This window comes from Narcine bancroftii, chromosome 5, assembly GCF_036971445.1.
Source record: "Narcine bancroftii isolate sNarBan1 chromosome 5, sNarBan1.hap1, whole genome shotgun sequence".
Taxonomy (NCBI): domain Eukaryota; kingdom Metazoa; phylum Chordata; class Chondrichthyes; order Torpediniformes; family Narcinidae; genus Narcine; species Narcine bancroftii.
This window is the reverse complement of record NC_091473.1, coordinates 127,423,843-127,712,200: the sequence shown is the minus strand read 5'-3', so window position 1 is coordinate 127,712,200 and position 288,358 is coordinate 127,423,843. Positions and strand designations below refer to the sequence as shown.

General features: G+C 42.3%; 3 protein-coding genes and 2 long non-coding RNA genes across 10 annotated transcripts; 4 read left to right on the top strand and 1 right to left on the bottom strand.

The window, feature by feature from the left end:
* The first annotated feature begins 30,601 nt into the window (after positions 1–30,601).
* Positions 30,602–99,083, top strand: LOC138763961 (putative ferric-chelate reductase 1). Of its 5 annotated transcripts, none has more exons than XM_069939031.1 (16): positions 30,602–30,942; positions 41,300–41,498; positions 43,913–44,067; positions 49,278–49,366; positions 59,054–59,204; positions 61,761–61,946; positions 64,978–65,079; positions 69,125–69,266; positions 72,872–72,985; positions 76,262–76,377; positions 76,625–76,711; positions 82,004–82,101; positions 96,088–96,146; positions 96,247–96,384; positions 96,492–96,517; positions 97,851–99,083. In XM_069939031.1, the coding sequence occupies exons 1-16, from the start codon at positions 30,829–30,831 to the stop codon at positions 97,938–97,940; spliced, it is 1,866 nt and encodes a 621-aa protein (XP_069795132.1). In that variant the 5' UTR covers positions 30,602–30,828; the 3' UTR covers positions 97,941–99,083. The 5 variants fall into 5 exon arrangements, with proteins under 5 accessions (XP_069795132.1, XP_069795133.1, XP_069795134.1 ...); XM_069939032.1 differs by having other exon boundaries at positions 30,604–30,942; positions 59,054–59,165; XM_069939033.1 differs by lacking the exon at positions 30,602–30,942 and adding an exon at positions 31,265–31,357.
* Positions 99,084–114,278: 15,195 nt separating this feature from the next.
* LOC138763962 (uncharacterized) lies at positions 114,279–127,698 on the bottom strand. The gene is made up of 2 exons (XR_011357922.1): positions 127,562–127,698; positions 114,279–115,168 (listed from the first exon to the last, which is right to left on the bottom strand). It is a non-coding gene; the product is annotated as an uncharacterized lncRNA (long non-coding RNA).
* A 553-nt stretch (positions 127,699–128,251) lies between these two features.
* Positions 128,252–254,817, top strand: cfap57 (cilia and flagella associated protein 57). 2 transcript variants are annotated; one of them, XM_069939029.1, is made up of 22 exons: positions 128,252–129,632; positions 132,355–132,668; positions 141,715–141,956; positions 142,814–142,973; positions 153,317–153,469; positions 156,175–156,314; positions 173,634–173,799; positions 175,689–175,802; positions 190,520–190,732; positions 195,949–196,122; positions 197,558–197,719; positions 198,871–199,026; positions 200,180–200,273; positions 201,250–201,440; positions 201,592–201,765; positions 214,727–214,885; positions 226,454–226,597; positions 236,324–236,440; positions 238,224–238,358; positions 251,132–251,275; positions 252,506–252,641; positions 253,455–254,817. In XM_069939029.1, exons 1-22 carry the CDS (start codon positions 129,476–129,478, stop codon positions 253,622–253,624), a joined length of 3,615 nt encoding a protein of 1,204 aa, XP_069795130.1. In that variant the 5' UTR covers positions 128,252–129,475; the 3' UTR covers positions 253,625–254,817. The 2 variants fall into 2 exon arrangements, with proteins under 2 accessions (XP_069795130.1, XP_069795131.1); XM_069939030.1 differs by lacking the exon at positions 175,689–175,802.
* A 741-nt stretch (positions 254,818–255,558) lies between these two features.
* Positions 255,559–263,484, top strand: LOC138762799 (uncharacterized). Its single transcript, XR_011357155.1, has 2 exons — positions 255,559–257,049; positions 262,690–263,484. It is a non-coding gene; the product is annotated as an uncharacterized lncRNA (long non-coding RNA).
* A 3,637-nt stretch (positions 263,485–267,121) lies between these two features.
* LOC138763959 (transmembrane protein 125-like) lies at positions 267,122–269,974 on the top strand. Its single transcript, XM_069939028.1, has one exon. It carries the CDS (start codon positions 267,324–267,326, stop codon positions 267,984–267,986), a length of 663 nt encoding a protein of 220 aa, XP_069795129.1. The 5' UTR covers positions 267,122–267,323; the 3' UTR covers positions 267,987–269,974.
* The last annotated feature ends 18,384 nt before the right edge of the window (positions 269,975–288,358 follow it).

Genomic DNA, 288,358 nt, shown 5'->3' with positions numbered 1-288,358 from the left:
TCAACCAGTTTACCTATCTCGGCTGCACCATTTCATCAGATGCAAGGATCGACAATGAGATAGACAACAGACTCGCCAAGGCAAATAGCGCCTTTGGAAGACTACACAAAAGAGTCTGGAAAAACAACCAACTGAAAAACCTCACAAAGATAAGCGTATACAGAGCCGTTGTCATACCCACACTCCTGTTCGGCTCCGAATCATGGGTCCTCTACCGGCACCACCTACGGCTCCTAGAACGCTTCCACCAGCGTTGTCTCCGCTCCATCCTCAACATCCATTGGAGCGCTTACACCCCTAACGTCGAAGTACTCGAGATGGCAGAGGTCGACAGCATCGAGTCCACGCTGCTGAAGATCCAGCTGCGCTGGATGGGTCACATCTCCAGAATGGAGGACCATCGCCTTCCCAAGATCGTGTTATATGGCGAGCTCTCCACTGGCCACCGTGACAGAGGTGCACCAAAGAAAAGGTACAAGGACTGCCTAAAGAAATCTCTTGGTGCCTGCCACATTGACCACCGCCAGTGGGCTGATAACGCCTCAAACCGTGCATCTTGGCGCCTCACAGTTTGGCGGGCAACAACCTCCTTTGAAGAAGACCGCAGAGCCCACCTCACTGACAAAAGGCAAAGGAGGAAAAACCCAACACCCAACCCCAACCAACCAATTTTCCCTTGCAACCGCTGCAATCGTGTCTGCCTGTCCCGCATCGGACTTGTCAGCCACAAACGAGCCTGCAGCTGACGTGGACTTTTTACCCCCTCCATAAATCTTCATCCGCGAAGCCAAGCCAAAGAAGAAAGAAGGAGATAAGAAAACAAATTTATGAATTTTTTAGAAATAAATTTGAATTCCGTGGATACTAAGTTTATTGTTTGGGATGCTTTGAAGGCTTATTTAAGAGGTCAGATAACAGCGAGAGTTAAGAAAGGATGTCCATCATTGTCATCTCAGGATTGCTACATGTGGGTGAGGTTAAAAATAGGAGGATAATGCAGCTAAACATGTGGTTAAATACATGGTTCAAGAAGGAGGGCTTCAGGTTCTTGATCAGTGGGCTCTCTTCCTGGAAAGGTGTGACCCGTTCCAATGGGACAGTATGCATCTGAACTGGAGGGGGACTAATATCTTTGTGGGAAGGTTTGCTGGTACTGATCAAGGGGGTTTAAACTAGATTTGCAGGAGAATGGAAACCAGTGGGAGGAGTGGAGGAGGGAAAAGGAAATAGGTTTGGAGAAAGATCTACAAAGAAAAGCTTCTGATGAGGAAAAGAAATTATTAACAAAAAATATTCATTACCACACGATTCAGACATATAGTGTAGAAAAATTAATTGAGAGAATCAAGAAAAGGTAACTATATTAGGGGAAAGTGCTCATAAAATTCTTGTTCTTGAATAATCTTCTGGAACAATTAATGCTATTAAAAAAATTCCAAGATGATTACTTATAAACTTCAGGAAATTAATGCTATATTTAAAGATTTTTATTTTAATTTATACAAGTCTGAGTTTTATTATGATTAGATTAAAATTGAGAATTTTTTAATGTTTAATAAGTTTACATAGTTTGAATTATTGGGGTCAAGGAATTTTAGATGCTCCCTTTACGGCAAGAGAAGTTAGTGAAGTATTGAGTTCATTGCAAAGTGGTAAGTCACTGGGGGAAGATGGTTTTCCAGCTGAGTTTTTTTAAAAGAAATGTAAGGATTTTTAAAATTCTCCCTTTTATGGGAGGTGTTAAGTGGTGAAATCTCACTCTCTACCAGAATCTTTTTCAACTGCAATTATTATGGTTATACCAAAGAAAGATAGGGATCTCTTAAAGCCAGCATCTTGTAGACCAATATCATTATTGAATGCAGACTATAAAATTATTGTTAAAATATTAGAAAATGGATTAGCTAAATTTAATCAATATGGATCAAACAGGGTTTGTTAAAAAGTGACAATCTGCGGATAATGTGGCTAAATTGATTAGCTTAATTCATTTAGCCCAGCAAAGGGTGACTTAAGTGCGGCAGTAGCTTTAGATGCAGAAAAGGCCTTTGACAGGCTAGAATGGGATATTTTGTTTAAGGTATATGAAAAGTTTGGTCTTTGGACTGACATCTATAAACTGGGTTAAAACCTTAAATGTCCATGTGCAAAAGTGATGACTGATGGACCAATTTCTCCTTCTTTTCAGTTAACTAGATTGAGTAGATTGGGGTGTCATTTATTACCAGGTCTGTTTATTTTGGCAATAGAGGCTTTAATGGAGTTTATAATATGTAGTGGCATTATGGTGGCACTACATCTTCCAGAAGACTTCGAACTGGCTATGTGATGTCAGTCCATGATGATGTCAATGCATGTCATGTATGTGATTTGGGCGTTTAAAAGATTGCACGCATTCTGAACAGTCAATCTGTTTGATTCACTGAAGAAATGCCTTGTATGGTTATTTTGTCATGTCCACTGTGATTCCAGTGGCCACAGTTGGTGACCCTGATGAGTCCAAAAACGTATTTTTGGACAAACATGGACTCTGGAACCATAGCTGTGAAGCTGCCACCTTTAAGGACAGCTAAGCCTGAACTGGAGCACAATTTCACCTTCACAAAGTCAAGTGGGACACCACTCATTATTACCATTTCATCAATGCCCTGGACCAGGTTGTCGCTAAGAGGTCAGTGACTTCCTACTGGATCCACCATTTTCCAGCAAGTATGATCCTTTGAACGCACTTTTATTGCTGGTATATCCTGGGAATGAGCAGCTAAATTACAGTTTGGGAGACTGTGCCACTTCAGAATTAATGGACGAAATGCTATCTCCGGCATCCAGTGAAGTTCCAGTCTGCTACTTGAGCAGCTCTTTTTAGAACGAATACCAGATGATATTAGGCGCTTGTAATCCAAGTGTTCATTTGAAGACTCAAGAGCTGTAGCAGCAGAGGTAGATGTTCTCTGGCTGGCTAAAAAAGGGAAAACAAGTCTGCGCAACCAACCCCTCCACTCTTGACTTCGTATCACACTCTAATGCTCTTAACATAGCACTCTCTACAAACAAACAATGCCCCAAATTGGGCAAGCAGCCTATGGACACCTCGTCTTGGCATTATTATCACAGGTGTTGGGGAGCAAATGCTCACAAGTGCCTTCCACCCTGCTCATTTGTGGGATATGCTCAGGCCAACTACCAGTAAGTGTTGGTGAAAAACCTGCAAGCCTATTGTATGTATGGGGATAAATTGTCCCAATGAAAATTTAGTAACATAGAAAAATAGGTGCAGGTGGATATGGGTTCAGAAGTTGGTGTATTTCCACCCTTTTGTTTTGACACTCACCATCTTACCCCGGACCTGCAACTACGAGCAGTTAATATTTCAACCTTCAGCACCAGGAAGATGAATGTCAAGTTTGACAATCATCTCTATACTTGGTCATTTATTGTAGCAGCAGTATCCTGACTTTGGAGCAGATTTTCTTTGAGCTCATCGACTTAAAAGGATGTTGGCTAATAGACAGAACTACTTTTCAGACCATTGCACTGGGAGGCGCCTATACCCCTGCTCTGTGACTCCAAACATTAAATAGACCAATGGATGAATTCTCCAAGCTATTGGAAGATTTCCCTGAAATTACTACTCTACAATTTTCTGCCTCCACTACAAAGCACAGTTACTTATCGCTTTTGTACTAATGGCCTACGTATCCATGTGAAAGCGTGTCGCTTGCTGCCAAAGAAACTGCCCAAGGGCAAGTTTGCCAAGATGGAGGAACTAGGCATAATTCGTAGGCCCGACAGCCCCTGGTCATGCCCATTACACGTGGTCCCAAAACACAATAGAGGTTGGTGATCACGTGGAGATTACAGGTGGCTTAACGATGCCACCATTCTGGATTGTTATCTCAATACCTCATATTCAGTTCCAAAAATCTTCTCCAAAATAGAATTGGTGCATGGCTATCACCAAGTACTGGTGGACAGAAGACCTTCAAAAACAGCAATAATTACTCTGTTTCATCTTCAAGAATTTGGACTGACAATCCATCCAGATAAATGTGTTTTTGGACAAGAAACTATTGATATTTTGGGGCATAAAATTACTCCATTGCCATCAAACATTAAGGCCATTAACAAATACTCAAAAGCTGCTATTGTTAAAAGTCTACAGTAATTCTTAGGAATGGTGAATGTTTATCATAGATTTCCTCTGGGAGCAGCTCAGATCATGAAGCCTCTTTTTGCTTTACTGTCCAGTAATGCAAAAACTATCCATTGGACTGAAGAGGGAAACAATGTCTTGTAGAAGACAAAAGAATTGCTGATTCATGCCACTCTGCTCAGCTACCCAGTTTTAAATGCAGCCACCGCTCTTTCCACAGATCCTTCCAATATGGCTGAAGGAGGTGCTCTTCATCAATATTTCAATGGTCAATGGAAACCATTTCCATTCTTCAGCCGCCATCTTCGTGAAGCAGAGAAGAAATACAGTGGTTTTGATAAGGAGCTTTTAGCCATTTACTTGTCTATTCGACCCTTCTGTTATTTTGTTTTGGAGGGCAGAGAATTAACTATGTACACCGACCACAAGCTTTTAACATTTACATTTTCCAAGGTTGCAGAGCCCTGGCCAGTGTGACAATAATGGCAATTATCATTCATTTCAAAATTTTACACAAAAATAGTACTGTTACGAACCCGGGGGACCGATAAACACAGCAGCAATAGATATTCACCAAGACAAATGATTACTTAAACAAAAGTTACTTTTAATTATCTTTAAACATCAAAACAGAATCAAACTCATCACTTAACTAACCTAACTTAACCCCTTTCTAATTCTAAGCGCACGAGTGTGTAATGTGTGTAAGTTTCGAAAAGTTCTTTGTTTCACAGTCCAATCTCACTTCTCATTCCTCCAAGTTCACTGGTTGCAGGCAATTCTTATACTGTACACAGAATTTAACATTTATAAAGTTTGACAGGCTTTAGTGCTTGAAAGGTAAATGGTTACCGCTCAGGAAGGTTCCTGTCGGTTTGCAGAGAGAGATTTGTTGTTCCAGGACATCCACAACTGATGTACTTCCATCAGCCACTCCAGTGTCTTGCTGACTAAACTTGTCCCTTCAGGGTTCTCCAGATGATAATCTCTTTCCTTCAGGTCACCACAGAGTTCCTTTTTGTTTCCCTTATTCCAAGTGAAACATTAGACAGCCAGTCTTCTTCTCTTGCATGAACCACAAGTGCTTTGACCAGGCCGTCTTCCAAATGGGGCTTCCAACAAGCTTGCCAGCTTGTTCTGTTCCAGTCCCAGCTACTTCTGCTGGCTGTAACACTGTAGAAGTTATCTCTCTCTCTCTCTCTCTCTCTCTCTCTCTCTCTCTTTCTCACTGAGAGAAAGCTTGTTTGACTCTCTCTGCTTGCAAAACCACATGACCCTCTTAAAACATCTCCAGACAATCTGCAGCTCTAACAAGATCTTTCATCTGTTGCCTTTTGTAAACAATAATCCATTAGTGAAATCTCAAGTATTCTTCAAAGCTCTTGCAAAAGCTCTAGCATTAGCAGAGCTCCAGTATTTCAAATAAGATCTGTTTTAAAGTGGTTGTATGTAACCTACTCTAATAAACCTTTCCCAATTTATCTCCTAAAAACATACCTATATACACTGTCACAGAACATATTTCTGGAAAAGACAATGTAGTAGTGGGTACACCTTCCTGCTCTGCTCCACTCAAGGTTTAATCCATAGATCAAGGTATTGACTACGCACTTTGGCTGCGGCCGAAAAATATGACCATGCATATCAGACTGCCATCACGAACCTGCAATTGAAAGATGTCCAGTTGGGACTTCATGGCAAAATACTCCTATGTGGTTTATCAGCGAGACACCCATGCCAAGTAGTTCTGTCATCATGGCAACTTCGAGTATACAACTCTGTGCATGGTCTCTCACATCCATCATTTAGATCGACCATTCATATGATTTCCAATAGGTTTGTGTGGCACGGTCTTAAAAAATGGCATTACACAAATGGCATGGTCATGCATTGCCTGCCAGAAAGCAAAATTCAGCGGCATACTAAGGCATCACTGCAGTCCTCTCCAGCAGTGATTTGGCATTTTACTCATGTCCACATGGACATTGATGGTCCACTTCCTGTTTCAAGAGGGTACCGTTATATTTTTACAGTAATAGACAGGTTTATTCAATAGGCTAAAGCTATGCCTATGGTAGATGCTATTACAGACACTTGTGCTCAGGTGTTCCTCAATCCTGGATGTCTCATTTTGGTTTACCAGCACATGTTACTTCGGATAGAGGACCACAATTTACTTCCTCACTGTGGACGGCCTTGTCTCACTTACTTAGTACAACAATTCATCATACAAATGCCTATTATCCCCAGGCTATTGGAATGGTGGAAAGATTTCATCAACATATCAAGTTGGTATTGATGGCTTGGTTAGAGGGTCCCAACTAGGCTGATGAGCTGCCCTGAGTATTACTGGATATTAGAACAACTCCAAAGGAGGACCTCCAAGCTTTATCTGCCGAGTTTGTATATGGTGCACTGTTGGTGGTTCAAGGGTAGTTCATTCCCTACCATTCCAACTCCAGTGATGATCCTGAGGAACTGTTGATCAGGGTGTGGTGCGCTGTTAGACAGAATCAGACACACACAAGGTAAAGACTGAACAACAGGCTTTAATCCACAAAAACCTCCACAGAGCCAGGCTGGCTGTGGCTGCAGCAACTCTGAGTGAGGCCTCAGGAGGGCGGCACAGGCTTATATTCCGGAGGGTGATTGACACCCGACCAAGTGGGGCTTGATCCATTCAGGCCGACTGATTGGCAGCCGGCCAGGTGTTGTCCTGTCCCCTTACACTCCTGCAGGTACAGAGGTTTCCCCCTGCAGTAGGCTGGTGGTGTACCACCACATTCACCCCCTTTAAAATTGTCCCAGGGCAGTAAAAAGGAATCACACCAACTATGTACACACAATATTTACAAGTTGAGACAATTCAGCGGCTGCTGGGGTCTCTGTGACCATCGTAGGACTGGCTCCTGGTCACTGGTCAGAGGAAAAGTGGGGGGGGGCTGGCGGCAGGGGTGTGTGTGGTGTCGTGCGGAGGGGTGGCCAGGGGGTCCGGGGTCGACGTATGCGGGTCATATTGGATGGGTGGGGGGGGGGCGGGTTCATCTCCTAAGGGTGAAGTGGGCCCCTGGTGGTCAAGGAGGCCCTGCTGTGCCCCATAGCTGCATGGGAATGGGGGTGTATGCCCGGTCAGCGTCGTCCTGGATTGGAGGGTGGCGTGGTGTGGTGGCTTCTCCTGCTAGTGCCTGGTCCTTGGTTGAGACAGTGTTCTCCCTGCCACTGCCGAACCTAATGAGAGTGTAGCTATGGTTTGCATGAAGGAGGAAAACCTGCTCCACCAGGGCTTCTACCTTGTGTGTCCATACATGTTTATCCATGCAAACATGTGGTCCCGGGGATGTGAGCCATGCTGGGTGTGACATTCCAGTCACCGACCTCCTGGGGAATGAGAACAGACGTTCGTGAGGGGTCTCGGTAGCCGTGTATAACAGTGACCAAATGACATGGAGCGCCTCGGGCAGGGCGTCCTGCCAGAATTCAACGGCCCACCCTTTTAACCTGAGAGACGGAAAGACTGCCTTCCAGACCACCCCATTCTTGCTCTCCACTTGCTCGTTGCCTCTTGGCTTATAGCTTGTCGTGCGACTGGTCGCGATATCCCTCACCATCAGGTACCGGCACAGCTCGTCATTCGTGAAACTGTGGACTGTGGTTGTTGTGGATGAAGGCAAGGTAGCCAAATATGGTGAAGATCTGCCCCAGGGCCCTGATGACGGTGGCCGTGGAGGTGTCCGGGCAAGGGATGGCGAAAGGGAAGTGTGAGTACTCATCCATTACCGTGAGGAAGTAGACATTTCAATTTGTGGAAGAGAGGGGCCCTTTGAAGTCCATGCCGAGACGCTTGAAAGGCCAAGTAGACTTTATAATGTGGGCCTGGGGGGAGGGGGGCAGAAGAAGCAGGGTTTACACTCCGCAGTGACCCGACAGGCGTCAGTCATGTCCCTGATGGTGTACGGCAGATTTCGGGACTAACGAAATGGTACAACCGGGTGACGCCCGAATGGCAGAGAGACTCATGCAATGCCTGCAACCTGTCGTAATGCATAGACGTGCAGGTGCGAGAGAGGGCGTCAGGAGAGTCTTTAAACTTGCTGGGGCGATACTGGATGTCGTAGCTGTAGGTTGCCAGCTTGACTCTCCAGCGCAGGATCTTGTCATTCTTTATCTTGCTCTTGTAGGAAGTGTTAAACATGAACGCCACGGCCCTCTGGTCTGTGAAGAGTGTGAATTTCCCGCTAGCCAGGAAGTGGCGCCAGTGGCGGACCGCTTCCACAATCACCTGGGCCTCCTTTTCAATGGCGGAGTGCCCTAGCTCTGAGCCGTGGATGGTCCCAGAAAAGAAGACGACTGGGAACCTCCCTTGATTGAGAGTCGTAGCGAGGGCCACCTCGGAGGCATCGCTCTCCACCTGGAAAAAGAAGATCTCATCCACAGCCTGCATCGTGGTGTCCGTGATGTCTTGACTGATGCGGGTGAAGGCTGCCTGTGCTTCAGGTGGGAGGGGAAAAGTTGTGGCTTGGGCCAGTGGGCAGACCCTGTCCGAGAAGTGAGGGACCCACTGCGAGTAATAAGAGAACAGGCCCAGGCACCTGCGGAGGGCCTTTAGTGTTGGGGTGGGAGGGGAAGATCCTTTCCGGATCTGGGCCAACGACTCCATGGGCCACGTTGTACCCCAGGATAGCGAGGTGGATGGTGCTGAACACACACTTCTCCTTGTTGTAAGTGAGGTTCAGCTCCGCAGCCGTCTGGAGCAATTTTTCCAGGTTAGCATCGTGGTCCTGCTGGTCACGGCCGCAGATAGTGATGTTATCCAGATATGGGAGCGTGCCTTTAGCTTATGCCAGTCTACCATGCAATCCATCTCCCGCTGGAAGACAGAGACCCCGTTCGTGACCCCGAAAGGAACCCGGCGGAACTGGTACAGGCGCCCGTCCGCCTCAAAGGCGGTGTAGGGCTTGTCCTTCGGGTGGATAGGGATTTGGTGATACGCTGACTTCAGGTCAATCGTGGAGAAAACCGGGTAACGAGCAATCTCATTGACCAAGTCGGTGATCCTTGGCAGGGGGTAGGCATCCAGCTGGGTGTACCGATTAATGGTCTGGCTGTAATCCACAACCATCCTCGGCTTACTTCCTCCTTTGACTACCAGGACTTGGGCTCTCCAAGGGCTGTTACTGGGCTCTATAATGCCTTCCGCCAGGAGTTGCCGCACTTCCGCCTTGATGAAGTCCCTGCCTGTAGCACAATAGCGCCTACTTCTGGTGGCGATCGGCTTGCAGCCTCGTGCAAGATGTGGGAAGAGCGCCGGTGGGGTGATGCGCAGTGTGGAGAGGCCGTAGGTTGGCTGGGGCTGGTAGGTTGGCGTGCTGTGCAATGTGAGGGAGGTTGGGGCCCTCCCGAAGGCAAGGGTGACACTCTGGAGATGGCACTGGAAATCCAGGCCCAGGAGAAATGGTGTGCAGAGTTTGGGCATGACCAGGAGCCTGAATCCTGTGTAAGTCTCCCCTCCCACAGTTATATTGACCGAGCAGTGCCCAAGGGTACCAACAACAAACAGTCTTATCCTTGGTGGTGAGGGCGATCGGCCAGGTGGTGGGGTGGACCTTTAACCTTAGGGAGTGGACCACACTTTGGTGAACGAAGCTCTCGGTGCTGCCACTGACCAACAGGCACTTTGTTACCTGCCCATTGACTCGCATGTCCATCATCGAGCGCCTGAGATCGTGGGGAATGTCCCTGGTCAGCGTGGTGGTGGCCAGGACCATCTTGGATTCGGAGTCATCGCTCTTCGGAGGAATGGGGAGCATCGATAGGGTGACTTGGTCATCGCCCATGTTGACAACATTGCCATTGGTCGCTGGGTGCGGTGTGCGGTAGCTGATGGCACCCGGAGGCATGCGGAGCATCGGTAGGGCGGCTTGGTCATCGCCCATGTTGACCATGTTGCCATTGTTTGCTAGGTGCGGTGTGCGGTAGCTAATGGCACCCGGAGGCATGCGGAGCATCGGTAGGGCGGCCTGGTCATCACCCGTGTTGACCACATCGTTCTCAACATCGTCGGGGGCCATCCGTGTCGGGCACTGCCTGGCCCAAGGTGGTGATGGCACATGGGGAGCTGCTGCGTGGCTGGCCTCCTTCCCCAGCTGTGTCCGCTGCGCCAGGGGAAGTGACATCATCACGGCGGGCTGCAGTGACGTCATTACAGCCAGAAGTGACATCATGCCATAAGCCAGAAGTGACATCTCTATAGTTCTCAGCGAGCGGCGAGGGTGAGGGCTGGTGCAGATGCTCGGGCCACACGCTGTAACAGTAGCTGGCAGGGCCGGATGTTGCGCGGTCGAAGTTGGGGAAGACAGAAGTCGTCGCGGGGACAACGCACGTGCACATGGGGGGGGGGGGTCGGAGGGCAGGGTAGGGAGGTCATAGAGGGCTGCTGAGCTGCCGGCAGGTTTAGAGAGGCACACTTTTGCAAAGTGGCCTTTCTTGCTGCATCGGGAACAATACAGGTTCCTAGCTGGGCAGTTTTGGCATGATCATCGATCTGACCCACACCAGGACCCAGAGTACTTTCAGGGGCGTCTGGCGCTTGCCGCAGCAATGTTCTCCTCCCCAGCTTGGCCTGGGGCTACAGCTGCAGTGTGAAAGGGCCATGAGGGAGCCTGGGGAAAACCAGAATTTAAGGCTTCGACATGCAGGGCTGCTGCTTCCAGGGTTTGGACCACTTCCACAGTCCTGGTTAGGGCATAGATGTTGTCTTCCAGCAGCTTCTGCTGGATGTCCCTCGAGCATAGCCCTCGGATGAAGGCGTCCCGGATCAGCCTCTCGACCTCCTCTACACCTACCCCGGGTTCAGCCAGACATGGTTGGGCCAAATCTCACAAGTGTCCCAGGTAAGACTAAGCCATCTCCTCAGGTGTTGAGGAGGTACCTTGCACAGATCACATTCATGGGGTGCTTGTACAAGTTCTCAATAATTTCCATTGCGCTCTTGTACGTGGTGCAGCCTTTGGTTACTTGGGAGGTGCGGGGACCCAGCTTTGACCAGAGTAGGACCAACCTCTTCTGATTGGATGTCACCCTCATGTGCCTCGATGATTGCCTCGACCACGTGCTGCCAGATCTCGAAGCGTGTCTGGGCTTCCAGGTGGCGTGGCTCAACCTCGAGGCTCCCTGCGTACAAGAGTTTTTCCATGGCAGTCATGGGAAAATTTTGTGGATTAAATTGTGGTGTGCTGTTAGACAGAATCAGACACACACACAAGGTAAAGACTGAACAACAGGCTTTAATCCACAAAAACCTCCACAGAGCCTCAACACCTCCAATCCTTATGTAATCTGCAACCTTACTCATCCAATTTACCACATTGGCATCCAGATCATTCATATAGATGACAAACAACATTAGTACCCGCAACAATTCTTGAAGCACACCATTAGTCACAGGCCTCCAGTCAGAGAGGCAATCATCCACTACAACTCTCTAGCATCTCCCACAAAGCTAATGTCTAATCCAATTTACCACCTCAACATGAACACTGAGCAACTGAACCTTCCTGGCTAACCTCCCATGCAGGACCTTGTCAAAGGCCTTACCAATGTCTTTAGACAAAATCTGCCCTTTCCTTCATCAACCTATCTGGTAACGTCCTTAGGCGGCATAATTACAACACTATTACAGCGCTAGTGACCCAGGTTCAAGTCCTACACTGTTTGTACATTCTCCCCATGTCTGTGTGGGTTTTCTCCAGTTTCCTCCCACCCTCTGAAACATACAGGGTTGTACATTAATTTGGGTGGCGCATGTTTAAGTGACTGGAATTGGATTCTATCATGCTGTATCTTTATTTAAATTAAGAACATCTCTATAGGATTAGTTAAACACAACCTAACATGCACAAGCAATGTTGAGTATGTCTAATTAGTCCTTGTCTACCAAAATACTTGCATATCTGATCTCCCAATAACTTACCCACTACTGTGGCATTTGTGGCCATACATAGCAGGGATCTGATGGAGAGGAGTGCCTCCAGAACCTCTTGCCAGTGGGAGACTGGGAGGCCCTCAGACCGCAATGTAAGAAGGACTGCCTTCCAAACTGTAGTGTTCTCTCTCTCTTGTCCGTTACCCCGGGTTGTAACTTGTGGTCCTGCTCATGGCAATGGCTCTAACCCTGGTCACTGTGGATATAACTGGGGAAACCAAACAATGAGAAGAGGCTGCGCAGGGCCTTGATGACTGCGGCAGCTGTCATGTCAGAGCAGGGGATGGAAAACAGGAATATTCATTGATGTTCAGAAAATACACTTTGCGGTCAGAGGAGGGCAGGAGTCCTTTAAAGTCAACATTGAGTCATTCAAAGGGGCAGGTGGCTTTAATTAATTGTGCCCTGTCTGGCTGGTAAAAATGCAGCTTGCATTCAGTGCAGACCTGAAAGTTCGTTATCATGCATCTGATCTTAATGATGGAAATGGCAGGTTGCATGCTTTGACAAAGTGAAAAAAAGCCTGGTCACTCCAGGGTGGCAGAGATCATTGTGGAAATTTTGCAGTCGGTCGATATGTGTGTTGGCACAGGTCCTGCGAGACAGGGCATTAAGTTTCCCCAGCTGATACAGAATATTGTAATTGTAAGTGGACAATTCAATCCTCCACCTCAGTATTTTGTCATTTTTTTTGTTTTGCCCCACTGCTGATTGTTAAACATGAATGCAACTGCGCAATGATCAGTCAGCAGGGTGAATTGCTTCCCGGCCAGGTAATGGGGCCAGTGCTGCACTGTCTCTGCACTGGCTTGGGCTACTTTTTCAATCTAGGAGTGCTGAATCTCAGGGCCTTGTAGGGTACGTGAAAAGAAGGCTACTGGCCTGCCTGCCTGGTTAAGGCTTGCTGTTAGGGCGAAGTCTGATGAAGCGTTTTCCACCTGAAAAGGGGTGGATTCGTCCACAGCATGCATTGAGGCCTTAGCGATATCTGCCTTAATGCGAATGAAGGCAGCATGGACCTTGCCGCCATGGGAAGGATGAGGGGGAAGACCATGTCCGCATAATTGGGGACCCACTAAGTATAATGAGAAAAGAACCCAAGGCATCTCTTCAGACCCTTGAGGCTGTGTGGGAAAGGAAGCTCCAGGAATGACTGCATGCAGTCAGGGTCCAGGATGATGACTTCATTCTCCACCACACAGCCAAGAATGTCCAGACAGGTTTTGCGAAACATGCACTTGGCCTGGTCAAGGAGGTTGGCTGTTTCAAAACATTTCTGGACATTGGTGGCCTGCAGGTCCTACAGGTCGTGGCCACAGATAGTGACGTCATTGAGGTATGGGAAGGTAGCCCACAACTAGTACTGATCTACCATCTGGTCCATCTCCTGCTGGAAGACTGAGATGCCATTCATGACCCCAGAGAGGGCCTGCAAGAGGTGGTAGAGGTGGGCATCCACCTTGAACACTGTATACTAGCGGTCCTCTGAGGAGACAGGGATTTGATGATATGCCGATTTCAGGTCAATGGTCAAAAAGACCTGATACTGGGCAATTTGGTTGACCCTGGTGGTAATGAGTGGAAGTGTGAAAGCGTACAATTGTGTGTATCTGTTGATGGTCTGACTGTTGTCGATGGCCATCCTTTTCTTTCCCCATTCCATACTTCGACTACCTATGATGTCCATGGGCTGGTGCTTACTTCAATAACCCCTCTCCTTGAGTAAGTGCTGTATCTCTGCCTGGATGAAGGCTATGTCTCCGGGACTGGGCCACTCTTAGTGGCAATGGGTTTACAGTCGGGAGTGATGTTGGCAGTGTGGCTTTTGCACAAACAGAGGAACTACTGACGTGGTCTTTGCCCTCAGACAGCTCCAAGAAAAGTGCAGAGAACAAAACAAAGGACTCTACATCACCTTTGTTGATCTCACCAAAGCCTTCGACACCGTGAGCAGGAAAGGGCTTTGGCAAATACTAGAGCGACTCGGATGCCCCCCCCCAAGTTCCTCAACATGGTTATCCAACTGCACAAAAACCAACAAGGTCAGGTCAGATACAGCAATGAGCTCTCCGAACCCTTCTCCATTGACAGCGGCGTGAAGCAAGTCTGCGTCCTTGCACCAACTCTCTTTACTATCTTCTTCAGCATGATGCTGAAACAAGCCATGAAAGACCTCAACAATGAAGACGCTGTTTACATCCGGTACCGCACGGATGGCAGTCTCTTCAATCTGAGGCGCCTGCAAGCTCACACCAAGACACAAGAGCTTGTCCGTGAACTACTCTTTGCAGGCGATGCCGCTTTAGTTGCCCATTCAAAGCCAGCTCTCCAGCGCATGACATCCTGTTTTGCGGAAACTGCCAAAATGTTTGGCCTGGAAGTCAGCCTGAAGAAAATTGAGGTCATCCATCAGCCAGCTCCCCATCATGAAGACCAGCCCCCCCACATCTCCATCGGGCACACAGAACTCAAAACGGTCAACCAGTTTACCTACCTCAGCTGCACAATTTCATCTGATGCAAGGATCGACAAAGAGATAGACAACAGACTCGCCAAGGCAAATAGCGCCTTTCTTCTTTGGCTTGGCTTCGCGGACGAAGATTTATGGAGGGGGTAAAAAGTCCATGTCAGCTGCAGGCTCGTTTGTGGCTGACAAGTCTGATGCGGGACAGGCAGACACGGTTGCAGCGGCTGCAGGGGAAAATTGGTTGGTTGGGGTTGGGTGTTGGGTTTTTCCTCCTTTGCCTTTTGTCAGTGAGGTGGGCTCTGCGGTCTTCTTCAAAGGAGGTTGCTGCCCGCCAAACTGTGAAGCGCCAAGATGCACGGTTTGAGGCGATATCAGCCCACTGGTGGTGGTCAATGTGGCAGGCACCAAGAGATTTCTTTAGGCAGTCCTTGTACCTTTTCTTTGGTGCACCTCTGTCACGGTGGCCAGTGGAGAGCTCGCCATATAACACAATCTTGGGAAGGCGATGGTCCTCCATTCTGGAGACGTGACCCACCCAGCGCAGCTGGATCTTCAGCAGCGTGGACTCGATGCTGTCGACCTCTGCCATCTCGAGTACTTCGACGTTAGGGATGAAAGCGCTCCAATGGATGTTGAGGATGGAGCGGAGACAACGCTGGTGGAAGCGTTCTAGGAGCCGTAGGTGATGCCGGTAGAGGACCCATGATTCGGAGCCGAACAGGAGTGTGGGTATGACAACGGCTCTGTATACACTTATCTTTGTGAGGTTTTTTAGTTGGTTGTTTTTCCAGACTCTTTTGTGTAGTCTTCCAAAGGCGCTATTTCCCTTGGCGAGTCTGTTGTCTATCTCATTGTCGATCCTTGCATCTGATGAAATGGTGCAGCCGAGATCGGTAAACTGGTTGACCATTTTGAGTTTTGTGTGCCCAATGGAGATGTGGGGGTGCTGGTAGTCATGGTGGGGAGCTGGCTGATGGAGGACCTCAGTTTTCTTCAGGCTGACTTCCAGGCCAAACATTTTGGCAGTTTCCGCAAAGCAGGACGTCAAGCGCTGAAGAGCTGGCTCTGAATGGGCAACTAAAGCGGCATCGTCTGCAAAGAGTAGTTCACGGACAAGTTTCTCTTGTGTCTTGGTGTGAGCTTGCAGGCGCCTCAGATTGAAGAGACTGCCATCCGTGCGGTACCGGATGTAAACAGCGTCTTCATTGTTGAGGTCTTTCATGGCTTTTTCAATCTTCTTCAGCGCCTTTGGAAGACTACACAAAAGAGTCTGGAAAAACAACCACCTGAAGAAGCACACAAAGATCAGCGTGTACAGAGCCGTTGTCATACTCACGCTCCTGTTCGGCTCCGAATCATGGGTCCTCTACTGGCATCAACTACGGCTCCTAAAACGCTTCCATCAGCACTGTCTCCGCTCCATCCTCAACATTCATTGGAAATATCGACGTACTTGAGCTGGCAGAGTTCGCAAGCATCGAATCCATGCTGCTGAAGACCCAACTGCGCTGGGTGGGTCACGTCTCCAGAATGGAGGACCGTCATATTCCCAAGATCGTGTTCTATGGCGAGCTCTCCACTGGCCACCGAGACAGAGGTGCACTAAAGAAGAGATACAAGGACTGCTTAAAGAAATCTCTTGGTGCCTGCCACATTGACCACTGCTAGTGGGCTGATATCACCTCCAACCATGCATCTTGGCGCCTCACAGTTCGGCGGGCAGCAACCTCCTCTGAAGAAGACCGCAGAGCCCACCTCACTGACAAAAGACAAAGGAGGAAAAACCCAACACTCAACCCCAACCAACCAATTTTCCCTTGAAACCGCTGCAACCGTGCCTGCCTATCCCGCATCAGACTTGTCAGTCACCAATGAGCCTGCAGCAGACGTGGACATACCCCTCCATAAATCTTCGTCCGTGAAGCCAAGCCAAAGAAAAGAAAGATGTGGGCAAATAGTGATGTGGGGAAAATTTTGAATGTGGAGAGCCTGAAGGTGGTGGGTGGTGAGTGGTGGTATTGCTGGTTCGAAAACTGACGATTACATATAGTGAGGGGTGAATGGGGCCCATCGAACTCCATCATCACGCTTTTTAGATGACATTGAAAATCCATCCCCAACAGGACAGCAGCACAGAGCTGTGACATTACCATTAGTCTAAAGTCTTTATAATCCGTTCCCTGCACCATTAGAGTCACAGCACAGAAGACCCAGATGTCCACTGTGTGCAACCTGGATGTCAAGGAGTCCTTCTGGTTCACCGCCATTACTGTGAGAGAAAAGCGCCGCACTGTGTCCAGGTGGATGAATCTCTCTGTACTTCACTATCAAATAAGCAACTTGTAAGGTGGCTGTTTATCTGACTATCCATCACATAACTGGCAAGTTGATGTAGGCTGTCCTGGTCAAGCGTGATGGAGGCCAGTGACAGGTCGCTGCATATCATCGTTGTGAGTGGTGGCGGTGTCCAAAATGGCGGCCCCCAGGAGTCACACGCGGCACTGCTGGGTCCTAAAGATGGCGCCCAAGATGGTAGCCTCCATGGCCTGCATGCAGCACTGCTGGGTCCTGAAGATGGCGCCCAAAATGACACCCCCCACGGATCGCACATGGGCATTGCTAGGAAGAGGTTTGGACTTACATACTTTGGCATAGTGGCCCTTCTTCCCGCAGCTGGAGCAAGTTGAATCCTTCGCTGGGAAGTGATTCCTCTGATGGTTCCCCAGGCCACAGAAGTAGCACTTTGGGTGCTCTTCTAGCTGTGATTGGGTTGCCATTGGAGTTGGATAGATGCGACGGGAGGTTGTCACGGAGCATTGCTGCTGAGGTCAAGACGTTAATGGAGCGAGGGGGTGGCAGCATGTCCCAAGATGGCAGCGCCTGGGATAACCACAAGGCAGCCACGTTGTCGGACAAGTAGACCTCCATGTTCTGGCGAGCCACCTCCAGCGTACCTGCCAGCTCAACTGCTCTCCGCAGACTGAGCTCCCCTTAGTCCAGGAGTCTCTGTTGGATGTAGTTTTACCTGATCTCCATGACGTAAGCATCTCAGATCAGGTCCTCTGTGTAGTTCACAGCAGACATGGCCTTACATTCACAGGCCCTGCGAAGTGCTCACAGGACCTGAAGATATTTGGTGTTGGACTCACCAAGTTATTGTTTTGAGTCACTAGGAGGTGTCTGGTGTAGACAACATTAATTTTATGCAGGCACTGTCCTTTGAGAATGTCCATGGCTTCCTGGTATACTGTACCGTCCCTGATCATGGAGTACACCAGAGTGCAGATACAGAAGTGCAGCACTTACAGTTTGTCTGTCTCTGATAGCACGATGGAAGAGGAGGTCTGCAGGAATGCTTCAAAGAAGGGCAGCCAGAGTTCAAAGTTAGTGGAAGCCTCAAACGATTGAGACTTGATTTCCAGCTTTTCTGACTTGCAGATCTGCTCCATTGTAAAAAAAAAGTTTGTGAATAAAATTGATGCACCATTGTAGAGAAATCAATTGGCCTTTATTCACTTAAGAACACAAGCACATCCATACTATTCAGTTGTCCTGCACTGAGCTTCAGGGTGAGTCACCTTTATACAGCAGCCTGTGGGTGGGGGCCACAGGTACAACCAGCCAATAGGTGTACCTGACCAGACAATTATACAAAACAGTGGTTCACCACAGTGATCTCATCAAATGGCATAAACAACAGTCACAAACACCTCTAATAGTCATTAAACAACTTCAGGGACTGCTTAAAAAGGCGAGCATTAAATTCCCAAATGCTCCAGCATCTGGGTGCCTGTAATTAACTTTAGCCAGGCTAGAGAGAGAATAGGCAACCCTGGTAGAATTAAACCAGTTCATTAAAAAAAAACAAGAAGCACCCAATTACCAGTTCAGAGTAGGTCAAGACAACATCCACTGGTCGGAGAATACAGCTGTTATTAAGGGGTGGATGTAGTCTTTAAATTAAACAGGACCACAAATCAATTGAGGACTTACCTAAACAAGGGAGAACATTTGTGAACCTTTCACAGAAATTCTTCCCAATGAAACCCAGGAGAGGGTACTGAACAAGGGTCTGACCTTTATACCCACCACAAAATCCAAAAACAATAGATCCAGGCAAATGTGAGGCAATTTTACAGAGAATTAAATTAATAGACCACTTCAGACTCTACCAGGACACCTTTCAGTCCACCCTCAAGTTGGGAACCCAAACCAGAGGAACTCCCATGAGAAATTATGGACCATATTAATAATGAAGGATGCCATAAAACAAATAGACACAATGAAGGATAGGCCAAACCTGACTAGGAAGGAGAGATAGGCCCTGAGAGAAATTAGGAACAACAAGGAGATAGTCATAAAACCAGCAGCCAAGGGGAGCAACATTGCCATCATAGACACACAGCAATACTTGTTAGAGGCACATGGACAACACAGTACACTACACCAAATTGACAGCCCATTTTTAGACAAACACAAGCGTGTAACAGAGTACATAGAAATGTTTTGGGGAGCTAAATTGGGAAAGGTTTGTTAGAGTAGGTCACATACAAACAATTTAAAACAGATCTTATTTAAAATACTGGAGCTCTACCCCATGCTAGACATATTGGCTACACAGCTTTTGTAAGAGCTTTGAAGAGTGCTCAAGAGACATCACTAATGTATTGTTTACAAAAGGCAACAGGTAAAAGATCTTGTTGGAGCCGCAGATTGTCTGGAAGAGAACGTTGTTAAAAGAGGGTCATGTGGTTTTGCAAGCAGAGAGAGAGTCAAACAGGCTTTTCTCTCAGAGAGAGACAGACAGACAGACAGATAGACAGACAGACAGACAGACAGAGATCACTTCGACAGAGTTACAGCCAGTAGAAGTATAGGACAAGCTGGCAAGCTTGTGGAAAGCCCATTTTGAAGACTGCCTGGTCAAAGTCCTTGTGGTTCATGCAAGAGGAAAGGACTGGCTGTCTAATGCTTCACTTGGAATAAGTGAAACAAAAAGGAACTCTGTAGTGGCCTGAAAGAAAGGGGTTATCATCTGAAGGGGCAAGTTTCCTCAGCAAAACACTGAAGTGGCTGATGGAAGTAAATGTACAACAAATCTATCTGTGAAAACGGACAAGAACGTTCCTGAATGGTAACCATTTACCTTTCAAGCACCAAAGTATGGTGAACTTTATAAATATTAAATTCTGGGCACAGTATAAGAATTGCCTGCAACCAGTGAACTTGGAGGAATGAGAAGTGAGATTGGACTGTGAACCAAAGACCTTTTCTGAACTTACATACATATTGCACACACCTGCTCTTAAAATTAGAAGGGGATTAAGTTAGGTTAAGTAAGTCAATAGTGATAAGTTAAAGTTTGATTCAATTTTCATGTTTAAAGATAATTAAAAGCAACCTTTGTTTAAGTAACCATTTGTCTTGATGAATATCTATTGTTGCTGGGTTTTTGGGGTCCTCTGGGCTCGTAACAAGAGGAAATAGGTGAAATCTTAGAAGGCCTTCAAAGATCAAAGCACATCACAAAAAATCAACTGGAATACCTGAAGGGAACAGAACAAAGTTCTACAACTTACCCAAACTACACAAAAACCTGGAGACATGGATGGTACTGGACGAGGTTCCATCAGGCAGGCCCATTGTATCAGACTGTGGCAGTGAATCCACTGTCAATACAATGACTCCTTCCCTAATCCCCTTAGACAGAAACATCGCAGCTACATTAAGGATACATACCACTTCACACTAATAGTAAACTCATTGACTGTCCCCCAAGATGCCATTGAAATGGACATTGAAAGCCTGTTCACAAACATAGAAACAGACAGGGACATTCAGTCAGTTAAGAACATATTGGAGAAATAACTTGACTCAGGCAGACCAGATGAGGCATTAGTCAAATTATTCTGCTGGGGACTGACAAAAAATGACTGAATTCAATTACAAATTCTACCTCCTAACCAAAGGGACAGCCATGGGGAAAAAGTTTGCCTCAGCATACGCCATCATATACATGGCAGTGTGTGGGAGGAGACAGTTTTTCAAAGGTGCCCCAAACTACCCCATGCATTGCTACAGTTAGGTGGATGACATTTGGGGGGTGTGGACACAGACAGAAACTGAGCTGACAGAATTCATAGACATCATGAACAGCCACCGCCCCTCAATCAAAAGAAAGGCAATAATAGACACACAGAAAGTGGAATTTCTAGACACCACAGTTTTTAAACAGGCATTTGATGACAACAGACACAAATTATCCAGCAAAGTCTATTTCAAAACCACAGACACACACACCCTCCTACACACCTCCAGGCACCACCCAAGACACACTTTTAGGGAAATTGTCAAGTCCCAGCTGACCCACTTTTACCGCATATCCACAAGAGAAGAGGACTTTAATCAGGCCACCACCATCCTCTTCACTGTACTTCGACAGAGGGGATATGCGAGACACAGGCTCAGACACATCAAATCAGATTTCTTAAAGGGACTAAGAAACCCTCGACCAAGGGATGAGAGAACACCCAAACTACCTTTAATAACAGGTTACAGTGAGACAGCCCTCAGTGTTCATAGAGCTATGAAAATCCAATTCAAACCACTTAGCCAATTTAAAATTGTATCAGCTTTTAAGAGTGGCAAAAACTTGAAGGGCCTCCTGGTCAGTACCAAGCTGCAGACTGCCACAAACTGTGGCAAAAAGCAACGTGGGGCCTGTAAACACTTGAAAATACACAAAAGCATACAAAATAGAAGGACGAACAAATGGGCACAGATAGAACAAAGAATTACTCGTGGACTGAAAAACTTGGTCTATGCAATTAGGTGCAAGCGATGCTACATCCTGTACATAGGGGAGACTGGGAATAGCCTAAGAACTCGCCTCATTAGGTGCCTTAGCAACATCAAAGGGAAGGACCAAAAAAGACTAGTGAGCAGACACTTCCTACAACATGGAGTAGCGTCATTAGCAAATCCTAGGCCTACAGACTGACATCAATTGGACAACCCTACAAAGAAAGAAAGCAGAATGCAAATGGATTGAATTACTACAGGCTAACATACCAAACAGATTAAACGAAGGATAGCCAGATCAACCTAGGGCTAGAATTAATAGTAACTTAGCAACAGGATCACACACAATAGATCACACTCTGAAGGGATGGAAAATCCAAGCTCCCAACTAAAAAATGGAGGAGACAAATAAAGGGACCCTCCAACCCTCTCACAGTAAGCACACCATTCTCAGGCACTAAGACACAGACACAGATGGTTACCTTGCTTCATTTAGCACTCACCCTGAATCTTCACCCACAGGAGACAACATCCAACATAAAGGTACAAACTACACAGCAAAGCTATCACCAGAAAAGCAAACTTACCCAACATAACCCAGCCTAAAATGAAGGGATATACATCAAGTCCCTACTCCAAATACTAATCACCCCAATCCTAACCCTACCCTAAACAATCCCCTCCCTACCCTAAACTTGATCCCATCCCAACCAATACCTAACCCAATCTATCATGTCCCCCACCCCAAATACTAACACACTGAATGGCACGAGGACAAAATGAAGTGTGCTCTGGGGCGAGAGGTGATCAAAAGGCCTTTGTGTGGTACAAGCATCCATAGATACTAAGGACCGCTGTGACGGATTATATCATATTTTATATAGATATGTTTTTGAAGGAGATAGATTGTGGGGGTAGTGTAGGTTACATACAAACACTTCACAAAACAGATCTCATTTAAAATGCCAGAGCTCTACTCAAACCAGACACTCTGGGCTCCAGGTGCCTTTGCAAAAACTTTGAAGAATGCCTATAGAGACTTCATAACTAGGTGTTAATTGGACATGCTTTGGAGTAATGGATTATTGTTTTGAAAGCAACAGATGAACAGACTCAGAAGTTTGGGTCTGGTGCCACAATCTGTCTGGTTTCAGTTTGCAGTTCTAAGAAGATCATATGGTTTTGTAAGCAGAGAGAGAGAGAGAGAGAGAGAGAGAGGAGATCAAACAGGCTTTCTCTGAGAGAGAGAGAGAGAGAGAGAGAGAGAGAGAGAGAGAGAGAGAACTGGTTTCTACAGTCATGGCAAGCTGGCAGCATGTTGATATCCTATTTTGAAGATGGGTTGTGAGTCGTGAGTTCAGCCTATTGAAACCCTTGTGGTCCATACAAGAGGAAATGGCTGGCTAGATTGTTTCACCTGAAATAAGGGAAACAAAAGGAACTCTGTGGTGACCTGCAGAAGAAGAGGTTATCATTTGGAAAACCCTGATGGGGCAAGTTTCTTCTGCAAGATACTGAAGTGGCTGATCAGAGAGAATCAGTTTGTGTGTGTCCAACAAGCAACAAATCTCTCTCTGAAACAAACAAGAACCTTTCTGAGTGGTAACCAATTACTTTTAAACACCAGAGCTTGGTGAAAATTGCCTAATACCAGGGAACTTGGAGGAATGAGAAGTGAGATTGGACTGTGAATCAAATAACTTTTCTGAACTTATACGCACATTACATACATGCGTGCTTAGAATTATGAGGGGGTTCAGTTAATAGCAATAAGTTAAAGTTTTAATGTTTAAAAAGTAGCTTTTGTTCAGTAACCCTTTGTCTTGGTGAATTTCTACTACTGCTGGGTTTTGGGGTCCTCTGGGCCCGTAACAACACTAATATGAAGCGCCTCATCTGGCTGTTGACTAGATTACTCACAGAGTTCAGGTAGTGCTAATCACGAGTCTGTGCCCTGCTCCACTTCTATTCAAGAGATTAAATCACTAAACAAATTTTCCCACTTACCTAAATGTTGAGTTTCATTCTCATTGACTGTATTTATTCGAGTTAGAATTCCAAAACCTGAATCGATCATCCCTTGTTAATTATTTCTTATTATCTATCTAATTATTTGTGCAACTGCTGCACGATGCCTGATTTTATAGGTAGCTTCAGACCCATGAACAATGTGAAATAAAACTGTGAAAGTAAACTTAATGGTAAAGGCCAACACAAAATATTAGAAATAGATCATCCCCTTAAATCCTTTACATTCCCCCACTCACCAAAATGCCAAGCTGGTGATGCAGAATTCTGTGAAACTTGACTCCACGCTGCTTAAGTAGAAACCTCAAAACATTTTAATTTTAGTTTAGACCTACAGCACGGTAACCAGCCCTTCTGGCCCATAAGCCCGTGTTGCCCAAATACCCCAATTCACCTACAACCCTGGTATGTTCTGAAGGGTGGGAGGAAACTGGAGCACCCAGAGGAAACCCACACAAACACGAGGAGAACATACAAACTCTTCACAGACAGCATTAGATTCAAATCCGGATCGCAGGCACAGTAATTACCTTGCGCCAAACTGCACGCTAAATGTGCCACAATTAATTTGTGATATAAGATTAAATTTGCAATGTAAAGCGAGTGTTAATTAATTCCCAATGTGATCAAATCAAAAATCAGCAGAATTGCTGGTTTGTTTGATTTATGGTTAAAAATTCTTGAATTACTTTTAACAGTCTGTGATTTTTTTTTGTTCATTCAAGAGATGGGGCCTTGCAGGTTGAGCCAGCATGTAACAGTCCATCCTTGAATGCCTTTGAGAAGATTGTGGTGAGCAATCCCCTCATCACCAGGTCTCACAAACAAGCACCAGGACTTGGCCTGGCTGGCAGTGAAAGGAGCCCTACCAGTGAGATCCTTCTTGTAAAACTGCGACATCACCCTCCACGTACATTGTCCTCAGGATGGCTGCTGTGCAGTGGAGACTGTCAACCACTTTGCTGAATGCAAATTCACAAAGAGTGTGTGGAGAAGGATGCACAAGTCCTTGTCAATTGTTCATCTCCAGTGGTAGAAGACTTTCTGATCTATGGGCTGTTCCCAGGGACACACTCTGAGTCTGACATCCCCAGAACTGCTGGAAGTCCTTCAACTCAGTGAAAGATGCAATTTGGTCTGTCCTCCCACCACTGGGTACTGAGAGGCTGACACTGAGGGGAAGCCCCTCAAATAAAAGAGGGAGGAGAAACAGCAAGGTACCACAGTGGTGGTATTGGGGTATTGCGAGAACAAATGTAACAATGTAAGAATGTACATTGATGAGAATGTATAGATTTGACTGACATCATGAGTGTAAAAAGATGAACTCTTTTCCCATCTGTAATTTTTTAAATTCTAGACAAGTTATGTCTAATGACAATGTGTAGAAATAACAAGATGCCACAGTGGTGGTAATGGAGTATTGAGGGAACGATGTAAAATGTACATTAATGAGAACGTATCAATGTGGTTAACACTATAAATGTAAAAAGTCTTGAACTGTTTTCTTGTATTGTAAATAATTTATTGTGAATAAAGTATATTTTTGGGGGAAAAATTATTGCTGCAGTCCCTGAGGTGTCAGTGTATCCGCAATGCTATTATAAATGTTAAAAGGATCACATCGTCCCTCACACTCTGCCTCCCCTCCTGCTGCCTTGAAAAAGTAATCAACACCTTAATAAATTCATTCCGTCTCGGCCACACTTTCTTCATCCTTTCTCTTCTGTCAGGAAAAAGATGAGATAATACACCACCAGATCAAAGGACAGTTTCTTCCCTGCCATTATGAGACTCCTGAATGAACTGCAAAATAGTGAAATTAATCCTCACTTACTCTGTGCTTTCTGATCTCTCTCTGCAACTCTCACTTTCATACTGTACGAGTTGCACAAAGTATGAGAAGTCTAACTGGTCTGCTTGCAAAATAAACTCCATCAATGCACATGTAATCATGAACTTAAAGAGCAATGGTAATGGGTAGATGAGGCAACACCATCATTAATGGGGGTGTGGACCGCATCGGGTGACACCACCAGAGGAGGTGACACCAAATGACTGTCTTATCAAATTTTGTGCGGTGTTTCAACAGAAATTTATTATTTTTATATAAATATCCCTGTAGTTAGTTATACCAACAAAAACATTTTTCGTAAGCCCATCTTATATGTATTGTTACGAGCCCAAAGGACCCCAAACCCCAGCAGCAATAGACATTCACAAAGACAAGTGGCTTTCGAAACAAAAGTTATTTTTAATCAACTTCAAACATGAAAATAGAATCAAACTTTAACTTAACTCTATACTTAACTAACCCAAATTAACCCCCTTCTAATTCTAAGCGCACGTGTGTGTAAATTCAAGAAAAGTTCTTTGGTTCACAGTTCAATCTCACTTCTCCTTCTTCCAAGTTCTCTGGTTGCAGGCAATCACCATACTGTGCACAGAATTTAACATGTACAAAGTTCACCAGGCTTGGTGCTTGAAAGGTAAATGTTTACTGCTCAGGAAGGTTCTTGTCGGGTTTGCTCCAGGATTTCCACAACTGAGGGACCACCACTAGTCACCTCAGGGTCTTCTAGATGGTAACCTCTTTCTTCAAGCTACCACAGAGTTCCATTCCTTCCTCTATTTCAAGAGAAATATCAGGCAGATAGCACTTCCAGCCATATACTGCTCTGGAACTTCTTTCATCAGTTTCAAACAGTTTTCCCTGGATTGCACTTTTCAGTTACTTGTCAGTGTCCCACACACTGACTGACTGACCTGTTAACTCAACTCTCTCTCTTTTCCAACTGAAACTCCAAAGAGAGCATGTGACTCATGTCTTGCAAAACCCCCACCTTCCTGAGCAAAACAACAGGAGTTCTTTCTTCTGCTCCATCTGTTGTTAGATAAACAAAATCCAGGTGTGACCTTGTGGTGAATGTCTGCCAGGCTGCCTGTCTCCCATCTGGCGAGCCTTGCTGTACTAACATTGGCTGTGCATTATCCCTACTGTTAAGGACACTCCCCTTGGATATAACTGTATATGCACCTATTGTCTTTCATTATTGAGTTTCTGCTAATAAAAGCCATGATTATTGTAATCGTCTTTGTCTACTTCATCAACTGGCACTTCAGACCTTTCTATGAACTGATAGACACCATGATTCCAGCAAGAGGATGGTCAAGCATTTTATGATGTCAATTCAATTAACACCTTGCAATGTGAATTCTTCAGTCTTTCAAATAAGATCTGTTTTAAAATGTGTGAATATATGTGACCTTCTCTAAATCTTATAAATTCTCCCCAAATATTAATATTGTTAATATCAATATACCCACAAGGACAAAACTCTATGCTAATTTACTTTTTGAACCTTCTACTGCGCTCTGGTCAGAGCTATCATTATTACCCAATTACAAAGATGCTTCGAATGATGTCGTTTCATCTGCACACGTTACAAGCCTGCGCTGTTGTTTTCGTTGCATCTGGTGTTTTTATAGTCACTGCTCTTGTCATATTTACTGGTGTTTTAACTATGATGTGGTCATTAGTATTAGTATTTATGAACCTATATCAATAACTTTTTCTGAGAATTTTTAGAATTAAAGGAAAAAAGTGAAAAATCAAAAAAGGTTTCTGCTCAGTTACTGATAATGTTGTAACTAATACTATTTTCTTACCAAATTTCCACCTTAACCACTTTAACTGTGTAAATGTAAATACATTTAGGCTGTGTGTATGATGAAAAACCCAACACCCAACCCCAACCAACCAATTTTCCCTTGCAACCGCTGCAATCGTGTCTGCCTGTCCCGCATCGGACTTGTCAGCCACGAACGAGCCTGCAGCTGACGTGGACTTTTACCCCCTCCATAAATCTTCGTCCGCGAAGCCAAGCCAAAGAGTGAGAATTTTGATTTTACTAATTGTTTATCTCACTACTATTGCCATTACATTCCGTGATATTCGGGAATTATAATTTATGTGTAACATTAGTGCAAAAAACAAGGATTCTGCATGATCTGGAACGGGAGGTCTGTGGGATGGGGTGGGGGGTGGGAAGGGAAGTGGTGACACCATGAGTCACAGGACTGGGTGACACCAAACCTAGTGATGCCACTGGGATGTTATCTGTCTTGGAGGGAAATTTCAAGGTAGTGATATTGAAATGTATTTGTGCCCTTGTTCTTGCAGCAGGTAGAGAACATGATAGAAGGTTCTGTGATTGATAAGGGATTGCTTAAGGTGGTAAATGAGTGGGAAGAGGTTGAGAACCATTGCTCTAGACCCCATTATTGTTACTGAACTATTTTGCTTGAGAAAAATTGTCAGTGGCCCATTTCCTTTGGAGTTATGAAACTGCACATAATGAGTCAATTAGGTATGATTAAAACAGTAGTTTTCAAACCCTTTTCTTTCCACTCACACACCACCTTAAGTAACCCCTTATTAATCACAGAGCACTTATGGCATAGGGATTGCTTAAGGTGGAATTTGAGTGGGGGGTGGGGGGCAGTTTGAAAACCACTGTCTTAGATAATGACAAGGAGCTGCCTGAAAATCACATTGTTAGAAATGACAGACTTTCGTTATGTTATGGAATTCATTGTGAAGAAAAATTACCCAGTGGCAATGCTTCATGCTATTAAATGGGAATTACTTGTACATTTTGTTTTCCTTTAGCTATGGAATTAAATGTTAGGAAAGTAAACACAGTGGTTTCCAACACATCTGTTTCTAAGCAACTGATTCCTCCTCCTTTCTCAAGCAAACTGTTTGAAACAGAATTACATTTCACAGCTTGCTGCCACATTCAACCCTGGCATGAGCATTGGACCACATATTCTGGATATAACTAAGGCTACTTATCTCGATCTGTAAAATATTATATGACTCCTCTGCTCAGTTCACCTTTTCACAAACCCTTCAGTAAATCCTGTACCATTATTAACACACATGGGTTGACAGATAGGTTCTAGAGTAAGGACCTGGACCACAAGTACGCCAGGCTGTTGTTTATTGACTGCAGCTTACTGGTTAACATCACAATCCTAGAAAACTAATAATCAAGTGCTGTTCCCCCGTTTGCAACTGGATCCTTGACTTCCTTATCGGAAATCCTCAGTCACCATCGATTGGCAACATCACCTCCACCTCATTAACCAGCAAGACTGAATGCTTAGTCTCTTGCATATTGACATACCCATGATTGCATTCCAAGTTTGGTTCAAATACATTCTATAAAGTTATTGTTGGCCAAATAACAGCTGATGACGAGTCATAATATTTGATGAAGATCAAGATTCTAGTTGTGCGGTGCTAAAACAACAAACTTGCAGCAAGCCCAAGGAGAATGTGTCAGCAAATCCAAGGAGCTTAGGAAGGAGAGGCTGCGGGATTATGTACCCATCATCAATGGTGGGCTGGTGGAGAATCTTAGTACTTTCAAGTTCCTAGGATCTACAGACTTCTGCTGGGGCCAGGTCAGCGAGTCAACCAACGTTTCTCAGGAGTCTGAGGAAATTCTGCATTTTGTCAAATACTCAATTACATTCCTATGGGTTTCCTATGGATAGTATAGTGATTGTTTCCATCACTTCCTGGTTCGAAAACTCAGGAATGCATCCAAGTCCATCACAGGAAGCCATCTGATGGGGCATTGCCTCAAGAAAGCAGCTAACAGCAATGATCCCCAACAGCCGAGCCATGCTCTTTTTTCACTGCTACCTTCAGGCTCCAGGATTCAAAAGCAGTTTGATTTCCAATTACTACTCCCCATACTGCCCTAAGCGTAACACGACTTCAGGACCACCAAAGATCTGTCTGCACGACAGTAACATCACTTTTCTTACACTATACAATGGTGAATATTTATCTATCCTTTTATATTCATCGTTTTTTCCTCATTATGTTCCATCGTCGTCAGGTTAAATTTGGAATGTAACATTCATGAAATTCTTTAACTTTTTGTCTACCGTATGGAAGCCAGAGAGTCGCCACTTTGACCAGCACCCCTCACAGGAATGACGCCCCAGTGAGGAATGAACTCACAACCCCTAGTTTCGACTGAGCTATCAGAGAGCCTCATCCTTATTGTTCAATTGTGTATTTTGTACACCTGTATAAATGCTGCAAACAAAAGAAAAATTGCATCAGTACATTGCACTTATTTTTAAGATAATTCTCATCATCATCAGAACTTTTCAAACCCTTTGAGTTGGATAAGTATATGGATGGGAGGGGGGATGGAGGGATATGGGCAGGGAGCTGGTAAGTGGGATTAGAGGAGGGAACTTGGATTAGTGCGGACTAGAAGGGCCAAATTGGCCTGTTTCCATGCTGTAATTGTTATATGGTTATTTAACATTTTTGTGGGATACAAATGTGTTGAAAACATTTTACGCAATTTTGCTTTGTCATTGTAAAACAACACAGGGGTGAGGTAATAAAGGAATTCATTCAGTTTCAATCACCTGAATGATGCAATTAAATGGAATAACTTCCTCTTACTCCAATTAAATTGGGTAAAACAAGCATCTCACCTTTCATAGCAAATCATGATTTTTTTTCCATTTAATACTAATTTGTTTAAGGTTTCTGATTTAAATAAATAATATGCCTGTTACAAACTGACAGGAACAAAGTTTTATTAATTTGGAAGAGCGTTACAATCCAAATGCAAACAGATGCTAGATATTCAAAATAAGATCAGGGATCATCTGATTTCAGATTTATTGTCAGAATGCAAACATACACAACCCTGAAATTCTTTTTTCTCTCTCTCTGTGGTTTAGTGCAAAAAAAAACTGTACACAAGAGTATAAATAAAGAAATATAAACAGAATACAACTGTCAACACACTGGGGGTGTGATACATAGAGAATATTTTTAAAAAAAATCAATTAAATTCACAAGAGACCCGAAATGAGTCCCTGATTGAGTTGGAGGAGCCTGAGGGTGGAGGGGAAGCAGCTGTTCCGGGACCTGATGGTGCGAGTCTTGTGGCACCGAACCGGTTGCGCCGGGTGGTGTGGATCCTCGATGAGTTGCCTGGACGGAAGCAAACGTTGAAATTATAATTTGACCTTGAATGAATCTTTGCACCGTTTTGTCCACGTGAGAACCCCCCCCCCCCCCAAAAAAGACATAGGAGTAGCTGACGGGAAATGAGCTACCTGTGGACATGATTCCACGGGGTGGTTTAAAACACTGCGCCCTTGTGCATGCATGGGATTCATGACTTTGGACTGGGGAATATGCTCTCCATTCTCTTTCTCTCTGCACCTTGGCATAAAGGAAGAATAGCACCGACCCACGCCTTCAATCCACTGCATTGTGACAAGCACCGAGGGCAAGCGTGAATCGGGTGATCTGCGTGAATCGGAAACATTTTCAGCGCTCATGATGACATGGCTCGGGTTTCCACCGTGGGAACAGAAGATTTGCGCACATTCATACAGCATTCCTGTGGTCCCCCCCACCCCCCGTGCTGGCCTTCGCACGACGATCTCCACCCTGTTCAGGTGAGTGCTGCGCTGAGGGGAAGGGGAGGGGAGGGGAAGGGGAGGGGAGGGGAAGGGGAGGGGAGGGGAAGGGGAGGGGAGGGGAAGGGGAGGGGAGGGGAAGGGGAGGGGAGGGGAAGGGGAGGGGAGGGGAAGGGGAGGGGAGGGGAAGGGGAGGGGAGGGGAAGGGGAAGGGGAGGGGAAGGGGAGGGGAGGGGAAGGGGAGGGGAGGGGAGGGGAGGGGAGGGGAGGGGAGGGGAAGGGGAGGGGAGGGGAAGGGGAGGGGAGGGGAAGGGGAGGGGGAGGAGGAGGGGAGGGGGAGGGGGAGGAGGGGGGAGGGGAGAAACTTTATACGCTGGGCTTTTAAAGAGTGACAGTGCCCTGTTACTATAGCACTCTACTGCCTTCAACTTTTCTGAACGACTTGGTGTTTAAGGTTAGTGCTTTGAGCCGATTATCGCCTTTATTTGGGGTTTTTATTGTAACCGTCATTAATGGGAGTGCGGTATCTATAGCCCCCCCCCGCCCCCCCTTTCCAGTGGCACCTCGTCCCAGGAATTAACGGGGCATTAGGTGAGACAGGGTCCGGTGTAAAAAGAAAACAATCAGCCCACCGGCGTCAAATGACATCGGGGCCTCTTTCCACCCGCATCCCAGTTCATTGGGCCAGCACTGCGTCCTCGGGATAGGAAGCCTTTTGTGCCGTTTGCATTGGGACGCGTGGAACCGAGACTCGGTGGGTTTTAGACCGCAAGGTCGCGAAACAAATGAACAGAACTACTGCCCATGTGGTCGTTCACGCTGGGCGGCTTTTGAGACTGCAAGGAACTGAGTGTCAGAAATAAAACTTCTCACACGAGTCTCTTTAAAACTGATGACACGACAAGCTTTATTTACAAGTCTGCAGAGTTGGACTCAACTGGCTTCTCACCAGTTAAGCCCCGATACATACAGTGCATTGATTTTTATACCCTTATTGTTTGCCCTTCCCCTTCTTATTAATACTGTTTTAATTGGTTAGTATTGCAAAAGCATTCTAAGTATAAATGCATTTTTAATTATCACGTTCGTTACGTACGCTGCGAACTCTACATACACTAAATTCTGTTTCTCACCCTTCTTATCAATCTTTTGTCTCCTGCATGTCTCTCACTATGACCATGAAAAGATAGGTTTTTAAAAAAAAACATATCCAGCTGAACCTTTTGTCCTTGGCTGCTAGTAAGCTCCCTGTCCGTTCTGGCTTCCCTTTTTATGATTAATCATCACATTTTAACTTAAGTCATTTTAACCTAAATTCTCTATATAACAATCCACCCCTTTCTCTCTTTAAAATGTGTGTATTATATATAGACATGAATGGCGATTTTAACCTGGGGAAGAGAAACGTTTCATGATACATTAATCTCGTGCTGAAGTAAAATTCTAACGGGGTCTCCCAGTCCCCCTGGTTGCATAGCCTGTTGGACCATGGAAATCACCAGGCTGCGTAGACAGGGAATAATACAGGGCAAAATAAGTAGGAGGAATAAAATACCTCCGATGACCCACAATAAGGTACGCCACCAGGTTCCTCCAAACCATTTGTCTATCCAATTTAATTTTGCAAAAGGATGCCAGGTTTGAACCGGTACATGGGACAAAGTACGAATATTATCAGCGATTTTTCGAATGGCTTGGCCATTATCATCAATCTGTAAGCAGCAATTAGTCAAATTAAGCTTTCCACATACACCTCCTTCCGTGGCTAGGAGATAGTCTAGGGCCAGACGGTTCTGATATATAGCAGAGCGCATTTGACCTTGCTGGGATGCAAGTAATTGCAGGGCTAAAGCTGTTTGATTTGTAACAATTTCAAGGACTGCTTGCAAGCGAATAATGCGATTTAACATATAAATAGGAGTACGATAACCCCAGGATCCATCTTGAGCCCATGTAGCGGGACCATAATATTGAATTATGCGTTCTGGAGGCCAATCATCTCCTCATTGTACCAAATGTACCGTGCTAGAGCGGGGCTGACGGTGTAATGTATCAAAAACCTTTACTCCTAATTTATGACCGTGATCGTGGGGTAGGAGGAAAAATTCTGGGCGGATTATTCCTAGGAAACAAGTTCCACTCCACTGTGAGGGGAGACGAGTATAAGCTTTATTACCACATACCCAGAATAATCCATTTGGGGATACTCCATACCCCCTTTCCCAAACTCTTTTAAGAACGGGGTTTGATTGGTATGGTCCTGTGATGGTGAAACTGGTACAATGCCAAAACTGAATACTGCTATTAGACAGGGGTAGGCAATTAGTTTTAAAAACAGTGGATAAGAACCAAGTCAGGGGTTTAGGAAACCAAGTGAAAATACCAGGCGAAATGCGAATCCATACAGCCTTGCAGGGACTTTTTCCTACTGGGTATTTGCCGGTTCGTGAGAGACAATAAAAACCAGAGGGGACGTTAGAGAGAGACCAAGTTTCTCTTGATCTCGTTCGGTTAGTTGTCCAAATTCGGGAAATCATGGTCAATGAATTGAGGGACTCCCCCCACCAAGGCCATTGCTCTGACATCCGTGGACCCCCGCAGACCCAACAATTGGTTACATTAAAAGTTCCTGCAATTTTAGTTGCAAGATCTACAAAAAGGTTATCTCCCCCAACTGCATTACCGAAACTTTCATGGTTATTTGGATGGACTCGAACTAAGTCCGGCTGTCTTAAAGGGGCAGGCACTTTCGAGTGTGGAGTGGAACTTTTCATTGGAACAGTACGCTGGTGTATGCAAAACCAGAGTCCATCAGGGCATGGTGGGCCTGAGTCACCCTTCCAACCGTTAAGAGGGAAAGGAGTGGTATTAGGAATCTGTATATAATGACCCATATTATTTCCTTCTTTTTCCACACAAGGGGTATATGGATGTTGGGTGGTATTTTCTGCCCAGCATTTCTCAGGAACTGAGGTACGGGAAATAAAATTACCCTCCTTTCTTCCCCAAATGTGGTCCTGAAACAGGACCACTGTGTCTCTGCATTTCTTACATTTCACACCTGATAAAGACATAGGCAAACTAAGAAAAATCAAAGAACATAACAATAACATTGTGAATCAAGTCTTTCTGCGAAATCGCAAAGTAAGAGGTTTTTCTCCAGGAACACAAGTCCAGTCTGAGTTCGTATCAGGGTCCTGAGGCGCCTCTACAGGTCCCTTAAATCTGGATGCGTGCGTCCACCCCTTCTCTCTTGTTCGTGCTGCAGTCTCTGTAGTTAAGAGAACTTGGTATGGACCTTCCCACTGGGGCTGGAGTTTTTCAGTTTTCCAGGTCTTGATGAGAATCCAATCTCCTGGTTCCACTTTGTGTAAAGAAAAGTCTAGAGGCGGTGTTTGTGCCAATAGTCCTCTCTTTCGTAAATCTGCAAGAGAGCGTGACAGTGCCTGTAAATAGTTCCTAACAAATATATCCCCTTCCCCCAAGGTGGGACACCCCTCAACTGTACTCCAGAAGGGAAGCCCAAACATCATTTCATAAGGGGACAACCCTACATCTTTTCGTGCGGCAGTACGAATTCTCAATAAAGCCAGGGGCAGACACTTTATCCAAGGCATTTTAGTTTCCACCATTAATTTTGTCAATTGCATTTTTAGGGTTCCATTCATACGTTCAACCCTCCCTGAGCTTTGTGGATGCCAAGGGGTATGCAATTTCCAAGAGACCTGTAATGCATTACAAATCAATTGCTGGATTTTTGAAGAAAAATGTGGACCCCTGTCTGAGTCTATAGAATCCATTATACCATATCTGGGGATTATCTGCTCTTGGAGGAGGCGAGCTACTGTAGAGGCTGTAGCATTTACTGTTGGGAAGGCTTCCACCTATCGGGTAAAGTGATCTATTACCACCAACAGATATTTCCATCTTTGGACTTGAGGTAACTCTGTGAAGTCGATCTGGATACGTTGAAAAGGGCGTATGGCTAATGGTTGACCTCCCATGGTCCCTGTCCTCATTACTTTCTTATTAATTTTTGTGCATAGGTGACAATTCTGCACCTCCTGTTGGGCCAAGGTGTAGATTCCTTTACACACATATTCTCGAAGCACTGTGTCACATAAGGCTTGGGTGCCCCAGTGGCTCTGATGATGCAGGTGTTTTAAAATATTGCGAGTTATTTCTTTATTTAGAACCATTCTTCCATCTGGTGTCTTCCATGTTCCATCAGGCAGCTGGTTTGCGCCCAGCTGAGCCATGTCCTTTTCTTCCTTAGCAGTGAAAATGGGAGCCTTCTTTATACCTTGTCTTATTGGGATTAAGGTCAGCAAACGGACTTCTTGTTGCATGGCTGCCCTTTTGGCTTCTTCATCAGTCAGTCTGTTTCCAATTGCTGTCGGGGTATCTCCCCTTTGATGGCTTGGTATGTAGACCACTGCTATTTCCTGGGGTAATGTCAAGGCTTCTAAAGTCAGAGTAATCATCTGTTCGTGTGCCAATTCCTTTCCTCTTGATGTAATTAGACCACGTTCCTTCCAGATCTTACCAAAGGTATGCACTACCCCGTATGCGTATTTGGAATCAGTGTAAATCGTTCCAATTTTCTTTGCCAGTATTCTGAGGGCTCTCTGCAAGGCATATAGTTCACAGGATTGTGCTGACCAGCTTCTGGGTAGTCTCGTAGATTCTACTACTTTCCAAGTATTTCCTTCTATTATAGCATACCCACTTCTTCTCATTCCGTCAACACATCTGGCGGAGCCGTCAATGTAGAATTCATATCCTTCTCCCAGCGGAGTATCGCAAAGGTCTTCTCGGGTCTTGGTCTGAAGATCTGTCAACTCGACACAGTCGTGCTCCACCTCTCTCTCTGTTTCACTGCCGTATAAAAACTGAGCTGGGTTGCAGCTATTAATCTTTGCAAACTGTAGATCTTCTCCGACCATTAAAATGGTTTCATACTTTAATATGCGAGAATCAGTCAGCCATCGATGGGCAGTTTGTGTTAATAAAACACTCACAGAATGGGAGGTGTACACAGTCATCTTTCCTCCAAAAGTAAGTTTACGTGCTTCCTCTACCAACAGAGCAGCAGCCGCTACTCCCTGGATACACGTCGGCCATCCGCGAGACACTGGGTCCATCATTTTGGAAAGGAAAGCCACTGGGTGTCGCTGACCGCCTTTTTCCTGTGTTAAAACTCCCACAGCTGTTCCTTGGTTATGAGTGACAAATAGCTGGAAGGGCTGTTTTAAAGAGGGCAGAGCGAGTACTGGGGCTCGTGTCAGGCGATGCTTCAAGTCCTCAAACCATCCCTCCTCCCCCTGGGTCCATTTCAATGGATATTCATTTTCATTTGTCAGCTTTTCATACATAAACTTCACCAAAGCTGAGTAGTCCTCTATCCATAACCTACAGTAACCTAAGAGTCCCAGGAATTGTCTTATTTCCTTCTTATTACGGGGTAACGGCATTCTAGTGATTCCCACAATCCGTTCAGGGGTAATCCGTTTCTGTCCTTTACTTATCTGGTGACCCAGATATACCACAGTTCTCTCAACGAACTGTAACTTGTTCCTGGACACCCGTAGACCCTTTTTCCCCAGATAATTCAAGAGTCTAATTGTATCTCCCCTCATTTCTTGTTCCTTGGGTCCTGATAATAGTAAATCATCCACATACTGCATTAGTTGGGAATCATCAGATTGTGGATAGTCCACCAGGATTTGTTCTAGCATTTGTCCAAACAGGTTCGGAGATTCAGTGAACCCTTGGGGCAATACAGTCCACCGAAGCTGTCTCCGTCTACCTGTCCATGGATTTTCCCATTCAAACGCAAACATATCTCTACTTTCCTCTTCTAATGGACACGTCCAGAAGGCATCCTTCAAGTCGATAACACTAAACCACTCATGGTCTGGGGGAATCCGACTCATAATAGTATAGGGATTAGGCACCACTGGGTGGCGGGTCTGAACAATAGCATTCAAACTTCTTAGATCCTGAACTAGGCGATAGGATCCATCTGACTTTTTCACTGGGAGTATAGGGGTGTTATAAGGTGACATACATTCTTCTAATAGTCCGTCTCGTATTAGAGTCTCAATTACCGGCTGTAGCCCTTTTCTCCCTTCCAAAGAAATAGGATACTGACGTTTCCTTACCAGCTGATGACCTGGTATTAATGTGACATGAAAAGGTGGGATGTCCAGACCTCCTCGATTTCCCTCCTTATACCAGACTCTCTCGTCAATCTGCCGTTCATCCTCTTCCTTTAAAGCACAGAGGTGGACTCGCACTTCTCCGTCCACAGGGAGAGCACCCAAACCTAGGAGAGCCTGTAAGTCCCTTCCTAGGAGGTTAAATCCAGCCGACGGTAACAACAAGAGGTCTTGTACCCCTTCTCTTTCTTCCAGTTTCACTGTTACTTGGGGAATTATTGATACCATTCTGGGAGCCCCTTCTATCCTAGAAATTGTCAAATTACTTTTTACAGGTTCAGTTCCGATTGGCACAGTTATTACACTACTTCGTTCCGCTCCTGTGTCCACCATAAACACCACCTCTTCTCCCTTGGGACCAATTTTTAGTTTTACCAGGGGTTCCCTCTTATACTTGGTCCCTAACATTTGGAACCCCTGACCCCCCTAATCTTCTTCCATAAGTTCGAGGGCACGCAATTCCCTCTTGTATCGGGGGCATTCCCTCTTAAAGTGTCCTTCCTCATTGCAGTAATAGCACTTAACGAACCTCCGGGGTCTTCCCTCTCTTGGATATCTTAGATTGTTTAGAGGAAGGTTTTGTTTTCTTTCCCCTCTGGATTCGGCATTCATCTGTCGGATAGACTGTACCATAACCTTTGTCGCCCTCTTTTGATCTTCTTCTTCTCTCTGCACATATACTTTTTGTGCCTTTTTTAACAGGTCGCTTAGGGGTTTTTCACTCCAGTCCTCCTCCTTTTCTAGTTTCTTTCTAATGTCCTGCCATGATTTGGAAACAAATTCAATTCGAATAAGCTGTTCACCCATTGGTGTACTAGGGTCCACGCCAGCATACTGTTGGACATTCTTTCTCACCCTCTCCAAAAAATCAGTAGGGGACTCGTCTTTCCCCTGGTGGTTCCCAAATGCCTTGGTGAAATTGTGACCCTTTGGCACAGCCTCCCGTATCCCTTTAATTGTCCACTCTCTATATTGTCTCATACTTGCCAATCCCTTGGGTGTTCGTTTGTCCCACCTGGGTTCATTTAAGGGATATTTTTGTTCATGGGGTCTGGGATCCCCAGGTTGTTCATATTCCCACATGAGGAGGGCAGCCCGTCGAATCATCTGCCTCTCCTGGGGTGAGAATAATGTTCCCATTATTGCCTGCATCTCTTCCCACGTATATGTGTTTGGTCCCAGGAATTGGTCGAGCTGTTCAGCCAGTCCTATAGGATCTTCCAATAACTTTTTCTTTTCTTTCTTAAATCCCCGCACCTCTGTACTAGTTAGGGGAACATTCACATATCCCGTTCCCCCTCCCGGTCCTCCCATAGGAACTTCCCTCAGGGGATTTAGGCTTATTGAAAACTTTGATGGTCCTGGACCAGTCTGGGATCTTGTCCAGGGTCGGTTTACCGGTGGAAGTTTAGGGTCCAACTCCCTTAATTCATTCTTTTTTTCCCGGCCCCTTTCGGGGCAATCAGATTCATCACCTTTCCCCTCCGGTAATGAGCTTTCCTCGGGCGCAGTAGGCACCGGGGGAATATAAGGAGGGGAAAGGTTGTCCAGAGGTTCCCACTTCTTTTCTCCCGCTACCCTCAATTTAAAACATTTTGTTAAGGATCCTGGCCAGGGAACCCAACAAAATGCATATGCTGACTCTTCTTGATTCACCTTTGGTCTCGAATTTACATATATGATTAATGCTTGTCTAACCCAATCCTCATCAGATCCAAATTTCGGCCACTAGACCGAGGAACCTTTAATAGGTTGCTTCGACCAAAGGAGACAATATTGGACCATCTTTTTCTTGTTTTTGTCTCGATATCTTTTACTATCCCAATTTTCAAACATTCTCCCCAAAGGGCTGTCAAGGGGAACTCCCAGGAATTGTCCTGAATTTTTAGACGAGCCCTTAGATTTTGAACCTCCCATTTTCCCACCTAGATCTGTTTATCGTTGCTGAGGACCCTCTCGTTCTGGACCCTACTCCCTTCTTCTCAGACGCCTCGTCGGAGGTACTGTCCCTCCTTCGGTTACCGCTGAGGTTTCCCTGGGGTTGACCCCTCTCTTCTCGGCACTTCGTCGGAGGTGCTGTCCCTCCTTCGGTTACTGCCGAGGTTTCCCTGGGGTCTATCTTAGAGTCCCACGACAGGGTCCTCACGCCACGACAAAAGCTCTATACCTGATCTATTACGTTAGGTTTTTTTTATCCAAACAGGTGTATCCCGTTACACCTGTTACCCAATCCCCACACCACAATCGTAAGTCGTCACTTACCGGTGTCTTCCCGGGGATTGAACCGTCACCCTTCTCCTCTCCGTCTTGTCGTGTCACCTTGTCCGGATACCACTCGCTCAAGCCGCCCGAAGCAACGAGCAAGGGACTAGGAGCCGCTGAACTCAGCGGGGTGCACCGCCTCCGATGTCCCTCTTCTCGCCTCCCCTCACGGCCGGAATGTAGATCCCGGACGAGCCCCCATTTGTCAGAAATAAAACTTCTCACACATGAGTCTCTTTAAAACTGATGACACGACAAGCTTTATTTACAAGTCTGCAGAGTTGGACTCAACTGGCTTCTCACCAGTTAAGCCCCGATACATACAGTGCATTGATTTTTATACCCTTATTGTTTGCCCTTCCCCTTCTTATTAATACTGTTTTAATTGGTTAGTATTGCAAAAGCATTCTAAGTATAACTGCATTTTTAATTATCACGTTCGTTACGTACGCTGCGAACTCTACATACACTAAATTCTGTTTCTCACCCTTCTTATCAATCTTTTGTCTCCTGCATGTCTCTCACTATGACCATGAAAAGATAGGTTTTAAAAAAAACATATCCAGCTGAACCTTTTGTCCTTGGCTGCTAGTAAGCTCCCTGTCCGTTCTGGCTTCCCTTTTTATGATTAATCATCACATTTTAACTTAAGTCATTTTAACCTAAATTCTCTATATAACACTGAGTGCAGCAGTCCTAGTGGTTGGATGTACGGATGACTGACCTCGAATTTTTCGTGTACCTTTTACACTGCACACTTCCTCCAAAAAGCTGGAGGTGTTGGCTAGAAGGCCACCCTCTGCAGGACAGCATGACGCCCTGTGTTTGTCAGTAGCCAGGTTAGTCTAATAGAAGTAAAGGATGAGAAAGCATCACGTCTCCGAGTCTTAATTGTGTGAGTGCATAGACAACAGGATCAATCGCGGGGCAGGAATTGACGGCAAGTTCCTGCACGTACCCTTTTAGACTGCTGGCGTAGCGGCCAAATTCTTTGATTGTGCTGTTAGGTGCTTGTGGGCTAAAATCCATAAATGCATGCTTTTCCACTGAACGCAACGCATCCCCAGGAATCGGAGTGTTCTACCTTCAACTGGAAACAGGTGACTTTCTGCTGTCCTTTTTCCATTGGTTTAATCGGCATGCCAGTATCAGCTGATGCCGGGAAAACGGATAAGGGTAGAGGCCGTCAGTTCCTGGAATGATTTGACGCCAGTGTGCTGATTTTGTTTTTCTTTGTCCACTTGACCCGATCTCACTTAATTCCCTGTTAATTCCTGATACAAGGTGCCAATGGAAAAGGGGTTTACCCTCTACTCCTATCCCAGGTGTCAGGTGACTCAGGCATGCCAATTAAACCAGTGGAAAAAGGACAGCAGAAAGTCATCCGATTCCAGTTGAAGGTAGACTCCTATCCTTGGGGATGAGTTGTGCTCAGTGGTAAAGCAGTCAGTGTCCCAGTTAAAGGTGGCCCAGTGGAAACAGAACCAACGGTTTTCTATCCCAGGACACTGCATGGCCAATTAACTGGGATGCTAGTGGTAAAAAGGCTGATGTAATACATATACAACACATAAATAGGAAGGTAAAGTATTTGAAACTGCAGGTGGGTTATTACGATTATCTTGTTGCAATTCTGCACTTTGTGTCTATCTGGGATCTTGTTCATGCTCATTGATCCCAGAATTATCCATGCAGGCATGCACTTCTGCATTTTATAAAGACTTACAAATCAGATTAAAGAATTTGTGCAGGCCACAATTGTGCTGTTATTTTCATTATTGATCTCCTGAAGAATGTTTATTTTTAGGATTTCACTAGATCCAATAATAGGCCGAGAAGAGGCATCTGGGGAGGTGTGTTCAACATTTCAGAGTGGACTAAATGAAGGAGATTTTTTTAATATATTTTTCCAGATGAGGCGCTATACTGGTTTTGTGGTGGCTTTTATTGCTGCCACCTTCCTGGTGGATGTTTCGGGATATTCAAGTGGACAAGTTAGTGGTGTATGCACTTCCATGGCTCCCAATCATGGGCCCAGTGCACAAACATCTGATGCTCCATTTCAAGTCACTGCAAGCAGTTCAACCTTTAATCCAGGGGATGTAATTACAGGTATCAAAATTTATCACCCTGTTGCTGAACATAATAGAAAATCTGATGATTTTTGGAGCACAAAGAATTTGGAGGCTTCAGATTGTGATCAAATAAAATGAGACAAAGGTTTCTCTCAGGACATGCTGCCTCATGTGATCAGAATGTGTCTGCAGATGTGATTTTATCTGTACCCATGAGTGATACTCTTTCAATCACAGGGCTTAGGGCAACAGTGCCCAGCCTTTTTATTTCTTCACTGAACGTCAGAAAGAAATAAAAACAAAGTACTGGAAATGCTCAGTGGACCATGCAATACGTGCAGAAAGGGAAGCAGTTAACTTTCCCTGGAGCAATAAAACAATCTGCTGGAGGAACTCTGGGTCGAGCAACATCAGAGCACGGGGGAGGAATTATCGAGATTTCTGGTCAAAATCTTTCATCACGGCTGATAGTGGAGAAGGGAGATAATCAACTTAAGGAGGAAAGGCTGGGAGGGGTGAAAGATTCTGTATTCCTCTGTAAGATCAGTCCTCTGCCTTCCATGTCCCAGGGAGAAAAGTCCTAGCCTATCCACTAGTTTCACCTTGTAGAGTCCTCGAGTCCCAGCCACATCGTCATGAATGTTTTCTGCACACTTTCTATCTTAATGACATCTTTCTTATAATTGGGCAACCAATTGCACACAATATTCGAAATATAGTCTCACCATTGTCTTTTGAAGTTGTAACATAATGTCATAAGTCTGTGCCTATTTCAATAATGTAAGATGCCAAATGCCCTTTTCACCACTCTATCCTCATGAGTCACCACTTTTAGGTACATTGTACCTCTACCTCTCAGTCTCTATTCTAAAACACTCTCTAGAGCTCTATAATTTACTGTGCAGACATGCAAAATGTATAATATCATGCTTGTCCGAGTTAAATTCCACCTGGTATTCCATTGGCTCATTTCCCTAGTTGATCTAGCCCAGTCATTCTTATATGGAACTGTGTGACCCTCCCCACCCCCACACCCCCTCCCGGAGGGTGAAGAACACGTTTAAGTAAAACCTTTTTATCTCGCGTAACAAATATTTTATCAATGTAATTGATAAAAAAGAAGTACAGAAGAAACCAAAACTTGACTGCTTCACAGGGGAAGGGCCCATAAACTTTGAGCAGACCTCAGATGGTGGGGGGATGGTCATAGCCAAATGAAAAGTTGAGAATAGCAGATCTAGATATTGTTGTAACCTTCAGCAACTTCCCTCTCTGTCCCCAATACCATCAATTTTGGTGCAAGCTTGCAAACTTTCAAACGAGGTGAAATATACTATCATCCAATCATGAATATAGATGACAAAGAACAGTGAAACCAGCACTGGGGCTTTCCAAATCAACCTCTTATTGCTTCCCTAATATGGGAAAAGCTATTATTTTTAATGCCACCTTAATATCAATGAAATGAAAAGCAAGATATTTTAACGTAAAATGGATCAGTTTTGGATTTGGATAAATGATCTTAAAACTAGATTTTGTGTTTCTATTTAATAAATATTTGTAATGCTCTGAATGGTGTCTGGGCATTTTATGGAGTTCACGATTTTCCAGTGAAATGCATAATTTGGTATTGACTTGTCCTATCAGGTCCTAGTCATTTTTTCCAAAAGTAACTGGTGAAAATCCTTAAATTAAAAGACCTATCACAACCTTCCCTTTGGTTCACTTTCCTTTCTCTGAATATCTTGTTTCTTAGCTCTTCAACAATTATTATCTAAAAAGTCACTGTATATGTGTGGAAAAAGAAATAGTGTATATCATGGCTAATGTGATTTATGGTGTGAAAAATAAAAAATTTAAAAAAAAACAAAAAAAAACAATTATTATCTGGAACATTGTTTCCCTTTCCACTGATACTGTCAGACATGAGAACTTCTGGCATCAATTATATTTTTCCTCTTTTTAATTTCTGCAGAGACCTGTTTTGTCATTGTCTCAATTTGCCTTAAAATGGGTTCTTTACCCAATATGCATGGTGGGAGTGAAACTGCTCAATCTTTAGGATGGAGCTGTGGAAGCTCCCTAAGAGAGACACAGCGAAAGTGCATGTTCGGTGAAGAATTCTCCATTACAGCAAATCTGTCCCTTGGGGAAACTCTGCTGCTTTGCACTGTGCACAGAAGAATATCCAGGCATTAAATCTGCAAGAGGAAATTCCCTGAAAATGACTTTGCTTTCTAGCCTGCTCCCTGTTGAATTTCTACGTTCTTGCACTCAATTTCAGATCATCATGTGCTCTTTGTTTCGGTTTTGAACAAATTAAATGGGCAAGTGCTAGTCAATACAAGTTTCCCTGGGCATTGATTCTTCTTGTTGAAATTCAGTACATGTTTTAAATCATGAGAATGTAACTTCAAGCAATTAATGCTGAATTCTTGATATTTGCTCAAGTAACACTGAAAAGCAATTTGGGTGTCAACTTTCGAGGATTTTTGCTGGAAGCTCGAAGTGCTGTGTCCACATCCACGATACCACTTGGTACCTTCAATACAACAAGTCCTGAAGCTCAGCTCTTAAACTGTAATGTTGATGGGATTACCTACAATGTAAGTTGTTTCAATTATCATCCTCTGTTTCCTTCTCTGGTAGTAAACAAGACTGATTTTTATCTTTGATGAAATACTGAGCACAGAGGGGAGGAATTGTCCAGAAAGGGCAGTGGCATATCTAGGGAAAATAGCACTTATGACAAGCACAAATTTGCAACCCCCCGTTTAAAACTTCAAATCTTCATCCTGCAACCATCCCTCGCAGCTGCCATGTCATCCACCTTGCCTTCTTTACCTGTCCTCGCTGCTTTAGAACCCAAAATTAGTCATATCCAGTATTGTGCTGGATATATTGAGATATTACTAGTGTGCCTCAAGGATCTGTATTGGGCCCATTGTTGTTCGTTATATACATTAATGATCTAGATGATGGGGTGGTGAATTGGATTAGTAAATATGCAGACGATACTAAGATAGGTGGAATAGTGGATAATGAAGAAGGTTTTCAAGGATTGCAGAGGGATTTGGGCTGCTTAGAAAAGTGGGCTGAAAAATGGCAGATGGAATTTAATGCTGATAAGTGTGAGGTGCTTCATTTTGGTAAGAAGAATCAGAATAGGACATATGTGGTAAATGGGAGGGCATTGAGGAATACAGAAGAGCAGAAAGATTTAGGAGTAACGGTACATCGTTCCCTGAAGGTAGAAACTCACGTGAATAGGGTGGTGAAGAAGGCTTTTAGTATGCTGGCTTTTATCAATCATTGCATGGAATATAGGAGTTGGGAGGTGATGTTGAGATTGTATAAGACGTTGGTGCGGCCTAATTTGGAGTTCTGTGTGCAGTTCTGGTCGCCTAATTATAGGAAGGATATAAACAGAGTGGAGAGAGTGCAGAGAAGGTTTACCAGAATGTTGCCTGGGTTTAAGCATCTGGAGTATGGGGAGAGATTGGACAGATTGGGTCTTTATTCTTTGGAGCGTAGAAGGTTGAGAGGGGATTTGATAGAAGTATTTAAGATTATGAAAGGGATAGACAGAATGGATGTGGATAGATTATTTCCGTTAAGAGGAGGAAAGTTTAAAACAAGAGGACATGAGTTAAGAATTAAGGGGCAGAGGTTTAGAGGTAACATGAGGGGGAACTTCTTTACTCAGAGAGTGGTAGCTGTGTGGAATGATCTTCCGGGAGAAATAGTGGCGGCGGAGTCAATTGTATTATTTAAGAAAAGGTTGGACAGGTATATGGATGAGAAGAAGATGGAGGGTTATGGGCATTGTGCAGGGAGGTGGGACTAGAAAGGGGTGTTTGGTTCGGTGCGGACTAGAAGGGCCTAATGGCCTGTTTCCGTGCTGTAATTGTTATGTTATGTTATGTTATATTGGAAAATAATCTACACCTTAAAAAAAAACACGACAGTCATTTCAATTAAAAACAACAATGAAAGCAGTGAGTGGCATTCCCCAGGCCCGAGCAGAACAGCCAAAGTTAAAGATGTTGAGTGGCTGTCACCTTCCTCACAGGTGCCCTCTCAGCGCTGACCTCCCAGCGGGAGAGAAGCAGGACGATGCCAAAGCCCATGCTTGAACTTATCTTTCAGCGCACACCCTCCTTAGACCTGGCTCAAACAGGGGTCAGGGAAGGGTTTGGAGTTGAGCGTCGTGAACTGTGTAGGCAAGAGAGGAGGGTTTGGAGTCGGGCATCGGGAGCTCAGTACACAGTCTCTGAACCCCCCCCCCCCTTGGTTTACTGCACATCAGAGCTCCCGACACCCAACTCCAAACCCTCACCTCGGCAGTTATAGTAAAAGGACTAATGCCAATTATTCTCTCACTGGTCTGAACAGTATTCTGTTTGAAATAAATCAGACAAGGGTGTTGAGAGAGTTGGGCTTGGGGCAGGATGGGGGGGGGTGTGAATAATTTTCAGGCTCTGCCACTAGTGACGTCCCCTTCAATGAGAAAGGGCATAACCACACAGTGCTGTCAATTACTGTGATAGAAAGCATGTGATGTAACTTTGTGCTGATAGTTAAAATTGGAGAATGTTGATTGCAAATGTAACACGTTCATCTGCCATCGTGTCAGTGCTCCCTGAAGGTGCTCACTGACCTAATCCCCCACTAAACTGGTCTACTATATCCAAGCTGGGGCAGCAGTATCAAATATAGAAATACCTTTTTGCAGCAATTCTGCTGAATTCCAGGCCTCCATTTGATGCTGACCTTTGGATGGAGGAACAAATACAAATTGGAGAAACAGATTACATAATTATCCAAACTGTTTTTAAATAACTCGTCTAGATCTCCTTCCACCATTGTTTTACATCAAAAGAAAGGTTTAAAAGTTCATCAGGTACCTATCAATACAAATCTCACTTGGTCCATGCTGTAGCTATTGAAGAGTTCATCCAGGTACTTATATTTTGTGGAAGTGCATGCCTCCACCACTATCTCGGGCAGTGCATTCCAAATCCCAGCTACTATCTATGTAAGAAAGTAATTTCTTCCTCCAGTCCTCTCAGCGACTTGCTCCATACCCTAAACCTATGGCACCTAGAAACATACCTCTGTTACTTTGTTAAATTTTTAACAATTCAGCTTGGCAGAAGACACTTTTGTCCAATGAAACACTTGCCGCTCAATTAAGCTACCAAACCCATACATTCTGGGGAGTGTGAACACCTGGAGAAAACCCATACTCATCACAGAGAGAACGAACACACTACTTGCCAATAGTGGTGGGTTTGAACCTGGATCAATCGCACGGTAAAAGGTTTCCTACCATCTGCACTGTATGCAAAGTTTTAAATTATTATTATTCATCTGTATTCCTCAAGAAAAAAGACCTTTTAGTTGGGATGGTGAAATTCTGGAATACCTTAAGATTTTGGTTAAGGATGGTGAAATCTTAGAGCACATTAAATTTAAAATGAGGGGTTAATAGGTGTCCAGCAGGCATTATAATGTGGACAAATCTTTCAGATGAGATGAGATGCATTCTACTCTGCTCAGGGGTTAATGATGGTGATATTTTGTTCATTGGACAAAGGTGAGGTGCCAAATAATTGAAAGACTGCAACTGTTGTATTTTTTTTTACTTGAACAATAAGAGAAATAAGCAGGCGAGTTGGACTTGCATCAGTGGTAGGGAAATTATTGTTGGGGGGGGGGTGGAGGTATTATGAGAGGATTGTCATGTACACTTGAAAATGCAAGGATTAATCAGGGATAGTAGGCATGGATTTGTTGATGGAAGATCCTGTATGACTAAATTTTAAAGAGCTGACAAAGTATTTTGAGTGCAGTTTATGGGGTTCACATGGATTTCAGTGAGGACTTTGACGAGATTCCCACAGGGTGGGATGAACCACAAGATTAGATTTCTCGAGGTCCAATGCAGTTTGGCAAATTGTCAGCTATTGCCAAACCAATTTTAAATCCAGAGCAGTGGGTCTCAACCTTTTTATTTCCACTTACCTACCTCTTTAAGTATTTCCTATGCCATGGGTGCTCTGTGATTAGTAAGGGATTGCTTAAGATGGTATGTGAATGGGAAGGGAAGGTTGAGAATCACTGCTCTTGACCCAATTGTTACTGAAATATTTTGCTTGAGAAAAATTGTCATTGGCCCATTTCCTTTGGAGTTATGAAACTGTGCACATAACGAGTCAATTAGGTACGATTAAAACATTGGTTTTCAAACTTTTTCTTTCCACCCACATTACACCTTAAGCAATCCCTTACTAATCACAGAGCACCTATGGCCTTAAACCTTTCCCCTTTCATCTTTCACCCATGTCCTCTGCTTTGTATCTCACCTACCCTCAGTGGAAAAAAAACCTACTTGTATTGACTCTGTCTATACCCTTCATAATTTTAAATACATCGATCAAATCTCCATTCTTACCTGAAGTCTGGGGAACATCCTAGTAAATCTTCTCAGCATTCTCAATCTAAATGATAACTAGTTACGTAACCAAAACTGCACATAGTACTCCAAATTTGGCCTCAGTATCTTATACAACTTTAGCATAACATCCCAACTCCTATACAAAATACTTTGATTTTTGAAGGCCAATATGCTAAAAGCTCTCTTTACAACCCTATCTACCTGACACTGTTTTCAGGGAATTGTGTATCTTTATTCCCAGATCCCTCTGTTCTACCACACTCCTCAGTGTCCTACCATTTAGGGTATATAGCCTTTCTTGGTTTGTCCTTTCAAAATACAACACCTTACACTTGTCTGCATTCAATTCCAACTGTTTTTTTTCCAGCTGGTCCAGATTCCTCTGCAAGCTTTGAAAGCATTCCTCACTGGCCACAACACCTCCACCAACCTTTGTGTCATCTGCAAACTTGCTGATCCAATTCACCACATGATCATCCAGATCAATGATATAGATGACAAACAATAGTCCCAGCAGTGATTCCTGAGGGACACCACTAGTCACAGGCCTCCAGTCTGAGAAGCAATCATCCATCAGCGCACTACTCTCTGGCTTTTCCCAACCAGCCATTGTCGAATTCAGTTTAATACTTCCCCATGAATACCTAACATCTGAACCTTCATGACTAACCTTGTCAAAGACCTTACTAAAGTCCATGTAGACAACATCCACAGCCTTTCCTTCATCAATCTTCCACCCAAGGTAAACAAACTAGACCTACCAAATCTTCCAGTAACAGTAATTCTCCATTCCAAGCAACATTATGGTGGATCTCTTCTATACTCCCTTTGTTCAAATTTGTCCTTGCCATTGTGTGGTGACCACAGTAGTGCACATATTCCAGGTGATGGGAACTTATTGGGGCAGGGAGTGGGAGCGATTGAGGATCATCATTAATCTACACTCAGATAGTCAGCATGGTTTTGATAAAGGAATGTACTTTTTCAGCTTTAACTCAAGCTGCCTGGGTTTCATTGAACGAGTTAAGTTTAAAGCAAGCAAAAGGATACATTACCTGGGGATGTGCCACAGAATGCATGAATTTAACACACAAAAGGAATTCAAATGTTCTCAAGAGTTTTGCTGTTTTGCTGGTGTTTGAGCTGCTAAAAGTCGGTTTGTATCTTTTGATAATTTTTAAAAAAACTTTTGTTCTTATCATCTAGATCTAGAATTCTGCCTCCTTATCAATGAATTCTTGATTTTTAATATTAATTTTGAAAAAAATTCAACCTTTAATTCAAGGATCATAAATGACAGATGAGTTTGTCTCTAATCTTGGGATTACTGATTCGTGCAAAATTATCTTTCCAAAGGACTCTGCTGTTAGTCACAATTCCAAAAGTGAAAAGAATGAGATTATCGTCACCTGGACTGCTCCAAATACCGGACACATTAAATTCAGGTAGTTTGAGTTTGCATTTTTTCTTTTGTTTTCTTTTCTGAACCACCAATGCAAATTTATTTGATAAAAGGGGATCCTGCTTCTTACAGTTATCCATGGTGTTTTTTTTTCTCACCTTTTCCTGATCTTTTGCTTTACAATGGGCAATCTGAGGATTTGAGTTTGTAGAAGGGAAGAGTGAGGAGTAGACTGCTGTTTAGATCTGCCTTTTATTTTTACCAGCATGGCTTTATACCTTGATGAAAGACTCAAGCCCGAAACATTAGTTATGTACCTTTATGTTTGCTATATACACCATTTCATCAGATGCAAGGATCGACAATGAGATAGACAACAGACTCGCCAAGGCAAATAGTGCCTTTGGAAGACTACACAAAAGAGTCTGGAAAAACAACCAACTGAAAAACCTCACAAAGATAAGCGTATACAGAGCCATTGTCATACCCACACTCATGTTCGGCTCCGAATCATGGGTCCTCTACCGGCATCACCTACGGCTCCTAGAACGCTTCCACCAGCGTTGTCTCCGCTCCATCCTCAACATCCATTGGAGCGCTTTCATCCCTAATGTCGAAGTACTCGAGATGGCAGAGGCCGACAGCATCGAGTCCACGCTGCTGAAGATCCAGCTGTGCTGGGTGGGTCACGTCTCCAGAATGGAGGACCATTGCCTTCCCAAGATCGTGTTATATGGCAAGCTCTCCACTGGCCACCGTGACAGAGGTGCACCAAAGAAAAGGTACAAGGACTGCCTAAAGAAATCTCTTGGTGCCTGCCACATTGACCACCGCCAGTGGGCTGATCTCGCCTCAAACTGTGCATCTTGGCGCCTCACAGTTTGGCGGGCAGCAACCTCCTTTGAAGAAGACTGCAGAGCCCACCTCACTGACAAAAGGCAAAGGAGGAAAAACCCAACACCCAACCCCAACCCACCAATTTTCCCCTGCAACCGTGTCTGCCTGTCCCGCATCGGACTTGTCAGCCACAAACGAGTCTGCAGCTGACGTGGACTTTTACCCCCTCCATAAATCTTCGTCCGCGAAGCCAAGCCAAGAGAGAGAGAGATAAAGTACAACGTTTGACTTGCTGAGTTTCCCCAGCATTGTGTTTTTGCTTCAAACACAATATTTTTATTGAAATTGAAATTCCACATTCAAAAAATACAGAGGGCATAAGAATACATACTAAAAATCAAAAAATAATACATAATACTTAGATCATCCCAGTTCATCTAAGGTACGCTGCATTCTTAATTAAACAAATTATATTACAGTAATATTTTATTGTTTTAAAGAATACCACCAAAAAAACTAACCTGTTTGGCAAGGAGATGAAAAAAAGAATTCCTCGTCAGAGTAATAGATTACCTTATTAGCCAATAATATCTCTGCATTAAAATACCAAATCAATGATCATGAAAACACTTCAAAAAGGGACTACACAGTGTTTGAAAATTTAGATTAGAATCAGAAATTGACCATCTAATCTTCTCTAAATTTAAACATGACATGACGTCACATAGCCATTGAGTATGAGTAGGCGGAGCAACATCCTTCCAGTTGAGCAACATTGCCCGCCTGACCATCGAGAAATAAAAGCTAAAACATGCAAATCAGATGTTGTTAAAGTTATGCCACTCTCTCCAAAAAAAGGCAATTAAAGGTTTAGTCTTAAAATTAACTTTTAAAAGAAGAGAAAAACTTTGAAATACTTCATTCCAATATTTCCCAAGACACCAACATGTCTAAAACATATGAATTAATGAGGCGTCTCCATCATTGCATCTATCACAGTGAGGAGATACATTCACATAAAAATGAGATCGTTTGACATTGGAACATGAGAACCTTTTGGACCACTTTAAATTGTAGGAGGGTGTGGCGGGTACATAATGATGAGGTATTAACCAATTTAAAAATTACCATCCAAGTTTCTTCAGAGATTAAAAACTATAGGTCCTGCTCCCAGGCTTTTTTAAAAAAAAATTATCTAAAGGAACCTCTCTTATTCCCAAAAACATGTCATGTGTTAGATATTGAACCATTATAAAAAGGCTTTAGTTGCCCATTCAGAGCCAGCTCTTCAGCGCTTGACGTCCTGCTTTGCGGAAACTGCCAAAATGTTTGGCCTGGAAGTCAGCCTGAAGAAAACTGAGGTCCTCCATCAGCCAGCTCCCCACCATGACTACCAGCCCCCCCACATCTCCATCGGGCACACAAAACTCAAAACGGTCAACCAGTTTACCTATCTCGGCTGCACCATTTCATCAGATGCAAGGATCGACAATGAGATAGACAACAGACTCGCCAAGGCAAATAGCGCCTTTGGAAGACTACACAAAAGAGTCTGGAAAAACAACCAACTGAAAAACCTCACAAAGATAAGCGTATACAGAGCCGTTGTCATACCCACACTCCTGTTCGGCTCCGAATCATGGGTCCTCTACCGGCACCACCTACGGCTCCTAGAACGCTTCCACCAGCGTTGTCTCCGCTCCATCCTCAACATCCATTGGAGCGCTTACACCCCTAACGTCGAAGTACTCGAGATGGCAGAGGTCGACAGCATCGAGTCCACGCTGCTGAAGATCCAGCTGCGCTGGATGGGTCACGTCTCCAGAATGGAGGACCATCGCCTTCCCAAGATCGTGTTATATGGCGAGCTCTCCACTGGCCACCGTGACAGAGGTGCACCAAAGAAAAGGTACAAGGACTGCCTAAAGAAATCTCTTGGTGCCTGCCACATTGACCACCGCCAGTGGGCTGATAACGCCTCAAACCGTGCATCTTGGCGCCTCACAGTTTGGCGGGCAACAACCTCCTTTGAAGAAGACCGCAGAGCCCACCTCACTGACAAAAGGCAAAGGAGGAAAAACCCAACACCCAACCCCAACCAACCAATTTTCCCTTGCAACTGCTGCAATCGTGTCTGCCTGTCCCGCATCGGACTTGTCAGCCACAAACGAGCCTGCAGCTGACGTGGACTTTTTACCCCCTCCATAAATCTTCGTCCGCGAAGCCAAGCCAAAGAAAAGAAGATAAAAAGGTTGGAAATTAAATATTACATCTATTAAATTTTTATCAATGCTCTAAGAAAATGTATGCAATTGAGATCACAAAAAATCTCTAAAGTGTAAATAACAAAATAAAAATGATAAGTATATTTCACCGACAGTTGTTCAATAAATAAATCTTTAGAATATTTAATGCCCAATCTATACCATTCTTTAAAAGTTACATCAATCATGGAATGTTTAAGTAAATAATAAGAAAAAAATAGGAGGAGAAAGAGAAAATCCCAGTAAATCAAAAGGTTTCCTAAATTGTATCCAGATCCTCAAAGTATGTTTAACTACTGGGTTATCAGTTAATTCATTTAAAGATATTGGAAGCGATGATCTGAAAAGAGAAATAATAGAAGATTTTGTAATAGAATTAGATTCCAAAAATACCCATATTTCAAGGAATATTGGAAACTTGGTTCGAAGAAAAAGGGAGGCGTACATTAGATATAAGAAGCATGGAGTTGTTTGAAAGATACATTGAATGTAAGAGGAATCTTAAGAGAGGAATTAGGAAAGCTAAAAGAAGGTACGAGAAAACTATGGCAAGCAGGGTGAAAACTAATCCAAAAGAGTTCTACAAATGTGTTAATGGTAAGAGGAAAGCTAGAGACAAAATTGGTCCCTTAGAAAATCAGAGCGGAAAACTGTGTGTGGAACCTAGAGAAATGGGGGAGATATTGAACAGTTTCTTTTCTTCGGTATTCACTAAGGAGAAGGATATTGGGAGATGTGGGATAAAAAAAGCAAATTGGGTAAATATGAGGAATATAGAGATTACAAAAGGTGTAGTTTTAAGGCTTTTGAAGAATATAAAGGTGGATAAGTCTCCGGGACCAGACGGGATCTTCCCCAGGACATTGAGAGAAGTGAAGGAGGAAATAGCAGAGGCTCTGGCGGTAATTTTTCAAATGTCATTAGATATGGGGATAGTGCCGGAGGATTGGCGCATTGCGCATGTGGTTCCGTTATTTTAAAAGGGTTCAAGGAGGAAGCCTGGCAACTATCGGCCTGTAAGTTTGACGTCTGTGGTAGGTAAATTAATGGAGAAAATTCTTAGAGATAGTACTTATAAACATCTGGATAGACAGGGTCTGATCAGGAGCACTCAACATGGATTTGTGGGAGGAAGGTCATGTTTGACCAATCTGATTGAATTTTTTGAAGAGGTGACTAGGAATGTGGATGAGGGTAGCGCAGTGGATGTTGTCTATATGGACTTCAGTAAGGCCTTCGATAAGGTACCACATGGAAGGTTAGTTAGGAAGGTGCAGTCTTTAGGTATAAATTTTAAGGTAGTCAAATGGATTGAACATTGGCTGAAAGGGAGAGGCCAGAGAGTGGTAGTGGATAATTGTCTGTCAGGTTGGAGGCCGGTGACCAGTGGTGTGCCTCAAGGATCTGTATTGGGCCCATTGTTGTTCGTTATATACATTAATGATCTAGATGATGGGGTGGTGAATTGGATTAGTAAATATTCAGACGATACTAAGATAGGTGGAATAGTGGATAATGAAGAAGGTTTTCAAGGATTGCAGAGGGATTTGGGCTGCTTAGAAAAGTGGGCTGAAAAATGGCAGATGGAATTTAATGCTGATAAGTGTGAGGTGCTTCATTTTGGTAAGAAGAATCAGAATAGGACATATGTGGTAAATGGGAGGGCATTGAGTAATACAGAAGAGCAGAAAGATTTAGGAGTAACGGTACATCGTTCCCTGAAGGTAGAAACTCACGTGAATAGGGTGGTGAAGAAGGCTTTTAGTATGTTGGCCTTTATCAATCATTGCATGGAATATAGGAGTTGGGAGGTGATGTTGAGATTGTATAAGACGTTGGTGCGGCCTAATTTGGAGTTCTGTGTGCAGTTCTGGTCGCCTAATTATAGGAAGGATATAAACAGAGTGGAGAGAGTGCAGAGAAGGTTTACCAGAATGTTGCCTGGGTTTAAGCATCTGGAGTATGGGGAGAGATTGGACAGATTGGGTCTTTATTCTTTGGAGCGTAGAAGGTTGAGAGGGTTTTGATAGAAGTATTTAAGATTATGAAAGGGATAGACAGAATGAATGTGGATAGACTATTTCCGTTAAGAGGAGGAAAGTTTAAAACAAGAAGACATGAGTTAAGAATTAAGGGGCAGAGGTTTAGAGGTAACATGAGGGGGAACTTCTTTACTCAGAGAGTGGTAGCTGTGTGGAATGATCTTCCGGGAGAAATAGTGGCGGCGGAGTCAATTGTATTATTTAAGAAAAGGTTGGACAGGTATATGGATGAGAAGAAGATGGAGGGTTATGGGCATTGTGCAGGGAGGTGGGACTAGAAAGGGGTGTTTGGTTTGGTGCAGACTAGAAGGGCCTAATGGCCTGTTTCCGTGCTGTAATTGTTATGTTATGTTATGTTATATTGGAATACAGCCAAAACATAAGACTTCATACATTGACTGCCCAATAATAGAACCTAAAGTTTGGTAAGGCTGAATCTCCATTCTTTTTAAGTTTATATAGATGGACTTTATTGGAAGATAAGATTGAGTCAAGGCAAAACAATATCTAGGAATAAAAACGGGGAAAGCCTGAAAAAGGTATATAAATTTAGGTAATATATTCATTTTAATAGAGTTGATTCGACCAACCAATGATAAAGAAAGGGGCAACCAATTTGATAATGCCCTTGGCACATGTTTTATTAAAGTGAGAACATTTTCTTTGAATGTTTTTATAGTTTTTAGTCATTGTTATGCACAAGTTATTAAATTGATTTCTTACAATTTTAAAAGTAAGATTAATATTGGTGCCAAATTATTCAAGGGAAAAAGTTCACTCTTATGTAAATTTAACTTATAACCTGAAAATTGAATGAAATGAAGTCTCAAGATTAGAAATAAAATGCAATAAACCATCAGCATTAAGTGAAACTTTGTGGGCTGTTCCCTTCCTTAAAATGCCAGTAATATCATTAGATTCTCGAAAAGTGATAACTAAAGTGTTGTAAAAGCCAGGTCAAAAAGCAACAGACTTAAAGGGCATCTTTGTCTAGTTCCACATCCAGAGATATCACACATTCCGAAACCTCCTTAGAAAGAGAGTATATATTATTTAATAAACAGTGTACATTGAAATGGGAGTACCAATGTTTTTTTAAAAGAATAAATCCAGTCTGATCATCATATATAATAAATGGCGAAATATTTTTGTCTACGAGCCAAAACTTTGGATAGAATTTTAGTATCAACGATGAGTAGAGAAATTAGCCTGTATGAAGAGCAGTCGACTAATTTTCTACTCTTTTTAAGAATTAGAAAAATGGAAGCCTCGTAAAAAGACTGTGATAACTTGCCCAGTTTAAAAGAATCGGGGGGAGGGGGGGTGGGAAATACATAGGTATGATGTAAGTACTGAGGAAAAAGCCTTATAAAATTCTCTGGGAAATCCATCAGGACCTGGTGACTTCCCAGAATGTAATGAACGCTCAGCCTCAGCAGTTTATTAATGGGAAACAGGTTGATCCAATTCCCTTTGATTATCAGCAGATAACACAGGAATATTCAATTGATCTAAAAAAAAATATTCATTATAATATTATGCTTAGGAGAGCTGGAGCTATACAGTTAGAATAAAATTCCTTAAATGTATCATTTATTTCTAAATGATCAGTTCTCATAACACCACTAGCTTTAGGAATTTCTTTGATTTGCTGTTTAGCTACTGAAGCTTTTAAATGATTAGCCAATAGTTTACCTGCTTTATTTCCAAGAATATAGAATTGACTTTTACCTTTTAAAAGTTTGCTTTCAATTGGATACATTAAAAGAAGGTCATATTTAGTTTTAATTTCAACACGCCATCTATATAAGATGGGGTCTGGATTGAGAGCATACCCTTCATCTAATTTTTTCAGTTGGTTAGCTAAATATTTTTTTCTCTTTATTAGTCTCTTTTTCCTAATGCTTGCAGTATAAGAGATGCTTCGTTCCCTAATAAAAGCCTTAAAGGTGTCCCAAGCAATAAGACTGTAAGTTTCTTCCACAGTATTTTTTTTTCAAAAAAGAGTAATTTATTCCTCCAAGAACTTTAAAAATTCCTTATCAGAGAGTGGGATTGAATTAAAATGCCAATGTATATTTATTTGACGATGATGGGAAATATTAGTAACACAGGAGCAAGGTCAGAAATGTCTACATTTTTGTATTGACAAGATCGAATTAGTGGGATTATTTGACTATCAATAAAAAATAGTCAATCTGCAAATATATACGGTGAACGTAGATAAAACAAATATTCCCTGTCTTCTGGATGGGGGAAAAAAGCCAGACATCAATAATACCACATTTTAATAAAAAGATAGAATGAATAAAGCCAATTTATTCAAAGTGGCTGGTTTAGAAGATGAACGATCTAAAACTGGATCTCAGCGGCAGTTAAAGTCTCTTAAAGGCTCAGATCAGGCAAGAATCAAAAGAAACATTCAAAAAATCCAGGGCCATCCACATTCAGTGCACAAATATTAGCAAACGCCACCAATTTATTATACAATTTCCCTGTCACCATAACAAGAGGACCATTTGTATCTGATACTATGTTATGTTGAACAAAGGGAATTGGATTATCTATAAAAATCAATACCCCTCAGGATTTGGCCTGAAGTGATGAGTGAAAATGCGGTCTGTTCCATCGTCTGAAAAGACATGTGTTGTCACTTTTATGCGTATGCATTTCTTGCAAAAATATAATTGGGACCTTGTTTTTTAATATAAACAAAAAATCTTACTTCATTTTGCAGGGTGATTTAACCCTCTGACATTAAAACTAAGTAACTCAACAACTTGATTCATTTAACAATTTAAAAAAATAAAGAGCTAGTAAATAGGGAATTTATTTCAATTATACTGAACAAGCACTGAAAATAAAGTAGACAAAAACGGGTGTGATTATACAAAGCCAAAACTTCCAAAGAGATACAAGCTCCCCCTCCACCCAAAGCCAAAAAGCTGACCAATAGACAGACAGCATCCTGCTAACAAAATTACCCATCCCCAAAAAATTTCTTGCTGGCAAAACTCCAATATTATAATGAAACCTTGAATTTGTTCCAAATAAGACCAAATGGCTAGTGCAATTACTTGCCAAGAACCGAGACTGAGAAAACTATTGTGTTTTCATAATATTAATAACACATAGTGCCATTAATAACAAGAAAGACAGCCTTGAAGTAAAGAATACATAAATACTAAAATATCAATTTAAATAGTTAATTCAGAATCAAGAAGCTTAAAATTTATAAGCTAAAGATTTAAATATTTTAAAAAAACTCTAATCAAAATGTATAAACACTAAGGCCTCATTCTATTATTTAACAAATTCAAGAAGTGATTCAGCTGGATAGAATTAGAGAAGAAACAGCTACTCGGATGGACAGATAAGAGATGGCAGTTGTTCTTCCAAGAATTTCAGGGCTTCTTGTTAGAATTGTCCTTCAGTTTAATCTGAAGGTGCACTGGAAAAAGCAGAGCAGGCTTAAAACCTTGATTGTACAATTCCGACATGACTGTCTTGAATTTAACATGTTCACTCATAACCTCAGATGAGTAATCTTCTCAACTATACCAATTTTCTGGCCTTTGTAATCAATTCTTCCTTTGTGACGAGCTTCATGTAATAAAAGTTCCTTAGTTTGAAATTAATGAAAGCACACTATAACTGATCGAGATCTCTGACTGGGAGGTGGTTTTGGAATCAACGACCTATGTACACCATCTATCGCAGGGAGAGTCAGCAGAACTCCAGATCCAAACTATTTAGACAGAAAACTTATAAGAAATGTAGCCGGCTGGCCTCCCTCAGTTCCAAGCCCAGAATTTGTAAATTATTTCTTCTACTTTTTTCTAGATTAATAATCTTCTGGGTTAATTTTTCATTAATCTTGAATAAATTTTTACAGAGCTTTTACATATCATCCATTCTTCCATCCAAAACAGTTGTGAATGCTTCATTAACTTGAATATGTTGATCATGTTCTTCAAAGGTGTTTTGAAAAGAATCCAGTTTTGCAATACATCTGTTTAAATTCATTTCTGAGTTGTAATTCATCAGAGGATTCTTTTTTATGTTATCAAAGCAAATCCATGATAGGCTCTAAAGACACAAGAGGATTGTCTTTTCTAGCATCTTCTTGTAGCCATGTTAAAGACAATTACAGTCATTAATCCAATTAAATTCAGTCAGCAGTATCGATCTTAAGAATAAGGTTTTAAAAAGGGTGGAACCAGTAAAGTAAAATGGAGCAACTTCAAAAAGCTGCTACCTCATCATCAACCAGCAGGAAGGCCCTCGTGTTTTTACTTGTACAAACCATGTGTGCAGGACAAGCATCTCTTCAAGTAGCTGATCTTTGTGGTCCATGGTATGCTGCTTCTGAGTAGTTCTGTGCATCAGACTAGCTAATATGTTTAACGTGTTTAAATGTTAGCTCCATTGGAGCCCAGCTATAGTTCCTGGGTTTTTTTTTCACCAAATCAGAATGAATTTTGACTACATGGAGTCTTATGGTTGCACATTTCATGAACCAGCTGTTTAAATGTTCATAGCAGTTGTATCAAAGTAACTGTTATTTTTTTAATTGTCTATGTACAGAGCTACTTTTGTGATGACAAAGGAAACATTCTGGATAGGAGTGAAATCCCAGATCATTCAAAGTATGGTCACTGGCTCCTCTGTGACTCCATTTACTTCCTTTCAGAATCAGGTGGGCTTAGCCTTCACTGCTGGTTCAAATTTGGACGCAGTAAGTTGAGACAGGATTGTTTAATCTTCCTCATGTATATTATTGAAATGACTTGACAATTCGACAAACTTACTGGAATTCTTTGAAGAAATGACAAGCAGGCCAGATAAGGGAGAGTGTGGAAGATCGGTGTCTCTGGGGTGAGGTCCCAATCAGCAGTTCACTCTCCTGAGGAATGAAGAACTCAAACTTTTCTTTAAGCCAACTCCCTTTGCACAGGCCTATGAGAGGGTCTATGACCTCCACAGAGGATTGGGGAAGCTCTCCAAACATGTAAACACATGGGTTTAAATTGTCCAACGCTATCTGACATGATTGATCTCAAAGCAGTCACCTGCTAGGCGGAAAGCATTATCCTATCAGCTTTAAGCAATGCAATGTTGCACCATATTGTGGACCAGTCAAACAGAAGTGTTCCTCTCCCCTCAGGAATTTTTAGAGTTTCAGTTCCCCTAATTCTTGTAAATCAGATGATTTCAGAGAGAAAGAAGACTGTTAGAAATTTATCAGCTAGGATGATATTATCAGGCAACTCACTTGCTGTTCTTGGTCAGGCTAGTGGAATTTTAGCTTGGCTATCGTTGCTAGGCAACACACATTCTGGGCCCCCCTCACTGTCCTTGGGTATCTGGAACCGACCCAGCAAATACATTAACCAAGTGGCATTTATGTATTATATTTTGATTAATTAATGTGTTAACCTATTTGATGTATTAATCAACATCAATACAAACTAGAAAGACTCTTGCTTCTACAAGAGGCAATGCATGTTGTGTATTTGGATTTTCAGAAGGTAATTGACAAGGGAGCCCATGGTATAATAGGAATGTGCTAACATGGATAGAGCATTGGTTGATTGGCAGGAAGCCGAGAGTCGGAATACAGAGACCATATTCTGGTTGGTTGCCAGTTGCTAATGGTTCTTTTTCCGTTGTATATTAATGATTTAGATTATGGCCAAATTTGCAGATGATCCGAAAGTAGGTAGTGATGAGGAAACAGCAAGGCTGTAGAAGGACTTGGATAGATTAGGAGAATGGGCAGAGAAGTGGCAAATGGATTACAATGTCAGAAAGTACCTGGTCATGGACTTTGGTAGAAGAAATAAATGGGCAGACTCTTTTCTAAATAGGGAGAAAATTGAAAATTCCTAGATGCAAAAGGACCTGGGAGTCCTTGTGCAGGATACCCTGAAGGTAAACTTGCAGGTGTAGTCAGTGGTGACGGAGGCAAATGCAGAGATGGCGTTTAGTTCAACAGGAATAGAATACACTGTAAGAGCAGGGATGTGAAGTTACTGGTGAGACCTCACTTGGATTATTGTGAGCAGTTTAGGGTCCATCATTATGCTGACATTGGAGAGGGTTCAAAGGAGGTTGACAAGGATGATTCCAGGAATGAGGAACGTTTGATGGCACTTGGCCTATATTTGTTGGAATTTAGGAGAATGAGTGGTGGAGGGAAATCTCATTGAAACATTTCAAATGCTGAAAAGCACGACCGAGTCGAGGTTTAAAGATTGTTTCCCATGGTAGGAGAGCCTCGGACAAGATGGAACAACTTTAGGATTTAAGCACAGTGAAATTGCATTAACCAACGGATGGTTAATCTGTGAAATTTGTTCACAAGATTTAGGAGCAGAAGTATACCCATTGGCCCATTGAGTCTGCACCATCCGATCTATGTCTTAAATGTACACAACTACCTCACTTCTACAGCCGTCTGTGGTGGGGGTGGGGGGGGGGGAAGTTCCACATACTCATGACCCTCTGACCGAAGACATTTTTATGCATCTCTGTTTTAAATTGATGCCCTTTTATGTTGAGATTGTGCCCTCTTGTCCTTGACCCGCCCTACCATAGGAAACATCCTTGCTTTAACCTGACAAGGTGCCCAGGCCTGAATTGTTCATAACTCTTTACTTCCTATGGATTCTGTGTGACCTGATGAATTTCTCAAACACCTTTGTGTATTGCAGATTTTCTTGTTTATCTGGTTGTTAGGTTTATTGACTGCTTTAAATTCTCCCTGGTGTGGTTAGGTGGCAGGGGCATCAGGGTAAAATCACAGGGAATGTGAGAGAGAATAAGTGGTGGAGTGGGTTATTCTGAGAGTCAGTACAGACTCCATCTATGTAGAGAATTTGTGTGTAGGATTATGCTTCCAATGGTGCCACAGCATTTTATTCCTTCACAAAGAACCATAGAACATTAAAGCATTAAAACAAACCCTTTCGTCCTTCTAGTTTGTGCCAAATTATTATTCTGCCTGGCCCCACTTTCTGGCACCCAGTCCATAGCTCTCCATACATTTTTTATTCTGTCGATGTTTTACGTTGGGCAAAATATCTGAGAGGTTTCTTTATTCTGCTCATAAATTATTCTTGCCTGATAATAGGAAATTTGGCATTATATACTCCTTAAACCATTCAAAGACCTTTAAAAAATTGCCAGCAGAATAGGCATCTAAATGCCAGTTCACCGTTAACAACTATTTGAGACCAGGAACTGAACAATGAAGTAACTATAAGACATTAACAGTTTTCTTTCGATCTAGATCACTGTTGATGGATGTGGGACTACTAAATTTTGCTTCAATAATCCTGCACAATGCAATCCAGCCACGGATCCAAATTGTTACTTTATGTCATCCACTAAACTAAATGATGAAGGATTGCGATTTGAAATGAGTGGGAAATCAAGCGGCTACATCTCAATTGGTTTCTCGGATGACAAAATAATGGTAAGGAATCTTGGAATAACATGTAAAAATAGCAACTTTAGAAACGAATCAAGTGTTACTCTGGTTGTTTGAACAGTTTGTGCATTGGTAGTCACTTCATTGCTAATACTGCATTCCAGTGGTCATTCCGAAAGGGAAACGTTGAAGCTTTTTACACAGGAATCCCATGACATTGCCGTAAGGAAGATCCAGCATTAAGAGGCAGGACGTGTGTCACATATAACATATCATATTTGACAGCTTGTTAGACCCACTTTTTTCCCCAAAAATGGCTCAAAAATATTCTTCAGGTCTTGCATGCGAAGTTGAAATTAGGGTGATAATGGTGAGTAACGCCAACAGTGAACATCTTCGCTGCGTGGCTCACTAGCGTCTTCACTATCTATCACTGGCAGCTGCTGGCGGGATGTCGGGAGACTCTCCCAGTGGCCTGCTGTCAGTCCCCACACTGGTCATTGTTGCGTTGAGATTCAAGAGTTCAGGTCAGGTTCAAGAGAGACAAGTCTGGACACACAGGTTTGCAATCAAACGTTACTTTTATTAACACACCACAATTAATAGAAGAGCATGTGAAAACCATAGTGGGAATTTATAAAAGATCATGGGCAAATATGTGCACAATTTATAAAAGATCATGGGAAAATCTGATGCAAGAATTGATCAATAGCAGTAAATTTCAACCTTTTTCTTTCCACTCACATACCACCTTAAGTAATCCCTATGCCATAGGTGCTCTGTGATTAGTAAAGGATTACTTAAGGTGGAGTGTGAGTGAGAAACAAAAGGTTGAGAACCACTGCTATGGTCCCAATTGTTATGAAATATTTTGCTTGAGAAAAATTATCATTAGCCTCCTTTGGAGTTATGAAACCATGCACATAATGGGTCAATTAGGTACGATTAAAACAGTGGTTTTCAAACTTTTTCTTTCCACTCACATACCACCTTATGCAATTCCTTACTAATTACCACTATCTATCATTGGGGGCTGGTGGGAGGCTGTCAGGGGGAGTGGGGCGGTGGGCATCAGACTGTTCAAACTGAGGAGAAACCCGCAGACCACCTTGCTCATGGCACAAGGTGACTGGGGACAGCTGAAAGTGGGCCGGTGGGATAGGTGTGGGGGCTGGCCTTTTATCACAATGCCACTCTCTAACACTAATCTCCTCTCCCTTAACATCTGAAGGTCTGTCAGTGACAGTCCTTGAATACATTCAGCAATGGAGCATCCACACCCTTCTTTTGTAGAGTTCCAGATTTAGTACCTTTTTGATACTTTTTATCTTATTCATGAATGATCAAGCCCTATTTTGAAAGACCAAAAGCCAACCCACATCTGTCCTGTCAAAATCATCTCTCATTCTCCTCCCAGTAACACATCAGTGCTTCATCCACCTAATGAGTCTAGTAGAGTCTGTAATGACTGCTACGGCAGTGCTACTGAATAAAGAAACGTCTACACTGTGTGAGGGTGAACCAAAGAAGGATTTTATTGGTTTGAATTTGCCGCGTTGCCGCGCTGGCCCACCCATTTCCGGTGACGTACCCGCAGGCTTCCAGAAGTGATGTCATCACACCTTGGTGTCACTCTCCGCTAGGTGGGCCACAACGCGGAAGTAGAGGGCTCCTTAGCCCACGTGTGACGCTAGGCACGGGCTCCTTCTCAGCAGTGAAGGGGAGCCCACACCATCTTGGACCGGCTGCGCGTTGCGGGTGTTCCGCCCGTTTACTCTCACGGTCGCTCGGCCCACTACAGCATCACTATTTCACCACCAGCTCGTTTCATCTCCAGCTCCAGCCATTTCATCTCCAGCTCATTTCAGACCTATGCACTTTTGATAGCATGCATAGACATCCGAGATGGGCTAAACCCCCAAGTGCCTGCCACTCAGGTGTTCCCTCGTGAATTACTCGCTGTCAGCCAGATCGACTCTGCCTTTTACTTTTGCTGGATAATTGTGGGCTGCCAGGAGAGAGCGGGACAGCGGCATTATTAATAAAAAGATTTTTATTTTTGTCCCACTTGAATGTCTTCTCCAGGTTTTAAATGCTGACCTGTAAATACACAAAAAAAAGGTACATTTGCACATCCTTACCCGAGTTGGTCCCCAAATGCTGGATTGCCCTTCCGGAATTCTGGTGCGGTTTCTAACTCTGCTGCCAGAAAAAAAAGCTGGGACTGGAATGGACCCCCCCTACCATCCCATGTTGGTGCCTTTTACACAGAAGGCGTAGCATAAAAACAAAAGCCGCAAATATCCAAGAACAAAGTGGCTTTATGAAAGGTTCTATTGATTAGGGTTTCATGACAGCTAATGATTGATTAGCTGACTGCCTTTCTGATAACTCTTCAATGCAGAATAGTCTATTTTCTGCAGTTACATTGAAAGATTCAGTGATGTCAAACAAAATTACTATATATCCATATAACAATTTACGGAGCGGAAACAGGCCATGTCGGCCTTTCGAGTCCGCTCCGGTTCACTGGAACAACACTAGTTCAAACCTCCCGCTCTCCGCCAATAACCCTCCAACCCCCTCACCTCCACGTACACATCCAACCTTCTCTTAAATGACAGAAGGGACCCTGACGCATATTTTATTTATGTGTGGAGTGGGAGTAGCAACTTTTTAAAAATAATCTTTAACCTCATAGACTATAAAACTGGTTTTTGCATTTGTAATATCAGAATGACTATTTTTATATAGTTTGACATGCCCAGAGATTACAATATACTATATAAATTTAAATTTGGACAGACAGCACAGTACATTCTGGCCCATGAGCCCATGCTGCCCAATTAACTTACAACCCTCATACATTTTAAAAAGGTGGGAGGAAACTGGAGTGCCCGGAGGAAACCCAAACAGACACGTACAGTGCCAGATTTAAACCCTGGTTGCTAGCGCTGTTACAGCAATGCACTAACCGCTACGCCTTGTGTTTGACTTGAATTGGGATAACCAACAACAAAATATTAACTGCAAGGTATATTATTCACTGACTGTGGCTCAATGTTCTTTCTAATAGGGTAATGATGATGTCTACATTTGTGGTACAGACAGATCTGAAAGAATACGAGTTCAGCGTGCCTATTCCACAGGACGGTCACCTCCTCGCATTGAGCAGCTGGTAACCATTTTCCATTTCTACACGAATGAACCCTATGAAACATAATGCTGTAAACTTCCTGTAAAATGACAGTGGAGCATTGTGGAAGTGTTTTAGCCATGGGTTTGCAGGTGAAAGGTCTGGAGCTTTGATCTTCATTCAGTGAATGTGCTTCACTGAACATGTGCCATTCAACCTAAAATCTGGATTGACGTGCTTGTACGGAGTGTAAATGCCAATATGCGGACTGTTTTGGGGCATCGAATTCTGTGTCCTCTTGTAGTCTTGCAGCAGTTTAAGATTCACACCTTCAAAACCCTCTCTGTGAAAACTTTTCCTTTGTTTTATGTTCGAAAAACACTATCTGTCCCATTTAATACACAAAAGTGCTTAAGAAATTCACCAGGTCACACAGCAAACATACATGACCAATGTAGTAAAAACACAATGCTGGAGAAACTCATCAGATCAAACAGTGTCCTTTAGCTTCGTAAATGGTTATATGGTTAGACAGCAAAGGTAAAAATATATAACTGACATTTCAGGCTTGAGCTTTCAGGCATCAAGCTACGGAAATTTTTTTGTTATATATACCTTTGTTATGAAAAGGACACTGATTCACCTGCTGAGTTTCTCCAGCAGTTGTGTTTTTAACTTCAACCATGGTGTCTATAGATTTTTGTGTTTTACTTTTTTACTTGCGTGACCAATATTTTGGGCCTGAGCCCTTTGCTTTATGAGATAAAAGCAGGCAGATGTCTGAATAAAATGGTGTGGGGGGGGGGGGTGTGGTGGGAGGGACAGGGGGAAGAGGAGTGGATATGGGTAGGAGGGCAGAAGAGAAAAATGCTGGGAAGTAATGGGAAAGGAATAGGTCTCTGAATGGAGAGAAGGGGTGGGGAGTTGGAGGAATGGGAAAAGAAAGATTCATAAGTGATGTGTCGCTTCACTTGGAGTGACTGCCTGGCGCCCTTAATAGTGTTGAGGGAGGAGATATGGGTGCATTTCCAGCGGTAGGTACCAAAGGGGTGATTAGTAGGAAGCAATGAATGGACGAGGGAGTCAATGAGCGAGCGGTCCCTGCAGAAGGTGGAGGGACATTGTGTCGGGTGGTGGGATCATGTTGCAGGTGGTGGAACTTATCGAGGATAAGATGATGAATGCGGAGGCTGTGAGGGTGGTAAGTTAAATCAAGGGGAGTCCTGTCCTTGTTGCGTCTAAAGGCAGGTGTGCAGAAAATGGAGAAGGTGTGGGTAAGTACTGAGTTGATGGTGGTAGAGGGGAAATCACATATTCTTTAAAGAAGGAGAACATCTCAGATGATCTGGAATGGAATACCATCCTGAGAACAGATGCCCCAGAGACAAAGGAAATGAGAGAAAGGAATTAAATCCTTATGGGGGACAGGGTGTGAAGAGCAGTACTTGAGGTAATTGTGAGAATTGGTGTATTTGTAGGAAACATTTCACTTGTGAATCTGCAGGGGTCAACTACTTCATCTGGTGCTCCCATTGTGGTCTCCTCTACTTTGGAGTGACTGGTCGCAGACTGGGAAAGTGTTTCATTGAGCACCTTTGCTCAGTCTGCTGCAATAGCAGTGATCTCCCTGCAGGCAATCATTTCATTTTCATGCCCACTCCTACCCTGACGTGTTTGCCCATGGTCTCATGCAAATATCAAATCAAAGCCATGCGAAAAATGGAGGAACTGCACCTAGTACTCTGCCTGGGCACTCTCCAACCTTATGGCATTAACAATTACTTCTCTGGTTTCCATTAGGCCTGTCCCCTGTCTCTCTATCTTTCCTTCTGTCTTTTTTCCTCCAGTTCCCACCCCTTCCCTCCTTTCAGAGAGCTATTAATTCCCATCTCTTCTGCCTTTTGCCCAAATCCACCGATGACCTCTTGGCAGTGGGCCTGTGCTCCTGCTCCTCCCCCACTATTTTACTCAGGCAACTGCTTGCTTTTTGCTCATACCTTGATGATGGGCTCAAGCCAGAAATGTTAGTTTTTTTAATCTTTGCCATAATTAGCACTGTATGATAAGCTGAGTTTCTCCAGCACCTTTGCGCATTAAACTACAATCACGCCATCTGCAGACTTTCTTGTTTAACTCCACTATCTGTGCTGTAATAAATGTTTGAGTAATTTTGAAACTAGGCTTGAAACCAATGAGATACTGGGGCAGATATCAAAGGGTAAATGGCCTTTGAGATGAAGTGAGAAGTAATTGGGTCACATATGTAATACTGGTCAAAATCTTCAGGCAAATGGACAACTAGAAAACTTACTTTGGTAGTTCAAGTCATAGAATGAGTCTGGCGCAGATTGAGGCTATTTGGCCGCCATCGCCATGACCTTCTCTACCAGTGCAATTCTCCATTTTTACCCTACAACCCCTCTCCATAGCATTACATTTTTTTAAAAATTGTGCATTATCCAAAATGTGATGGAATTGCAGAGGGTGCTGTCGAGATTCACCAGATTGCTCTCTGGGATGAAGTATTTTCACTGAGGAGAGACTGTTGAAGCTAGCTCTGTTTTCTCTGGAGTGGAGAAAGTTGAGGAATATAGATAGGGTTGGCTGCTGGAAACATGTCCCCTTATCAGGCTTAAAGAAACAAGTGGACATAGAATTACAGGGGATTTAAGGAGACCATTTTGCACAGTGAGCGGTGAGCACCTAGCATAAACTGCTGGAGAAAGCGATGGGAGTAGAGTTCCTGACATAAGCAGTGTTAGAAGAATACTTGAATTGACTTGGTATTGAAGACAGTGGACTCATTGCTCGAAGATGAAATTAATGCAGAAAGGTGCCCGCTGCTTGGTGTGGACACAAAAGATTGAATGGCTTGTTTTTATGCTGCATGAGTCTATGACCCTCTGAAGGCCTCAATGGAAACTATCTCCACCACAGTTGGAAGATTGCACACAAATTCTGACCCAATGCTGCACTAAAACTGTTGTTTTCCTTGTGTCACTCTTAATTTTATTTTCATTTGGAACTTCTAGTCCTGAGCTGCTCAAAAGGAAATAGCTTCTCCTTTCTGCTCTGCCTGACCCCTTTCCCTGTAAGCTATCTCAATAGAATAGTCCCAGTTCTCTAATCTATCCTTGTAGCTGTACTTCCTTATCCCAGGAAAGTGACACATTAATCAGAGAATAGAGTATGGACAGTGGGAGGGAGCCGATAGTTTGCCAACCCTGTTGGATTAAAATTGATCAAGATGAAATGAGGTGGTACATTGAACCACTATTTGTAAAAGGGAATTGTAAATGAGTGACCTCCTGAAGCTATTGATTATCAAAGGCATACTGAGAGGCTTGCAATGGGATGAAAGATGATATGAAATTTGCAGACTGATTTGAGGGATAAGAGAAGCAATGAATTCAGGCACAATCAGAGATTCCTGAAAGATCCAGACATAACCTTCAGACCTGACATAGGAAACTTGCCAGGAAGCAAACAGATGATAAAACAGGGCATTCAGTAGGAAGAGCATGGCAGGCAGTGGTGTGATGGGCAGATAGATGATTCTCTAATTGGGCCAACCAAAAAAATGTCCATCTTGAGCAGGTATGGAAAGGAAATGGCAGCAGAACTTTAAACCATCTGGGATTAAAACACATCTATAATTACAACCAGGGAAATTAAATAATTGGAAGGCGGGAAATTTTGAAGGAAGGCTACTAAGTAAATTGGATGAGAAAAAGGTTAGCAAGCAGTAAAACACCACCTTAAACCTTTTCAAAATCCTTGGTTTTACGACTGTCTCACAAAGTGTGATGTATAGTCATGTTAATTGTTGTATACTTTATTTTTAAAGTTTGAAACCACGATTACATTCAATTATAATAAAATACATATAAAGACAAATATATATGGACAATATATGTGTATGTAAAAAAAACCAACCCCCCCCCCCCCCTCCCCATTGCTCCCCTATATTCACATGAGTGTAACTGCTTCAGAATGACCCCAAAATAGCCAAGTATAGAGCATCTGAAACATAAGAGGTATTACTGGTTGTACTGTATATAGTGTAAAATGTTACTTTGTTTTACAGGATAAAGTAGATGATATCACTGTGGCTAATAAAAATGGAATCATCCAATGCTCATTTGTCACAAGAAATAATGTTTCAATAGCTAAGAGAACTGCTAACAACATGTACTATTTATTTTTTGCTTATGGGCCTTCGACTGATGGTAAGTGCTGCTGTGACATCTACAATGAACTCTTAAGTATGTGCATTACCCAAATATATTCTGCATAAAGACAAGAGGAATAGATTTAAAAGGGGAAGCTTCCAATTTTGACTCCACCTCTGTTATCTTGTACGTACACCTTCATTAAAATGCTTTCTGATTATGGCAAAATAAGGCTACTAATATTTCATGGATCTGCTGAAATGTGCTTTTTACTGTGTAAAAAAAAATGTGAGAATATTCTCTATGAAATTGCTACATTATTACAATAGTTTGTTGTTTGGGATTTTTTTAAAAATCCACTCTTTGGTCATGCTGTATCAGGCTGATTAAAGGTGAAGCTCCAAATATTGAGAGCACAGGCACATCCAGTTAAAGGGAAAGTCTGGAGACACCGATTGTAATGCAATACACCAAGGTTAACTTGAGCAGCATTCATAGGAAATAAAGGGTAACCAATGTTTTTGGCCCTGAGCCCATCGTCAAGGTATGTGCTCACTGGATTAGTTGCGCACATTGGTTCATGCTGGATCACCACGCCAAAACCTGATGTAATCGGAAACAAAATGTTTTATCAGAAAATTCACGTGAATGTGACGTACATAGTTGAATTTCACTGGGGCTCTACTTGTGTAGCTTTGCTCGTTTAATTCACATTATCTAAGTGGGGGGAGGGGGTGTATTTTTGCCTTTGAGGTAAAATGAATTGAATGCAAATTGAAACTTATTTTTACCTGATTAAGATTCATTAACGAGGAAGCTATCTCTGGTACAAAGTGAAAGTAATTTTTCTTTAAACCACTGTGTTAGATGTGCTTAATGTGGCTAATTTGATAGCACTTGGTATCTCCTTTTGCTGAAAGGTTCTGCAAGGCTTTGTTGCAGAGAGCAGAATACAAACCTCAAGGCTGCCCCAGAAAATTGCATCAACCAAGAGGCCTCCTTTCCACTTAACATTTTTACGACCTCATTTTCTCTTGCACATTCATTTCAAAATTTGAATCATCCCAACTTTAAAGGGAATGTGCTAGAAAAACTCAGCAGATCCTGGAGCATCCACGGGAAATAAAGGATAGCCAACGTTTTTGGCCCTGAGCCCCTTCGTCACCGTATGATCAAATTGATTTGATAGTGGCTGCTCCACACAATAGTGAAATCCAACCCACCTCGTTGTATCTGCGGTTGGTAAACCCTTGTCAAAGCACGGACCGTCTTTCAAATTAGCAAATCAGATTGGTCAGATTCTTTGTGGTTTAAACCTGCTGAAGCAGTGAACACAGACTGCTGCAAACTGCGGAGCAGAACACGGGAGATGCATGGGAGGCCATCAGAAGCGCAGCTGGAGAAGACATAAGCGTGGAAAACAGGCTGGCATCAGGGGTAGACTGAGAGTTTATGCTCGCTATGATCTTACTTTCAAATGTAAGACCACTGGAGAAGAAAATGAGGCTGTATCTGAATCAGAGAGACCTGCAGGGCTGCTCTGCCTTAGTGATTCCAGAAACATGGCTCCAGGACACCGTTCCAGATTCAGCAATCCAGCTAGATGGCCTGATTACCTTCAGGGCAGACAGAGACACTGCTGCTTCTGGCAAGACTCGAGGAGGGAGACTGTGCATATACATCAACGAGAACTGGTGCACCAATGTCTCTGTTGTAAAGACCTTCTGCTCTGCTGAAATGCAGACCCTTCTACCTGTCCATGGACTTCTTGACCACGCTGATTGCCACAGTTTACATTCCAACCTAGGCTAAAGAGGGTGAAGCCATGAAGGAGCTTTATAATGCCATCTGTGACATCCCACTCAGAGGGTGCCATGATTGTTGCTGGGGACTAAAAATGATCTTGCAATGGTTTCAACAGCATGTGAACATCAACAGCATGTGAACTTCACCACCAGAGGAGAGAACACCATGGACTGGGTGTACACCAAGGTACCTGGTGTGTACAAGGCTGCACCTCACCCCCACCTTGATTACTTGGATCATATATCTGTCCTGCTAACGCCAGTGTACAGACCATTGGCAAAGCAAACTAGGTCAGTTCGCAGGGAAATCACGATGTGGGTGGGGGGGGGGGGTGGAAGAGCAGCGCGGCAGGACTGCTTTGAGACCATGATCTGGAGTTATTTTGGGGAAGTGGCTACCTAGAATGGAGTACATGGGCTCAGTGACTGGCTACATCAGCATTGAGGATGTTACTGAGATCAAATGCTTCACAACCAGGACTAACCAGAAACCATGCTCGGATGCAGAGGTCCAGGCCCTTTTCAGAGCTTGTGATGCTGCCTTCAGGACATGGGATAGGATGGCACTAAGATCAGCTGGGGCTGAATGCTCCTGTGCAATCCAGAAGGCAAAGCATGGGTTCCCACAGAAGATCCCCAGACAGCTGTGTGACACCGGTGACATGAAGAGCATGTGGCAAGGGATCAAGACTATTGCGGATCACAAGCTAACCTTGTGAATGAAGGGGTTAATGATGCCTCCCTTCCAGACAAATGGAATACCTTCTATGTATGGTTTGATGAGAAGAACAGGATGATGCCAAAGAAAGCTCCATGTCCCCCTGATGAACATAGCTACATCCGAGGTGAGGAGAACCCTATCCAAGGAGAACCCACACAAGAGGGCGGGATCAGACAACATACCTATCGGGTACTGAAGGACTGCGCAGATGAATTGACGGAGGTCTTCATGGCCATCTTCAACACTTGTCCCTTCACTCCATCCTGGCCCATCTGGAAAACAATGCCTCACGTGCCAGGCTGCTGGCCGTTGACTTCAGCTCGGTGTTAAATATATTCATTCACTAGAGACTAGTTACACAGCTGGAGAATGACATAAAGGAAAAAAAAGTCCAGTACTGGACTAATGGAAATGTTATTGTCTTGAAGGATAAAATATATTTGAAAACTGAAATCCAGGTCAATGTATGTTGAAGTTCTACATTGGCTGAGGAAAGGCCTAGATGTCCAAAGGAAAGATAAGAAGTTTTTAATATGAGCTATTAGAGAAGAATTTGGAAGTAATGGGAGAAAATCATGATTTGTTCTCAGATACTGAAGAAATTACCTTGCAACATTTGTGAAGAGGCGTACTGCAGAAATGAGATTAAATATGTAAACTTGCCCTTCCCTAAAAAGTAATGCAAATAAGATGGAAATTCAGTATTTGGTTAATTGAAAATATAGAAGATTGGAGCCATGTATCCATGCCTTCTCAGGCATGTAGCAAGGAAATACAAGCCAATATGGTTACAAGATTGTTGGCTGAGGGAAATGGGATAGTTTAAATTAAAAAAATAAATTTTGACATAACAAGTAATTTTCCCTTGCTGCTCAATTTACACCTCATTAACCTTCACACGGTATGTTTTGAATGGTGAGAGGAAACCGGAGCCCCTGGAGAAAACCCACACAGACACGGGGAGAACATACAAAGTCCTTACAGACAGCGTGGGATTCAAACCCAGGTCCGGTCTTGATTGCATGGCTGTGTTGTAGTTGCCATGACAAAGAATGTTATTGAATATAATGTCACCTTGAAGCATGCAGTGTATTGTCTTTTTCTATCATGTATTAAACCTGTTTCAAATATTTCAGGGACAATAGGCAAGCATCAAGATAGCCCATTCATATCAAGTGAGAAAATAAATGTTGCAGATGTGTCTTCTGTCTCGGGGAACAATAAAAATTCTGTCCTCATCAAGACTCATGGTAAGAGATTTGACAGCAAATTAGTCTCAACAGTAAACTAAAATAATTGTTTTCTTCTAACGTTTCTTGGATCATATTTGTTTCGCGTAAATAAGGTTATATGGTTATGACTCCAGATTTACTCTTTGGATCCTTGACACAAATGTAGTGTGGATGGAGTAGTGATCATTGAATCAGAGAAATGAGTTCAAATTCCAGTGTGGAAATTAGAGAATTTAAATTACTTAAGTCTTTAAACTTTTGAAGATATTTTTAGTAACATCACCATCAGTAGTGGAGAGGGTCAAGAACTTCAAACTCTTGGGTGTTAACATCTGGGAGGATCTGTCCTGGAGCCTCCATGTCGATGCAATCATGAAGAAGGCTCACCAGCGGCTGTACTTTGTGAGGTGTTTGAGGAGATTCGGTCTGTCACCGAAGACTCCTGTAAACATTTACAGGTGTACCCTGGAGAGCATACTGGCTGGTTGCATCACTCTCAGGTATGAAGGCACCAACTCTCAGGACAAGAAAAAACTTCAGAGGGTTTGTAACTTGGCCTGTGACATTGCAGGCCTTCACTCCATCAAGGACAGCTACAAGAGGCGGTGTCTTAAAAAAGCAGCCTCTATCCTCAAAGATCCCCACCACCCAGGCCATGGCCTCTTCACTCTGCTACCATCAGGAAAAAGGAACAGGACGTAAAGATAAGCACTCAGTGGCACAAGGACAGCTTCTTCCCCGCTGCCATCAAATTCCTGAATAGTCAGTGAACCAGATACTGCCTTTTTGTGCACTATTTTGTTTTTTTGTTAATTTATTCATGTAAAAGTGGCTTATTTGAATGTTTGTTCTGTGATGCTGCCATAAAACACCAAATTTTATGACTTGTTCATGATAATAAATTCTGATTCTCAAATTTCTGGATTTCCATCCAATCCTTCAGAGAAGGTAATCCTTGCCTGGTCTGGTATACGGATGACCTCCAACCCAATAACCTAATTGACATGGGTCCACTAGTGATGTGCAATAAATACTGGCCTTGCCAGCGATGTTCACATAATGTTAATAAATAAATAAATTATTTGTCTCTTAGCAAGTCCCACATGTGATCAATTAAAGGCCAGTTACTACAGAATACATTGATCAGTTTGGCATGTGGCTGTACTGAAGAACTCTACATATTCCAGACAGAGGAGATTAATTTATCATTGTTATTTTTAATTTGGGCTATTCTACTGAACACTAATCTGTTTTCTACAGAATGAAACTGGCCATTCAGCCCAACTTGTCCATGCCACCATTTGCTTGCAATTAGTCCCATCCATCTATCAGTCAAGATGCTTTCTGAACATAGAAATTGTACTTTGCAGCTTGTTCAAGGTACAGATTACCCTTGGGTCCTTCCAAAATATCCCCCTATACACTCTTGTTTTAGAATTTTCTACCCTAGCAAAAAGGCTGTGAACATTCACTTTGTCCATATTTATCATGATTTTATAAACCTATAAAGTCACTCTCTGTCTCCAATGCTTCAGAATGTGTCTTGGGTGATACCAATAAGAACTATTTTCTGAAGTGCATCAGTCTTTTTTCCTTGGAAGGAATTGGGGAACTGAACCCAGGAGTGAAAAGATCCAAAGTCTGGGTAATATAAGAGCATATAACAAGGTTAACAGTGAGGGCTTTTCTCTTTAGATTTGCTAAGGATGAGCGGTGGCTTAGAACGTTACATGATTGGGGGGGGGGGGGGGGGGCACTATTAAGTATTAGACCAGCAGCAATAGAAATTCACCAAGACAATTGTATTTTCAAAACAATAATTTTTATTATTAATATTTCTTACTGAACTCTAAATGTAACCCTACAATGCACCTGTGTGTGTGTGTGTGTTGATTTTTAAAGTTTAGTTTTGAAATTTAAATTCTTTAAATTGTTGCTCAACAGCAACTATGGAGTAGATGTGAGGCATCAGACTTCTCAAAACTCTTGTAGTTTTCATTTTCCCCTTCTTGCATGGACGTTTCAGTACTTGTGATAGCTGCACAATGATTTCACAAACCCAAGCAGGGGTTACATGTAGTGCTCATGTAGAAATGGGCACAAGAAGACTGCCCTCTCTCTCTTAAAGAGACATTCAGAAGTGGTCATTCTCTTTCGACCAGGAATAACATGTTACACTACCTCTCTGGTTACCGTATCTTCAATCCTATCTTACTTACAGGATGGCCACGCAACTTTTTCTGGTTTCAAAAATCTCTGATTTCAGTAATATGTTAAAAAATGTAGTTAATCCCTTCCCGCGACTTCTCGACACACCTGCGCCTCTGTGGCCTGTGCGTCTGTCTGTGGAGGGAGAGTGAGCTCTGCCTCATCTCCTGGGCCAGCGAGCTGCCATCTCCTGGTCGCATCCTCATTGGCAGAGACACCTCACCACGTGTCCTGTGCGGTGTTGCCTCAGTGCGAGAGGGTCTGTGCGTTCTGTGTTGTCTTTGCATGGGGGTTTGCGAGTTCGGTGTTGTCGCAGCACGAGGGTTCATGTGCTCTGGAGGATTACGCCCACTAACACTGCTTTAAAAAAAGAAAATGTAGTTAATCATGTGACAATGGTATCTTTGCTGTCTTTGAAGTTACTTCAGTTACATCACATCTATATGCTAAAAGCACATGACCTTATCTCTTCCAAAAATTTTAGGAGCCAGTGCCTCCCATCTATCTGCTGACCATAAGCAAAAGCCCGTTTTTCTTTTAACAGATGCCATTTGAGTCTCCATTCTAGCAAGATAGGTAAACAAGCAAAGAGCATTTTGTTTAATTAGATGTCCTCATTGAGCAACTCCATTGTCCTAAATATTCCAATGAACAAACCCTTCTAGTTTTATTGGGGTTGCTTACCAGACTTTGCATCTCTGATAATGGCTTCTCTCAGAGTGTAATTGTGTGTGCCTGTGTGTCCCCAAACCCACAAAATAAGCAGAGGTGGGGCCACAATAAGAAATATGAGATGACATTTAATTTAGGGGAGAAGTTAAAAGTATTCTTTTTCACACAGAGTGGTGGGTATCTGAAATGTATTGCTGGGATTGATGGTGGAGGCTGATGCAATGGGGACATTCAAAAGACTTTAAGATAGGCACACATATGTAACAAAAATAGAGCGATGTGTATGAGGTAGGGAAAAATTAGATTGTTGTGAAGTAAGTTTACATTGGTCAGCGCATAATGGACTGAAGGGTCTATATTCTGCTCTAATGTTCTATATGACAATAGATAATCTATCTTTTTTTGTACTTAAAGGTGCACTAATGCTAATAGCTTGGATGACAACCGGAAGTATTGGCACATTGATTGCTCAATATTTTAAATGCGTGGGAGGTACAAAGAAGATTTTGGGCAAGGACTGTTGGTTTCAGGTAAGATGTAGATTTGCAAGGAATGTTGTAAAACCTGATTCATGGAAATAAATGCGAACATCCTGAAAGCTGAACAAAAAGTCAACAACAATGATAACTGTTTATCTCTCTGCGAATGTTGTGTGGCATGTGTTCAGGCACTTTTTTGTCTTAAATTAATTTTGGCAAATATGTACCCATGCATGCTGCTGTTAGATTTGCCTAAAAGCATAGTTTGTGTAAAAGCAATTGATGTTCTTTTGTTTAGATTCATTGGACGATTATGACGCTGACTGTTGCATTGACCATCACTGGCTTTGTGCTGGCATTCGTTCATGTGAAAGGTTGGAGTGAGGTAAGTTTTTTTTAATGGCTGATCAAAACTGTTTCAAAGGATTTAAACATCCCTTCTAGGGAATATTTCAGCACCAAAATGTTCAGTTGTACTTTCAAAATGCCATTTCTTCTTCATATAGGGAATTCTTATTCCCGACCTCATACACATCGCTCTATTTTTGTTACATATGTGTGCCCATCTTAAAGTCTTTTGAATGTCCCCATTGTATCAGCCTCCAGTCCTCCTTCTTCATATTTTGCAATATGCACACTTCCTCAGCCATGTTTTTACAGTTCTTGGTGTCAAATTTCAGCCCCCTGTTAGACTTTAATTTGCATATAGATTGGACTAGCCAAATTAGTAAAAATACTGAGGAGGAAGAATTCCTTGAATGTTTATGGGACGGTTATCTAGACCAATATGTCGAGGAACCAACTTGGGAGTAGGCCATTTTAGACTGGGTATTATGCAATGATAAGGGGCTAATCAGCAATCTTGTTGTGTGAGGCCCTTTGGGTAGGAGCGATCACAATATGATCGAATTCTCACTCGACATGGAGAGTGATGAAATTAAAACCGAGACTAAGGTCCTGAATTTAAATAAAGGGAATTATGATGGTATGAGATGGGAGTTGAGTAAGATTAATTGGGTGGTATTTATGGGGGAGTTGACTGTGGATAGACAATGGAAAGCATTCACAGATCTAATGGAGAAATTGCAAAAATCGTTTATACCGGTTTGGCATAAAAATAAACCAAAAAAGGTGACTCAACCGTGGATATCAAGGGAAATTAGAGACAGCATTGGGTCCAAAGAGAGAGCATATCAATTGGCCAAAAAAAGTACCGCAACCGAAGACTGGGAGCAGTTCAAGATGCAGCAAAGGAGGACAAAGGGATTAATCAAGAGAGCAAAAATAAATTACGAAAGTAAACTTGCGGCAAATATAAAAACCGACTGCAAAAGCTTTTATAAATATGTCAAGAGGAAAAGATTGGTGAAATCCAGAGTAGGTCCTTTGCAGTCGGAATCAGGGGAATATATAATGGGGAATAAGGAAATGGCAGACCAATTAAATTCTTACTTTAGTTCTGTTTTTACAAGAGAGGATACAAATAACCTCCCAAGGATGTTGGGAAACATAGAGACTAATGCAAGGGAGGAACTGAAAGAAATCAGTATCTCTAAGGACATGGTCTTGGGGAAATTGATGGGATTGAAGGCAGATAAATCCCAAGGGCCTGATAATCTACATCCTAGGGTACTCAAGGAAGTGGCCATTCAGAGAGCAGATGCTTTAAGAATTATTTTCCAGAACTCGATAGACTCAGGATCAGTATCCATGGATTGGAGGGTAGCTAATGTTACCCCACTATTTAAAAAGGGGGGTAGAGAAAAAGTGGGGAATTATCAGCCGGTGAGCCTTACATCAGTAGTGGGCAAAATGATGGAATCCATTATTAAGGATGTAATAGCGGAGCATATGACTAGCAGAGAAGGGATCGGACAGAGTCAACATTGATTTACAAAAGGTAAATCGTGCTTGACAAATCTATTGGAATTCTTTGAGATGGTGACAGGTAAAATAGATGGGGGAGAGCCAGTGGATGTGGTATGCCTGGACTTCCAAAAGGCCTTCGATAAGGTCCCGCATAGCCTACGGCCATACTAGCCTGAAAACGCCCAATCTCGTCTGATAAGGTCCCGCATAAACGACTTGCTTCCAAAATCAAGGCTCATGGGATTGGGGGCAAAGTATTGATGTGGATTGAGAACTGGCTGGCAGGTAGAAGACAGAGAGTTGGGATAAATGGCTCATTTTCTGAGTGGCAGGCGGTGACCAGTGGGGTGCCACAGGGATCTGTACTGGGACCCCAGCTGTTCACAATTTACATTAATGATCTGGATGAGGGGATTGGATGTAATATCTCCAAATTTGCAGATGACACTAAGCTAGGAGGGGTTGTGGGCACAGAAGAGGGTGTCAGGAAGCTCCAGTGTGATTTGGATAAATTGAGAGACTGGGCAGATACATGGCAAATGCACTACAATGTGGATAAATGTGAGGTTATCCACTTTGGTAATACAAACTGGAGGGCAGATTACTATTTGAATGGCAATAGATTAAGAGATGGGGAAGTGCAGAGAGACCTAGGGGTACTTGTTCATCAGTCTCTGAAGGCGAGCATGCAGGTACAGCAGGCGGTTAAAAAGGCAAATGGTATGTTGGCCTTAATATCAAGAGGGTTTGAGTATAGGAACAAGGATACCTTACTGCAGCTGTACAGGGCCTTGGTGAGACCCCACCTGGAGTAGTGTGTGCAGTTTTGGTCACCTTATCTAAGGAAGGATGTTCTTGCGATGGAGGGAGTGCAGAGGCGATTCACCAGGCTGATACCTGGAATGGCAGGAATGACTTATGAGGAAAGATTGCGCAAATTGGGATTGTACTCGCTGGAGTTTAGAAGATTGAGAGGGGATCTCATAGCCAGAGGGTGGTGAATCTGTGGAATTCATTGCCACAGAGGACAGTAGAGGCAGGTTCATTCAATATATTTAGGAGGGAATTAGATCTATTTCTTCAGTATAAGGGTATTAAAGGTTACGGAGAGAAGGCGGGGACGGGGTACTGAACTTTAAGATCAGCCATGATCTCGTTGAATGGCGGAGCAGGCTCGAAGGGTCGAATGACCTACTCCTGCTCCTGTCTTCTATGTTTCTATGACCAGCTCCATTTCTCAAATTAACCACCTGTATATCATAACAGTTCAATCCTCCTACCATTGATGGCACCATTTCACCCTGAACATGATCTGAAACTGAATTCTAGATCTGATGAAAAGGCTGGAAAAACTCAGTAGATCAGACAGCATCAACTAGAGAAGTGAAGGGTCCATAACCTGAAACTTTCCCTTTCTACAGATGCTGGATGAGTTTCACAGCATTTTCAGATTTCTGGTGTTGCTGTTTTTTAAAAAAAATTTCATTTCTAGTTCTGAGGATTTGCTTTACTGACTCTTACCCCACTCCCCCCCCCTCAAATGTTTGCCTTTTATTCCATTTTGGGTCATAGGTGTCACCAGCAGTATCAACATTATTGTTCGTGAAAGTGATAATTAATCACTGTACTCTGTAGTATAGATATTCCCACTTGGCTATGGGGAGGGAGATTTAGGATTGGGAGTTGTGAACCCTGGATAAATGGTATCTGTATTCTCCCGTTGCCCTTGACTTGGGTAGAGGTTAGAAGATTAGGTGATGCTGTCAAAGTAGCCACAGTAAGTATCTGCAGTGACGGTGGTGGAATAATTAAGGTAGTGGATGAGGTTGCACAGTTGGCTACTTTGTCCTGGATGGTGGCCCGAGTACTTTGCTGGGGCTGCATCAGGGGCAAGTCGAGAGCATTCCATCATGTTGCGGCCTTTACTTGTAGATGGCGGAAAGGTGTTGGGATAGAGCAACGATAATTGATTGCTGGCAGAAAATGTGACTCCAGCTTGGTTGAGTTTTTTTTTTAATCCTGCAATTTTTTTAAATTCTGGGACTCTCCTGGGATTGATATTGCTGGATCTAAGATGACTTTTAAATTCTATAACCAATATTGCAGAACTTGGAGTTTGAGGTTGGTTTGTAGATTAGATGACTGCAGTCCAAAAGGGAAGGAAGAATTGAGTAATGAGCAGAGAGAGATGCACCAAAATTCTTGCTTGCTGCAGCCAAACAAGTGCATAAGATACACCAACTACAATAGTATACATTAAATGTTCAGATTCTGCTGAGGCCAAAAAAGAGATAATAAATATAAGAACAGATAAATATTCACAATTGCAGTTGGTAAAGTTGCTGGACTTCAGGCTTTTGTATCTTCTCCCTGAAGGTAGAAGTGAGAAGAGGTTGTGACCAGGGAGATGGGAATAATTTATGATGATGATGGCTACCTTCAGGAGGCAGAATCTCATATAGATGCCTTCATTGGACAGGAGGTCTGTGCCTGTGATGGATTTGGATAGGTTTGGTACTCTTTGCTGGCTTCCGTGTTCCTGGGCACTTGAGTTTCCAAATCAGGCTATGAAACAACTTGTCATTATATTTTTAACAGTTCACATGCAGATGCTTGATAGTGTATTCAACATCCCAAGTCTGTTCAGACTTAAAATGTAGAGGCATTGGGATGCCTCCTTCACATTTGTTTTGATATGTTGGCTCGAGGAGAGGTCCTTCAATCTGTGGACTCGCAGGAACTTGAAGGTTCTTGCCCTCTCCACTGTCATGTCAAAGAAGACCCCTCAGCTTCTCCTTCCTAAAGTGCATTATAAGCCCTTTGGTCTTGTTGATGCTGAGAGCAAGATTCTTGTTCTGGCACCACACAACCAGATTCTCAATCTCTGTCTGGTATTCTGACTTATCATTTCCTGTTATTTGGTCAAAAACTATGTTGTCATCAATAAATTTGTAGATTGAGAGTTGTAAATCAAATTGGAAATATTCACTTAGAACCACAGAGCCCTACAGCGCAGAAAACAGGCCAATCAACCCTTGAAGTCCATGCCAAAATATCACTCCGCTAGTCCCATCGACCTGCACCCAGTCCATAGCCCTCCAGACCTCTTCCATCCATGTATCTGTCCAATTTATTCTTAAAGCTTACTAGTGAACCCACATTTACCATGTCAGATAGCAGCTCTTTCCATGCTAATGTTTCCTCTAAACCTTTCCTCTTTCACCCTAAACCCATATCCTCTCACATTTATCTCTCTTAATCTAAGTGGACAGAGCCTTCATGCATTTACTCTTGTCTATACCCCTCATAGTTTTGTAAATCTCTAACCCCTCATTCTTCTATGATCCAAGGAATAAACTCCTACCCTGTTTAATCTTTCCCTGTAACTCAACCCCTGAAGACCCAGCAACATCCTAGTAAATCTTCTCTGCACTCTTTCAAGCTTACTGATATCCTTCCTGTAGCTAAGTGACCAGAATTGCACACAATTCTCCAAATTTGACCTCACCAATGTTTTGTACAACCTCACCATAACATCCCAACTCCTGTGCTCAATACTTTGATTTATGAAGGCCAAGATGCCAAAAGCTTTCTTTACAACCCTGTCCACCTGTGATGCTACTTTCAGGGAATTATGTATCTATATTCCCTGAAATTTTGTCTGGTTATTGAGGAATATTTGATGTGTTTTCATTGATCAGAGCAATTAATTTAATTCACCTTGGATTATAAATATCACCTCTCCACCAGATTTGGAAAGTGCTGCATTTTCTAGGCTTGCATTTTTTTCCCCCCCTTCTCTTTATAGGATGCTGGTTCTCACCCAGTGATTGGATGTGTTGTAATGGGGCTTGTGCTAATCCAACCGACTATTGCCATCTTTCGTCCTGCACCAGATCACAAGAGGTTAGTTCAATAGCATTTTGGCAGCTCTTTATGCTGGATGATGTTTTTGTTTGAAACCTGGGTTTGATCTGATTGTCATTAGCCTCTCCATTGCTAAAGTATCAAAACAAATGGACAGTTTAATTCTGGCAACTATGAGAACATTCAATTTGTCAATGGGTATATTTGCAGCAAAAGTTGATGAGTTCTTGATTAGTGAGGGTTGTAGGGAAAAGGTGGGAGAATAGGGTTGAAAGTGTGAGAGATGAGTAAAACTGATATAAAAATATGAAGATGAGAAAACTGATATGGATATATGGTTAAATGAATAAAGCCAGTAACATAACATAACATATAACATAACAATTACAGCACGGAAACAGACCATTAGGCCCTTCTAGTCCGCACCGAACCAAACACCCCTTTCTAGTCCCACCTCCCTGCACAATGCCCATAACCCTCCATCTTCTTCTCATCCATATACCTGTCCAACCTTTTCTTAAATAATACAATTGACTCCACCACCACTATTTCTCCCGGAAGCTCATTCCATACGGCTACCACTCTCTGAGTAAAGAAGTTCCCCCTCATGTTACCTCTAAACCACTGCCCCTTAATTCTTAACTCATGTCCTCTTGTTTTAATCTTTCCTCCTCTTAACGGAAATAGTCTATCCACATCCACTCTGTCTATCCCTTTCATAATCTTAAATACTTCTATCAAATCTCCTCTCAACCTTCTACGCTCCAAAGAATAAAGACCTAATCTGTCCAATCTCTCCCTATACTCTAGATGCTTAAACCCAGGTAACATTTTGTAAACCTTCTCTGCACTCTCTCCACTCTGTTTATATCCTTCCTATATTTAGGCGACCAGAACTGCACACAGAACTCCAAATTAGGCCGCACTAAGTCTTATACAATCTCAACATCACTTCCCAACTCCTATATTCCATGCAATGATTGATAAAGGCCAGCATACTAAAAGCCTTCTTCACCACCCTATTCACGTGAGTTTCTACCTTCAGGGAACGATGTAGCATTACTCCTAAATCTTTCTGCTCTTCTGTATTCATCAATGCTCTCCCATTTACCGTGTATGTCCTATTCAGATTCTTCTTACCAAAATGAAGCACCTCACACTTATCAGCATTAAATTCCATCTGCCATTTTTCAGCCCACTTTTCTAAGCAGCCCAAATCCCTCTGCAATCCTTGAAAACCTTCTTCATTATCCACTATTCCACCTATCTTAGTATCGTCTGCATATTTACTAATCCAATTCACCACCCCATCATCTAGATCATTAATGTATATAACGAACAATGGGCCCAATACAGATCCTTAAGGCACACCACTGGTCACTGGCCTCCAACCTGACAGACAATTATCCACTACCACTCTCTGGCCTCTCCCTTTCAGCCAATGTTCAATCCATTTGACTATCTTAAAATTTATAGGATGCACCTTCCTAACTAACCTTCCATGTGGTACCTTATCGAAGGCCTTACTGAAGTCCATATAGATAACATCCACTGCGCTACCCTCATCCACATTCCTAGTCACCTCTTCAAAAAATTCAATCAGATTTGTCAAACATGACCTTCCTCCCACAAATCCATGTTGAGTGCTCCTGATCAGACCCTGTCTATCCAGATGTTTATAAGTACTATCTCTAAGAATTTTCTCCATTAATTTACCTACCACAGACGTCAAACTTACAGGCCGATAGTTGCCAGGCTTCCTCCTTGAACCCTTTTTAAATAACGGAACCACATGCGCAATGCGCCAATCCTCCGGCACTATCCCCATATCTAATGACATTTGGAAAATTACCGCCAGAGCCTCTGCTATTTCCTCCTTCACTTCTCTCAATGTCCTGGGGAAGATCCCGTCTGGTCCCGGAGACTTATCCATCTTTATATTCTTCAAAAGCCCTGAAACTACACCTTTTGTAATCTCTATATTCCCCATATTTACCCAATTTGCTTTTTTTTTTATCTCACATCTCCCAATATCCTTCTCCTTAGTGAATACCGAAGAAAATAAACTGTTCAATATCTCCCCCATTTCTCTAGGCTCCACACACAGTTTTCCGCTCTGATTTTCTAAGGGACCAATTTTGTCTCTAGCTTTCCTTTTATCATTAACATATTTGTAGAACTCTTTTGGATTAGTTTTCACCCTGCTTACCATAGTTTCCTTGTACCTTCTTTTAGCTTTCCTAATTCCTCTCTTAAGATTCCTCTTACATTCAATGTATCTTTCAAACATCTCCTTAACTCCATGCTTCTTGTATCTAATGTACGCCTCCCTTTTTCTTCGAACCAAGTTTCCAATATTCCTTGAAAACCACGGCTCTCTCAAACCTTTTGCCCCTCCTTTTAACCTAACAGGAACATAAAGCTTTTGCACTCTCAAAATCTGATCTTTAAAAGACTTCCATCTCTCTACTACATCCTGCCCATAAAACAAATTGTCCCAATGCAAGTCCTTTCGCATCTCCTCAAATCTAGCTTTTCCCCAATCAAAAACAGGATAAGAAATGGATATTAGAATGTAGGAAGCAGAGTCAGTCTGAGTAAGATTAGAATCTTCTAGCCTTTAGACAGAATCAGCAAGTGAACCCTGGAGTGAAGGAACAATCACAGGTTGAACTGGTGCCCCTGCATTTAATGGAAAGTTGGGTGTACGTCTATCAGTACTGGCCATCCACTGCATAGGTTCCTGGCCCAGTTGGGCAGCATTTGCCTCTGATCCACCCATTATGAGGATAGCAAAAGATTTAGGTTCCAAATCGAGTTCTGCTAGCTTGCCATTGACCTTTGAAAGATATTTCAATTTATTTTTATAGTTTACCAAGAACATGTAGTTTTGATTTTTGTTCTAATCTTGTCATCCTACTCTTCAGAAACTAGCATTCCAGCTCATCAAATGGTGTATTGCTGTTTGATCTCTTTTGGGGAAAAGTAAAAGTTTGAAGTTAATAATTTGAAAAAAATTTTTGGTTTGCCAAATTCTGATATTCCAACAGTGAAAGGTGCTGATCAAAAAGTCAGACTGATTACTGAACGCTCATTTGTCTTCTTGTTCAAGTACCTTGCTGTTTGGCGTGGGCGATCATGTCTCTTCATCCATCATGGTCTCTGACCCTCCGAATTGTAGTTTTTTCCTCCCATTTCTAACCATGATGTTACTCCATCGATCATTTTCATTCTCTGTCTGCCTCTGTTTCTTTTTTTCCCTCCAGCTTTTCAGTTGTAACTAAATGCTCTAATGTTCCTCTTCACATGATGTGTCCAAAGAATTTTGATGGCTGTTTTTTAAATTCTTTTAAGTAATGTAGGTTTTGTTTTTGTTCTTTGAAGAATTTCTTGTTTGTTATCCTGTCCAGATGATAAATGCACAGCATTCTTCTGAGAAACCACATCTCTGCTGCATTGTTTCTTCATTGCATTTGTGATGGTCCATGACTCATAGCCATTCATCTGAGAGTACTGAGACAGATTTTAATTGCTATTTTCCTGCGTTAGGATGTTTCTCATTTCCATAAATGCTGTTCTTATCATTGTTATTCTTGCTTTTATGTCTATTTTGCATTTGCCATGAGATTTTACCAATGATCCAAGGTATTTGAAGTTGTCAACTTGTTGCAGGATTTCATTTCCGAATACAATTTGGAATATACTCATTTGTACTAATCCCAATTTTTTTTCTTAATTCTCAATCTCAGCAACTCCCCACTCCCCTAAAAACAAAGTTACCACTCACCTACACAATAGAGGGGGTGTGACAAGATGGCGTAGAAGAAAGATGTGTAATCCACCTTTCCCCAGCTGGATTACCAAACACCCAGTCTTTAAAAAGCATAAAAGTGGTTAAAAATAATATTTAAAGTTGTTTGAAAAACAGATATTTATGATGGCATCTAATGTGAAAAAATTTAAACCTCAACTTCAGAAAAAAATAACCATACAAAAGTGTGGAAGAATTGAGACCTACCGCATAACTGAATCTAAGGAATCGTCATTAGGAGTCTTCAAGCCTCTGAGGACTCCGGCGTCGATCCTGCCTCCGCAAGATGGCGCGACACCTTGGTGAGCTCGGCCATTGCCGATCTGCGTTCATGTGAATCCGTGCGTGTGGGCAGCACAGCCAACAAGGGGACCTGCCAACCCACAACCTCGCTGGGCGGTCTGGGGCGTGCTGTGTAGCGTCGGAGTACACTCCTGCGCATCCAGCGGCTTTGCCTGGCTTGTGTGGGGCATCTCAGGTCGAGAATTGCTGTACAAAATATGGGCTGTGGGGGAGCCCGAATGCCGGCGTCCTGAAGAGGTCGGAGTGCCGGCGTCAGGTGTCCAGACCTGCAGCCGTTCAGCCAAAGGACCTATGATGACTGAGGAAGAAGAGGAACTTATCTTATTGGAATTTGTTCAGGAGGAAGAGCCTGGAGGTAGATCTCAAAAAGTGGAGGTGGAATCTGGAATGGATTCATTGTTTACTGTTTTGGAAGGGATTGCTTGTCAAATGCACAATATGTCAAAACAAATATCAACTCGGGTGAATCAAGGATTTATGGAGATGAAAATAAAAATGAATACGCTGTGAGATGAAATGTCAACTGTGAGACAGGAAATGACTGTAGTTAAGAGTGATATTAATAGATGTGTCATGGTGGCTGATCCAGCCCCCCAAATCTCCATCAGGCACACAAAACTCAAAATGGTCAACCAGTTTACCTATCTCGGCTGCACCATTTCATCAGATGCAAGGATCGACAACGAGATAGACAACAGACTCGCCAAGGCAAATAGCGCCTTTGGAAGACTACACAAAAGAGTCTGGAAAAACAACCAACTGAAAAACCTCACAAAGATAAGCGTATACAGAGCCGTTGTCATACCCACACTCCTGTTCGGCTCCGAATCATGGGTCCTCTACTGGCATCACCTACGGCTCCTAGAACGCTTCCACCAGCGTTGTCTCCGCTCCATCCTCAACATTCATTGGAGCGACTTCATCCCTAACATCGAAGTACTCGAGATGGCAGAGGCCGACAGCATCGAATCCACGCTGCTGAAGATCCAACTGCGCTGGGTAGGTCACGTCTCCAGAATGGAGCACCATCGCCTTCCCAAGATCGTGTTATATGGCGAGCTCTCCACTGGCCACCGTGACAGAGGTGCACCAAAGAAGAGGTACAAGGATTGCCTAAAGAAATCTCTTGGTGCCTGCCACATTGACCACCGCCAGTGGGCTGATATCGCCTCAAACCGTGCATCTTGGCGCCTCATAGTTCTGCGGGCAGCAACCTCCTTTGAAGAAGACCGCAGAGCCCACCTCACTGACAAAAGACAAAGGAGGAAAAACCCAACACCCAACCCCAACCAACCAATTTTCCCCTGCAACCGCTGCAACCGTGTCTGCCTGTCCCGCATCGGACTTGTCAGCCACAAACGAGCCTTCAGCTGACGTGGACATTTACCCCCTCCATAAATCTTCGTCCTTCTCTTGTGTCTTGGTGTGAGCTTGCAGGCGCCTCAGATTGAAGAGACTGCCATCCGTGCGGTACCAGATGTAAACAGCATCTTCATTGTTGGGGTCTTTCATGGCTTGGTTCAGCATCATGCTGAAGAAGATTGAAAAGAGGGTTGGTGCGAGAACACAGCCTTGCTTCACGCCATTGTTAATGGAGAAGGGTTCAGAGAACTCATTGCTGTATCTGATCCGACCTTGTTGGTTTTCGTGCAGTTGGATAATCATGTTGAGGAACTTTGGGGGACATCCGATGCGCTCTAGTATTTGCCAAAGCCCTTTCCTGCTCACGGTGTCGAAGGCTTTGGTGAGGTCAGCCTGAAGAAAACTGAGGTCCTCCATCAGCCAGCTCCCCACCATGACTACCAGCCCCCCCACATCTCCATCGGGCACACAAAACTCAAAACGGTCAACCAGTTTACCTATCTCGGCTGCACCATTTCATCAGATGCAAGGATCGACAATGAGATAGACAACAGACTCGCCAAGGCAAATAGCGCCTTTGGAAGACTACACAAAAGAGTCTGGAAAAACAACCAACTGAAAAACCTCACAAAGATAAGCGTATACAGAGCCGTTGTCATACCCACACTCCTGTTCGGCTCCGAATCATGGGTCATCTACCGGCACCACCTACGGCTCCTAGAACGCTTCCACCAGCGTTGTCTCCGCTCCATCCTCAACATCCATTGGAGCGCTTACACCCCTAACGTCGAAGTACTCGAGATGGCAGAGGTCGACAGCATCGAGTCCACGCTGCTGAAGATCCAGCTGCGCTGGATGGGTCACGTCTCCAGAATGGAGGACCATCGCCTTCCCAAGATCCTGTTATATGGCGAGCTCTCCACTGGCCACCGTGACAGAGGTGCACCAAAGAAGAGGTACAAGGACTGCCTAAAGAAATCTCTTGGTGCCTGCCACATTGACCACCGCCAGTGGGCTGATAACGCCTCAAACCGTGCATCTTGGCGCCTCACAGTTTGGCGGGCAGCAACCTCCTTTGAAGAAGACTGCAGAACCCACCTCACGAACAAAAGGCAAAGGAGGAAAAACCCAACACCCAACCCCAACCAACCAATTTTCCCTTGCAACCGCTGCAATCGTGTCTGCCTGTCCCGCATCGGACTTGTCAGCCACAAACGAGCCTGCAGCTGACGTGGACTTTTTACCCCCTCCATAAATCTTCGTCCGCGAAGCCAAGCCAACGAAGAAGAAGAAATCTTCGTCCGCGAAGCCAAGCCAAAGAAGAATAGATGTGTAAAATCAGTTGATACTGTGCAAGATAATTTTAAGAAAATTGAAACAGCCTTTTCTGAGTGTCAAAATCAGGTAGAACGTAATAGAGAAAAAGTGGAAGGTTCTTTTGTAGATTGGAGGATTCAAAGTAGAGATTTAATGAAGAAGATTGATTTGTTGGAAAATCAAAGCTGAAGGAATAATGTGAAAATAGTTGGTCTTCCAGAGGACATTGAAGGTGCCGATCCTATAAAAAATTTTAAGCATTGGATCCTAGAGGTGCTGGGTAAAGTGCTTTTTCCTGAAGGCTTGGAATTGGATAGGGTTCACAGAACTCTGAGAAGAAAACCACTTCCAGGACAAACATCGAGTGCAGTTTTGGTTCGTTGTTTAAAATACCAAGATAGAGAAATTATTCTACGTATGACAGTACATAAAGCACGGCAGAGTCAGTCTCCATTAATGGTTCAAAATAACAGAGTGTTTTTTATGCTGATTTGAGCCAAGAGGTTATTAGAAGACTATGAAAATTTAATACGGCCAAAGCTGTTTTGTGGTGAAAAGGCTACAAGTTTGCTTTTCGTTATCCTGCAATTTTGAAGGTTTTTTATGGAAATTTCCAATCTCAATTCTTTGAGAATGATCATGATGCTTTGGTTTTTCCTAATTCTTTGCCGGATTTGCAAAGAAATGGGCATTCTCCTCCGTTGTCTCCTAAGAGGAAGATAAAAGGAAATGGAAATGGAAATGGGTACGGAAAGAATGGAAAGTATGGAAAAAATGGAAGGAAAGAACAAAGTCTTCTTGATGTTGAAGATCGAGAATAGTTGTTGGGCTTGGAATCATTGGGCTGAATATATGGACTATATTTTATTGTGTTTAATTAAGTAATAAATATGTATCTTGCTGGAGTGAAGGGGGTGGATGACACTGAAAACTTTGATAGTCATCTGTCACTAGTGGGTTTACCACATCCAGATTTTTAGGGGTTTTTTTTTGTACTTTTCTGGGTGTTTAAAAAAAAATTTTGAGGGGTATTTTTTGGAAGAATTAATAGAGGGGAGAATTATTTTATAGTTTTTAAATATATTAGTAGTTTTAAAAGATGTTTAAATTGAATTTTGCAACTTTTAATGTTCAGGGATTAAATAATCCAATTAAGAGAAAGAGAATATTGGGTTATATAAAAAAAATGAAAATTGATATTGTTTTTTTTTACAAGAAACACATTTGACTGAAAAAGAACATTTGAAATTGAAAAGAGATTGGGTTGGTCATGTTTTTTCTTCTTTTAATTCTAAGGCAAGAGGAGTAGCGATTTTGATTCATAAAAAATTACCATTTGAATTGAAATCTTCAGAGGGGTATGCTGGCAGAGTATTAAGAGTGAACTGTAAAGTTTTTGCTGAATCTTGGACTTTGCTGAATCTTTATGCCCCTAATATAGATGATGAGCGGTTTATTTCACAAGCTTTTCTATTGCTAACTCAAACTAATGAAAATTAGTTGGTGGTGATTTTAATTGTGTTTTGGACCCTTTATTGGACAGAAATCCAAAAAGTATAAGGAAATCAAAGATGGCAACACAAATTAATGCGTTAATGAAAGATTTAAATTTGGTGGCTATTTGGAGAAAAGTTAATCCTACAGATAAAGATTTTTCTTTTTATTCATCACGACATGATACATTTTCGAGAATTGATTTATTTTTGGTATTAGCACATTTACAAGGTAGAGTATTAAGAGCTGAATATAAAAGTAGAGTTATATCAGATCATTCATTACTTTTTTATTGTGAAAGTTCAGAGGTAGTATGTCCATCATTTAGATGGAGGTTTAATGCAATGTTATTGAAAAAAACAGAGTTTGTTTCTTTTGTTAAAGAGTATATCTCTTTATTTTTGACCGAGAATGTTATTTCTGTGGATAGTCATTTTATAATATGGGATGCTTTAAAAGCTTATTTGAGGGAGCAGATTATTAGTTATTCTACAAAAGTTAAGAAACAATATATGGCAGGAAGCTTAGAGTTAGAAAATAAGATTGCTGAGTTAGAGAAAGATTTTCAGAAAGATGTAACAGAAGATAAAAAAAGTCACATTAATGAGGTTGAAATTATGTTATAATACTTTACAAACTTATCAGTTTGAGCGCTTAATTAATCGATCTAAACAATGTTATTATGAGTTGGGGAAAGAGCTCATAAGGTACTTGCTTGGCAATTAAAAGCTGAACAAACATTATTAATCAGATTATTAATGCTGTTAAGAAGAATTCAAAAGTTACTTATAAAGCTCAGGAAATTAATGACCAATTTTTATATTATCTAAAATTATGTACTTCTGAGGGGAAACAGGATAATGGTTCTATTGACTCTTACTTATCTAAATTAAAGTTACCGGTATTAGATGGAAATTATGTTCAAGAATTGGAATCTCCATTTATGGATTTTGAAATTAAGGAAGCTATTCAGGAAATGCCTGATGGAAAGTCTCCAGGGGATGATGGATTCCTTGTGGAATTTTATAAACCTTTTTTATGATGATTTCTCTAATGTATTTGGAGAAGTGTTGAATCAAGTTACTGAAGATCAGAAGTGACCAGAATCATGTTCAAGTGCTTTAATAACTGCCATTCCAAAAAAAAGATAGAGACCCATTAAAAGTGTCTTTATATAGACCTATGTCTTTATTAAATGTAGATTATAAAATTATAGTGAAAGTATTAGCTAATAGACTTGCTAAATATTTACCCAAATTGGTACATATTAATCAAACAGGTTTTATTAAGAATAGAAATGCATCAGACAATATATTTTGATTAATTACTTTGGTTAATGCATATCGAAAGCAACCTAACCTTGGATGATACTGGTTGCATTAGATGCAGAAACCATGCAACCATGGTTGCATTAGATGCAGAAACCAGGCAACCATGGTTGCATTAGATGCAGAAACCATGCAACCATGGTTGCATTAGATGCAGAAAAAGCATTTGATATGGTTGAATGGGATTTTTTATTTAAAGTGTTAGAGAAATTTAAATTCAACCCTTTTTTATTGGTTGGGTTAAGGCTTTATATACGAACCCGATTGCTTCTTTTCTTTCTTTGGCTTGGCTTCGCGGACGAAGATTTATGGAGGGGGTAAAAAGTCCACGTCAGCTGCAGGCTCGTTTGTGGCTGACCAGTCCGATGCGGGACAGGCAGACACGATTGCAGCGGTTGCAAGGGAAAATTGGTTGGTTGGGGTTGGGTGTTGGGTTTTTCCTCCTTTGCCTTTTGTCAGTGAGGTGGGCTCTGCGGTCCTCTTCAAAGGAGGCCGCTGCCCGCCAAACTGTGAGGCGCCAAGATGCACGGTTTGAGGCGTTATCAGCCCACTGGCGGTGGTCAATGTGGCAGGCACCAAGAGACTTCTCCAGGCAGTCCTTGTACCTTTTCTTTGGTGCACCCCCGTCACGGTGGCCAGTGGAGAGCTCGCCATATAATACGATCTTGGGAAGGCGATGGTCCTCCATTCTGGAGACGTGACCCATCCAGCGCAGCTGAATCTTCAGCAGCGTGGACTCGATGCTGTCGACCTCTGCCATCTCGAGTACCTCGACGTTAGGGGTGTGAGCGCTCCAATGGATGTTGAGGATGGAGCGGAGACAACGCTGGTGGAAGCGTTCTAGGAGCCGTAGGTGGTGCCGGTAGAGGACCCATGATTCGGAGCCGAACAGGAGTGTGGGTATGACAACGGCTCTGTATACGCTTATCTTTGTGAGGTTTTTCAGTTGGTTGTTTTTCCAGACTCTTTTGTGTAGTCTTCCAAAGGCGCCACTTGCCCTGGCGAGTCCGCCGTCCATCTCATTGTCGATCCTTGCATCTGATGAAATGGTGCAGCCGAGATAGGCAAACTGGCCGACCGTTCCGAGTTTTGTGTGCCCGATGGAGATGTGGGGGGGCTGGTAGTCATGGTGGGGAGCTGGCTGATGGAGGACCTCAGTTTTCTTCAGGCTGACTTCCAGGCCAAACATTTTGGCAGTTTCCGCAAAGCAGGACGTCAAGCGCTGAAGAGCTGGCTCTGAATGGGCAACTAAAGCGGCATCATCTGCAAAGAGTAGTTCACGGACAAGTTTCTCTTGTGTCTTGGTGTGAGCTTGCAGGCGCCTCAGATTGAAGAGACTGCCATCCGTGCGGTACCGGATGTAAACAGCGTCTTCATTGTTGGGGTCTTTCATGGCTTGGTTCAGCATCATGCTGAAGAAGATTGAAAAGAGGGTTGGTGCGAGAACACAGCCTTGCTTCACGCCATTGTTAATGGAGAAGGGTTCAGAGAGCTCATTGCTGTATCTGACCCGACCTTGTTGGTTTTCGTGCAGTTGGATAATCATGTTGAGGAACTTTGGGGGACATCCGATGCGCTCTAGTATTTGCCAAAGCCCTTTCCTGCTCACGGTGTCGAAGGCTTTGGTGAGGTCAACCCGATTGCTAGGGTGATGACAAATGGCAAGATTTATTTACCATTTAAATTGGCTCGTTCAACTCGACAGGCCTGCCCGTTGTCACCAGCTTTATTTGCATTGGTTATTGAACCGTTAGCTCAGGCTATTAGATAAAATGAAGAAATTAGAGGAATGAGGGTTAAGAATGAAGAAATAAAATTAACTTATTTGCGGATGATGTGTTAGTATATTTGACGGAACCAGAACAGTCGTTGAAACAATTGCAAGAGGGTTTGCTGAAATTTGGAGAATTATTTGGATATAGTTAATTGGGATAAAAGTGAAATTTTACCAGTTGGAGTGGGAGATTATTCTGAATTTAAGACTATTACAAAATTAAGGTGGACAAGTAAAACTAAATATTTAGATGTGTTTATGGATACTAATTATCAATCATTATATCAATTAAATTATGTACCTATATTAAGATGGATTAAAGCAGATTTGATTAAGTGGAAAGATCTTCCATTAACTTTGATTGGCCAGGTTAATTGTATTAAAATGTATATTTTTCCTTGAATTCAATATTTATTTCAGTCAATACCTTGTTTAATTTCTAAGGGCTTTTTTCAAGATTTGAAAAAAGCAGTCCGAGAGTTTTTATGGAAAGGTAAATTAGCTCGAGTGGTGTTGCATAGACTTATATGGAAGTGTACATTGGGCGGACTACAATTACCACATTTTCAAAACTATTATGAAGTAGCCCAGTTGAAGTTTATTAGTAGATTGATGGATTTAGATCAGCCTCCTAACTGGGCTAAAGTAGAGATGGCATGTATTTCTAGAGTTGAGATACATGAATTTATATTTCGTTGGAATTTGATTTTGTTACAGCAAAATGATATGCCGATATTGAAACATTTGTTAAAGATTTGGATTTTAAAAAAACAGGGTGTTAGGATCGAAAGATAAATTATCAATTTTAACTCCATTGTATAATAATTAGCTTATTCCTTTTTCAATGTTTAATAATCAATTAAAGATTTGGGATTCTAAAGATATAAAGACAATACAAGATTATTTTGTAGAAGGGCAATTTCTTTCTTTTAATCAATTGAGAGATAGATTTGATATACCTGTAAATTCTTTGTTTGCATATAATCAACTTAGAGCTTTGATAAAAGATCATTATGGTAGAGAGATAATTTTACCTACTTTGTCGAGATTTGAATCTTTGATTTCTTCTAGACCGAAAAAGGGTTATATTTCAGTTATGTATAATTTGTTATAAGATAGTATGGATAAGACAGATTGGGAGAAATCTAAACTTAAATGGGAGTGTGATTTAGTATTTATTTTTCTCGAAGATGATTGGGCGAATATGTGTCAGGACAATGTAATTAAATTGACTAATGTAAGATATGGAATGGTTAATTATAATTTTTTACATCAATTATATTTGACCCTGGAAAAGTTAAAAAAATATGGGTTTAATAATTCAGATTCTTGTTTTAGATGTGGCTCATGTATTGGAACTTTTCTACATGCTTTTTAGACTTGTGTTGAAGTTCAATCATTTTGGCAAGGAATTAAATTAGTTTTGGAAAAATTATATAATTTTATATTACCGTTAGATCCAATGATATTTTGTGGGATATTTGTATTCATTAAGGGGAATGGGATTGGACAAAATTCAAATTGCTTTTGTACATTTGGTGTTATCAGTAGTGTGTAAATGTGTTGCTAGTACTTGGAAAGATGATACTGAGATTAATATATCACGTTGGAACAATGAATTGAAAGTATGTATTGTTATGGAAAAAATAACTTATAATTCTTCTTTTTTTGTTAGTAAGTGGTCTCCGTATTTGAAATATATGCAATTAGATAGATTTGAAGTAATTAACATTTATAATATTTTCTTTTTATATATATATATATATATATATATATATAATATATATAATCCATTTTTTTTTGCTCCCCATAGGGGAGTTGACTGTAGGGGTAGGAGGGTGGGATGTGTTAATGTAAAATCTTTTTTTTCCCTTGATTATTTCTATACTGTATGTTATGACTTTATTATCTTTTAAATAAAGTTTGAAACAAAAAAACCTACACAATAGAGGCAATTTGGAGAGGCCAACTAATCAACCAACTTGCATGTCTTTGAGATGTGAGAAGAAACCAGAGCACCAGGAGGAAACTCGCATGGTCGAAAGGGGAACATGCACATTGTGCCTGAGGTCAGGGTTGAAGTAGGGTCTCTGACACTGCAACGAAGCCGCATATTTCTGTCATATGCTGCCCATAACTGTTCCGTGAACATCTGAAGGATTGGGTTTGAGAGAAAGATGGTACTATCCAGAATTTTGGCTGCCCTCCTGTTAATTTTCTTGTTTTTAGGTTGCCACATGGTAACCATAAATCTGATATAACTGGCGTCCATTGCCAAATTTGGCTCTCTTGCCCAAAAGAGATCTGACCTGACTATAGGAATATCTGTTTCCCATGTAATAAAGACAAAATGGGCTTCAAGGGGAGCAACTGACCAGCCACTTTTCTTCCTTCATTCTTTGAGGCTTGAATGCTTTTTTTGTTTGACAAGTACTCTGCCTGAAGTCTATGGGCTAGAAATTGAATTTGCCATGGTGAATAATGTCTTTGGGGATAGTGTGATGAAAATGTATTCTTGAAATTCCCAACAAGTTTTTCGTGAAATCAAATTGTACACTTGGTGTCCATTGAAATAAATATGTAAATCTTTTCCTTTTTTTTTTAATCCATGAGTATTTATATTTTATTTTTAATAGACATTGGATTTTCAGAGTTTTTCATTCAACAATTGGCTTCGTGATCAAGCCTCTTGCAGGTACATGACTGTTTAGCATGCAAAATATGAAATTTCAGTGTCTTTATGATGCAAAGGTTCAACTTCAATAAAACAACACCTTTGTCTTTTTGTTTTCTAGCGGCCACATTATTTATGGGCCTTCTCCTCATAAATGTAGCACCCAATAAATGGCCAGTAAAGGTCTTGGGTGGATATTATGGGTGGGAACTGCTAACCCATATTCTGCTTATCGTGGTTTCCTGTTTTAAAAGAAAAGGTGAGGAATGGGTCAAAGGTTGTTTTGTTTTCCTCAAAATTGTTTAATAATTATTGAATATGGAGAAAACATGATGCAAACTAACTCTGGATTTTATCTGCTTTTAGCTGTGCAATGTAACACGGAGAAAAAGGTAATTTATTTAAGACTTCGACCTTTTTAAATTGTGTATTTCATTTCAGCTGAGTTCCTCCAGCATTCTGATTTTATTAAAAAGCCATCTTGTAGGATTTGTAAAAATTCTCTCACTTGCATGTTAAAATTCCTCATGACTACCATAATATTACCCTTCTAACAGGCCTTTTCTAATTGTTGTTGTCATTTGTTATCCACAACCTGGCTACTATTTGAAGGTCGTAATCTGTCAGCGTCTTTTTACCCTTACCATTTCTTAACTCTATTTACAATAATTCTATGTCTTCTAATCTCATGTCACCTCTTTCTAATGAATTAATATTGTTCCTTACCAACAGAGCCATGCCACCCCCTCTGCTTACCTGTCTGTCCTTTCAATACATTGTGTATCCTTGGACATTAATCTGTCAATGACATCCATCCTTTGGCTGTGACTCTGTGGTGTCCACAAAATCATACCTTCCAATCTGTAGCTGTACTACAAGGTCATCCACTTTATTTCTTATGCTGTGTGCATTTAAGTACAAAATCTTTTGCCCTTGTTATTTTTGACCGTGCCTTTGTTTAATTGCAACTCATCCCACTGGCTGCAATTTTGCCATCTCTGCTTGTCCTTCCACACAGACTCTCTGCCTGCCATTTCACTTTGGTTCACACCAACCCCCCCTCCCCCCACCTCTGTGAATCCAGTTTAACCCTAACCCCCCCACCACCACCACCACAACAACAGCAGTAGCAAACCTCCCTGTCAGAATATTGTGTCCACTTAAGTTCGGACGCAAACTGTACCACTTGTACAAGCCATCCCTTCCCCAGAAAAGGTTCAATTTATCCAACAATTTGAAATCTTGCCCCCTGCACCAGCTCTTCATCACATATTTGTCTGCATTATCTTTCTGGTCTGACTTTCCCTCTGGGAGTAATCCAGAGATTAGCATCTTGGAAGGCCTCTTTCCTAACTTCCTAAACCACTCTTGCATATGTCATTGGTACAAATATGTACCACAACTGTTCACCAACCCCTTAAGAATTTTCTGCACCTGCTCAGAGACATCTAGGACCTGAGCACCCAGGAGACAGCGCCTTATCCTGGAGTCTCTTGCGGCCACATAATCTCTGATCTGTTCCCCTGACTATTGAGTCCCCTTTGACTATCTCTGTACCTGACCACATAGTTCACCAACTAAAGCAGTTGAGTAATTTGAAGTCTATAAAATTTAAAATTGATATGATAAAGTTATTGGGCCATAATTTTTGAGATTTCTTATCATTTTTCTAATGTTAACTATCTACTTTCAGAAGAAATTGAGTTTTTTTTTCTTCTTCTACAGGTGTACCATCTGTTGCTTGTGTTCATTGTGTACCTGTGTGGAAATATGGTATTTCTGATAGCTATCCTTGTGGGAATTGGGCAAGCATAAAATATAATTTGTAACAAAGGGTTTAGGAATTGTATCAGTCCTCACTAGGTATTAATGTAGTGTATTAAGTATAAACACGAGTCATGTCCCAACAACAACTTGCACCAAGTATAAAAATCTGATCCTTGTTTGTACAACGGGTTATTTATAGTTGCAAAAAGATGAAGAACCTGCCAAGAATCTACTGTTCGCTGAATCATAACTTTTGAATTCCAAGAAAACATTTAATTGTGGGCATCAAAGTAGCATCCATGTTTTGAATATCAAAATGTAGTACAAACAGTTGTAAACAACTATTAAATGTTTGCTTTTAAATTTAACATGCTTCTGCAAAATAAGTATTGAGCATCATAATGGGAACTGGTTTAGAAGTTCCAAAAGCAAGCTGGAAGGCGATGACCAGTTGAAATTGGCTATGAAGCAACACAGAGACTCTTAGTGAGGTTGCTGTCACTCTGTGTCAACTGAAGATAAAACAATGGAAATTTGTCCTCTCAATCACTTCACTGGAAATAAACTTTTTTTTAAATCAGTTTTCCTTCATCCTCTCCTGAGTGACATTCCTAAAATTAGCCCTGTCAGTGATGTGTGTAGGGTAAGAATCCTAGTATTGATGGTTCAAGTACTTTGAACACCAGAGGAAAGCAATCTCTTCTCTGTAGCTGAACACATCAATGTATTTTGTTGGGGGTTGATGGGCTATAACAGAATGAACTCTTGTTGTTGGTATTTATGACCATGTATGTTGACATTGAGGGGCCACTGTACTGGATTCTCTCCTAGTTCCTTATGGTGAATTTGGTTTTAATGAGGAAACCCTTTGCTTTCCTGCTTCATTGTCAGAATTTTCTCTTTTTATTAAATTAGTTAGAGGGGATTTTGCAATAAAAAATATTTTTTCTCTTTTTACAAATTTATGGTTAATATATATTTGTTAAATACTAATATGTTCTTTTTCTTACACACTTGTAAATACATGAATGTAATGTAACTCTCCCCTTCTATGTTCCATATAACTCAGATTGAAAAAGAGGGACCACTTGAACTGAATAGCTCAGTTCAATTTGTATACCAGATGATCTCATAATTTTTAAAATGATTATAAAAAATTAATACATTTTTAAAATAAAAGTTCTCAAAGCATTTTCACTTTTACAGTTGTGTTCTCATTCAAAGGGTGTCCTTGTTTTGGCAGGAAGAGCTGAGTTGACAGGTTGGAGGGTAAAGAGGGTGAGAGCAGAAGGCCCATGAAAGTGAGACTGGAGATCACATTGGAGGGCACTTCAGCAAAACAAAAGGAATAATTGTTAAATTTCAGGGTTTTCTTTTACGGTAGAAGCCGATTCTGGTCATTGAAACGGAGAAATTGCAGGATACTAAATATACAGTGTGAGATCTGAATCTGTAAGATGAATAAATTAAAACAAAACAATATTCAACTTGCTGACCAACGAAAAGCAACAAAATGGAGGGGAAAAAAAACTGCAGAGAACTGGTCAGAAAACACTAAAATTTAAACTGCATCCTGAATGAGGCTATTTCTCCATCCTTTCCGAGCCATTAACTTCCTTAAGACACTGGCAATATTGTTTCTCTGCTATTTCAGTTTTATCTGTGTTCGCATCCTTATCAAATTACTCTTCTTTGTTCTCTTTAATTTTGAAAGGTAAACTATTTTGTTTCTTTTTAAAGATGAGCACACAATAGAAGGCCCTTTCACACCTCTCAAACCTGTGAGGCAATCAAAACACCCAGAGAAAACCCAAACTGGCAAAACTCCTAACAGTGTCAGAATCCAGCGTGGGGTTGCTGGCCCTGCACAGCATTGACCCGCTCCTGCTGCATTGTGACAACTATCCACTTTTCCATGGGTGTTTTCTCCATATATGGATTATGGGCCATAGAACATTATAGCCCAGAAACAAGCTGCTTCGGCCCTACTAGTCTGTGCCGAACCTTTTTTGCCTCGTCCCACTGACCTGCACTCCATACCTCTCCCATTCCAAATGCTAATATTGAGCCTGCATTCACCTCTTCATCTGGCAGCTCATTCCACACTCCCTTCACTCTGTGTGAAGTAGCTCCCCCTCATGTTCTCCCTAAACTTTTCCCCTTTCACTCTTAACCCATGTCCTCTGGTTTGTATCTCAACTGCCCTCAATGGAAAAAGCCGACCTACATTTACTCTGTCTTTCCCCCTCATAATTTTTAATACCTCAATCAAATCACCCCTCATTCTTCTGCGCTCCAGGGAATAAAGTCCTAACATGTTTAATCCTTCCCTGAAGTTTTGGCAACATCTCAGTAAATCTTCTCAGAATCAGAATTTATTGCCATGAACAAGTCATGGAATTTGGTGTTTGCTGCAGCGTCATAGTGCAAACCTTCATATTATAACCATCTTACAACATCACTATAAAAAAAAATGCACGAAAAGTAAGGCAGTGTCTAATGTTCCTTGATTATTCAGGAATCTGATGGCAGCGGGGAAGAAGCTGTCCTTGTGCTGTTGGGTGCTTGTCTTTAGGCTCCTATACCTTTTTCCTAATGGTAGCAGAGTGAAGAGGGCATAGCCTGGGTGGAGGGGTCTTTGATGACAGAGGTAACTTTTTTAAGACACCGCCTCATGTAGATGTCCTCAATGGAGTGAAGACTGTTGCTTGTGATATCGCAGGCTGAGTTAACAACTCTCTGAAGTTTATTTTTGTCCTGAGAGTTGGTGCCTCCATACCAGGCAGTGATACAACCAACCAGAATGCTCTCCATGTACTCCTATAAAAATTTGAGAGTCCGGTGACATACCAAATCTTCTCACTCTTTCTATCTTATTGATGTCTTTTCTGTAGGTAGGTGACCAAAACTGCACACAATACTCCAAATTTGGCCTCACCAATGTCTTGTACAACTTTACTATAACATTCAAACTCCTGGATGCAATAATTTTGATTTATGAAGGCTGATATGCCAAAAGCTCTCTTTACCACCCTATCCACCTGTGACACCGCTTTCAGCGAATTATGTATCTATTCCCAGATCCCTCTGTTCTATTGCACTCCTCAATGCCCTACCATTTACCTTGTATGTCCTCTCTTGGTTTGTCTTTCCAGAATGCAACACCTCTGGATTAAATTCTATTTGCCATTTTCCAGCCTGGTCCAGATCCCTCTGCAAGCTTTGAAAACCTTCTTCACTGTCCACACCTCCAATCTTAGTCATCTGAAAACTTGCTGATCCAATTTACCACATTATCATCCAAATCATTGATTTAGATGACAAACAACAATGGTCCCAGCACTGATTTCCGAAGCACACCACGAGTCACAGGCCAACATTCTGAGAACCAATCATCCACCACCACTCTCTGGCTTCTCCCATCCAGCCATTGTTGAATCCAGTACACCACTTCACCATGAATACCTTTCATCTGAACCTTCCTAACTAACCTCCCAATGTGGGACCTTGTCAAAGGCCTTACTAAAGTCCATGTAGACAACATCCAGAGCCTTTCCTTCATCAACTTTCCTGAAAATTTCCTCAAAAAACTATAAGATTGGTTAAATATAAACAAACACGCACAAAGCCATGTTCACTATCCCTAATCCGAGCATGGCTATTCAAATAAATGTATATCTGATCTCTTAGAACACTTAGCAATAATTTACCTACTACTGACATCAGGCTCACTGGCCTATAATCACCAAGGTTACTTATGGAAACTTTTTAAACAACGGAACAACATGAGCTACGCTCCAATCCTCTGACACCACACCCGAGGCTAAGGACATTTTAAATATTTCTGTCAGAGCCCCTGCAATTTCTACAGTAGCATCCCTCAAGATCTGAGGGAATATATTGTCAGGCTTTGGGGATTTATCCACCCTTATTTGTTTTAAGGCAGCCAGTACTTCCTCCTCTGATCTCGCTGCTTGTTTTCCTTATTTCGCATGTCTCTGTGCCCTTTTCCTGAGTGAATACTGATTGGGGGGGGGGGGGGTTGGGGGGGGGGGGGGGTTGGGGGTGGACATTTAAGACCTTTCCAGTCTCTTTTGCCTCCATATAAAGCCTGATCACTCTGATTTTCAAGGGGACCAATTTTGTCCTTTACTATCCCTAATAGCCTGAATCTGTCTGGAATTGTCTGATCTTGGAAGCTAAGCAGGCTCAGGATTGATCAGTTCTTGGAGGGGAGATGGCCAAAGAACACAAGGTGCTGTAGGTTTTTGCGAGGAGCGCTAGACAAAGTAGCAACTCTCTATCTACTTTACGGTAGACAAAAATTAAAGAATTTCATGGATGTTACATTCTAAATGTAGTATTACGTGAAAATAATGGAATCTTTACCTTTTCCTTTTTACCTTTAATATACCTATAGAAACCCTTTCTTTCTTGAGGTTTTTCTTACATTTTTTACACTCCTCAAGTACCTCATTTGATAAATGTTGCCTATACCTGTTATACATCTCTCTTTTTCTGAACCAGATTTTCAATTTCCTTCATGTTCCTATGCCTTTTAACCTTGCCTTTGATCCTGACAGAGACATACAAACTCTGTACTCTTAAGATTTTCACCTTTGAAGGTCTTCCACTTGTACTTGCTTGCCCAAAACAATTTATTCCAATCTACACATTCTATATTTCTAGATCCTTTCTCATTTCCTCAAAATTAGCCTTTCTCCAATTTAGAATCTCAACCATAGGCCTTGACCTATCCTTCTCCATAATTAACTTGAAACTAATGTTATTATGATCACTGGACCCAAAATGTTCTCCTACACATACTTCTGTCACCTGTCCTGTCTCATTCCCCAATAGATGATCCAGAATTACACTCTCTCCAGTTGATTTAGAAAACTTGTGCAATTGACAATTGACACATTTGACAAACTCAAAGCCATCTTCCCTTTTTACAACATGTGTGTCCCAGCTGTTAGAAATTAAAGTACCTTTAAAGAAATTGCTCGAGACAAAAATTGAGAACAAAGAACATTTATTACTACAACAATGCAAAGTTGGGTGCTTCCCCTTACCCTGGGAATACACACAGACACTGGGGCTCACCCAACTTTTATACAGTTGATTTCAGTGTAGGAATACCCTCCCCCTTACATTCTTCTGCCTCCTGCTGGAGAGGTTTGGCATTAGGCAATCCTGCCTGCCTACGTGCAATTTCAGAATACTTGGAGGACCAGGGGGGGTATCCTGTCGGTGTCCCTTCATGTTATTGTCCTTATTCACACCTTCCTGATTCTCAGGGCTACAGTCTCTTGATATGCAGAGTTGACTCATTCTATCTAGGGTTGGCTAATTTCATATGTATAAATCTGTGTATGGTTAGCTAATTAGAAATGTATGACTTGGTACTTCTGTCCAGGGCTAGGAGACCCTTATCTGATCCAGACTACCTCAACTTCCTACATTCTATTGTACCTTACCATTCCTTATCTTAGTCCTATGGTCTTGTCACAAAGACTAGAAGATTCTTATGTTAATCGTGCTGACTCTGCTTTCCTGCATCCTAAGCCCCAAACTTATCCTGTTTGAACTGGTTTCAGCCATTTTACTGATGAACTTTAGTTTCTTCCATGTTCATAATTTTAGATCAATTTTCCCATCTCTCACACAGCCAATATGTGGAAAATTAAAATCTCCCACTATCACAACCTTAGGTTTCCTGCAGTTGTCTGCTATCTCTCTACAGATTTGCTTCTCCAATTCTTGCTGACTTTTGGGCTATAATTCAACCTCATGAATGTGATCATACCTTTTCCGTTCCTCACCTCCACCCATATAGCCTCAGTAGATGAGCCCTCTGGTCTATCCTGCCTGAGCACAGCTGTGATATTTTCCCTGATGAGGAATGCCACTCCTCCCCCTTTAATTCCCCCACTCCATTCTATCTTGTCTAAAACAACAAACACCCAGAACAATGAGCTGCCAGTCTTGTCCCTCCTGCATCCAAATTTCACTAATGGCCACAATGTCATAATTCCATGTGCCAATCCATGCTTTAAATTTGCCTTTCCCATAATATTCCTTGAATTGAAATTAATGCATCTGAGAACATTTCCACCACTGATGACTTCTAATTGTGCATGCAATTTTCACATCATCTTTTCTATCCTCCACTCCTCTAACTGCTTTGACACTCTGGTTCCCCTCCCACTCCCCCTGCAAATCTAGTTTAAACCCACCGAAGCAGCACCAGCGAACCTTCCCATAAGGATATTAGCCCTCTTCCAGTTCAGATGCAAACTGTCCCATCGGAACACATCCCACCTTCCCTGGAAGAGAGCCCAATGATCCAGAAACCTGAAACCCTCCTTTGAGCACCATATCTTTAGCCACATGTTAACCTACGTTATCCTCCTATTTATAACCTCTTTCGCATATGGCACAGGTAGCAACCCTGAGATCACCAGCCTGGAGATCCTGCCCTTTTACCCAGTGCTTAATTCCCTGAACTCTCCACAGGATCTCCTCAGTCTTCTTCCCCATGTCATTGGTCCCTACATGGACCTCAACATCTGGCTGCTCACCCTCCCTCCAGCAAATGCTGTGAACTCAATCTGAGATATCTTGATGGATTCTGGCACAAGGGAGACAACATACAATCTAGGATACTCGATCTCTTCCACAGAACCTCTTGTATGTCTCGCTAACTATGGAATCCTCTATCGCTACAGCTTACCTCTTCTCCTCTTCTTAGCCACATGACCAGATTCTGTGGCAGGACCTGATCTCCCTGATAGTTCACCACCCCCCCCCCCCCCACCTACCCAACAGTATCCAAAATGGTATACTTGTTATTGAGGGGAATGGGCACAAGGGTTCCCTGTGCTGCCTGTCTGTTCCCTTTCCCTCTCCTGACTGTCATGCATCTACCCATCCTCCTACCTTCCAGGTGTAATAGTCTTGCCTATCATTCCCTCTGCCTCCTGAATAATCTGGAGTTCATCCAACTCCAGCTCCAATTCCTAAACTCAGCTTGTCCAGAGCTGCAGCTGGATGCACCTTGCAGATGAATTCATCAGGGATACTGCTGGCTTCCCTGGTGACCCACATGTTGCAAGAGGTCCATTCCCCTGCCTTGGCTGCCATTCCAACTGTCTATGACTAGATGAACAAAACATCTAAAAAAAACTTGCCCTTATCTGTGCCTACCTGCTGAATCCTTTTAGTTCCATGAACATGATGGCTCTTTTTGACTTCAACTCTGACTTTTTCTCACCTCTTACCTGTTCTCATCAATTGTTTTCTCCTTCAATCTTGAATTCAATTGCAGATTCAGTCATTTGATAACTAGGGAACAATAACCCATATTTTGAGGGGCTCCCACTGAGAGAGTGATGCTTCAAGAAACTTGCTTTCATGCCAAGATTTTGGAAATATTGCAATACGCAAACACGCTGGAGAAACTCAGCAGGTCATGCAGCATCCACAGAGTTGTTAACTCAGCCAGCGACATCACAGACCAGACATCAGTTTCCACTCTATCAAGGACATCTACAAGAGGCAGTATCTTAGAAAAGCAGCCTCTTATCCTCAAGGACCCTCACCACTGAGTCCATGCCCTCTTCATTCTGCTACCATCGGGAACAAGGCAGAGGAACTTGAAGATGAGCACCCAGGGGAACAAGGACAGCTTCTTTCCTGTCTGCCGCAGATTTCTGAATGGACAATGAATCACGGACACCACTTCACTTTCTCTTTTTTTCACTAATTTATTTATTTTTAAATGTAATTTTATGACAATCTTTGCACTGCAATGCTGATGCAAATCAATGAATTTTGTGACATGTTCATAACAATAAATTCTAATTCTGAAGTAAAGGGTAACCAACGTTTTGTGCCTGGGCCATTCGGCAGATGTAAACAAAAACAGACAGGTGCTGATTTTTTGCTTGTACCTTAAAGACCCAAACTCAAAACATTAATAACTCTTCCACTGGATGCTGCGTTACCTACTCAGTTTCTCCAGCATGTTTATGCATTGCAAGTAACCCCAATATCTGCAGACTTTCTTGTTTAACTTCTTGAACCTTTCATTACCAAATCTATTAATGAATAGACTTGAAAAAAAATGTTTACAATGGATAAATGAGAGCATGCATTGTTCGTCTACCTCACCCCCACTTGTGCTTAACATGCATCAGTTGACACTTTCTGTACTTGTTTTCTTTGGTTCTTTTGGAGCTATTTTAGTTCTATGTCAAATTCTGCATTGTTCCTCTCAGATTTTTTTTGTACAGGCCCAATCCATTCCTCCCCCAGTAATACAGATTATAAAGCAGCGACTATTTAGTATTCAGTGTTTACAGTAAATGTACTCTTATCACAGAAAGGATTATACCACTCTGGGGTTTGGCAATGCATGACTACCTGCCCCTTGTCCCAATGTTGGCCCATGCCTTGGTGTTCCTGGAAATAACTTGTGATTCCTCTGGCTCTCTGGAGGAGCTGCGGGCCTGGTGAGTGAGGCTGAATGGAGTGTACCCTTGATAAGGATGGTCATGTTTTAATATGACTTTTCTACATTTTCCAATAGAAATGATGCACTGTGAAAATGTAAATAATTTTTAAACTGCTTTTTAGATTCTGTCAAAAGTCAGCAGAACAAATCAAAATATTGTTGCTAAAAATGCCAGACAGTTTTTGATGTACTTAACAGAATATACCAAACAGAGTGCTTTTGGCATATTGTCCTTCATAAATCCAAGTATTGAGTATAGGAGTTTGAATGTTATGGTAAAGTTGTATAAGACATTGGTGAGGCCAAATTTGGAGTATTCTGTGTAGTTTTGCTCACCTAACTATAGGAAAGATATCAATAAAATGGAAGGAGTACAGAGAAGAAATACTAGAATGTTGCCCGGACTTCAGGAATTGAGTTACAGGGAAAGATCAAACAGGTTAGGACTTTATTCCCTGGAGCGTAGAAGAATGAGGAGAGATTTGATAGAGGTATTATAATAATAAGGGGGTTAGACAGAGTAAATATAGATATGCTTTTTCCACTAAGAGTTCAAAAGACAAAGGAGGAAAAACCCAACACCCAACCCCAACCAACAAATTTTCCCCTGCAACCGCTGCAACCGTGTCTGCCTGTCCCGCATCGGACTTGTCAGCCACAGACGAGCCTGCAGCTGACGTGGACATTTACCCCTCCATAAATCTTCGTCCGCGAAGCGAAGCCAAAGAAAGAAGGAGAGGTGAGTTACGAACCAGAGTACATGGGTTAAGAGTGGAAGGGGAAAAGTTTAGGGGAACAGGAGGGGGAACTTCTTCACACACAGAGAGTGGTGAGGGTGTGAAATGAGCTTCCAGCTGAAGTGGTAAATGCAAGCTCAGATTTAACATTTAAGAAGAATTTGGATGGGAGAGGTATGGAAGGCTATGTAGGAAAAAAATGGTTTGGCACAGACTAGAGGGACCAAGGTGGCCTGTTTCTGTGCTGTAATTGTTCTAATAAGGACGCATCTGAGGAACGATAAGGTGAAAAGTGGTTTAGGTTTGTTTGTAACTAATAATGATTGTGTTTCTGGATCATTAATTATTCCAGAGATTGGTGATCATGAATGAAATGCTCCAATCTCACCATGGAAGATGGGGGAATTTAAATTCAGTTAATTCAATAAATCTATTTGGAAATGTATCCAGCAGGCTATCAGTAAATAAATATTTTGTTCACAAAAGTCATCCTCATTGCAGAGGGTCTGAAGTGATTTTTTTGTAGATTAGACAAGGATAGCTGATTTAGATTTTCTATTTGTGTAGTTAGTTATAATATTAATTTTAAAAAATGAACAAATCAAAATCTGCCATTCTTGCTTAATCCACCAAGTATAGCACTTCAGATCCAATTGACTGTGAATTAAGGTGGGATTAATATAGAACTGTTCCCTCCGGTCAGTGTGGGCCTGGTGAGCTGAATGGTCTGTTCCCATGCTGTATGACAGTTGAACAGCAAAACGGATGCTTTAAAAATCCTGGCCTCACCATCATCTCCTAAATCAACAAAGTTTAATGACCTTTCATTGGAACTAGAAAAAAAACATTGTGATGGATTTCAAGTATGGGCAGGCAAGGAAATTAAGTCAATGATTAGATGGAAGACTGGAGCAATTAGGTGGCAAAAGGGATGATCCTAAAAAGCTAAAGATATTTATAATAGTATGAGTAATGAGATAAAAGATGGGTCTGAGGAGGAGTAAATGGTGGAAATGTTATCAACTGCTGTTATTCAGATGTGGAAAATGAGAGTGAACTGTGCTGAAGATGTAAAATGTCTAATCTGGAGAGCAGTTGCTATAGGGTGGCACAGTTGGCATAGCGGTTAGCCGTTAGCACAATGCCTTTACAGTGCCAGCATTGTCTGTAAGGAATTGGTACGTTCTCCCAGTGTCTGCGTGGGTTTTTCTGGAGGCTCTGGTTTCCTCCCACTGTTCAAAACATACTGGGGTGTAGGTTCTTTTTCTTTGGCTTGGCTTCGCGGACGAAAATTTATGGAGGGGGTAAAAGTCCACGTCAGCTGCAGGCTCGTTTGTGGCTGACAAGTCCGATGCGGGACAGGCAGACACGGTTGCAGCGGCTGCAGGGGAAAATTGGTGGGTTGGGGTTGGGTGTTGGGTTTTTCCTCCTTTGCCTTTTGTCAGTGAGGTGGGCTCTGCGGTCTTCTTCAAAGGAGGTTGCTGCCCGCCAAACTGTGAGGCGCCAAGATGCACGGTTTGAGGCGAGATCAGCCCACTGGCGGTGGTCAATGTGGCAGGCACCAAGAGATTTCTTTAGGCAGTCCTTGTACCTTTTCTTTGGTGCACCTCTGTCACGGTGGCCAGTGGAGAGCTCGCCATATAACACGATCTTGGGAAGGCGATGGTCCTCCATTCTGGAGACGCGACCCATCCAGCGCAAGGTTAATTGGGAGTAAATTGGGCGGCAAGGACCCGTGGGCAGAAATGGCCGGTTACTGTGCTGCATGGATGCCTAAAATTCTTTCAGTTTCAATCGAATGGTTTTGTAGGTAGAGCATAGAGTGGAAAGGGAATTAAAAGTATGGGTAAGTGAAATGCCAGGGTTATGCTTACAGATTGAACAGTGATATCTTGGGTAACAATTGCCTAGACTGCATTTGATCGCACCATCCCAGTGAGTAACAATTACAGAAGACTAAATTGTTCCATCTGGGGAAAAATATGGGGGGCTCATTGGTGGGAAGGGAATGGGGAGTATGTTAAATATTAAACAATTCCTCAGAAAAAAAGGAAGGGATCTGTTGGGTATAAGCCCTCCCTCTGCTGGACACCCTTCCATATATAGAAAACCCTGTGTGTCAGTATCCATGTTAGTCTATTAGCAGTAAAGAATGTGAAAGCATCACATCTCCGAGTCATAATTGTGTGAGTGCATACACTACTGGATCAGGATAAGTAAAAATACAATGCAGGGGAAACTCAGCATGTCAAACAGTGCACTTTATGTAGCAAAGGTAAAGATACATAACCAATGTTCCAGACTTGAGCCCTTCATCGAGGTTTGGTTACCTATCCACTAAACAAAATGGTGGGGAGGAGCACAGTCCCACAAACAGGAAGTAATAGGCGGATAAGGGAGGGAGGGCACATCAGCAAACAATGGGAGAGGGGTATGGTTCTGTGAATGGAGAGGGAAAGAAATGGAGAGCTGGAGTAAGAAAACAGAGGATAGGAAGAGGGAGAACGGGCAGTAGGCTATCAGAAACCGGAGGTCGATGTTAATGTCATCAGGTTGGGGAGTGCCCAGACAGAAAATAAGGTGTTGTTCATCCAATTTATGGGTGGTCTGAATGGATAGACATGCCAGTGCAGGAGTTAGACATAGAATTGAAATGGTTGGTCACTGGGAGATCCCTGTCATTGATGTGGATAGAGTGAAGGTGGGATATTGGATGTGAATGGGAGTGGTTGAACAGATCTACACATTACTAAAAAGGGATAATTTGGAAGAATTATATATTTTTGAAGGTGCTAATATGAACACTAATGTGGTTATGGAAGAGGTGATGGTAAGGTGTTGGAAAATGGAACGGTCACAGGCTTATACCACTACATTGGGGCAATGGATTTTTATGGCCGAAATCAGGGGTTCTCAACCTTTTTCTTTCCACTCACATAACAACTGTTTTAATCGTACCTAATTGACTCGTTATGTGCACGGTTTCATAACTCCAAAGGAAATGGACCAATGACAATTTTTCTCAAGCAAAATATTTCAGTAACAATTGAGTCTAGATCAGTGGTTCTCAACCTTCCCTTCCCACTCACACACCACCTTATGCAATCCCTTACTAATCACATATGTGGGTGGAAAAAAAAAGGTTGAGACCTACAGGTCTAAATTAAACTTCTCATTGAAGGCAAATACATAATCATCTCAATTAAAAATGGAACATATTGCAAATATTCAGCATGTCAGTCAGCTTCAGCGAAAAGAAAATCAGTAAATGTTTTGGTCAAGCATCTGCATATCCTTAATTGAATACTATACTCAATGGCAGTAAAAGCAAAACTTGTTTTTACAAACATTATTTATAAATGATCACGAATTAATTAATAGATTAGGACTATAAAAATCCTACAAAAAATTCTGTTTAATCTATATACAGGTTGAGAAAGTCAGTGCAAGAACAACATGTTGCCCATCATTAATTGTTCTGACAAAGGTGAAGGTGAACCACTGCAATTCACATGGTGTGGGTATTCCCACAGTATTTTATTTTAGACATATAACATGGAATTAATTTCTACAATATTGTAATTGAAGTGGAAAAGTTAAATGCTTCAAATTCTTAGTTTAATTTAGAGATCACGGTAACAGGCCCTTCTGGCCCATGAGCCTGTGCTGCCCCATTTATACCATATTGAGCCCCATATGTGTTGAATGGTGGGAGGAAACCACAGACGCAGGGAGAATGTACAAATTCCTTCTGGCCCACTTCCATGACTGCAACTCTCCACCTCCCACCCAAGATGCTTTCTCCCACTTCAAGTCTTCTTCCTCCTCCTGGACACCTCGTCCTGGCCAGCTACCCACTTTGGATCCCTTTATTTTCAACTGCCGCTTAGATATCAACCATCTCAATTTTACTACCCCCCCCCTCTCATATTCCAACCTCACCTCCACAGAACGCTCTGCCCTCTACTCTCTCTGCAATAATACCAACCTCACCATCAAACCCACAGACAACGGTGGTGCAGCTGTTGCCTGGTGCACTGACCCCAATCTTGCCAAAGCCAGTTGACAGCTCTCAGGCATTTCCTCCTATGAACCCCTTCCACAGGACCTCACCACCACACATCAAGCCACTGACTCCAAAACCATCTCCAACCTCATCACCTCTGGTCACTTTCCCTCCATGGCTACCAACTTCATTCTCTCCCACCCCCGCTCTGCCTGTTTCTACCTCCTACCCAAGATGCACAAACCCAACCATCCATGTTTCTGCCTGCTCCTGCCCCAGTAGACTAGTTTCATTTTACCTTGATTCTATCCTTTCTCCCCTGGTCCAATCCCTCCCCACCTACATACATGACACCTCACATGCCCTCCATCTCCTCAATGACTTCAGATTCCCCAAACCAGACTGCCTCATCTTCACGATGGATGCCTAGTCCCTTTATGCCTCTATTCCCCACATAGAAGGTCTGAAAGCACTTTGCTTCTTCCTGGACCAAAGACCCAACTAGTTACCCTCTACAACCACAATCCTCTGCCTGGCAGAACTTGTCCTCACTCTCACTAACTTCTCCTTCAACTCATCCCATTTCCTCCAAATCAAAGGAGTAGCCATGGGTACCCGTATGGGTCCTAGCTATGCCTGCCTGTTTGTAGGCTTTGTGGAGTGATCCATGCTGAACCCTACACAGGCAAAACCTCCCAACTCTTCCTCTAGTATATAGATGAATACATCAGTACTGCCTCATGCTTGTTCAATTCATCCACTTTGCGTCCTACTTTCACCCCGATCTCAAACTCACCTGCTCCATCTCCGGTGATAAACTTTCCATTGACATTTACTACAAACCCTCCAACTCCCACACTACCTGGTCTAAACTTCTTCACACCTTTCCCCCTGTGAGGATTCCATCCCCGTCACTCAATTTTCCCACCCCTGCCACATCTGTTCCTAAGATGAGTTCTTCCAGTCCAGAGCTTCTGAAATGTCTACCTTCCTCCACAAATGTGGCTTCCCTTCCATCCTATCAACTCAGCCCTCACCCACATCTCCTCCATTTCCCACTCATCTTCCATGGCCTCCTCTGCCCCCAGATGCATGTGGTGGAGCACAGCTGGCCCACCTCCGACTCGGTAACTCCTCCCTGTAAGATTCCCCAATAAAGCCTGAGCCACCCTAGTTTCTTCCCTTCATACCAGCCTTAGAACCAGGCCAGCAGCAAGTGAAGACATGCCTGTGTTTTAGTTTATTAAATTGTAGCACGATCAATAACCACAAGCAGACTTGAAGTGAGTGATTACAGGCTTTCATGTAGTGTTAGCGTCAAAATCCTAATCCACAGAAATCTGCAATTGCTGCACAGTGACCCTAATCATGAGGGGCACAAAGTAGAAAAACTTCAAGCTGCTCATCATGCCCCACCTCTGCACGCTAGTCGTACTGGGACTGGATTTCCAGTGCCAGCTTAAGAGCAGTCTGATGGGCCCCACCCTTCCCTCACAGTCAAAAGCAACCAATTCCTGAATAGTCCACCCCTTGCTCCAAACACAGCCAATGAGACGCCGGAATGCCATCCAGGCCACCTGATCTGCTACCCTTCGAGATCCTCTGCATCCCCCACCCTCGTTCCAGAATCTCTCCCCAGACTGCAAACCGGTCACCACAAAACCAGGTGATACAGCCCTGGAGACAGAGAGTTTTTTAAAAGCAGAAGTAGGGTGACTGCCAGCAAATGGATCGAATAGCAGTCAGTGTGGCTGCAGGTGAATCCACACAGTGACTTTTAAGGACTCTCTTTTGTTTCTCTTTTTCCTGTTGTTCGGGGCTCTGGGGTATATTAATACAACTCTTTGTTAGCCTTACAGCAAGTTAAGGAAGTGAAAAAAAACGCAGAAATGCTGGAGAAACTCACACCTTGATGAAGGGCTCAAACCTGAAACGTTAGTGATGTAAGGCACTGTTTGACCTTCTGAGTTTCTCCAGCATTTGTGTGTTTTTTCACTTAACCACAGTGTCAACAGAATCCTGTGTTTTACCACTTTTAGGAAGTGAGTAATTTTGCACAGGACACCCAGACTCTCACCTGGTCTTGTAATTGCGCATTAGAGACACAATGTGGTACTCGGTGGAGGGAGTGAAGGTACCTGAGGTATTAATTACGTGTGCTGCTTCATTCCAGATGGTGTCAAGTATTTTTAAACCTTGATTCATCCAAGCAACTGTAAAGAATTCTATCACAGCCATGAATAGCCTTATAAAAGATGGATAGGTTTTGGAGAGTCAGGTTATTTAATCATTGCAGAAAGGCCTGTCAACTTTGCAATCTTGCAAAAAGAATATTTAGTTATAGAAACAGAAAATGTAGTAAATACTCAACATTCTAGGCAGTGTTTATAGAGAAAGAAACAATCCACCTTTTAGTTTGGTTCTTGTCTTTGCAGTGAGAGGGATTGAGACATTTTGGAGAAAGGACAGTGTGGTGATATGTAATTACACCACGAGGTCACCAGGGGTGACAAGACCTCTTAGTGCACATATTAGTTTTTTAAGCTGTCTTATACTCGCACGGCTGGTGTGGTTATTGTCAGTACAGACAGCACGGTTAGTGCAGCAGTTAATGCAAAGCTATTATAGCTCCAGCAACCCACATTCAATTCTGTCACGGTCTGAAAGAAGTTTGTGAGTTTGCTCCTGGTGCTATGGTTTCCTCTCACCCTTCAAAATATATTGGGGTCATAGGCTAATTAGGTTATTTAGGTGGCACAGGCTCATGAGCCTGCCTACATTTTGGTGAAGGGCTCAAGCCTGAAATGTTGGTTAAGTATCTTTATCTTTTCTAAAGCATACTGTTTGACCTGCTGAGTTTCTCCAGTATTATGCTTTTACTTCAATCACAATGTCTGCAAACTTTTGTGTTTTACTCCTGTTGTATGCATGTCTAAATTAAAGTGCATGGCTTTGCTTGATAAAAATCTACATTGATTTTAGATCAATGTCTTCAATATGTAAAAGTCATCTGAATTCCCACATGCAGCTAAATTTGATAAGAATTCACCACAGTCCCTCTTGATTGACAGAAAAGATGGTTTTTTTATGCATTGTTAGCCAGAATCAGACACACACAAGGTAAAGACTATACAACAGGCTTTAATCCACAAAGACTTCCACAGAGCCAGGCTGGCTGTAGCTGCAGTAACTCCGAGTGAGACTTCGGGAGGCCGGCGCAGGCTTATATCCTGGAGGGTGATTGACACCCGACCGGGTGGGGCCTGATCCATTCAGGCTGACTGATTGACAGCCGGCCAGGTCTTGACCTGTCCCCTTACACTCCTGTAGGTACAGAGGTTGCCCCCTGCAATAGGCCGGTGGTGTACCACCACATTCACCCCCTTCTTTAAAATTGTCCCGGGGGGTGGATGGCAGTAACAAGAAATTGTACCCACTATACAAAATACAATATTTACAAATTGAGCCGTTCCTGCGGCCACCGGGGTATTCGTGACCGTCGTAGGACTGGCTCCTGGTCACTGGTCAGAGGGGAAGTGTGGGGGGCTGGTGGCAGGGGTCTGTGTGACTGATGTAGTGCCACGCGGGAGGGGTGGCCAAGGGGGCCAGGGTCGACGTGTGAGAGTTGTATTGGATGGGTGGGGGGGGGGGCTGGTTCGTCCCCCAGGGCTGAAGCGTGCCCCTGGCGGTCAAGGATGTATGCCTGGTCGGTGTCGTCCTGGGCTGAAGGATGTCATGGAGTGGTGGGTGCTCCTGCTGGTCCCAGGTCCCTGGTTGAGATGGTGTCCTCCCTGCCACTGCCGAACCTAACATAGGCGTAGTTGTGGTTCGTGTGTAGGAGGAAGACCTACTCGACCAGGGGTTCGGCCTTGTGTACCTGGTTACGCAGGAGCTCTGGTCCCGGGGACGTGAGCCGTGCTGAGAGGGACATTCACATTCTGGTCATTGCTGCTGCCTCTATTTCTCTTGTAATTGAAATTTTTGCCCGTTGTGTGTCTAGAAAGTGGAATCCATCCTGTTATTCAGAAAATTAAAATCGAAAAGGTGCAGATACTGTAAATTCAAAGCAAAACAGAAATTGCAGGAAACATTCAGCAGATGACACTTCAGGCCCTTAACTGGGAAAAAGAACTCAGGGGTCAGATCTGAGGCCACTGGTGGAGAGGGAGGGAGAGCTCTGCAGATACTGGATTTGGTGTTGAATCCTTTCTTGAAGATTATATATTTATGCCTGATGTCCTGTGACATACTCTACTCTTCCCAGATGTGGGGAGATGAAATTATGACTTCACCCACTAGAATCGTCAATCAGCACATATAAAAGAGCATAATTGTAGATAGAGCTTTCCAAGTTAAACAAAAATCATTTAGTATTTTTCATTATCACACAATGCTTATCATATTCATGTGAATTCCCATTTGCAACCTGGATTTTGTGCATTTTAAACATAGAGTTGGGTAGAATAATGTTATTTAAAGAAAATGTCTTCCTTTTTGTTGTCTATATTTTGTACACAACGACTTTCTCTCTCTTTCTCTCTCTCTCTCCTCTCTCTCTCTCTCTCTATCACACCACCTGCCTGTTTCCAGCAGCCTTTTTACACCCTCTTGTGAGAGCTGAGGAAACTTGACATCAAAATATGAAAGATGGGGAAACTAGTGCAGACATGTGGAGTGATGGATTAAACCAGTATGAACAGGCTAAGCATGGAAATTAGAATGCAGGAAGCAGAGTCAGCCTATGTAAGATAAGAACCTTCTAGTCTTTTTGACAGGATCAGTGAGCCCACCATATGAATAAGATAAGGAGAGGTAAGGAATAATAGAATGTAGGAAGTTGAGGTAGTCTGGGTGAGATAAGGGTCTCCTAGCCCTAGACAGAAGTACCAAGTTCTACATATATAATTAGTAAGCCTTACACAGATTTATCAAGTTATGCATATTAAATTAGTAAACCCTAGACAGGATTAGTGAACTCTGCATATGAAGAGACTGTAGCTTTGAGAATGGGGACAAGGGCAAGGTTGTGAATAAGGACAATGAGGATAATGACATGATGAGACACCGACAGGATACCCTGGTCCTCCAAGTTCACAGAAACTGCACGTAGGCAGGAAGGATTGCCTAATGCCAAACCCATCCAGGAGGCAGAAGAATGTAAGGGGGAGGGTATTCCTATACTGAAATTCACTGTATAAAAGTTGGGTGAGCCCCAGTGTATGTGTGTATTCCCAGGGTAAGGGGAAGCACCCAACTTTGCATTGTTGTCACGGGCCCGTCCCCTGAAACCCTCTGGGATCAGTTGAAGACTACCATACTGCAATCCACTGAAGAGGTGCTGGGCTTCTCCTCCAGGAAAAACAAAGACTGGTTCGACGAAAACAGCCAGGAAATCCAGGAGCTGCTGGCAAAGAAGCGAGCTGCCCACCAGGCTCACCTTACAAAGCCGTCCTGTCCAGAGAAGAAACAAGCCTTCCGTCGCGCATGCAGCCATCTTCAGCGCAAACTCCGGGAGATCCAAAATGAGTGGTGGACTAGCCTCGCCAAGCGAACCCAGCTCAGCGCAGACATTGGCGACTTCAGGGGTTTCTACGAGGCTCTAAAGGCTGTGTACGCCTCCTCACCCCAAGTCCAAAGCCCGCTGCGCAGCTCAGACGGCAAAGTCCTCCTCAGCGACAAGATCTCCATCCTCAACCGATGGTCAGAACACTTCCAATCTCTTTTCAGTGCCAACCGCTCAGTCCAAGATTCCGCCCTGCTCCAGCTCCCTCAACAGCCCCTAAGGCTAGAGCTGGATGAGGTACTCACCCAGAATGAGACATATAAGGCAATCGAACAACTGAAAAGTGGCAAAGCAGCAAGTATGGATGGAATCCCCCCAGAGGTCTGGAAGGCTGGCGACAAAACTCTGCATGTCAAACTGCATGAGTTTTTCAAGCTTTGTTGGGACCAAGGAAAACTGCCTCAGGACCTTCGTGATGCCACCATCATCACCCTGTACAAAAACAAAGGAGAGAAATCAGACTGCTCAAACTACAGGGGAATCACGCTGCTCTCCATTACAGGCAAAATCTTCGCTAGGATTCTCCTAAATAGAATAATACCTAGTGTCGCCGAGAATATTCTCCCAGAATCACAATGCGGCTTTCGCGCAAACAGAGGAACTACTGACATGGTCTTTGCCCTCAGACAGCTCCAAGAAAAGTGCAGAGAACAAAACAAAGGACTCTACATCACCTTTGTTGACCTCACCAAAGCCTTCGACACCGTGAGCAGGAAAGGGCTTTGGCAAATACTAGATCGCATCGGATACCCCCCAAAGTTCCTCAACATGATTATCCAACTGCACGAAAACCAACAAGGTCGGGTCAGATACAGCAATGAGCTCTCTGAACCCTTCTCCATTAACAATGGCGTGAAGCAAGGCTGTGTTCTCGCACCAACCCTCTTCTCAATCTTCTTCAGCATGATGCTGAACCAAGCCATAGAAGACCTCAACAATGAAGACGCTGTTTACATCCGGTACCGCACGGATGGCAGTCTCTTCAATCTGAGGCGCCTGCAAGCTCACACCAAGACACAAGAGAAACTTGTCCGTGAACTACTCTTTGCAGACGATGCCGCTTTAGTTGCCCATTCAGAGCCAGCTCTTCAGCGCTTGACGTCCTGTTTTGCGGAAACTGCCAAAATGTTTGGCCTTTTAGTCAGCCTGAAGAAAACTGAGGTCCTCCACCAGCCAGCTCCCCACCATGACTACCAGCCTCCCCACATCTCCATCGGGCACACAAAACTCAAAACGGTCAACCAGTTTACCTATCTTGGCTGCACCATTTCATCAGATGCAAGGATCGACAACGAGATAGACAACAGACTCGCCAAGGCAAATAGCGCCTTTGGAAGACTACACAAAAGAGTCTGGAAAAACAACCAACTGAAAAACCTCACAAAGATAAGCGTATACAGAGCCGTTGCCATACCCACACTCCTGTTCGGCTCCGAATCATGGGTCCTCTACCGGCATCACCTACGGCTCCTAGAATGCTTCCACCAGCATTGTCTCCGCTCCATCCTCAACATTCATTGGAGCGCTTTCATCCCTAACGTCGAAGAACTCGAGATGGCAGAGGTCGACAGCATCGAGTCCACGCTGCTGAAGATCCAGCTGCGCTGGGTGGATCACGTCTCCAGAATGGAGGACCATCGCCTTCCCAAGATCGTGTTATATGGCAAGCTCTCCACTGGCCACCGTGACAGAGGTGCACCAGAGAAGAGGTACAAGGACTGCCTAAAGAAATCTCTTGGTGCCAGTGGGCTGATATCGCCTCAAACCGTGCATCTTGGCGCCTCACAGTTTGGCGGGCAGCAACTTCCTTTGAAGAAGACCGCAGAGCCCACCTCACTGACAAAAGGCAAAGGAGAAAAAACCCAACACCCAACCCCAACCAACCAATTTTCCCCTGCAACCGCTGCAACCGTGTCTGCCTGTCCCGCATTGGACTTGTCAGCCACAAACGAGCCTGCAGCTGACGTGGACATTTTACCCCCTCCATAAATCTTCGTCTGCGAAGCCAAGCCAAAGAAGAAATAATAAATGTTCTTTGTTCTCAATTTTTGTCTCGAGCAATTTCTGGTAAGGTACTTCTATTTCTAACAAATGGGGACTCGTCCGGGACCCCACTCCCTCCACTGACAGAGTGCCCGACGACGAGAGTAGGTGCACCCCAGCTGATTCAGCTGGACTCACAGACGACGGGTGGCTGGTCAGTGGAAGAATCGAGTGATATCCGAGAAGAGGCATTCAGAACAAACAACGGGAGAACGTTAAGGAAGCGCGATAAGAGTAGCTACTGGATCTGGTAAGAGAAATTTTTATACCTGTCAGTATGGGAGGTATGGGCAGTAAGAAAGAGAATCCTAGTGAAGGATTGGATGATCAGATAACCAAAGAGAGTCCGTTAGGAGTAATGTTATCTGACTGGGGTTCGGGGAGAACCCGGGGAAAAGACAAACTTATCATGATTAAGTACTGTTGTCTGGAATGGGTTAAAAGCCCTATTAAAGGGAGCTCGGTATATTGGCCGAGGCTCGGATCCGAGGATGACTGGATGTGTCAGGAACTGAACATCTGGCTGTATAAGAATCAAAGGGATAACATTGAAAGCAGGGAATATGCTGCCTGCTGGCTCAGGGGATCGGTTGACCAACTGGTCTTGAACGAAAAGAGAAGTGAGGACAAGAGGGATGAGGAACCCCTTGTACCTGAAACGCAAGGATGGGATGTGTTACATTCCCTTCCTCCACCCTATGCCCCTCCTTTACCAGCTCCTATCTATCCCCCCCCCACTCCTGTGCTCTATCCTTCCGCACCTTCCCCTCCTCCCCCGCAACTAACAAAAGGAGAAGAGAATAGGAGTGGCATATTAACCCGTTCGCAAAGTATTAGATTGCCTCCACGGTCGACGAGAGACAGAGGCAAGGTTAATTTTGAGCAGAGTGAGAACCTACTGGAAGAAAGGGCAGGATACTGTGAGTCAGTTTCTGAAGAGCAGGATTTCAGAAATAATAAGCTAGAAGTTAGCTGGATGAGACCCCTGCGGGAGATTCCCGTGGGAGGGGGTTCTCAGTTTTGTAAATGTGCCCTTGACCAGTACGGAGGTGCGTAATTTTAAGAGGGAAATGATTTCCCTGATAGAGGATCCCCAGGGATGCGCTGAACAATTGGATCAATTGTTGGGACCGAATATGTATACATGGGATGAATTAACGGCTATATTTAGGACTCTGTTTACCCTGGATGAGCGTGGAATGATTCGCCAGGCAGGGATTAGAGTCTGGGATCGAGATCACCAAGGGGGACCAGATGCGGTACCTCGAGAAGCTAAATTCCCCTTGGCTAGACCTAATTGGGATAAAAATACCAATGATGGTCGGGTATTAATGGAAGAGTATAGGGCTAATCTGATTAAAGGAATCAGGGAATCTGTTCCGAAGGGACAGAACTTTAAAAAGGCATTCGAAGTTCCTCAGGGACCCGAGGAGACCCCCTCGGCATTTTTGAATAGATTGCGTACGGCTATACAGCAATATGGGGGTCTGGATATAGAATCCCCAGCAGGGGAACAATTAGTATTAACAAGTTTCGTTACAAATTCAGCCCCAGACATAAGGAGGAAATTACAGAAAACTGAGAATTGGCATGAGCAGGGAATAACCCAGCTTCTACAAATTGCGCAAAAAGCCTTTGTACAGAGATCTGAGGATAAGCAGAAGGGAAAGGCTAAGATTTTAATGCAGGCATTTAAGGGAGCTGTGGAGGGACGGCAAGGAAAAGGTAGGGACTTTGTGCCAGCTCCTGGGCATTGGGAGGAGAGCCAGGGGTGGGGAAATAGGGTCCAGAGTAGAGAAAGGAGTAGAGGAGGATCCCAGGGATGCCGACCATTCCCGGGACCCTGGGGAGACCCAACTAGGAATTGGGAAATGGGAACAATGGTCTGCTACTATTGTAACAAGGAGGGACACTTCAAGAGAGAGTGCCCCATGCGAGCCAGGGAGACGCGATCGTATGCCCTGATGGAAACAGACTATGAATAGGAGAGTCACAGTTCTCAGTCAATACACACTGTGGGGCTGCATGGAGAACCACTGGTAAATTTAAGCATAGGACCCCACAGTGATAGGATGATATTCTTAGTAGATTCTGGGGCAGTCCGGTCTAGTATATTACACCCACCCGAGGGTGTGAGGATAGAAGGGACAGTAATGATTTCGGGGGTAGGGGGAAGAGATTTCCCGGTCCCTATATTAAGAGATGTTAGGATACAGATGGGAGAAAAGGTTATAACGGAGGATCTCTTACTAGTTCCCCAAGCTGGAGTTTGTTTGCTGGGACGGGATTTACAAGATCAATTGGCTATCGGCACCAGACCACAAGAATCAGGTATTGGGGTTCAACTATATGTATTAAGTGAGGAGGATCGGGAACTCATAAATCCTGGAGTATGGGCAGGAAGAGGCAATAGAGGAGTGTTAGATATCCCTCCCCTACGAGTTACCTTAAAAGATCCTGAGCAGATTATTAGGCGAAAGCAGTATCCCATTCCAATGGCTGACCGAAAGGGGCTGCAGCCAGTAATTGAACAATTGGTGAAAGATGGCATTCTAGAACCTTGTATGTCACCTTTTAATACCCCAATCTTACCCGTCCAAAAACCAGACGGTATCTATAGATTAGTACAGGACTTGAGGGAACTAAACAAAATTATTCTCACCCGTCACCCTGTCGTACCTAATCCATACACAATAATGGGTAAAATCGATCCCCATAGTAAATGGTTTAGTGTGATTGATCTCAAGGATGCTTTCTGGACCTGCCCGTTAGCAACAGAGAGCAGAGATATGTTTGCTTTTGAATGGGAGAATCCTTTTACGGGACGTAAAAATCAATACAGGTGGACCGTACTCCCTCAGGGCTTTACGGAATCACCAAACTTATTTGGCCAGGTCCTAGAACAAATATTAGAGGAGGCTCCTCGGAAAGAGAGTTGTCAGTTAATTCAATATGCAGAAGATTTATTAATTATGGGAAGAACGTATGAATCAGCTAAACTATATACCATTGCACTTTTGAATTTTCTCGAAAAGAAGGGTCTCAGGGTGAGTGAATCCAAATTACAATTCGTACAAACAGAGGTTAAATACCTGGGTCATTTGATAAGTCAGGGAACCAGAAAGATCAGTCCAGAAAGGATACAAGGTATTCTACAGATCCCACCTCCTAAGAATGCCCAAGAACTCAGGAAATTCCTTGGTCTAGTGGGATACTGTAGAATTTGGATAGAAAATTATTCTAATCTAGTTCGATTCCTTTACGATAAACTCGCGATTCTAGGGGGCGAAGCGCTTGTTTGGACGGAAGAAGAGATTAATAATTTTAACTTGGTGAAACAGCGCCTTATTAGTGCCCCAGTGTTGGCTTTACCCAACCTTAATAAGTCTTTTGACCTTTATACTAACGCGAAAGGGGGTGTAGCAACCAGTGATTTAACACAAGAAAGGGCAGGCTGCAGGCAGCCAGTTGCTATTCTCTCAAAAGTTTTGGATCCTGTTTGTCGTGGTTGGCCAGAATGTGTTCAAGCTATCGCAGCCACTGCTATTTTAGTTGAAGAAGGCGAAAAATTACATTTGGTGCCCCAATGATAGTGCACACTCCTCACACCGTTCGCAATATTCTGTTACAGCGTGCTGGTAGGTGGCTTACAGATTCTAGAATTTTGAAATACGAAGCGATCTTGATGGATAGGGATGATCTAACTCTGACTACAAGTAGAGAACATAATCCAGCAGCCTTTTTAGTCTCTCCAAGCTCTGCCAACACCATCAATGAGTTAGAGCATATATGTTTGGAGGTGATAGACCTGCAGACTAAGATTAGAGAAGATTTGAGTGATGAGCCTTTACAGGAGGGAGAACGGTGGTTTATTGATGGCTCTTCCCGCTGTATTGATGGCACTCGCTATAGCGGATATAGTATAGTGGATGGGAATGAGGGGGTAGTTATTGAAGCCGGTCGCATTCCCGGTCACTGGTCAGCCCAGTCTTGCAAATTATATGCCCTCTGTCGAGTTCTCCAAGGTCTGGAAAATAAGGTGGGCACAATCTACACAGATTCAAAATATGCTTTTGGGGTAGTGCACACCTTTGGGAGAATCTGGAAGGAACGGGGAATGATAGCGGGAAAAGGACAGAAATTGATGCATGAGAACCTAATTGCCCAATCCTTGGAGGCTCTGACGTTACCTGAGGAAATAGCTGTGGTCCATGTACGGGGCCATCAAACTGGTGACAGCCCTGAAGCACAGGGCAACAGACAGGCAGATGCAGCTGCTAAACAGGCAGCGCTCACTGCGAAAGTGGACATGCAGCTGTTACTCCCCATCCCACAGGAGCTTAAAAAGACTCCCATCTTTTCACGAGAAGAGGAGGTTGATATGAGGGATCAGGGGATGCGTCAAACTAGTGATGGGTTGTGGTGGACAGACAAAGGAGGCCAAGTGCTGAACAAAGCATTGGCACAGCAAATGTTTGATCAGCTCCACCAACAGACACACTGGGGAGCCCAGGCACTTGACACTTTTGTACGCTCCTTTCATTGTTCGGGCGTATACACTATAGCCAAGCAGAGTACTCAGGGGTGCCTAATTTGTCAGAAAATTAATAAGAAAGTAATGCGCCAGGTAATGCCTGGCGGTCATGATATCGCTGTACGCCCTTTCCAACGGATACAAGTGGATTTCACAGAGTTACCAAAGATAGGTGTTTACAAGTACCTGCTGGTGATGGTTGATCATTTCACGCGATGGGTTGAGGCTTTCCCGACCCCGAATGATCGTGCTAGCACCGTTATCAGAGTACTGCTGGATTCTGTGATTCCACAGTATGGGATGATCCAGACCATTGACTTGGATCGTGGTACACACTTTACTTTTCGGGTACTCCAGGGGGTTTGTAAAAGATTGGGCATTGACTGGCAGCTCCATACCCCATAGCACCCCCAGAGTTCGGGCCGGGTTGAGCGAATGAATCAGACTTTGAAATATCAGCTCACTCGACTTCATGAGGAAACTGGCCTCTCCTGGATTAAATGCTTACCCTTAGCTTTAATCAGGATTCGCACAGCTCCTCGTAAAGACCTTGCTGTCTCACCATATGAGATGATGTTTGGTCTTCCTTACATGGGATTCCACACTGATACTCCCATCCCTGAGGCTAATGACCAATTTTTTTCTTTGGCTTGGCTTCGCGGACGAAGATTTATGGAGGGGGTAAAAAGTCCACGTCAGCTGCAGGCTCGTTTGTGGCTGACAAGTCCGATGCGGGACAGGCAGACACGATTGCAGCGGTTGCAAGGGAAAATTGGTTGGTTGGGGTTGGGTGTTGGGTTTTTCCTCCTTTGCCTTTTGTCAGTGAGGTGGGCTCTGCGGTCTTCTTCAAAGCAGGTTGCTGCCCGCCAAACTGTGAGGCGCCAAGATGCACGGTTTGAGGCGTTATCAGCCCACTGGCGGTGGTCAATGTGGCAGGCACCAAGAGATTTCTTTAGGCAGTCCTTGTACCTTTTCTTTGGTGCACCTCTGTCACGGTGGCCAGTGGAGAGCTCGCCATATAACACGATCTTGGGAAGGCGATGGTCCTCCATTCTGGAGACGTGACCCATCCAGCGCAGCTGGATCTTCAGCAGCGTGGACTCGATGCTGTCGACCTCTGCCATCTCGAGTACTTCGACGTTAGGGGTGTAAGCGCTCCAATGGATGTTGAGGATGGAGCGGAGACAACGCTGGTGGAAGCGTTCTAGGAGCCGTAGGTGGTGCCGGTAGAGGACCAATGATTCGGAGCCGAACAGGAGTGTGGGTATGACAACGGCTCTGTATACGCTTATCTTTGTGAGGTTTTTCAGTTGGTTGTTTTTCCAGACTCTTTTGTGTAGCCTTCCAAAGGCGCTATTTGCCTTGGCGAGTCTGTTGTCTATCTCATTGTCGATCCTTGCATCTGATGAAATGGTGCAGCCGAGATAGGTAAACTGGTTGACCGTTTTGAGTTTTGTGTGCCCGATGGAGATGTGGGGGGGCTGGTAGTCATGGTGGGGAGCTGGCTGGTGGAGGACCTCAGTTTTCTTCAGGCTGACTAAAAGGCCAAACATTTTGGCAGTTTCCGCAAAACAGGACGTCAAGCGCTGAAGAGCTGGCTCTGAATGGGCAACTAAAGCGGCATCGTCTGCAAAGAGTAGTTCACGTACAGGTTTCTCTTGTGTCTTGGTGTGAGCTTGCAGGCGCCTCAGATTGAAGAGACTGCCATCCGTGCGGTACCGGATGTAAACAGCGTCTTCATTGTTGGGGTCTTTCATGGCTTGGTTCAGCATCATGCTGAAGAAGATTGAAAAGAGGGTTGGTGCGAGAACACAGCCTTGCTTCACGCCATTGTTAATGGAGAAGGGTTCGGAGAGCTCATTGCTGTATCTAATGACCAATATATCTCTAAATATTTACAGGAACTGTCTGCTTCGCTCCTTGACTTAAAACAGAAGGGTTTACTAGCTCAAACTCCCCCCCTGGAGTATCCAATTCATTCTATTAAACCTGGTGATTGGGTATTTGTTAAAGCTTGGCAAGATGCACAACTAAAACCTGTCTGGGATGGCCCCTACTGTGTACTTTTGATTACAGACACCGCTGTACGAACGAAAGAAAAGGGTTGGAACCACATCCAACAAATCAAACGAGCTGCTGAACCACAGACTACAGATATTCAAAATCCACCCTCCACCTGGCGTGCAGTCCTTCATCCTGACTTGAAAGTTACACTACGCCGGGAAAAAGTCTTGTAATGTTGTTTTTATTATTTATTGTACTGTTTAATTATTGCCTCCCAAATTCTGGGACATCACTGAAGTATCCAAAATGTATTAAGTCCTCCTGGAATAGGGGCAGCATAGATGGCCAGTATTTTACTTTAGAATGTAGACAGGTCATAGATATAGGGTACGATCATAGTAAGGTAGGGGTTAATATAGATTTCAAATGTGGACCAGGGGAACAGAACACCTCTCAATATGATGATTTTAATGGTATTTTGGTCTCTGCAGATATTAACAAGATCAGTTTTAAACATTTAGCACAAAGCAGATGTGGGCACAAAGGCAGACAAGATAATTGTCAGGATTGTACATGTGGCAGAGAGAGAGTTGATACATATGCTAATGTTCGCAGGCAGGCTACAACTCACAGATTATGTTACAAGAAACACCCCTCCCAACCTGTGCTATTCTAAAGCATCCTTTGGGTTACACAGCCATTCCAAATGTTAAATACCACCACTGTAAGGGGAGTTCCAATTGTCAACAAAGTAAACAGCTCCAGAATACTAAAGCTGCTGGGCATTTAAATCGTTTGTTACAAAAATCTTCCCATTCCCATGTTCAGACTTGACAACCTTGGACTGATGTGGGATGGACTAGACTTTTTACTGAGAACTGGAGCCTGATACTCACAGGCCTTATAGCAGCAGGACTCACTATTCTGGTCAGTGTGGTGCTCCCCTACCTAAAGACTGGTATTCATTTCATGATTTTGCAGACCCCTATTTCTATAACCCAAGGGGTGTGTGTTTCCCAAATGGATGCTAATGACACTGCAATTTGTTTATTGACCCGCTGGGAGAAAGACCAACTTTGGCAATAGCACATTTCATTTGACAAATCAGTGACACTGATCTAAAAGAGAAGTGAGGATTGTGAGAGATCAGTAACACTGATCTTTTTGAGAGATCAGTATCACTGATCTAAAAGAAGAGAGGATTGTGAGAGATGAGGAAACTTGACATAAAAATATGAAAGATGGGGAAACTAGTGCAGACATGTGGAGTGATAGATTAAACCAGTATGAACAGGCTAAGCATGGAAATTAGAATGCAGGAAGCAGAGTCAGCCTATATAAGATAAGAATCTTCTAGTCTTTTCGCCTAGTGAGCCCGCCGTATGAATAAGGAGAGGTAAGGAATAATAGAATGTAGGAAGTTGAGGTAGTCTGGATGAGATAAGGGTCTCCTAGCCCTAGACAGAAGTACCAAGTTCTACATATATAATTAGTAAGCCTTACACAGATTTATCAAGTTATGCATATTAAATTAGTAAACCCTAGACATGATTAGCGAACTCTGCATATGAAGGGAGTGTAGCTCTGAGAGTAGGAAAGGTGTGAATGGGGACAAGGGCAAGGTTGTGAATAAGGACAATGGGGATAATGACATGATGGGACACCGACAGGATACCTCCTGGCCCTCCAAGTATACTGAAACTGCACGTAGGCAGGAAGGATTGCCTATGCCAAACCCATCCAGGGGGCAGAAGAATGAAAGTGGGAGGGTATTCCTATAAAAGTTGGGTGAGCCCCAGTGTATGTGTGTATTCCCAGGGTAAGGGGAAGCACCCAACTTTGCATTGTAGTTGTAATAAATGTTCTTTGTTCTAAATTTTTGTCTCGAGCAAATTCTGTGAAGGTACTTCTATTTCTAACACACTCTTTCATATCATTTTCTGGGAACACCTCTCTGCAATTTATTACACTCCCCTCTGTCCCTTTTCTCTCTTTGCCACCCCCCCTTTCTTTAGCTTGCAGTATTGCACTTTGTGCTGCCTCTTTGCCTTTCAACGGAGTTGCCTTTTGTTTCCAAAACATGCTTGTTTATCAGGGTGACATTTGGCCTTCCCGACTTCCGCAGCTCTGGAACCAGCACCAACAAACATGGCAAACTGGTGCAACTATTTCAAAGAGCAAAAAAACCTTTCCTGCCGTCTGATGATCACTAATGGAACAGCCAAGGCATGATGGGGTGGGGGGTGGGATAAAGAAACACATACCCCGAGACGTCGGCCTCCGGTTTCCGTCATCCGCCTGCTCCTGCCCGAACTACAACTCCCAGGGTGCAAGGCGAGTCGCGGAAGAGCTTCCGGTTGAGGCGCTTCCGGCCGGCCAGTATCCATGGTTACGGCGTTATTTACAAGAGCACGGAAAAAGCGGATTCAGTGTAGCAGTGTGTGATGGGGGGAAACGAGGGAGAGAGATGCATAGGCAGTGAGAGAGAGATAAATAGGCAGTGAGAGATAGAAACAGGCAGTGAGAGGTAGAGAGATAGAAACAGGCAGTGAGAGGTAGAGAGATAAGCAGGCAGTGAGAGGTAGAGAGATAAGCAGGCAGTGAGAGGTAGAGAGATAAACAGGCAGTGAGAGGTAGAGAGATAAACAGGCAGTGAGAGGTAGAGAGATAAGCAGGCAGTGAGAGGTAGAGAGATAAGCAGGCAGTGAGAGGTAGAGAGATAAGCAGGCAGTGAGAGGTAGAGAGATAAGCAGGCAGTGAGAGGTAGAGAGATAAGCAGGCAGTGAGAGGTAGAGAGATAAGCAGGCAGTGAGAGGTAGAGAGATAAGCAGGCAGTGAGAGGTAGAGAGATAAGCAGGCAGTGAGAGGTAGAGAGATAAGCAGGCAGTGAGAGGTAGAGAGATAAACAGGCAGTGAGAGGTAGAGAGATAAGCAGGCAGTGAGAGGTAGAGAGATAAGCAGGCAGTGAGAGGTAGAGAGATAAACAGGCAGTGAGAGGTAGAGAGATAAGCAGGCAGTGAGAGGTAGAGAGATAAGCAGGCAGTGAGAGGTAGAGAGATAGAAACAGGCAGTGAGAGGTAGAGAGATAAGCAGGCAGTGAGAGGTAGAGAGATAAGCAGGCAGTGAGAGGTAGAGAGATAAGCAGGCAGTGAGAGGTAGAGAGATAGAAACAGGCAGTGAGAGGTAGAGAGATAAGCAGGCAGTGAGAGGTAGAGAGATAAGCAGGCAGTGAGAGGTAGAGAGATAAGCAGGCAGTGAGAGGTAGAGAGATAAACAGGCAGTGAGAGGTAGAGAGATAAACAGGCAGTGAGAGGTAGAGAGATAGAAACAGGCAGTGAGAGGTAGAGAGATAAGCAGGCAGTGAGGGGTAGAGAGATAAGCAGGCAGTGAGAGGTAGAGAGATAGAAACAGGCAGTGAGAGGTAGAGAGATAAGCAGGCAGTGAGAGGTAGAGAGATAAGCAGGCAGTGAGAGGTAGAGAGATAAAGCAAAAAAAGGAAACTTAATCGACTGTTAAAATAGAGTGAAGAGAAATGTGAGTAATGATATGATGTGGGGAGAAGTGTGAATCAGAGAGATAGAGGGAAACATATAGTGTTAGCTCAAGGTAGGTGGGTGGGGAAAGAGACATTCATTGTAGGCCAGAAGGGAGTGATGGAGAATGTAATCAATTAAGGCAGAGAGCCCGATAAGGTAATGAATTAAGGTAAAGAGACAAAGAAACAGAGGGTGTAAAAGGCTGTTGGAGACAGAGAAGTGGTGTGCACTGAATGCAGATCGCCAGTTAAAAGCGGAGAGAGTGTTGAGGGATGATGTGAGTGAGGGGCTTGAGGCATTGAGAATGAGACAGGATTACTAGATTAAGATTCACTTTATCTTTGAGAGAAGTTATGAGAGATACAAAGTTGTATGAAAAAGGTGTACAGCAGGAGAGTGAATGAGAATTAGAGTGACAGCATTCTCACAGTAAGTGACAGTGTATTGAGAAAGTGTAAGAAGGGTTAGAAAAATACAGAAAAAAATAAAGTTTATAAAGAATGGAGAGAGCGAGAATGCATCATTTAGAGAGGGAAGAGCGTGTTAGGGAAGTGAAAACGTAGTTTCTCTGAATGATCCATGCCAAGAAAGTAGAGCGAAGGAAACAATATTAAAAGTGAGAGATTCATCTGACATTCTACCATGACAACTCCACTGGTTCATGCCCATCATATTTTTGGGTTTCATGGCTCTGTGGTCAATAATGTTTTTTATGTGGATGATCAAAGCATAATATTTCCTTCTGGGAGTGGCTATGTGCGTTACAACATTGACCAAAAATGGCAGAAATTCATTACAGGTAAGAGGCATTTTTGTACATGAGAACATTAAATGACTTTTTTTTTAAACTAAAAAATTATCCAACGTTCAACTACTCTTAAAGAAAGTCAGTATTCAATCAAAATATCAGAATGTATTTATGGCATCTTAAGTCAAAAATATTTTATGTGAGTTCCAAAATTTATTATGGCCTTGTGGAGACACGCATTTGCATCAGCGAACTGGCCCTGCTTATCACGCGTGGTCAGCCGGGCAGCTGCTGCGAGGATGACGCTGCGGGACCATCTCTTCCGGTCCAGACCGGAAGGTCGTGTATGCGCTTGCGTCATTGTGACACAAGTGCCGGGACGTTGACGACAGGACCAAAAACAGGCTTAAAGGCTGAAGCGCAGAAATCGAATTAAAGCAGTTGTGATACTCAAGCTCCCAGCCTGTCGTCTTAGTCTCTTCGCTGCACTCGCTCACAAACCACTACATTGGTGACCCCGATGAGTCTCCACATCCTGAAGGCTCAACACAATGGAACCAGCAGTCATAGGTGCCGTCTCGTTGAAGCTGCCAACATTCTGGACGAAGAGGCCCCATACTTGGTTTGGCCAAGCAGAGGCCCAGCCAGTACAGGTCCCCACACCAGTGCGTAGAGGTCGGCGGCCGAAACAGCACACCTCACTTTCAATGCATCACAAGACCATCAGTGCCAGTTCTGGGGTGGGGGGGGGGTGTTTTGTGTGGTGACGCACATGTTTGCAGTGGCGAACTGGCCCCATTTTTCACACGCGGTCAGCAGGGCAGCCGCAGCGAGGATGGCATTGCGGGACCGTCTCTTCTGGTCCAGACCGAAAGGGCGCATACGCCTTTGTGTCATTGTTACACAAGTGCAGGGACTTTGGGGGTGGGACTGGAGACAGGTTTAAAGGCTACAACGTGGAATTCAAATCAAAGCAGTGTGATACTCGAACTCCCAGCCTGTTGTCTCAGTCTCTTTGCTGCTCTCACTCACAAACAGCTACAGCCTGTAATTTATTCTGAAATTCAGGCTTGTATCCTGTATTTTTTTGGGGTAAAAAAGACTTGTGGTGTCCTGCTCCTCTGCTCAATGAAATTACTGTGCATTAAACTGAAAAGTTCAGGGTGGAAATTAATCTTGGAGAAAATTTTATTCATTATCTAGAATTTAGCATGAATTCTGACAATGGGCCATGGACAATGGGTCAACAGATTCTCTTTCCATAGATGCTGCTTGACTTGTTGAGATATTTCCATTTTTGTTTCAAATTTCTAATATCTGTTGTTTTATTTTGATTCTCCTGGAAAATTAAATCTTGATTAACTGATCTTGAGATTGAGATCAATACTCATTGATAGTACCTACTGGACAGCAGTTTTCACGTATTTGCATGAATTCTGTATGACTTGGGTTGCATAATGTTGGCATTCAGTAATATTTTGTTACTAGCATTGGCAGAAGTAACCTCTAAAACTATAAAAGAGCATAATTGTAGGTAGAGCTTTCCAAGTTAAAAAAAAAATCATTTAGTATTTTTCATTATCACACAATGCTTATCATATTCATGTGAATTCCCATTTGCAACCTGGATTTTGTGCATTTTAAACATAGAGTTAGGTAGAATAATGCCATTTAAAGAAAATGTCATCCTTTTTGTTCATATAGTTCAAACTTCCCTTAATTAAGAACATGACCCAGCCCTCATCAAGGGCTCATTAGTAGAGAGGATCAAGAATTTCAAATTCCTGGGTGTCAACATCTTTGAGGATCTGTCCTGGAGCTTCCACGTTGATGCAGTTACAAAGAAGGCTCACCCACGGCTATACTTGTGAGGTATCTGAGGTGGTTTGGTATGTCACCGAAGACTCTCGTAAACTTCTACAGGTGGGGAGCATTCTGGCTGGTTGCATCACTGCCTTGGTATGGAGGCGACAACTTTCAGGACAAGAATAAACTCCAGAGAATTGTTAACTCGGCCTCCGACATCACAGGCACCAGACTTCACTCCATCAAGGACATTTACATGAGGCGGCGTCTTAAAAATGCAGCCTCTATCCTCAAAGACCCCCCATCACCCAGGCCATGCCCTCTTCACTCTGCTACCATCGGGGAGCCTAAAGACAAGCACTCAGTGGCATAAGGAGAGCTTCTTCCCCACTGTCATCAGATTCCTAATAATCAATGAACCAAAGACACGGCCTTACTTTTCATATACTATTATTGTTATTTTTTTAATATATAATAGTAATGTCGTAAGATGGTTATAATATGTTTGCATTATGATGCTGCACAAAACACCGAATTTCATGACTTATTTATGACAATAAATTCTGATTCTGAAAATGTCCCTATATTTCTGAACTCAGGGCATCTACCACAGCAGTGAGGATGGCTCACTTTTACATTGGAAAAAATTTGCTTCAATATAATCTCAGAATCAGAATTTATTGTCATGAACATGTATCATGAAATTTGATGTATTGCAGCAGGATTAATGTGCAATATTGTGAACAAATCTGTGCTTGAAATAAAAAGGGAAATTGCTGGAAACATTTGGATCTGTGTGGATTCTCAAGCAATTATCTACTGCTCTTCAGTGCTTTCTGACTCTTGATGTCATATTTTGCTTCTTCAAGAAAAAATGTAAAATTCTACTTCTGATATAACTGTACCATATCACAATTCTTAACTGTTCAAAAACATTAACTTATTGTCTTTATTCCATTAAATACAGGTTCTGAGAAAAGCCAAGGAATGCTGGCTCTTGCCTTGAGTCCTAATCGGCGATATTTGGCCAGTTCTGAAAAAGGTGAAAAAGCCACAGTGAGCATATATGATGTACAGCATGACCAGACTAGAAAAAGAAAATCACTTAGTGTGAATGATCTTCAAGCCCAAGAGTTCATCAATATTGCCTTCTCTCCAGACTCCAAGTACTTGATTGCTCAGTCTGGACCACCAGATTGGTCACTGATCTACTGGTTATGGAAGAAACAGAAAATCATGGGTATCCTGAAAACTACTACCAATACAAACCCAATTTACCAGGTATTATTCTTTCAGTAATTCCAAGCAGCAGCTTCAGCTGCCATATATTTCAGAAAAACAATATTTGAGACAGGTTAAACCCAACATGTTTCCACCTTCCAAATAAATCCATCAGATATTTGAAGAAATTATTCATGGCAGTACTTTTGCATGCTCATGTTAACAAAAAGAGAGGCTTTTCATTTATATTAGAAAAATAGACTCCTTCATTTGTTAAAGAGCTTGGTTGGACTATGCTCTTAGAATATTTCCAGAGGCCACTTTATCAGCTAAACCCTGCACCTCTTCAGCTGGCTGATGCTGTGCCCTAGTGTCGGACTCTGGCTTTACCTTACTCTTAATTTAGTCTATGCGTGTTCTTTGAATGAAGTGATAGGAGAAGGTATTCGGTTCAACAGTCAATTTATTACACAGCACAAGAATAAAACTTAACAGAGCTCTGGGTCAATCGTTAGTTCATAGGTCACCTGCACAGTGAGCTACTCCCCAAGACTGACCCCTATTGTCCAGTTGGCTCAGTTTATATAGATCAACCTTATCATACAGAACAAAAGTTGGCTTCCTTTGCTAGATTTCATTATCATACAGAACAAAAGTTGTCTTCCTTTGCTAGATCTTTTTGCATAAGGGTTATCACAAGTCATCTACTGTTTTGCAGATATCTGGGGTGTAGCACTCCCATCTTAATCCTCCAAGCCAGACTATCCTGTTGATTGGATCAGAAATTAATTCATCCCCAGATATTTCTAATCACCATTCTGTCCCTGTCTGGCCAATTTCTGCTGTTCTCTTTAACACCTCCTCAGTTTGAGCATTCCTCCTAAACCGTTTTATGCATTTTCTCTCCCTGTATTTGGGAGCAGACAATTTTGCTCAGCCAACTTTGCTCCATGCTGTGATTGCCACTTAATCACATTCCTCTTTTTCCCTGAACCATGCAGTAAATATAAACTTATTAATTAATCATTTCTTTCATAATGTTTTAACCCCTAGATTCCAACAGTCCCCCTTTTGGTCTCATGAAAATGAGACCAACCATGAGACCAACCACCAGTTAACTTATGGGACCAAGACCTCAGGATTTTTTGCAAGGACCGGCATCTCCGACCCCTTGTTAAACTTAACCTCACAAACTTGGCCATTATGAACACACTTCAGTCCAGTGGGGGCCCCCAACACAGTGTTCAGAAACGTCAGTCCAATCCGCAAAGTACTGTTTCGGTTCATTATGGGCCTCCCAGGCTGACCACAAACCCTTTGTACAGTTGTTTCCTTCTCCAGATGCTTCAAGGGCTAGGAACAACATCACCCATAGTCCCCACGTAGTATTCATCCCAGCTCCCTTCATTGTTTTGATGCCAATAAATGGATTATACCGTCAACCACTGATACACAGTCACCGTAGTCCAATAGTCTCTTTAAAAAGGGACGTTAAGTGTTCTTAGTCCATGGTTTCTTCACAGAGTCCCAGTCATCTCTGTTCGAATCTGTTCCAGTGTCCGTGTTGGTGGGTCCGTTGCTGTTCACTGACTCCAATGATACCACGTCTCGCCTTTTCCCTGTAGTCGAACCGCGTGGGACGTCCTCTCCACCACTCTGTAGGGTCCTGTCCACCTGGGCTCCGACCACTTTCTTTTGATGACCTTTAGCAGAACCCACTCCGCGACTGAAGGTATCGGTGTTTCCCCTTCTCTGTTGGGACTTGTGACCTGTTGTGAAAAATCTGACACCAGAGCCATTAGTTTATCATAATAAAGCTTGCATCCCATTGAACTTACCTCATTCTTCGTAGTCTGAATTCCGGCTCCTGGTCCCGGAAACTGGTGCCCCGTTTGTAGTTCATATGGAGTAAATCCTGTCACAGAACTTACTGAACTCCTTATTGACATTAATGCCAGGGGCAACGCATCCACCCAATTTAGTTTGGTCCGTGCGTGTACTTTCCCGATCTTACCTTTTATTGTTTGGTTCATCCTCTCCACTTTCCCTTGGGATTATGGATGGTACACCGCCAAAGGCATGTTTCAATCCCAACATTGCTTCTACCTCCTGTAGATCGTTATTCTTAAAATGACTTCCATTATTGGACCTAATTTTTCTAGGAAATCCGTGTCTCGGAATATACTGGTTGATCAGGAATTTACATACCGTCCTTGCATCTTCTCTTTTGGCAGGGATTGCCTCCGGCCACCCTGTGAACACATCTACTGCTACTAAGAGGTATCGATAGCCACTTACCCTCTCAATCATGTCCGTATAATCAAATACAATTTCCTGCCCTGGTAACTTAGGTAACGGGAACTGTCCTTCATGTGGCTTTACAGTCGCCTTGACATTGAAAGTTATACATACCTCACACTCTCTAATATGGTTCTCCACCATCGCCGGCAGGAAGGGGTGCCACCAATGTATCAAGTACCTTATCATCTGCTTCTTTCCACAGTGTGTTAGCCCATGCGCCTCCTCGAGGAGGGGTTTCATGAGTCCAGATGGTAAAACTGGCCTCCCGTCTATCGATCTCCATAGTCCTTGATCCTCGGTTGCCCCCCTTTCCTCCCATACCATCCTTTCCTGAGGTGATGCCTTTGCTTGTTCCTGTACTATTACTTCTACCCTACACGGTGGTAATAAGTCATGTGCTGTTCTGTCTGCCTGTATCATAATAAACTGAGGACCGTATCCTGCTGCCCTTTTTGCAGCCATGTCCGCTTCCTGATTTCCCCGAGCCACCATCGTATCTGTTCTATCATGTCCTTTACATTTAAGAACTGCTAATGCCCTTGGTTTCAGGAGGGCCTCAGCCAGTTTCCGAACGTCCTTCTCGTGTTTAATTGGGGTCATTGCTGCTGTTAAAAACCCACTTCTAATCCATTGACTAAGCTCAACCTGTATTGTCCCTACCACATATGCCGAGTCTGTATATATATTGACCTCCTTCCCTTCTGCCCATTCTAATGCTGCTATCATTCCCTGTAGTTCTGCGAGTTGTGCTGACTCCTTTCCTCTCACTGTCCCTGTAATGATTTCTTCAAATCCTCCTGTAGTTTTTCGTACCACCGCATAGGCAGCTTTCAATCCATCTGTGGGGTGTCTCTAACAACACCCATCTGTAAACAAGGTTTCATCTGGTTCTCTTAAGGGTGTAGCCTGTAAGTCAGGTCTTATTTTAATATCCTTTACTACCCTCTTCTCACAACAGTGTGGTTCTCCCTCTCCCATATTGTCTGCCATGTTAATGCCTTCATGGGTAAACGTAACATTTGGAGCATTCAGGATCTTTTCTAGTCTCGTCTGCCTTAGCGAAGTCATTGTAAATGCTTTCGAGCTCACAAATGCTACAATGCTATGTGTTGTTAATACCGTCAGGCCATGTCCCATTACTATGTGTGCCACCTTTTGTAGAATCTTTGCTACTCCTGCTGCATGTCTCGTACATGGTGGGTGTCTGTCTTCCGTCGGGTCTAGTGTGATACTCACATACATGAGCACACATCTTCCACCCCCTTTTTTCTGAAAAAGAACACCATCAATTGTGTGTGCTTTTTCAGAAACATCCAAAAAGAAAGGTAGTTTATAATTTGGAATCGCCAAATCTCAAGCTGTTGTAAGAGCTTGCTTCAATAGAATAAAACTCATCTCAGCCTGTGCAGTCCAATCAAGTGTAGCTTCCAGATTCCTCATCCCTTGCTCATTCACCAAAGTTCGCAGTGGATGTGTCAACTCACCATACGATGGGATAAACTGCCTACTATAACCTGACAAACCCAAAAACGAAAGCATCTCCTTTACTGTCTTTGGTTTTGGATGATGTAGTATCGCTGCTCGATGTGCAGGGGAAATCCCTGTGCCTTTCGCTGAGACCATTCTACCTAAAAAGGTGACCACCTGTCTGCAGCATTGCAGCTTTGAGCGAGAGACTTTAAAGCCTGCCTTGAACCGCTGCACTAGCAGGAGACAGGTGGCCTCCAAACAGGAAGTATGATCAGGTGCTGCTAATAGGATGTCATCTACATACTGGATCAGAACTATCCCACCTGGTAGTGCTAGCCCCCCCCAGCTGTTCTTTCAACACCTGATTGAAAATCCCTGGAGATAAGATAAAGCCCTGCGGAAGCCTAGTATACCGCAACTTTCTACCTCTATACGTGAACGAATGGTTCTGTCAGCGGCAAGTAAGAGAAAGCATTCGCTAAATCTATGCAAGAGAACCACTTGTGGTTAGGGGTTAAAGCAGTCATGGCAGTATATGGGTTTGGTACTGAAACTGTGGGTGTTCGCACAATACCATTGATGCGCCTTAAGTCATGGGCCATCCAATATTTGCCCGTGTCCTGTTTCAGAACAGGTAAGATGGGTATATTCCAACTAGAACACGAATGTTCCAACACCCCTGAATACATAAGACCATCAATGGTATCTGCCAGACCCACCTCAGCCTCGGGTTTGTGGGGATACTGCATCTGCCAAATTGGGGTGTAATCTGACACTTAGAAGGTTATGGGATCAACCTGCTGACAAAAACCCACATCTGCTGATCCTACTGACCACAGGTTCTCAGGGAGAGAATCTAGCATAGGGGCCGAGTCGGGGTGATCCATCTTCTCTCTACCATGAAAGCGTTCAATCTGTCTATGCTCAAGGAGGACTTGATCATATGTCAGAGACAAAATTCTGTATGCCTGACCAGATGAGGAGAACTGCACTGTCGGTATTTGGGTGTCAGACCAGTCACTAAGGGACATCAAGTTCCGACACATCGGTCCCAAATCTTTTGCCTGGTGAGTAGTGCCAATTGCAATGGTGACATGAGGAATGGCCTCACCTGCCATCTCATACCATTCCAGCTGTTCAGATGTCAGTGCCACCGTAGCGGCCACTCCCTCCTTTCCTACCGCTATGTAGTCCGAATTAATTTCCCATAGCATGCCCTCAACCTCTTCAGAAAAGGCATGCTGATACATTTCATCCCCATCCCTATCGTAAAAGAGGGTCATATGGGGGGGGTCCGAGGGAGGGGTATACGGGTGTAACGTCTGGATCCACAGCTTCCATTGATTATAAAACTTTAGCAGCCCTCCCTTCTGTGGGTCCTCTGGTTCCAACAGCCCCCAGTAAATGTCAGCCCATTGTCCCTCAGACGCGGATCCTCCAGCTGCCGCCAACAACATCTGAGAACCGGAATGAAGTGTAGTTACTGAACAGTTCATAGAATATCCATTTGGAAAGGTGACCTCTATTCCGCTGGGTCCACAAAGGATCGATGCTCTGCACCTGACCAACAGGTCTCTGCCCAAAAGATTGGTAGGGCACCTGGCTGACAAAATGTATTGATGTGTAAAAGTCTGTCCCACCACAGAAGTGACTAGTGGTGTAGAAAACGGCAGATTTTCTGGTGTACCCGAGAACCCCTAGCTGGACGCTAGAGGATGATGTTTTAGCTTGAAACTCAGCGCCAGTGAGTGTTGAAAATCTGGCTCCCGTATCCACTAAAAAGGATACTTCCATGTCCATTACTTTAATCTGCAGGAAAGGGTCTGCCAACCTAGCCTGCTCGTGGGTGCTCGGGCTCCGTCACTGTGGGCAACATTGCTCCTCCTCTGTCAGCAAAGGGAATTGTCTCTTCGGAGCTAGAGCTGCATAGGGTGCCTGATGTACTGGGGGTGGCACTGACGATCTCTGGGGCTGGACCCAATGCTCATTTTGTGGTGGTCCATATCCCCTTCACCCAGTGTCCTGAGGACCCCAAACTAGGGGGCAGTCTCTCTTCCAGTGTCCTGGCTGACCGCATACAAAATATACAGCTGGCTGCATTTGTGGAGCACCCCGACCTCTCCCTCTTACTCGGAATCCCCCCATTGGACCTCCCATTCTGCCCACATAGGTGGGACCCGATGCCCAATTTGGGGCCGGGTGCCAACTCATATTATTCCCTTGTGGTGGCTGCTGAATCATCTGGTTCGCACCCTTTGAGGAAATCATTTTTGCCTCGTTTGCCTTTTTCCTAGCCTCTTCCAATTGAAGCTTAAGGAGTTGCACTTGTGCCAACTCCATAATTTGTTTGTCCTCCTTTTGCTTAGCCCTATAACGCTTCATGTGATGGGCCAAATGTTTTTCCCATTGCTCAGTCGAGCAACCAGGAATATCAGGGTTATTCTCTAACGCCTCCCTGACTACAGCTGGCAGCCCGCTCGTTACTGCAGACTTAAATAGTGTAGTCTGCAAGGGTTCTGTGGCTGGGTGTACTCCTGCTTTATCCGTCCAACTCTCCTTACACTGATTCAAAAAGGTCGAGATCTCCTCATCCTCTGACTCCTTTTGTCTATTGTGAGGAGTGGGGGTGGAGTGATCCTCTGACATTCCTACCGAGAAGGCATTCTCAAGTGTCTGTTCTTGCTCTCTCTCATTTTTTTCCAGTCGCATACTAGTTTCCCTTACTTTACATACATCATTCTGTATTTCCTTCGTTAACTCCTTCATTTCCTCCACCCTTTCCTGCATAACTCTCTTAAGTCTCTCCTTCGCCCTCTGGAGTTCTGGACCTGTTAACTCAGTGACATTCACTATTCCCTCACTTATCTGCATCGCTGGCATTTGGGGAATAGGATAAGGTGGTGGCAATGTCTCCGGTAACTTTGGATATAGTGGGGCTGACGGCTTAACCTCCCCCGTATTCTCCTTAGTGATATGGGATCCATTTTTAATATCGTGTTGAAGGTTCGCTTCCACAGCCATGCAAGCCAATGTCATAATGTGTAAATCTGCCCTTCTCTGTTCCTTCACTTCTTTCTGTTGTTTTAGCCTTCTTCTATTCCATATAGATCCTTGTCCATTTGCCTCATGTTCCTGTACCTCCTTGGCTGCTTCCCTCTCTGCTTCTCCTAAGTACAGTACCAGCCGGATTTTTTCAAACCCTCGTGGTACCTTCCCCTGATTCTGCAGCTCTTTCCATATCTGTTCGTACCGTGCCATAGCCTGTACCTCCTCTCCCTTCGGTAATCCTCCCAGTAATTGATTCCTTGTTTTTTCCCACTGTCGGTTTACAGATGGGGGAACTCCTCTGTCTTCCCCGAACTCTTGCCCTACATCCCTATTTACTCCTTCCTTCTCTGTTCCGATTTTTAACCCTTTAGACTTCGTACTTCACTGGGTCTCTCCCCTGGTAGGATTTTGACACCCTGCAATCTACTTCAACCCTTCCCACATTATTATAAACACCAGCGGCACACTATACACAATCCTTAAACAAATACTTATTATAAACTATTATGATACACTATACGATTCTTAAACAGATACTTATACACTATAGAAGCAAATAACTATAACACAATACACCTTATACAGATACTTATTATACACTACTATGGTACACGATCCTTAATCAAATACTTATTACACACTATAGAAACAAATAACTATCACAATACACCTTACACAGATACTTATTATACACTACTATGGTACACGATCCTTAATCAAATACTTATTACACACTATAGAAACAAATAACTATCACAATTGTCGGACTCTGGCTTTACCTTACTCTTAATTTAGTCTATGTGTGGTCTGAGTCCAGCGTGTTCTTTGAATGAAGTGATAGGAGAAGGTATTCGGTTCAACAGTCAATTTATTACACAGCACAAGAATAAAACTTAACAGAGCTCTGGTTCAATCGTTAGTTCATAGGTCACCTGCACAGTGAGCTACTCCCCAAGACTGACCCCTATTGTCCAGTTGGCTCAGTTTATATAGATCAACTTTATCATACAGAACAAAAGTTGGCTTCCTTTGCTAGATTTCATTATCATACAGAACAAAAGTTGTCTTCCTTTGCTAGATCTTTTTGCATAAGGGTTATCACCAGTCATCTCCTGTTTTGCAGATATCTGGGGTGTAGCACTCCCATCTTAATCCTCCAGGCCAGACTATCCTGTTGTGTTGATCAGAAATTAATTCATCCCCAGATATTTCTAATCACCATTCTATTCTGTCCCTGTCTGGCCAATTTCTGCTGTTCTCTTTAACACCTCCTCAGTTTGAGCATTCCTCCTAAACCGTTTTATGCATTTCCTCTCCCTGTATTTGGGAGCAGACAATTTTGCTCAGCCAACTTTGCTCCACTTAATCACATTCCTCTTTTTCCCTGAACCATGCAGTAAATATAAACTTATTAATTAATCATTTCTTTCATAATGTTTTAACCCCTAGATTCCAACACTAGTGATTGTGTTCAATATTCTTATATAGACAGTTTTCACTATCAATGTGCTTCTGGATGATCCAGTTGACCTGTTGTAACCAACTCATAGGTATGACTGCAGTCAAGGTTCTAAGTTACTTTTTACTCTTGCCTGGCTCAGATCTGATGCACTTTATATACCAAAGATAAAGATACATGATGCACTATCCATAACTCAAAAGACTAGAGTTGCAGAACTACAGGCTTTTATTTACAATAAATTTGAAGGCCATCCTGTGCTGTGACCCAGGTTTTCTGGCGAGGGGTTTTGGTGTTGGAGCCTTTATAACAAGTTTAAGAGGGAGGAGCCACAGGACAAAGTGGGGCCAGATTAGTGAGTGTACAGCAGTTCACCACGATACATAACCAACATTTAGGGCTTGAGCCCTTCATCAAGGTAAGATAACATTTTTTATCTTTGCTATGTAAAGTACACTATTTGTCCTGTCAAATTTTCCAGCATTGTGTTTTTATTTCATTCATGTTGCCTGCAGACTTTTGGGTTTTACTCGTATTGTGAGCGTGCATTGCTTTATCCTGTGGAGTATCAATGATATATCTTTCTACTTTTTCCAAATCTGTGTCCTTTATTAGCAAATATTCTTCAAGTCTGGAAGGTATTTCAAAAACAATCAAAAAGGCATAGCTGTGGTGAAACCTCGAATTGTATCTATTGCCATGTTCTTTCTCCTTCTGTATCAACATTAAAGCAACATGCTGCCTGTAAATATTTTATGAGAAATTATGATTCCAGCACTATGCTGTATATTGTAAACACTGATTAGTGATTTTCCATTTTGGATTTAGGTCAGTTTTAATCCTCAAGATAATGCACAGATCTGTGTAGTTGGGGCTGGTGTTTTAAAACTGTTGCGATTTGCTGATGGAAATCTCAAACAAACAAATTTCCAAAAGTTAGAGTTGCAGAACTTTCTCACACATGCTTGGATGTCTGAAGACCGCGTCATTGTTGGTACTGATACAGGAAAACTCTATCTGTTTGAATTGGCAGAATTACGCTGGGAGTACAAAATAGTACTGGAACACAGGTATAGTTGGAACGAATGGTCCCCGAAAATGCTCGTTATTTTCTCAATAATATTTTCTATTACTAATTCCTCCAAATATTTAGAAATCCCTAGAAATTTTCCATTCTAACATTTAAGGCATGCAATTAAATGAAAGCTATTTTATAAGAAATATTGTTAAACATATTAACACCTTAAAAAAGTCAATAAAAATGGCAAAAAAATGCATTTTTCATTTTATAGAACCAGTGCTCTGTAGTTTAAATTGAAGGATTTAACAATGTTAACATTATCTATGCATCAAATAAAGCTTTATTTAAGATCAAATGTGTGAATGCACTGTGTGCTGTTATTTACATTCCACTAATGATAGAAATTCTGCTGATTGTCATTGAATCTTATCACTGAACACCAGATTAGTAATTAGGTAGATAAATAAAGCTAATAATTGTGGATGGAAATATTTTGCTCAACTTCAGGCACTGTTTTCAATAGTCATCATTTGGATTGAAGACGTTACTCTTTTCTTTTGAACATTGACAAATCCAATATTTATACACAGAGCATTAATTATTGTGAAATTGTATTTAGCACTCACAATAACTGAAGGTACACTGTATAATTAAAAATAGCAATTAGTTCAATGTAATTGTGATGTAATAGATAAGCTTGTAATTAAAATTAACAGAGGACCTGCAGAGCTTTTAAAATTGACATGCGTGTCATGGATCATTGACAAGTATTAAGAATTTTAAACAATTCGTGTTAAACAAGATATTTTTAATACCATCTTTTCTGTTGTGTTTAGGTTTTCCATTGATTGTTTTTGGAATTATTATTGTGGAATTAATGGTATCACTGTTCTGCCTGCCCTCCAGACAATCAGACTCCTTAACCCAGATGCCTCCTCCTCTACCCAAGATAACAGCAATGACAATATATTCTAAAGGGTTCATATGCTCTGCTGGACCTGCTATGGTGTACATGTTTGAAAAAGGAGAGGAGAAGGATACTTTCAAGAAAACCAGAATGATTAAGGTGAGTTCCACACTAAATGTTCTGTTCCAAGATAAATAATACATGTTACAAGTAAATGCAGCAACATTTAATGCCATTGCTGTAGATATTTTGAGTGAGTTAGTACTGTTTATGTTAGTCAGGTCCAGAGAGGTAAGATTTGTACATAATAATAGTTCTACGGCTATTTAAATCATGTATTCAGGCTTAATAGTTGTTAAAACAAAAGAAAAACTTGAATGGATTACATTGTACTCAGTTGTGACCAGTGGTTAATGAAAAATACTGGAAATCGGAATAAAGACAGAAAATAATGGAAAAGCTCACCAGGCTGGCTGCTTGTAGGCTTAGGGGCTTCAGGGTCTCAGGGAATTCTCTTTTGACTGAAAGAAGCACTTCATTTAACTTTCTGCTAATGTATTTCTGTTTTATGTCTGAATGAAGTGAATTTTGTGTAATATTGCACTTTATAACATGATAATTGAATTTTGATGAAGATCTACTGGGACCAATGCCTGAAGAGGGGGCACAAAATCAGTGAACCGGTGTGGAGTCGAAAGGCCAACATGGCCTGTTTCTGCTCTGTAAATGGTTATATGGTTAGGTCAGGCAGCTGAGAAAGAGTTAATGTTTCAGGTCAAAAACCCCTTTCCTGTCTTTTTTTTCCTGATTCTGATAAAGGATCTTGAATCTGAAATACGAACTGTTTTTCTTTCCACATCTGTGGCCTGACCTGCTGAGAGTCTCCAGCATTTTCTGGTTTTTTAAAAAAAAAAGATTTTTGCCCTTAAAGAATCACCAGCAATATCCTCCTCATGGTTCAACCCGTCTGACTCTCACATCTGTGGATTGAAATATTAAATTTGAGATGTGTGCTAAATGCACTCTGTGTTAAATTAGGGGATCTGCAAGAAAAATGTCAAGATAGGACAAATTTTCCATTGGCATGCTGTTAATATAACTTTCACAGTGAATCATGTATTAAAACAGGACTTGCATATTTTATGAGGCTGCTTCACCCAATGTAATGCAACTGCAGAAATTTCTTACTCTGCAATCCTGCACAAGTCTCAGATGTCAAAGACACATTCTTTGTCAGACACAGACAAAAGTAGCATGTTGTGATCATATAGGGAGGACATAGTGGCTTTCACTGAGGGATTAGGGGTTCCAGATTTATGCAAAGGGACCATGAAGTGGTCTTGAAAGTGATAGAGGCCAGGAAAGAGGTGCTCTATACCATGGATGCAGACTACCTGCCAAAGCCATTTTATGAGAAGCCTGGCAGAAGAAAACCTACCAGAAGACACACCTCCTGGCTTGGGAATCCTAAACAATGGATTAACACCAGAAGAAATGTCAAAATCTCATTATAGCTGTCAATGCAATAGAACGAAGACCAAACATTGTAGCACAGCGCAGGCCGTGATGTTGTACCATCTCATACTTTCCTATGAAAATATACTAACCCCAATCCCCTACCTCCTAACCCTCTATTTTTTCTTTCATCTATGTGCCTGTCTAAGAATCTCTTAAATTCCCCTATTTTTTTCAGCCTCAACTACCACCCTGGCAATGCATTTCATGCACCCACAACTCTGTATTAAAAAAAAACTTACCCCTGATGTCTCCCCTAAACTTCTCTCCCTTCACTTTGTACAGATGTCCTCTAGTGTTTGCTATCCCTCCCTTGGGAAAAAGGTGCTGAATGTCTACCTTATCTAAGCCTCTCAGAATCTGTGGTCCTCTATTAAATCATCTCTCATCTTTCTTCATTCCAAGGAGAAAAACCTTAGCTTTGCTAACCTTGCTTCATAAAGCATATTTTCTCATTCAGGCAACATCCTGGTAAATGTCCTTTGCACCCTCTCCACATCTTTCTTGTTATGATGTGACTAGAACTGAACACTATTTTAAATGCAGTGTTACCAGAGATTTATGGAGTTGTAACATTACCTGATAACAACTGAATGCAATCCCCTGATTAATAAAGTCCAGCATCCCATAGGCCACCTTAACTATCCTATCAACCTGTGCATCGACCTTGAGGGATTTATGGATTTGGACCCCAAGGTGCCTCAGTTCATCCACACTGTGAAGCATCCTACTATTAACCAAGTTTCACCAGCCAAAATGCAGCACCTCACACTTATCCAGTTTGAACTCCATCTCCCACTTTATCACCCAACTCTGCATCCTACCTATATCCTTTAGTAACCTACAATAGCATCCAACACTATCTTTAACACCTCCAACCTTTTAATCTCCCAATCTATTTCAACACTGCTCAAAAAAAGCATTTAACTATTAGTTTCACACTAAGTAGCTCCACCTGGACCAGACACACCTCTTCTTAGAACCGTAGAAAATTCCCCTTCGGCCCTTCTAGTCTGTGCCCAACCATTTTTTTTTGCCTTGTCCCTCTAACTTGCACATAGTCCATAGCCCTCCATACCTCCTCTATTCATGTATTTGTCCACATTCTTCTTAAATATTAAAAATGAGCCCACAATTACCACCTCAACTGTTAGATCATTCTGTGTGAAGAAGTTCCCCCTAAACCTTTCAATCTTAACCCATGTCCCCTGGTTTGTATCTCACCTACCCTGGAAAAAGCCTATCTACATTTACTCTGTCTATCCCCCTCATAATTTTAAATACTTCTATCAAATCTCCCCTCATTCTTCTATGCTCCAGGGAATAAAGTCCTAGCCTATTTAATCTTTCCCTGCCACTCAGTTCCTGAAGACCAGGCAGCATCCTAGTAAATCTTCTCTGCACTTTTTCTGTCTTATTGATATCTTTCCTATAGTTAGGTGACTAAGCTGCACACAATACTCCAAATTTGGCTGCACCAATGTCTTATACCATAGCATCCCAACTCCTATACTCAATACTTTGATTTATGCCAAAAGCTCCTTTACAACTCTATTCCCCTATGATGTCACTTTAAGGGAATTATGTATCTGTATTCCCAGATTCCTCTGTTCTACCACACTCCTCAGTGCCCTACCATTTATCATATACGTCCTTTTTGGCTTGTCCATCTAATACAACACCTCACACTTTTCAGCATTAAATTCCATCTGCCATTTTTCAACCCACTTTTCTAGCTGCTCCAGATCTCTTTTCAAGCTTTGAAAACCTTCTTCATTGTCCACAGCAGGGTGGCATGGTTTGTGTAGTGATTAGCACAATGCCTTTACAGTGCTAGCGATCAGGACCAGAGTTCAAATCCTGCACTGTCTGTAAGGTGTTGGTACATTCTCCCCAAGTCTTCTCCGGTTTCCTCCAATCATCTGAAACGACCCAGGACTCTAAGTTAATTGGGTTTAAATTGGGCGGAATAGACTCATGGGCCGAAATGGCCTGCCACCATGCTATATGAATAGGTTTAAATTTAAACACCTCCAATCTTAGTATCATCTGCAAACTTGATGATCCAATTTACCACATTATCATCCAAATCACTGATATAGATGACAAACAATAATGGTCCCAGTTCCAATCCCTGAGGCACACCTCTAGTCACAGGCCTCCAATCTGAAAACCAATCATCTACCACTACTCTCTGGCTTCCCCCGTTCAGCTGTTGTCAAATCCAATTCACTACTTCACCATAAATACGTAGTGTCTGAACTCTGCTGGACTAACCTCCCATGTGGGGCCTCTTACTAAAGTACATGTAGATAACATCCACAGCTTTTCCTTCATCAGCTTTCCTGGTAACCTTGATAAACTATAAGATTGGTTAAAAATGACCTACAACACATGAAACCATATTGACTATTTTCTGGCTATCTAAATAGTTAGATGTCTGTTCTCTTAGAACACCTTTAATAATTTATGTCTAGCTCACTGGCCTATAATTTCCAGGGTTAGTTTTGGAGCAATGTGAACTACCCTTCAATTCTTTGGCACCACACCCATGGCTAAGGATATTTTAAATATTTCTGCCAGAGACTCTGCAATTTCTACACCAGCCTCCCTCAAGGTTCGAAGAAATATCTTGTTGGGCCCCGGGGATTTGTCCACCCTTATTTGCTTTAAGACAGCAAGCACTTCCTCTTTAATCTGTATAGATTACATGACCTCACTGCTTCTTTTCCTTACTTCCCATGACTCTGTACCTGTTTCCTGTGTGAATACTGATGGGGGGAAAAGAAAAAAGATCTCTCCCATCTCTTTTGGCTCCATACAAAGTCGACCACTCTTTTTTCTGACAGGAACATATAAACTCTGAAAGTCTTCCACTGATCTCATACATCCTTGTCCAAAAACAACTTATCCTAATCCACTCATTGTAGATCCTGTCTCATTTCCTCCACCCAAGGTCCAGATCAATCCTTCTCCATAATTAACTTTAAACTAGTGGAATTATGATCACTGGACCCAAAATATTCTTCTAAACGTACCTCTGTTACCTGTCCTGTCTCATTCCCTCATAGGAGATCCAATATTGTACTCACTCAAGTTGGTACCTCTATATATTGATTTAGAAAACTTTCCTGAACACATTTGACAAACTCCAAGCCATCCAGCCCTTTTACAGTATGAGAATTCCAGTCAACATGTGGAAAATTAAAATCTCCTACCATCACAACTTTTTTTTCTGCATCTGTCTACTACCTCTCTACAGATTTGCTCCTCCAATTCTTATCGACTATTGGGCAGTCTATAAATACAACTCCTTGAGTGTGGTCACACCTTTCCTGTTTTTCAGCTCCACCCATATAGCCTCAATAGATGAGTCCTCTGGTCTGTCCTGCCTGAGTGCAGCTGTGATATTTTCCCTGTCGAGCAATGCCATTCCTTCCCCTTTCATCCCTCCAATTCTATCACATCTTGTAATAGCACTGATTTATCACCACTTACAAACAAATTAAAGAATACATTCAATCGTTGAGTCTCTTTTGTTATTCACTGGACACAACGTTACATTCTTCAACTCCCCAACATCACTCAGCTAAACTCCTCTGACCTTCTCATTGGCTCATTGCCTCACGGGTGGTCCTGATGCTCTCACTCTTCTCCTCCTGCATCTGAGATCCATCACCCATATACTGATGCTTAACACACCTGCACCTGCGCACTATTAGCCCTGCCATCGCATCACGTCATCAGCGGCAGCCGGCTCCGCTCCCAACAAAGGTAACAATCTAAAGCAATGGAAGACAAGAATATTGAGCTGCCTGTCCTGCTCTTCCCGCAACCAAATTTCACTATTAGCCACAATATCATAATTCCACGTGCCAATCCACACCCTAAGCTATTTTGCCTTTCCTACAATACTCCTTGCATTGAAATAGATGCACCTGAGATTTCCAGCACATAACTTCTAATGGTACATGCAATTTTTACATCATCTTTTCCCTCTTCCACTCCTCTATCTGCTCTGGCAGTCTGGTTCCCATCCCCAAGCAAATCTAGTTTAAAGCAACCGGAGCAGCACTCGCAAACCTTCCTGCAAGTATATTAATCCCTCTCCAGTTCAGATGCAAACTGTCTTGTTGGAACACATCCCACCTTCCCTGGAAAAGAGACCAATGATGCACAAACCTGAAGCCCTCCCTCCTGCACCATGTCTTTATCCACATGTTAAGCTGCATTAGCCTCATGTTTCTAACCTCATTAGCATGTGGCACAGGTAGCAATCCTGATCACAACCCTGGAGGTCCCATCCTTCAACCTAGCAGCTAACTCCCTGAACTCTCCTTTTAGGACCTCCTCACCCTTTCTAGCCATGCCATTGGTTCCTATATGGACCATGACATCTGGCTGCTCATCCTCACTTCTGAGAATGTCATGAACTCCATCTGAGATATCTCAGACCCTGGAACAAGGGAGGCAACGTACCATCTGGCATATTCAATCTCTTCCACAGAACCTCTTATCTGTCCCCCTAACAAAGGAATCCCCTATCACTTCTTCTCCTCCCCTCCCTTCTTTGCCAGAGGACCAGATGCTAGAGACCTGATTGCCACGTCTTGTCCCTGGTAGCTCACCCCCCCCCCCCCCCCTCCAAACAGGATCCAAAATTGTGTATTTGTTATTGAGGGCAATGGCCACAGGGGTGCCCTGCCCTGCCTACCTATTCCCTTTCTCTCTCTTGAATGTCACCTATCTACCCTCTTCCTGCCTCCTAGGTGTAATAGTGTCCCTGAAACTCCTATCGCCTCCTGTGCCCCCTGAATGATCTGGAGTTCATCCAACTCCAGCTCCAGTGCCTTAACTCGGCTTGCCAGGACCTGCAGCTGATTCACTTCTCGCTTGTTTCCCTGACAACCCACATTCTACAAGAGAAATATGTATTGGCTGCCATCCCCACTGTTTGACTTGAGGGGGGATAAATGATATCTAAAATCTGTCTTTACCTGGGCCTACCTGCTGAATCCTTTCTGTTCTTCAAATAGGTTGGCCCTTTCTGACATCAACTCCTGCACCACCACCTCAGCACAATTTACCAAAGCCCCTTGGACCAAAAGCCTCTCCACTCTGACAATGACTGCTCTGCTCCACAGTCCTCACTTTTATAGTGATCTTTGGGTTACTTGACCTCCATTGCCTTTCATTTGTTTTCCCCTCGATGCCCAATCAACTGTTTCCTACAGATTTTTCTACCTCACCCTGCAATTCCACTCTTAACAAGTTTCCAAAAGCTCACAATAAAGGCTGCATTCTTCTACTTTTCCAAAAATACTCTGGAAGAGATCTTCAAATCCACAGTTCAAATTTCAGATTTAAGATTTTACAATACATAACAGGATCAGGGTTAGAGTTAACCCTGAGATTATTTTTCCTGTGGGCCAGGCAGTATTTCTCCTTATTGGTACCTGTAAACTGGTCTCAACAAAATGATATGTATACATAAGAGAGAAATAGAAGCAAACTGTGCAATACAGAAAAAATAAATATTCATGTCTTGGGTGGTGTAGATCCTTGATTGCTGCTGTTGTTCCACCACCATCCCACCCAACTCGTCTCACATCACTATAAAACCTGTGGGGTAAGGGACTTGTTTGGTTATTTAAATATTGATGAATTTTGGTGCATATGTACCATGTAGATGATAATAAACTTATTATCATTAAATAAGTCATCAGTCACACATGCTCACTAACAAGCTTCTTTATATTCGCTGTGACCCCTTGCATTTTGACAAATGCTTATTTCCTCATTACCATCTATCTTGCTCATCAACCTAAAACTGTTTCTGCTTTGGCTCAAAAGAGCAATGACACTTGCTGTGACTTCTTTCTGCTTACCTCTTTCTTGAGGGTGATGAGGAAATGGAGCAGGAGGACCTTCATGGGATGAGGGAGGTGAGGAGCAGCAGTCGATATTTGAAAAGAGGCCAAAAGAAGGAAATGAGAGAGAGAGAGAGAGAGAGAGAGAGAGAGAGAGAGAGAGATGGGAGCAGTATTATGCCCATCTTTACAGCATAGCATTTTCTAAATGGGTGATGCAGTGGAGGTATGTGGAATTTGGTGTTGGGGATGCCACTAGTGAGATCTTCACACATCCACATTGCCTCAAATGAGAGCCACAACTGGGATTTTTGTTTCATGAGAAAACTGATGTGAATGAATATGCAGAGTGTATTATACAGCCAACCAGACCAATTATAGAAGATGACAAAGAATATGAGGATGTCCATCGCCATTTCTTTCCAAGAGCATCGTCTCTAGAATCCATGAGTATTTCCTTGAAAAGGCTTGGCATTAATCCTTTCACACATTAAATATTGGAATATTTGATAGCTGCATAAAACTTTGCATTCCTCTGTTGATAAAGTTAAACATGCTGTGAAAATGATAGGTATCTGAAGGTGAATCATACTTAGAAATGTTCAGTCCAGATCCTAAGCAATAGTTCAGAAGGAAATGTGTGAAAAATATGACCAAAATCATGTTGTATGTGATTTGTATATATAAATGTGTGTATATATATATATATATATCTTTCTTTGGCTTGGCTTCGCGGACGAAGATTTATGGAGGGGGTAAAAAGTCCACGTCAGCTGCAGGCTCGTTTGTGGCTGACCAGTCCGATGCGGGACAGGCAGACACGATTGCAGCGGTTGCAAGGGAAAATTGGTTGGTTGGGGTTGGGTGTTGGGTTTTTCCTCCTTTGCCTTTTGTCAGTGAGGTGGGCTCTGCGGTCTTCTTCAAAGGAGGCTGCTGCCCGCCAAACTGTGAGGCGCCAAGATGCACGGTTTGAGGCGTTATCAGCCCACTGGCGGTGGTCAATGTGGCAGGCACCAAGAGATTTCTTTAGGCAGTCCTTGTACCTTTTCTTTGGTGCACCTCTGTCACGGTGGCCAGTGGAGAGCTCGCCATATAATACGATCTTGGGAAGGCGATGGTCCTCCATTCTGGAGACGTGACCCATCCAGCGCAGCTGGATCTTCAGCAGCGTGGACTCGATGCTGTCGACCTCTGCCATCTCGAGTACCTCGACGTTAGGGGTGTGAGCGCTCCAATGGATGTTGAGGATGGAGCGGAGACAACGCTGGTGGAAGCGTTCTAGGAGCCGTAGGTGGTGCCGGTAGAGGACCCATGATTCGGAGCCGAACAGGAGTGTGGGTATGACAACGGCTCTGTATACGCTTATCTTTGTGAGGTTTTTCAGTTGGTTGTTTTTCCAGACTCTTTTGTGTAGTCTTCCAAAGGCGCTATTTGCCTTGGCGAGTCTGTTGTCTATCTCATTGTCGATCCTTGCATCTGATGAAATGGTGCAGCCGAGATAGGTAAACTGGTTGACCGTTTTGAGTTTTGTGTGCCCGATGGAGATGTGGGGGGGCTGGTAGTCATGGTGGGGAGCTGGCTGATGGAGGACCTCAGTTTTCTTCAGGCTGACTTCCAGGCCAAACATTTTGGCAGTTTCCGCAAAGCAGGACGTCAAGCGCTGAAGAGCTGGCTCTGAATGGGCAACTAAAGCGGCATCATCTGCAAAGAGTAGTTCACGGACAAGTTTCTCTTGTGTCTTGGTGTGAGCTTGCAGGCGCCTCAGATTGAAGAGACTGCCATCCGTGCGGTACCGGATGTAAACAGCGTCTTCATTGTTGGGGTCTTTCATGGCTTGGTTCAGCATCATGCTGAAGAAGATTGAAAAGAGGGTTGGTGCGAGAACACAGCCTTGCTTCACGCCATTGTTAATGGAGAAGGGTTCAGAGAGCTCATTGCTGTATCTGACCCGACCTTGTTGGTTTTCGTGCAGTTGGATAATCATGTTGAGGAACTTTGGGGGACATCCGATGCGCTCTAGTATTTGCCAAAGCCCTTTCCTGCTCACGGTGTCGAATACACACACACATACATACACACACACACATACATACACACACATACACACACACATATATATTTTTAATTTTATTTATTTATATATATATATAGAGAGAGAGAGAGAGAGAGAGAAGTTTTGACCACTCCAGTTTCTATGTTTTTTTTAAAAATAGTATTACTAAAAGTTGTCAGAAGTTGAATATAAATCTTGTCAGTAGTCACAGCATAATAAACCTTAATTCTGTATACCTTGGCAATCTAAGGTACTCATCTGTGGAATTCTTTGTACTCATTTGTGGAACTCTAAAAGTGGCTTTTTATTATGATATTGGAGCGCAAGTTTTTTTGAATAGTTAAATATGGAAACACTGACTCAGAAAGGGACCACCATTCCAAAATTTTTTACAGCAATGGTTAAGTCAGTGGTGTTCAAACCTTTTCTTTTCACTCGTATATCACCTTAAGTAATCCCTATGCCATAGGTTTTAAAGCTCACATTCCACTTTATGTATTCCTTATGCCCATAAGTGCTCTGTGATTGGTATGGGATTGCTTAAGGTGGAATGGGAAGGTTGAGAACCACTGTTCTAGACCCAAATGTTACTGAAGTATTTTACTTGATAAAAATTGTCATTGGCCCATTTCCTTTGGAGTTATGAAACTGTTCACATAACAAATCAATTAGGTACGATGAAAACAGTAGTTTTCAAACTTTTTCTTTACACCTACACACCACCTTAAGCATCCCTTGCTAATTACAGAGCACCTATGGCATGGGGATTTGTGAGTGGAAAGAAAAAGTTTGAAAACCCCTGGGTTAAGTGGACAATCCTCATCCTTGCCACAAATCTGATTGGCATACTTGTGCAGTACAATAGCCCAATTCAGTCTCACATCTTCCCAAGAAACAATTTTTGTTGCATCCCTATTTAAGAGAGAGGAATGATGACATTTTCCTTTGGTGTTTACTGATGTCTGATTAGATATTTGTAAATGTTTAATTATTTAAAGTGAACCACCCTCCACTCTTCAACAATGATATTGAATCGCTGACTCTACAACTTTTATTTCTTTCAGATTCCACAGGACCCATTCAGCACAGATCCAACCCAAGCAGAACAGCAGGAAATTTTAACTCTGTGTCTTAGCCCCTCTGAAGAGACTCTAATTGCCAGCACCAATAAGAATCAACTGTATAGCATCACATTATCTTCTGCAGAAATGAGTAAGGTAAGCTGTTCAAGAATGACAAGATTAGCCTAAAGTGAACACTCAGTAATCAGAAATGTGCAGCATAAAATTAAGTCTAAACATAACCATATAACCATTTAATAAACAAGATGCCTACAGTTTTAAAATGGGTCAGAATTCAAATATAGGAATTTAATGTATGTGATAGTACAGATTCTATCACCAATGTGTATATGTACAGATTGTAGTGTAGGATGATTGTGATTGGCTGAGAAAAGTACTGGCAGGTCTTAAAGGATTGCCAGACCAGGTCATTCTGGACTGGTCGACCTACTTGTGATATGCTCCATTCTTTTAGTTAATAAAAGCCTTGGTTTTGATCAACAAGTCTTTGGTTCTTTCTTTTTTTTTTATTTTTTTATTTTTCACACCATAAATCACATTAGCCATGATATACACTTTTTCTTTTTCACACATATACAGTGACTTTTTCTCCCCCCCCCCTCCCTCCTCCCAAGCCACCCCCCCACTCATCCATTTTAGGTATACAATCTAGGTTGCATTAAGCCAGTCAGACAATGTTGTCATTCAACAAAAATACACCAGAAATTCTACTGAGTCCATTCTTTTCTTTCCTTCTCCTTCCATCAACTTAGGTAATGTTTGTCCCCGGTAGGTTTTCGCTATTGTATTTAATGTTCCATTTTTCCATCATTACCTTTCCTCCTTTTCCATTTCTGTTTTCTTATTTTCAACTCTTTATAAGACAACATTCCTACAACATCCAACATTTTCCTTATTCTCCTATTTCTATCTTCTTTATCCCCAATCTCCCCTTCCCCTCCTGAGTTGTCCTTTATCCCTTGTCGGACAACCACATCTCCCCTCTCCATTTGGATTTGCGAATCCACTCGCAAGCGTCAACTGATTTTGCAGTGACCGCTATTTCCCCCCACCCAGCCCCCCCCAGAAAAGAATTCACTTTTCATATGTCACAAAGGTCACTCTTTTAATTCCCTCCTTATTCTCTCTATTCCATTACCTTCCCTTATTAATTCTTGTCTATACTATCTATATTTTCCTCTAAGTACAGATACATTCACGTATGCACATTGTCTCTATTCACTCTTATACCTCTTTACCCGCATACATATCAATCGTGATCATTTTTACTCTCATTACCCGTCTTCATCCCTCAGTCTATTTTTGTCTTTACCCACATACATATCAATCGTGATCATTTTTACTCTCATTACCCGTCTTCCTCCCTCAGTCTATTTTTGTAATTGTTCTGCAAATTTTCGTGCTTCTTCTGGATCCGAGAATAGTCTGTTTTGTTGTCCTGGAATAAATATTTTCAATACCGCTGGATGCTTTAGTATAAATTTATACCCTTTCTTCCATAAAATCGCCTTTGCTGTATTGAACTCTTTTCTCTTCTTTAGGAGTTCGAAACTTATATCTGGATAAATGAAGATTTTTTGCCCTTTATACTCCAGTGGTTTGTTGCCCTCTCTTACTTTTTCCATTGTCTTCTCCAGTACCTTTTCTCTTGTAGTATATCTTAGGAATTTTACTAAAATAGATCTTGGTTTTTGTTGTGGTTGTGGTTTAGAGGCCAATGCTCTATGTGCCCTTTCTATTTCCATTTCTTGCTGTAGTTCTGGACATCCTAGGGTCTTAGGGATCCACTCTTTTATAAACTCCCTCATATTCTTGCCTTCTTCATCTTCCTTAAGGCCCACTATCTTTATGTTATTTCTTCTGTTATAATTTTCCATTATATCTATTTTTTGAGCTAGTAGTTCTTGTGTCTCTTTAGTTTTTTTATTAGATTCCTCCAATTTCTTTTTTAAGTCTTCTACCTCCATTTCTGCTGCTACTGCCCGCTCTTCCATCTTGTCCATTTTCTTTCCCATTTCTATTTTATTCACTTTCTCTTCTGTGTTGTTTATTCTTCTTCTTAAATCATTAAATTCCTGTGTTTGCCATTCTTTAAATGACTCCATGTATCCTCTAACAAGAGAAAGTATATCCTTTACCTTGCCTTTCCCTTCTTCTAATTCACTGTACTCTTCCTCTTCTTCTTCCTCTGGGTTGGCCATCTGTTGTTTCTTTGTTGCCCTTTTCTTCTCTTCTTTCTTGTTTTCATTGTCTTCTGTGGTCTCTTCTTGCTGCAGGTGTTCTGCAACTGTCGTTGCCAGCTGGGGAGATCGACTCCCCAGCTGGTCCCCCCTCCCGTCGGTGTGTTTTTTTTCATGCGCATCGCGCATGCGCGGGGAGTCGCGCATCGCGCATGCGCGGTTGCGCACTTTTACTCGGCTCTGCGAGCCATTTTTGTAGTCCTATTTCTACCGACCTGAGGAAGCGGGCTTCTCTCTCCACATCGGGCCTCTTCGGACAGGTAAGGCCTTCTCTTTCTTCCTCCGTTGTCTTCTCTTCCTCTCTTCTTACCGTTGATTTTGATTTTTCTTTTTTTGTCGCCATCTTCTTTCCACCTTTATACTCACTTTTCTTTAACTTTTATTTCTGTGCCTTTGTATTTTCTCTTGTTTTTCCCGACTTTTCTGGAGAGGGCTGGAGTTCACCGTCCGGCCACTACTCCATCACGTGACTCCTCCAAGTCTTTGGTTCTTTCAACGCGCTCTACAATGCATTTTTCACATTGTGTTCTTATGGAAACTGGAGCGATGTATTCTATTTAACAGAACATTAAAAAATCTATTTTGTGGCACTTTTAACAGGGAGAAGTGGCACAGTTTGAAATTCTCTCACAATCTTTCCATTCCAACGTAATCACGGGTTTGGATGTCTGCATTCGAAAACCCTTCATTGTCACCAGTTCTATAGATCGTTCCATACGCTTGTGGAACTATGAGACCAAGTAAGGAGTTTAGTTTTAAATATAAATATTTAGAGAATAAACAGATTGAAAATTGATAAATTATTCATGCCAATCCTATGTGAGAAAATGTACTTGTCCATTTAATTAATTAAATTAAGATCATTTAATATTTTTCATTTGAACAGTTTACAAGCTGTTCAGCTCTCTGGTTTCTTCTTTCAGCATTTCTAATGATCTTGCATACTAAGCATAGTAGAAAGGCAAGGATTACTCAGTGCATGTTTCATCTGCCATTAAAGAGTGAAGCTTGCTGAGTAACTTAATTGGGCAACAGTTTGGAAAAAGATTGTGGTGGTGGGATGGGTGAGGCAAGAAGCTCAGAGGGAAGACAAGGATGTTAAAGTGGACCTGAGATTGCTTGATAAACAAACACGAATACAGCTACAAACATTTTAAAATTCACTTAGCAAAGCATGAGAACTCCATCACAACAAGAAGTACTGCCACAAGTAGCTTGTCATATCCCAAGGGAAGTAAAGTACGAAAGTCTGCAGACACGGTGATTGAAGTAAAAACACAATGTTGGAGTAACACAGCAGGTCAAACAGTGTCCTTTATATAGCAAAGATAAAAATACATAACCAAGATTTCAGACTTAAGCCCTTTATCAAGGAATGGAAATATATTGGCCGGTGTCTGAATAAAAGGGTAATTGGGCAGGTGTGGACACAAAAGTAGGAGGTAATAGGTGGAGAAGGGAGGGGGGCACAGCAGCAAGAAGGAAGGAGAGATGGCTAGGTGGAGATCTGACAGGGGAAGGGAAAGGAGAGCAGGTTAGCAGAAACTGGAAAAGTTGATGTTAATGCCATCCGGCTTGAGAGTGCACAGACAGAAAATCAGGTGTTGTTCCTCCAAAGTACGGATGTTCTTGGATGTACGGATGTTCCATGAGGCCATGGACAGGCATATGTGTATGGAAGTTTGTGACGCAGAAATGAAATTGTTGGCCACTGGGAGGTCTCTGTTACTGGTGCGGACAGACCAAAGGTGATTAGTGAAGCAAACCTCCAGTCTGCACCCAGTCTCTCCGATGTAGAGAAGCTCACAAAGGGAGTACCAAATGTAGTAAATCAATTCTGTGATACACAACTGAAGTGTTGCTCAAACCCTGGCCCAGATCACCTATTTACTGGAGCACCCGACGACACGGCCACAAACTGGAAACCTGGCTCCAGACACTTACCCAACAGAGCTCCTGATACTTCGACCACCTACACCAGCATTGACCCTGGCTGCCTACCTGCAAGAGGTCCCAATGCTTCAGCCGTTGACTCTCACCTGGGCTCCAGCCACCTCAGGCCATAGCTTCACACACACACTTCCACCCTGTGGCTCCCGACATACACTCCTTCTGTGGACCCGATCTTGCTGCTGGATCCCAATTGCTCATTTCCCCCCCATTACTCCTTACCCTTCCCCATTCCTCTCACAGCTCTCCTCTTCTTCCCAACCCCCTAGTCTTCAGACCTTATCATCCACCCTTTCTCTCGTTACCTCCCCATTCCCCCACCACCCCCTCTGACCTCCCCAACTCTCCCCCTCCACTTTCTGACCTTTGTCAACCCTCCACCTCCCCCTCTGACCTCCCCTATCTTCCTTCTGTAGCCTCTGACCTCCCTAATCCTCCACCTCCTCCCAAAATCCTCCACCACACTGATTTCCCATTCTGATCCCTGCTTGGTCTTTGTCATCCCCTCTCTCAGATGGAGCACTCGGTCCTCAGTAGAGGCCTTACCTTCGTCCCCTGCCACGCATACCTTAATGAGTTCCAAGCACACCATGATGCCAAACTCTTCTTCCGTTGCCTCTGTCTCCTAGCATACTTCCTTGACTGTGACTCTCCACAGTCCCACCTAAGACCTCTTCCGCTTTAAACTTTCTTCCTCCTCTTGGACCACTCTTCCTAGCCAGCTGCCCACTCTGGATCTTTTTATTTCCAATTGCCGCTGAGACACCCACTGTCCTAACTTAACTGGTCCCCTCTCTTATTCTAATCTTACTTCCTCTGAACATTCTATTCTACTCTCCAATCTCTCCACAACAATCTCAACCTCATCATCAAACCTGCAGACAAAGGTGGTTCTGTTGTGGTCTGGTGCACTGGCCTTTACTTTTCTGAGGCCAGATAACAGCTCTCAGACATTTTCTCCCACTTAGCCCTTCCACAGGACCACACCACAGCTCATCAAACCATCATCTCCAACACTATCTCCAACCTCATCACCTCTGGTCACCTCTCTCCAATGGCCTCCAACCTCATTGTCTCCCATTCCTGCTCTGCCTGTTTCTACTTTTTACTCATGACACATAAACCTGATCATCCAAGTTGACCCATTGTTTCTATTTGCTCTTGCCCCTGGTCCAATCCCTCCCCATCTACATCCGCAATACCCTCCATCTCTTCAATGTCTTAAAATTCCCTGAACGGCACCTCCTCATCTTCACAATTGATGTCCAATCCCATTATACATCCATCCCTCATACAGATGGTCTGAAAGCATTTTGCTTAATTCAGGACCAGAGACCCAACCAGTCACCCTCTACTACCACTCTCCTCCTGGCAAAACCTGTTCTCACTCTAAACAACTTCTCCTTGAATTCATCTCACTTAGGTTCTCATGGCTACTTCTTTGATTTGGGCTTTGTGGAGCAAACCACGTTGCAAGCCTACATAGGCAATGCCCCTCAACTCTTCCTCCATTATATTGATCATTACATCAGGGCTGCCTCATGCACCCATGATAACTCTTCAACTTCATTTACTTCAAGGCAGCTTCCACCCCAATCTCAAACTCACCTGGTCCCTCTCCTGCAACACTCTCCCCTTTCTGGACCCTTGTCTCCATCTCAGGAGACAACCTTTACATCGACATGTATTACAAACCCAATAACTCTCACAACTACCTCAATTCCACTTCCTCATACCCTATCCCCTGCAAAGATTCTATTTCCATCTCTTAATTTCTCTGTCTCTACTGCATCTGTTCCCAAGAAGAGGTCTTCAAGTCTAGATCTTCTGAAATGTCTGCCTTCTTCCACAAATATGGCTTTTTCTCCACCACCATTGACTCAGCATTCACTTGCATCTCCTCCATTTCCCACTCATCTGTCCTAGCTCCCCCTGCCCCCAGATGCAACAAATAGGATTCTCCTTGTCTTCACCTACCACCCTACCAGACTCCACATCTGGAATTTCCGGCACTTGCATCAGGATCCAACTACCAGACACATCTTCCCCTCTTCTCCCCTCCGTGACTTCCTCGTGCACTCATCCCTCGCCACCAATCACCACCCGGCACCTTCCCCTGTGACCGCAGTAAGTGCCACATTTGCACCCACCCCTCTTCCCTCACCACAGTCCAGGGCCCCAAACAGTCCTTTCAAGTGAAGCAATACTTCACGTATATCTGTAGGATTGATTTACTGCATCCAGTTCTCCCTTTGTGGCCTTCTCTGCAATGGAGGCTAGGCACAGACTGGGAGATTGTTTCGCTGAGCATCTTTGTTCTGTCTGCACAGTGACAGAGACCTCCCAGAACCCAACCATTTCAGTTACGCATTGCACTCCCATACTCATAAGTCTGTCCATGTCCTTGTGTATTATCTCACCAAGACCTCCTGTAAATTGGAGGAACAACACCTGATTTTCTGTCTGGGCACTCTCCAGCCGGATGGTATTAACATCAACTTTTCCAGTTTCTACTAACCTGCTCTCCTTTTCCCCCTCCCTTCCCTTTCCCCTATCAGCTCTCAACTCTTTTCCATCTCTATTCACTTAGCCATCCCTCCCAGCTTGCTGCTGCCCCCTTCATACCATCTCCACCTATTACCTCTTGCCTTTGCGATCACGCCTCTCTTCCCCCCCCCACTTTACCCTTTTATTGGGATGGATGCTGACATTTTTCTATACCTTGATGAAGGGCTCAAGCCCAAAACGTTGGTTATGTATTTTTATCTAAAGGACACTGCTGAGTTTCTCCAGCATTTTGTTTTTACTTCACCCTAAGGCAGTCTGCCTCATGGCTCACAGGCTGAATATTTATATAGGGTACAGGTATATTTCCTGTTTTCCAGAACATTTGAACAGAGTTCTCCATATACGTATGCTTCTTAGAATTCTTTTGTGATTTGTTAATCAAAATTCACTCCCTTAACCAATGGTTAATAGTCTTTCACTGTTTTTGTAAAATAAAGTGTTTATAATCAGGCTTAGCCTTGCTGAATTAAAAACGAGAATGGAATGCAGTTAGTTTCAGTCAACATCAAACTCACATTCTCAAGGAGATGGAGAATGATCTGCACTATTAATGACTCCAACGACAGAGTGAGAACGATAGGCTTTAATACACTTTGGATTGTAGCTGGCCCAATTCCATGTGCTCGAATGAACGGATAGGGGAGGGATGTCGACCTTTATGGACAGGTCACAAGGAGAGGAGTTACCAGGGAGCGAGTCATCAGTGGGTGGGCCAGCCACTCATACACAGCTGTATATACACATCACCACAGAGAGTATTGGAAGAAAGGGGGAGGATTATAAGGGAAGGATTGATCGGAGGATGATTTGTATACAATCTGGCTTTTGGTCAGAGGTGATGTGATGTGGAATGCCTGTCAGGGAAATGGTAAGGGATGTGTAGAAGCTAATACTGTGAGAGTAAACATTGGGAAAAGAAAAGCACAAAGAAGAACCTAGCTGAAAAATTCTGGTATCTGAGGCTCCACTTCAAAGGTTATGGGGGAGCCCGTATGTTTCCTAATGCCTTCACAAGTCTTATTTTGAAAAATATTGTATCTTTTTACATGACTAGCAGCATATGTCTGATATCAACATGAAAATATCTTGTTAATTGCCATTACAATATGTGAACTGAATATTCAAATATATTTTGGAATGACACCCAAAAAAGAAAAGAAGATGAGATATTGCAATTAATAAGGATGAGATTAGTATAAAGGAGAGAAACAAACTTGGCTCAGCAGATCATTGGAATCAATTTAAAAAAAAACAGTAAAGAAGTTTTTATGGGCAGTCAAATTGTTGCAATAATAGCATGGCATTTAATAGGACACTGGAGGAACATCTAACAGTAGTACAGTAATCACAGAACTTTGATATGTTTATAGATGGGAGATCAAATGTAATAATGGCGAGAACTCATTTATGGAATACATTAAAATTTTTATACATCATTACATAGACAAACCAATGAGAGAAATGACAATTTCAGAACTCATTTTAGGTGAAAAATTATTTATTTTTGTAAGGGACCTTTTGGAAAGAGTATGTCACCAGCTCTTAGTTTCAGCAACTTTTGGAGCTTTTTTTGTTCAGCATTACTTATTTTCTTCAGCTCCTCAACCCTGCTAAACTCTTAATGATCTGGGATTGTAGGTGGTGTTTTGTATCTGTGAAGACAGACACAAAATTGTTTGATTTTCCCCTTCATTTATTTATGCCCTGTAACTGTTTAGTGATCCACATCTGTCTTTTCCTTTTTGAAGATCCATTGAAGATCTTAGAGTCACATTTTTTTACTAGTTTCTTACCAGTACTCTTTTGCTTTTCTTTATCAATTTCTTGGTACTCATCTGTGAAAGATGACACATAAACCCCACCCCCCCCAAACCTTACACCCCTCCCCTTAACCAAATTCTAACCCACCTATCCCACTAAATAGCAAAAGAGACTAAGAAATAAATAGATAAGGAGAATAACTCAGATCATTCATTTACTATACGAGTCAGAGATCCAGCCGCATTCATGACCAGCCTCAAATTTTCAGATTGAAAAAATTCAAATATGGGCTCCAAATCTTTTTAAATACATAATATTTATCCCTTAAATTATGTTAACTTCTCCATTGGTATACAGAACATTATTTCTGAATGCCATCTTTGTAAATTAAGCTCTATTTGATCTTTCCATGAAACAGCTATGCATTTCCTTGCTACTGCTAAAGCTAATCGCAAGAACACCATTTGAAATTTATCTAATTTATTAATCAAAGCCATTTCACTAACATCCCCAATTAAAAAGATATTTGGATCTTGAGAAAATTTTATTTTCAAGCTTTCTTGAAAACAGTCTCCTAATCTAGCCCAACAACCCTTAACTTTCTCACAAGACCAAACTGAATGCAAAAATGTACCGTTTTGCTCATTACATCGAAAGCACAAATTGGAAGCACTCAGTTTATATCTTTTCAGACGCTCTGGAGTTAAATATAATTGGTGTATAAAATTATAAGTTACCAATCTATACCTAACATTGACTAACTTTGTCATAGTATCTCTATTAATCTTACTCCAAAAATCCATTTCAAATTGAACTCCAAAATTGTTCTCCCATTTAAGTCTCGATTTAGGCAATTCAATCTTAGGCATTTTTTTGCAAAAATGTATACATTTCCAAAATAAACCTTTTCTTTCCTCCATCTCGGATCAATACTTCAAATGTCGATTCTTTAGGTAAATACAAATATCTCCTAATTTAAGTTGATAATAGCAAAAAAGAGTATTATTAGGGATTTGATATTTTTTCTTCATCCTGTCAAATGTTAAAAAATGACTTGCCTCAAAACAGTCATTTATCATTCTAATTCCTTTGATTCCAAATTTTAAGGATGTTATTGTCAATTGTAAAAGGTAGACCTTTATTCTGAAACAAAGGATTATGTCTAGGCAATCCACCTGAAAATCTAACAATTTTACTAATCTCCTCCCACATACTTATCAAATGAAATAAAACTGGAGATTTATGACTACTGATAATTTTACTATTCCATTTATAAATAAAATGATCCCTTCTATCCTCTTCAATTCTCTTCAATTTAATATCTAACCAAATTACAGAACTATCTAAGTAAAACATTCTATTAATAATTTTCAACTGGGCTGCATTATAATAATTTACAAAATTTGGAAGTTGCATACCACCTAACTCATATTTTCAAGTTAATTTATGCATAGAAACCCACATCAACTTTCCCTTCCATAAAGCTTTCCTCACCAACACATTTAAATCCTTTAAAAAAAAATCTCTTTGGTACCTTACAAGGTATATTCTGAAAAAAATATTGGAGTCTTGGAAATATATTCATTTTTATATAATTCACTCTTCCTACCAATGTTAATGGCAAATCCTTCCATTTATTCAAATCCTCTTTTATTGCAGACAATAATGGTAAATAATTCAAATTCACCAATTGATTTATATTTTTATTCACTTTAATACCTAAATATTTAATACAATTTGACCACTTAAATTCTATTACGCCTTTACCTTCAGAATAATCAGCTTCTGGCATAAGTTCACTTATTCCAATTCACTTTGTAACCAGATAACTCCCCATTCTGTAACAATATTTCCTGCAATATCTTCAAGGATTCTTTTGGGTCAGTCAAATATACCAATACATCACCTGCACATAAACTAATTTTATATTCCTTTAAACCTGATGTAATCCCCTTTATTTTATCTTGTCTTATTACTTGGGGTTCAATTATCAATGCAAACAAGGCCGGTGACAGAGGACACCCTTGTCTAGTTGATCGCTCTAAATTAAAGGAATCCAATAAAACTCCATTAGTCACCACTCGCACCTTGGGTTGCTTATATATTGCCTTAATCCAACCAATAAACGTTGTTCCAAACCAAAATTTTTCTAATACTTTAAATTTTAAAAAATTCTGCCCTATCAAAAGCTTTTACGGTGTCCAATGATGAGAACAAAGGTAAGTGAGATTCTTCCCTTGAGACATTTATCAAACTAATCAATTTAACCACATTATCTGTCGAATTTCTACCTTTAATAAAACCAGTTTGATCTATATGAATCAAATTCGGTAAATACTGTGCTATTCTGTTTGCCAAAACCTTAGTCAAAATCTTATAATTAACATTCAATAATGAAATTGGCCAATATGCCCCCAGGTTTAATGGATCTTTATCTTTTTAAGAATCACCGTAATAATTGCTTGAGAAAACTATTCCAGAACCGATTGAGAATCCGATACATGTTGAAAAACTCCCTCAAATACTGGAAAAACGAAACCAAAACTTTTTGTAAAATTCTACTGTAAACCCATCCTCCCCCAGAGATTTACCATTTGGCATAAGATTCAAAGCCAGTCTAATTTTTCTCAAACCATTGGTCTTTCCAACTGATCCCTAGTCCAGTCATTTAACCTTGGCAACTGAAGTCCTCTTAAGCACTCCTCTATTTTGTTCTTGTCTTATTTCAGAGGTATACAATTTTCTGTAAAATTCCTTGAACTGGTCGTTGATTTCTTGTGGCCTATAAGATACCCCTGAATTCTTCCTTGCTGCTTTTATCCTTCTTGACATTTCTTCAGATTTCAACTGCCATGCAGTTGTGTTTTTATCTCCTAACTCATAATATCTCTGATTAGATCATTGTGTAATAACCTTTCAACTCTATAAGTTTGTAATGTACTATATTCCAATTTCAAAGCATCCAATTTACCTCTTTTTTTTCCTTTTGTAACTCCTTTTCTAAAACTCCAATTTCCTGTTCTAACCTTTCTGATTCAGCTAAGTACTGTTTTTTCAATCTAACTGTATAACCAATAATCTGTCCTCTCAAAAACGCTTTAAATACATCCCACAATATAAACCTTCTAGTCACCAAATCTCTATTTATATCCAAAAACTGTTGACTATTAACCTACAAGATCCCTCATCTTTTGACAATGACAGATTAAATCTCCAATGATAAGAGGGTTGTGTGGCAGCGCACATCCTCCTGGCGAACCGGCCCCGCTTGTATCGCCACGTGGCAGGGCAGCCATGGGGAAATGGCGTCGTCAGAGGTTTCTCTCTGACTCCAGCATCCCTTCCAGCGTGCACCTTGGGCAACGATTATGACGTTACAATGCACCAGGTGACTGAGCTCAAGCTGCCCTTAAAGTGGGTGTGCGGATTTGGAATAAAAACAGTCATTAACGACCCTCAATGTGGAGGCTGTGTTTCTTTCACTGCTCACACCGCCATAGTGGTGACCCCAATGAGCCCAGACGTTTTTCTGGATTCAAAACGCCATGGATTCAGCAGAGGTTAATGCTGTCTCCATTAAGCTTCCTCCACTTTTGGACCTACCAACCGAGAACATGGTTCAGGCAGGCGGAAGCCCAATTTCAACTCTGCAACATCTCCTCAGACGCCATGATGTTCTATCACGTCGCGAGCGCTCTGGACCAAGATACGGCAGTGAGGGTGGATGACATCATCCACCACCCCCTGGCTACAGGCAAGTACACAGCCCTCAAAGACCTGCTGCTTGGAAATTTCTGGCTAACTCCCCAGCAACGGGTTTCCAGGCTCCTTCACCTAGATGGGCTTGGGAACTGTAGTCTGTCGGTGCTGATGGACGAAATGCTGGCCCTGGCGGAAGACCACAAGCCTTGTTTTCTCTTCCGCCAGATATTCCTGGAACAGATGCCGGAGGACATCCAGCTGCTCCTCACAGATGAAGACTTCTCAAACGTGAGGAGAGCAGCAGCCTGTGCAGATGCCCTCTGGCGCACGAAGAGGGACAAGAGAGCCCTCATCCAGGTGGTACGAGCAGGAGCCAGCTATCAAGACCAAGCCAGAGGAGGACCAGTCGACCTGGTGTTTCTACCACAAGCGCTGGGGAGCACAAGCCCGTAAGTGCCGCCGGCCCTGTGGATTTCAGGGAAACGACCAGGCCAGCCACCATGTATGGCTGTGACGATTGGCCACACAAACAGCCTCCTTCATGTGACAGACAGATCCACTGGCCACCGATTCCTGGGGGACACGGGCTGAACTCAGTATCCTCCCCGCCCCCCCCCCCCCACCCCCAGCATTAGAGTCTCGCACCCTAGCTCGAGGTCCAACCCTGTGGGTGCCCAATAACTCCACCATCAGGACCTATGGCACCCGCAGGGCATAGATGCAGATCGAGAAGGGGAAGTTCCACTGGAGGTTTGTCCTAGCCTCCATGGGCACTGCGCTGTTAGGGGCCGACTTCCTCAGAGCTCACAGCCTACTGGTTGACATGAAGGGCAAAAGACTGGTCAACGCCCGAATGTTCCACTCCACCCGACTGGACACAGCAGAAGCACGCAGGCCTGAAATTGCCAGCGTAGCTGCCGCCAGGGATGAATTCGACAAGATCCTCCATTAATTCCCTGCCATCTTAGAGCCATGGTTCAATGCCACCCTGCCCCAGCATGGGGTCACCACATCGCCACACATGGCCCCCCGCTGCATGCTAGACCCAGACAGCTGCCACCTGAGAAGCTCCAGCAGGCAAAGGAAGAGTTTTCAAGGCTCCAGGAACTGGGAATCGTCCGGCACTCTGACAGCACCTGGACATCACCGCTCTATATGGTGCTGAAATTGTCCGGGGGCTGGAGACAGTGCGGGGACTACCGTCAGTTGAATGATGCAACCACCCCCGACCGGTACCCATTGCCCCACATACAGGACTTCTCCACCAACCTCCACGGTGCACGGGTCTTCTCCAAAGTGGACCTCGTGTGGGGATACCATCAGATCTCAGTGCATCCAGACAACTTGGGTAAGACAGCCATTATCACCACTTTCGGCCTCTTTGAGTTCCTGCGTATGCCCTTTGGTCTAAAGAACGCGGTCCAGTGGCTCATGGACGCAGTTGGAAAAGACCTGGACTTTGTGTTCATTTACCTGGACGATATTCTCATTGCCAGTCGCAACCGCGATGAACACAAAGCCCACCTCCACACACTCTTTGCCCGGCTGGCAGACTTTGTCCTCTCGGTCAACGCAGCCAAATGCTAATTCATCAAGGAGTCCCTCCAGTTCCTGGGGCACACCATTTCAGCGGCTGGGGCCGCGCCAGCGACTGAGAAGGTAGCAGCTGTTCAACGATTCTCCAAACCCTCCACCCTGAAAGGCCATCAAGAGTTCGTGGGTATGGTGAACATTTATCATTGTTTCATCCCCAGAGCTGCGTGCATCATGTGCCCATTGTTCGTGCTCATGGCACCAAAGAAAAGACTTTATCATGGTCAGAGGAGGTGGACAGGGCTTTCATCTCAACAAAAGAAGCTTTGGTCAGCACTACGCTGCTGGTGCACCCACGGCTGGAGGCAAACACTGTGGTCTCCGTGGACACCTCAGCTACAGCAGTGGGGGGGGGGGGGTTTTGGAACAGTGACTCAATGGATAGTGGCGCCCGCTGGCCTTTTTCAGCAAGCAGCTGTGTCCCCTGGAGCTCAAATACAGAGCCTTTGACCGGGAGTTCCTGGCGCTGTATTTGGCCATCCCCCATTTCAGCTACTTCCTCGAGGGAAAGCTGTTCACAGCTTTCACAGATCTCAAGCCCCTCACTCAAGCACTGACGATGGCGAAGGATCCATGGTCCGCCAGAGAGTAAGGCTACCTCTCGAACGTGTCTGAGTTCACAATGGACCTCCAACACAGGGCTGGCAAGGACAATGTAGTGGCGGATTCGCTCTCCTGTCCAGCCATCAACACTCTTGCACCCGGCCTGGATTACAAGGAATGATGCGGAGACGCAGGCCTTGCAGACCGCCGTCTTGGGGCTCAAACTCAAGGATGTCTGGGTGCCCAGCAGCCCGGAGAAATTGTTCTGTGACGTCTCAACAGGCACGACGTGCCTGTGGTCCCTCCGCACTGGAGGGCAAAGGTCTTAAGTCTGATCCACGACCTTGTTCACCCAGGGGTACAGGCAACCATGCAGATGGTCGCGGAGCGGTTTATGTGGCACGGGTTGGCCAGGAACTATACCAGGTGCCAGACCTCAAAGGTACAGCAACACACATGAGCCTCCATCCAGAATTTCGACCTGGCAGTTCGCAGATTCCGACAGATCCACGTTGATGTCGTCGGGCCCCTGCCGGTGTCCAAGGAGGCTCGTTACCTCCTCACGGTGGTGGATCGGGCCACAATGGCCGGAGGCCATCCTGATTAAGGAGGCCTCCACAGAGATGTGCGCTAGGACACTGGTCAGCCAATGGATTGCCCGTTTTGAAGTCCCGGCACACATCACTAGTGATAGAGGGGCGCAGTTCATGTCTGCCCTGTGGACTTAGATGGCGGAGCTCCTGGAGGTCAAGCTCCACCTCACCACAGCATACCACCACAGTCTAATGGGTTAAAGAAGAGGATCCACAGGCACCTGAGGGGATCACTTATGGCCAGGCTCTCCAGACCAGACTGGGTGGACGAACTACCCTGGATCCTCCTCGGGATTAGAATGGCACCAAAGGAGGACCTCCAGGCTTCAGCAGCGGAGATGGTCTGTACCACACCGCTTTCCCTGCCGGGTGAGCTTTTCGGCTCAAACCCTGACACCATGGCCACTGACAAAAACCTGCTGGCGGACCTACGCAGGCAACTGGCCTACCTAGCTCCCCCCACCCCTGGCACACCACGGCACCTGGCCATTTCATCTCCTCAAAGAACTCGACTTGGCCCAGTTCATTTTCGTGTGGAGGGGACCACAAGGTGCACCACTACAGCAACCATATGAGGGGCCGTACAAAGTCTTGCACCTTCACCCTGGATGTTGTGGGGAGAGAGGAACTTTTTACGGTGGACCACCTGAAGGCGGCCCATCTGGACATCACAGCCAGTGCAGACGGCCACGACCAAGCGCCGGGACCAGCCGCCAAAGCAACAGGACGCATAGCCGGTTCTGTGGGGAAGTTGTGTGGCGGCGCATATCCTCATGGCGAACCGGGCCTGTTTGTATCGCCACGTGGTAGGGCAGCCATGGGGAAATGACATCATCCGAGGTTTCTCTCTGACTTCAGCATCCCTTCCAGTGCGCACCCTGGGCAGCGATTCTGATGTCACAATGCACCAGGTGACTGAGCTCCTGCTGCCCTTATCGGGGCACGCTGACTTTGAATAAAACCAGTCATTAACGACCCTCAACATGGTGGCTGTCTTTCTTCCACTGCTCACACTGCCACAGTTGCAGCATTTCAGTCCCAATATACATCAACAACACTAAAGAATGGTCAGATAAAAGCCTAGCTTTATATTTAGTTTCCACTACATTATGTAATAACTGAGTCGACATTATAAAAAAAGTCAATTCTAGAATAAATGTATTGTGCTGAATAATATGAATAGTCTTTCTCTTTTACGTTCATCTTCCTCCACACATCAATTTAATTCATTTCCTTCATCAAAAACAATAACTTCTTAGCCATTTTTTTCTTATGTACAACTTTACCCGACCTATCCATCACTGGATCCAAACAGCAATTAAATAACTATTATCATTTGATCTTTAGACTCTGGCATATTAAGCAAAACATCCTGAAAAGAATTTTCATCATCGATATTTGGTGCATAAATATTCACCAAAGTCCAAGATTCTGAAGAAATCCTACAATTAATTATCAAAACTATCAATTGCCTCATATACAGATTCCAAAATAAAAGATAAATTCTTATGGATTGAAATCACTACCCCTCTAGCTTTCAAACTAAAAGAATAAATAACTTGACCTACCCAATCCCTTTTCAATTTTTGATGCTCACTGTCCATTAAATGTGTTTCTTGCAAAAATACAGCATAACTTGAAATTTCTTAATCTAATTTAACATTTTCTTGTGCTTAATCAGATTATTGAGCCCATTCACATTAAATGGAGCAAATTTTAGATTAGCCAACCACTTTATCCTCTCCATAGTCCGGGCAGCTGGATCTCCATCTCAACAAATCACCTCTTTAAAGAAAGAAAAAGAAGAAAAAATATATATATAAAAACTTACTCCCAACCACTTCCCCCCCGCCCCCCCCCCCCCCAGTTGCAAGTACTATTTCCCCAAAAACACGGGTAGCGGCCCAAGCCACTAAGCGAGTGACAGTTTTGGCTGAGCTACAATGTGTTCACATTCCCCACCCCCTACACACAGATTCATCACAACTTCAAAGTTTACATCTCAAGTATGGTAGGTTTCTTCCAGTTCTTTGTTCACTTAATCTTCATACATTGACCCTCATCAGAATCACTTGAAATCTCTCACTGCATTTCTTCCAGTTGACCTTTCTTCCCCTTCTTCTTCTTGCCCTTCCAAGACTCCTCTCCACTTCCATTCTTTCTCATTTGGGATGGGGAAGACTGACCTTTCTTAAGGTCCAGCAAAGACTTCGCAAATTCCAAGGCCTCTCTCTCGTCATCAAAAAAACGAGAATCATAGTTGCTATAAAAAAACTTTTAACAATGCAGGAAATCGAAAGGCAAATATATAACCTTTCTGCCAAAGAACCACTTTTGCAGGGTTAAATTCTTTACTCCTTTTAATAACATTCTGACATGAGTCTGCATTAAAAAAAACCTTCTATTTTGAACCATCAAAGGGCCTCCATGTTGTCTTGCATTCTCTACTGCCAGTCACAAAATTAATTTCCTATCTTGATATCTCCAGGATCAAATCAAAACCAACCAGGGTTGCTGACCAGTCATTGAATTACATCTTAAAGCTCTAAGTACTCTGTCCAGTTCCAACCCTCTGGAAACATCTCAGCACGCAACACCTCTGGTATCCATTTACGAAAAAATTTCACCTGATCTGATCCTTCAAACTCTTCTGGAAGTCTAACCATTTTCACATTATTTCTATGACTGATTCTCCAAGGTAACAAATTTTTCAATAAATCTTCCTTCTCTACTCTCCATCCCTTAAAAGAATCATCGTACGTATCAAATTTTTCTTGACATTAACCAATAGTTTTAACACAGTCTTTCAATTTGTCATCAGTCTTCTTCACTGTTTCTTGCACTCTATCCACCACTTTTGCATGTTTCACCATTTTAGCCTTTGCAGTAGAAATATCGTCCCTAACACTAGCCAGTTGATTATTGACAGAAGTAAAACCCACTGACATTTGTTGCAGCATAATTTGGAACTGTCCATCAAAATATTCTTCATATTCAGTAAAAGGCTGACCAGGTTTAAGTTTTTCAGGCACCTCTTCTTCTGGATCGCTGATCAGCTCTTCCCCAGAACTGTTTCCTTGCAGCTGATCCTCTTCCCCCTTCTGCTGCCCCTTTAAACTTCTTTTCCATCTCCTCAGCTCCCCTTTCTCCCTCCCCTCAGGTATGGGGCCCACTCTCAGTCGAATCTGACTCGCTGGACCGACAAGTGGTAACACCCCCCCCCCCCCCAGGGTTAAAAATGCTCGGTATGGATGATGCGCATGCACACTGTATCTTCAGCTTCAGAGGGGAACTCCGGACACCATCTTTCCCGGGGTTCGGCAGTCCGGGCACTGGCCCCACCATCAGTGGTGCCAGCAGAAGATGCTGCCCATGGCGGGGAGGAGTACTCGAGGTCAGGTTCTGTTTCTAAGGTTGGGTGAACTTCTAAACTTACTGATGGTCTTAAAGACTGTTTCTTCATCGTTTGAGCTCCAGTTTTTTTCATAGTTATATTTAATTGCTTGTTAAATCACAATTTAACAACTTTGATGTAGTTTAAGGTCATTTCAAAATGGGCTTTTATGCAAATCTGTTGGGAGAGATGTTCGAACACATCTCTCTCCTAAGCCATCACGCCACGCCCCCTTTGTTATCCACTTTGGAGCACAAAAAAGCAGAGTAATTTTCAAGAGATTGGGTAATATTAATGTTCAAACAGACACAGTTGTGCTTGTACAGAAGACATTGAAAACTACCATTCAGAGGCAGTGGTAATGATATGTTGACCTTTTTATACATGATCAAAAAATCTTTTTGAAATTATATAGGGTTTGGTGAGATTGCATCTGGAATATCGTAAATAAGTTTAGTCTTCTTCCCTAAAAAAAGGATTTACTTGCAATAGGGAGTCTATAGAGTAGATTCACTAGACTGATTCCAAGGATGGTGGATGAGGAGAGATTGAGGAGGCTGAGTCCATATTCTCTGGAGTTTAGAAGAATGACAGGATTTACACCATTGAAATTTATGAAATCATCCAGGATTTGCCACACCCAATATGAGAAGGATAATTCCACTGATTTAACAGTATAGCGATCAGGGTCAGAGAGTAAAGGTGGACCTTTTGTTAATGAGATGGGGAAAAATTTCTTCTTGCAGGGGATGGTGAATTTCTGCAATGGTACAGGAAGATGGCATTGAGATGGAAGATAGGTCATGATCTTGATGAATCGCAGAACTGGTTCAAATTGCCTATTCAGTGCCCTCCATAATATTTGAAACAAAGACACTTATTTTTCCCCTTTATTTGCCCCTGTGCTCCACGGTTTTAAACTTGTAATCAAACAATTCACATGTAGTTCAAGAGAACATTTGCCATTTTTTTTCTACATTTGGACCCGAGTTGTGCTAATGAAAGCCAAAGAAGCCAATATAAGGCTGAATAAAAGAGTGAAACGGTAAGAGATATAACCAAACCTTAGGAATTATCAAAATCAACAGTTTGGAACATCGTTATGAAGAGCGTACTGGTGAGCTCAGTATTCGCAAAAGGAGGTCTTCCAAGGAAAACCTCCACTCCTGGTGACAGAGGAATTTTCATCATAATGAAGAAAAATCCCCAAACCTATGTCCAACAGATCATTAAAAACTCTTCAGGAAGCAGGTTTGGATACGTCATTGACTACTGTCTCTTTCTTCTTAATGATTTTCCAAACTCTTGATTTTGGTAATCCTAATGTTCCGGTGATGTCTCTTACTGTTTTATTTTTGTTTTTCAGCCTCATAATGGTTTTCTTGACTTTCATTGGTACAACTCTAGTCCTCGTGTAGATAAATAGCAACTACAGACTTCAAAGATGATCAAAAACTTAGAAGCAACCCTCACTCTCATGAATGAAGCAATTAAACATGCCTGAGTACTCACGAACACCTGTGAAGTCAAATGCCCCAAATATTATGGTGCCTGAAATGAGGAGACTGCATAACAAGTGCTGTAATTTCTGCAAGGTCAAACCAAAATGTATACAAAAAAATTTGAATAAAATCTGGAACATGTATTTTAATTAAATGTGAATTGTTTGATTACAAATTTAAAACTGTAGAGCGCAGGGACAAAAGAAGTGTATTTGTTCCAAACTTATGGAGGGCACTGTGTCTGCTCCAAAGTGTGGTACTGGCATTTGTATGTATATTTGACAAAATTTTCTGAGGTCCTGTACAAGTCCATTGAGTAACATAATTGAATAAAACAAAGCATCTGTTTAACTGATTATGAATTTAAATACTAATAATACTTGATTAGGTTCTCGTGAACTTCTTCCCAATACTTTTTGAAATTAATGTTATTGTGGATTTTCTTTCTTCCAGTGTATTGGAGCTTTATAAGGAGTTCCAGGAAGAAGCATACAGCGTTACTCTGCACCCATCTGGCTTATATATTCTTGTTGGATTCTCTGATAAACTACGGCTTATGAACCTTCTTATTGATGATATCCGATCTTTCAAAGAATTCACAATTCGAAGCTGTAGAGAGGTCTGTATCTTATTGATGATGTTGTTAGAATGAAGTATGATATAAAAGGTGAGTTCTGTCAAGCTACTTGTTTCCAGATCGTCTCAAAGGATCAATTCAATACAACAAATGGAATAGCTGAAAGATCTTTGGCTTGGCTTCGCGGACGAAGATTTATGGAGGGGGTAAAAGTCCACGTCAGCTGCAGGCTCGTTTGTGGCTGACAAGTCCGATGCGGGACAGGCAGACACGGTTGCAGCGGCTGCAGGGGAAAATTGGTTGGTTGGGGTTGGGTGTTGGGTTTTTCCTCCTTTGCCTTTTGTCAGTGAGGTGGGCTCTGCGGTCTTCTTCAAAGGAGGTTGCTGCCCGCCAAACTGTGAGGCGCCAAGATGCACGGTTTGAGGCGATATCAGCCCACTGGCGGTGGTCAATGTGGCAGGCACCAAGAGATTTCTTTAGGCTGAAAGATACTGAAAACAATTCAGCTTTTTACCTTTAATATATGAGTTGTACTTTCTTCTGGCCTTTGTGACTGCATTGTTGAACCTCATGGAGTCAAAATAGTAACAGATTTAAGTTTAAATTTGTGACCATTGTCATCAGTGGTTTGATATAGTTACCAATAGCAAAATTTAGTTTTCTCCCTCAAATTGACAGTGCTAAGAACAAACTTCTTCCTAAGTACCAGAAACGCAAACTGTCAACTAACAGGATAGTTTTTAAAGTAGTTTTGTATATTTTTGTTTAATTTTGTCTTTTACGGTAAGAAAGGAGACCATATATGATTTTGAGTTTGAGCTTTCTGAGTTTATAAAACTAAAACGCAAACAAATTTTGAGTCATAGAATCCTAGAACAATACATCACAGAAACGGGTCCTTTCAGCCCACCTCATGCATGTCAACTGAAGTATCAATATGTGCTAATCCAATTTGCCCATTTTAAAAAATAAGGAAAATGCAGTCAGACTGAGACACAATTTTGGCATGGGCTGATGACTGGAAAGTAACATCTGTGCCACAAACATGCCAGGTAATGACCAGCTCCAATAAGCGAGAGACTGAAAGTGATACAGCATAGAAACTGGCCCTTTGACTCAACTTGTCCATGATGGCCAAGTGTCCGATCTGAGCTAGTCACATTCATCTCCTGTCAATGTATCTGCACAAATGTCCTTTAAACATTGTAATTGCAACCACTATCCATGATATTTGATTATTGTGGAGTCTCCTCCATCACAACCAGAGCATCACCATTGACCAGAAACACAATAAATCAGCCACATTAATACACAGAGCAGATTGGGCATTCTACAGTAAGTTACTCATCCATGGAGGTCTCAAAGCCTTTTTGCCATACCAAGGCACAAAACAGGAGTATGATTAAATACTCTCTATTGTTCTCAACTCCAACAATATAAAGAACCCAAGATCAGGTCATGCGTTTGATTGGTTCTCCATCCACCATCCTGGGCCTGTAAAGTATAAAACACATTGAGATATTCAAGTTCAAGTACACCTTGTCTCATCAGACAACATCTCCAGAACTGAAGATTTTGACAATCTTGAAGGGCAAGGCTTGAGGCACATGGGAAGTTAATCTTTCAAGTTGCATATGATCTTGCCTTTCCTTCACATTGGTGGATCTAATTTCTAAAGCATCATCCCCAACAGCATCATGGACATAGTTTTCTTCCTCAAGAGAACTGCTGTGGTTTAATACAACTGCCCACAAAGTTTACTGATGGGCAAGAGTTGCTGACATTTCTTGCAATGCCCAGATCCAAATAAATAAAATTAATAATGAACCATTTTTTAAATTTGAAATTTACTGCACTCATTTTGTCATATTTACAAATATGGCTTTTCCTCTAAAGTATTGGATGGCACTTAAATGCATCTTTTCTTTTAGTGTTCCTTCAGTCATGGTGGACACCTATTTGCAATTGTGAATGGAAATGTCATTCATATTCATTCCACGATCACATTTGAAAATCAGGTTAATCTTAAAGGCCACAATGGGAAGGTGAGATTCAGTCCAATTATCTAATAGTCTTGTTTATCTCCGTATTTTTTTGCATCTTGTCATTTGGCTGTTTCCATGGTGTTTAGTGATTTATGGACATTTTAAAATATAATTGATACCATATCTATAAATGTCGATAAATGGTAAATGAAATTCAGTATTAGGAAGTAGAAGTGGGTCAAAAATAATTGCAAAACACGAAAATGCTGGAGAACCTCAGCAGGTTATGTATAGGAAGAAAAAGCATATAACCAACATTTCAGGCCTGGCAATACCTTCATCAAGGTATTAGGAGGTACCTGAATAAAAGAGGGGGGGGGGGGAATGAGGAGAGGAGGGAAGAAAGGGCAGGGGGAAGAGCACAGACCATCAGGCCAGAGGAAATACATTGATATTGCTAAGAGGGCTGGAGTAAAAATCTGAAGTGACAAAAGGAGGGGATTGGTCTCTGAATGGAGAGGGAATAAGGGTGGGGAGCTTAGAAGCTGAGAGGAGGGAAGAAAGAGCAGGTGAGGACCACAGGCCAACAGGAAAGAGGTCATACAAGGATATGTATGGGTGGGAGGGCAGAAGATGAAAAAGCTGAGGGGAAGGGCTAGCTCAGAATGAGGAGAAAAGAAGGAAGGGCAGGGGGATGTACCATGATGAAGGGCTCAAGCCGGAGGAGTCACGTGATGGAGTAGTGGCCGGACGGTGAACTCCAGCCCTCTCCAGAAAAGTCGGGAAAAACGAGAGAAAATACAAAGGCACAGAAATACAAGTTAAAGAAAAGTGAATATAAAGGTGGAAAGAAGATGGAGACAAAAGGAGAAAAATCAAAATCAACGGAAAGAAGAGAGGAAGAGAAGACAACGGAGGAAAAAGGTGAAGGCCTTACCTGTCCGAAGAGGCCCGCTGCGGAGAGAAGACCCCACTACCTCAGGTCGGTAGAAAGAGAACTACAACAATGGCTCACAGAGCCGAGTAAAAGTGCGCAACCGCGCATGCGCGACTCCTCGCGCATGCGCGATGCGCATACAAAAAAACACACCGACGGGAGGGGGGACCAGCTGGGGAGTCGATCTCCACAGCCGGCAACGACAGCTGCAGAACACCTGCAGCAAGAAGACACCACAGAAGACAATGGAAACAAGAAAGAAGAGGAGGAAAGGGCAGCAAAGAAACAACAGATGGTCAACCTAGAGGAAGAAGAAGAGGAAGAGGAAGAGTACAGGGAAATAGAAGAAGAAAAGATAGGCAAGGTAAAGGAGGTACTTGCTCTTGTTAGAGGATACATGGAGTCATTTAAAGAATGGCAAACACAGGAATTCAATGATTTAAGAAGAAGAATAAACAACACAGAAAAGAAAATAAATAAAATGGATATGACCTTAACAGAAATGGGGAAAAAAATGGACAAGATGGAAGAACGGGCAATAGCAGCAGAAATGGAGGTAGAAGACTTAAAAAAGAAATTGGAGGAATCTAATAAAAAAACTAAAGAGACACAAGAATTACTAGCCCAAAAAATAGATATAATGGAAAATTATAACAGAAGAAATAACATAAAGATAGTGGGCCTTAAGGAAGATGTAGAAGGCAAGAATATGAGGGAGTTTATAAAAGAATGGATCCCTAAGGCCCTAGGATGTCCAGAACTACAGCAAGAAATGGAAATAGAAAGGGCACATAGAGCATTGGCCCCTAAACCACAACCACAACAAAAACCAAGATCTATTGTAGTAAAATTCCTAAGATATACTACAAGAGAAAAGGTGCTGGAGAAGACAATGGAAAAAGTAAGAGAGGGCAACAAACCACTGGAGTATAAAGGGCAAAAAATCTTCATTTATCCAGATATAAGCTTTGAACTCCTAAAGAAGAGAAAAGAGTTCAATGCAGCAAAAGCGATTTTATGGAAGAAAGGATATAAATTTACACTGAAGCATCCTGCGGTATTGAAAATATTTATCCCAGGACAACAAAACAGACTATTCTCGGATCCAGAAGAAGCACGAAAATTTGCAGAACAATTACAAAAATAGACTGAGGGATGAAGACGGGTAATGAGAGCAAAAATTATCACGATTGATATGTATGTGGGTAAAGACAAAAATAGACTGAGGGATGAAGACGGGTAGGGAGGGTAAAAATGACCACGATTGATATGTATGCGGGTAAAGAGGTATAAGAGTGAATAGAGACAATGGGCATATGTGAAAATATCTGTAATTAGAGGAAAACATAGAAAGTATAGACAAGAATTAACAAGGGAAGGTAATGGAATAGAGAGAATAAGGAGGGAACTAAAAGAGTGACCTTTGTGACATATAAAAAACGAAATCTTTTCTGGGGGGGGCTGGGTGGGGGGAAAAGAGCGGTCACTGCAAAATCAGTTGACGCTTGCGAGTGGATTCGCAAATCCAAATGGAGAGGGGAGATGTGGTTGTCCGACAAGGGATAAAGGGCAACTCAGGAGGGGAAGGGGAGATTGGGGATAAAGAAGATAGAAATAGGAGAATAAGGAAAATGTTGGATGTTGTAGGAATGTTGTCTGGTAAAGAGTTGAAAATAAGAAAACAGAAATGGAAAAGGAGGAAAGGTAATGATGGAAAAACGGAAAGAGAAGATAAACAAAATATAAAATGGCTACGCTGAACTATATGACTCTAAATATTAATGGAATACATAACCAAATTAAAAGGAAGAAACTACTAAATTTACTGAAAAAGGAAAAAATAGATATAGCATTTGTCCAAGAAACACATTTAACTGAATTGGAGCACAAGAAATTAAAGAGAGATTGGGTAGGACATGTAACAGCAGCATCGTATAATTCAAAAGCAAGAGGAGTGGCTATATTAATTAGCAAAAATGTGCCATTTAAAATAGAAGAGGAAATAATAGATCCAGCAGGGAGATATGTTATGATAAAATGTCAGATATATTCAGAGCTTTGGAATCTACTTAATATATATTCACCTAACGAAGAAGATCAAAAGTTTATGCAAGATATCTTTTTGAAGGTAGCTAATACGCAAGGGAACATACTAATAGGAGGGGATTTCAATCTGAATTTGGATCCAAATATGGATAAAACGGGGAAAAAAATTAACAGGAAGAACAAAGTAACCAAATTTATAATTAAATCAATGCAAGAAATGAAACTTGTGGACATATGGAGGAAACAAAACCCAAAAGAAAAGGAATACTCATACTACTCGACTAGACATAAAACATACTCAAGGATAGACCTATTCCTGTTATCAGCCCACATACAAGGGAGAGTTAGGAAAACGGAATATAAAGCTAGACTATTATCGGACCACTCACCCCTGTTATTGGCAATAGAGCTAGAAGACATCCCTCCAAGAATGTATAGATGGAGATTAAACCCCATGCTACTTAAAAGACAGGATTTTAGAGAATTTATTGAAAAACAATTAAAAATGTACTTTGAAGTAAATACGGAATCAGTGGAAGATAAGTTTATACTATGGGACGCAATGAAAGCATTCATTAGAGGGCAAATAATAAGTTATGCAACCAAGATGAAGAAGGACTATAATCAGGAAACAGAGCAGTTGGAAAGGGAAATAATAAACATAGAAAAAAAATTAGCAATAAAGGAAGATACAACCAAAAGAAGAGAATTGGCGGATAAAAAAATAAAATATGAAACATTACAAACATATAAGGTGGAGAAGAATATAATGAAGACAAAACAGAAATATTATGAACTAGGGGAAAAAACACACAAAATCCTAGCATGGCAGCTTAAGACAGAGCAAACTAAGAAAACGGTATTGGCAACAAGGAAAAAAGACAAACAAATTACATATAATCCAAAAGAAATTAAGGAAAACTTCAGAGAATTCTATGAACAATTATACCGAACCGAAAACGAAGGGAAAGAAGGGAAAATAGATGAATTTTTGACTAAAATTGAACTACCAAAACTACAAATAGAGGAACAAAATAAATTAACAGAACCATTTGGAACAGTAGAAATACAAGAGATAATAAAAAATTTACCAAATAATAAGACACCAGGAGAGGATGGACTCCCAATAGAATTCTACAAAACATTTAAAGACCTAATAATACCGCCCCTCCTGGATGTAATCAACCAGATTGATGAGACACAAAACTTACCAGATTCATGTAAAACAGCAATAATTACAGTGATACTAAAACAAGGGAAAGATCCACTCTCACCAGCGTCATATAGACCAATATCTTTGCTAAACACAGATTATAAGATAATAGCTAAACTATTAGCGAACAGATTAGCAGAACAGGTACCGAAAATGGTAAATTTAGACCAAACTGGATTTATCAAAAAAAGACGCACAACAGACAATATTTGTAAATTTATTAACTTAATTCATGCAGTAGAAGGAAATAAAGCACCGGCAGTAGCAGTTGCTTTAGACGCAGAGAAGGCCTTCGACAGAGTAGAATGGAATTACTTGTTCAAAGTATTGCAAAAATTCAGTTTACCGGAGAAGTATATTAATTGGATTAAAGCATTATATAAGGGACCGTTAGCGAAAGTGACAGTAAATGGACATGTATCAAAGCAATTTAACTTAAGCAGGTCAACGCGGCAGGGATGCCCACTATCACCATTATTGTTTGCGCTAGCTATAGAACCACTAGCAGAATCGATAAGAAGAGATAATAATATAAAAGGAATAAAAATAAAAGACAGGGAATATAAAATCAGTCTGTTTGCGGATGATGTGATAGTGTACTTAACAGAACCAGAACTATCAATAAAAGAACTATATAAGAAATTGAAGGAATATGGAGAAGTGTCGGGATACAAGATAAACGTAAATAAAAGTGAAGCAATGCCTATGAATAACGCGGATTTCTCAAAATTTAAGGAGGAATCCCCATTCAGATGGCAAACGCAGGCAATAAGATACCTAGGTGTGCAAATAAACAAAAATCTAGGCCAATTATATAAACTCAATTACAATCCACTAATGAAAAAACTACAGGACGATTTAGAGCATTGGAAAGAGCTACCACTAACACTGATAGGAAGGATAAACTGTATTAAAATGAACATTTTTCCAAGGATACTATACTTATTTCAGGCATTGCCAATACAACTGACAGAAAAATTCTTCAAAGAGTTAAAGAAAATAATAAGGAGATTTTTATGGAGAGGGGGGAAACCGAGGATAGCACTAGACAAATTAACAGAATGGTATAAACAAGGAGGCTTACAATTGCCAAACTTCAAAAATTATTATAGAGCCGCACAATTAAGGTACCTATCAGATTTTTATCAAACAAGGGAAAAACCAGACTGGACGAGACTAGAATTAGATAAAATAGGGGAAAAGATACCTGAACACATATTATATAAATGGGACGAAAAATTGGTACAACATAGAACTTCTCCAGTATTACACCATCTCCTCAATATATGGAAGAAGATACATGTAGAAAGAAATAAAATAAATTACCAAATACCAAAACTAATATTGACGCAAAATAAGCTACTCCCTTTTACAATAGACAACCTTGCCTTTAGAAAATGGGAAAAAAAAGGGATTAAAAGAATAGAAAATTGTTTTTCAGGAAGTAGATTCTTATCCTTTGAACAAATGAGAGATAAGTACAATATAACGGGAGATACAGCGCTGGCATATTACCAACTGAGATCCTACTTGAAAGATAAATTAGGAAGCAACTTGAGTTTACCAGAGGGAAGTAACCTTGAATATGTGATTACAGATACAATGTTAATCAAAAGATTTATAAAAAATATGTATATTAAACTGCAAGAAAAGGAAAATGAGGAAACAAATGGTAAAACTAAACAAAAATGGGAACAAGATTTAAATATAAAGATAAAAAAGGAAACATGGGAGAAGTTATGCTCTGGAACGATGAGAAATACAATAAATACGAGGCTGCGTATGATACAATATAATTGGTTACACAGACTATACATTACACCGCAAAAGTTAAATAAATGGGACCCAACAGTATCTGATAGATGTTTTCGATGTAAAAAAGAAAGGGGAACAACAATTCATGCAATCTGGACATGTGAGAGAGTAGAAAAATTTTGGGATGATCTCAATCAGATATTAAATAAAATAACAGAAAACAATATACCAAAGAATCCAGAGATCTTTCTCCTAAGTAACATAAAAAATAAAGAATTTGGAATTGACTTGGAGGATGCACAAAAAAGATTTGTTAAGATAGCCCTAGCTGTAGCAAAAAAATGTATTATGTCAACCTGGAAATTGGAAGATAATTTGAAAATACAACAATGGTATATAGAAATGAATAAATGTATTCCATTAGAAAAAATAACATATAGTTTAAGAAATAATATTGAAATATTCGAACAAGTATGGGAGCCTTACATTAAATACAATAGCGAAAACCTACCGGGAACAAACATTACCTAAGTTGATGGAAGGAGAAGAGAAGAAAAAAATGGACTCAGTAGAATTTCTGGTGTATTTTTGTTGAATGACAACATTGTCTAACTGAATTAATGCAACCTAGATTGTATAACTAAAATGGATGAGAGGGGGGAGGGATGGGGGGGTGGCTTGGGAGGAGGGAGGGGGGAGGGAGAAAAAGTCACTGTAAATGTGTGGAAAAGAAAAAGTGTATATCATGGCTATTGTGATTTATGGTGTGAAAAATAAAAAATTTAAAAAAAAAAAAAAAAAAAAAAAAAAATGAAGGGCTCAAGCCTAAAACATTGACTATATCCCTTTACTTCCTTTAGAGGTTGCGCAACCAGCCGAGTTTCTCCAGCACTTGTGTGTATTGCATTACAAACATAGCATCTGCCAACTTTGCTGTTTAACTCCAAAAATAATTGCCATTTCTTTTGAAAAGAGCATGGGTAACAGTAGATTTCTTAACAAACCATCAGGAGTAAATGTTAAAAAATTTAAGCAAAACAATTTGCTTAAACAATTAAATTGATATAAATTATTTTAAAAAGTCTATTAAAGGATAATAATAGAAACCAGGAAGTAGATGTAGATTTCAAATAGAAACCAAAACTATCAAAAAATCTTTTAATAAACTTTAGTGAAGCTGAATAACGGTTACTTTAATTCTTTATCCCACTCTTAGTAAGGCCTCTCTGACTTTGACTTCAGTGATGCCCCAATGTAAGCCTGAGGAACAGTCCCTCATCTTCCATCCGGGCATTTTGCAGTTCTCTAGATGTAAAATTTAATTTCACCATTTCAGGCAGCCATTTTTAATTCTTTCCAAAGATATGACTGTATCTTACTATTTCAATTATTTTTCACTCTTTTCTCTTCATGACTCCTGTTTTTTTTTAACTTAATGTTATGTTGACAACATTGGTTTGCATTGTATCACAGAGATTTTATCTCAATTTTTTTCCCCTTTCTGCATCTGAAACCATTCCTTGACTCACACTTTACCACTTCTGATGAGTGGTCTTTGGCCTGAAACAGTGACTCCATGCTTGTTTGAATTCTCCCAGTCCTGGACTTCTAAAAATACTCATCAAATTCAAAAATGATTTCTTGTGTAACTATGGCTACTGTAATTTATGCTTGAGCATGCTTCTTGACCTGTCTGAAACTTATAATAGAATTGGTGGCATAATGTTTCACAAATAAAGGCTAGATCAATGGTTCTTAACCTTTTTCTTTCCACTCACATACCACCTTAAGCAATCCCTTACTAATCACAGAGCACTGATGGCATAGGGATTACTTAAAGTGGTATGTGAGTGGAAAGAAAAAGGTTGAGAACCACTGGGCTAGATGGAACCACATTGACCTAATTCTAGTTATCAGTCCAGTCATAAAGAATTAGGTGCAATAGTTTATTTCTCCATTCACTTTGCTACCTCTGGATCCAAAGTGTTAATTCTTCCCTAGGACCCACATCTCAAGTACATGAAGCTCCTTAATAATATGTAATTTTTCCATTTAATTGTTGACAACATCTAGCTTTACCTTAATAACTTAATAGCTTCAAATTTCCAAACCACTTGTTTAAGATTCAGTACTGGAAATATTACTGTAACTATTACCTTTGACTTGGATTTCCACCATAAACCATTCTCCTTCCCCCATAACATGTTTTATTTTATAACAACTATTTGATACTCCGTTTTCACCTCCTGATAGAAATTTCCAAACAACATGCACTTTCCTTTTTTTAAACAACTTTATTTATATTATTAAGAATATACAAAAAGTTATAAAAAAGCAAAATCCATTATTATAGAGATATATTAATAAAGTACTTAACCATAAATTAGTAAATTAGTAGTATTTTTATCTCCTCCCCCTCCCCTCAAAAAAAACCCTAACTACCCCTACAGCAACATAATATTATGTTATTGTAATGGAGCCTTTTACAAAAAAAATGAAGTCCCTTAATATTACATAAAAAATTAAAAAGATAATATTTAAGATAAAGAAATATCCATACATTTTAAATAGAGTTCCCACATTTTAATAAATAAAGAATAATTGTTATGCAAGTTTAAGTTATTTTTTCTAAGTGAATACATGATTTCAATTCATTATGCCATCTTTGAATATTAATTACTACATCGTCCTTCCATGTTATTGCTACACACTTTCTTGCCACGGCCAAAGCCAAACAAATAAATGCAATTTGAAATTTATCCAATTTCAAACCCCTTAAATCCTCATAGAACCCAATAAAAATAATAAAGGATCAAGTAACAATTGTTTATTACATAAACGTTCCAAAAATTGTCTACCTTTTAACCAAAAGAGTGTAAAAATTCTCCTTTTGTTTTCCACATCGAAAACACAAATCCAAATCCCTAAAACGATATTTTTTCAATTTCTCTGGCGTCAAGTGTAATTGATGTTGAAAGTTATAGTTAACCAAACTGTACCTCACATTAATACGCTTATTAAGATATTATTAAGATAAGCGTATACAGAGCCGTTGTCATACCCACACTCCTGTTCGGCTCCGAATCATGGGTCCTCTACCGGCACCACCTACGGCTCCTAGAACGCTTCCACCAGCGTTGTCTCCGCTCCATCCTCAACATCCATTGGAGCGCTCACACCCCTAACGTCGAGGTACTCGAGATGGCAGAGGTCGACAGCATCGAGTCCACGCTGCTGAAGATCCAGCTGCGCTGGATGGGTCACGTCTCCAGAATGGAGGACCATCGCCTTCCCAAGATCGTATTATATGGCGAGCTCTCCACTGGCCACCGTGACAGAGGTGCACCAAAGAAAAGGTACAAGGACTGCCTAAAGAAATCTCTTGGTGCCTGCCACATTGACCACCGCCAGTGGGCTGATAACGCCTCAAACCGTGCATCTTGGCGCCTCACAGTTTGGCGGGCAGCAGCCTCCTTTGAAGAAGACCGCAGAGCCCACCTCACTGACAAAAGGCAAAGGAGGAAAAACCCAACACCCAACCCCAACCAACCAATTTTCCCTTGCAACCGCTGCAATCGTGTCTGCCTGTCCCGCATCGGACTGGTCAGCCACAAACGAGCCTGCAGCTGACGTGGACTTTTTACCCCCTCCATAAATCTTCGTCCGCGAAGCCAAGCCAAAGACCTCACATTAAGCAATCAAATAACTGTATGGCACACATCTTTAACCAATCTTCCTCTAAAATAACCACTTGTAAGTCCTCTTCCCATTTATTTTTAATTATAAACAAATCAGATTTATTCAACTTGTCTTGTAAAAAACTATACATTTCTGACATAAATCCTTTCTTGAAAGGGTCAGTAATTAATATTTGAAACCCAGTTAAATTAGGAAGTTTAATTTCTTACCCAAAATTTTCTCTTAAAAGAGCTCACATCTGATAATAAGCAAACAATGAGTTCAATGATATTTGAAATTTTTCTTGGAACTGAACAAAAGAAAGAAAACACCTTTTTCAAAACAATTTTCTACTCTTCGAATACTTTTCAGATCCCATTCTTTAAAAAAATGACTATCCATCGAAAATGATATAATGGAGTCTGCCCAGTAATCCTACCATTCGATCCAATCATAAGATCTCGCTTATACCACACTTATAATAAATGTTTAAGTATAGGAACATTATAATTTTTCAAAAAATTCAGTTTCCATTCATATATATAAAAGAATTAACATCTTTCTCTGATAATTGGGACAGTTCCATATTGGAACTTCTTCAGCATCTGACATTAGATTAATAAATTTCAATTGAGCTGCCTCATAATAATTTTGAGAATTTGGTAACTGTAAACCTCCTAATGCATATTTCCATGTCAATTTTTTAAATGAAACTCTAGATAATTTATTCTTCCATAAAAATAAATGAACCGCCGCATTTAATTCCTTAAAAAAAGACTTTGGTAAAGAACAAGGGATAGACTGAAAAAGATATTGTATACGAGGAAATATATTGATTTTTATAACGGTAAATCCTTCCACTTCTTTAAATCTGTCTTAATTTTTAAAATAAAGGGATATAATTCAATTGATAAAGTTGACAATCTTCCACACTTACTCTATCACTCCTAAATACTTAATTTTGTCAGACCATCGGAACTGAATAACCCACTTACATTCAAAATAGTCCCCATCTAATACTCTATATCCAGACATCGCTAAACATCTCTGCAAATGAAATAATGATTCCTTAGGATTTGTCAAATAAATTAACACATCATCCCCAAATAAATTAATTTTATATTCTTCCTCTCCCACAGTTATACCCTTAATATCAACATTCTGTCTAATAAATTGGGTTAAGGGTTCAATTGCTAAAGCAAATAAAGCCAGTGACAATGGGCAACCCTGTCTAGTTGATCTTGATAACATAAACATAGATGAAATTGAACCTTTTGTTATCACCCTAGATGAAGAATTATTAATTAAAGCCTTTACCCAACCAATAAAAACCAGACCAAATTTAAAATATTCTAATACTTTGATCAAAAAATGCCATTCTGCACAATCAAAGGCCTTTTCTGCTATTAAAGCTAAATTATTTTGAGTTTTAGATACATTAATGTAATTAACTTAATATTATCAGCTGAATAACAGTTTGATCTACATGAACCAATTTTGGTAAATATTTCACTATTCTATTTGCCACAATTTTATAATTACATTGAACAAAAAAAATGGTCTATATGAAGCTACTTTAAATGGATCTCTATCTTTCTTTGGAATAACCGTAATTAATGCTCCAGAAAAAGAGTCTGGAAATGAAGATGTCTCAGTAGCCTGTACTAATACTTGTTGAAATAATGGTAATAATAAATCATAAAATTCTAATGAAAATCCATCTTCTCCAGGTGATTTTCCATTCGCCATAGTTTGCAATACTTCCTTAATTTCCAAGTCTGTAAATGACAAATCCAATTCCTGAACTTCAAAATCATTTAAAAAAGGAAGATATAACCCAGTCATAAATGTTTATATTTGTTCCATATCTTGCTCAATCTCTGATTTATATAAATTTTGATAAAAAGAATGAAATTCATCATTAATTTCCTGAGGTTTACAAGTGACTTTCATACCTGTTTTTATGACATTTATTGTCCTGGAAGTCTGTTCTGTTTTCAACTACCAATCTAAGACCTTGTGAGCTCTTTCTCCTAACTCATAATACTGTTGTTTAGATCTCTGAACCATTTTCTCATAATGAACTGTATCCCACATCATTTTCTCCACAAGCCTTAAAATTATAGGAAGGTGAGATAACATGCCCATTTTAATTCAAATGTTCTTTTTCAGTCAAATCGGTTTCTTGCAGAAAGGCAATATCCACCTTCATTTTCTTAATGTAATTTAAAACACGCTTCCTTTTTATTGGGTTAACATTAAAAGTTGCAAAATTCAAGTTAGACATTTTAACTACAGTAAATGGGTACTCACAAAAATACAAATACAGTTAAGGATCCAATCCAAAAAAAGTTTATATTTTTAAAATTCCCTAACAAAAACCTCTTCCTTCTAAACAAAATGCAATTTCCAATTAAAAATGTATTCCACCTTTAAATTTGAAAATATTGTCTACTTCTACCTCTGCTGCATTTCATGCACAGCTGATATCTTAAGTAAAAATCACAAATCTGGAGAAACTTGGAGGTCAAAGGAATTTAACCAATGTTTCAGGCTTGATCCCTTCATCAAGGTTAATCATGGTGGCTAAAACATTTTTGTGTTTTACTTCAACCAGAATGTCTATAGACTTTCATGTTTTGCAGCTGATATCTTCCTGACTTTAAAACTTCTAGATTTAACAATACAGAATTTTCTAGCAACAGACAATTCCTAAATCCCACCAACTCCTAGAGCTCCCTCGACTATACTGTACCTCAATCCCTGTAAGGATTCTATTCCTTTCTCCATCATACCTGCTCCCAGGTTGAGGGCTTCCATGCCAGATCATCTGAGATGTTCCACTTTTCAAAACAATGTAGCTGCCCTTCTACTGCCATCGAATCGGACCTCACTCACATCCTCCATTACCCACACATTTGCCCTGGCCTCATCTGTCCTCATGTGTAATAAGGACAGGATTCCCCTTCCACCTCATCTAACATAGCATCCTTCATAATTTCTGGCACCTATTACATGATCCCACCAACAGACAAGTTTTCCCCTCTCTGCCTTCTGCAGGGGCCACACCCTCCCTGACTCCCTTGTTCACTCCTCCCTTCCCACCAATCACCCCCTTGCATCCACTCCTGTGACCACAGGGAGTGCTTCACATCTCCACACCTCCTTCATCACTATCATTCAAGGCCCCAAACAGCCCTACATGTGAAGCAATACTTCATTTGTGACTTTGCAGAAGTCATCCACTGCATCCAATGCTGCTGTTGTGTCTCCTCTATGTTGGAGAGACTGCATGCAGACTGGGAGATTGCTTCAGTGAGTGCCTCAGCTCTTCGCTGCAGCAGCGGGGATTTACGAGCCCAAAGGACCCCAAAACCCAGCAGTAATAGATATTCAACATGACAAATAGTTACTTAAACAAAAGTTGTTTTTAATTATCTTTAAACATGAAAACAAAATCACACTTTAACTTATCTCTATTAACTTAACTAACCTAACTTAACCCCCTTCTAATTTTAAGCACACGTGTATGTAATGTGTGTGTGTAAATTTAAGAAAAGTTCTTTGGTTCACAGTTCAATCTCACTTCTCATTCTTCCAAGTTCACTGGTTGCAGGCAATTCTTATAATGTGCACAGAATTTAGCATGTATAAAGTTCACCAGGCTTTGGTGCTCGAAAGGTAAATGTTTACTGCTCAGGAAGGTTCTTGTAGGTTTGCAGAGAGAGATTTGTTGTTCCAGGATTTCTGCAACTGAGGTACCACCATTAGTCACCTCATTGTCTTGCTGATGAAACTTTCCCCATCAGGGTTCTCCAGATAGTAACCTCTTTCTTTCAGGCTACTATAGAGTTCCTTTCTGTTCCACTTATTCCAAGAGAAACATCAGACAGATAGCACTTCCAGCCATCCGCCACTGTGGAGCTTCTGTTTCAGTTCCAACAAACTTCTCCTGGCTTGTTATAGCTTTCTGTCACACACAGTTAAAGACTTCCTTCTGTATCTCTATCTGAGATTCATGTTCTCTCTCTCTCTCTCACAAATCCCCTGACCTTCTCCAGCCAACAATAGGAGTTAGTCTTCTGGTCCATCTGTTGTATTAGGTGAACAATAACCTCTCAATGACTTCTGAGTGAGCACTTTGCAGAGAGGTTGAAAGCCTTGCAAAAAGGTCCAAAACAGACAACCTGGCTCTGGTTCTTCTTCCAAGACAATAGTCCATTCATTTCATGACATAATTTCAATTAGCACCTACTTGTGAAATATGCATAGCATTCCTCACAGTTCCTCTTCAAAGTACTGTGGATATGAGTTTTCCAGTATTTCAAATAAGATCTGTTTGAAAGTGTGTGTATGTAACCTACTCTAATTTTTCCAATTTATCTCCCCAAAACATTCCCAAATATTCCATCACACAAACCATTTACTGGGCCTCCCCTTCCTGCTTTTTACTCATACCTGGAAGAAGGCCTCAGGCTGAAATGTCAGTTATATTTCTTTATCTCTGATGGATACTATGACCTACTGCGTTTCTCCAGCAATTCTGTGTTTTTAATGAAATTCTGGAAGATCTCCCATGTTCTATTATCCATAAACTTAAGGCCATTTAATATCTTGTTGTACTGTTCCTGTCCCCTATGGATTGCAATGGTTTCTGGTCAAATATCAATCAAATTTAAAATTTTTAATCTTATTTTCAATTTTTTTTAGTGTAATCTCTCCCCTTCTCTGCATTTTTGTCCATTTGAATTTTTGATCCTTTGTGCTGTTTAGACCAAGGCTTTTGGTCCTTTGTCCTAAATAACTCAGTTTCATTTTTTAAAATCTAGTGCTCATGTGAAATGAATTAAATAATTTATTGAAAGTGTCATGCAAGTTATTGTTGCATTAATAGGATATTGGGGCTCGACCAATTCCAAAGGTAAAGTTTTATAGCTGCAACTGATTTTACATCATACCAGGGAAAAACAAAATTCACATATGGCAATTTGTAGCACTTTTGTGGCTCTTTACGTCTGTTTATGTTCATTCTGAACAGTAAAGCCTGAAACGTTGCATCTCATTAATGTGAATTGCATAGTGAAATAAATGATTATGTGAGCCATTGCAGATTACACACTGATACTCCTCAATTTCATCATCCTTCAGATTCGTGCTATTGCCTGGAATTTTGATGACAGTAAATTGGTTTCCTGTGGTATGGATGGGGCAGTGTATGAATGGAATACACTGACTGGAAAGCGAGAATCTGAATGTGTACTGAAGTCCTGCAGTTACACTGGAATTTGTATCTCGCCGGATGGGAAATGTATATTTGCAGTAGGATCTGATCGAACATTGAAAGAAATTACTGACTCCCAGGTGGGTAGAATGAAATGAAATGGAATTGTTACATCCTGTGACAAAGTGGCATTTAGAGACCTCTCATAAATAAGTAATATCCAGAAAATTAGGACTTATTTTGTGGCCCAACTTCTCAAGAACATCTCCTGCTATTTATGCAATAGGTCAACAGTTTTTGCCAGATAAAAGATATGGAATCACTAAATTCTTTCTACATTATTTTTGGTTTAAGAAATATGAAAGGATGCATGAAAAAAAAATAAGTGAATGCAATAATGTAAATAATTCAATAATGTTAATTGATACAGTATAATATTGTCACAGTAAAGATAATCTGCATTAGTAAAATTAAATGTTGGATGATTCTGATTGGATTCTGCATGGAAGGATCCACAAAATTTTAGATAAAAGGCTCTTACAGGTGACCAGAATATCTCGATGTAAAGCCGCATATTCTACTCCACGCGGCTCTTGGGGTGCCCACCTGAAAGAGCAGGAGGCGCCTCCAAGGCGCACTTTCTAACCCTTCTTCGGAGGGATAATAATTGGAATACTCAAGTCCCCCTAGGCACCTGAATGCAGCTGCTAAGCGGTGGGCTGATGACACTATCAGCTGGCAACCCAACTCCCTGCTGCTTGACAGACCCCCTCCCCGCTGTCCGACAGCCCCCCTCTCCACCTCCTGACAGCCCCTCTCCCCGCTGACGTTCCCCACCGGCCACCCCTGCCCCAACGTACCACCAACCTCCCCATCCCAGTAAAGCAGGGTCTGTCAGGCAGCGGGGCAGGGGTGATCGGCGGGGGACATCAGGCTAGGGTGGCTGGCGGAGAGCATCAGGGCAGGGGTGGCTGGTGTGGGCTGTCACAGCCTGGCTGGCTGCTGCTGCACTGGGACTGCTCTCTGCGGCTCAAAATGTGGCATAATAATGGTGGTCTTCACTACCCTTAATTCCTCACACAGCTGGAAATGTGTGGGAAACATAAAGCGGTTCCACCTGCATGGAGATTATAGGTAGGGGAGACGGCCATTGCTATGTCACATATTTATGACGGGTGGCCCCAGTCGCCCCACCTTGTTCAAATGCAGAGGCGCTACGAGGTGTCTCTGGAAAAACAGGCCCTTTCAGGTGGACAACGCAGTGCTTTCAGTGCCTCCACCTGAGCGACGATTCCAAAGCTCTGCATCCACTTCTGCAGGTGCATTCTTGGTGGAGAATGCACCTGAAAGTGACTAATGATAGTCAAATGATGAAGGATGGTTATGAAGCTTATCTTGTCCTTAGTCCTTCATTTTCCCAATTAATATACTAGCTATTACTCCTCCCATTTTCAAAAACTTTTAATGGCAATGACAAATGAGGTCACAAAGTGAGAGGGAGGAAATGATAACTCATGCTTGTGAGCATTCATAACTAATTAAACATTTTAATGTGACATATCATCTGGAAAAGAAAGAAATTGGAGTGAAATATACAGCCCCACCCCCACACACCAAATCATAGGGGTACACTAACATGGCTTAGACTAACGATCTGGAGTTGCAAATTCAGATCCATTATGGCATATGTTATGAGTATGGTATGGATAAATATGTCTTTAAAAGAGATAGATTGTAGGGGTTTAGTGTGTAGATTACACTTCACAAACAGAGTAACACTTTATAAAAGCATTTCATTTAAAATACAAGAACTTTGCTGAAGATAGATGTTGAGGCTCTGGTTGGCTTGACTGAAGCAATGAAGAATGCTGATCTATCGTGTATGGGCAATAAATTCCAGGCTCAGAAATAATGATAAGATATTTCAAGAGTTTGGAGCCTTGGGAGAGGTTTTTGGCTTTTACAAGCAGAGAGAGAAGTCAGTTCTACAGTAGCAGTTGAGGCTGCAAAATTACAAGCTGGCAGGCTTGTTGAAAAACCCTATTTTGAAGACGGGTTGTGAGTTCTGAGTTTTGAATGTTCAAAATTCTTGTAGTCCTTCCAAGAGGAAATGGCTGGCTAGAGCATTTCTCCTGAAACAAGGGAAACAAGAAGAACTCTGTGGTCACCTGGAAGAAGAGGTTATTATTTGGAAAACCCATGATGGGGCAAGTTTCTTCAGTAAGACACTGAAGTGACTGATTGGAGGAAATTAGTTTGTGTCCAACAAGCAATAAATATTTTTCTGAAACAACAAGAACCTTCCTGAGTGGTAACCATTGAACTCTAATCCCCAGAGCCTGGTGAAGATTCATAAATGTTAAATTCTGTGCATAGTATTAGAATTGCCTGATACCGGAGAACTTGGAGGAGTGAGAAGTGAGACTGGACAGTGAATCAAAGAACTTTCCTGAACATATACACATTGCACGCACGTGTGCTTAGAATTAGAAGGGGGTTGTTAGGTTAAGTTAAGTTCCATAGTAATAAGTTAAAGTTTGATCCTGTTTTTGTTTAAAGAAAATTAAAAGCAACTTTTGTTTAAGTAACCATTATCTATTGCTGCTGGGTTTTGGAGTCCTCTGGACCTGTAACACATATGAGAAATTTAAATTCAATTTAAGTTTGTAATAATACCCATGAAATTGCCAGGAACACCAATTTGCTTTACCGATGTTTTGGGGGGAAAAAAGTCTGCTTTCCTATGAAGTTTGACTGAATATGATTCTGTATCTTAATTCAAAGGCGATAACTGCTTACCTTGAGAAAGGAGAATATATAATAATCAAAATGTTAGATAGTCAAGAGGAAAGCAGGAGATGGGCAAGAGTCCTTATGTTGAAAGAAGGACACCATTTCTTTCACTTTTTCATTTGAACAAACTGAATTTACAAGGGGTCATGTAAAGCCATTAGACATAAGGATTTGGGGAGAAGGCTGAGCAGAAATTGGATCAGCTCAGGATTAAATGGTGAGGCAGACTCAATTCTGGTATTTCGGCTCCTATGTCTTATGGTCTCAGAGACTTCAGGTACTGGAATTGTCAGCAAAAAAAAAAAACAAGCTGCTGGAGGAACTCAGTGGGTTAGGCTTCAGCAATGGAGAAAAAGGGATAGTCTGCAGTTCAGGTCGAGATCCTGGGCAAACTATTTCTGACACCCTATGGAGGAAAAGGGATAGTCTGCAGTTCAGGTCGAGATCCTGGCCAAACTATTTCTGACACCTCTCTCCCTTTTGTGGATCTCAGGAGATGAACTATCTATGACATTTACCTACTCAATCCCACAGCTATCTCAACTACACCTCTTTTTACCCATTCTCATGTAAGGAAGCTATTTCTCTGTCTATACTAGATAGGTTCTTGACATGAAACTTTTAACTCCAAGATTTCTGAAATTTAATACTTTTTTATGGAACTGTGGCTTTCCTTCCTTTGTGCTCAATAGAGCCCTTTCTTGTATCTGCTCAATTCCCCACACTTCCCCTCTTACCTTGCCTTACCCCAAGCAGAACAGAGTTTCTTTGCTCCATACCTTTCTCCCCACAATATCATTTTTCATTCTTTCTGTCAGTTACCATGCAATCCTACATCTTCCTCTCCCCACTCCTTTTTGTCTTCTGCAGAGATCACTCTCTCCATGACTCCCTCCCCACCCATGCATCCCTTTCTCATCATCATTTAGAGACCCAAACAGACTTTCTGGGTGAGACAGAGCTATCACATGCATCTGCTCCAACCTTGTCTTTTGTGTTGTACCTGTATTGTATTTTGTGCACTTTATGTGACTTCCTCTGCATTGACAAGTTTAAGAACAAATTGGGCAATCGCCTTGCTGACCACTTGCACTCTGTCCACAAAGGCCATCATAAGTTTTATATTGCAAGCTATTTTAATTCCCCCTGCTCTTCCCACATTAACCCGTGTGTCCTCAGTCTTTTCCACTGTCAGGGGATGCCAAACATATACTAGAGGAAAGCACCTGGTTAATTGACAACTTAAAGGCATGAAGATTAAATTATCCAGTTTCAGGGTAACTCACATCCCTTGTGTTCCTTTTTCAATCCTAATATACTCATGTCCTCTGACACACCCTTTCCTTCCAAACCCTTGAACAGCTTCCATCACTCATTTTCCCCTCTCCCACCTGATACCATCTACCTATTGCCCACACACACAACTCACTAGGTCCCCTAAATCTACCCCTCAACCCCCCCATCCCTTTCTTTTTCCACATTACATTCCTTTCTAATCAGATTCCATAATTTTCAGCCTTTTATTGTCTCCATTTATCACCTCTTGCCTCTTCTGTGCTTTCCACCTGGCCCCATCCTTACCTGGATCCATCTATCACTTAGCAACTCCTGCCTCACCCCACCTCTCACCTCTTCATACTGACTATCTGCACTTTATACTTTCAGTCATGATGCAGGGTCATGACTTGAAATGTCAACCATCCCTTTGTCTCCAGAAGATTCCTTACCCTATGAGATCCTCCAATACTAGTTTTTTTTTGGTTTTCAATTATGTATTATTCCTAAATGGTATACTTCCATAGCAGGACCAACATTAGTGATTCCCAAATTGTTAACACAGTAAAACCCCTGGTATCTGGCACAAATTAGGATACAGATAAGTGTATTTTCTGGTTGCTTGAAGCTTCCTCAAACAATGCCAAACTAATACACCTACATTAAGAATAAATGGTTTAAAAGACTTACACTGAAAAAAAACTTCAATTGCATTTCACAGTCTTTGAAAATACCTAATCGTCACTGCATCTCCATGTTCATCCCCATCCATGGAGCAGCCCAAAAGATGAACAATAGCATTATAGATAATTAACCCTCCCTTCCTCAAGTTTACAGATAAAGCCTCTGACTGGAGCATCTCTTACACAGCAGGGATAAGGAGACACTTTAGGAGAATCACCCCAACAGCGAGTAGCATTAACTAGGTCTTCATCCTAGGTGACACAACTTTATTCAAACAGCTGCTATGAACAAAGCATGATCAAGGCTCTCTGCTGGCTGAATATTTGCTCTCATCTTCATCAAATGTGTTACAGAGAACATTTACAATTTTAAACTTGAGTATTTTACTTCATTTTATTCTTATTTATTTTAATTGTTAAAATTTATTTTCCTTGATTTTTTTTTCCAGGCTGCAGGTTGCTTGAATTCCAACTACCAGGGGTTTTACTGTATTTGGTTTATGAGTTTTATGTTGAAGTTGAAATCCATTGTTTACAGATTAGTATTATTTCAATTTTTGGAATTCCCTCGATAATTGTATTACATCCTGCTTTTACTTATCCAGATCATTCGTGAAGTTCCATCCAATGATGTTGCATATACTGCTATTGCTTTATCACGTTCTGGGCGAATGTTGTTTCTTGGCACTGCCAACGGGGCTGTACGAAGTATGAAAGTCCCACTGCCTGTAAAGCAAGAATGGAATGAATATCAGGCACACAATGGACCAATTACTCAGGTAAAAATAAAAAAAAATAAAATATATAGATATATATATATATATATATATATTTATATATATATATATATATTATATATATATATATATATATATATATATGTATAATAAACTGCTTTATAGACTTTGGAGGTTGGAGGAAATGTCGAATCAGATTAAAGAAAGAGCGAGCTAGCACAGTCTTATTGTCATATCAATGTTAATTGCAGGGCTTTGGAAACAAATTTAAAAAAAAACCATTATATTCATCTCAAAATAAATCTCTCTTGGAAATATTGTTGAAGAACAAGATGATCTTCTCTTGTGTATAACCAAATAACTTTATTATAGTTGTGAATAGAACGATATATTTTTTTAAAAACCAGAACCCGAATAATCCAAGTTAAGGTCTGCTATATTTTTATGATCGTTATAACAATAATGTTCATAATTTTTAATATTACTCTAAAGCAGCCATTCTCAATGGGGCCATATACCCACCCTTGCCCCCAGAGGGCGCAGCACATTTAAGAGGGGCTACGGACTGAAATCATAATCTTTTAAAAATGCTTTTTCGGTAGTCAGTAGGAGAGAAATATGGAAGAAACCATCTAAACTTCACTGCTTCACAGATAAGAGGACTCATAAACTTTGAGCAGAGTTCAAGGGGGCCACAGCCAATAAAATGGTTGAGAATGGCTGCTCTAAAATTTTGAAGGTGTAAGTATTATTTTAAAACCATCACCCAAATCTGGGATGTAGGGATGAGACAACCAGCAGAGGAAAATTTGATGATGACTTGGAAAACCAATTTTCTGACTGATTTTTCAAGAATTTATTGTCTGTTCTCCATAATTTCATAGACCAGTGGCTATGTAGGATAGAGCAAGTATAAATTATTTTCATGAATGTTAAATTCCATTTTAAGTCCTGAACTTACTTCATGAAACAAATGCCATCTTAGAACTATTTTTTGCAATAATGTTATTGCAATATGACATTAACAATGAGTTGCCAGAGATTTATCTGGTCCCATTTACAATCAAATGACAGTGTCCTTGTACTTGATTAGCCTTTTGATGATTTTTTTTCAACTGATTTTTAGAAAGACCTTTAATTCACATTCTTAAGAATGTTTTACTTTGATATTTTTGCTGTAAGGTATTCATTTGTGATTATACATTTCCTGCTTTAAAGCTTGTTACTTTGTATTCTATTCTATTAAAATCCATTCATCCTTTTTATTTGCATGTTCATTTTATCCCTGTCATCAACCAGGAACGTAATTTCTAAACATCTACCCTCACGTGATATCAGGTTGTTAAGCATGCATTGGCTGAAATACAATTAAACCCACAAGTTCTTCACATTTTATTTTTTTCAGCCAGGTGTTTACAAATGATTAGTAAACACTTTTCAAAATCCTTGGAAGATGATTTCTTTTTTCTCCCTATAGATGACCATTACCTATGATGACCAGTACTTGCTGACAGTTTCAGAAGATTCATGTCTTATAATCTGGAAGATTATTGATAAAGAAGGAAGGGTACTGAAACAAGACAAAGAACTTGGCCACTCAGGAGAAATCCTTATCACAAAGTCAGATTTGCAAGAAAAGGTGAGAGATTGACTATAAATTCTGGCAAAGATAATGATACCAAAGTTATTAAGAAAATTCCAAGATTAACTTTTGAATCTCTTTTCAACGGCTTGCTACATAGTTTTAAAAGACAAAATTGAAAAAAAAATTGCTTTCAATTGAAAAAACATGCATACCTACGGACTGAAATCATAATCTTTTAAAAATGCTTTTTCGGTAGTCAGTAGGAGAGAAATATGGAAGAAACCATCTAGATTGATTCTTCCTGAAACCCTCACCCAACCCTATGATTTCTCTCATACCTTGACTGATGTCTCAACCATCTTGGTCCCAACCACCAACTTCTCAGCCTCATTGCTCCCTCGATACAATATACATTATGATCTGAACCCAAAACCTCCAAGTTTTTGGAATTGGGAATCATATTTCAGGAAATCTTTTAAGCATGTGAGTAAAATTCATTATCACAGTTTCATGTGCTCAAAAATTTTGTGTTTCAATGAGTGATTGTAATCCGGCCAATTTGACTGCCATTAGCTCTGTACAAGCTTTAACTTCTACTGGGTAATTTGCCTTTAAAATATTGTGAATTGGTATATTAAATGTGGTTAGCAGCATCTCTTCACTGGTCAGCAAGCGGTAAGTACCAGACTTAGGGTAGTCTTATACAGTGAGTATAGCACAAAACCCACATTTTAGGTGGAAATTCAGGTGGTTGTCTTATATAGAGTTGTTTTGGATGCCAACACATATGGTGTGTAAAAAATATTTGCATCTTGGATGCTAATTCTATTAACTGGAGGATTGTTAATTATATTCTTTAATTCGAATTGTACAACTGGATTCAGAAGAGATTATAGAATTAGTTTTGATTTTTCATTGTACTGAAAAGCTTTAGTATTTTTATCCACCCATCTTATATTTCTTTGGATAATTTTTATAGTATAATGATACATGTGTCCTTAATTTTCCTTTAAAAACTCATTCTCTCTGACTCCTTACGGTCAAACTCTCGCTGATGTTGTGCATGTAAGAGCATTGACTGTGGTAGATGTAGGAAGAGTAAATTTTGGGGAAAGTTGTCATTTCTGATTAGGGTTGGTGTCACTGTTAGATTTCATGATCAAGGTTAAATTGATGGCAGAAAATTATTTAATCTATTTTAACAGAACCAGTTGACAGCAGAGTTAAAAACTCGTGTTGAAGAACTGAAGATGGAGAATGAATACCAACTCCGACTGAAGGACATGAATTACAGTGATAAAATCAAAGAATTAACGGAGAAATTTATTCAAGAAATGGAAGCTCTGAAAACAAAAAACCAAGTAGGTAGCAAGAGCAGGTGCTAATAATACTGCTGGATTTTGTCTGTCGGTCAGAAACCATTCTGAAGAATCTTTGTAGCATACAATTTTTTTTCTTCACAAAGCATTTCCAGAAATTTAATCAAACAACAACCTACTGAAGAAACTTGAGTGATATCAATGGAAGGAAAAGAATGTTTTAGGTTGGAATCCTCCATCAACACTGAAAGAATAGCGAGTATAAACCTCTCACCTGTCCTCATTATACTGGCTAACTCCTCTTTCATGAATGGTTCCAATCTGAAATATCAAGCTTTATTTTTCTCCCACTGATCAACCTGCTGAATTACTCCAGTAGATTGTTTTGTTGTCCTCCAAGTTTTGACATCTGTAGTCTCTTGTGTGTCTCCAGAAATTTGTGCATCATTTTGGTTCTTATTTACCATTCACAGTTGTGTTGCTTTTGTGCTCAGTTTTTAAAATTTATTTTTAATTTAGACACTGGAACAGGCCCTTTCAACCGATGAGCCTGTGCCACCCAATTACACCCAATTGACCTTCAACCCCATACATTTTGAATGGTAGGAGGAAACCAGAGCACCCAGAGGAAACCCACACATACATTGAGAAAATGTACCAACTCCTTACAGTCAGTGCTGGATTTTAACCCTGTTCACTGGCACTGTAACAGCATGGTGCTAACCACTATTCTATCCTGAGATTGTGGCCACAGACTAGCCAGAAGTTCTACTAAGCAGAGTCAAGTATGGCTAGTAATAGAATGGGAGATTTCCTAAAAAATAGTAGGCTTTATCTGAAAAGAAAATGGGTGCCACGGCATCCCAGTAATTGCAAACTCTTAGGGCAAATTGATTGCGAATACAGTACAATGTTTTTAACACATATTTGGTCAGCTTTGACACAGGACACCTGTTTGAATGAATAATATGTAAGAATATGTTTGGCATAGAAATTCTACCTTGATTAAGCCTAATAAAGGAAGCAGGATTTGATGCACAACATGCTCTCCATCGCATATTGAACACATTTCTACCCCAATCGATTATTTAAGAAAATACATTATAGAAGTTATATACCACAAGACATGAAATACATTAACTTGTGCTTATTAAAACCAAACCTCATAATAATGAAATATCGTGATTTGTCGTAGGTTTTGAAGACTGACAAAGATAAGGTTGAAATAAAACATAAGGAAGATACAACCATAATTTTGAATAAGCATTCCAAAGAAATTGAAGACTTGGGTAAGTTCCCTGATGTATTTTTTTCATTTTGTTTTAAAGCCAATCAGTCAGCTTTTTAATAAACCAGGAAATAACAGACAAATATAATTATATGATTATAATTAACTTACCTACCTAAATGAATTAAATTAATATTTTGAAGTACTTTTTAGAAATGAATCCAAAATCAAAGACAGTGGCACAAAAGCAGTATTCTAATTTCTCCTCTTTTACTGGAGCATTGAAGAATGAAGGGTGATTTGATAAAGGTTTTCAAAATTATGATAGGTACAGAGTTACAGGGATGGGAGAGATATGGAGGGCTATGGAGTGGGTGCAGGTCAGTGGGACGAGGTAGAATAATAGTTCAGCACAGACTAACAAGGCTGAACAGCCTTTCTTCTACACTGCAACGTCCAAAGTTTTAAGTTTATAGTTTTACCTATCACTTCTTTCCAGCAGAGGGCATTTACAGCCCATCATTTCTCTCACCAGTTCAAGTACCCTTTCTGACAGGCTCACAGATCAGGTGGCAAACATCTATTTGCTAACTTGCTCTTGGTCTTGGATATACTCCAAGAACAAGGTTAAGTTATAGAATTAAATTAATAATGTGAAGTACTTTTTTTTAGAAATCAAAAACAATGACATTAAAACAGTGATAGAGCAGTATTCTAATTTTTGGTTGCCAGGATATATATGCTCAGGTAACGAAAATAAATGTCTAAAGATTTTTTTTCAAAATAAGCATCAGCCACATCAGAACCTGTAAAGATGAACGATACATTAATTGTTATGCTCAACGAATAAAGAGGTGGGTTTCTTACTGTTTCCTATCAGTCACAGTAATGATTATTTCTGGTGTCTTACCTGTCTCATTGGTTTCCTGAATGGGAATGAACATATCTAACATAGTACACTTTGCAGGATGGAATCAAGTTATTTGCTTCATGCATTTTATTAAATAAATTACTTCCATATATACTTGTAATTTTAGAAACAATGAACAATCAAAAGTTAATGTTGGAATATGAAAAATATCAGGAACTCCAAATCAAATCTCAGCGAATGCAGGAAGATTATGAGAGACAGTTGAGTGAAATGGATGAGAGTAAGGCCCAGGCATTAGAGGAGCTGACGGAGTACTATGAAACTAAACTCCAGGAGAAGGCTACACTTATTGCACAGGTAAGGCAAGAAGCATGTGAAATGGTTGTATATGATATTCTGAAAAGTTAAATACATCCTTTCAGAGCTGGAAATAATTACTGAATTTAATACTATTTTATGCTTTCCCTTTTATTCAGTTGTCTGATGATTCCTCTTTTAATTATCTCAGTTGCAACAAGATTCCAGGCAGCAGATTAAAGAGTCTGATGAAACAAAGAAACAAATAGAGGAGGATTGTGACCGTGAAATTCAGGACATAAAAATTACATATGAACGGAATCTGAGAGATGAAAAGGAAGCAAATCTTCGTTTGAAAGGAGAAACGGGAATCATGAGAAAAAAGGTATCAAAAGGTCATTTTTAAAAAAACTAATCTTGGTTAAGGTAGCTGGAACTTCCAGAGGCAGTTGGAGGAAGAAAGTTTTGATCTGTGTCTCAGCAAGTTATCCGAAAATGGTGTGCATCGTGACTTGTTCCTAAATGTCTAAACATGGATCCCTGTTCCCTTACCTGGAACAATGATGGTTCTCTTCTCCAAATCAGCTAATGAAAATTGTTAGTTCCCTGCTCGTGGTGCATGGGGTGACACGCTTTTAGAGCTGCTCCAAATCTCTTCAGCTCCCATGCCTTACTTTCTTAATCTACTTTTTTCTTAATGTGGAGTTCTTTCTTAGTTTTAGTTCTTCTCCTTTCCCAATTTATTTTACATTTATACAATATGACTCTACTCATGGAGCTAAAGCTGGGAGAAAGAAAGAAGAAACCTCTACTTCAGAAGATTTTGCCTCTATGATGAAATACATTAAGGACTTGAGTAAAGATGTTACAGAGTTTAAAAAGGACTCAGAAGTCCTGCATGCCTCTTGCACAAGTTCTGAAAATATGGGTGAATGATGAGATTTCATCGAAGAATATGAATTCAAAATTAAGGAACTGGAAACAACAGTTGAAGTTCATGATTCTCTGCTGGAGGATGTACAACGTGATTGTCTGGAATTTTTTTAAAAAACCTAATGACTTTTTATTGAAGAAGGTCGCAGACTAGGAAGCGAGAAGCAGAAGAAACAATTTGAGAATCATTAACTTGGATAAGGAAACCATATCAGGGCAGCTTCCTGAACTCTTTGCTGAGTTTTTCCATGAGGTTTTTGGACAAGATCTGTTGCCAACTCTCCCTGACAGAGAGCACCCATCGTTCATCTCTAAACCTGCTCCTGGTATGAAGCCTCAATTGATCATTTTCTGCTTGCACCAGTTCCAGATCAAAGATCTGCTTCTAAGAGAGTCCCAACAAAGAGGGGACTTAAAAATATCGTAATCAGAACATTGGGATCATGGACAACTACATGTCTGAAGTCATGAAAGAACGATCTACGTATAAAAAAGTTGTGTCCCAGCTCTATAATGCCAACTTAAAACCTTTGTTCTGCTTCACTTTACTGGATAATAGCAGGAAGGCTGCAGCTGATTTTCTGAAAGATAATCTTCCAGTTTCAGTGGATGAGTAAAGAGTGTACTTACTGATATTTTTTCTATGCTTTCTTCTTGTCTCTTTTTGATATGAGTACTGGGGTTTTATTTTTTTTGCTTACTTTGAGATGAATTTAAACTGATGTTTTATGACTTGAATGTTTTTCTTTAATTCCTTTAGGAAATTTATTTCTTCTTATATAAAGCCTTTTATGTCTTTTTTTTTAACTAAAGAAAGAGAGGTTCACCACTCATTCTTTTCCCTTTGTGGTAACTAATGTTTTCAGTTAATAATTAATACTGAATCCATGGGGAATATTAATATTTTCTTTTAAGTAATAGTTTTGCAGCTGTGTGAGCTTCCTTATCTTTTATGTATAATTCAGGAATAATTGCCAGCATCAAGCTTTGGCGATATTGCCTGGGAGTTTCTGCCATGAACAGTGGGGATTCACAGGGTGGGGTTGTTAGTTTAGTATGGGATTTTTCTTGAGAGGCTATATTGGCTGTTTCTTAATGGGCATGCCATCACTTTAAAAAAATGTATTATTGACTTCTAATTTTCAGATGGCCAAAGGTATTAAGGTCTTGTTGTGGAATATTGTCGGCTTGAATGATCCAGTTAAAGGCTGAAAGGACTTTTCTCATATTAGAAAGTTTCAACCTGAGATTATTCTCTTACAAGAAACACATTTTCACCAATCTGATACCTCATAATTTTTGAACTTTTGAAAGGGACAGCAATTCCACTCAGCATTTTTGGCTAAATCTTGGGGTTTTTCAATCTTTATCGATCAATTGGCGCTCTTTATTAAAGAAGAGTTTATCGCTGATGCTAATGGTTTTTTTCTTGTATTGTCCAGTAAAGTATATAATAAACTTTACATCTTTGTTCACATTTATGGTCTTAATACTGATGGCCCAAATTTTTTGAATGCCTCTTTTCTCATTTATCGGATTTGAATATGTACTCTTTGATAGTAGGTGGCATCTTAAACTGTTGACTTGATCGCTCGTCTCATAAAATTGCTAATTTAAATAAGTTGGCCTTACTTATAAATTCTTTTATGTTACAACCTGGGGCTATTGACGTATAGAGATTTATTCATCCTGATGATAAAGAATTCTCTTTTTTTTCTAAGGTCCACCTTACATATTCATGTATTGATTACTTTCTTATGAACCAACAATTAATTTCTTCTGTTTACTTTTGTTTTTACAAAAGCATACAAATTTCTGTCCACTCTCCAGTGACTTTGTCCATTAATATCCCGGATTTATATAGAATTACTAAACAGTAGCAATTGAATACCCTTTTATTAATGGACTCTGATTTTTTTTTTGAAATTCAGGAAAGATCATATTGCCTTTTATTTTTATTAAAAACTCTTCTCCGGAGGTTTCCATTTTAGTAATTTGGGATTCTTTTAAAGCTTATACTAGAGGTCAAATAATTTCATTTATGGATAATGTTAAAAAGAAGGCTAATTCTGAGAGAGATGATTTAGCCAATCAGCTGAAATGTATTGCCTAATATGCCTCAACACCAAAACCCAAGCTTTTTAAAAGAAGGGCCAAACTTAAAACTAAACATGACTTGCTTCTTACCCGATTCAGACATAGCATTTAAAGAGTAAATCTAAGTTCCATGTGCATGGAGAAAAGGCAAGAAAACTTTTAGCTAGCCAAATTAAAAAGTATACAACTAAACGGCTTATTACTGAGACTCGTAGTGATGATGGTAAGATTAATAATCATGTTGAAATAAATGACACTTTCTCTCAGTTTTACTCTAAGTTGTACAGCCCTGATTCTATCAAAGATCAAAATTCTTTACAGCGATTCCTGGACTGTTCCTAGTGTTTCTTTAGAGAATAAATTAAAACTTGAACAGCTTATCTCTGAGCATAACATTGCAGCAGCTATTAACTCTTTGCAGTCCAGTAAGATCCCTGATCCCAACAGCTTCCTTGTGGAGTTTTATAAATCATTTTCCCATTTACTGATATCCCATTTTGATTTTGTCTTTATTCAGTCCTTAGTTAGTGGGAGGTTGCTAGAAACCTTTTATGAAGCCTCAATTTTTCTTATTCCTAAAAAGAATAAGGACCCATTAGACTGTTCCTCCTACCAACCATTTCTCTCTCAAATATTAACACTAAGGTATTGTCGAAGATTTTAGCTCAGAGGTTAGAGAATATCAGCCTCTAGTCATTTCTGAGGATCAAACTGGGTTTATTAAGGGATGTTACATACAATTTAATATCTGTCATTTGATAGACATTCTTTATTCTCCTACAATTTCATCCTCTGAATGTATTATTTCCTTAGATGCTGAAAAAGCCTTTGATAAAATAGAATGGGAATGCTTATTCAGTGTGTTAGAGAAATTTAATTTTGCTTCCCAATTTATAAATTGTATTAAACTGATATATTTACATCCTACAACTTCAATCTTTACTAACTCAATTAAATCCGAACTTTTTAAGTTGTATTGTGATACCAGACAGGGATGCCCTTTTTAGCCTATTATTAATTAATTTGGCTTTAGTACCTCTAACAGTGGCTTTTTTGGCAATCAGCTGATATCTGCGGAATCACAAGAGCAGGAAATGTTCATAAAGTGTCTCTTCATGCAGATGATCTTTTTATTGTATATATTGAATCTTGAATGATCAATTCCATCTATTTTATCACTTCTTTATCAATTTGGGCAACTTTCAGGATATTAATTCAATTTGCAGAAGAGTGAGCTCTTTGTTTTGAATTCTTCTGCTCTTTAGATTCCTCAATTCCTTTTAAAATAGCTAAAAAATCAGTTCAGCTATCTAGGTATTTCTATTACCAAGAAATTCAATAATTAGTTTAAAGAAAATTTTCTTACCTTAATGAGTTGTGTCAAGAAGTTCTGGCCACAGTAGTCACCTCTTTCAATGACATTAATAGAATGCATCAATATTATCAAGATGAATATTCTTCCTAAATATTTATATATTTTCAAGCTGTACCTGTTTTTGTTCCCAAATCCTTTTTTGATTCATTGGATTCTATCTTATCTTTGTTTATATGGAAAAATAGGTGCCCCGTCTTTATGGCATGTTTGACTTAGGAAAAAATTAGATGTTCCACTACAGAAATGAATCTTAACTTTGTTTTCTTATGGAGTTCCTTTCTTAATTATTTTCAAAATTTGTAAGATTAGATTCCAGTTTTTGACCTGTTACAAGTCCAAAGGACCCCTAAACCCAGCAGCAATAGATATTCACCAAGACAAATTGTTACTTAAACAAAAGTTGCTTTTAATTTTCTTTAAACATGAAAACCGGATCAAAATCTATTACTATTAACTTACTTAACCTAACTTAGCCCACTTCTAATTCTAAATGCACATGTATGTAATGTGTGTGTAAGTTTAGAAGAATTATTTGATTCACAGTCCAATCTCACTGCTCACTCCATCAAGTTCACTGGCTGCAGGCAATTCTTATACTGTGCACAGAATTTAGCATTTATGATGTTCACTAGACTTTGGTGCTTGAAAGATAAATGGTTACTGCTCAGGAAGGTTCTTGTCGGTTTTCAGAGAGTGAGATTTGTTGTTCTCTGGACACAAACTGATTTCTTCCAATCTGCCTCATCAATGTCTTGCTGAAGAAACTTGCCCCATCAGGGTTTTCCAGATGATAACTGTCATGATAATGAATATGTATGAGATGTACCGGAAGTCGTGGTATGAGAGAGATAAGAACACCAGCAGGAGAACAAAGGAAACGGGAGAATAAAAAGACACTAAGAAGTTTACCTGATAAACTTGTGTTTAATGTTTTATTAACTTCACATTTCGGGCCACAAATGTGACATTGGCGACGAGGATGAAAGAAGCTTGAAGAAAATTAAAGACTAAACAAGTTTACAGAGGATTACAGACAACTTCAAGGTGATAAGAATTTTCTCTTTCACTCAGTACTTTTGGGGCTGGAATATTTCCTCATGGCTGGTGCAAACTGTGACTTTCTAACACATAGTGGAATTGCTCATTTTGACCCAACGGGTGATGCAAGCACTGTAAGTGTAAAGTGGAAAGCATGGCTGGAAGAATTTGAATCCTACGCCAACAGTCGTAGCCTATTTCTAGATACCGGTACAGTTGAACAAAAAGCGCAGAGAAGGGCGTTACTTCTTTTCACTGCAGGACCCTCAGTTCGGGAAACATTTAAGACACTTTTGAATACTGGAAGAAAGGATGAGTACCAAAAAGTGGTAGATGCATTAAATGCACACTATGTAGTGACACCGAATGCTACATTTCAACGCCATGTGTTTCGGAGAACGAGACAAGAAGATGGCCAGACAATTGCTCAGTACGTGACAAGACTACGCCAGTTAGCTGTTGGATACAATTACATGCCAGCTGATTTGGACAACCAATTATTGGATCAAGTCGTACAGCACTGCAGATCAGATAAACTCAGAAGACGTCTACTGGAAAGAGGGAGTGAGTTGGAACTCACCGATGCTTTAACCATTGCTGCTGCATTAGAGGCTGTTGAAGGGCAATTTCATACCATGACCCTGAAAGACAACTCAAGCCAGCAAATTAAGAGGCTCTCACATCGCCATAACCAGCCAAGATATACGTTGACACAGGACGTGGAGTGTTATCGATGTGGAAACCGAGGTCACTTTGGAAAAGACCCATATTGCCCGGCCAAAGGCAAAGTTTGCAGAAAGTGTGGAGGTAAGGACCACTTTGCAAAGAAGTGCAAAAGCAAGTCCAATGCAGACCAGAAGAGGAAGAGAACAACTTCCAAAGGCAAAGCCTGGGGGAAAGGAAAGTATCCTGGAAAGAAAGATACCATTCGCCAGATAGACGGTGACAATGATGACACCCAGGAGGAACAGAGTTGTTACCAATTTACGTTGAATGAAGTACGTCATGAGAAGGTCCCAGTGATCATTGGTTGAGTGACAGTTCAGGTCATTGTAGACTCAGGCAGTGACAGTAATGTGATTGATCGACATTTATGGGAGAAGTTGAAAAGGAAAAAGATCATCTGTACCTCAAAGAAGTGTTCCAAGAAACTGTATCCATACACAGTAACAAAGCCATTGCAGACCATTGGATGTTTTACTGCAACTGTTGAAGCTGGAGATAAGTACACTGAAGCAGAGTTTATGGTCATAGAAGAGAGGGGAGAACCATTGTTGAGTAGAAGCACAGCGCAAGACCTGGCAATACTTCATATTGGAGCTTGTGTCAATTCAATTCAGTCATACGAGGATATGAAGCAAGAATTCCCCGCCGTCTTCCAGGGAGTAGGAAAGCTGAAAGGTCGACAATTGAAGCTAGCGGTAGATGAAACGGTCAAACCCAAGGCACAACCAATGTGCCGAACTCCGTTTGGACTTCGTGGGAAAGTCAAAGCCAAAATTAAAGAATTGATCGAACAAGACATTATTGAACCGGTGGAACATTCGACACAATGGGTCAGTCCCGTAGTGATTGTGCCCAAACCAAAGGGTGACATAAGACTATGTGTTGACATGAGAATGGCCAATGAAGCTATAATTAGAGAACGACACCCTATACCAACGGTGGAGGAAATACTTCAAGAACTAACTACCAGCAAGGTATTCTCAAAAATTGATCTGAAATAGGGCTATTATCAATTAGAGCTGGATCCGGGTTCCCGAGATGTGACAACATTTGTGACTCACTGTGGATTGTATCGTTACAAGAGACTATCATTTGGAATTAATGCAGCTTCGGAGATCTACCAGTATGAAATCCATCGAGTGATTCAAGGCATTCCTGGAGTTGCCAACATTTCTGACGACATCATAGTCCATGCATCAACGAAGGAAGAGCATGACAAACGGTTGAGGCGTGTACTATCTAGACTACAGGAGGCAGGCCTTACCGTGAATGGAAACAAGTGCCAGTTCGGTGTGTCAGAAATGGACTTCATGGGACACAGACTTACACGAAAAGGACTAAACCCTGCAGAGGCCAAGGTGAAAGCTATTGAAGAGGCACGTGCACCTCAGAACGCAACAGAGGTGAGGAGTTTCCTGGGATTAGTCAATTTTTGTGCAAAGTTCATTCCTAATTTCGCTACAGTGGCAGAACCACTAAGGAAACTAACCAGGAAAGGTGTACCATTTCATTTTGGATCTGAGCAGAAGAAAGCGTTCACAGCGCTGAAGCAAAGCCTGACAGATGCAAAAACTCTTGGATATTACGATCCGGCGGCATCAACCAAAGTCATAGCAGATGCCAGCCAAGTTGGTTTAGGAGCCCTGTTGGTCCAGATGCATGATGGAGGACCAAGAATCATTGCCTATGCCAGCAGATCGTTATCAGATGTGGAAAGAAGATACTCTCAGACAGAGAAAGAAGCACTCGGACTTGTATGGGCCAGTGAGAGGTTCCATACATATTTATACGGCATTGAATTTGAACTCATCACAGATCATAAGCCATTAGAGGTGATCTATGCACCTAGATCCAAACCATGTGCCAGAATAGAGAGATGGGTACTCAGACTACAACCCTACAAATATAAAGTAATCCACATTGCAGGGAAAGCAAACATTGCTGATCCGCTGTCCAGATTGGTGAAGGATGGTGGTCCACAATCCAAGTCAGAATTGGGAACAGAAACAGAGAGCTTTGTACGCTTCGTAGCTATTCAGGCGACACCGAAAGCTGTGACTACGAAGGAAGTCGAGAGAGAATCCGAACGTGATCCAGAACTCATGGAAGTAAGAGAATGCATACAGAGTGGACAATGGGACAAGTGTACTCACAAGGCTTACATTCCCATTAGAGACGAACTTTGTTGCATCGGACAGTGTGATTTGAGAGGTTGCAGATTGGTGATTCCGCAAAGATTGAGACCGAAGATCGTATCCTTAGCGCATGAAGGACACCTAGGTATTGTTGGTACCAAGCAAAACCTCAGGACCAAGGTATGGTGGCCAGGTTGTGATAAAGACGCAGAGAAATTCGTTAAAACTTGTCATGGATGTCAAATCACAAGTAGGAGTAATCCGCCAGAACCGATCCGGAGTACGCAACTTCCGACAGGACCATGGATCGACGTAGCTGTTGATTTTCTTGGACCTTTACCGACGGCTGAATCAATTATGGTAGTGATAGATTACTACAGCAGATACTATGAGTACGTGGTGTTGAAGTCCACAACCACTGAAAAAACAATACAAACGTTAGCAGAGATATTCGCAAGATATGGATTACCTGTTACATTGTACTCTGACAATGGTCCACAATTCATTTCAGAGACATTTGCGGAATACATGAGGACCACAGGTATCCACCATCATAAAGTAACTCCGAAATGGCCGCAAGCCAACGGGGAAGTAGAGAGACAAAATCAGTCCATTGAAAAACGATTGAGGATTGCACACGCAGAAGGACAAAATTGGCGAGACGCATTGCTATCTTATGTGGCTGTCTATCGAGCAACGCCTCATGCAACCACTGGAAAAAGTCCTGCAGAAGCATTTTTTGGGAGAAAAATCCGCACAAAAATGCCAGAAATAAAGGAAATCCGAGACGACCAGGTGATGAGGGACCACGATGCTGAAAAGAAAGGTGCAGCAAAGCTGTACACAGATTCGAAACGTGGAGCCAAGTACTCAGACATCATGCCAGGAGATAATATTCTAGTGAGGCATGAAACTGGTGGTAAGCTAGACACACCTTATTACCATCAACCCTATACTGTCGTATCCAGAAGTAGCAGTATGGTGACAGTCAAGTCTCCGACTGGAGTCCTGTATAAGAGAAATGTATCAGGTGTAAAAAGGTACCAGTCCAGAGATACATCGAAGAGGTTGAAAGGCCAATACGAGATGCTGAAACTGAGAGACCTGATGATGTTCCAGAGGCAGTTACCAGCACTCCTGATGAAGTGACTAGAGCGCCAGAAACACCCGAAGCCGTGGTGAGCAGTATTTCCGACGCTGAGAGTGAACAACTGAGAAGCGACGACAATATCGCAGGCAGGCCGAAACGAAACCGGAAAGTGCCCAAACGATACGAAGACTTTGTGCCATAGTTTTAATAAGAACTTTGGGACAGTATTTAATCTTATATCATAAAGTGCATGTATGAGTGCAGTAGGAAGTAAACTTTATGTAGTTGAGTTATAGTATTACCATTAGTTACAATGTTTGTATGTTTCCGAGGGATATTGGTAAGTAAAGGTAAAGTTTATTTCTGATTAAAGGAGGGATGTCATGATAATGAATATGTATGAGATGTACCGGAAGTCACGTGGTATGAGAGAGATAAGAACATCAGCAGGAGAACAAAGGAAACGGGAGAATAAAAAGACACTAAGAAGTTTACCTGATAAACTTGTGTTTAATGTTTTATTAACTTTACATTTCGGGCCACAAATGTGACAATAACCTCTTTCTTTCAGGTCACCATAGAGTTCCTTTTTGATGCTCTTATTTCAGGTGAAACATTAGGCATCCAGTCCTCTCCTCTTGTATGGACCACAAGGGCTTTGTCCTTGCACTCACAATCTGTCTTCAAAATGGAGTGTTTCGGCCTTTCTAACTTGAAATGAGCTCCTGTATTTGAAATGAGACCTGTTTTGAAGTGTTTGTATGTGATCTACACTAAAACCTGCCACAAAATAAAACATATCTATTTACAATATAAAATATAACAAAATCTTCACACCTTCCCCCTACAAAGGAATTTTAACTCGAGTTAAAATTCAGTTATTACTAAACTGACTTCAAGATCTCTAAAGTGATAAAAATACACAATATATAACTTGATAGCAATGTAACCCAATGTTGAGAGTATACATTTATATCCATGATCAATTTTAATATCTTGACAATCGTCACATTATTTGTACTTCTGATATGATTAATTTGCATATTATATTTTTCCAAAATTAAAGTCCAGTTTAACAATCTTCTATTTTTATTCTTCATTTTATTCAAAAATACCAGAGGATTGTGGTCAGTAAATATCACAATTGGTTCATGAGAGGTATTGAAATATACATCAAAATTCTGCAGAGCAGATATTATAGACAACAGTTCCTTCTCAATAGTGGAATAGTTCCTTTGATGAACATTGAAGTTTCTTGAAAAGTAGACAACTGGATGGTCAATTTCATTATGTTTTTATAATAAAACTGCACCTGCAGCCCCCTCAATGGCATCCACTGCTAAAGAAAATGGGCTATCAAAATCAGGAGATTTTAAAACAGGGTAATGACATGGCATCTCCTTTAAATTTTCCAGAAATCTCTGAAAAACTTTAGTCCACATAAATTTCTCCCCTTCAAAAGATTGGTTAAAAGGAGGAGAAACCTCTGCAAAATTTCCCATAATACCCTGCCATTCCTAACAATCTTCTCACTGCTTTCTTGCCATTGGGAGTAGGAAATTCAGAAATTCCATTCACCTTAGCTTGAATAGGTACAACTTTACCATGACCAACCACATGACCTAAGTATATTACAGTAGTATTTGCAAACTCACTTTTTGCTAATTAACAGTTAAGTTTGCTTTGGATAATCTTGCAAACAATTTGTCTAATTCCCTCAGATTTTCTTCCCATGTGCCACTTTTTGTGACCAAGTCATCAATATAAGTATCAGTATGTGTCTACCCTTGGAATTAATAACCCTTTGGAATGTTTCAGGGGCATTTTTAATGCCAAAAGGTAACACATTATATTCATATAAACTGGATGGAGTTACAAAAGCCGAAATATTCTTTCATCTCTCAGTAACCCTTCAACAAATCCAACTTAGTAAGAAATTTAGCTTTGTCAATTTTATCAATACAGTCATCTATTCTCGGAATAGGATAAGCATCTGTTTTAGTTACTGAATTAACCTTCCTGTCATGTGTACAGAACCTAACACAAGGATAACTCTAATTTGAGTTTGAAGGTCTAGCAATATCATTTTACAACATATTCCACCTCCTGATATGTGGTTTTACTCTTCTGCATGTTTATTCTATATGGGTGTTATTTTATGGGACTTGCCTCTCCCACATTCACATCATGATAAATCACTGATGTTCTTGTTCCTGTGACTTAAGATGGCCTAACGTTTCCAGAATTGCTGAGTGAGACAGGTGCACATGTTTTTTAAGGTTACCCTCACAAGATTCTGTTTCCATAATCTTATGATCCTTAACTTCCTCAAACCTGTCAACAACTAACACCCCTGATACAGACTGTTCTCCATGACCCTTATCATCATAATAAGGTTTCATTAACAATTCACCCTCCAAGTAACTTTGTTCCTTAAGTCAATAAGATCTGTATCTATTTTCTGTTGCTGAATTAACTCTTTCCTTGACAAAGAGAAATCCTTCCTCTCACAATTAACCTGCTCTTTAAGACTATTTCAGAAGCACTGGATCTTCCTCAGCTCTTATCATTTTCTTAGACAAAGACCTTGTAACAGCACATGCAGGATATATCTCACAATCCTCTTCAACATCATCTTTACTAGGCTGATTTGTTCATCTCAAAACGGACCCAACTTTATCCTCTGCCAAATCATTCCATAATAAAAATGAGACTCCTTGCATGAGCAACTTTGAAATGACTCCAACTATACAGGTCCTTTAACTAATTCTGAATCCAGCACTATGTTGTGAAGAGATATTTATTCTACCTCACCTCCAACATCTTTAATCAAAGTCCTCAAATGTGTCAGCCTTTTGATCAAGAATTAAAACATTTTCCAACAACAATGACTGAGCAGCTCCAGTATCTCTAAGAATTTTAACTGCAACCTGTGATTCTTTCTCCCTCCTTAACTGAAACCAAGCCCTCTGCCACAAAAGGTTTGAAAACATCCATAACACCCTTACCAGGTTTGGAATATCTGCTCTCCTTAAATTTAACTGAATACATGCTTTTGGTAAAAACCTCCTTTTCTTGTCTCCATAAGTTCTGTCCTTTCCCATCTTACCTTCATCTTTTCTCTTAGCATTCTCCCCAGACTTAATTTCAGACTTGCTCGTCTGCTCCACATTAACCTTCTGAACAGTCTTACTAATCTTCTCCACTTTAACTCTGGAAAAAGTTTATTATTCTGAAATTTGTTTTTGTGAATCAGGGTAAATTCATCTGCTAACCTAGCCATCTGCTAACCTAGCCATTTGCTGCCACGTCGCTCTCATCCAGGTATAATTTAATCTCATTTGGAACACACCTTTTAATTTCCTCAATTAATATCAATTCTCTTAATCTGTCAAGATCATTCTTTATTCCTTTTGAAGCGCACCCATGATCAAAATGTATAGATTTCCCCAGAGCAAAATCCATACAAGATTGGTTCCATGTTTTCACCAAACTCCTAATTTTTTGTCTATATGCTTCTGGAACCAACATGCCACATTTATCTCCTTTAAATCATATCTTTTTATTATATAAAATATAATATAAACTGCCATAGACCCCATTGGTTATCTTTTTTATTAATAGTAGTGGACTGTTTGTGTGAAGGCAGTAAGCCTCCAAAGGGGGGGGGGATATCAATAATTACATAATCAGTATAGTGATTTTTTTTTTACTTCTCTTCAATGTAACGTAGATTTCAATACCATTTTTATTACTGTGTAAGATTTGTTATATTCTATTTTATTGTCATGTATCTATTTTATTTGATGAAACCAATAAAAATATTGAAAAAGAGAAAGGTTATGAAAATAGTTTTTTGATATTAGCATCATCATTCTTTCCATCCTATTGTTTGTTAAAGTCAGATGGTTTTCACCTACTTTCATCTCTCTCCAAACTTCCTCCTTTTCAGTTTACCAGTTTGCAGAAAGAAATTGAAGACAGACAGGGAGAGATTGAGAAACTGAGGGCAGAACATCAGAAGTTGCATGGAATCATCAGATCTCTGGAGAAAGATATTCAAGGACTGAAGAAAGAAATCTTAGAAAGGGATGAGACTATCCAGGACAAGGTGAGACAGTAGTGAACTGCCAAGGAATGGAAAATGATTGCTTCTAGGTGGAAGAAGTCATTGATATTATAGGTACAAGAGAACAGAGTTCAAACTAATGACGTAGAATTATGGGAAAATGTGCACAAATAGATTTATGGAATTAAAAAATGGGATATTAATCTAACGCAGTGGTTCTCAACATATTCTTTCCACTCACATACCACTTAAGTAATCCCTGTGCCATGAGCACTCTGTGATTATTAAGGGATTGCTTAAGGTGATATGTGAGTGGGAAGGGAAGTTTGAGAATCACTACTCTAGACCCAATAGTTACTGAAATATTTTGCTTGAGAAAAATTGTCATTGGCCCATTTCCTTTGGAGTTATGAAACCATGCATGTAGCCAGTCAATTAGATATGATTAAAACAGTGGTTTTCAATCTTTTTCTTTCCACCCAAATACCATCTTAAATAATCCCTTACTAATCACCGAGTGCCAGTGGCATTTAAAGTGGTATGTGAGTAGAAAGAAAAAAGTTGAGAACCACTGATCTAGTGTTTAATTTTTGAATTTATAATTATTTTTCCTTTATAATAAACTTGGAGAAAAAAATAAAATTAACCACGTCACTGATAGCAGTTGTTTTAAAGTTCCAATGAAGTGTGGATGTTATTATAGAATTTAAGCCATAAAATGGAATGCAAGATGAAAATTATCACTGGTAATCTTTCTTTTTTTAAATATTTTATTAAAAAATTTAAAACCACAATACATAAAATTAATAATGAATTATGCATATAAAACAATGCGTGTTATCTGACCAATCCTTCCTTCCCTCTCCACCACCCACCTCCCTCCAAAATACTCCTAAGAAAGAAAGGAGATTATCAATGAATATATAAATTCAAATCAACCACCATGAAACTGAGAACCACCATCAGGTTGAGTTATTGAGAGGTTACATTTTCAAACCAACTTGTAAATAAGAGCTCTATATTTACAAAAAGAAATGATACTTATCACATAAATTGTTATTTTTTTTTCAAGAGGAATACAAGATCTCATTTCAATATGCCATTTCTGCATCCCCAAATCTGTATCAGACTTCCAAGTAATAGCTATACATTTCCTTGAAACAGCTAGAACCAATCATAAAAATTCAATTTGATATACAGTTAACCTTAATTTAAACTAAACATTTTAATATTTCTAAAAAAATAACATTGGGTCTAATGGAAGTTTACTTTCTCTAAAAATGTTTTAATTTGTACCAAAAATGACAACCTTGATACACTACCAAGTCAAATAAAAAAAAAGAACCTATCTATTTATGACATCTAAAACATGATTCTGAAGAAATTAAATGAAATCTTTTTATTTTTTGAGGTATTAAATGTAAGTGATGTAAAATATTATATTGTACTAATCTGTATCGTACATTAATAATTTTAGTCATAGTCAATAATTTCCCATTTTAATCTTGATTTCTGAATATCTGATTTAGGCATTTTCCTTTGAAGTAATTTATACATTTATTAATATTCTTTTAGTAAATAAAATTTCAAATTCAGATTGTTTAGGCAATCTTAAACTTTGACCTAATTTATCATTTAAAAAAGGATTAACTTGATAATAACAAAATATATATTATTTGGAACATTACATTTTTCTTTCATTCGTTGAAAAGAAATAAAATGACCTGCTTCAAAACAATCTTCTATCATTTTAATCCCCATTTGATTCCATATTTTTAAAATGAAGAAAGATAATCTTAAAGAAGTAGATAAATTGGAGAAAGAAATAGAGAACTTAGAGAAAGGTCCTTATTTCCAATCAATAATTTGGTATTCCATTTATAAATAAATTCTAATTTAGGTTTTTCATCTATTTTAGTTAATAATATGTTAGCCATGTTAAAGATTTATCTAAATCAATCATTCCATTAATAAATTTCAACTGAGCAGCTTCATTATATGTTTGAAAATGTGGAAGTTGTAAACCTCCTAATTCAAATTTCCAAGTTAATTTCTCTAAAGGTACATCATACCTTTCCACAAAAATTTCCTAATTATTGAATTTAAATCCTTAAAAATAATTGCTGTATATTACAAGGAATAGATTGAAAAAGATACTGAATTATTGGGAAAATATTAATCTTAGTACAATTCACTCTACCTATTAAAGTTATAGGTAAATCATTCCATCTATTCAAATCATCTTTAATTTTATTAAATAATGATAAATAATTCAATTTATATAAATTATCCAAATTTTTATCAGTTTTAATACCTAAATATTTAATTCCATTATTCAACTATTTAAATTGAACAATTTTTTGCATTGAATATAATCTCCCTCAACCAAAGATATAATTTTACTTTTATCCCAATTAATTTTATAACCTGATATTTCACCATATTCCTTTAATATCATATACAATGAATGCAAAGAATTTTCAGGGTCTGTTAAATAAATAAAACATTATCAGCAAATAAATTAATCTTCATCAGAATTAATTTTAATTCCTTTAATATTAATATTTTGTCTTATTAATTGTGCTAAAGGTTCAATTGCTAAAACAAATAAAGCTGGGGACTATGAACATCCTTGTCTAGTTGATCTAGTTAATGAAAAGGCAAAAGATATTTGTCCATTTGTCACCACTTCAGCAGAAAGATTTTTATAAAGTTTTAATTCAACAAATAAACACTGATCCAAATCTAAATTTTTATTTTACCTTTAATGAAAAAACAACATTCTAATCTATCACACGCTTTTGCAGCATCTAATGATAAGACCATTACTAAATCAAATTTCTTCTGAGAAGCATGAGTTAAACTAATTAACAGCAATATTATCTGCAGAATATTGCTTCTTTACAAATCCAGATTGATCTAAATGAATTAAATTGGGTAAATATTTAGCCAATCTATTTGCTAAAACTTTAGCTACAATTTTATAATCAATATTTAAAAATGAAATTGGTCTATAAGTCTCTATCTTTTTTAGATATAACTGTTATAATTGCATTCAAAAAAGACTCTGGTAAAGAATGGACCTCCACTGCCTGTTTCAATACCTCCATTAATGGAGGCATTAAGAATTTTTTTTTTCAAAATTCAAATGAAAAACCATCTTCATCTGGAGATTTACCATTTTGCTTAGAATTATTTGCATTAATAACTTCTTTAACCCTAAATGGGGAATCTAAATCTTCATGATCTTGGCAATTTAAAGAAGGAAGATGAACTTCAGATTTTAAAAAAAAACTATTAATCTTTACTTCTTCATTATTAAATTGAGATGTATATAAATTAGCATAGAAATCTTTAAAGGAATCATTTATATCTTGAGGTTTCTAAGTAATTTTTGAATTTCTTTTAATAGCATTAAGAGTTCTTGAAGCCTGTTCTGTCTTCGATTGCCAATTCAATACCTTATGAGCTCTCTCTCTCTCCCAATTTATAATACTTCTGTCTAGTTCTCTGAATTAATTTCGCTGTTCTCTATATCTATACTGAATTATAATACATTTTATTATTTATTAAATTTATATTTTTCTTTTAGGTAAATCTTTCTCTAAGTTCTCTATTTCTTTCTCCAATTTATCTACTTCTTTAAGATTATCTTTCTTCATTTTAATAGAAAACTTATCATTTTTACCTCTAAAATAAGCTTTTAAGGCATCCCATAAAATAAATTTCTTATCAACTGAATCCATATCAATATCAAAGTACTCTTGAATTTGGTTCCTTATATAATTACAAAAATCAACATTTCTTAGCAATGAAAGATTAAATCTCCATCTATAAACTGAATTAATATTTTCAGAGCCTAAACATGAAATCAGTAAAGGCGAATGATCTGATAAAATCCTAGCCTTATATTCTGCATTTATTACACTTCCTTGTAATTGAGCCAAAATTAAGAAAAAATATATTCTAGAACAAGAATCAAATCTGAAAGAATAAAATGAATAATCCTTTTGCTTCAGATTCAACCTTCTTCAAATATCAATTAAATTCAAATCTTTCATCAATGTTAACATTTTCCTTCCAGTTTTTGTTTTACTTATTAATTTTGCTGATTATCCAATAATGGATCAAAGCAACAATTAAAATCACCATCATATATTTCTGCAAGGTAAAGAAAAGAATCCTGAATAAATTTCTCATCATATACATTAGGTGCATAAATATTCATAAGTGTCAAAAATTCCAATAAATTTGACAATTAACTAAAACAAATCTTCCAGCAGAATCAATAACAGTTGATTGCAATTTAAAGGGCAACTTATTAACTAAAATAGCAACTCCTTTTGCTTTAGAATTCTTCTTTGGCTTGGCTTCGCGGACGAAGATTTATGGAGGGGGTAAAAAGTCCACGTCAGCTGCAGGCTCGTTTGTGGCTGACAAGTCCGATGCGGGACAGGCAGACACGATTGCAGCGGTTGCAAGGGAAAATTGGTTGGTTGTGGTTGGGTGTTGGGTTTTTCCTCCTTTGCCTTTTGTCAGTGAGGTGGGCTCTGCGGTCTTCTTCAAAGGAGGTTGCTGCCCGCCAAACTGTGAGGCGCCAAGATGCACGGTTTGAGGCGATATCAGCCCACTGGCGGTGGTCAATGTGGCAGGCACCAAGAGATTTCTTTAGGCAGTCCTTGTACCTTTTCTTTGGTGCACCTCTGTCACGGTGGCCAGTGGAGAGCTCGCCATATAACACGATCTTGGGAAGGCGATGGTCCTCCATTCTGGAGACGTGACCCATCCAGCGCAGCTGGATCTTCAGCAGCGTGGACTCGATGCTGTCGACCTCTGCCATCTCGAGTACTTCGACGTTAGGGATGTAAGCGCTCCAATGGATGTTGAGGATGGAGCGGAGACAACGCTGGTGGAAGCGTTCTAGGAGCCGTAGGTGGTGCCGGTAGAGGACCCATGATTCGGAGCCGAACAGGAGTGTGGGTATGACAACGGCTCTGTATACGCTTATCTTTGTGAGGTTTTTCAGTTGGTTGTTTTTCCAGACTCTTTTGTGTAGTCTTCCAAAGGCGCTATTTGCCTTGGCGAGTCTGTTGTCTATCTCATTGTCGATCCTTGCATCTGATGAAATGGTGCAGCCGAGATAGGTAAACTGGTTGACCGTTTTGAGTTTTGTGTGCACGATGGAGATGTGGGGGGGCTGGCAGTCATGGTGGGGAGCTGGCTGATGGAGGACCTCAGTTTTCTTCAGGCTGACTTCCAGGCCAAACATTTTGGCAGTTTCCGCAAAGCAGGACGTCAAGCGCTGAAGAGCTGGCTCTGAATGGGCAACTAAAGCGGCATCATCTGCAAAGAGTAGTTCACGGACAAGTTTCTCTTGTGTCTTGGTGTGAGCTTGCAGGCGCCTCAGATTGAAGAGACTGCCATCCGTGCGGTACCGGATGTAAACAGCGTCTTCATTGTTGGGGTCTTTCATGGCTTGGTTCAGCATCATGCTGAAGAAGATTGAAAAGGGGGTTGGTGCGAGAATTAAAGGATGAAGCTATAACTTGACTAACCCATTCCCTTTCTAATTTTTGATGTTCTTTCTCAATTAAATGAGTCTCCTTTTTAATATAAGCTATCATTCTCTTCCTCTTAATCTGGTTATTGATCCCATTCACATTATAAGTTACAAAATTCAAATTATTCATCGCCATATTATATATCTAAAAGTAGATAACTCCTGCCACTCGTCTTGGCAGATCCTAGCTCCCCAGCAGTTTCCAAATGTAAATAACATCTCCTAATAAAGAAAAGTGAGAAACTCCTAAAAAGAGAAAAAATAAGTACTGACAAAACAACCAGTACTACCTCCCTCTACTATACAAAAAGTCCGCCCCACCCCCCTGGACAGAGTATAAAAAACATATTTATCAGTCCATCAAGTATGATGAGCTTCTTCAAGATCTTTGTTCATTTGATCATCATCAGTCTCACAGCTGGATATTGAAAGGCAAATTTATATCCTTTTTTCCATAAAACAGATTTTGCTGGATTATTTTTTTTTTTCCTTCTCTTAACAATGGTCTGGCTCAAATTTGCATTTAAAAAAATTATTTTGTTCCCAATGATTAAAAGACCTTGTTGTTTCCTGGCATTTTGGACTCCCAATCTTAATATAATTTTTTTTTTGTCTGGATGACGTAAACATCTGATTAAGATGCAGTGTGGCGACTGTCCTAATAGCTCTATAAACTCAAGTTCCAAACTATTAGAAACATTTTCAGGACCTAAAACTTCAGGTATCCATCTTTGGAAAAAACTGTACTGGATTAGGACCTTTGAAATCTTCAGACAGGCCAACAATTTGGACATTGTTTCTATGACTTTGATTCTCCAATACATCAATTTTCTGTAAGAGATCTTTCCTCTGAACTTCCCAAGCTGTGCATTGTTCTACATCAAGATGACATTCCTGAAAATCTTCAATTTTTTTTAACTTTCACTTTAATTTTATCCACAGCTTTAGCACATTTTGCCTTGTCAGTCTTAATAGTAGTCATTTCATCTTTAATACATTCACATTGTGAATTAAATTGAGTCTTATCAGAAACAAATTCTTCATTCATTTGATTAGACAATAATTGAATTTGTTGTGAGATCAAAATAAATTGATTTGAAGGGTCTGCAGATTGAGGAATAACTTGAAAAGTTTCATATTTACCTTTTTGAATAACTTGTTGAGGTTAGGACCTATATCCATATAGCAATTCTTTTTCCTCTAATTCTTGTAATGGCTCCTCTTCTGTTCTTATATCTTGTTCTTCTGTAGATATAGTAATTTGTTTGACTTGTCTACAGGCTTTTTGTTTGGCTCTAGTCTGATTAGCGATGCTAGCTGACAAGGGATCAACAGGCTCCTTAGTTTGATGTAAAATAGCTGTTTCTGTAGTGCACATGCATGAAACCCCACATATGCACAGTTGCTCCTGTGACGTCTGTTTGGGAATTCTCTTCCTCACTCCAGCGCCATCTTCATCGGTCCCCGGGGAAATGACACTGGAGTGACATGCACTTTAGCCGTTGTCTGTCAGGTGATCCTCAGAGGGAGAGGAAGCAAGTCGGCAGGCTCGATCATCAAGGAAGGCCCCGTTTCATCAATCGTACTGACCTCTTTGGTAATTGTTTTTTTTCACAGCTTGAACTTTAGATTTTTTCATAACCATTGTAAGCAATGCTTAACACAACATTTAATATCAACATTTAATATCACTAATTTTTTTTTAAAGTTTTTCCATTTGGGTTTTAATTCTGGCAGGAGTGGAGTTTTTTAACGTCTCCAACCTACGCCATCACGCCACACACCCGCCCCCGCCCCACCCCTGGCAATCCTTCTTATAATAAAAAGCAGAGTTATCAAATATAACTTATTAGCTTGGTGATAAAATTTGAAGGTATGGGGCAAGTTCAGCATGCACACAAATAACATCCAGCTCAATTTATCTCCTGTCAGCACAATCCTGGATAAGCTGCATTTTCCTAAAGTTAAATGCAGATTAAAGACACTGTCCATATCTATCTTTGACCTGGCCTCAAAAGCACCAAGGATTTTCTGTTTTTATTTCTTCATTTTCAGTAACTGTTTTTTTTCTTTTGTCTGTTTGCTGATTCATTAATTGCCGGACCTCTTCCAGGAAATTGCACTTGGAAGAAGCTCTGTTTATCATTGAATCAGGATTTAACATTTATGCAAGTAAAATGCTGGAAACATTCATCAGGTCAAGAAACACTTGATAAAAGAGTTAAAATCTGTTGGGCACTACCAGATGCTCCAATAACCACAAGTACAAAGACTGAGGGGAACGATAGGCTTCATTGTACAGAAGACTTGAGCTGGCCCAGATCCAAGCTAGGGAAGAGCAGGGAAGGGAGAGGTGGCTTGACCTTTATGGCCTAGGCCACAGGGGAGGAGTCCAGGGGAGAGTGTCATCAGGGGGTGGGCCAGCCCATGCCTTTACCAGCCAATGACTATATGCAATCCATATCATTACATTTACTCCTTCATTTTAAACAGAACCCCCCCTCCTTTTTCCCAGGGATGGAACCCACAAACAAAAAAAATTTCTGTGTAACTAGAGGTTCAATTACACCAGCGACTTTCTCCTTCTGTGGGACTGATGGGGGGCAGGTATGTTCATACTCTGCTTTTCAGGAGGGGAAGCTGTTCCAGGGGTTGGGGTACTGTCTGGGTCGGGGTAATGACTGAGGGCTCCCAGTAGTGGGGGGGGGGTTGGTGGAAGGGGGTTTGATGTCTCCCGGGGAACCGACTCCTGGAGAGGAGAGCCGGGTGGCTCGGCCTCTAATATTGAGTTCCAGTGTGGGGTGGTCTGGTCCTTGGGGTGGTCAGTGGTGGACAGGGCAATTTCGGGATCTCGCCAGGTTTTGGTTAGGTATAGTGTCCTCGTGGACATCGGGGTATCTCACAAACGTGTATTGAGGGTTGTCATGTATGAGGTGGACTGCTTTCACCAGTGGATCTGTCTTATGGCCCCTCACGTGTCTCCATAGTAGGATTGGCCCTGGGTTTGCCAGCCAAGGAGGAATGGAGGAACCATTCACCGATCTCCTAAGGAAAGTAAACAAGTGTTCATGCAGGGTGGTGTTAATTGCAGTGCACAGGAGCGATAGGATGGCATAGAGTGCTTCGGGCAAAACATCCTGCCAGCGGGACACTGGCATGTTTTTGGATCTAAGGGCTAGGAGCACCGCCTTCCATTTGGTAGCGTTCTCCCTTTCCACCTGGCCATTACCCCTGGGGTTATAGCAGGTGGTCCTGCTGGTGGCTAAGCCTCTGGCCAGGAAGTACTGTCGCAACTCCTCACTCATGAACGAGGACTCCCGATCGCTGTGGATATAATCGGGGTACCTGAACAGGGTGAAGATGCTGCGCAGCACCTTGATCACCATCACAGAGGTCATATCCAGGCACAGAATAGCAAAGGGGAACCTTGAGAACTTGTCCACCACTGTCAGGAAGTAGGCATTCCTATTTGACACTGAGCTATTCAAAAGGGCGTGTGGCCTTAATAAGATGTGCCTTTCGGGTTGGTAGAACTGCGGCTTAAATTTAGCACAGATCTGGCAGCGTCTGGTCATGGTCCTGACGTCTCAACAGAGTACGGAAGGTTCAGAGTCTTGATAAAGTGGTACAACCTTGTGAATCCAGGGTGGCAAAGACTGTCATGGAGGGCCTGAAGGCGGTCGAGATGCGTGCTGGCACACGTCCCCCAGGATAGGGCATCTGGGGGATCGTTGGGTTTACCTGGTTGGTACAAGATATCATAATTATAGGTGGAGAGCTCGATTCTCCTCCTATGAATCTTTTCATTTTTGATTTTACCCCACTGTTTAGTATTAAACATGAAGTCCACAGCCCTCTGGTCTGTCAGCAGGGTAAACCATTTACCGGCCAGGTAATGTCGCCAGTGGTGCACCGCCTCAACGATGGCTTGTGCCTCCTTCTCGACTGAGGAGTGTCAAACCTTGGGACCGTGCAGGTTGCAGGAGAAAAATTCTACTGGCCTGCCTGCCAGGTTAAGAGCGGCGGCCTGTGCAAAATCAAAGGCATCGCTCTCCACCTGAAAGGAGATGGACTCGTCCACGGCGTGCATCGTGGCCTTTGCAATGTCTCCTCGGATCTGATAGAATGCAGCTTGGGCTTCTGCCAATAATAGGAAGGTTGTGGACTTAATCAGTGGGTGGGCCTTATCAGCGTAATTGGGCACCCATTGTGCATAATAGGAAAAAGCCCCAGGCACGTCTTCAGCGCCTTTAGGGTGTTTGGGACTGGGAACTCCATGAGCGGTTGCATGCGGTCGGGATCTGGGGCAATGACACCATGTGCCACGACGCATCCGTGAAAGGCCAGGCGGTCTGTGTTGAGCACGTACTTGTCCTTATTGTACGTCAAGTTGAGAGACTTGGCCGTATGTAAGAACTTGGCGAGGTTCCGAGATTCGCATCATGGTCCTGCTGGTCATGGCCGCAGATGGTGACATTGTCAAGTTATGGGAGCGTCACTGTCAGCTTGTGCTCCTCCACCATCCAATCCATAACCATCTGAAAAGCAGAGACACTGTTAGTAACACCAAAAGGCACCCGCAGGAAGTGGAAAAAGTTTCCCATCGGCCTCGAAGCCCGTGTAGAGCCAGTCGCTCGGGCGAAGGGGAAGTTACCAGCCAATGACTATGTACAATCCATATCACTACAATATCTCAAATAGTTTGAAGGTGCTTTATCAAATTTCTCCTTTATTCTTTCACTTTGTTCCCTCTCAAAAGTTTCAAATCTGTTAGATATCAAACACATTTGGAGTGCTGAGTAAATGTCAGCTATGACATATCTTTCTTGTTATATAGAGAATTTAGGTTAAAAAGACTTAAGTTAAAATGTGATGATTAATCATACACAGGGAAGCCAGAACGGACAGGGAGTTTACTAGCAGTCAAGGACAAAAGGATCTGCTGAATATGTTTTTTTAAACCTATCTTTTCATGGTCATAGTGAGAGACATGCAGGAGACAAAGGATTGATAAGAAGGGTGAGAAACAGAATTTAGTGTATGTAGAGTTCACAGCGTACGTAACGAACGTGATAATTAATAATGCAGTTATACTTAGAATGCTTTTGTAATACTAACCAATTAAAACAGTATTAATAAGAAGGGGAAGGGCAAATAATAAGGGTATAAAAATCAATGCACTGTATGTATCGGGGCTTAACTGGTGAGAAACCAGTTGAGTCCAACTCTGCAGACTTGTAAATAAAGCTTGTCGTGTCATCAGTTTTAAAGAGACTCATGTGTGAGAAGTTTTATTTCTGACATTTCTCCTCAAGTGCTGTCTAACCTGTTGAGTATTTCCAGCATTTTTGTTCAATTTCTAGATGTTTTCAAGATGTTTCTAACTGCATTTTTTATTTGAACCTATGTTCATGCATCTGTTATTCCTAAATTCAAATTTTGTAATAATCTATCCTTCACCTTCCATAAACTTTAGATCCTCCAAAACTCTGATCAAAATCAGTCCGTTCTGATGCCACTGACACTTATGAAGCCATTATGTGGGTAACTTTTGGACAGAATATTGTGGTGTCACCCTTCTCTTCCCCATGTGAATCAAGAGGACTCGCATTCAAATATTAATCATCCATATTTCTATTTAGCTTCTGAAACAAAAAACATGAGGCATTTTCAAACTAGCATCAAATTGCAAAACATTTGCTTTACTTGCAAAACACTTAAACCATTGAATGTTATAGTAGTATTGTATTGGGAAGAAAATATAAGTATAATGGTGACAAAGATTTGTGAAACTCTACATAATACAATAGCCATCAATTAATGATTAGTTTAAAATAGATAATTGAATATAACTGCAGCTGTTTCATCGTGTGTTATTACAATAAATCAGCATAATCCGAAGAAGAGTCTTACATGCCAAATGTAACCTTTCTGAAAGATGTTACTGCCAGCATCATTCCAGGAGAGAACAGAATTTTCCCTCTAAATTCTACATTTTAGCAAAAAGTGATAACAGCTATAAGATGTATATAACATTCTGATCTTTGCAGGAAAAGCGCATCTATGATCTCAAGAAGAAGAATCAAGAACTGGAGAAATTTAAATTTGTTCTGGATTACAAAATTAAGGAACTGAAACAACAGATTGAGCCACGAGAAAATGATATAAAAGAAATGAAAGAGCAGATTCAGCAAGTAAGTCTTCATGGGAAAGAATTAAATAACTAGCATTGATAATATTCCTCAGTATTTTTTAAAGAACTTCACTATAAGAACATAAAAGATGTAGGAATCAGCCACTGGGCCTCTCAAGCCTCCTTTGCTATTCAATATGATCATGGGTGATCTGCTCCAGGCCTCATCTCCTCTTTTGTGCCAGTTGCCCATAGTGCTCAAATCCCTGACCTTTCAAAACTGTGTTACTTCTTTTTTATATGTCTCCAATGATCTAGCTTTCACAACTCTGTGAGGTAGAGAATTCCCGAGATTCACCACCCTCTGCGAGAAGTTTCTATGCATCTCAGTTTTAAATGGTTGCACACTACCGCCCCCCCACCCCACCCTCAATCTTGCAACTACATTCACTTCTTTGAGACTCTCTCCCTTGTGTAAATATTCCGATATCTTCTTTATCATGCTCCCAAGGATCTTGTGTATGGAAAGGGGGCAGAGAGGCAAGGAAAGGTCTAAGAGGAAATAGGACACTGAACAGAGGAAGTTGGGAGAGCTGAAGAGACAGGGTATGTTTCTTTGCTTTTTGATGATGTTGATTGCAGGAATGATGGTACTTGAGATAATTCCTCGCTCTTCTAACAGCAAGTGTTGATCTTTTCTTAACATTCCCTGAACAGGTGTGATAGCATCAAGCTGTACCATTCCCACATAAAAGGCCAGAGTTCCACTCTCGGCATTGCAATGAAGTCACAGTTTAGGTCACATGCTCAGGTTTATCATTGATAATTGAATCTGCAATCTTCAGATCCAGAGGCGAAAGTACTGCATATTGATGCCCATGAAAGAAAACATTCTTGTGTCTTTCTTTTGACATTGGAACGTGAAAAACAAGGTTAATGCTGAGAGAAAAAAATTAAGCATCATGCTTAGTGAGGTGATTCTTAAACTACATTGTTAGCCATTAAAAGTATATTTCATTGAATTGTAAATGCATATCAGAGTTCATACTAGGAATTTTTTACAGTTTACTTCAAAAGCAAAGTTGTTTTTGCTCCATTTATTTTTTGGTATGCACCAAGTGCAAAGTGCACGAAATAAGTTCTATGGTATCAAACTCACTGCTTCTGTAAAGTTGATAAGTGGGATCAAAAGCCGTCTAAATTGGTTCAAAGCACAGTCAAGATCTCCACTCTTACTATATAATAACAAGTCAGCATCTCAGTCACATTTGCCATCATTGCATATTCTTTAATGCTCTCAACTAAAAAAAGAATATATTGATGACTATACTGAATATTTTAAGAACTGTTCTATTGCTCAGAACTTCTCTTGTGGCATTTCATAACCTACTCTGTTGAATCCTATTATTTCACTGTATACACCTTGATTTGTTCAGTCATTCAATCTTTTAAACATGTGGTTGGTTGTAGAATGTGTCCCTATAAGATTATACAAAATTGTTGAAACAGAAGGCCCATTATGTCTTTGCCCATGAAAAATATCTCTTTAGCCTTTCCCATTTTCAGAGCTTGGTCCATATTTCTGCAGTTGATGGTACTTCATATAGGTTTCCAAACTGGATCCTAACACCACCCATCAGTGAAGATGAGTAGCATCTCCTCCACCATCTATTATGCGCTCCCAGTTCATTTTCATTTGAGTGGGACTGTCAATTTAAGAAAACAATCTCAAGATTGCCACTGGGCAATCTTTGGAGATTGACCGTGGGCCGATAGGCTGGGGATTTGCTACTTCTGAAGAGGGAAGTAGTATGTCAGGAACATAGGTACAGAGACCACCTGACAAATGTATTAAAGAACTAGTACACTGTTTGATGGGGCATTTTGAGAAAGAAGCTCAGGAGCAACAGCTCTTTGAGATATGCTGTGCTCATATGGCTTTGTGTGGCCAAAGGAAAGGTAACTTTAAAAGGGGACATAGTGGCCAAAGGTGACATAGTGGCCAAAGGGGACTTGATGAATTCCATCATGAAAAAGGGGACTTGGTAAATCCCATCATGGAAAAAGGGGACTTGGTGAATCCCATCACAGAAAAAGGGGACTTGGTGAATCCCATCACAGAAAAAGGGGACTTGGTGAATCCCATCCTAGCAAAGGAAAAGTCACTTCTGAAAAGAATTGTTGAACCCCACTGTGGCTAAGAGAAAAGGTCACTTGAACTGACAGGATTTGGGTTCTGGAAGCAGAAGAAATATTACGTTTGGATTGTCACCATTGTGAAGGTCACTTTGGACTGACCCACAAAAGGGTTCTGGAAGCTTTCTGAAAGTCATTCGCTTCATTTTCCCCCTATGCGAGGAAAAGGGGAAGTTTGACTGCCACTCACCTGAAAGGACATTTCTCAGGAAGCAATTCAACAAAGATTTTGTGAGTCTGTCACCTGGTCTCTCCCACCTCATTCGTAATCACTTCTTTACATCAATTTAAGAGTCTTCATGTCAACATTGGATTTCTGAGACTGAACTTTGAACTGATGTTCCAGAATCGTGCCTGAGCTGTAATGGTTTGGGGATATGCCACAGACACAAATAACCACGTCCACACATAGTTGGGGGTTAAGGTTAGATCAGGTGTTATATTATTGGTAATTAATTTTTTTTTTAAATTATTTTCAAATCTAACACTGTTTTGGCTAACTTCTATTGTTGCTGTCTGAGTACATAACAAATCACACTCAACATTGGCACTCAGCAATGTGAACACAGTTCCCTACTATTTTCCTTCACCCAATTAACCTTGCAAATGGTGGGCCTACTGGAGTTGCTATAACAGAAGCGCTGCCACTGGTGCAGGCCTATGGAGAGCAGGGAGCAGAGTCACACCACTCATGCCAGGTCCAACTGCCTTCAGTGCCTAATCATTAATTGATGGCTATTGTATTATGTAGAGTTTCACAAATCTTTGTCACCATTATACTTATGCCTGTAAATTGAGCCAATGTTGATTTGATTAAAAAATACTGTGACCACAGGATCTGCACCCAAGTTGGTGGTGCCTATGTTCGAAAGCATCACCAGTAAATGGAGAGACGACCCCCACTTGGAGAAGCAGAGGACACGGCTCATGGGACAGTGACCATGGGAGTGAACCAGTGAAGAAACACAGATGACTCAAGGGGAGGAATCAATACAGGCTGCAGGATGCTGGTGACTGAAGTCAAGGAACTCACATTGGTCTGGGGACTGGCTCAAGACCGCCTGAAAGGGTATCAGAACTGGGATGTGAGAAAGTGCCAAGGGCGCTAAAGGGTTCCTAATCGTATCAGACATTTGGATCTGGTCCTGGGACTGTTAATGATTTAGACTGGACTCTGTATTGGCTGCGAGGGCTACAGAAGTGCTGGAGGTGACACTTGATGACACTGAGGGGACTCTCTTTTGCTTCTCTGTCTCTGACTGAAAGAGGCATCAGCCAATTTCTGCCGATGACGAATCTGTCCGCCATGGTGCGTGAAAACAGATTCCACGTAATATTTCACTGTCTTTATCACGTGACAATAAATTGAATTGAATTCCAGCTTTAAATTCACCGATGACACCACGGTAGTGGGTTGGGCATCAAATAATGAAGAGACGGAAAACTGGAAGGAGATTAAAAGCCTAATGGTATGGTGCCAAGATGACGATCTCTCTCTCAACATCAATAAGACCAGGAGAGAGAAGAGTCCACACCACATACTACATTCATGTAATTGAAATGGAAAACATAGATCGCTTCAAGTTCTTAGAATAAATATTTCATGTCAACTGACCTAGAAAGCTTACCAATGCCTTTACTTTCTCAGAAGACTATTGATGTTTCGTGTGTCCCCCTTGTCTCACAATATCTTCTATAGATGCACCATCAAAAGCATATTTAATATTTCGCAGCATGGTAAGGAAGTTGCTTGGCTCAAGAATGGGGATAAAAAAAACTACAGAAGGAAGTGAATACAGCTCAGAACATTCCCTCCATGAACTCTATCCACACCTCCCATTGTCTCAGAAGGGCAGCCAACACATTGAAGAACCTATCACCCTCCAGACAGACTCTCTTCTCTCTCCTTCCATCAGGGGAGAAGACTCAAGGATGCGAAATTACCTACCAACAGGCTTAAAGACCATTTATTTCCTGCAGTCATAACGCTCATAACACAGTCATAATGAATCCTAGAACAGTGCTATCATGTTGGCCTTGCTTAGCACTAATTGGCCTTTCTTTACATTGTAACTCTATACTCTGTAAATAATGCTCTTCACATGGCTGTATGAATGCTGGAGATAGCCCATTAGACTGTTCTCAGATGAACCCTTCTCACTATTATGTATAATGTGACAAAGAAACTGAAACTTATCAGATACCATTGAAAGTTGTTGAGGATTTCTGCCTTTTAGCTGTCTTGCGGGCATTGAATTCCCGATCCTCAACTTCCTCTGGGTGAAATATTTCTCCTTACTCTTTTCTGATTCTTCTGTGATTTATTTTAAATTGGTCCTTTCTGTTTACTTTGTTTGGGTCTTGCATTAATCAATTATGACAAAGGAAATAATCCTAAGTTATCCAATTTTTACTCATAGTTACAATTTTCATTCTTAGCAACACCTTTGATGATCTTCTCTGATCTATATCCCATGTAATAACATCTTTGATGTAATGTAGTTACCAGAGGGTGCCAGCATACAAGCTTCAGCCTAGCTAATGTTGTAGAGAGTTCTAACACAACGTCCCCATTCTTTGATTGATCAACAAAAGTAGGTTATATTCCTTATCATTTTATTGGCTTGTCCTCCTTCCCAATATAAATGGAAAAAAATGGAGATACTGGAAGTATGAAATTAAAATCAGAGAATTCTGTAACTAGCAGGACAGGCATAATCTATAGTGAGAGAAGCACAGTTAACATTTCAGGTTGACCTGAAAGTAGCTTAAATTTCTGCCTAGTTTGATTGCATCACTGCATAGCTTTCATAATTTTCTTCTTGTATGTCTTACATTTGTCTATTTCCTTTTTGGATATGCGTCTTTACACTCCAAAATTCCTCTGATCTTGAATCATTGCACCTCCTCAAATACATTATTTCACATTTTTCTGGATTAAATTCCATTCGCCAACTTTGCCTAACTCTCCATATCACAATGAAAAGTAAAGTTTTTCTCCTCAGTTACAACCATCCAATTTGTGTGTCATTTCTCAACTTCTTTCTCAGGCTCATGACATTTCAGCCCAAATCATTTATAAATATTAATAAATTCAAAGGAATATATTTAGCTGTGTGAAATCCCACTAAGAACAGTCTATAGTGAATTTTGCACTTTGATAGATAAAATACATTTTTCCCTCCCTGGTTCTGGTATCTCACCATTGAAAAAATATTCTCATTCACAGACTCAAAATAGATAATAATGCATTTTCCCACAATGAATTTAATTTACTGTAGTCATTTCCAATGACTTATCCTAGCTATGTGACTTTCACACTTCATTAAAACAAGTTACAATCCATTCCTTTGTAGTTTCATCTCCAATATTGGATGTAGAAGATTCTATCATAATAGCACAGTTTGCCTTTTAGAGGACACATTTATCATGTTCCTTTATGTCACAAGCAGCGCGGCCTCGGCCCCGGACCGGGCAGTATGATTCGACCTAGGAGGGGAGGCAGGCCCTTCCAGCCCGGGTAAGAAACCTGCATAGGAAAAGGCCACTCCGATATAAAACATACGACCCAAGGACCTCGATGCCACGTCCCAGCTTGCTTGGCCACGGCACACGAACCATGGGTGTAAAGGGTGGGGCCAGTACTGCGCGCACTGCACTCCACCTAAAAGCTCCTTTGCGCAGGCCCGAGGACAGGTCCACGTCCTCCCCCTCCACGTCCTCCCCCTCCACGTCCTCCCCCTCCACGTCCTCCCCCTCCACGTCCTCCCCCTCCATGTCCTCCCCCTCAAAAGATGCTCACAAACTCAAGCTAGCATGCTGGACCATCAGAACCATGCTAGACAAGGCTGACAGACCTGAACGTCGGTCTACCCTCATTGCACATGAACTCCTCAGACGTGACATCGACATAGCCGCTCTCAGTGAAGTCCGCCTTGCTGATGTAGGCAGCCTCCAAGAACGCGGCGCGGGCTACACACTCTACTGGTCTGGCAAGCCTATGGATGAACGACGCCTATCTGGTGTAGGCTTCATGGTCAAGAACTCCATTGCCTCCAAACTCGAAAACCTCCCGACAGGCCACTCGGACCGGATCATGTCCATGCGACTCCCCCTTCAAAACAAGCGTCGCATCACCCTCATCAGTGTCTATGCTCCAACCCTCCAGGCGGAACCAGCAGAATAGGACAAGTTCTACACTGACCTGCGCAACCTCATTCAACGCATCCCTACAGCCGACAAGGTTGTCATCCTTGGCGACTTCAACGCTCGCGTCGTCAGAAACCTGGCCAGGAATCCTGGGCAAGCATGGTGTTGGCAAGTGCAACGACAATGGGCACCTCCTGTTGGAGCTCTGCGCAGAACAGCGGCTTGTCATTACAAACACCCTTTTTCAGCAGAGGGACAGCCTGAAGACTACCTGGATGCATCCCCGATCCAAACACTGGCACCTCCTGGACTACGTCCTGGTGCGAGAAAGAGACAAATGAGATGTGCTCCACACCAGGGTCATGCCCATCGCGGAATGCCACACTGACCACCGGCTGGTTCGCTGCAAGTTCAACTTTCACTTCAAGCCAAAGCCCAGGAACAGTAAAGCCCCCAGAAAGAGGTTCAATGTTGGAAATCTGCAATCAGACGAAGTGAGAGGAAACTTCCAGGCAAAGCTCGACGATGCAATCCGCCTCACGGACTCGTCCCCTGAAACCCTCTGGGATCAGCTAAAGACTACCATACTGCAATCCACTGAAGAGGTACTGGGCTTCTCCAGGAAAAACAAGGACTGGTTCGACGAAAACAGCCAGGAAATCCAGGAGCTGCTGGCAAAGAAGCGAGCTCCCCACCAGGCTCACCATACAAAGCTGTCCTGGCCAGAGAAGAAACAAGCCTTCCGTCGCGCATGCAGCCATCTTCAGCGCAAACTCCGGGAGATCCAAAATGAGTGGTGGACTAGCCTCGCCAAACGAACCCAGCTCAGCGCGGACATTGGCGACTTCAGGGGTTTTTACGAGGCTCTAAAGGCTGTGTACGTCCCCTCACCCCAAGTCCAAAGCCCACTGCGCAGCTCAGACGGCAAAGTCCTCCTCAGCGACAAGATCTCCATCCTCAACCGATGGTCAGAACACTTCCAATCTCTTTTCAGTGCTAACCGCTCAGTCCAAGATTCCGCCTTGCTCCAGCTCCCTCAACAGCCCCTAAGGCTAGAGCTGGATGAGGTCCTCACCCGGGAAGAGACATATAAGGCAATTGAACAACTGAAAAGTGGCAAAGCAGCAGGTATGGATGGAATCCCCCCAGAGGTCTGGAAGGCTGGCGGCAAAACTCTGCATGCCAAACTGCATGAGTTTTTCAAGCTTTGTTGGGACCAAGGAAAACTGCCTCAGGACCTTCATGATGCCATCATCATCACCCTGTACAAAAACAAAGGCGAGAAATCAGACTGCTCAAACTACAGGGGAATCATGCTGCTCTCCATTGCAGGCAAAATCTTCGCTAGGACTCTCCTAAATAGAATAATACCTAGTGTCGCCAAGAATGTTCTCCCAGAATCACAGTGCAGCTTTCGCGCAAACAGAGAAACTACTGACATGGTCTTTGCCCTCAGACAGCTCCAAGAAAAGTGCAGAGAACAAAACAAAGGACTCTACATCACCTTTGTTGACCTCACCAAAGCCTTCGACATCGTGAGCAGGAAAGGGCTTTGGCAAATACTAGAGCGCATCGGATGCCCCCCAAAGTTCCTCAACATGGTTATCCAACTGCACGAAAACCAACAAGGTCGGGTCAGATACAGCAATGAGCTCTCTGAACCCTTCTCCATTAACAATGGCGTGAAGCAAGGCTGTGTTCTCGCACCAACCCTCTTTTCAATCTTCTTCAGCATGATGCTGAACCAAGCCATGAAAGACTTCAACAATGAAGATGCTGTTTTCATCCGGTACCGCAAGGATGGCAGTCTCTTCAATCTGAGGCGCCTGTAAGCTCACACCAAGACACAAGAGCAACTTGTCCGTGAATTACTCTTTGCAGACAATGCCACTTTAGTTGCCCATTCAGAGCCAGCTCTTCAGCGCGTGACGTCCTGTTTTGTGGAAACTGCCAAAATCTTTGGCCTGGGTGTCAGCCTGAAGAAAACTGAGGTCCTCCATCAGCCAGCTCCCCACCATGACTACCAGCCCCCCCACATCTCCATCGGGCACACAAAACTCAAAACGGTCAACCAGTTTACCTATCTCGGCTGCACCATTTCATCAGATGCAAGGATCGACAACAAGATAGACAACAGACTCGCCAAGGCAAATAGCGCCTTTGGAAGACTACACAAAAGAGTCTGGAAAAACAACCAACTGAAAAACCTCACAAAGATAAGCGTATACAGAGCCGTTGTCATACCACACTCCTGTTCAGCTCCGAATCATGGCATCACCTACGGCTCCTAGAACGCTTCCACCAGCGTTGTCTCCGCTCCATCCTCAACATTCATTGGAGCGACTTCATCCCTAACATCGAAGTACTCGAGATGGCAGAGGCCGACAGCATCGAATCCACGCTGTTGAATATCCAACTGCGCTGGATAGGTCACGTCTCCAGAATGGAGGACCATTGCCTTCCCAAGATCGTGTTATATGGTGAGCTCTCCACTGGCCATCGTGTCAAAGGTGCACCAAAGAAGAGGTACAAGGACTGCCTAAAGAAATCTCTTGGTGCCTGCCACATTGACCACCACCAGTGGGCTGATATCGCCTCAAACCGTGCATCTTCGGCGGGCAGCAACCTCCTTTGAAGAAGACCGCAGAGCCCACCTCACTGACAAAAGACGAAGGAGGAAAAACCCAACACCCAACCCCAACCAACAAATTTTCCCCTGCAACCGCTGCAACCGTGTCTGCCTGTCCCGCATCGGACTTGTCAGCCACAAATGAGCCTGCAGCTGACGTGGACATTTACCCCCTCCATAAATCTTCATCCGCGAAGCCAAGCCAAAGAAGAAGAAAAGAAAGACTCTGATCTGATCTTTAAAAAATATCTTCTGGAAATCCATTATGTTACTTCAATTTAAGTTGATATGATCAACTATGCAGAATTCCATACCTATCAGATGCTTCTTGTTTAAATGTTCATCCCTGACCCCATTTATGAATTCCAAATGGTTCCCTGCAGTTGATGTTAAACTATCAGAATTGTACTTTCTTAGTTGCATTTTTAAATAATGAAATGGGATTTGAAGTTCCAAATCCAATGACATAATTTTCTAAACTGTGGATGAAAAGCTTCCTCAGCAGATGCAAGGATGATATTTAAGGTATCAGATTAATCAAAATATAGTTATGTTCATGAATCATCTTTTGGAGTTGACAGGCAGGAAGATCTCTTGCAGTTAAACAGGATAGTTTGGCTTACGTCTGTGTTGACCATGATGCCAATCTCAACTAATCCCATCTGCCTCCATAAGGTCCATATCTCTTTATTTCCTACCTGTTCATGTGTCTTCATTACAAAAATAATGAAAGGTGACAGTGATGGGAAGGCAAAGCTTTCTTGTGTAAATATTTATTATTTTGAAATATCTAACCATATTTGTTCCTTGCAGATGGAAAGTGAGTTGGAGTTGTTCCATAAGCATAATGCACAGCTGGAACTTAATATTGGAGAGCTCAAACAGAAACTGAAAGCTACAGAAGCAGAGATGCGTAAAGAAATGGAAAAGGTTTGAATATATTGAGCAATGTATACATTTATTTATGTGGGAAGGCACATGAGCTTTCTTTTTTCCAGATTCTAATACTTTTATTGTATTAATATAGATTATGTTAAATATATCATCAAAATGACTTTTTGATAAACATTTTTATTATTATTCTCCAACTGCATACTACATTTTCCCTGGCTAAAAATAGCATCAATAGTTTCAAACTTGAAATAAACTAGACTGTTGTGATATTGATTATTTTTTCCACTCAAAAGAAAATTAATTGAAAGAAAAGTGAACAAAATGAAGTTTTAATTACTCAGTCATCTATTTTTATTGTGTCAAAAATCACTGGTTTAATACCAAATCTTACAAATTTTAAGAAAACCTAATGACAGCAAACTTTTTACCAATTGTGTCAGTAAAATAGAAACAGGAGTCAGCTATTCCATCCCTCTGCCTTGTTCTGCCATCTAATTATATTATCCTGATATGTACTTAAACTGTTAGCTACCTACCCTATCGTCCTTGCCAATACACACCAAAATTCTTGCTTTTTGCAGCCAAATGGGTACTTAGTTAATTTTAAAAATGACAATAGCATTTATTAAATTTAAAGAGATGATAAATACAAAAAATATTCACAGTTACCATAGGGGGAAAAAAGTGGCCCAAAATAGTGCAAACAGGCCTTTTTGCTGTGTTGGGGCAGTCCATGATTAGTGTAAAAAGGGGGGATTCGTGATGGGAGGTGAATAGATTGAACTGTGCTCATAGAAGATAGAGACTTGTCTCACACTGAAAAATTGCTATAATTCCTGTGAAGACTAATGCCGTGAAACATAATTAGGAAAAAAATGTTTTGCACACGTTTTGAAGTGTTCATGCCTAGTAGGAAATTCTTAGGATTCACCTGAACAAAGGCGTAATTTGTTTTGTAATTTGCATATATAACAATATGATTGGAGCCATTACCAACAGAAATTAGATTTATGATTAACTGATTTGGCTAGATTATGATTCAGAGTGTGACAATTATGCAAGTTTTACTTACATTATAAATCCATTCCATAGTCATTGTAATGGATTAAAATGGTCAGTTCCATCCTCAAAGCAAACAAGCATTCACATTTTGAGGCTAGGGTTGCTTCAATCTGAGACTCCGATCTTTCTGCTGTGCACTGCTCAGGGTACAAAATGCCCTGTCTTGGGGAAGTTACTAGATATTTGTCTGCTTTTACTCCCTTCCTTTTGCCACAAACTTTTTCTTCAATCAATGCAGAGCCTTCTTCCAATGGGTTTTACTAATCTCCATTGCATAAATTAAGTCTACATGCAGACAATGGCTGTTCAATTGTGCAGGTCATATTTCAATGTTTCTTGCAGGAGAGGTGGGCATCACAAAATTAGCTCCACTCATGTTCTTGGAGAGCCCCAATTTTATGATTTGTGTTATCTGCAAAATTTACAACATCAAATAAAGGAAAAGTTGAGTTTCTAAGCATGCATATTTTAATAAAGGTTAAATATATTTATGACAAAGTTGGATAGATTTTTATAAAGTAAGGGAATTAAGGCATATAGAGAAAAGGCAGGTAGGTTGAGATGAGCTTATCATCAGATTAGCCATGATCTCATTGAATGGTGGTGCCGGTTTGAAGGTCTGGATGACCTACTCCTGCTCCTATTTATTAGGTTCTTATGTTCTTATACTGATATTTTTCTTTTTATAATTTCCCTTTCTTTGGCATCTTTGTAACATCCATTCATTTTTAATGGTTTTCCATTCTTTCACTTTCAGGTGCATAGTGTAGAGTTGGTCGTCAAACGTTTTAAAACTGACATTTACAACTGTGCAGGGTTTATTCAGGATCCAAAAAAATTGAAAGAAAATGTACAGCAACTGTATGAGAAATATGTACCCCAGTCGGACATGGTAAGGCCATTTATACATTGTGTTACGGGGTATATTATATTTTATATTATATAAATATGTTTTTAAAAGAGATTATGAGGGGTTTAGTGTAGGTCACTTCACAAACAGAAGTGACACTTCAAATCTCATTTAAATGCAAGCGCTTGGTTGAAGTCAGACATCCAGGCACCTGTGGCTTTGCAAAAGACAATGGGACTGCTTTGGAAAAAACTTCAGAAGCAGGTGGAAATGGAAGCCTAGGCTGGAAGTACTGATAAAGATCTTTCAAGGATTGGGTTAGCCTTGAAAGAGGTTCTGGTTTTGACAAGCAGAGAGAGAGAGGAAAGAACCAACAGGATTTCTCTTTTAAAGTGAGAGAGAGACAGAGCGAGAACAGTTCTGCAGTGGCTTTTTCTTTTCTTTTTCTTTTCTTTGGCTTGGCTTCGCGGACGAAGATTTATGGAGGGGGTAAAAAAGTCCACGTCAGCTGCAGGCTCGTTTGTGGCTGACCAGTCCGATGCGGGACAGGCAGACACGATTGCAGCGGTTGCAGGGGAAAATTGGTTGGTTGGGGTTGGGTGTTGGGTGTTGGCTTTTAGGAGGCTGCAACAAGCTGACAAGCTTATTAAAACTCCACTTTGAAGACAGGTTGTGAGTTCTGAGTTCAGCCTGTTGAAAACCCTTGTAGTCCTTACAAGAGGAAGTGGCTGGATAGAGTATTTCTCCTGAAATAAGGGAAACAAGAGGAACTCTGGTGACCTGGAAGAAGAGATTATCATTTGGAAAACCCATGATGGGGCAAGTTTCTTTGGCAAGACACTAAAGTACTGATCATGGGAAATCAGTTTGTGTGTGTCCAATGAGAAACAAATCTCTCTCTTAAACCAACGAGAACCTTCCTGGTGAAGATTCATAAATAATAAATTCTGTGCAGAGTATAAGAATTACCTGATGCCAGTGAACTTGGCGGAGTGAGAAGTGAGATTGGACTGTGAGGGGATTAAGTTAGGTTAAGTTAATAGTAATAAGTTAAAGTTTGATCCTGTTTTTATCTTTAAAGAAAATTAAAAGCAAATTTAGTTTAAGTAACTATTTGTCTTGGTGAATTTTTATTGCTGCTGGGTTTTAGGGTCCTCTGGACTCATAACAAATGAAACATTTGCAAAATGAATCACATTAAAAATTATACCTTCTCTACACTGTGCAACTGGATAGTTCAGCTATTGAAATCAGTTGATCACAAAAAACTGTGTCCACTAGTAAGACTTGTTTCTGTTGTTAAATGCCTGAAAGGGGACAGGTGCCACTTTTGAAAGTTGGCAAAGCTTTGAAATTTGTCAAATCTGCTTTTTTGTTGCCATTTAACAATACAGCTTTGGATTGTTTGTTTATTTTAACAATATTCATCACTCCATCCTGATCCTCCAAAATTATCATATGTGAGCACTGCTGTGCGAATGATTCTGACGCAAAGACCACAGACTGTTCAACAGGCTTTAATTAACTTAAATGTACACCATTCTTAGTATCTATGCTGCCTCCATGTGTCTGACTGTCCCCCAAAGGGTCCGGCTCAAGTCTTTATCTTCTTTGGCTTGGCTTCGCGGACGAAGATTTATGAAGGGGGTAAAAAGTCCACATCAGCTGCAGGCTCGTTTGTGGCTGACAAGTCCGATGCGGGACAGGCAGACACGGTTGCAGCGGCTGCAGGGGAAAATTGGTTGGTTGGGGTTGGGTGTTGGGTTTTTCCTCCTTTGCCTTTTGTCAGTGAGGTGGGCTTTATACTTTATACTGGCTGGTGATTGACAGCTGATAGGTGGGGCCAGCCTCCCAGGTTGCCTACCTGCAGGTACAATGGTTGCCCTCTGCAATAGACTGGTAGGAGTGCGGCTAGTGTAATGATAATATCATTACATTCACCCCCTTCTTAAAATGAGTCCTCATGGAGGGGGTGGGGGGTATCCTCAGAACTGAGTAGTATTCAAGCAGTCCGGCAGTCGTCTGGCACCGTTGCAGGACAGGCTTCTGGTCAATGGTTGGTAGGGGCAGGGCTGCCTGAGGGTCAGCTGGGTCCAGGGTGGTGGGATGGTGTTTGGCAGAGTGGGAGTGTAGGTGTGGGACAGGTCTCCAGGGAGTGAGGCCCTCTGGAGAGGCGAAGAGAAGGTGTTGGCTCCTGGAAGATCCTGGATGGGCCGGGGTGCCTGGGATGAGAGGGTTAGGCCCCTGCTTGTGCCCGGTCCCTGGACACGATGGTGTCCTCATGTCCATTGGGGTACCTGACATAGGCGTAATTTGGGTTTGAAAGGAGGAGACGCACCTGCTCGATCAGGGGGTTGGATTTATGGTTCCTCATGTTTGCGGAGGATTACTGGTCCCGAAGAAGTCAGCTATGCTGGCAGAGAAACCCATTCGCCAATTTCCTGGGAAAGGAGAAAAGGCGTTCATGAGGGATCTGGTTGGTAGCCTCAGCAGGGAGGGGGAAAGTGGTGGCTTGAGCCATTGGTTGGGCCTTGTCTGAGAAGCGGGGGACCCACTGGGAAGAGTCCTAGGCACCTGTGGAAAGCCTTGAGCGTTTGGGGGAGGAGCAGTTCCATTGCAGTCGCATGCATTCTGGGTTGGGACCGATGACACCATGTTCCATGATGCACCCCAGAATGGCAAGCTGGCTGGTGCTGAACACACACTTCTCCCTATTGTAAGTGAGGTTCAGTGCCTCAGCTGTCCAGAGAAATCTCTTCAGGTTGGCATCATAGTCCTGCTGGTCGTGGCTGCAGATAGTGACATTGTCCAGGTACAGGAAGGTCGCTCTTAGATTGTGCCAGTCTACCATGCGGTCCATCTTCTGCTGAAACATGGAGATGCCATTTGTGACCACAAACAGGAGCTGGAAGAACTGGTAGAGGTGCCCGTCTGCCTCAAAGGTAGTATAAGGTTTATCCTGGGCATGGATGGGGAGCTGGTAGTAGGCCAACTTCAGGTCATTTGTGGAGAAAATCCTGTTCTGGAATATCTTGTTCACCATGTCAGTGATGTGGGGCAGTGGGTAGGTGTCCAGCTGGGTGAACCAGTTGATGATCTGGCAATAGTTGATATTCATCCTCTGTTTGTGGCCCCCTTTTATGACATGGACACTTTTCAACATCTCTTCTCGCAGTGATTGAGGAATGATAATTTTGCTCTGTCTGACTAGAAGCCCATTGACAACACTCAGCTCTGATGTTTAAGTGTGGCTGAAATTCAGGGGCTTCTTACGCCAGAAGCTGCTTACCTCGACCTTGATAAAGGTCCTGTTGGCTGCACAGTAGCACCTCCTCTTGGCAGTGATGGCCTTACAGTTTGGTGTCAGGTAATTGAAGAGGGATGGAGGGGGAACCAGAAGGATGAAGAACCCACAGGTGGGTTGGGGGCAGTCGCTGGACTTTTTTCTGTGGATGGTGAGTGGGGGGAATGGGCCACTGAAGAAAAGGGTGAAGCTGTGGAGGTGACACTGGAAGTCTAGTCCCAGGATGACCAGGGCACAGAGCTTGGGTATGACCAGTAGCCTGAACCCTTGGTATGTCTCTCTCTCCTCCTCCCCCCCCCCCCCCGCCCCACTGTTAAATTCATTGAGCAGCATCCCTGTGCTGTGATTGAGTGGTCCTGAGATGCAAAATTGATGGGGAGGTTTGCTGGGTACATACTGAGTTTCATTGTCCGGACCACCTTTGCACAGTACTACTGCTATCAAACAGGCATTTTGTTACCTTCCTGTTAATAGCGATGTCCATAATTGAGCACCCGAGTCCATGGGGAATATCCTCCATTAGTGTGGTGGACACTAGGAGTTCCTTGGGGTCTGAGTCACTGCTCTCCGATGCTTGTGGCGACTAGCGGCCAGTGGGTGTCTTTCAGAATGTGGGGTGTGGTGAGTGTGCGGTTTTGCACACGTGCATTGACCACATCATCCGGTCAGCAAGTAAAAGTGAGTTGGGGTGCTCGGGGGTTGGTTGGCCCAGGATGGTAGTCCCCAGGAGGCGCACATGGTGTTTGCCCAGTCGGGTGACTCAACTGGAAGTGACGTCGGAAGTGACATTGTAAGTGCAGATGGAAGTAACGTCACCAGAGCGGGCAGAAGTTGGATGATGAAAGATGGTGGCACCCATGGTGAGCACATGGCGGCGGCGTGGTCGGACGGCCGAGCCGGAATTGACGTCATTGGTGTAGGCAGAAGTGGTAAGTTGAGTAATGGCGCTGCCCGGCATCTGCACATGGGGCATCCAGAGAGTTGGAAGGGGCTCCTGGTTGGTAATGGAGGACAGCAGCACTCCCAGTGGGTTAGGAGAGGCACACTTTAGCGAAATGGCCTTTCTTGCCTCATCAGGAGCAATGCGAGTTCCTCACAGGGCAATTATTTTGGGAGTGCCTGTCCTACCCACACTGGGACCTGCAGTACTTACAGCGGTGGACTGCATCGACAGCGGCGATCGTGACTGCTGTTAATGGCAGTCACTGTTAAGGTAGGGGGAGGCGAGCATCAAAGGCCTCGACTTGGTGAGCTGCAGCATATCTTGGTAAGGGATATTATTCTCCTCCAATAGTCGACTACAACCCTCGCACGCAGGCATCTCGGACGAGTCACTCCACCTTTGATCATGCACGGGCTTGCTAATTCTCATAGTTCCCCCAGGTAAGTCTGGTATCTCATTTGGCTGCTGTACTTTGATGCTGAGCAGTTACCGGGCATAGAATATGTTTGTTTCAGCCAGAGTAAGTTCATAATTAAATCATGATTGTTCTGGAGTATTTAGGTTCCTTCTACTATTTTAGTGAATAATGATTAGTCACTAAATATTAAAAGGACAAAGAGCACAAGGGCACTTTATCTGAATGCCCGCAGTATTAGAAATAAGGTTAGTGAACTTGAGACGCAAATCGGTACCCATGCCTATGATTTGGTAGCCATCACGGAAACATGGCTGCAAGGTGACCCTAAATGGGAATTAAACTTTCAAGGGTACCAGGTGGTGCAAAGAGATAGACAGGATGGTAAGGGAGGTGGAGTTGCACTCTTAATCAAAGATGAGCTCCAGGCAGTAGTGAGGAATGATATTAGATCTAAAGAGCATAATGTTGAGTCCATTTGGGTAGAGATAAAGAATAACAAAGGGAAAAAATTATTGGTGGGTGTTATCTATCGCCCACCAAATAACAATAGTTTAGTGGCACAGGAAATAAATAGAGAGATAAGTGAGGCATGTAATAATGATACGGCAGTCGTCATGGGGGACTTTAACTTCCACATAGATTGGGAAAATCAAGTTGGTCATGGGAGTCTGGAAGAGGACTTCATAGAATGCATCTGCAATAGCTTTCTTGAGTAGCATGTTAAGGAACCCACAAGAGAAAATGCTCTCCTGGATCTAGTGTTGTGCAATGAGATAGGTAGAGTAAATGATGTAATAGTCAGAGACCATCGGGGAAATAGCGATCATAGTATGATTGAATTTCTCATTCAGATGGAAGGGGAAATAGTTAGATCTAAAACTAATATATTATGCTTAAACAGGGGTGACTACCATAGGATGAGGGAGGAATTGGGCAGAGTGGACTGGGAGCACAGGCTAATTGATGAAACAGTTGAGGAACAGTGGAAGATTTTCAAAGAAATATTTTGTAATGCTCAACAAAAATATATTCCGGTCAGGAAAAAGGGCAGCAAGAGAGGGAAAAATCAACCGTGGTTAACAAAGGAAATAAAGGAGAGTATAAAATTGAAGGCTCAGGTGTACAAAGCTAAGAGCAGTGGGAAACTGGAAGATTGGGAAAACTTTAAGAGACAACAAGGGGTTACAAAGCGGGTAATAAGAAATGGGGGAAAAAAGGATTATGAAAGTAAATTGGCACAAAATATAAAAACAGAAAGCAAAAAATTTTATAAATATATAAAATGGAAGAGGGTGGCCAGAGTTAACATAGGACCCTTGGAGGATAAGAAAGGAAAACTGGTAGCAAAAAATGAGGAAATGGCCGAGGCATTAAACAAATATTTTGTGTCAGTCTTCACGGTGGAAGACATGTCCAGCATGCCCAAGTACGGAGTTAAGGATGCGAATGTTGGGGAGGGCCTTGATAAAATAATTGTTACAAAGGAAGTAGTGATGGAGAAACTAATGGGACTAAAGCCAGACAAATCATCTGGTCCTGATGATATGCATCCAAGGGTTCTGAAGGAAATAGCAGGTTATAGTTGATTCCTTGGAATCTGGGCAGGTCCCGGCAGACTGGAAGAGAGCAAATGTCACGCCACTTTTTAAGAAGGAATGTAGACAGAAGACTGGAAATTATCGGCCAATTAGCTTGACGTCTGTAGTTGGAAAAATGCTTGAAGCTGTCATAAAAGATGAAATAGTGAAACTTCTGGAACGTAAGGGTTCAATCAGGCAGACGCAGCATGGTTTTAGAAAGGGAAGATCTTGTTTGATAAACTTGTTAGGATTCTTTGAGGAAATAATGGGTGTGGTGGATAGAGGGGAACAGGTTGATGTTGTATATTTGGATTTCCAGAAAGCATTTGATAAGGTGCCGCATAGGAAACTTATCAGTAAGTTACAGGAAAGTGGAGTCCGGGGAAGTATATTGGCCTGGATTGAAAATTGTTGTCTGACAGGAGGCAGAGAGTCGGGATAAATGGGAGTTTTTCAGGTTGGCAGAGAGTGATAAGTGGGGTGCCGCAGGGGTCAGTGTTAGGCCCACAACTGTTCATCATTTACATTGATGACTTGGAGGAGGGGACAAAATGTGGTGTAGCCAAGTTTCCAGATGACACCAAATTGAGTGGAAGAGCAAATTGTAATGAGGATGTGGAGAGTCTGCAGAGGGATATAGTTAAGCTGGATGAGTGGGCAAAGGACTGGCAGATGGAGTACAATGTTAGTAAGTGTGAGGTTATCCACTTTGGCAAGAAAACTAAAAGAGCTGAATATTATTTAAAGGGTGAAAAACTACAGCATGTTGTTGTGCAGAGGGACTTGGGAGTGCTTGTGCATGAATCGTGAAAAGTTAGGTTACAGGTGCAGCAGGTTATTAAGAAGGCAAATGGAATGTTGGCCTTCATCGCTAGAGGAATTGAATTCAGGAGTAGGGAGGTCATGTTGCAACTGTACAAGGTACTGGTGAGACCGCACCTGGAGTACTGTGTCCAGTTCTGGTCTCCATATTTGAGGAAGGATATACTGGCTTTGGAGACGGTCCAGAGGAGGTTTACTAGGTTGATCCCTGGTATGAAGGGGTTGACTTATGATGAAAGATTAAATCATCTAGGATTGTATTCGCTCGAGTTCAGAAGAATGAGAGGAGATCTTATAGGAACATAGAGGATTATGAAGGGCATGGATAGGATAGATGTAGGAAGGTTTTTTTGAGCTGGCCGGGGAAACTAAAACGAGAGGACACAGTCTCAAGATTCGGGGGAGTAGATTTAGGACAAAGATGAGGAAAAATAGTTTTTCCCAGAGAGTAGTGAATGTTTGGAATTCTCTATCCAGGGAAGTGTTTGAGGCTGCCTCATTAAACATATTTAAAATTCGGTTAGATAAATTTTTACATGGTAGAAGAATTAGGGGGTATGGGGAGAAGGCAGGTAGGTGGAGTTAGGTCATAAATTAGATCAGCCATGATCGTATTGAATGGCGGAGCAGGCTCGATGGGCCATTTTTGGCCTACTCCTGTTCCTACTTCCTATGTTCCTATGATTGGAACTTGAAGAGGGTTTCAGTTCCTTATGGAATCACTCTTTATATACTGAAAAAAATAGCATTGCTGGCACTGGTGCCAGAGGAGACACAGAGCTGCTCTGAAGGTTCATCCGCCTGGTCCTAATGCCGGCAGCTCTGTACAGGTTACAAATGGCCTGTTAAATGAGCCACAAGTGTTTAAAAGTAAAACCTTGCAACCATAAGGTCTGCACCCAAGATGGCAGGAACTGTGCTGGGCAGTTGGCAATAGGGGTTATATACTCTGGGGGACCAGCGGACCGGTCCGAAGGTGACGAAGGTGGGACCAGCTAGGGGCTCAGCATCTGAGGGACCCACACAGGCTATGGGTGACTTGCGATCGGTGGAACTACACAGACTGCGGGTTGCTGGAGACTGGCTCATGGGAGATTAGTTCCTGATTGTGTCAGAGGTTTGGATCTGGAACTTGGGTTGCCGAAGGATCGAACAGGAATCTGTGTGGCTGCAGTGGCTCTGGGAGTGCTAGAGGCGAATCCACGGACAATCAGTCACTCTGAAGGAACTATTTTTTGGCTTGTCTTTCTCCCTTAACATAAGGGGAGCCAGGCAACACTGCTAACTTGTATAGTTCTATTACCTCCCCTGTGGGCTTTGAGAGCATTTTTCTATCATTGCCTCTGTCCTTAGGTAATCTTAATAACAGAGTTTGGAGCAGTTTGACAGGAATGTGAATGACATGGCTTGCCCATTAGAACTAACTGAGCAGAACTATAACCTAAAATCTGTAGTGCTGTCCTGGGAGAAGACTCTGATGGTGGTTTGTTTATTTTGCTAGAGGATTTGGAAGAGCTTGAATTCATACTTTGAGGTCTCTTCAGGTAGTCCACGCCTCACATGTAAGAGAGGAATCACTGATGCCTTGCAAATCATTAAAATTGTGCCTGATTTGAGGTCCAGACACTCTTTTATGTCAACCAGACTGTTGAATGCATGGTGGCAATGTTGAGGAGTGGCAGCAGAAAGAACATTCTTTACATTCTTTGCATTTTCCTCATAGAAGATGCTGGTGAAGGCTGTTCCCTTGCGTACCCTTTGGAGTACATCCCCTCAGAACTGGCTGATAACTACAAGCTTTTGCAGTTCTCAACCATCCTATGCCACTTGACACAGACATTATCAGCCAATGCTAAGGGGATATTATGCAAGGGCCATAAATTTTTACCAACAAATCTCCTTTTATTTAGATTTTTTAAAAATGCTGGAGAGAATCAGCAGGTCAAACAAGGTTCAAGATTCCTTTATTGTCATGTAATAAAAATAAGCATACTATTACATGAAATTGCATCTGCTGTAAGATTTACCATCAGCAGAAATTGTTGGGCACCTCTTACGAAAGAGAAGCAAAAGAGACTCTGCCCAGAGTCACTGAGTGTCCGTCGACAGGGGTGTCTCTAGGGTATGGCAGGTATAGTACATGTGACATGCTGTATTGTGACGCACTGTGGTAGCAGCAAGCAGGCTTTATTCTGTTAAAAGTCTGTACACACCAGTTTCAGGTGTGGAATCTCCCAAGTGACTGGCTCAGGAGGGGCCGGCTCAGGCTTATATTCAGGTTGGCTGATTGACAGCTAGTCAGGTGGAGTCAGCCCCTAGGTGGTCCTTCTGCAGGTACAGAGATCTCCTCCTGCAGTAGGCTAGTGGTCGTATCAGTACAGTATGTGCCTTGAGCACCACTTGAACAGAGCAGTTTCAGACCCTGGTGGCCTCCTTCACCACCAACCCCCTCTCCCCTACCTCTGGTCATCACCACCAATCCCCCCATCAATCCCCCCTCCCACGCCGACATACAAAGAACACACACTTCTTTCTTTTCTTTTTCATTCCCTCGTTCACTCTCAACTTTTTAAAAGGCCGAAGCCAAATACAAGGCCAATTCTCGCGAGATCTACTTGTCACTGTATATTTTGACACATGAAATGTAAAAGGTTAGCCACCCCTGCCATAGGCACTATTTTCCATAGATACTCCATGTCTATGGATTCGCCTCCAGCACTTCCGCAGCCTCCGCAGCCACACAGACTCCAGTCCAAATCACTGGCGACTCGAGCTCCAGATCTGAACCACCATTTTCTAAATTATATGAAGAGTGATTCTCATAAGGCATCATCCCCACGGTACCATGCTGTGGGGTCACCCCCAAGGTATGAAATCTTGATGAAGGGCTTAAGCCCAAAACCTTGATTTTGTACCTTTATCCATGTTACATAAAGAACACTGTTTGACCTGCTGAGTTTCTCCAGAATTGTGTTTTTACTTCAATCACGGTGTCTGCAGACTTTCATGTTTTATATAGCCATATAACAATTTACAGCACAGAAACAGGCAATATTGGCCCTTCTAGTCGGCTCCGATTTACGTGAAACTCCACTAGTTCCACCTACCCACTCCCTTGCCCATAACCCTCCAACCACCTCACATCCATATACTCATCTAACCTCTTAAATGACAGAATTGACCCTGCCGCAACTACCTCTTCCACAAGATCGTTCCACTCAGCCACCACTCTCTGAATGAAGTATCCTCTTATGTTACTCCTAGCGTTTTTCCCCCTAACCCTTAACTTATGACCCCTTGTTCCAATCTCCCCTACCCTCAAGTGAAAGAGCCTATTCACATCTACTCTATCTATTCCCTTCATAATTTTAAATATCTCTATCAAATTCCCTCTCAACCTTTTATGCTCCAATGAATAAAGTCCAAGTCTACTCAATCTTTCTCCATATTCAAGATACTGCAATCCAGACAACATTTTTGTTAACCTTCTTTGCACCCTCTCAACCTTATTTATATTTTTCCTATAATTTGGAGACCAGAACTGCACACAATAATCCAAACTTGGCCTCACCAATGCCTTAAACAGTCTCCTATATTCTATTCTATGATTTATGAAGGCCGGCATACCAAAAGCCTTCTTCACCCCTCTATCTACATGGGAATCCACCTTCAAGAAATGCTGAACCATCATTTCAAGATCCCTCTGTTCCTCTGCATTCCTCAATCCCCTCCCCTTCACTGCATACATCTTATTTTAGTTATTCCTCCCAAAATGAAACACCTCACACTTATCTACATTAAACTCCATCTGCCACCTTTCAGCCCACCTTTCCAAACAGTCCAAATCCTTCTGTAGTCCATGAAATCCCTCCTCACTATCCACAACTCCCCCTAATTTTGTATTGTCTGCATATTTACTCATTTTACTCCTTTTATTTATACCCTAATTGTCTGTGTGGGCTCTTTGTTAGAATAATCTAAATCTAGTCTAATTACATTGACACCTTCTCCTACTTACATCTTCAGCAGGATTCCAGTTCCATTTTCACCCCCCCCCCCCCACCCCACCCCGGTTCAGTCTCTCCTCATTTACATCCCTGATACCTCACATGACTTTCATCCTATCAATATCTTCCAATACCCTGAACTTGACCACCTTAGTTTCACTATGGACATCCACTCGCTGCACCTACATCCCCTATACAAAAGGTCATAAAGGCCTTTGATATTTTTATAGATAAATAATTTGGATTATGGTACAGGTGGCTTTGTGGCAAAATTTGCAGATGATACCAAAATAGATATTAGGCGGGTGGTGCTGAGGATATGAATAGGTTGAAGAGCAACTTGGATAGATTGGAAAATGGGCAAAAAGGTGGCAGATAAAATATAACATCAGAATGTGTACAGTCAGACACTTTGAGAGAAGAAAATGGGCAGATTATTAGTTGGATGGGAAGAAAATTCAAAATTTGGAGGTGTAAAGGAACATGGTGTTAAGGTTACCCTCCTGGTTGAGTTGGTGGTGCAAAAGGTGAATGCAATGTTGGTATTTATTTCTATAGGAAAGGATATCAGAGCAGGGGTGTAATGTTGAGATTCTATAGGGCAATGATGAGACCTCAATTGGAGAACATTGTATAGTTCTGGGTACCTTATTTGAGAAAGGATGTGCTGACATTGGAGAGACTTAAGAGTAGATTTACTGGAGTGATACCAGAAATGAAAGGGTTAGCATATGAGGAATGTTTGTTGGCTCGTTGGAGTACAGAAGGATGAAGGGGGGTGGGGAAGCTCATGGAGACATTTTGAATGCTGAAAGGTCTGGACAGAGTAGATGTGGCAAGGTTGTTTCCTATGGTAGGGGAGTCTAGGACAAGAGGCACAACTTCAGGATAAAAGGTGTCGATTTAAAATTGAGATGAGGAGAAATTTCTTTAGCCAGAGGACCATGAGTTTGTGGAACTTATTGTCATAGGCAAGGTCAATAGCTGTATTTAAGGCAGAGATTGACAGGTATTTGATTCGTCAGGGCATCAAGGGCATCCCAGAGCTAACAAGATCATTTTTTAAAAACATTTTCAGTAATTATAAAAATGTAATATAATCTAAAATAATTTTATTTTACTGATTACTGTTCAGACAAATATGATCTTATCCTCCCAGTTAAATTTTTTAAAACTCTTAGATAGGATGAAATTGAAAGAAGTTCAATGGTGTATAATGAAAAATGAATGATATTGAAAGGTACCTTTTATTTGTTTCCTATCATTGATATACTTTGCCTTATATCGTGTTGAAAATTGCAATATTTGTCTTCTAGGATTCTTAATTTGAATTAATTACTTGAAGAAATCTAATTTTGATTTTATCAGTTCCATATGGAATATTTAAATATTCCATATTTAACTTACTACCAACAGTAAGAAGGTACAAGAGCTTCCAAATCATATTGTCAGGATGGGAAATAACTTCTGCCGACTTTGAGATTGATGAACAGTGCCCTGTAACCTTGGGCATCTTCTATGCGAAACGGAGTAAATTATTCAGAATATTTACACACATTTATTTTTATTTTATTTTTTATGTATCCATGTGATTATTATGCACAGTGCGAGAAATGTATTATGCGGGTGCACCATGGTCTGGAGAAACATTTTGGTTGTGTATGTATATAGAGTCAGATGATAATAAACTTGAACTTGAAATAAATTAGTTTTCCAGCTTTAACTATTCTCTACCTATTAGTTTGATATTGCAGCTGTTGATTCAGATATTCAGAAAGAGTTTGGAAGACAAAGAAATCATTTAGAAAAAAGCATTACAACGCTTCAGAAAAAACTACTGAAAGACGCTGAGATTCACCGTGCTGATAATGTCCGTATCATGCAGGTAGGAAATTTGAGCCTGAGTGACAGATTGCTGAATCATTGGAGAAAGAAATATTTAATACTTTATATTAATTATCACAGAATTAAATAATTTATTTTCAAATACATGTAATTCCTCTGTTGTTTTCCTGAGATCATATACTTTATGCCATACAAATTCCACCAACAGTTTTGAGATTCAGAATGACTGAAGCTTAGCATTTTGATTATATTCACCACATTATCAATTTTTCATTTGAAAATTCAACATTATATTGAAGCATTCATTAAAAAATGTCATATAACTTAATTAGCAATCCGACATGAATAGCATATCTACCAAAAATGTTGGTCGTCCCTTTGCCTCCACAGATGCCGCAAGGTTTGCTGACCTTCCTCCAGCAGTTTTCTTTTTATTACTCCTGATACCAGCATCTGCAATCTCTCATGTTTCCAGATGAGCACTGACTGATATTACAGAAACTTAGCTTTAATGTTCCAGGGTAATGATGTTTCTGACTTAACCGAGCTGGAGTTAAGAGTGCAGATGGAATAACACCATGTTATGAAGAACATTGTCAGGATAGCCCTGAGCAGTTATATAGAAGGAAATAAGAAAGACATGATCACTTTGATGGGATACACTTGAGGCCCTCCAAGTCAGAGGGAATTAGAGCGTCAATTTGCTAAGTATGTCCAGGAAAGTTTTCTGAAGCAATATAAAATTGGCTCTACTGGAGAAATGGTGGCACTTGACCTCCTTTAAGGAAATGAAGCATTGGCCAAGGCATTGAATACAAGAGTGAGGGTATTATTTTATACCAAAACTTGGTTGGGCTTCACTGAAGAGTGTTGTAAGTAATTCTGATCACCACCCCTTAGGAAATTTATTATTAAGCTGGAAAGAGTGAAGAAAAAATTCACAAGGGATGATGCTGGGAGAGATTAAATAGACAACTGTACGTCCATTTTCTTTGGAGCAAAGGAGGCCGAGAGTTACCATGAAAAACTATGCAAAGTTATGAAAGGTCACCAATGACTATTTCTGATGGTATGGTTTCTAAAACTGGAGGATGCAGGTTTAAAAGGAACCTGAGAGATAAATATTTTCACACAAAGGTTAGTTGATATCAGGAATAAGCTGCCAGTAGAGATTCCAATGCTTGCTTTTTCCATTTTTTAAAACATTTCCAACCCTAAAAATTCCACTACATTGCCTCCACAATTTTAAGCTGTTTCTTCCATTTCTCAGGAAAATGTTGCTTTAATTAAAGAGATAAATGATTTGCGGCAGGAGCTGAAGATTGCTCGAATCAAGGTACATGATTTGGAAGTAACTCTTGGAACCCTGAAGAAGTCCAAGAAACCATGTGCCATTGACTTTAAAGGTAAACTATTTCAATTTCACCTGTTACATCTCATGTACTGAATCATATCCTGATTCATTTATTGTTCAGAATTGTGTGTTCCAGAATACTGTTCATTTGTTAAATTTGTCTTGAGAAGGATGAATTGTCTTTCAAAATTAATTCCATTGAACCTAACTAAAATTTAGTACAAAGATCCAGTTGTTGCACATAAGGCTGCTGGATCTTCATAGGCCAAGCTAAAAGATATTTACCATTAAAAGAGAACTATATGTTCTAGATTTTAGAACATGAAGGTTAGATACAGAGATGATGTTTTTTTTTGCCTTGCCTGAGGAATCTATGTCCAGGAATAGAATTTTCTACACAGGATCTCAGTGCATTGTTTAACAAGACAAAGATCAATAGACATTTGGATATTAACAGAGCCAATGGATATGAGTTTAGTGCAGTGAAGTGTGTGGTTATATGTAATTACACCACTAGGTCACCAGGGGACATCCTGGTGACCTTGTATATAAAGCAGTCCAGAGCTACAGTCTAGCCTTCCAGGTTTGTCTTGCAGAGAGACAAGACCTCTTAGTGTACATATTAGTTTATTAAATTGTACTGACAATAATCACAACAGCATTGTGAGTATAAGGCAGCTTTAATAAACTAATATGTGCTGCAGTTTAAAAGAGTCTAATGTCTTTCATCAAACCCAAAGTCCTTGATTGATCATATCTGTATAAAGGGCAATTGCATGTATATATTTTTATTTCTATTGAGGAACATTTTCATGCCAGAATATTACATAAAAAAACAGAAAAGATATATTTGTTCTTTTTTCAGACAATTGTTCAAGAAGTGGTACAATTGCACGACTTAATTTTGACCAGGAATCAGAACGGATCATTGAAATGCAACGAATGGAAATTGCACAACTCCGGGGGAAAATTCAGACATTAGAGGAACGCCAGCACCAGTCTGGAGCAGTGTTACCTGCACTAACTGTCTTGTGAACATTTGAGCAACTGCTGTGGCACTTTCTCCTTTGTGTGTAAACTGGCAGTGCAACTTCTGATACACAGGTTGAATATTCAATCTGCAAATTTATCTTCCCTTTCAAAAACTGTTTAAATTCCATCATGAATTAAGGTCTACTGTTAACTTTTTCATGATGTATTTTCCATTAGCAGAATTATTTTCTGAGCAGAGAGATCCTTCACATTTATTTGACTTGTTCTTTTACCAGATTAGTTGTGCCTTTCTTGGAGAAGGATTTCATTTTTGTTTGAGAAACTGGAAAAAAATTGTCAGGATCCTTCTACTTTGGAGCAATCATAATAACAGTTGGATATAGCACAATTATAACCCTGATAATTAAAGGTCAGTTGCTACCAACAAATGAAAGGAACCATTGGCTTTATGTTTCTGTCTATTCATGTTGGCCTTGGTTCATTAGATCCTCCAGATTTTTATTTTGTATTTCATTTGGAGAAAACTTTCTCTTTGATTGCTGGCAATGAATGCATTATAAGATATAAAATGCTAGCAGTGCTTCCCCCCCCCCCCCACCCCTCCCGTTACAGTCAATGAAATTAAATGTAGATAAATGCAACTGGTGGTGTTGTTGAAAGTGTGGAAATTAGTCCAAGTTAGCAGTAAATTGGTGAATGACACCAAAATTGGTCCTCTCCGAATGAAATTTATTTGGAAGTCACATTAACTGTCAGTCAAGATTGGACTCCAGCTCTTAATTAGTCCACACTTTGCCGCTGGTTAATTTAAATCACTTAGGATCATTATTGGTTAGCACCACAGATTAGCACTGTATTTAGCACCAGCGCAGAGCACATTCTCTCTCTCTCTGTGCCTCACGGTCCAAGCCCCGGACATTACGCCATGCCAAGTCTCGACTGTGAACGTCACTGAAAGAGTCAGGGGTAAGTGTGCACTACACTGCAGCGGAGCTGTAGTGTAGTGATAGATCAATACTTGCAGTAGAGCTACACCCACATTGATCAGGAAACTGGAAGCATGTGTAAGAGACCCTGTTTATAGTGTGTGAGCGGGGTCGAATATAGGTTTACCGTTGTCGGAGTCTAACTGATGTCCAAGGTCTGTATTGTCGCTTACAGGAATTAGTAATTGTGTATCGTTTAACATTCTCCCCTGTTTCCCATGTGTTAATAAAATTTATGTGTGATTGTAACACATGTGTCCAGACTCATCTCTCTGTGTACCTATCAAGCTGATACTCTTCTCAATCCAACAAATTGGCGCTGCGAGCAAGGTTCAAAGAGTTACGACTGGACACATGTGGAGTCTTAATCCTGTGTTTGATTGTATTAATAACTGTGAGTGTGGGTATCCTGTCAGGTGTATGCATAATTGTATACCTGCTCACCGACAGGTATCCCATCACTGATTTTAGAAATGGGGACAATGCAGCGACCCTTGGGGATCCAGGGTCAGATTGTAAAATCCCCAAGTGGATCAATGACAGCCAGGGGTTCAGCCATTAGGCATGCAATGATAGTCGATTGGGTCGACAGGTTGGAACCCCGTGAAGAGAAGATAGGGCACCATGTGGTCTCCCATCTGAATTTATTGGGATTTCCCAAGGCCGGGGGAAATCATGGGACAGCCCTGTTATCCCTACTAAGAGGGCAGTGTGATATCATGTCCGAATAAAGTAGTAAGGGCACCCAGAAAGATAGGGAGATAGAGTCTCTGCAACATGAGTGTTAGGAACTGTAGGAGGCACTGCAAATTGCCCAATGACAAGTGACCAACTTATTAATTAAAATCGTGGAGGCAGCTTCCAAGCTGATTGAAACACAACAGCTGCAAGCAGCTCACTGGTCAGGTTTGCAGCTTGACTCAGGAAAAGTCTGAGCCATCCTCCCACAGGAGGGTGGGGTGGGGGGGGGGGGGGGGAAAATCAACATGTGATAGGGGAATGGGTATGCGATAACCCTGAGGAAACTGAGTCCGACACTTCTTCCTCCTTACATGCCTGAGCCTTTACAAGCCCGACCAGTGACCATGCAGTCTCAGGTCTGCAATAAGGGCACTCCACCAACTCTCCAAAATGGGGAGGTAGTCAAAAATTGAGGGACCTCAGGTGGGCACATAGGTGGTCATTGCGGGATAATGGAGTCTCAGGACTACTCTGCTAAAGGGCTAACCAGGCATGGAGACCAATATCATCAGTGACCAACTGAACACTTAGCCATGCTGCTGCTTCAATTGGGAGACAAGGAGGCTCTCTCTCATCAGGAAGCGAGCAGTCTGTCTGACCAGCAGACGATTTCCAATGCCTTGCCGGTCCTGCTAGAAGGGGTTGATGATGGCACCACACTATGGGAATGGGCGGTGGCTGTGGTCTGACCCAGGTTCCCTGCCCTCCCAGAATGGGGCTGACATGGCCGGCCACAGTGGCACTCTGTGGGCACTGGAGCATGGGGTGTTAGGGAATGGGCACTGATCATGGTTCTCTATGAGGGCATCCACAAGCATGAAGGTGACTGGTGCTTGGAGGGCTATTTAGTTACCACTGCTCGTCCTGACCTTAGAGGGTAGTCTTGCCCCTCATGGGATGGGCAACTGGGAAAACAGTCCAGGAGGGATCAGAGTACATGGAGTAGGGAGCACCCAATCAAGTTTGCAGGGCTGAGGGGAAGTTCTGCAATATCACCCTGCCGATGACTCACAGAGACATGAATGCTCTCTGGAGGGACCACTGTGGGGAGAAGCCCCGGTCAGGGTGGAGCTTCCCATGCTCCGACCACTCCAACCTAGAGCAGCCTCCTCTGCCCCCCTCCAAAGGTGGTCACCAACTATTCTCTCTTTGAACCCTCCCAACCTTCCCACCACCCCCCCCCCAAAGGAGACTACCCTTCAAGCTGTTCCACTTCTCGACATGACTATGAAACACTCATCCTTGAAGATTGCCGCAATCTCATCACTGATTTCAGCCAGTACATTTTTCAGTAATCATCAAGAAACAGTTTGTTCCTTATAATACAAAGAATTTTCAAGCAGACGTATGAAAGCTGTGGCCATGGAAACAATATCACTGGACTTTCCAGCTGAACAGGGCACATCCTTTGGAGATGCACAATGGCTGCATGCACAGAGCATTCCTGGAGGGGTTTCTCTGCTGACGCCTCAAACCGTGCATCTTGGCGCCTCACAGTTTGGGGGGGCAGCAACCTCCTTTGAAGAAGACCGCAGAGCCCACCTCACTGACAAAAGACAAAGGAGGAAAAACCCAACACCCAACCCCAACCAACCAATTTTCCCCTGCAGCCGCTGCAACCGTGTCTGCCTGTCCCGCATCGGACTTGTCAGCCACAAACGAGCCTGCAGCTGACGTGGACTTTTTACCCCCTCCATAAATCTTCGTCCGCGAAGCCAAGCCAAAGAAAAGAGCATTCTGGTAAGTCTTTTTTTTCTTTTTTTTTAATGGCACGCTGAGCAGTGCAATCTACTCAAATAGTGTATTTACTAAAAAAACTCAGGGAATTCAAAGTTACAATTTATAAGTAGTGTCAGATTCAAAGTTACTGTTTATAAGTAGTGTGTCATTGATCAGACAAAAGTTAGAAACGATGTATGTATTTTGTTTTACTTGACAACGATAGTGTTGACCCAGAACTCCCATTAACGGAAACAAATAGCTCATGGGGTGGGGGCTTAGGGAGTTTTTATTTAAAATAACAAATTCAGTCCTGAATCCTCCTGGCTATTGTTACAGCCATTTTTTTGGGTGGTTTTAGATTTTTAGGCTCTTATTTTGGTTCTGTTGGCTCTTTTTAGAACTTTTTAAAAAAGTTTTAATTTTTTAAAATCTGGCAACCCTGGTGAGGTGCTGTCATTGAATTTAATTATGTGCCTTGTCCAGCATACAGAAGGCACATGTATATATTGATCCAGAATTAGTATTGTTTTATTTTAAGCATGTCTTTTTGCTCTTTCATTTTTCCTTTCCTGTTTTTATAGTCGTAACATGTAAATAGAGTCATTAGCCCCTTTCACACTTGCAAGTGATCCCAGGAATTAATGGTGAATCGGCCTTTAAAGTGTCTAGTATGAAGGGAAAATATTCTCAATACTGACGTTATATGACATCATCTCATGCCAGGGATTGATGGTCTCAACCCCTAGTACAATCCCCGGAGTCTGCAGATGCCATCATTGCAATCAGGCAAGTGTAGAATGGGCAATTACATTGTGGGATTGAAATAACCCAAGGTTTGTGTCAGTGCTGGAACCAGAAGGAAGAAAAGATTAAAATGAAAGTATAAACTTTGCCATGGGAAAGCTGCAGTGGGGGGCTATAGCAATAAATAGCAATAGTGGATGATTTTTAAACAGCATGGGAAAGTTGGTAGCGCTATAGCGCACAATTTATAAAGACCATGGGAAAAAGCAATGGCAGACCTGACTTCCCAGAATGCTGTGCAGCAGAGAAACCCCTCCAGGAATGCTCTGTGCATGCAGCCATTGTGCATCTCTGATGCACAAAATTCTGGGAGGGCAGGTCCACTAACGCTTTTCATAAATTGCATGCGATAGCACTACAAACTTTTCCACGTTGTATAAATTGAGTGCTATAGTGCTACAAACTTTCCCACACTATTTAAAAATTGTCCACTATTGTTATTACTTTCCCACGATCTCTTATAAAGATTTATGTAGATCGGCATAAAAGTAACAGCAGCTGAAGGGCTCATACTGTGCTGTACATAAAGCTTAATTATGTTATAATTAGGCATGATTAATTTTGTTCAAATATAGGATCCTAATACATTGATCAGGATTTAGGGCAAGTCCACCATCACTCGATGCGTCGTGACATCACCAGTAGAAGGTAGAGTAGTCCTAACCCTGGACTAGAAAGGGTTCAACGTCCCAGATAGGAGTGGTCAAGTGTGAAAAGCCAAACCCCCCATTCCTAACCTAGGGCACTGAACGGCCAATTTAGTGGGATACAAGTGTGAAAGGGGCATTGATTGTCATCATAGTGACATGGCTTCCGAGGGCTGGAATGTTGTGTGTGGAGTGACATGGCTTCCGAGGCCTGGAATGTTGTGTGTGGAGTGACATGGCTTCCGAGGGCTGGAATGTTGTGTGTGGAGTGACATGGCTTCCGAGGCCTGGAATGTTGTGTGTGGAGTGACATGGCTTCCGAGGGCTGGAATGTTGTGTGTAGAGTGACATGGCTTCCGAGGGCTGGAATGTTGTGCGTGGAGTGACATGGCTTCCGAGGGCTGGAATGTTGTGTGTGGAGGAAGCGTGGCCTCCCTGCCTTCTTGAATGTGTGAATTGCGGGTGGGCACGTGTCCTCCCTATCTGAAATTTATTCAGAATTCACATCGCGTGTCAATCAAGGATGGACTCTGGCCACTAATTAATGCACACCTCACCGTTGCCTAATTTAAATCGCCTAGGATCGTCATTGGTTAGCAGCACAGATGAGCACTCTATTTAGCACCAGCACAGAGCACATTATCTCTCTCTCTCTGACTCTGTTCCATGCCAGGTTGTGGCCTCCACTGCTTCAATGGGCAGCGAATTCCACATATTCACCACCCTCTGGGAAAAGTAGTTCCTCCTCATCACTGTCCTAAATCTACTGCTTTAAATCTTGAGGGTATGTCCCCTCATTCTAGTCTCCCTCACCAATGGAAGCACCTTACCTATCTCTACCTTATCTATGCATTTCATCATTTTACATATTCCTATGCAATCCCCCCCCCATTTTTCTAAATTCCAGCGGGTACGGACCAAGATGACTCAATCTCTCCTCATAAGCTAACCTTCTCATATAACATATAACCATAAAACAATTACAGCACCGTAACAGGCCAGTTTGGCCTTTCTAATCCATCTCTGGAATCAACCTGGTGAACTTACTCTGCGCCACCTCCAAGGCCAGTACATCTTTTCCTCAAGTAAGGAGACCAGAACTGCATGCAGAACTTCAAATGCGGCCTCACCAGTATATTGTACTAATACAGCATAGCCTCCCTGCTCCTCTAGCAATGAAGGCTAAAATTTCATGTTCCTTCTTGATAACCTGCTGCACCTTCAAACCAACCTTTTATTATTCATGAACAAGCACTTTTAAGTCCTTCTTCACGGCAGCGTGCTGCAATCACTTGCCATTTTAAAAGATAATTGAATCTTACATTTTTCCTTCCAAAGTGGATAACCTAACATTTACCAACATTGTCCTCCATCTGCCTGACCCTTGCTTACTCACTTAACCATTTTATTATCTCTCTGCAGACTCTTTGAATCCTTTGCACTGTTATGAGCCTAGAGGACCCCAAAACCGAGCAGCAATTGAAATTCACCAAGACAAATGGTTACTTAAACAAAAGTTTATTTTAATTATCTTTAAACATCAAAACAGGATCAAACTTTAACTTATTACTATTAACAACTTAACCTAATTTAACCCCCTTCTAACTCTAACCCCACGTGTATGTAATGTGTGTGTAAGTTCAGAAAAGTTCATTGATTCACAGTCCAATCTCACTTCTCACTCCTCCAAGTTCACTGGTTGCAGGCAATTCTTATACTATGCACAGAATTTAACATTTATGAAGTTCACCAGGCTTTAGTGCTTGAAAGGTAAATGGTTACTGCTCAGGAAGGTTCTTGTTGGTTTTCAGAGAGAGACTTTTTTTGCTCATTAGACACAAACTGATTCCTTCTGATCAGCCATTTCAGTGTCTTACCGAAGAAACTTGCCCTATCAAGATTTTCCAGCTGATAACCTCTTTCTTTCAGGTCACCATAGAGTTCCTTTTCTGTTTCCCTTATCTCAGGCAAAACATTATACAGCCAGCCATCTCCTCTTGTATGGACCACAAGGGCTTTGAACTCACAACCCGTCTTCAAAATGGGGTTTTCCACAAGCTTGCCAGCTTGTCCTGTTCCAGTCCCAGCTGCTGCTGCTGAACTGTAGAACAGAATTCTCTCTCTCACTCAGAGAAAACCACATGACCCTCTTAGAATAACAAACTCCACTCAGACTGCGGCACTAGTTCGTTCATCTGTTGCTTTCCAAAACAACAACCCATTACTCCACAGCATGTCCAATTAATACCTACTTGTGAAGTCCTTACAGGCATTCTTCAAAGTTTTTGCAAAGACACTCGGAGCCTGAACTGTCTGGCTTGAGCAGAACTCCAGCATTTTATCTGTGTGTGACGTAATTAAAATTCCCACAATTTATCTCCTTTAAAACAATATAAAATATTAACATAATCTATCACAGCACAATCTGCTTTTCCACTTAATTTTTAGTGTAATTAGCAAACTTATATACACGTTATTCTGTCCCCTCTTAATGCATATCGTGAACAGTTACCGGTCCAGCACTGAACCCTGCCATTTCTCTCTCACCACTGACTGCCAACTAGAAAACACCCCTGTTTCCCAACTCTCTGCTTTCTATTGGTTAACCAATCCTCTAAACATGCTAATACATCACTCTTTTCATCCTTTTGTATATCTTTTATGCGGCATCTTATTGAGCGCCTTCTGGAAATCCAGGTAAACAATGTTCATCTGCTCCACTCTATCAACTGTGCTCATTATATCCTCAAGGAACTCCAGTACCCTTGTCAAACAGGACCTGCCTTTATGAATCCATGTTGCACCATGTTGTCTGATGGATCCATTTCCCTCCAGATGCTTTGCTCTTTTTTCAAGGATTTTCCCCAACTACAGATGCAGTTCCCTGCATTTTGCCTCCATCCTTTTTTGAATATTTGCATGACATTTGCCATCTTCAAATCCACCTGGACCTGCCCAGAGTCCAGAGAATTTTGGTAAATTATCACCAAAACCTCAACTATAACTTCTACCATTTCTTTCAGTTCCCAGGGATGCATTCCATTAGGACCAGGGAACTTATCTATCTTTACACTCTCAAGTTTCCTCAGTACTACCTCTCTAGTGATAACTGTTACATCCAGGTCCTCACCTCTCATCACATCCATAATATGTATCTGTGGCATGGTATGAAGACAGACACCAAATCATTATTCAAAGCCTCAACATTTCCTCATTACCCAATATCAATTCCCCCTTCTCATCTTCCAAGGGACCAACCTTCACTTTTGAATGTGCTGATCTGACCACTAGCCTACTGCAGGGTGCAATCTGGGAGCTGACTCCACCGGGCCAGCTGTCAATCAGCCAACCCTAATATAAGCCCGAGCCGGCCCCTCCTGAGCCAGTCACTCGGGAGCCATCACAACTTTAGCCACTCTTTTGTTCTTTATATGATTGTAAAAACTTTTACTGTCCATTTTTATATTTTGTTTTTATAATTTTTCATTGTCTATCTTCCCTCTCTTTATTCCTTGCTTCGAGTTTCTTTGTTGCTTTTTAAAGTTTCCCACTACTCTTTGGCGACTTTGTACACACAAGCCTTTAGTTTGATGCTTTCCTTTATTTCCTTTGTTATCTAAGGCCGGCTGTCCTCACCCTGACTGTCCCTGGTTTGAACTGGAATATACTTTTGTTGAGCACTGTGAAAAATCTCTTTGAAAATCTTCCACCATCCCTCCATATAACCTGCATTCTCAGTCTACCCTGGCCAACTCCTCCTCCTCATCTCCTTGGAGTTTTCTTTCTTTAGGCATAATACACTGGTTTTAGACCAAACTATTGTACACTCCATTTGAAAGAAGAACCCACTCATACTGTGATCACTCATTCCAAGTGGATCCCTAACTCCAAGATCGCTAATTTTATCTCTTTGCAGAGGACCAGATCCAAAATAGCATGTTCCCTTATAGGTTCAGTAACATCCTATTCAAGAATGGCATCATGTATGTGTTCTATGAAGTCCTCCTCAAGGTTGCCTCAACCAATCTGATTCACCAAGTCTTTGTGCATGTTAAAGTCACCAATGACAATTGCTGTTCCATCCTTTTATGCCTCCAATATTTCTTAGTTTATTGCCTGTACCACTGTAATGTTGTTATTGGGTAGCTGACAGACAACTGCCACCAGTGATTTTTTTCCCCCTTTAATATTTCTAATCTCTACCCAGATGGATTCAACATTTTGGTCCTTAGATCTTGCATCATCTCTCACTAGCAACAACAACAAACCTTTGGGAAGAAGCTGCAAAGCTGCGTGTCCTTGACTGCTGTGAAGACCAAGCCTCTGCTGTGGGGACCGAACCTCCACTGTGGGGACGAGGCCTCCAATCTTCAGCATCACTTCTTGCCGCTGGCCAAGGTGGCGAGGTCGTGGCATGTTCTGCGAAAGGTGTTGTTCAGAGCAGCAGTATCATGTGTCTGGTTCAGGGGTCCTGGCGGTTGCGCCATCTTGGTTCATGGGGCCCTGTGGCGGATGGTGTGGAGACTTATGGGCTCCTATGGACTGTAAACTGGGTGACAATTTTTTCACTCAAGCTAACAGGCTTTTAATATCTATTAGATTCCTGCAAGCCTGGTCCAAGTTGGTGGCGTGGCAGCAACCTGCAATGGCCTCTCTGGACCTGGTGGCAGTTTCTTCATTCAAAGCTATCAGACTTTCAATATTCAGAGTCTATTGTAACTTGTCTTGACTGTGCCCATTGTCGAGTTTGTTTATTAATTACTGTAACGTTGCAATGTTTTTTTATTTACTTAATGTAACTTTGCGTGGGTTGTAATCCAGTGTAGTTTTTTGTTTTGCCTTTCATTGTAATAGTGTAGTCTTGTGTTGTCTTACACAGTTTTTTGTCTCATGTCGTTTAATGTAGCCCCATGGTTTTGGTGGAACGTTGTCTCATTTTTTAACTGCGTACTGCATATGCAGTTGGTTTTAAAATGACAAATAAAGGCTGCTTGAACTTTAACTATTGCCCTGATCTCTTCCTTAACTAAGAGCACCACCCCACCTCCCAGCCTGACCTTTGGTATTACCGGATATACTTGAATATTTAATTTCCACTCTTCTCCACACTGCAACTACATTTCCATAATGGTCACTGAATCAAACCCTTTGTACTGAATTGTGGCACAAGTTCACTGACTTTGTTTTGAATACTGCGGTGTTTAGATAAAAGTGCCCCTGTACTCATTGTGTTAATAAAATCTTGTAATCTTTGCCTTTTTTGCAGCTGACTTTCATCCCTACTACTTTTAGTTTTCTCTTTTTTCAACTTCTGCTTTTACTTTTTCCACACGCTTCTTTTAATTTATCCATCCTTCTCCAATCTGTTGAACCAACACTACCCCCTACTATTTATTCAAAGTCCTAGTTATGTGATTCCATAGGATCCAGGTCCCATCACGATTCAGATGGAGCCTGTCCCCTTTGAACATTTCCTTTCTTTCCCAATGCTGGTGCTAATTTCCCATCAATTGGAACCCACTTCTCCCACATCAATCCTTGAGCCATTCCCTTAACTCTAATCTTCTCCACAATTTCCACTTGGCTCAGGTAGTAATCCAGAGATTACCAACTTTTTGGTTCTGCTTTTTAATTTCATCCCTAGCTCCTCAAACTCACTTTGCAGAACCTCTTTCCTGGTTCTACCTACGTCGCTGGTACCCACGTTGTCCATGACAACTGAATCTTTCCCCTCCCACTGCAAATACCTCTGCAGGTCAGGTAAGATGATCCCAACCAGGCAGCAGGCAGGCAACGTGGCCTTTGGGACACTTTATCTCTGGAACAGAGAATTTTGTCTATTCCCTTAACGATACTATCCCCGATAGTATCCATTCTCTTCCCTCTTGAATGGCTTCCTGAACCATTGTGCCACAGTTAAGTTGCTCATCCTTCCTACAGCCCCAGGGTGTAAGAATCTCGAACTTGTGAGAAAGAATCAAGGGTTATGGCTCCTCTAGAAGTCTCTTAGTTCTCACTGGTCATCAATTTTGAGCCTGAATTCTTGAGCAACTAAAAAGCAGTCATCAGGAACCACAACAGGGTCCATCAGCTCCCACATCATGCAGCTCATATAAATGCCTGAGAGGTCAGTGCCCATAATGGGCATGGCTACATCTGCAACTTTCTGCAGCCTTCGGCATTCCAGGGCATTCAGTTTTCCAAACCAGGCCAAGATGCATCCAGCCAGTTTACTTTCCACAGTACACCTGTAAAAACTTGATATAGAGTATTGAAGCACATGCCAAATCTCATTTAACTCTTTAGAACAGTGGTTCTCAACCACTATTTCAATCATCCCTAATTGACTCATTTTGTGCACAGTTTCGTAACTCCAAAGGAAATGGACCAATGACAATTTTTCTCGAGCAAAATATTTCAGTAACAACTGGGTCTAGAGAAATGGTTCTCAACCTTTTTTCCACACTCACATCCCACCTTAAGTAATCCTGTGCTAATTACAGAACACTTATGGCATAGGGATTCATTAAAGTGGTATGCGAATGGAAAGAAAAAGGTTGAGAACCATTGCTTTAGAGAGTAGAGGTGCTAGTGTTAAACGAGAAATATCTGCAGATGTCTGGGTCGAGTGCAATGTACAGTACCCGACAAAGGGCCCAGACCCAAAATATTGGTTACCTTTACTTTCAGTGGGTGCAGTGTGACCTGCTGAGTTTCCTCAGCATCACAGGGAAAACCGCATCCCCTTTTTCATGGTTCAAATGAGGAAACACAAATGAATAAATAAGAATTCATGAAAAGCCCTGTAAAATGAACGAGTCTGAAATTGAATAAATCAGAAGAGATTCGCTCGAATGATGGTGGAATTTCAACCCACCGCACAGTTATGAGGATGGTTTCCTATCAACTGACTTCCCTGAAATTGATTCAATTGTTTTCAGATATTGAGAGGAACTGGTAGGGGGCTTTCAGCTGTAAGAGCCTCAGATCCTGCTCATGAAGGCCATCAGCCATCTCCAGCAAACACCATTTGAAATTGAGCCTGAGAGAAAAAAAAATCAAGGCAGTGTGGATATTGTAAAAGAGTTTGATTTCGTTTTTAAATGGAAGAACTTACGATCCTTTCCTTTCATGGCAAATACACCTCAATATGAACTGAACTAAAGGAACTGAATGCAGATTGGATACTCCTGGATCCTTTTTCTGTATTGCTACGTATTTACAGTCCAAAGTACGTCATTGACAGCAGGGTGTTTTGAAACTTAATGTATTATTGGACTATATAAAGACAGCACTTTATATTTATCCTTTCATCTGAGTTGCAGGAAAATTAATTAAAAATTAAAATTGATATTTATCAGTTGGATCAACTGGAATCCTTCAAAATCCGGATTGTTTTCGAAGGCAGTAGAACCTGAATTCACAGGAATCATATCTGGCGAACGACTGAGGATCGTTTGCGCAGGCAGCCCTTCCCTTTCAAAACCTGCTTGTGAATTCCACGTGGAACCTGTTCGGGAGCCGAAGTAGGCGGAGTGAGAAAGAGAAATGTGATCCAGCAGAAGCCCAGGCGAGACGCCCGAGTGGCCCCCGCGCAAAGTCCTCAAGCCCACGATCTTCTGCCATCGAGGACTGTCGGGACTGAAGGTTGGGCAGGAGGGGGCCAGTTCACTCGGACCCGAGTCACAATGGGTCTTGGGCAAGGAAAGTGAAAGGATTCACCTGCGTGCGATCAGGACAGGAGAAGTTGCAACAACTCAAGCACATCGTGGAAAAATACCCAGTGCACTGAACAACGGAGGAAGTCATCCCCACCCTCAAATTACAAGGCTTGGTGATTACTCTTCTCAGTGGATTTTGCTGGAAAGGACAAGTACGTCGACATGTGAATGGGATCCAGAGCATTATAGAACAGGTCCGACCTGTTGGATATGAAGCAATTCTCTCTCCTCCCATGAGGGTCATTCATTGGAGCCTGATCTTTTAATGGAAAGCAAGGTTGTGCAAAGCCCCAGATGGCAACAAGACAACAAACAGGCGGCTAAATGTTGAAAGGGAAATGGGACTCTCGATGGAAACGAGTCCGCTGCCCAGTTTCGTCTGATTCCCCGGGGCATAATCGTTGGCACCTCACTCTCGTGGACAGAGACACGGGGAATTTGGAGCTTTAGTTCAATGCGGATGAAAGAGAGGGGGGGGGTGGAGGTTAAAAAGAAACCCCGTCCGTATTGTCAGAGACCGTGCTGCGAGACACAAGCGTGCGGGATCTGGGACTCCACGGCAGCGAAGTCCGGCCGGCAGCTCGGGATCCCCGCGATGTTGCAGCGAGTCGTGGCGACCAGAGAATCAACGGGTTCGCCAGTCCCCTGTTAAGGCTGCAATTGGAGAGTTACCTTCAGGTTAACAACCCCCCCCCCAACTTTTCTGCGCCCTTACCCCCCCCCCCAAACTTTTCTGCGTCCTCCCCCCCAACTTTTCTGCGTCCTTCCCCCCCCAACTTTTTTGCGTCCTTCCCCCCCCAACTTTTCTGCGTACTTCCCCCCTCAACTTTTTTGCGTACTTCCCCCCCCAACTTTTCTGCGTACTTCACCCCCCCAACTTTTCTGCGTACTCCCCCCCCCCCCAACTTTTCTGCGTCCTCCCCCCCCCAACTTTTCTGCGTCATTCCCCCCCAACTTTTCTACGCCCTTCACCCCCCCCCCAACTTTTCTGCGCCCTTCCCCCCCCCCAACTTTTCTGCGACCTGGTCGTGGGGAGGGGAGGCTTTGGCATCAGAGCTGCGGGGGGGTTCAGCAACTCCCACTTTTCGCCTGAATCATTTTAAAACACTAGCATCTCCAAATGGCTGAGCTCTCCCACATCGGCTCCGGCCACCTGCCCGCAAATCGTTCCCGGATCCAGCAAAACGTCTTGGAGGATCAGGTGGAACTGTGGTGGTTCCAAGATGTGAAACTGGCGATTCTGTGCTACTCCGCCGCCTTGCTTCTGATCTTCGGAACGGGAATAGCGGGGATTGTCATCATGTCCACAGCCACCACCCACTCTGGTGAGTGGAGGCTGGGTGTTGGGATGGCCTTGTGCTTATTATGTTTAATCGTCCTCTTCAAGCAACTGCTCACCTCTGCTCTGCAGGATATGAACTGTGTGAGGAGCAGGGCTCAGATCTACAAGTTAAGGAGTGGTGGCTTAATTGATTATTTGGTTATTTTATTCACTGGGTTCATAGTCCTTACCTGTGGTTATACCCTGACCATTGTGGCAAATTCTAAACACCATCTCTCATTTAGATCCTGGACTGATCAATTAATCGTAGGAGTCATTCTAACAGTGGCTGGCTCCGTTATTCTGCTCTTACTGGGTGTCTATGTTTTAATTTTCAAACTCTATCCCTATATTAAAGCCAGATTCGCACACAGAATGGAACAAAATATTTTTACAATTTCGGGAAGCAACATCATTGAGAGGCAACCCCAGATATCGACTAGTACCTCCAACCTCTTGTAAAGCAGGCAGTGGAGACATACAGGTGCCGAAATCGGAAACTAAGCGCAATCTGCAGCATGTAGAGCAACATCAGTGGGAGAAAAGGATTGGTCGACATTTCCAACCCAAATCCTTACTTAATCTGAGTTCCTCCAGCAGATTGTGTTTCACATAAACCGAGCAATAACTGAATTCTTTCCAAGATAATGAATTGCTCCGACATGGAGAAAACTGGACAGAGTGGGTTGGTAAATCTCAATTTCCTAACCAAGGGTTAAATAAATGCAAATGTAAAACTGTGGATTTGTATCGTGGGGCAGCATGGCGGGTAGAACCGCTGCCTCACCGTTCCAGTAAGCCAGGTTTCGTCCAGACCTCGGGTGCTGTCTATGTGGAGTTTCCTCCTGGTGCTCCAATTTCCTCCTCCGTTCTGATGTGCGCATTTATAGGTTAAGTGGCCACTGTTCGTTGCTCGTCGTGTGTAGGAGAGTGGTAAATTGTGAGAGGAGGTTAATGGAATGTGGGGAAAGTACATTTGTGTGATGGAATTGATGGCTTTGTGTCTAAATTTGCAGATGATACCAGAATAGGTGGTGCTGAGGATTCTGAATGGCTGCAGAGAGACTTGGATCAATTAGGAGAATGGGCAAAGAGGTGGTAGATTAAATACAGCGTTGGAAAGTGCATGGTTCTAGGCGGGCAGACTATGATTTAGATGGCGAGAAAATTCAAAATTCCAAGTGCAAAGGGTCTTGGGATTCCTTGTGCAAGATAAAGGCCAGGTCGAATGGGTGGTGAAGAAGGTGAATGCAATGTTGGCCACAATTTCTAGAGGAACAGCATGTAAGAGCAGTAATGTTGAGACTTTTAGGGCACTGATGAGACCTCACTTGGAGAAATGTGTTCAATTTTGGGCACCTTATTTGAGAAAAGGAGTGCAGGCATTGGAGAGGATTCAGAGAAGATTTACTGGAATGATCCAGAAGTCAGAGGGTTAGTATATAAGGAACGATTGTCGGCTCTTGGGCTGTACAGAAGGGTGGGGATGGGTGTAGGGAAGGACCTCATATAGCATTTTGAATGCTGAAGGATGTGGCCAGCGAGTGGAGCTGAGTGGGTGATGGATGGACCATTAGTTCCCTCACACCTTTTTTTAAAAAATTTCCCTGTAGCCCAGCAATTTACTACTTCTCACATGTCCATTAACTCGATGTTGAATCTTCTGCCACTTACAATTATTAGGGTAGTTTGGAGTAGATAATTAACTTTCTGACCAATTGCTGTGCTGTTGGAATATATGATTTTCACTGGGATCATGTACAAATTCCGCAGAGTTAGTACTTGAGGCCAGATTTGAACCACTAGGAGGCAGATGCGAATGTTGTGAAATTTTCAAATACCTGAGCTACATGCTGTGGAGTAAATGATGAACAAATTATATCACATTAATATATATATATAGTAGTCAAAGTAAGTGAAGAATATAAACAGATTGCAGACTCTGTGAATTCTTTACTTCCATTTGCATAATATGATTTGAAATAAATGCATACAGAAAAATCAATTAAGACGAAGTAAAATAGAATTATAATTACAGTTATAATTTGTCTTTATAGAAACAAATGAATGATCTAGACTTGTTTTAAATCCTTGCCAATAGGTAAAATAAATTTGGTGTAGTTTCACCCCATTGATTCATCTGTAACAAAAGCTTAAAAGAAATTACTTTGGTACCTAAATTTTAATAATCCCTTTTACATATTTGAATACAGTATTTATGAATAGATATATTCATGAGATGTAGGTACACACACACATACCATATGCACTGAAAAAAGCAGATCAAGAGTGTATGGATAAATATATAGACCTGTGTGCACAGCATTTGTTGTCAAATGTAAGCAGAGAATTGTTTGGGTTGAATGAACTCTCTTGTATTTACAGTAATCTAAATTATGCAAATTTACTTGGTTTCTGAAGACTGATTAAATAAATGGTTTCCAAGGTCATTGTTGTATGTTCAGACATATTCCCCAAGGTGCTCAAAGGAGATGCCCAAATCAAAGATTGAGCCTCCAAGTGTTTTTATTGCTTTCTCTCTTGCTTCAGGAAAAAAAAATTAGTGACTTGGTTTACAGGAGTCTTCTGCCGATTAAATTTTCCATTTACTAATAGAGTACATTTAAAATTCCTCGGGCACGAAATAATTCCAAACAACTGAGTGGAATTCTGAAAATAAACATTTCTCTCTCAATTGTAATGCAAAGCATTTGCTGATGAAGTTTGGTCTCTTAAAGAATTTCTTTGGAAGTAGTCACCCCACAAATCAAAAGCTTCCTCCAACGTCACATGCAAATAAAAACTTTAAAAAGCTGCAGGTGCAGGAACTATGGAACAAAAACTGGAAATGCTCAGAAACCTCTGTAGGAAGAGAGTTAACCTTTCAGGTGAAAGATCCTTTATCATGTAACCACGTGCTGTGAGTAAGCCTAATGCCTGAAAATATGTACAAAGTTGGAAAAAGGTAATGGGATCAGTCTGCAGAACTTACAGATGCTGACAGTGGTGGGTGACTGCTATAAGATGTTCTCTTATGGCAGCCACAAATATGCTGCAGGAAACACTGCCAGGAAAAATTGAGAAATATAATGGAGGAAAAAAATGACATCTCCTACATGTGTGGAAGACACCACAATAAAATGCATTACAGTAGATTTGTGTTACGATTGTGACTTTTAAACTAATATGTTTTGAAAAATTCTAAAAGTAATAATTACCAATTCTGATACATCATATCCTTCCAGCTCTTGACCCATGAATCAGAACCCGACAATTTAGACTGGTAGTCATCATATTGTTGCGTTCAGGCTCCAATTTTTCTGTTTTGCTGTAAGCGTGTTATTAAACCAGCCTTCGCCTAATTTTATAGCACTGGGTAAACTGAACAAATGTAACTGTACCAGGGCCCTGAAACGTCACAGTGTGTTCTGTGTTCCTCCAAATAATGAATCACCCATTATCAACAAGAAATCCGATATTGTTGTCCCAGTCGCCGCCAACCAAAGAGAGAACTTACACTTAACTGAAAAAATTTATTCTAATACAACAACAGAACCTCAGTGTGCAGGACTTGTGAGCTGCTTCGACATGGGATTTCTGTTTGGAATAGGTCCTCCTTTATGATAAGAAACAATAGTTGAAAGTTATTTATTAAACTTGCTTTCAAAATGACCATGGCAACATGCATAATCAAAGGTGACATTTCCACTTGGTCGCAATATGTGCATCAACTGAAGTACAATATTAGCATGCACATTCAACAAATTAGCAGATCAGAAAGCTGTGAAGAAGGCAAATGGCATGTTGGCTTTGGAGTATAGGAACAGAGACGCCCTTCTGCAGTTGTACAGGGCCCTGGTGAGACCCCCACCTGGAGTATTGCGTCCAGTTCTGGTCTCCAATTTTGAGGAAGGACATACTAGCTATAGAGGGTGTGCAGCGCAGATTTATAAGGTTAGTTCCAGGGATGGCGGGGTTGACATATGCTGAAAGGCTAGAAAAACTGGACTTGTATCCGATGGAGTTTAGAAGGATGAGGGGGGAGATGATTGAGGTATACAAAATCATCAGGGGGATAGACAGGGTGAAGTCGGATTACTTGTTCCCAATGATGGGGGAGATGAGGACTAGAGGGCATAGTTTAAGAATACAGGGTAGGCCCTTTAGGACGGAGATGAGAAAACATTTTTTTACCCAGAGAAGTGTGAATCTGTGGAATGCTCTGCCACAGAGGGTGGTAGAGGCAGATTCGCTGATTATGTTCAAAAGAGAGTTAGATAAGACTCTAGTGGGCAAGGGAGTTAAGGGTTACGGGGATAAGGCTGGAAAGGGGTACTGATAGTAGTGATCAGCCATGATCTGTAAAATGGCGGCGCTGGCTCGACAGGCCGAAGGGCCTACTCCAGCTCCTATTGTCTATTATCCTCCATACCAGTGTATTATTTTGGATTTTCCATCATCTGCTGCCCTGGCGCAAGTGTGGAATTTAATGCCGTTTCTCCCATTTGTCAGGATTAATGCCTCGACAACAACACCGAACAATTTTGATACTGTTCATGAGGCTATTTAAACCTCCACCTAAAAGGATCACTCCCTCCATCAGTGGCAACAAAGGGTTCTTTAGCAGGGCCTTCCTTAGAAGGATAAAGCCATCAGTGGCATGGAAATGTTACTTTCTCCAAGGTCCCCTCTGCTGGCTGCAAATATTGGAACACTTTTTAGTACAGGACTGCAGGACTTCAAGACTCAATCCTCCTTCTCCCAATTGATTTGGGATATGGCTTTGCCAAGATGGATAACACTGATCGACTAAGATTTTGCTTCCTGAACACTTTGGGGTGTATTTTATGGATTTTGGGCTGCTGATCATGAAAAATCACCTTAACATTTTCCTAACACGTATCAATTTTTTAGATATAACCTATTTTGTGATTTCTTGTCATCAGTAACCACGAGGCTGAGTAGGCTGAAGCCTAGCGGCCCGGAGGGTAAGGGGGTCTGAGACCCTAGACTCAGGTCTGCCGCCTGGTCTCTACTTACTGTGTCTGCACCCGTGCGGGAGAAGCCAGCGGCAGTGTGGGCATGACCAGAGTCGGCATCGCGCCATTGCCTGTGTGACACACGTGTGGTGGTCTCTGGGAGCCAGAGGCGGTGGGCTGATGGCGTCGAGATGAAGATGTGCATTTCTGCAGAATTGTGGTGTATGACGCGTCCCGTATGTGCGAAGATGGCGAATGGATGATCCTTCACCTTCCCATCTAATCGGTCGGACTCTGACCGAATTGGATGTGAAAAATTTCATAATTTGGTCGGAAGGTGGAGGAATCGAGGATGATTGAGGTGGGGGGTTGAAAATCAGCTCGCCTCACCGCAGAGAGTGCCTGGAAGTAGACACTTAAGTAATTAGTGGTCACCGAGAGGTGGCCTCTCAGTGTCACCCAATGACCAAGCCCCACAACAAGAGTGCCACTAGTTACTTAACTAACTGGCTGCCTCAACTCAGACTCCGGGTGTTCTGAGTGAGAGGCTTTAAAAATTCAACCCCACTGGAAGTCCAGCACCCACTCCCCAATCCTTCACCTTCCTCAGTTCCTCCCATCACCAAACTGTTACTTTTGTAACATCCAATTCAGTCGCAGAGATGTTACAAATGTAATAGTTTGGTGGTTGGGAAAGTGGAGGATTGGGGGGGTGTCCCGACGAGCATGACACCAGGCGGGCTGGCAGCTGAGGCACCGAACTACCAGCGCCACTTCTGGGATAGGTTACATAGGTAGTTTGGTGCCTGCTGCCAGCCCAGGTCGTGCTCGTCGGGACTCGAGGGGGCCCGGGCTCCTGAACTCAAACTTGTTATATTCCACCATGTGCCTGACGCCCCCACCCGCCCCAAGCCCCAACAACAAGTCACTCGCTTTTCCATAAACCAAGTGAACACCTCAACACCATCTAAATAATTTGGGCAGCAAAGAAACAGCCCGATGTGACAGAGTTGTGATGGATAATAATATGGAATAAAAGGTCTGTTATTATTGATTCATATAACTTGTCATGCTATTTTATTATGCACATTACATTATGTGCAACATTATACATATTAGCGTAGTCGTACTTAGCTAGTCACTCAATCAAGGCTTGCGCCTCGTGGTCGTGGCACCCAATCAGCAGCGGAATCTTGGGTTCTGCCAGTCCCAAGGTTACCTGTTAATCTATGCTCACACCGTGCATTTGACAAAAGTGCGTGCAAGTCTGAGCCTGAGGTCTGTGGCGCTGCCTCCTGCTGCAGAGCTCAGCTGATCATGCATTTACAAACTACTACCTGCAAAAAGGCACCCCACTACTGGCCCAACCCCCTCCCCTCGTCATGCACCCCTCTCCACACTGAGCTTCAGCCACCAGGGCAGCTGACAGTGTAAGCAGTGTGGGTAAGAGAACTATGTTGGAAGGTGCTCCACTGTTGGCTTCTGGGCGAGTTGGTGGAGGCAGGATCTTTCTCTGTGCCAGATGTATTTAGATCAGTGGTTCTCAACCTTTATTCTTTCACTCACATGCCACCTTAAATCTTTGGCTTGGCTTCGCGGATGAAGATTTATGGAGGGGGTAAAAGTCCACGTCAGCTGCAGGCTCGTTTGTGGCTGACAAGTCCGATGCGGGACAGGCAGACACGATTGCAGCGGTTGCAGGGGAAAATTGGTTGGTTGGGGTTTTCCTCCTTTGTCTTTTGTCAGTGAGGTGGGCTCTGCGGTCTTCTTCAAAGCAGGTTGCTGCCCGCCAAACTGTGAGGCGCCAAGATGCACGGTTTGAGGCGTTATCAGCCCACTGGCGGTGGTCAATGTGGCAGGCACCAAGAGATTTCTTTAGGCAGTCCTTGTACCTTTTCTTTGGTGCACCTCTGTCACGGTGGCCAGTGGAGAGCTCGCCATATAACACGAGCTTGGGAAGGCGATGGTCCTCCATTCTGGAGACGTGACCCATCCAGCGCAGCTGGATCTTCAGCAGCGTGGACTCGATGCTGTCGACCTCTGCCATCTCGAGTACTTCGACGTTAGGGATGAAAGCGCTCCAATGGATGTTGAGGATGGAGCGGAGACAACGCTGGTGGAAGCGTTCTAGGAGCCGTAGGTGATGCCGGTAGAGGACCCATGAATAATCCCTTACTAACCACAGAGCATCTATTCTATGGCATTAGAAGTCACAGATGGGAGTCAGTGTAAGCACAGTTAACGACCACTCGCAGACACGAAGCAAGTCGTCAAAGGCTTTATTAATCAGGAGGCCCAGACATTCCTCTGCATGCTACTGGCTTATGTCCATGGCAGGTATGAGGGAGGAGACGAGGGCTCTCAGCTTTATTAGGGGATCTTATGGAGAGGGGCTCCAGGTACCAAAGGCACCCCCAGTGAGGATATACCCAGACATGCCTGCAGCACCATATTCACCCCTCTTGAATAAAGTCCGACGGGGTGATTCAGGGCAATATCCATTGGCACGGCTCTTGTCTTCCATACAGTTCAGCCACTCCAGCAGTTTTATTCGGAGTTGAGATCTCTGAAGTACAGTTGTCTGTATCGTTGGTGTCCAGAGCTGAACACAATATTCCAAATTTGGCCTCACCAATGCTTTGTACTATTTAACATTTCCTCTCAACTCTTACACTCTATGCTCTGATTTATAAAGACCAGAATTCCAAAGGCCTTCTTCACTACCCTATCCACCTGAGATTCCACCTTTAGGGAACTGTGTACTATTATTCCTAGATCTCTCTGTTCAGTTTCATTCTTTAATGCCCTACCATTCACCATATATGCCCTATTTTGATTAGTCCTACCAAAATGTAGTACCTCACATATCAGCATTAAACTCTATTTGGCAACTTTCAGCCCATTCTTCTAACTTGCCCAAATCTCTCTGGAAGCTTTGAAAACAATCCACAAAACCACCTACCTTAGTATCATCTGCATACTTTGTGTGGTGCACTGTTAGCCAGAATCAGACACACACAAGGTAAAGACGGTACAACAGGCTTTAATCCATAAAGACTTCCACAGAGCCAGGCTGGCTGTAGCTGCAGTAACTCTGAGTGAGCTTCGGGAGGCTGGCGCAGATCCAGAAAGGATGCGCCCTCTCATCACATCCATAATATGTAGTGGCACCAGTGGCAGACCACTTCCACAATTGCTTGAGCCTCCTTTTCAATGGTGGAATGCTCTAGCTCGGAGCCGTGGAAGGTCCTAGAGAAGAAAGCAACGGGGCGCCCCTCTTGGTTGAGGGTAGCAGCAAGGGCTACCTCGGAGGCATCATTCATCATTCTCCACCTGGAAGGGGGAGTCCTAATCCACAGCCTGCATCGTGGCGTCCGCGATGACTTGCCTGAGGCGGATGAAGGCTGCCTGCGCCTCGGGTGGGAGGAGAAACATTGTAGCTTGGGCCAGTGGGTAGACCTTGTCCGAGATGCGAGGAACCCACTGCGAGTAATAAGAGAAAAGGCCAAGACACTTGTGGAGGGCCTTTAGCGTGGGGGGGGGGCGGGGGAGAGGTAACTCCATTAATGGGCCACGATGTACCCCAGGATGGCGAGGCGGGTGGTGCTAAACACTCACTTTGTTTCAAGTGAAGTTCAGCTCCATGGCTGTCTGGAGGAATTTCTCCAGGTTAGCATCATGGTCCTGCTGGTCACGACCGCAGATAGTGATATTATCCGAATACGGGAATGTTGCCTTCAGCTTGTGCCGGTCTACCATGCGATCCATCTCCCACTGGAAGATAGAGACTCCCATTCACGACCCCAAAGGGAACTCAGCGGAAATGGTACAGGCTCCCGTCCGCCTCAAAGGCAGTGTAGGGCTTGTCCTTCAGGTGGATGGGGATTTGGTGATACGTCGACTTCAGGTCAATCATAGAGAAAACCCGGTAGCGGGCTATTTCATTGACCATGTCAGCGATCCTCGGCAGGGGGTAGGCATCCAGTTGGATGCGCCAGTTGTAATCCATGACCATCCTCAGCTTACTTCCCCCTTTGACCACCAGGACTTGGGCTCTCCAAGGGCTGTTAGTGGCCTCTATGACACCTTCCGCCAGGAGTCGCTGCACCCCCGCCTTGATGAAGTCTCTGTCTACGGCGCAATAGCACCTACTTCTGGCAGCGATTGGCTTGCAGCCTAGTGCAAGATGTGGGAAGAGTGCTAGTGGGGTGATGCGCAGTGTGGAGAGGCCGCAGGTTGGCCGGGGATGGTAGATTGGCATGCTGTGTAATGTGATTGGAGGTTGGGGTCCCCCGAAGGCAAGGGTGACACTCTACAGGTGGCACTGGAAATCTAGGACCAAGAGGACTGGGGCGCAGAGTTTGGGCATGACCAGGAGCCTGAACCCTGTGTAACTCTCCCCTTCCACAGTTATATCGGCCAAGCAGCGCCCGAGGGTACCAACAGTCTTATCCTTGGTGTCGAGGATGATCGAGCTGGTGGTGGGGTGGACTTTTAATCTCAGGGAGTGGGCCACGCTCAGGTGAATGAAGCTCTCGGTGTTGCCACTGTCGAACAGGCACTTCGTTACCTGCCCATTGACTTGCATGTCCATCATAGAGCGCCCGAGGTCGTGAGGGATGTCCCTGGTCAGCGTGGTGGCAGCCAGGAACGTCTCAGAGTCAGAGTCTTCACTCTCTGGTTGTGTGCAGCGATTTATGGCATCCGGAGGTGTGGGGAGCATCAGCAGGGTGTCCTGGTCATGGTCCGTGTTGACCACATCAACATTGGTTGTGGGGTGCGGCGAGCAGTAGCCGATGGCATCCAGAGGTGTGGGGAGCATCTGTAGGGCAGCCTGGTCATTGCCTGTGTTGACCACGTCGATGTTGGTCGTGGGGTGTGGCGTGCGGCAGCCGTTGGCACCCGGAGGCGTAGGGAGTGTCTGTAGGGTGGCCTTGTCATCGCCCGTGTTGACCACATCATTCTCATCATCATCGGGGGCCCTTCGTGTCAGCCGCTGCTAGGCCCAAGATAGTGGCGGCACATGGGGGCCCACTGCTTGGCTGGCCTCCTTCCCCAGACATGGGGCTTCCGCCTGGCACGTGCACATGGAGTGGTCCGCGGAGGAGGGGGGGCGGTCATAGAGGGCCTCTGAGCTGCCGGCTATTTTTGAGAGGCACACTTTAGCGAAGTGGCCTTTCTTGCCGCATAGGGAACAGTACTGGCTCCTAGCCGTATAGTTTTGGTGCAATTGTCAGTCTGACCCACACTAGGACCCACAGTACTTACAGGGGCACCGGGCACCTGCCACTGCAATGTTTTCTTCCCCAGCTCGGTCTGGGTCTGCAGGTGCAGTGTGACAGGGCCATGAGGGACCCTGGAGGAACCTGGAATCAAAGGCTTCGATGTGCAGGATTGCCGCTTCCAGGGTTTGGACCACTTCCACTGTCTTGGTTAGGGCGTAGATATTGTCTTCCAGCAGCTTCTGCCAGATGTTCCTCAAGCGTAGCCCTTGGATGAAAGTCATCCCAGATCAGTCTCTCGACCTCCTCTACGCCTACCCCGGGTTCAGCCAGACATGGCTGGGCCAACTCTCGTAAGTGACCCAGGTAAGACTCAGCCATCTCCCTGGGTTGCTGGGCTCGGGTTTTGAGGAGGTACCTTGGACAGACTGCATTCATGGGGAGCTTGTACAAGTTCTCGAGAGTGTCCATTGTGCTCTTGTATGTGGAGCAGCCTTCGATTGCCTCGAAGCCATGGGGACCCAGCTTTGACCGGAGTAGGACCAGCCTCTTCCGATCTGGATCCAGGATGTCGCCTTCGTGTGCCTCAATGATTGCCTCGACCGCGTGCTACCAAATCTCGAAGCGTGTCTGGGCTTCAGGGTGGCGTGGGTCGACTTCGAGGCTTCCTGCGCTCAGGAGTTTTTCCATGGCAGCTGTGGGAAAATTTTGTGGATTAAATTGTGGTGCGCTGTAAGCCAGAATCAGACACACACGAGGTAAAGACTGTACCACAGGCTTTAATCCTCAAAGACTTCCACAGAGCCAGGCTGCCTGTAGCTGCAGTAACTCTGAGTGAGCTTCGGGAGGCCGGCGCAGACTTATATCCCGGAGGGTGATTGACACCCGGAGGGTGGGGCTTGATCCCTTCAGGCCGACTGATTGACAGCCGGCCAGGTGTTGTCCTGTCCTCTTACACTCCTTCAAATACAGAGGTTGCCCCCTGCAGTAGGCCGGCGGTGTACCACCACACTTATTAATCCAATTTATCACCCCATCATCTCGATCATTTATGTATATAACAAACAACAACAGACACAATACAGATTCTTGAGGCACACCATTAGTCGCTGACAAAAGTTATTCACCACCACTCTGACATCTCCCATCCAGCCACTGTCAAATCCATTTTACCACTTCAATATTCACACCTAATGATTGAACCTTCCTAACTAACCTTCTGTGTGGGACCTTGTCAAAGGTCTTAATGAAGTTCATATAGACAGCATCCACTACCTTACCCTCACCAATTTGCCTGGTAGCTTCTTCAAAAGAATTCAATAAGATTTGTCAAACATGACCTCCACACAGATATCCATGTTGACTGTTCGTAATCATACCATGTCTATTCAGATAATTATATATATATACCATCCCTAAGAATACTTTCCATTAGTTTGCCCACCATTGACGTCAAACTTACAGGCCGATAATTGCTTGGTTTACTCCTTGAAACCTTTTTATAGAATGGGACAACATGTGCAATCCATCTATCCTCCAGCACCATCCCTGTCGCTAATGACATTTAAAATATTTCTGTCTGAGCCCCTACTATTTCCACACTGACTTCCCTCAAAATCCGATGGAATATCCTGTAAGGACCCAGAAATTGTTATGAAGTTAAGGGGTGGAGTCTTATGGGAAAAGGTGATGGAAGTAGAGTTATTGCGATAAGTAAAGCATTAACATTTTTAAATTTTAACATAAATGGGATTAATGGGTTAATAAAATGGAAGAAAATACTTGTACATTTTTTTAAAATGGAAGTAGATATGACTCTTTTACAAGAAACACATTCAGTAGAAAAGGAACACCTGAAATTGAAAAGAGCTTGGGTGAGTCATGCTATATTTTATTTATTTAATTCAAAGTCAAAGTGAAAGCAATATTAATTAATAAAAATCTTCCAATAGATATTCAACATATTGAAACAGTCGCAGCAGGCATGTTTGCAATGGTCCATTGTCAAATACACTCTGAACTATGGACTTTTTAAAATATATATGCTCCTAATGTAGATGATGATGAGGTTTATTCAGAAAACCTTTCTGAATTTAGCACATGCTCATGAAAAAGTATTGTTAGGAGGGGATTGTAATTTTTTTTGTCGAGATCCATTAATAGGCAAGTCTACGAGAGGTGTAACTAGAAGCCGAGCAGCTAAGACAACTTTGACTTTAATGAAAGATCTGAACTCCACACCAAGCAAGTAAACCAATTACTGCCATTTATTCAAACCACATGTGTTCCTTTACAGGGGAGGCAACAGGCTCACGGGAGTGATGTCATAATGCTGCGCGGTGACTGGCTGTTCACTATGGTGATTCAGCCCATCGTGTGCGGGGTTGGCCTGGTTCGCCACGCCACCCTGCCCCCCAGAATCGCAGTCTCTTTGGGTGAAGTTTGAGAGATTGTCTTTGGGTGGGAGAGGCTCTGAGGAGTCCAAGTGGGCTTTCTTGAGATGGTCGACCGTAAACACGCCGTGCCTGCCTCCAATGACTAGAGTATATACAATCCCATTCCTTCTCAGTTCCTTGAAAGGCCCTTTGTTAAGGCACTTCAGGGGGGTACCTGGTTTGCCCCATCTTACAAAGACAAAGTCTGTGACTTTGAGTTCTTCTGGGACACGGCTGGTTGGCGTCCCAAGGGTGGTGGTAGGAGGTGGACGTGAGTAGGCTTTGTGATTCCTCAGCTGCTGTAGGACATCCATGGCGTTCGGTGGTAGTTCCGTTGACCCGAAATGGACGTCGCCTGGGATGGAGAGTGGTGCGCGCCGTAGACCATTTCTGTCGATGAGGTTGGGAGGCCCTCTTTAGGTGCTGTGCGGATGCCCAGAGGGACCCATGGGAGTTCATCCATCCAGTTGAGCACATGCAACTGTGTTTTGAGGGCTGCTTTTAGATGGCAGTGAAAGCACTCTACCAGACCATTGGATTGGGGGTAGTAAGCGGTTGTGTGGTGTAGCTGGCTGCCACAGAATTTGGCCATGGTCACCCAGAGGGAAGATCTAAACTGGGCTCCCTGGTCCAAAGTTATGTGGGAAGGGACTCCAAAATGGGTGACCCACTGTGAAGTAAAGGCCCTCGCACAGGTCTCCGTGTCACAGACCAGCATGGGCACCATGTGTAAAGCGTGTAAAGAGGTCAACCACGGTGAAAAGGTACCTCATGGCCTGACTGATGGAAAGGGGCCATACAATGTCCACGTGCATGTAGTAGAAACTGTCTGCTGTGGGCAGGAAACGTTGCACTGGGACTTTAGTGTGCCGATGGATTTTGGCTCGCTGGCACTGTACACAGGTTGTTGCCCAAAGTGAAACTTCGCGCTGAAGCCCGCAGCATACGAACCTGTCCAAAATGAGGTGGACTGTTAACTGGATGAAAGGATGTCCATGCACTTGATTGAATACCCGCCGTCTCTAGGTCACGGGCAGGATTGGCTTGAGGTGGCACAAGAGCGTTGGGTCTCCTGCAACCGGTGTAAACTCCTCAATTTAAATATGCCTGTGTGTTGGCATCTTCAGCCTGGTCCTGGCGAGCTGAGCTGTGTTGATGCCACCTGTCACCTCGGAGATCATTGGCCTGGACAGTGCGTCAGCTACCACGTTGGACTTCTCTGCTACGTGACGGATATCGGTTGTATGTTTGGAGATGTACGAAAGGTGCCATTGTTGCCTTGCCGACAAGCCTGCACCAGTGGCTTGTGGTCCATGGAAGCTGTGAACATTCGGCCTTCGAGGATGTACCTGGCATACAGGCCGGTAAGTTGCCAGCAATTCGCGATCAGAAACGCTGTACTTCAGCTTGAGTGGTCGAAGGTGCTTGCAGAAGAAAGCAATTGGCTGCCACTGTTGCAGCACTACACCCAATGCCCGGTCTGAGGCATCTGTCATTAATGGCGGGGAGAAGCCTTGATCCAGGTGTGCCAGGAACATGGGTTTGGAGGATGCTGTTTTGGTCTCCTATAATGTCTGGAGTGTCTCTGCAGACCAGCTGGGCTCCTTACCTGTCTTAACGAGGTCGAAGAGAGGCTGCATGTTGGCTGCTGCTCCTGGGAGGAAGCGAATTTAGAAATTCACCAAGGAATTCCTGTAGGTTTTTGAGGGTTTTGGGCCTGGGAAAGTTCCAAATGGCCTTGACCTTCTTTGCTCCTTAGATGGAGATGTGATGCCCAAGGAAGTTGATGGCGGACAAACTGAACTGGCACTTGGACGGGTTGATGGCTAGCCTGAAAGTCTGCAGCCGGGCAAACAGGTGTTTTAAATGTTCTTTGTGGGTCCTGGCATCTGGGTTGACAATGAGGATGTCGTCCATCCAGGTCCCTTACCACTACATCCATGAGGTGCTGGAATATTTGGGCCACATTTTTCAGCCCGAATGACCGTCTTCGTCCTGCTGCACTTGGATCTGAAGGTAGTCCTTCACCAGATTGACTTAGGAAAAAAATCTGGGCACCTTGGAGTCATCCGGTAAAGTTCTGTATGTGCAGTATGGGATATCTGTCTGGTACCATTACATCATTGAGCCTGCAGTAGTCGCCAGAGGGGCGCCAGCCACCAGAGCTCTTTGGGCCTGTGTGTAGTGACGAAGCCCACGGGCTGTTGGAATGGTGAACAATCATCAATTCCTCCATCATGGAAAACTTGGCCTCAGCTTGGAGGAGCTTATCTTGGGGCAGTTGTCATGCCCACGCCTATACGGGTGGTCCGGTGGTCTCAATGTGGTGTTGTATGCCATGTGCTGGTTCCACATCATGGAAGTTGGGGGCCAGTAGAGCGGGGAAGTCGGTGAGCAGTGTGGTCTACTCGCCTTGTTCAAGAGCATGGACTCCAAAAGGCCAGACGGTGTGTTGGTGCAGTGTGAGGGGGAAAACCTGGAAGGTGGTGGCATTAACCAGCTAGCATCGGTTGAGGTCGACCAGGAGTTCGTTCGCCCAGAGGAAATCTGGCCTACTGAGGCGACAGTACAGTCCCACCTGAAAATGGCATTCCTGGTGTGAATGATCATGCATTGTGTCCCAGAGGTGGTGATGGTTGAACTGTTGGCAACCTTTAGGGGTAGGCATCTGGCATTATTCTTCCACTCAAAGAAAGTGAGTGGAACTAGGCTGATTTCTGTGGCAGTGTCTATCAGGAATTCCCACTGGGCCTTCCAGTCGCAAAGGTAAAGCGGACCTTTTCTGGTGCCATCCGCTATCACCACTAACGGCGGCCGGCTTGCTCGTTTCCCTGCATCGGACTGGGTTTGCTGCCTGAAAAGGTACAAGGCAGTATGCATCATCGGGCATTATGGCTCCACCGACGGTGGGAGTAGTAATACCCTGCTGTTTTGTTGCTGCGTTGTGGCTGGGCTGCTGCGATAGCCGCCATGGGGATGCACGAGGTGACCAAGGTTTGTGCAGTTGCTCCCACTCCTCAAATGGGCTTCACATGGATGGAATCAGGTTGTGGAGTGCAGAAGCGCTGGTCTGCTTCTCTCGCCACGAGCTGCGGTTCGGAAAGTCCATGTTGGAGATAGCGGCGAAAACACGGACCAGCAACTTGGAAAGGAACAGGGTCTTAAAAAGGAAGCCCCTTGTGTGTCCATCTGTAAGTTCCTGCATCAATTCTGAGGGGTTGCAATCAACTGGGCCCTGCGTGTTAAGCACATGCGTGTTAAGTTCATGCCAGCTAAGTTCAAATTTCTCAAGCTTAACCATTGTGTACTTGTGGTCCACGGGTGGGTTGTTGACAAACAGACCAACTTTCACTGCTGTGGCGGAGTCCAGGGTGCTGTCCACGTGCCAGAACTTTCTGTCCTCGGCTGTTATTCCTCGCAGAGTGAACTGTGATTCTGCAACTTGCAGCCAGCTGCGTGACTGATTTGCCCAAAATGGCGGCAAGTAGACGTTATGGCGTAAACTGCTGCAGGAGATCCATTGGTGGTAGTCACTTGGGCTGTGGATGAGTCGTCAGGATTCATCTTGCTGCGAGTTTTGGGTTCTAAAAATGTTAGAACCTGTTCAGGGTCACCACTGTACGACCGCTAAAGGCAGAGCTGCTGAAATAAATGCTGTGCACCCCAAGCAATTGCCATTTATTCAAACCACACACATTCCTTTTTAGGGGAGATGAGACACTCACAGGAATAATGCTGCTGTGAGGCCTGGCCGTTCCCCTGGCAACGCGCTCCTGCAGCCTGGAACTTCTGCACGTTGGGGGGGAATGAAACAATTTTGCCCATTGTGTGCGGGGTTGACCCAGCCCGCTACACATGATTCATACTCTAGAATAGATTTCTTCCTATTTTCAACCGAGCTTCAGGGCAGAGTATTTCAGATGGAGCGTAAAGCTAAACTTTTGTCTGATCATTCACCATTGTTAATGCAAATTGACATGCCTATTAATTGATTTACAGCTGGAGGTTAAATACCTTGCTTCTGAATAGGTCAGATTTCTGTGCTTTTGTAAGAGAGGAAATTCAATAATTTTGTGTCCTGAATTTAAACTCAATAAATGATAAATTTGTGATTTGGGATGCATTGAAAGCTTATTTAAGAGGACACATAATAAGTTTTACTTCTAATAAATATTTGATAGAAATCAATCAATTAGGACAAGAAATTACAGATATGGAAAAAAAAAACTTTCAAATAAGAAGGTTGAAGGATAGATGGCGGTTATTAATCAATAAGAAGCTTCAATGCAACACCTTATAGAACAGAAAAGACTAACAGGAACTAAACAAAGTTATTACAAATTAGGTGAAAGGTCACACAAGGTATTAGTATGGCATTTGAAATCAGAACAAGCCTCCAGAACTATAAATGCTATTTGGAAAGATTCCAATCTTCTTTCTTCTTTGGCTTGGCTTCGCGGACGAAGATTTATTGAGGGGGTAAATGTCCACGTCAGCTGCAGGCTTGTTTGTGGCTGACAAGTCCGATGCGGGAAAGGCAGACACGGTTGCAGCGGTTGCAGGGGAAATTTGGTGGGTTGGGGTTGGGTGTTGGGTTTTTCCTCCTTTGCCTTTTGTCAGTGAGGTGGGCTCTGCGGTCTTCTTCAAAGGAGGTTGCTGCCCGCCAAACTGTGAGGCGCCAAGATGCACGGTTTGAGGCGTTATCAGCCCACTGGCGGTGGTCAATGTGGCAGGCACCAAGAGATTTCTTTAGGCAGTCCTTGTACCTTTTCTTTGGTGCACCTCTGTCACGGTGGCCAGTGGAGAGCTCGCCATATAACACGATCTTGGGAAGGCGATGGTCCTCCATTCTGGAGACGTGACCCATCCAGCGCAGCTGGATCTTCAGCAGCGTGGACTCGATGCTGTCGGCCTCTGCCATCTCGAGTACTTCGATGTTAGGGATGAAGTCGCTCCAATGAATGTTGAGGATGGAGCGGAGACAATGCTGGTGGAAGCGTTCTAGGAGCCGTAGGTGATGCCGGTAGAGGACCCATGATTCGGAGCCGAACAGGAGTGTGGGTATGACAACGGCTCTGTATACGCTTATCTTTGTGAGGTTTTTCAGTTGGTTGTTTTTCCAGACTCTTTTGTGTAGTCTTCCAAAGGCGCTATTTGCCTTGGCGAGTCTGTTGTCTATCTCGTTATCGATCCTTGCATCTGATGAAATGGTGCAGCCGAGATAGGTAAACTGGTTGACCGTTTTGAGTTTTGTGTGCCCGATGGAGATGAGGGGGGGCTGGTAGTCATGGTGGGGAGCTGGCTGATGGAGGACCTCAGTTTTCTTCAGGCTGACTTCCAGGCCAAACATTTTGGCAGTTTCCGCAAAACAGGACGTCAGGCGCTGTAGAGCTGGCTCTGAATGGGCAACTAAAGCGGCATCGTCTGCAAAGAGTAGTTCACCGACAAGTTTCTCTTGTGTCTTGGTGTGAGCTTGCAGGCACCTCAGATTGAAGAGACTGCCATCCGTTCAGTATCGGATGTAAACAGCGTCTTCATTGTTGAGGTCTTTCATGGCTTTGTTCAGCATCATGCTGAAGAAGATTGAAAAGAGGGTTGGTACGAGAACACAGCCTTGCTTCAGGCCATTGTTAATGGAGAAGGGTTCAGAGAGCTCATTGCTGTATCTGACCCGACCTTGTTGGTTTTCGTGCAGTTGGATAACCATGTTGAGGAACTTTGGGGGGCATCCGATGCGCTCTAGTATTTGCCAAAGCCCTTTCCTGCTCACGGTGTCGAAGGCTTTGGTGAGGTCAACAAAGGTGATGTAGAGTCCTTTGTTTTGTTCTCTGCACTTTTCTTGGAGCTGTCTGAGGGCAAAGACCATGTCAGTAGTTCCTCTGTTTGAGCGAAAGCCGCACTGTGATTCTGGGAGAATATTCTCGGCGACACTAGGTATTATTCTATTTAGGAGAATCCTAGCGAAGATTTTGCCTGCAATTGAGAGCAGCGTGATTCCCCTGTAGTTTGAGCAGTCTGATTTCTCGCCTTTGTTTTTGTATAGGGTGATGATGATGGCATCACGAAGGTCCTGCGGCAGTTTTCCTTGGTCCCAACAAAGCTTGAAAAACTCATGCAGTTTGACATGCAGAGTTTTGCTGCCAGCCTTCCAGACCTCTGGGGGGATTCCATCCATACCTGCTGCTTTGCCACTTTTCAGTTGTTCAATTGCCTTATATGTCTCTTCCCGGGTGAGGACCTCATCCAGCTCTAGCCTTAGGGGCTGTTGAGGGAGCTGGAGCAGGGCGGAATTTTGGACTGAGCGGTTGGCACTGAAAAGAGATTGGAAGTGTTCTGACCATCGGTTGAGGATGGAGATCTTGCCGCTGAGGAGGACTTTGCCGTCTGAGCTGCGCAGCGGGCTTTGGACTTGGGGTGAGGGGCCGTACACAGCCTTTAGAGCCTCGTAAAAACCCCTGAAGTCGCCAGTGTCCGCGCTGAGCTGGGTTCGCTTGGTGAGGCTAGTCCACCACTCATTTTGGACCTCCCGGAGTTTGCGCTGAAGATGGCTGCATGCGCGACGGAAGGCTTGTTTCTTCTCTGGACAGGACGGCTTTGTAAGGTGAGCCTGGTGGGCAACTCGCTTCTTTGCCAGCAGCTCCTGGATTTCCTGGCTGTTATCGTCAAACCAGTCCTTGTTTTTCCTGGAGGAGAAGCCCAGTACCTCATCAGTGGATTGCAGTATGGTAGTCTTCAGCTGATCCCAGAGGGTTTCACGGGACGAGTCCGTGAGGCGGATTGCATCCTCGAGCTTTGCTGTGTTGGTCCGGGCAGAGGGTAAGCAGCGGCGGCCCCGGCCCCGGTTCGGGCAGAGGGTAGGCGGCGACGGCCCCAATCCGGGCAAGAGCAAAGGGGAGTCGGCGGCCCCGGCCTCGGTCGACTGAGGCATGCGGAGGCCGCGGTCCGGGCAGAAAGTTGGAGGCGGCGGCCCCAATCCGGGCACATAGAAAGCAGCGGCAGCCTCGGCCCCGGTCCGGGCAGTATGGACCGACCTAGGAGGGGAGGCAGACCCCTCCAGCCTGGGTATGAAACCTGCATAGGAGAAGGCCACTCAGATATAAAACCTACGACCCAAGGACCTCGCTGCCACGTCCCAGCTTGCTTGGCCACGGCACACGAACCATTGGTGTAAAGGGTGGGGCCAGTACTGCGCACACTGCACTCCACCTAAAAGCTCCTTTGCGCAGGCCCGAGGACAGGTCCACGTCCTCCCCCTCCACGTCCTCCCCGTCCACGTCCTCCCCCTCAAAAGATGCTCACAAACTCAAGCTAGCATGCTGGAACATCAGAACCATGCTAGACAAGGCTGACAGCCACCGACCTGAACATCGGTCTGCCCTCATTGCACATGAACTCCTCAGACTTGACATCGACATAGCCGCTCTCAGTGAAGTCCGCCTGGCCGATGTAGGCAGCCTCCAAGAACGCGGCGCGAGCTGCACACTCTACTGGTCTGGCAAGCCTTTGGATGAACGACGCCTGTCTGGTGTAGGCTTCATGGTCAAGAACTCCATTGCCTCCAAACTCGAAAACCTCCAGACAGGCCACTCGGACCGGATCATGTCCATGCGACTCCCCCTTCAAAACAAGCGTTGCATCACCCTCATCAGTGTCTATGCCCAACCCTCTAGGCGGAACCAGCAGAAAAGGGCAAGTTCTACACTGACCTGTGCAACCTCATTCAACGCACCCCTACAGCCGACAAGGTTGTCATCCTTGGCGACTTCAACGCTCGTGTCGGCAAAGACTCAGAAACCTGGCCAGGAATCCTGGGCAAGCATGGTGTCGGCAAGTGCAATGACAATGGGCACCTCCTGTTGGAGCTCTGCGCAGAACAGCGGCTTGTCATTACAAACACCCTTTTTCAGCAGAGGGACAGCCTGAAGACTACCTGGATACATCCCCGATCCAAATACTGGCACCTCCTGGACTACGTCCTGGTGCGAGAAAGAGACAAACGAGATGTGCTCCACACCAGGGTCATGCCCAGCGCGGAATGCCACGGCTGGTTCGCTGCAAGCTCAACCTTCACTTCAAGCCAAAGCCCAGGAACAGTAAAGCCCCCAGAAAGAGGTTCAATCTTGGAAACCTGCAGTCAGACGAAGTGAGAGGAAACTTCCAGAAAGATTCCAATAATATCAGTTATAAATCCCAGGGTA

Coding starts and splice junctions, on each gene's coding strand:
- LOC138763961 (XM_069939031.1), top strand. CDS start 30,829: ATGGCTCGGGTTTCCACCGTGGGAACAGAAGATTTGCGCACATTCATA. Junction 30,943..41,299: donor ACGATCTCCACCCTGTTCAG/GTGAGTGCTGCG, acceptor ATATTTTTCCAG/ATGAGGCGCTATACTGGTTT. Junction 96,147..96,246: donor CGTGATCAAGCCTCTTGCAG/GTACATGACTGT, acceptor TTTGTTTTCTAG/CGGCCACATTATTTATGGGC.
- cfap57 (XM_069939029.1), top strand. CDS start 129,476: ATGACAACTCCACTGGTTCATGCCCATCATATTTTTGGGTTTCATGGC. Junction 199,027..200,179: donor CTCTGAAAACAAAAAACCAA/GTAGGTAGCAAG, acceptor GATTTGTCGTAG/GTTTTGAAGACTGACAAAGA. Junction 236,441..238,223: donor TGCGTAAAGAAATGGAAAAG/GTTTGAATATAT, acceptor TTTCACTTTCAG/GTGCATAGTGTAGAGTTGGT.
- LOC138763959 (XM_069939028.1), top strand. CDS start 267,324: ATGGCTGAGCTCTCCCACATCGGCTCCGGCCACCTGCCCGCAAATCGT.